This window comes from Canis aureus, chromosome 4, assembly GCF_053574225.1.
Source record: "Canis aureus isolate CA01 chromosome 4, VMU_Caureus_v.1.0, whole genome shotgun sequence".
Classification (NCBI taxonomy): domain Eukaryota; kingdom Metazoa; phylum Chordata; class Mammalia; order Carnivora; family Canidae; genus Canis; species Canis aureus.
The window spans coordinates 65,927,769-66,216,126 of record NC_135614.1 but is presented as its reverse complement, the minus strand read 5'-3'; the positions used below and the strand labels follow the sequence as shown (position 1 = coordinate 66,216,126).

General features: G+C 36.4%; 1 protein-coding gene and 2 long non-coding RNA genes across 8 annotated transcripts; 1 reads left to right on the top strand and 2 right to left on the bottom strand.

Moving 5' to 3' along the window:
• Window positions 1-88,550: 88,550 nt before the first annotated feature.
• PARP8 (poly(ADP-ribose) polymerase family member 8) lies at window positions 88,551-261,530 on the top strand. Of its 6 annotated transcripts, XR_013378531.1 has the most exons (28): window positions 89,486-89,678; window positions 89,767-89,868; window positions 90,847-90,901; window positions 179,270-179,307; window positions 187,045-187,134; window positions 187,933-188,003; window positions 189,502-189,579; window positions 191,056-191,150; window positions 200,777-200,837; window positions 201,271-201,361; window positions 206,935-207,001; window positions 212,828-212,953; window positions 213,427-213,991; window positions 215,639-215,689; window positions 215,787-215,882; window positions 226,257-226,349; window positions 233,798-233,923; window positions 235,196-235,261; window positions 237,792-237,859; window positions 239,553-239,601; window positions 240,698-240,810; window positions 241,016-241,088; window positions 242,301-242,370; window positions 244,617-244,690; window positions 245,825-245,894; window positions 246,788-246,872; window positions 256,001-256,216; window positions 256,929-261,530. XR_013378531.1 is itself a non-coding variant. In XM_077896016.1 (27 exons), the coding sequence occupies exons 2-27, from the start codon at window positions 89,778-89,780 to the stop codon at window positions 257,029-257,031; spliced, it is 2,565 nt and encodes an 854-aa protein (XP_077752142.1). In that variant the 5' UTR covers window positions 88,551-88,698; window positions 89,767-89,777; the 3' UTR covers window positions 257,032-261,530. The 6 variants fall into 6 exon arrangements, 4 of the variants coding, with proteins under 4 accessions (XP_077752142.1, XP_077752144.1, XP_077752141.1 ...); XM_077896016.1 differs by lacking the exons at window positions 89,486-89,678; window positions 256,001-256,216 and adding an exon at window positions 88,551-88,698; XM_077896015.1 differs by lacking the exon at window positions 256,001-256,216 and having other exon boundaries at window positions 89,487-89,678.
• Window positions 166,548-170,084, bottom strand: LOC144312885 (uncharacterized). Its single transcript, XR_013378530.1, has 2 exons — window positions 170,003-170,084; window positions 166,548-167,137 (listed from the first exon to the last, which is right to left on the bottom strand). It is a non-coding gene; the product is annotated as an uncharacterized LOC144312885 (long non-coding RNA).
• On the bottom strand, window positions 256,006-274,547 carry LOC144312887 (uncharacterized). Its single transcript, XR_013378533.1, has 2 exons — window positions 273,497-274,547; window positions 256,006-268,588 (listed from the first exon to the last, which is right to left on the bottom strand). It is a non-coding gene; the product is annotated as an uncharacterized LOC144312887 (long non-coding RNA).
• Between the last annotated feature and the right edge of the window lie 13,811 nt (window positions 274,548-288,358).

The following is a 288,358-nucleotide window of genomic DNA, read 5'->3' as shown; positions in this document are numbered from 1 at the left end:
ATGACAAAAGTTTCCTAGCACTACAAAAAATGAAACAAAATGTTTCCTCCAGTTTATTCTTGGTGGAGAAAGACAAATAAATTTATATGACTTGGGACCTGAAAGAACCACGAAAGTACATGCAGATGTACTTTCCTCAAAATGAAAACAAATTTTAAGGAAAACTATTATAAAGAAGAAGCAACAATCAGGTTTTACTAATGCTTGAACTTTTTACTTAATTAGGGCCATGCAGTTTTTCTTAGGACTGCATAAATTGGCTTTATCAATTTCTAGTGATATTACATTTTAAGAAAGGAAAATATTTACAAGACTCTACATGGAAAATTTTTGATATGCAAAATTATAAATTAAATAGAATTTGTTTACTTTAAAATGGACTTAGCCTAATATTTAAAATATCATTTAATTTATAAAATTAAATCACCATTTAAACTTTAAGGTGAACACTTATTGCTTAAGGCAATATTCAACTTTATTTGAAATAAAATTTATATATATATATTTTTTAATTTTTTACTTATTTATGATAGTCACAGAGAGAGAGAGAGGGAGGCAGAGACATAGGCAGAGGGAGAATCAGGCTCCATGTACCGGGAGCCTGATGTGGGATTCTATCCCGGGTCTCCAGGATCGTGCCCTGGGCCAAAGGCAGGCGCCAAACCGCTGCGCCACCCAGGGATCCCTGAAATAAAATTTATATTAATTCACATCTTGCATATATAAAATTATATTATGGTGATTCTTTTTGTTTTGTTTTCATTTTTAACCAAGGGTTGAGTTGCAAATGTGACTGAAGACTCTCAATATTGATCCTTGTAGATGAATATTCTGAAGTGCACAACTTTGTAGTTTAATGAGGTAGTATTAGTTTGCTTATGATGGAAATAAACTATAGTAGTAACATCAAAAGAAATTTAGCATGTTCCTTCATAACAGATGTCAGTTCTTTTTTTTTTTTTTAAGATTTTTACTTTTAAGTAATCTCTACACCCAGAGTGCTGCTCAAATTCGCAACCCTGAGATCAAGAGGTGTATGCTCTACCAACTGAGCCATTCCGATGCCCCTGAATGTCAATTCTTTTAAGGAAAAAGCATAGTTATCAAATATCATCATTTATTTGAAGTAGTAAACTCCTTTCCCAGAATAGTCCAGGAGGAAATTTTTTTTCTGTTTCCTAACATCACCACCAAATTTTCCCCAAACTTGAAAGTAAGATTATCCTACCATTACAAGTCCTCAATTGGCTTCTAGAATTTTCTGATCCAGAGTATAGCACCCACTTCATGTGCCTTCCTAGATTCCCACATTCACATTTGCCCCCCTAGACTTTGATAGGTTGCCCACAGGAATGTTCCACTGTCACCACTGGTGCATCACTTCCCTAACACTTCCCTAACACTGTTTCAGCCCTTGCAGGTGTCAACTGGTCCAGCACAGCCTTCATGCTCTATCCACAATGTTTGCTGCCGCAACCCACGCTGCCAGGCCAAATTGATAGGACCCCCAGTGCTTCTGGTTCTTCCCATCATGTCCAGATTCAGATAAAGTATTGTGCTGTGGGATGTGGAACTGGATTTCCCCAGCATCTAAAATACAACTCAGAAGTGTGAGGGTTTAATGCTCATGGACAAAGTTAGACTAATTAGTGTTCAGGAAAATGAAAAGAGCCTTCAGATAAATTCCTCTCCTTTCCTTCTCTCTTAGACTGTTCTAAGTAGCAGGGGTTCCTTAAGACTCTCTTCAAAGAGAGACACAGTCTTCTTGTGTTTTCTTCTGAGGCTGTGTCCTACTGGGCAATGTAACACCTACCTTCCCTCAACTCACTTCTTTTTCCCTTACTCCTGGTATCCTGGCATTAACTCTTCCAGTAAAGTCTGAAGACACAGGCTTTGGTTCAGGCTCTATGTTTTAAGGAACTTTAAGACATCCACTTTGGAGCATATCTGATCTTAAACTTATAAGAAATCTAAAATGCTATGATAATAATTTCAAATCTTTTTGTAAAATGTCTCTTGAATAACCACAGTTCTCACTCTGTAACAACAACATGACAAAGTAAAAAATAATAATAAGAAGAAGGCAAAGGTTTCCTGAACGCCCATAAATTAATACAGTTCAGGAGATGCTATTTTTCTCATAGTTTTGTGCCATGTGATGTAAAATACTAATAATTATTTTTTATTATTTTTTTAAAGATTTGTTTATTTGTATGAGAGAGAGAGTGCAGGGATGGGAGGAGCAGAGGGAGAGATAATCTCAAGCTGACTCCCCACTGAGCACAGACCACAACATAGGGCTCAATCCCACAACCCCAAGATCACAACCTGAGTCGAAATCAAGAGTCAGTCACCCAGCCTACTGAGCCACCCAAGTGCACCACTAAAAATTATTTTTAAAAACTTTAGTTAGGACTGATTTTTTTTTAATTTTTATTTATTTATGATAGTCACAGAGAGAGAGAGAGAGAGGCAGAGACACAGGCAGAGGGAGAAGCAGGCTCCATGCACCGGGAGCCTGATGTGGGATTCGATCCCGGGTCTCCAGGATCGCGCCCTGGGCCAAAGGCAGGCGCCAAACCGCTGCGCCACCCAGGGATCCAGTTAGGACTGATTTTTAAAGAAATACCAGAAATATATGTTTAGTTTACTATGGGAAATAGGTATTATAAACAATAATAGTGAACATTAACAAAAACAAATAGGTTCAGTTTTGTTCTTTACAATGAACTCTATTGAGGTATAAGTTATATACAATAAGATGCATGCATTTTAAGTATACAGTTCAGTTAGTTCTGACAACTATCTGTACCCATCATCACAATCAAGAATTGGAATATTTGCATCACCCCAAATAGCTCCCTCATGACTCTACAGCAGAAATTTCCCACCCTTAGCCCTGGGCAACCACTAGTCTCGTTGGCTTTCAGTTTCTGTCACTACAGAGTGATTTTGTCCATTCTAGAATTTCATACACATAGAATCATGTGTGTATGTGCATTTCAGGCTTTTTTCTCTTGACATAATGTCTTTGAGGTTCATCTATGTAGTTGTGTGTAAAAGTAAGTTATTCCTTTCTCTTGCTGAAGAATATGCCTTCATATCAACGTACTACATATTTATGGACCTTTGCAGTGTTTCTAATTTTTGCTCATTACCAACACGGCTCCTGTGGACATTTGTGTGCAGCTTTCCTGTAAATATGTATTCTCATGTATTTTGGGTGAATAATTAGTAATGGGATTGCTATATCAGAGGGTAAGCTGTGGTAAGAAACCACCAGAATTATTTTCTAAAAAAGTTGTACCCATAAACAATGTGCAAGACTTCCAGTTGTTCCATATCCTTTCCTACACTTGACATTATCAGTCTTTATAATTGTAGCCATTTGAGTGGGCAGCGTTCTCTCCTGGTACTTTTATTTTGCATTTCCTGGCTGTGCGGTAGTGTTGAGCATCTTTTGATATGTCTATTAACCATGTTCCACCTTTTTGAAAAGTATGCAAATCTTTCATTCATTTTTATTGGTGTTTGTCTTCTTATTCACTTTTAAACAGTGAAAAGCCTTCAGAATGCACTCGGGGGTCTTGTGATTTGCAAATATCCCGGAAGATTTTAATTACATTCATGAAAAATGAACAATTAATTACCTCATTTTCTGCTTTTATCTTCCTTCCTCAGGAAGCTTAGAACAGGCCCAGTTTTGGGGATCCCTGGGTGGCTCAGCGGTTTCGCGCCTGCCTTTGGCCCAGGGCGCGATCCTGGAGTCCTGGGATCGAGTCCCGTGTCGGGCTCCTGGCATGGAGCCTGCTTCTCCCTCTGCCCCTCTCTCTCTCTCTCTCTATGTCTATCATAAATAAATAAAAATAAATCTTTAAAAAAAAAAAAAAAAAAGAACAGGCCCAGTTTTTATCCCCACTTCACATTGCTCTAGCAGTTAGCTCTGTTCGAAATTTTTCTTTGCTGTCCCATCATGAAACTGGATCTGTCTTTTGTTTTTGTTTTTGTTTTTTTAAAGAGACCTTATTTATTTATTTGAAAGAGAGAGAACACAAGCAGGGGGAAGGGACAGAGGGAGAGGGAGAAGCAGATTCCCCACTGAGCTTGAAGCCAATGTGAGTCTCGATCCCAGAGCCGAAGGCAGGCACATAACTGACCTGAGCCACCCAGGCACTCCAAAACTGTATCCTTCTATACTTCAGCTCTCAGCCCAAATAGCATATTCTTAGTGATAGCTTCCCAACCACTCAATCAAAAATAAAGCCTTTTATGCCATTTCTGATCACAGCACCCTGTTCCATCACTTTTTATCATCTGCAGTTTCATATTTTTATTTATTTGCTTACTCATTTATTGTTTTCCTCCACACTGACCTGTGCCCCTTGAAAGCTGAGACCATACCCAACTGGGGTTGAGTTTCTAGGGGCCCAGCACATTGCACAGAACAAAACTCATATTGGAAGTTGAATAAATATAATTCATATTGGAAGTTGAATTAATACCTCAGTCCTCCATGGGTTGTTACATTGGAAGGTCAGTATATATATATATATATATATATATATATATATAGAGAGAGAGAGAGAGAGAGAGAGAGAGAGAGAAATCACTCCTTATAGTTCCTGTTGAAGTTTTACACAGCTATCAATGATTCATAAATGGGAATATCCTTGGAATCTCCTTCTGCTTGACTCCTCATCAGGAGATTCCTAGGATAAAAGAGGCTTTGTAAACTTCCTTGGATGATTATTGTGCAAGTATGGGAATCCCAAGAAGCTGCAAACAGTACTTGGCTTTTTTGGGACTCCATATCAATGCTAAAACTTCTCAGAAATTCACAACCCTGAGAACTATCCTAGAGGGATCCTCAAAATAAACAAGATTTCCTAACAGTTATTGGGCTATTTTGGGGCTCACTGAGAAGGTTAGCAAATCACACAATGAGTAAACCATACTCAATAGAAACAACGGGGAATGGTGGGGAGCTTGGTAAGTACCAAGTCAAGTGTTGTCATGCTAAAATGCAGGATCAATTTTTCCCAATTTCCTCATTTATAAATGAACAAGTGAATAAAGGCCTGGGTTCACGTGTGGACTCTGTCTCTTAGTAATTATATAAAGTTACTTACGTTATGTAATCTCTATGTACATTAGTTTCTTTATCTTTAAAGTGAGGATAACTTTTCTGGACCAAGTGCAATGCTAATAGAGTTCCTGGAATATACCAGAAATTTTATTTTGTTTTTTTCTTTGTTTTCCGTTTTAAATCACTTCAGCTTACATATATTAGAAAGCAAACATTTGGACAGCCGGGGTGGCTCAGCAGTTTAGCTCCGCCTTCAGCCCAGGGCCTGTTCCTGGAGACCCGGGATCGAGTCCCACATGGAGTCTGCTTCTCCCTCTGCCTGTATCTCTGCCTCTCTCTCTCTCTCTCCCTCTGTGTCTCTCATGAATAAATAAATAATCTTAAAAAAAAAAAGAAAGCAAACATTTTCCAAAGACATATTGTATTCTGTTCTCTATTCAAATTGCTACTTAAAAAATATTCACTGAGAGCTTTAAAAGCTAATGGACCCAGGAACAAATAGGTAGCAATTATATAATCCAGAGGCTGTAACAGCAAATAGAAGAAAAATCTCATTATTAAAAAACAAAGATCCTAAATGCATATTACTAAGTGAAAGAAGTCAATCTGAGATGATTACATACTGTATAATTCCAACTATATAATGTTCTGGAAAAGGCAAAACTAGAGAAACAATAAAAATGTCCGTGGTTGCCAGGAGTGGAGTCCAGAAAGGAGAGATGAACAGGCAAATCACTGAGGATCTTTAGGGTTAAAGATAGTCTATATGATAATATAATCATAGACATATGCCATTATGTCCAAACCCATATGTACAAAAGTAAGAACTTTTTTGTGGTAAGCTGTGGACCTCCTGTGATTATGATCTATCAGTGCTATGGACTCTGTATGATTACAGCGTATCGATGCAGATTCATCCTTAGTTTTAAAAAGCATCATTTTGAGGCACCTGAGTGGCTCAGTTGATTGCCTGACTCTTGATTTCAGCTCAGGTCATGATCTCAGAGGCATGAGATCAAGCCCCATGTTAGGCTCCACCCTCGGTGTGGAGCTTGCTTAAGATTTTCTCTGCACCTCCTCCTGCCTCTCTCTCTATCTCCATCTCTAAAATATAAAAGAAAAAAAAAGTATCATTCTGTGAGAGGTTATACATATGTGGAGCAGGAGGTGCACAGAAAATCTCCAGACCTCTTTCTAAATTTTGTAAGCCTAAAATTACTCTAAAAATTCTTTTTAAAAAAGCAAAAAATAAACAATTGGGACTATATCAAACCAAAATGCCTTTATACAGTGAAGGAACCCATCAATAAAATGAAAAGGTGATCTACTGAATGGGATACTTGCAAACAATAGATCTGATAAAAGGCTGGTATCCAAAAAATATAAAGAACTCATACAACTCAATTAAAAAAATTTTTTAAAGGGGAGAGGATCTGATAAATATTTTTCCAAAGAAGACATACAGATCGCCAACAGGCACATGAAATGATGCTCAACATCACTAATCATCAGAAAAATGCAAATCAAACCCACAATGCAATACCACATACCTGTCAGAAGGCCTATAGTCCAAAAGGCAAGAAGTAACAAGTGCCAGTAAGGATGTAAAGAAAAAGAAACCTTCATATGCTGTTGGTGGGAATGTAGATTAGTGCAGCCACTATGAGAAACAGAATGGAGATTCCTCAAAAAATTAAAAATAGAACTACCACAAAATCCAGTCATTTCTCTTCTGGGTATTTGTCTGAACAAAACAAAAACACTAACTCAAAAAGACATATGCATCCCCATGTTTACTGCGGCATTATTTACAATAGCCAAAATATGGAAGCAACCCAATTGTCCATGGATGGATAAAGAAGATATGGTATATGTATAGGTACAATGAAATATTACTAAATTAGAAAAAAAGAATGAAATCTTGCCATTTGTGACAACATGGATGGACCTAGAGGTAATATGCTAAGTGAAAGAAGTCAGTCAGAGAAAGACAAATAACATATGATTTGACTTAAATGTGGAATCTATAAAACAAAACAAATGAGCAAACAAAACCAAAACAGACTTATAGATACAAAGAATGAACTGGTGGTTGTCACAAAGCAGTCACTCTGGAGAAGAGTATGGAGGTTCCTCAAAATGTTAAAAATAGAACTACCCTATGATCCATCAATTGCACTACCAGGTATTCACCCAAAGGATAGAAAAATACAGATTCAAAGGGATACATGCACCCTGATGTTTAGCAGCATTATCAACAATAGCCAACCTATGGAGAGAGCCCAAATGTCCATCGACCAATGAATGGATAAAGAAGACGTGATATATCACAAAGAATATTACTGCAAAAGAATATTACTCAGCCATCAAAAAGGATGATATCTTGCCATTTGCAATGACAAAGGTGGAGCTAGGGTGTATTATGCTAAGTGAAATAAGTCAGTCAAAGACAAATACCCTATGATCTTACTCATATGTGGAATATAAGAAATAGTAAAAGGGACTATAAGGGAAAGGAGGGAAACTGAGTGGGGAAAAATTAGAGAGGAAGACAAGCCATGAGAGATTTGTAACTCTGAGAACAAAGGGTTGCAGAAGGGGAGATGGGCGGGGGGTTGGGGTAACTGGGTGATGGGCACTGAGGAGGGCACTTGACAGGATGAGCACTGGGTGTATACTATATGTTGGCAAATTTAATTTATTTTTTTTTAAAGACTCTTAATGATAGAGAACAAACTGAGGGTAGGTGGAAGGAGGCAGGTGGGAAATGGCCTAGTTGGGTGATGATGGGTATGAAGGAGGGCACTTGTTATGATAAGCACTGACTGTGGTATGTATGTAGAATCACTGAATTCTACTCCAGAAACCAATATTGCACTGTATGTTAACTACTTAAAATTTAAGTTAAAAAAAAATAAGTTAAAAAATAAAAATTAATTAAGGTAAAACATAGATAATGAAGATGTAATGTACAGTATAGGGAATATAGTTCATAATATTGTAATAACTTTGTATAGTGACCATGGCAACTCCACCTATTGAGATGATCATTTAACTATATATATAAATATCAAAACAATATATCATACACCTAAAACTAATATAATATAGTATGTCAATTGTAATTCAACAAGAAAGAGTGAAAAGAAGTGAGGAAGAGAGGAAGAAACAACAGAAAAAGAAAGAAAGAAGAAAGAAAGAAAGAAAGAAAGAAAGAAAGAAAGAAAGAAAGAGAATCCAAGAAAGAAAGAGAAAATGTCCAATAATTCAAGGAAAAATATGTTTCATAATCAACTTAATAGAGCAGAGATTCAGACAAACTTGAAAAATAATTATTTTAAGATATTCTTAAACATTCTCCAAGGAGTAAGATTATATAATTTCTGCTTGACTTAAAAAAAGGTTGTATACCATTTTTTGGCAATATCATGGATTTAGATATTATAATATTCTACACATATTTTCCAGACATTCAAATCTTTCACCATGAAATTTCCTTTAAAAATAACTTTGTCTAACTATAAAATTAGAAATGCTGATGCAGGTATTATTATATTGCAACTGGTATTAGACATTAAACTGTCCAAAGTTAAACAAATAAGTTCCTATTCCATCCTAGGTTTTTTAGGATAGGAATGAATAGAAATTTGACTACATAAAGTACTTCATTTTTTTTTTCATAAAGTACTTCAAAACTCACATCTATCTTGAGTCCTCCTGATTATATACTCCATCTTCATGCTAACCGTATATACTTGTATATCCTGTTGTAGTTTGTGTGGGGGGTTTGTTTGGGTTTGTTTTATTTTGTTTTAGAGAGAGAGAGAGAGGGCCAAGAGAGAATCTCAAGCAGGCTCATCAGAGAGCCCAACACAGGGCTCAATCTCACAACTCTGAGATGATGACTTGAGCCAAAATGAAGAGTCAGAGGCTTACCTGACCAAGCCACACAGGTGTCTCTCCTATTGCATCTTAAACTCAGCAAGCCTGAAAGAATATTTCTTTATCTCTGCAAAAATAGTTTCATTTTCTCAATCAAAATCCATTTTATTTTCTCAGTCATCAAAACAATCATTTATTTTTCATTCCTTATTCAATTTCAAACCTCATGTCTAACCAGTTACCAAGTTCTGAATTTTTTCTAGTGAGATAAGAAAGATTGGTGGTTTTTCCTTTCTTAAGCCTCAGATCAGAGAGAGGATAGGAAATTCTAAATGTAACAACCACAGTTCAATCATTTGCTTATCATTGGAAGAAGGAAACTCTGAATTTTAAAATAGCCCTTGCCTGGAGTCCAGTGATCAAAAAACCTATTCTTGTCTCAGCTACTTACTAGCCTTCTGACATCAACTAAGACACTTCCGCTCTCTGCTTCAGTTACCTGGTCTTTGAAATGGTGGAGAAGTGGGTGGTACTTTAAAATACCTTTCCCTTCTAAAATTCTGTGTGGTTCTCAATTTGTCCCTTTCTTTCCATTTCCACTGCAGCCAATCCAAATATAGGCATTTATTACTTTGTAAATGTGTGCATTACTTCTGCAGCTCTTTGCCTAAAATCCACCTTTGACCTTATTGACAGATTAAGGTTCCTAAAACACAATTATCTTTATTTCCTTACCTGAAATGGCTAGCAGTACTAACTAGATAAAGTCATATGCCAGATCTTTCCAAATCACCTGCCACTGAAATTTCTTGCTACACAAACTTCCCACATAAGCAACCTTTCTGCCCCCAAGTCAACCTGAACACTCATTAATATAAAAACATGCACTAGACTTTCTCATTTCTACTGTTTTGTCCATTTTATGTATACCAGCCTTCTCTACCTGGAATTTTATCCTCTTTTCTTGCTACCCACTATAATTTTGCCCTGCTCATGTTTCACATTCTCTAAAAAAATCTACCCTGATTACCCCAAACCAAAACAATTTGTCTTGTATCTGAACTCTCAGGTCAAATGAGAAGGTTAAGTGGCAGAGGGGAAGTCTCAGGTCCTCAGGGATAGAGGAGCTTCCCAAGGTGGGTAAAGTAGTGGGGGCATCACCGTTGGAATTCTCACCCTGCTATCCTGCTGAAGCATTTAAACAACTACAATAACAATGAAGAACAGGTACTCTAGCATAGACTCTTGGTGCCTAGCCAATAACTCATCTGTACTGTGTATGCCAACAGCTGCTTACTGGAAGCACCTGGAATTCTCTAGCTGAGGACTGCTTTGGCTTTCATGTAGTGTAGACCACAAATTCCAGGCAACTTGCACCTCCAGGAGAAACCCTCAACAAATGGAAAGATAAGAGTTTGTGGATATGTGTCTTAGTTTCCTGGTTCCTCAAGTAGGATTTTACACAGCTTTCCAGAGGTCTCCATTGGGACTGAACTCCACTCAGCACCATTGGTAACCTACACAAGAATGTTCTCATACTGTCTTCAGTTTCTTGCCACATGCTTCTCCACTTCCCTATCCATGGTCTAGGAGTTCAACTCCCATGTAAACTACTTGCATCCAAATACTTGCTGTGAGCTCTGCTACTGAGGTAGATTTGCAGGTTTTCAATGTATTTGTCTTTTTTCTTTTGCTTTGGTTTGATTTACATAATTCAATCTTTTGAGAAAATTACAATTTCATTTATGCTTTCAAATTTGTTAGTATAGGGATCCCTGGGTGGCTCAGCGGTTTAGCGCCTGCCTTCGGTCCAGGGTGTGATCCTGGAGTCCTGGGATCGAGTCCCACGTCGGGCTCCCTACATGCAGCCTGCTTCTCCCTCTGCCTGTGTCTCTGCCTCTCTCTCTCTCTCTCTCTGCCTCTCATGAATAAATAAATAAGTATTTTTTTAAAAAAACAAATTTGTTAGTATATATTTATTTATTATGTTCTCTTGGAAGTTAAAAAAAATTCTAATGTAGATTCAGTCTATATCTTTTTCGTTCCTAATACTGCTTTTGCTTTTATTCTCTAGTTTCATTTACCATGTTTATAAGATGATCTGTTTTGTCTTTTCAGTGAATTATTTCTTAGTTCTAATGATCATCATTCTGATTTTTGGTTATTTTTGCTTCTATTACTTTTGTCATTGTTTAGTTTATTAATTTTTACTTTTACCTGTGATATCTCTCTCCACATTCTCTTGGCTTACTATAGTTATAACTCTTGGAGACAATTGCTAAATTTATTTGTCTCCCTTTTAATTAAGGGACATAAAATTATACATCTCCATCCAAAAATGATTTTGGATGACCAGTCAGGACATAAAATACCTTTTCTGTTTGTTTTAGATATTTTAAAAACTTCATTGTTATTTATTTAGCAATGTGTATTATTTAGCAATGTGATATTTTATTTTGTGTTTTATTTGATATATTTGGTTGCTGATTTTATTCAATGTGTTTGGTTGCTGATTTCATTATTGTGTTTTATTTGATGTGTTTGGTTGCTGATTCTAAATTTCATTTACTATTTTGACAAAGAGTTGTAGGCTATTTAATGTTAACTTTTTGAATTTCTTAAAACTCTTATCTAAAGTAATAACTCATTTTATAAAGTTCCAAAATATATGCTTAAAAATATGCGTTCTCTTTTGGGTATATAGTACCTATAGGCTAAAAATTATTAATCAAGTTTGGATATTTCAAAGCTTACTTTTTGTCTGCTTAATCTATCAATTTCTTAATTAGTTGGTTAAAATATCCTACCAGAATTGCAGATTTAGAATTTTTCCTCCTTAATTCTCTCAGTCTTGCTTTATATCCTACAAAGTTCTGTTTCAGTGCACACAAATTTTAATTGTCATATTTTGGTGGATTGTTCATTTTATCATTATAAAATATTTCCCTTTGTCACTTTTAATACATTCCATCTTCTGGCTTCAAAGAGGTTTCCAAATTCTGGTTCCCCACTATATGTAGGACTTAGAAAATTGGCATCTTTTTCTATGCAGATGCTGAGGCCTTAGCCATCGTGGAGTTTCTAGTCATTCTCTACATGGGCCTTATGGCTTCAAATCTGGCTCATTGCTGTGTGAGCCTCCTCTGTTTCTGGCAGCGAGACATCTAGACACTTCACATTTTATTCTGATATTGGAGATTATCTATATCTATACCATTATCTATCTTCCTGTTACATATTCGTACATATACATGTCTACGTAGCAGGAAAGAGATGCATATGTGTACATAATATATTCAGAAAGAGAAAGACAGTAGAGGTATTTTAACATGTGCTTTTTTTCTACCATCCTAACTTGAAGTATATCTATCCTTTCTTAAATAGAAAATGTGATTAATTGGCATTACCAATTACTTGAATTACAAATGCATTTCTTTCATTTGGAATTAACCTCCCTGAGCAATTTGGTGAATACTCTCTTCTGTGAAAGTTGTCCAAAGACTTCTGTAAAAGCTGCTAATGACTACGAGTCCTTGCACTGGAAATGCGTAGCTCCCCTCCAGCAATACTTCTGAGGTATTTCTGTAGAGTGCCTTGTGAAGTGCTTACTGCTTTTAGAAATGACACCTGGGCTGGTGCCCAAGCTTACATTAAGGGAATGGATTAATGTGCCCTTAAAAAAGCATCTTTTATAGCCTAGCAGGAAGAAAAATTACTCTCATAATTTGTTTAATGTATTGCTGTTATCATCACTAATTACAGGATCCCAATAAAGCATTTATTTATTAAGTCTCTTTAGTTTCCTCTATTAGTAAAATTTATTTTCCTCTCTTAGTAAAATGTCTTTCTTCCTATTAAAATTTTATATCATTTGGTTGGATAAAGGATATGGATAATGATTAAATAACTAATGGCAGAGAGACTGGTTAAGACTTTGTTTTCCTTTATCATTCTATTTAGACTTAAAAATTCAAGCTCTTTTTTTCTTTCTAAAATCAAGAGAGGCTTAAGGAGTTTTAAATTTCATTTAGCCAGGCACATCCACTTATATCTTTAACAATTTTGAATGTGTTTTGACAGATTTTCTTTCTTACTTTGCTATGTACATTATAAGTTATGGTTTCATTTCACAACAGTTAAATATTGTAGTCTTTTCAGGAAGAGAAAAAAAAGTTACCATAATCTAGCTACCTTTATACTATCATATGTGAATCATTTAGAAAATTTTAGGAACCTTTCCAACTGCATTTCTCATAAAACACTCCCATGTCTGAATACAGTGCAATGCCAAGACATATCTGTGTAGCTTAGGAGATTGCGATCACTAAGTAAAACGAAAGTAATTAATTAAAGCACATTTTGCAGTACGATTGTGACCATGCAACTTGCACAAAGCCTACTAAAGCACATTTTGTTCAAATGCATTTTCTTGCATAACTTTCCAGCGCCTTATACAATGCAGTCTGAATCGAAGATAAAATAGATCTTTTAGACTTTTCACCAATCAGCACTAAAAAAAGTTACATTCTATTAATCGATTGTCAATGACTGCAAATTATAAAGAAGATAAGTTTCATTTTCTTGTCAAGATTAGAATGGTTCTCCCAAATATGGCTGAAATTGGGATTTTTGCAGAGGGAAAGTAGTTTTTTTTTTGAAAGTTACATTAGAGAGTTATCGAAGTACCATACCTTCTTTTTAAATTGTATTTTCAAATAAGATTTATGCACATTTAAGAAGGGGTGTGGTAATTTAAGGTACAAAACAAACCTGGGATATAGATCAGAAAAATCTTCCCTTTAGCAGAAGTCCTTTCTGAGAGCTGACATTGAAGTCTATCTAATCTTTTCTTCGGCAGAACAGTGATTAATTGGCATTAGCACTTGATTACCTGATGAAATGGGAGTGCTGGGTGCCTCTTAGTTGGTTAAGTAGCCTACTCTGGATTTTGGTTCAGGTCATGATCTCAGGGTGGTGAGATCAAGCCCCACATCAGGCTTTGTACACTCAGAAGGGAGTAGGAGCTTTCTTGGGATTCTCTGTCTCTCCTACTACCCTTTCCCCTGTTTCTGTGCACTCTCTCTAAAATAAATAACTGAATCTTAAAAAAAGAATTACTTGGGGATCTCTGGGTGGCTCAGTGGTTTAGCGCCTGCCTTCGGCCCAGGATGTGATGCTGGAGACTGGGGACCGAGTCCCGCATTGGCTCCTTGCATGGAGCCTGCTTCTCCCTCTGCCTGTGTCTCTGCCTCTCCCTCTGTGTGTGTGTGTGTGTCTCTCATGAATAAATAAATAAAATCTTTAAAAATAAAAAAATGAATATAAATTACTTGATGAAATGGTTATTAGTTCATATGTTTTCTAATTTTTGTTATTATGATTTTTTGCCTCTACTTGATTATCTTCATTTATTCTTTTGAGAAAATTGTTACTTCATGTATATCTTCAAATTTACTGGCATGTATTTACTCATTATGTTGTCTTATAATTTTTAAAATTCCTAATATAGCTTTAGTTTATGTCTGTTTTCATTTGCAGTGAAAATGGTTATTATCATTTGCAGTATGCAATAAAAATAATTACTTTGGCCATATCTTGGAACATATTAGTCTCTTCCAATTGTATCATTGATTCTCTTTGATCTTAAAATGTTAATAGTTGCCACTATTTTTTTTACTATAAAATGTATTTATTGAAATTACTTTCCTGTTTATTAAATGCCTTAAGAGCTTCAAATGAAAAGATATGACACTAAAGCAGTTTCACTTTTGGTTCATCAAAAGTGTATATTTCCTCCCATATTAATACAAATTCTGAATTTATCAGGAATCATTTTTCTTTATACCAGTGTATTCCTAATTGCTTGAAAATGTCATGGTGCTATTTTCTTTTTTTATTTTTATTTTTATTTTTTTGGTGCTATTTTCTTTACTGGAGTTCCAAACTTCCAAATGGTTTTCTTTTGACAACTGTTGAGAGCAATGACTCATGAAGCACTGTCTGTAGCAGAACATAGTTGTCCAGTGGGTAACAAGACTCAAAGTGAGACAATGGGTCAGAGCTGAAGAGGAGAAAATGAGCATGTAGATATCTTTAAACACAGAGCTCCACTGAAGACTTCTGAAAGTCTAGCTTTATCTACTCTTTGTGGCTCAATGGGAAAATCGCACAAGGAAAGTGCCTAGAGAATAACAGAAGAAATAGAGGAGAAGAAGGAGGGGAAAATTAGAAAGGTAACTGGAAATTCCATATAAATTTTTAAGATTATAATGCGTAATTTCTTTCAGTTGCTCAGGCTCTGTCTCAGAATGAGGCAGTCATAACTTTGACAAAATGGTAGCTTTGTAATTCACAAATAAAGGGAAAGACATCATACCTCATCTATTCTAAATTGTTTTCAAGTAAGAACAGGCAGTACAGAGACTGTGACAAATACGGAAGCCATTGTGCACACAATAAGACTTGGCCATTGGGCTTTTACTTTGCTTTATTTTTTGTTTATAAAGAAGCTTTTGGCTGGCATTCTCTGAGTATATACCTGAATGTAAATGAGGATGCCTTTGAATTGAAACAGAGAATAGTCCTGACACTGTGACAGGCTACTCGTGTTATGCTTTTATAACTACTCTCCAGTAAACTTTTGAAACACTTTGCAATCTCAACATATTATAAATAGGTCAATGCAAGATACTTTAAAATAGTTTCACATTTCTAATGATTTGGACTTGGGCTTTAGCACAAATTACTTGGACATTGATATAATCTATGTATGTTTTCCAATAGTGTCTTGATTGTTTAAAAATACAAATCTTATTTTACCTCCCAACTTAAATTCTCTAATGGTTTCCCAAGGTCAAATTTCTTTTTTTTTTTTTAAGATTTTATATATTTCTTCATGAGAGACAGAGACAGCGAGAGAGAGAGAGAGAGAGAGAGAGGCAGAGACATAGGCAGAGGGAGAAGCAGGCTCCATGCAGGGAGCCCAATGTGGGACTTGATACTGGGACTCCAGGATCACTGCCTGAGCCAAAGGCAGATGCTCAACTACTGGGCCACCCAGGCATCCTTCCAAGGTCAAATTGCTTAACAAAATCTTACTGGAGCCTAAAAGAAAGGTTCAAGTATGTGGTTCTCCCTTGTTTCTCTATGCCAGTGACAGTGAGCATCTTCTAGTTCTTCCAAAGTTCCACAGTCCCCAGATTCTCATTTTTGTGTTGCCTCTTTTTTGCTGAAATGTGCCCATCACCCTTTTAACTAAACCCTGCTTCATATGTGAATAAAAAACTTTACTCCTTGTCCTCCCAGATTAGATCAGTTCCTTCTGTCACCTGCACATTTAGGTCTCAATATTTCCTCTCATACCACTTGTCACAGTTTGACATTGAGTGAGGATAAATGTATAACCACTGTTACAGATGGCACTATAAGATCCACAAGTAAAAATGGACTTAACAATTTTACTTACCATTTTATTCTCACAACCTAGCTCTGTACTTAGGACTTAGTAGGTACACATGAAATACTTTTGACTGAATGAATGTATACACCACATGGTAGTTATAATTGGTTTTATGTAGATGAAGAAGCACAAATAAAATTTTCATTGTTTTGTAATTTATATAGGTGAATTCAGATAGTCCAAGCGTGCTATTATTTTCACAGTAGACATAAGATTAATTTTCCTAAAAATACAATAGCCTCTCTTTATCCACAGTTTAATTACCTGCAGTCAACCATGGCCCTGAAGCAAATGATCCTCCTTCTGAAGAGTCCTCAGGTCAATAGCAGCCTAATGCTATGTCATCTTTCCTATGTCATTCCCCTCACGTCATCTCATCACATAAGCATTTTAGCATCTCACATCATCACAAGAAGGGTGAGTACAAGGGCACCTGGATGGCTTAGTCTTTTGAGCATCCAACTCTTGGTTTCCGATCAGTCCCTATCTCAGGGTTGTGGGATGGAGCCCCTCACTGGGCTCTGGGCTCAGCGGGGAATCAAATAGAGATCCTCTCTCTCTCTGCCCCTCCCCCAGGCCCTGCTTGTATGCTTTGTCTCTCTCAAATAAGTAAAGTAATAAATCTTTTATTAAAAAAAGGTTGCACACAGTATAATAAGGTATGTTGAGAGAACACATTCACATACTTTGTTCTTGTAACCTTTATCATTGTCCAACTTAATTATTAGTTATTGCTATTCTCTTACTGTCCCTAATTTATAACTTCATCATAGGTATATATATATATATATATATATATGGGGGAAAAAAGTAGTACATTCTGTACAATTGTAGTTTCAGACATCCACTGAAGGTCTTGGAATGTATCCTGCGTGTAAGAAGAGGACCACTGTGGTGGCACCAAGTGCCCTTTCTGTTCTCTTTTCACGCTACCATATTTAGAATGTTTAAGTTATATTAGAAAATACATATGAGAGCAGCCCAAGTGGCTCAGCGGTTTAGCACCTTCAGCCCAGGGCGTGATCCTGGAGACCCAGAATCCAGTCCCATGTCGTGCTCGCAGCATGGAGCCTGCTTATCCCTCTGCCTGTGTCTCTGTCTCTGTCTCTCTCTCTCTTTCTGTGTCATTCGTGAATAAATAAAATCTTAAAAAAAAGAAAATACATATGAGAAAATGTGATTGTATGTGAGTTTGAGTTTCCTCTATGAGTAAACCCTAAAAAGGGGGATTCAAATGTAAATAGTTTAGATGGGAGGTGATCTCAGGAAACACTGGTAGCAGAGTGAGGAAGTGAAATAGGGAATGCAGACAAATTTAATAGCATAATGACATAATAACAACACAATAACAGGGTGTTTATTAGGCATGTTACTATTGTAAGCTTTGGGATCCAGTGTAAAACATGTACCTTATTCAAACTGAGGGGCAAGGGCTCTGGGGTATTTAAACTCTGTCTTCAAAAAAAAAAAATAAATAAACTCTGTCTTCTATCAGTTGTGGCTGCTCAGAGGAATGTAGATTACCAAGGACTTTCAGACTGCCATTGTGCACCAGCAGAACAGTCTCACATTACTGGAGAAAACCTTCCAACAAAGAAATGTTCATGCTGCCTGTGGAAGTCTACTGGTATGCATGGCAAAGCTAAGAACCTAGGGGATATGGCAGGGCACAGAGTTTGCTTATGATAGGCTTCATAAATATTTCTCACTATATTTTTTTCTAATTTTAGTATTATGTCTTCTAGTTCTGTGACAAATGCTATTGATAGCTCTTGTCTTTTGATAAGGATTGCATTAAATCTGTAGATTGCTCTAGGCCATATGGACTTTTTAACAATATTGGTTTTTCCAATCTATAAGCATGGAATCTTTCCATTTATTTGCATCATCTTCCATTTCTTTCATCAACGTTTTATAGTTTTTGGAGGCTTTCACCTTTTTAGCTAAGTTTGTTCCTAGGTTTTTTTTTTTTTTTTTTTTTTTGATGCAATCGTAAATGTGATGGTTTTCTTAATTTCCCTGTCTGCAGATCTGCGACTTCATTACTAGTATATAGAAAAATGGCAGGTTTCTGTATGTTAATTTTTTTGTATGTTAATTTTGTATCCTGCAGCTTTACTGAATTCATTCATCAGTTCTAGTAGTTTTTTTGAGTCTTCAGGTTTTCTGTATGTGGTGTTCACATATTCTGCAAATATTTGTGGTTTTACTTTTTCTTTACTGATTCGAATGATTTCATTGCTTTTTCTTCTCTGATTGCTATAACTAGGACTTCCAGTGCTATGTTGAATAAAAGTGCTAAGAGTGGATGTCTTTGTTGTTACCAATCTTACAGGGAAAGCTTGTGGCTTTTCACCGTTGAGTATGGTGTTAGCTGTGGGTTTTTTTTTTTATATATGGCCTTTATTATGTTGAAGTTACCTCTAAACCTACTTTGTTGAGAATTCTTATCATGAATGACTATTACACTTTGTCAAAATCTTTTCTGCATTTATTGAGATGATCATACGGTTTTTATTCTTTCGCTTCTTAATGTGATGTATCACATTGATTGATTTGCAAATATTGAGCCAAACTTACATCCCTGGCATATGTCCCATTCAATCTTGGTGAATGATTTTTTAAATGTATTTTTGAATTTGGTTTGCTCATATTTTGTTGAGGATTTTTGCATCTGTGTTCATCAGAGGTATTGGCCTATAGTTTACTTTATTTGTAGTGTCTTTGTCTGATTTTGATATAAAGGTAATGCTATTCTGTAAAATAAAGTTATGTTTTCTCTCCTCTTCTATTTTTTTGAAATAGTTTGGGAAGGATAGGCATTAACTCTTCTTATGTTTGGTGGAATTTACCTAAGAATCCATATAGTCCTGGATTTTTGTTCATTGGGAGTCTTTTGCTTACTAATTCAATTTCATTGCTGGTAATTGGTCTGGTCACATTTTTTATTTCTTCCTGATTCAATTTTTGGAGGTTATATGTTTCTAGGAATCTATCCATTTATCCATTGTCCAACTTGTTGGAATATAATTTTCCATAATATTCTCTTATAATCCTTTGTATTTCTGTGGTGTTGGTTGTTATTTCTTGTCCTTCATTTTTTATTTTATTTATTTGAGTCTTCTCTATTTTATTCTTGATGAGTTTGGTTAAAGATTTGTCAACTTTATAATTTTTTAAAGAACCAGCTCCTGTATTTATTTCTTTCAGTTTCTGTTTCATTTATTTCTGTTGTAATCTTTTTTATTCGCTTCCTTGTACTAGCTTTGGGCTTTGTTCTTCTCTTTCTAGCTCCTTTAGGTATAAGGTTAGATTGTTTATTTGAAATTTTTCCTATTCTGTAGTTAGGCCTCCTATAAACTTACTTTTTAGAACAGCTTTTGCTGCATCCCAAAGATTTTGGACCATTGTGTTTTTATTTTCATTTTTCTCCATGATTTTTTTTATTTCCTTTTCACTTTTTGGTTGATCCATTCATTGATGAGTAGCATGTTCTTTATCTTCCATGTATTTGTGGTCTCTCCAGATTTCTTACACTACACTACATTTTATTATCTCAAATACTGAGGTGACTGTTTTAATTATGATATGCCCAAATAAAGTCTTGGTGGTACATTTTTAAATGAAATAATAAAAAATCATAAAGGAATGGGCAGGTGTAGATTATAGCAACTGATAGCATTGCTAAAACAGAAGTTGGTATCCCTTAAAAATACTTGGGGAAAGAAACTAGTACAGTTTTTAAAGGGATACTCTAAAACATGGTTCTAGAAATTCTTCCAGATATATGTGAATACAAGTAGAAAAATAATTTGGCAAACAGTGGACCTCTTCTTTTCTTTTTTTATCTCACATGTTGGAATTGACCAAACTTGCTCTCCAACTGGTGGAAGCAAAATAGAAAAACTAACAAGCATTTGGATCTTAAGGAGATTAAAAAAACTGAAATGGAAGAAAAATCAGTATAAAGATATTGGTCATTTTGTGACATTTTCACATAAGTAATAGATACATTACAGAGCCTAGAATTATTGGAGTTACTCCTAGACACTTTACATGATACCATTGACTTTTCATCCAAAAAAATAGAGTACCATAAGAGATTGATACAATGCATGCTGAATGAATATTAAACTCTCTTCATATAAGTAAAAGAAAATATTGGATTTATGCTCTGATTTTTAATAAAATAAAATGTTTCATACATATTTTTTACTCTCATATATTTTGAGATAATACTGTTATTTATCTGATAAGGGATTTGGACACAATGCCACAAAGTAAAAAGAACTCGTTGATTGTTAAAAAATTTGTAAGATATCAAATTGACAGTGGCATTTCTTTGATGAAAATAATTACTGTAAACAACACTTTCTGTTTTTCATAATGCTCTCACATTCACTAATTCAACCAGTCCTCAAAACTTCCATTTTAAAGGTAGGAAACTCACTCTAACACTAAATACATCTAGTAATGATCTCATCTCCCTCCTTTGGAAAAAAAAAGAAAAAAAGCCATTAGATTGAGCTTACTTCAATTAATTTACCCCAAATAAATCCAACAATCTTGTCTCCTTCTACTTTATCTTCTCTCCTTTCAAAATAGAGTAAAGGAACTGAACCTTCACTGTGCCCTGAATCAACTCTTCTTTTGCCTTTTTGGGGAACTGACACTACCACTGATCCTTCCTCCTTGCCTCAACCACATCAGCTTTAAATATCTTCATGTTTTTACTACATTTAAAATTAATCAAAACAAACAAACACAAACAAAACAGATAAACCTCCCTCTTAAATCCCTCTCCATCTAGCCCTTCATAGCCAAACTCCTTGACTAATCCATATTTACTGTCTTCATTTTCTTCCCACATCTTCACTCCTTAATCTCCATCCTCTGCCCCATTGAATTATCAATCCAGAAGTTTTTCAACCTCATTTTATTTAATCCACTTGTAACATTTACACCTATTGACCACTTCTGCCTTCCCTTGGCTTCATTGGTACTATTTATTCCCAGATTTCTTCTTACATTCTGTCCCCAACTACTCAAATTCTTTGTCAGGTTTATCCTCTCTCACCCACACATTAAAAATTTCAGGGCTGGGATGTTTCATCTTCTTTAAGTGCTTTCTCTCAGTAATTTCATTCCTGCCAAAGACTTCAATTTCTATCTCCATGAATTGACACCCAAATTTACATCTTTAACATGGATCTCTTTTTGCGATAGATCAATACTTTTTTTCTTCTGGATATCTTCACTTACCTACCTCAAAGTCATCCTTTTACACAAACTGAACAAACAAAAAACTAAAGTAAAACTAAAGTTAAGCTAAAGAGATTGTCCTCTTTCAGTACTCATTACCTTAATTAATGGCATCACTATTTACCCAATTACACAAGCCAGAAACCTGAGAGTTATCTTTCATCCACGTCTCCCTCTCCTTTAGCCCTCATATCCAAAACATCCTCAAATCCTATTAACTATACATCTTAAATATATTTCAGATCCATCCCCTTCTTCCCATTTCCAATGCCATCATCCTAGTCAAAGCTATTCGCTGTTTTCCAACCTGACAACTGTAACTGCTTCCTAACTGGTCACTTCCCACTTTCCCTTTCCTCTCTGTTCTGCACACAAAATGTGTCTTGATGACATATGATCATGCCCCTCTCCTGCTTAATACACTTTAATGTTTCCCCATTTGCAAGAAAATCCAAACCTTCGATCCAGGCTATAAGGCCCTTCAAGTTCTTCTCCCTGCCTAGTTCTCCAGCTTTATCTGATTTCTCTTTCTCCCTCACTCAGAGCTCCAACTACTCTAGCCTTTTAGGTTTTTTAATCTCTTGCACTAGCATTTATCTCATCTTAGAACACTTCTCGCCTACATCTTCGTACTTATTCTTCAGATTAGAACAAATGACTAATTCCTAGAAAACCCTTACCTGACCATCCAGTTTTACTTCACATTCTTGAAATAATATTCAGCTTTCTTTTATGGCTCTTAGCAAGATTATTAATTAGGTGACCATTTTAAAAATTTATTTTATTAATGTTTGTCTTCCCCCATTAGACTATAATAAAAACAAGAAAACATGACTTTGTTCACCATGGTCCCTGAAATGTAGTCAAATTCCAATAGCTACTCTTTGTTAAATATATGGATAATCATATCTGGGTCTTGATTTAGTGTGAAACTCAGCCCACTCTACCATGTACAGCAATTTTGCAGAAAAACCCACTATGTTTAAAAATTGTATTTATATTTTTTATTTATTTAAGTAAACTCTACACCCAACATGGGGCTTTAACTCCCAACCCCAGTCACACACTCTTCTGACTGAGCCAGACAGTCACCCCTGAAAACTTTTTTTTTAAATCATCAGCTCTTTATGAAGGTCTATCATACCAAAAAAAAAAAAAAAAAAAAAATCCTATGTTCTTTGCTACATACATCACATTATGGACCATTTTCTTTCACTTTCACGGTAAACATACGCACAGAAAATACCTATTTTATCAAAGCAGAGTAAAAGATTATCTGGGAAAGTTTTAACTCAGGATAGATGTTTAAGTAATTCAGACAACAGTGATTCTTCAGTTGCAAAGACACAAATTATGTGAAACATTAGGAGGACTTCCAATGTGTCTAAGCTTTATAGACAATAAATACATTGGAAGAAATGGAAAAACTGGCTACCATATGTGTTAAACTGTAAACCATTCAGATATAGCAATGGCTACATATAGGACAGAACCTTAGATTTAAGAAAGCTCTAGTTTGTGGGAAGAAATATTATCTTTCTCTCTTTCTTCAAAAAATTGGCCATATTAGATGTACCCCAACATCTTGTGTTTCATTGAATGACTACCTTTGCTGAATAAAGGCTGCCACAGTGACACAATCCAGCTGCACCCGCCCCCACTATGTGTAAAAGAACAGTCCTGAGCCCCACTTTATTTCATTACTAACTACTCTGGAGACTTCCCTCAATGGGTCAAATCCTGATTATACTTTACCCTGTGCCCTTGAATTCCAAAATGTAAATCAAACATATATATTACCTGTCTCACCTCCCACATACCATTGCTCTGAAAACACACCACAGACTACTTGTACAACATGAGTTACAGGTGTCAGGATCAATTATTTTCTGAGGGTAACTAAGAACACTAAATAGGTAAATTGCTGCTGCATTTTTCTATGCCAAAATGTATCCAAATATTACTGTTATCTTTCCTATTGCTTTATTCCATACCAAAAAGACTTGAAATGCAGGGGGCTTTTAAATTTACATTTTTGGACAAAGAAGAGCAGGTTTTATGACACTAAAGCAATGATTTCTAGGAACCATAGCCTGACATGGATTTTCTAAATTCTCCTTAAAAAATGTTTTGGAGTTTTGAAATTTTCTACCTAGAAATAGTCCCTAATTGAAACATGAATTTATTTAAGTTCAAGATGCTGGCTCATTCTCACTAAAGTTTTATTATAATATTAGATATTTATAGAACTTGAGCAGTAGTAATAAGACATTTCTTCACAAGATTTGCTGGTGCTAAACTTGAAAAAAAACTGATCTGATGCATGATCTGGAGAATTTGCTAAACTTTAACAATATTATTATTACACAAAAAAATAAGGCACAGAGATGTTAACTTTATGTTGTTTGCTTTACTTAGTAATTACTTAGTAATTAATTAGTAAGTTCAAGTAATGAACTTGAAAACAAACATTAATACAAAGCTAGAAATGAAAAATTTTAGCACACGAAATTTTGACACAGGCTTTCATAATTCTTATTGAGAAAGAATGATAATAAACTTTAACAAATGTAATCATTTAAGCTAGATATGCTTGATCTATTCCACTGCCTTACTCTTGCTAACAATATTATTTCTTATTATTATGTTTATTTTGTTTGCACATTATCAGTATAGTCAGATAAAAATGATAACTGTGATTCTTTCTCAAGATTGTAGAGCTTAGATTTACGAGTCCCATTAATCTCAATGTAAGCAATCCATAACATTCCAGTTTTTTAGTCTATTTCCTAGTTAAATGTTTATGTATATATTTAAACTTTTGCCATGCTGCTAGACAGTCTTAATAATTAGAAATTTAACTTCCCTGACTAATGTTATTCTGAATAATAGTATTAGAAATATTATTAAGTATTCTAATAAAATTAGAAATTTAACTGCCCAGAATAATGTTATTCAGCACTGAGATAACCTTAATTTGACTATGCCATTGCTTAACTGCTAGTTATATAGTTTGTTTCAATATCTTTGTTTGTTTTTACTGTATTAGGGAACACTAAAATGAATATTTTCCAGCAAAGAACTGTTTAAAATATTTATTTGAAGTTGCAAGTACATTTTCCTTTTTAAAAATCAAGTTTTTGAGATATAGTTTACATATAATAAAATGCACAGATTTGGGCAGCCCAGGTGGCTCAGCAGTTTAGCGCCGCCTTTGGCCCAAGACGTGATCCTGGAGATGTGGGATCGAGTTCCACTTCAGGCTCCCTGCATGGAGCCTGTTTCTCCCTCTGCCTGTGTCTCTGCCTCTCTCTCTCTATGTCTCTTATGAATAAATAAATAAAATATAAAAAAAATTAAATGCACAGATTTAATTACAAAGATCAATGAGTTCCAACAAAGGTACACTTCCATATAACCATCAATACAGATATTCAATTGACTATTTTCATCACCTCTTACAGTTTCCTTGAGCTCCTTGAAGTCAACCCCATCCTTTCTCCAAGTCCCCATCCCAAGGCCACTTACCAGTTTTCTATCACTACATGTTAGTTTGGCCTATTCTAGGATGAGCTATAAGTAATCATACAGTATTTATTTGAGTGTCTGGCTTTTCAGTTCATCATAATATTTTTGAAGGTCATCCATGTGGTCATCTGTACCAGTGGCTTGTTTCTATGTATCTCTGAGTAGTATTCCATTGTATGAATCTATCCGTTCCTTCATGTGTTGGAGGACACTTGGGTTGCCTCCAGTTTAGGAGATTATGAATAAACCTTTGTCCACATTCTTACACAAGTCTTTTTGTGGACATTGTTTTTTATTTCTCTTGGATCAATACCAGTGTAGAATTTCTGAGTCATAGGGTAAATGCATGTTTATAAGAAAGTATTCAACCCCTTTCCAAAGTGTACACTTTCACATTCCAATCAGCAATATATAGGTGTTTCGGTTGCTCCACACTCCTGCCAACCTTTATTATTCTTTCCAATTATTGCAGGATTATAGGAAACTGAGACAACAGGACTTAGTGTCTAGAGACTGCAAGATTTCTGAGATCAGGAAACAATGAAAATAAGAGACTTTTAAACTGAGATTGCAAGATAATGCAATCTCTGAATTTCCTGGTCCAAGATTTGATTACTCAGTGAAATCCTCATGTAAGAGAACGAACTAGGGAAGCACATTTTCTTTGCGTTTGAGACTTCCTCAGACTCAAAGCCCTCACATCAGCTGAAAGGTTTAAAAAGTTTGGCAAGTTTCTCTTACTGCAAGCCAAGATTGTTCTTGAGGTGGAGGCCTGCTCCTCCCCCTATCCTATCCTCAGCATCTGCACCAAGTAAAAGTGCTCTCCATCTTTTGCTCACCTATGAAGAGTTTGTCTCTCTGAAAAGTTTCATTCTTTTAAATTTGTTTGTGCCTGTGAAACAGGATTGTCACGAAATGGTGGTTTTGAACAAAAGTATGAATTTTGATGTATTGGGTAACTTATGTCAGTGGGAGTAAGGATGTTTCATGTTTTTTTACACCCTAACCATAAGCAGAGCTCTTACTTTTTCCCCCTAATTTGAATGATTTTCTAAGGATATACTCCCAGAAGAACATTGTTAAGTCAAGAATAATATATGTTTTTGTGACAACTGCCAAAAATAATATGATGAGTATTATTTATCAAAAGAAAATTGTGCTCTTTTTTGCAGTTACTCTTTTTCACATTACAGATTTGAAACAGGACTCATTGAATTTTATTGCATTCATTTTATTAAAATATTTGTATCTTGTTCTCAAGCTTATTTGCATTATATATTCTCCCCTCATCTATTGTTCATTTATTTGACACTCATTTCTATAAAAGCAGTCTTAGTTAAGAGAATGACCTTGCCTTCAGTTTTACAGACAAAATGAAATAAATGAGAGTAACTGCTAATAGGTATGGGGTTCCTTTTCAGAGGGATTAGGGTTTTCTAAAGTTGATTGTGGTATGGATCACAACTCCGAATATAATAAAAAATCAGCGAATTGTACACTTTTTTTTTTTTTTTAATTTATTTATGATAGTCACAGAGAGAGAGAGAGAGGCAGAGACACAGGCAGAGGGAGAAGCAGGCTCCATGCACCGGGAGCCCGATGTGGGATTCGATCCCGGGTCTCCAGGATTGCGCCCTGGGCCAAAGGCAGGCGCCAAACCGCTGCGCCACCCAGGGATCCCGAATTGTACACTTTAAATGGCTGAGTTGTAAGGTATATGAATGTTATCACAATAAAGCTGTTATTTAAAAATTAAATAAGGGAATGAAATATGAATGTCAATAAAGCTTCTATGATATGTCTCCAACAACTAAATTCTTACCCAACTTAAAACCAAAACCAGCTTTATGGATCAACTTCCAAGCACAGTGAAAGAAGAAGGAAAATTATCTCACCTACCAGAACATTATTATAATAAATACAAGAGTGAATTATATATTTGTTTGATATCATGCACTAAGCTATACATTTTTTTTAAGCTATACATTTTAAATGCATTATCTCATTTGATCTTTGCATCAACTCTGGAGAGTTATTACTGTTTATTATGAATGAAAAATGAAAATGAAAAAAAACTGATATTTAAATCAAAGCAAGAAACTGAAAGATTCAGGGCTAAAATCTCAGATTTGACATAATTGTTTTGGAGCATAACATTCAAGAAGATTCTATTGATGCACACATTCAGAGTCATGCGAAGTATAACAAGCATTCCTCAGGCCATGAGAAATCAGCCTGCTTTGGTGAAAACCTAGATCCAGAAATCCTAAAAGCCTAAATCAAGAAATCCTAAATCCTTCGGAGGTTAATTGGAAGGAGAGAGTGCCAATACATCCTCTAGCTCAAGCTGGTTGTAAGTTTATAGTTGTGCTCATGTTCAACACGAGTTTAAAACCTTGCTGATCCACAATAATAATTATGTAGGTTCTATGGCACTTTATAGTTAATGAAGATATTTTAATGGTTAAGACAATCTATTACCAGCCTTTTGAGAATTATCAAATATTAGGCTTGCAAGAAATTTTTTATGTTTTATTTTATTAATAAGGACACATTTCCTAGAGAAGTGAAGGCAACTTTCCACAGTAAAGCATTTTCAGAAAGAAAATCTGGGAACTATCTCAGGTGTGTTGAACCAGAGTCCAGAAACCCTTTACCACATTGCATTGCTTATTACTGATTAATAAATATCCTTATCCTTTCTTCTCTTCAGTCCCTGGTAAGAGCCCAAAACTGGCCCAATAATCACTCACGATATTGCCTCCATGTTTTCTAGTACAGTCTGCTCTCTGATTGCAAACTCGGGGAATAAACTTGGCATTATTCCAGACTCTGCTCCTGCCAAGTCCAATTTCATTAGGGAGTAATAAAGAACAACAATACACATTTTTACTTTAATGTTCAAAGAACACTTCTGGATCATTGAATTTTGGACAGCATTTCATCTGTGGGACGCAAATTATTCTAATTACGACAAGTTTACCTTATAAAAAAAAGAACACCTGCTTTTTCAAGGCAATCTCCCCTAAACACTGCTGAATTAAATAAAATGAAATTTGTTTGCATTTAGTAGTAGTTAGGAAAGAATGAAAAAGAAACCAGGAATTGTGTTTGCTGCTAGGGAAAGCATTGGATAGTTAGCGAACTTTATGGAAGAAACACTTTAGAATTTTATAATGTGTGCATTTCTACTGTGTGCACTCAATAAAGAGTACACAAAGAAACAATAGCATGAACCTTGTAAACAATTCTTTAGTGTTGACATTCTAAAATGAACTATTCCCTTTAGAAATGCAATTAAACATCAGGAACTGAGGTTTGCCTTATACGTAAGCAAATTTTCCAGGTAACTAAGGCTGATAGCTCCAATATGCATCACTGTTTATTTCATCATTCATTCTGTAAATTTAAATTCTATATAAGCCTACTATGTTCACCAGGCAACAGGCTAACCCTATAGCACAAGAGCAAACATGGTCCCCATCCTTTGGAATTTTCATACTGTTAGATGGGATCATTACTGAAGACGTCTCATTTTTGCCTTTTAAACCAGGGATAATCTATGCATGTTCATATAGTCTCAATGGCTTTTGATAGATATCCATTATTGAAGTAAAGTACTAGAACTATATTTTAGACTTTGTGTCTCTTCTTCTTAAAAAAAAAAAAAAGTCTGCCAACTTCTATGGCACCAAGCATGTCCAAATTTATCACACTTGTGGTATTTTCATTCTTTCAGTTTTTAATCATCCATGAGAAGTGAAGCCAGGTCAGTAAACTTGTTAAAAGTTATATGCTTGGTAAGTGAGATTCTAAAATACATTTTTATAAAGTACCTGGTCACTTACAGGGACTCTGGGAAATATCTTTAGTGATTTGAACAGAACTTTGGGTTCACATATTTATTAAAAGTTAGAGCTCCCCGTGAATGAAATGACCTATGCTTGACTCCATTCTCTGTATCATGTTGGCAGAAGGGAAAATTGGTAACTGGGCTGCTCGGGCTGCCATAGTGAAATACCATAGACTATGCAGCTTACACAACAGAAATTTATTTTCTCATGGTTCTGGAAGCTAGAAGTCCAAGGTCTAAGTCCAACAGGGTCATTTTCTGGGGAAAACTCTTCCTGGCTTGCAGGTGGCCACCTTCTCATTGTGTCCTCACATGGCAGAAAAAGAGAGAGAGAGAGTAAGCTCTTTGGTGTTTCTTCTTCAAATTTGTCTTTCAGGGCAGTCCCAAATAAGAATAAGGCTGGGTTGCTGTGAAGCTCTCCCCTTGCATTTTCCTTAAAAGGTTATAACGGTGGTTTCCAATGTCTGTTCTTAATGTAGTAGTTGTAAAACTAATCAAGTATAGTGATCCTTCATTTGGAAATTCCTCAGACTTCTTCTAATGGATCTTTAAGTTGTTTGTCCAGACACAGGTCAGTAAATTAAGCTAGTGGTTTTGTTGGTGGTGGTGGTGTCTGATGGGATGATGCAATAAACAAAAACCACTCATTTTCCTTCATAGTAAATATACATTATGAATATTTTTTATTTATATACTGCAGTGGGACCACGAGACCCTTGTTTCCAGCATGAATACTGCTTGTTTTAGGTCAATAGACTGCAGAGCATATGGTTTTTGCTAAACTTAAACTCGCGGTATTTCTTAAACTCCAATGTATAAATGAATCACCAAGAATATTGTTAAACTTCCCTTTCTGATTTTCAGATCCAGTAGGTCTAGGCCAAATCCTGAAATTCTGCAATTCCAGGGGTGATACTAATGCTGCTGGCCAAGACCGCACTTTGAGGAACAAGGCTTCCAAAGGCCCAAAGCACAGTTCTTTCTTTTTCTTTTTCCTTTTTTAAATTTTATTTATTTATTAGAGAGAGAAAGTGAGAGAGCATGAGCAGGAGGAACAGACACACAGTTATTTCATTTAAAAATCTACAAAATGGAAATCACTAAAATAGCATTGCTATCTCTATTGTTGCTTAGGGGATTGATGAGATTACGTATGTAACGCAGCTGGTACACAAAGAGTTTCAAAATGATGAAATATATTAATTGGATAAACAAAGACATTGTCTCTTATGGTGAATTTTATGAATTTTATGATTATTGAGATTACATATGTAAAGCAGCTGGCACAGAAGAGTTTCAAAATGATGAAACCTATTAATTGGATAAACAAAGACATTGTCTCTTATGGTGAATTTTATGTATCTGAATTTACCTAGGGCAGAGAATTTGGAGGATTTATTATGGTAGCATGGGCACGTCAAAAACATTAAACTCTAGAGATATGAGACTTTATTTCAAACGTGGAAGTAAACTCATCAGTGGCTTTCAGTCATGTAAGGACAAAGCAAAAGCGATAATTTCATCCAGCAAAATTGAAGTTTTGGAAACCAGTGTGAAGATTTGTGCAGTAATATGGATTTGACATGATGAGGAATGTAGGTAATGGTGGAAATAATGAAAAAGTGGAAAGCAAGAGGCCAACAGATACTGTGTGCTTACTCTCAGCAAGCAACGTGCTCCACTGGCTACATGGAAAAGCATCTAAGAGACTTCCAGAATGTACACGCACATATTCACACTTCACTCTCATTTGTCACCAAAAGTACTGCAGGAAAGTCCAAGCAAATCTTTTTAAAAGCTGTTTATAGCCTCTCTTTTTTATGACAGGTATGCCTGTTCCTCTGGAAGACTTCTCCCATCACTACTACAAGGAGACAGCCGCTCTATTCTTTTTTTTTTTTTTTTTCATTTACTTATGATAGTCACACACAGAGAGAGAGAGAGGCAGAGACACAGGCAGAGGGAGAAGCAGGCTCCACGCACCGGGAGCCTGACGTGGGATTCGATCCCGGGTCTCCGGGATCGGGCCCTGGGCGGAAGGCAGGCGCTAAACCGCTGCGCCACCCAGGGATCCCTCTATTCTTATCTCTACTTCTTCTCCTCCAGATTTCCTGGCCACCTTCATGTCATATCACTATGGAAGAGACAAATGGTTATGGCAGATAATCCTGCACTCTGATCCCCTGATAGCCCTCTCTTTTTATTCTCAAAAGTCTAGGTTCAGGGGCACCTTGGTAGCTCAGTAGTTGAGCATCTGCCTTCAGCTCAGGTTGTGGTCCCAAGGTCCTGAAATTGAGTCCCACATTGGGCTCCCCACAGGGAGCTTGCTTCTCCCTCTGCCTGTGTCTCTGCATCTCTCTGTGTGTCTCTCATTAATAAATAGATAAATAAAATCTTCTTTAAAAAGTCTAGATTCAAAGTCAGAGATTTTTTAAAGTAGCTGTGTTTTTCTTTACCTCTCTGCTCAACCTAACTCCTCTAAAGCAATTAGAATTCTCAGGAGGTGTAGACAAGAAAGAGATACACACAGTTCAGTATTTCAAAAATCTTTTCTCACTACAATAAATGGCCTGAGTCAGGGTGTGATTCTAGGACTGACTGAGTCCCAAGTACATATTTATTATTCCTACTATGCCCTGCTGCCAAGTATTGCAAGCTATCTAGGAAAAAAACCATTAAATTAATAATGACTTTTGCTTTTTCCTTTTCTAAGACAGGAAAGAAATAAGAGTCAGTATTTCATCTCTCAAGAGATATATCTTGAAATATTAGGAAATATGAGACCACAATTAGGGTGACATTTTTATCTTGAGCTACAAGGCTCTCACCACAGGTCCCATTTCATCAACATCTCCAACTTCCTGGTTCATATTTTTGGTCCAATTCAGACCTTAAAAACTGAACATCACCCTTTCCAATAGATCTCTCCCACTTGTGCCCTTTGAGTTTCTCTTATGTCTCTTACCTGTCTTGACTGGATCAGATCTCCTTTCTATCAGAGCATAGTTTGTAGTTTGTTTCTTTTTAGCTTTCTTGAACAGAAGAGTTGAGTCTACCCAGTTTAAAACCTGTATGCATTAATAGTCCCAACAACAATCCTGAATCCCTTTCAAAATCGGCATTTCCTCAGTATGTACGTTTTCTTACTATACATATTTAAAATATATATAATATATAAATTTTAAAATATATTTTATATATTTATATATAATATTTCAAATATACAATATATAAATATATTATATAATATATAAATTTATATATAATATTTGAAATACAATATATAAAAATATTATATAATATATAAATTTATATATAATATTTGAAATATAATATATAAATATATTATATATAATATATATAAATTTAAAATATATATATATATATATTTTTTAATTTTATTTATTTATTAGAGACAGAAAGAGAGGGGCTCGATCCCTGATCTCCAGGATCACGCCCCGGACTGAAAGCGGCGCTAAACCGCTAAGCCACTGGGGCTGCCCAACATATATTTTTTATTTTAATTTTTAAAAATATTTTATCTATTTATTTATTTTAGGATGAGAGAGAGGGTGAGAGAGAGAGAGAGAGGGCATGAGCCAGTGTGAGCAAGGGGAGAAGCAGAGGAAGAGGGAAACAGAGAATCTCAAGCAGATTCCTTGCTGAGCGAGGAGCCCAACATGGGCCCCATCTCACAACCCTGAGATCATGACCTGAGCTGAAACCAAGAGTCAGACACTTAACCAACTGAGCTACCCAGGCGCTCCATTAATACATGTTCTTTTAAAGCTTTAAATGCTTATAATATTGCAGTGCCATCTGATCTTTTCTTTAGAGCTCCTCTAAAATATGTCTATGATGATTTCCTGGGAACAGTGATTCTCAGTTCCAGCTACACATTAAAATCGTGTGAGGGCTTTAAAAAAATATTGTTTCTTGGGCAAAATTCAATCAGAATCTCTGGGGTGGGATCAAGTATGAGTGGATTTTTAAACATCAGGATTCAGAATTGCTACAAAAATGTCATACATTGCTTCAAAAATGTCTCTTCTCTTTCCCTAAAAAAGCAAAGACAAAAAACACACACAAAATAGCTGCAGGGCATAGGTTTAGCTAAAGGGAGCTCTGGAAGGGTTTGGAGGCCTGAATACTGGAGAACTCCCAAGAGAAAAATGTGAAAGTCACTGAAATGGAGGACGTAATTCAACCAATAGAATTCCCTCAGCTCCTAGATACCATATTTATATTCCTCATTTCAGTTAAATCTTGTGAGACTGTAGGAAGTACTTTGTGCTCAAAATCAATCTTTTAGTGGATTGAAGATCAATGACTTTTGTTTCTCCGGTCTGCAAGAAAGCTATGGGGAGAGGAGCAGAGTCGAGCATGCCTCAATTGTAGCTTTTTCTCACCTTGTCATTCACATGGCCCCTCAACTTTTTGGGGTAAAGATGTTCTTTTCAGATTTATTCATGAAGGGCCCAGAATTTCTAGGGTCCCAGGCACAGGAGCTTCATGGTTCAGAATTTGAGACTGTGTTCAGAATTTGAGACTAGACACCAGGAAACTACCCATCATGACATTGCTCTCTATTGTGAGCACGTCACTAACCAATACGTTCCTCGGTTTCCTCACAGGTCAGAAGGATGTGGGATCCAGTGCTATCCACATCTCAAAGGATTTTATGAAATGAGACAATCATATAGCTAAGCGTTGGAAAAATTGCCAAGTACAGTTCAAACAAAAATGATTTGTATCACTGTGATTACCCATGAATGATTAATTTGGTCCACGTTCCTCTATTTGTTGCTAACTTTGAAGATCAAATGGAATTTGGAAAGTAACAATGAGGGGGAAAAAAGTCACATTGCAGTACATTAATGATATGAACCCAATGAAAACAAAGAAAATAAATTATTTTATAGGAAAAGAAATACATCACTGGTATATGTGATGGACAATGAAAATCTGGGGAGAGGGAAAACAGGCTTTATATTTTGCTTTATTTACAAATGTCTTCCTCCTGCTGAAATGTACTTGTTCTCCCCCTAGCAACCTAACCATTGTTTAGGGCAGAAATGGCTGACTTTTAATTTAAGTTGAATTCTGTAAACTTCAGAAGGAACTTTTGTCACTTCCTAAGCCAAAATAAAAATTCAGTCTTTATCCTTATTACATTCTCCAGGGAAATTTCAGCTCCTCAGTGTAGCCCCTGGGACATGCTGCTGAAAAGCTGTGTGGTTGCTCTGGAGAAAAAGATCTCAAACGTCCCCTGAGATGCTGTTGTAACTGCTCATTTCAGCTATTTATACACAAAATTACTTTATTCTCAAAATAATTTTTCAGAAATATATTTTCCAAGTGATCAATTGTATTAAAATTCTGTATCAGAAATCACTTACTGGTAAAGAGGTTAACCTCATAAGAGACCAGAAAGATTGTAAAATGTTTTATAATATCTAAGGCTTTCATCATTGTTTTTGAAAACAATACGCAAGGGAAAATGTATTCCAAAACCACCAGGAAAAATTATGTTCCATTTAGTTCCTACCATGGTTACTCCTCTATTCTGTTTGCCCTCAACATTTGTGAAATTAGTCAATGCTATATTATTTTACTTTTATGATTAACTTTGAAGGAGTGTTATAAAGATCAATGGAAACTTTCCTCCTTAAAGGAAAAATTGCACATTATTCTAAATGCACTCAATAAATACTTATAAATCACCTGCTAATTTGAATCACATGAAATTGATTTTCATGAGTCAAATGTAATTCAATAACAGCAAATGTATATATATGCCTAATCTCCTACAGACTAACTCTTGTCAATCACTTTGTCAAATATCAGGCTGTTTGTGTTTAATTTTTAAATATGTAAAAAATGTCTTCTCATCTTTGTCAAAAGTTTAGCTAAGTGGTTTTTTTTTTTTTCTCTCTGCTTATGGTAGACATTTGTACTTTACAGCAATTAAGTATTATTTCTTCATGACTATTATGATGACTATTTCAAGTATTCAAAAAAAATTTTCTTTTATAAGTCTAACACTCTTCTCTAAGATTCATTGATTTTAGTTACATTCTTTGGATGTTAAAGGAAAATATCTTTGAACCAGAATATTTCAGCCTTACTTTTTTCTTAGGTTCCATATATTACACACATAAGTCACAAATCAGCTAACAACATTCTTATTTCTTTAACATCATTTTCCAACTCTGTTCACGAAAACTTGAAAAAGCTAATTCTTTAAATTCATACTGCAACAGGTGCTTAGGCAAGTATTTTTACCATCCAGTTAGTCCATCCTAGTCTTTTTCCTTCCCCCCTCCCCGACAGAAAAAAAAAATTGAAAAATGTTTATTTCACAATAAGTACATATTTCCCTTTCAGTTACTACCAGAAATCACAAATGTTAATAATGCCTAACAAAGACACATGTAAGATCTCTGCACATCTTTCATCACTGATTTAATTCAACTTTCATGATTTTCTCCTCACCATCACACCAACAGAACCTCCACAAATACTAAATAACAAAACATTACAAGGACTCTACACTCAGATTGTCATTGTTTTCCCTCCACTGCCTCTTCCATTCTGTTTTCTGTTGTGTCGATCACATTCTAAGATCATTTGTCTATCAAGTAATGCTTTCAAAATGCTAATCTCCCAGTGCTTGAATTTCCCCGAGGGCAATTCTAGTTCTTGACCTTTACATTTATTTCTTAAGATTCCTTGTCAATACAATGCGTCCACTCTTCCCTGTCCCAATTTTCTACCCTTTAGTTTCAGTTTAGGCACATTTAGAGATTGTTTCACTCATTCTCCATCCTCTTCTCCTGGGCAAATGCTTTTCCCTCCCTAGGAGTTTTATGTGGACTTTGTCTAACAGCTATGTCCATACTTTAAACATGCAGTTCTGCGTTGCCTGGGGTTCCAATTTCAGCAGCTGCTTACAGATGCTCAGCCACAGAGCTAACCCTTTCTCTCTTACATAGCAGAATCACCTTTGATATTTCTTTGCACATGTTTATTTTCCACTCATTCCCGAAGGGAAGGAGGATGGGGAGAGTAAGTGGAAATGTAGCTTGGAGCAGGGAAGAGGGAGAACTGGAGGGCTGGGAGGGGGAGGCCAGAGTAGAAGGATGGGAGAGAGGAAGACGGAACAAAACCGGAGGATTAATTTCTTCCTTTGAGCCTGTTACTTAGTAGAAGTGCCCCCTTTCCAAAGGTCCTCAAGTCTAAGGGAAGAAAAACTGAAAGGCAGCATTGTGACAGCGGTGACAGAAAGATCAGTGCTACTCCAACAATAAGCTGTGTGAACGAGGTGGTGCCAGAAGGACATGATATTAAGTGTTCAGTTCTTTACCGTTTGAGGGGGTTCCTCTTCTTGCACTGCCACCCATGGCTCAGCTCCAACTCCTGCAAATACCCTGGCTGCATATTTGATCAACTGTTAGAATTTGCATCTGATGTTTCATGTTCTCTTTATATTGAAACTCACGTCCTTTACATTGAAAATCAAAACCAAAATCTATAACATTCTTACACTGAATTTTCTTGTCATTATCTATGTCTTTAGAGCATAATTTTGAATCGCAACTGCATAAATTCACACCAGTTTCCTGTTGGATTGTCAAAATAAAGTTGGTTATCAACAGATATAGCTATTTTTAGAAACTATATAACAAACAGGAGAATTTAGAATTGGGTCTGTAGATGTGAAAGAGTAAAATCTGTCTGGAACCCAGAGACTAAAATCAGCTTGGATTGAAAAAGAAAAAAGCACCCCTGCTGTTAATCGGGCTGGGAGGACAGACACAGATAAAGCCAGCTGCAAAGAACAGGGGATGTTTTTGCCAAGGTCATGCAGCTCCTATAAACTGCTATCATGACCTTCTCTTTGTGAGACCACTCCCTTGTTACCAGTGAGGCCCTGGGCCCTGCTTTGCTATCCCCATCCATCTATTTTTGGGGATACCCAGCTGCTACACCGCCCTCACCTCATGACAGTGCCTAACCCCTAGTTAATTTCTGCCTTTCCTAATCCTGCTTCAGAAAGAGCATCCAACCCAGAACTGGTTTCCCTTCCCTTAGAGCTTCCTCAGAATGCTTCAGCAGGAACCTAAGCCTTTTGAAGGACAGTGCTGCCCCCACTCCACCCCCATCCTGAAGAGTCCCATCTACAGTTTTGGAGTGGGCTTTCTTGCTTGCAAGTCAATAAACACAATTTTGTGAAAGTACAGGTTTGAGTTTGGTAGATTTTGGCTGGTTGAGCTTTAACAGATGTCAAGTAGAAGTTGGACAGTTTTAATGATTTTTCTTGGAGATTTGCAGTTTGGAAATAAGATTTCCCAAATGCTAGAATTTTTCTTTTTTGGTGGTCTATAATTTGTAAGAAAAAATGTCTTTTAAAAAAATCAAAATCCTTTGAGACATAATTAAATTAGTATCTGAGGCTTCATGACTTCATCTAAAACTGACAACTTCAATAATAAATAATAAAAATTTTCATTAATGGAGACATAACTTTTCTAAAAGGCTTGACAGTTTGGCTAAGAAGGAATAAATTTCCATCTAGTGTTTGATTTAATTTTTTAACAAGTTGAATTAACTCGGGTTTCCCTTCTCTAGAAAACCTTGGATCTCCTCAGCAAGCACCCAATATGAACATTTATATGCCTTCACTCTTCAAACAGGTCCCACGTTGTATATATTTGATTCAAATGTATGCTCCAGGTATGGCCTATTTCTGACGTATCTATTATGTTCTGTAATTTGTTTGTATACACTCTTTCCTCTGCTTTATGCACTACAATTTCAAAATACATTTTATATCTGGTGGGAAAAACCTCTCCCCACCATTCTATTCCTTTCTCAAAACAGTCTGAATTATTCTACCAAGTACGTTTGTTAAAACTTGGTTCAATTCCAAAGGAAAATTATGTTAGAAACGTTCCCCACTTTACCAAAAATGACATTAAACTTCTAAATTGATTCTGAAATCATTGAATTTACATTCTCAGGACTTATTATGCATCTTTTCTAAATATTATGTTGTTTCTCAGCAAAGTTCCTGTTTTAAAGATATGTATATAATATTTTTACTATTTTAAATACAAAATTTATTATTTTTCTTTAATAAAGAAAATGCACATGATAGAAAATTTGGAAAATACAAAAAATATATTATTATACTCTTCTTGCTCCTATTAGGCCATAATATCAACAATGTTCAGTTTTAAATTCATATATATATTTTGTCTTTTTTCTTAAAGATTGTATTTATTTGTTTGAGATACAGAGACACAGTGAGAGAGAGAAAGCATGAGCTTTCTCATGGGGGGTGGGGAACAGAAAGAGAGGGAGAAGCAGATTCCCCACTGAGCAGAGAGCCCAATGTAGGGCTCTATCCAGAGACCCTAGGATCATGACCCCAGCTGAAGGCAGCTGCTGAACCTACTAAGCCACCCAGGTGCCCCAAATTCATATATATTTTCACATTTGTATTAATTTAGTATTTGACCACTTTATTCAATTAGATTAATATTTCTATCGAGCTTCTTAACAAGTTCTCCTTTCTATTTCCATTTCACGTGTAATGGGCAGAATAATGGCCTCTCAAAGATGTCCTTGTCTTAATCACCAGAACCTGTGAATATGTTATGTACTTGGCAAAAGGAAATTAAGGACGCAGATGGAATTAAGGTGCTAATCAGCTGACCTTAAAAGAAGGAAATTATTTTGATCTGTCACACGAGTCCTTAAAGTGAAAAGACCCTTTCTCAACTTCCGCCTGAGAAGGATCTGATGACAGAAGAGCAGAGAGATGCGTCATCTGAAGGATTCCATCTGCCATTGCTGGTGGTGGAGATGGAGGAAGGGAGCCATTAGCCAAAGTGCAGGGGTGGTCTCTCAAGGCTGGAAAAGCTTTCTCCCCTAGAGCCTCCAGAAGGGAATGCAGCCTTGACTACACCTTGATTTCACCCAGAGAGATTCCTGCCAGACTTCTGATTTACAAAACTGTAAGATAATGCATCTCTGTTTTATACTACTAAATTTGTGATAATCTGTTACTGAAGCAATAGAAAACTATTACATATGTCTTCCTACATTGATGTGAACAATATTAAAAAATTATGTCAGGGATCCCTGGGTGGCGCAGCGGTTTGGCGCCTGCCTTTGGCCCGGGGCACGATCCTGGAGACCCGGGATCGAATCCCACGTCGGGCTCCCGGTGCATGGAGCCTGCTTCTCCCTCTGCCTGTGTCTCTGCCCCTCTGTCTCTCTCTGTGTGACTATCATGAATAAATAAATAAAATCTTTAAAAAAAAATAAAAAAAATAAAAAAAATAAAAAATTATGTCAGATTTGGGGTAGAGAAAGAGATGTTAAAGTTGAAAAAAATGAGGCTATCCTCTCTCAGCAACAAATGATGTAGGAATTCTCTTCTACTTCATTAAATTTAATTAAATTTCTAACCTAGTTTTATTGATCTGGTTTCTAATGATACATTTTAATGTTTCATATTTCATCTCTCTGGTTTACTTCATTTATTTTTACATATTAATTTCTTGAAGTACCATTTTCAAAGGATTATACAAGATTTTTCTTCATCTTATTTTATTATTTTATTTTTTTATTCATGAGAGACACAAGGAGAGAGGCAGAGACATAGGCAGAGGAGAAGCAGGCTCCCTGCAGGGATCCTGGGATCATGCCCTGAGCCAAAGGCAGATGCTCAACCACTGAGCCACCCAGGTGCCCTTTCATTCATTTTTTTAAAATAATTTTATGGGCATCTTCTCTAGTGGGTTCTTATTTCAAATACATGATCATCTTAAAATATTGGCCCCTTCTGGTACTCCTGCTATCATGTCTCTCTGTATTTAATATGACAAGAGTCAGGTCTTATGTACATATTCTTATTTTCATCTCTTAACTTTTCTCACATTTAAGCTGTATTTCTAAAGTTAGAATCTAGTCATGGGTTGAGTGAGTAAGCTATTATCTGCTCAGTAGCCCTTCCTCCTCCTTTTTGGAATAGCACACAGCCCCAAGACTGTAAATCACCGTGCCTCACCCCTTCTTAACTAACAAAGAGTATATAAACCAAGATTCTTTCTTTCCTGGGAATCTGAATCTTGAATAGAATAGCACGGTGTTCTTCAAGTTGTTCCTGGCACTCAAAAGTAACTGAGTTTCTGACTGAGGTGCCAAAAGCTATTCTATTTTTTTTCTGAGGATTTTTTTTTTTTGGTATTTTTTTTTATTGGAGTTCAATTTGCCAACATATACTATAACACCCAGTGCTCATCCCGTCAAGTGGCCCCCTCAGTGCCCGTCACCCAGTCACCCCATCCCCCCGCCCACCTCCCCTTCCACTACCCCTTTTCTGAGGCTTGATTATCCTGTTTGTCATTCTATTGTGTAAGCTAAGCAATATCCTTTTAGATACCATCATTTACTTTTACCAGAGGCATTTTCTAATGTTTTCAACCAAAGGCCTCTGTGATGTTTCATTACAGGAGACATTGGGCAAGATGATATAGAACATTGACACCTACTTCTGAATGTAATGGACTACTGCAAAAATGTTTCTTTGAATGCTATCTTAGTTAAGAATCTCTCGGTTCTAGTGTAAGACTAGAAACAACAAGAAGAAAGAAAATACGTCAAATTAGTATAAAAAGGTGTTAGAATAAGAAGAAATTCTAGTAGGATCTCCCCAGTGATTCCAGTGTTGTCAAATCTGCCTTCCAATTAACTCCTGTTTTCTCCCAGAGTAAAAGACTACTCCGTGAAGGTTGGAGTGAGATTAATGGAGTATTTACCTTTTTACTTCCTATTTTCAGTATGGATGTTAGCAAACTTTTCCCAAGTCAGTCCTATGTGACTCTCAAATTAAATAAAAGTCTCTAGCAGCCATGTCTGTGTCAACTCACTCCAGCCCTTGACTGCTGAATGGTGACATAAAAATAAGGGTGACTTCAACATAATGTAGCTTAATGGCCCACGTGGCAAACAAGGGCAAGACATCCGATGGCAAGGAGATGAGTGATAATGAGGGCAGCCCTAGAGGGAAAAACTAGAATGACATATTGGCATCAGATGTGCTAAGTGATAAACATTAGGAAATATAGGAGATTTATAGTGGGTCTGTTACTTTGAGCTCCTTTGGACAGAAGAACCTCTCTCTCAACCATTAGAACACCCACTACCTTGCCTCCCCCATGAACATTTATAAATATGAGTTATAAATCCCTTTTACGGGATTCCTGGATGGCTAAGTGGTTGAGCATCTGCCTTTGGCTTAGGGGTAATCCTGGGGTCCTGGGATCCAGTCCCACATCGGGCTGCCCACATGGAGCCTGCTTCTCCCTCTGCCTATGTCCCTCATGAATAAATAAATGAAATATTTTTTAAAAATCCTTTTTACTGAGATTAGTCTATGAGAGAACATTTCAGAGACAAGAAACCAATGGATATACAACTTCATTTATCTGAAGGGAGAAAAGAAGAATGTTTTGAAAGTTACTCAGGTATCTGCAAATCTATGGGAAGAGTGGAATATCTATTTTTTAAAATATTTTATTTATTTGTGAGAGAAACAGAGAAAGGCAGAGGGAGAAGCAGGCTCCATGCAGGGAGCCCAACACAGGACTCAATCCCTGATCTCCAGGATCACATCCTGGGATGGAGGTGGCACCAAACCACTGAGCCACCGGGGCTGCCTTTGGAAAGGCTCTCGAAAAAAAATCCTACCACAGGACTCTCATGGCTGTAACGCTCTAGTTTCAATGTTTCCTCTTTCCTTGTTTTTCCTTTTTTCCCATGTAAACTCCATTACTCTTTGATTTTCATTCTCTCTGTCTTTGGTTTTTCTCTATGACTTAGATAATTCAATTGCATTTTGTAATTTTGAGGAAAATTAAATCTTTCACTTCATTTTTTTCTCTTAAAATTTTTATCATATTTTAAATTATTTTATAATTCTCCAAAATTCTTAGAGTTAACAAGTATCAATAGTTTCCTTTCTGGTGTTATCTTTCTTTAATATACATGATAGATTAGGTGTAAAGGTAAGGTACAAAAACTAGGGTGACAACCTCTTATTTTTATAAAAATAATGTATATATATATATATATATATAATAGTTTTATACACCAAGGTCCTCATCTAAATACCATTTTTCAAAAAAATGTAAATGAAAGAGGAACAGAGTAAGTCAAGTGACCCTACAAGGAAGCAATCAACCAAATTCAGAATGTGGGAGATTGTTCAGAAGAACAGATCTAATTTCTTCAACAATAAATGTCATAAAAATTGGTGAAGGGAGAAGCAATCGATTATAAACTTAAAAATTTGGTTTGTCCCAAAATCCTCAGAGTTATCCTCATTTGGAAAAAAAACAATAACAATTAAAACACATTTTTGAGAAAATCAAGGAAATCATATTAAGAAATAAATGTTATATTTGTTGTGTGTGATAATGGCATTGTGGTTGTATTTTTGGTTTTCTTTTTTTTTTTTTTAGTATTTTAATTCTAGTATAGTTAACATATAGTGTTACATGAGTTTCAGGTGTACACTTTAGTGACAACATTTCCAGATATCACCTGTGCTCATCACATCAGTACGTTCCTTCATCCTCATCATGTGTTTCGTCCATCCCCCCACCCACCTCCGCTCTGATAACCATCAATTTGTTCTCTTTAATTAGAGTCTATTCCTTGATTTGTCTCTCTCTTTATCTTTCTCTTTTTTTACACTTAGCTCATTTGTTTTGTTTCTTAAATTCCACATGCATGAAATCATATGGTATTTGTCTTTCTCTGACTGACTTATTTCACTTAGCATAATACTCTCTAGCTCCAGCCATGTCTTTATCCTTTCATCAATCAATGGACACTTGGGCTCCTTCTGTAACTTGACTATTGTAAATAATGCTGCCATAAACATAAAGGGTTCATGTATTCCTTTGAAATATATATATTTTTTTGTTCTCTGGGTAAAAATCCTGTAGGGCAATTGCTGGATCATTGGGTTCTTCTAGTTTTAATATTTTGAGGAACCTACATACTGTTTTCCAGGGTGGTTGCACCAGTTTGCATTCCCACCAACAGTGCAAGAGGGTTCTTTTCCTTCACATCCTCACCAACACCTGTCATTTCTTGTGTTTTTTATTTTAGCCATTTTGACAGGTATAAGGTAATTTCTTTTTTTTTTTAAGATTTTATTTATTTATTCGTGAGAGAAAGAAAGAGAGAGAGAATGAGAGAGAGAGAAGCAGAGGTACAGGCAGAGGGAGAAGCAGACTCCATGCAGGAAGCCTGATGCAGTGCTCTTGCTGGACTTCAGGATCACGCCCTGGGCCAAAGGCAGGTGCTAAACTGCTGAGCCATCCAGGGATCCCCTGAAGTGATTCTTATTGCATTTTTTAAGGCCTGTCTGTTAGAGATGCATACTGAAGTATTTTCTGATAAAATGTTATTATGGGTGGAATTTGATTTAAAATATTCCAATAATGCTTGTCAAAACTGTGTATTGGGATGGGGAAGGGTCATTGATGGCACGACTGACAGAAGGTTGATGACTATTGCACATGGATGATGAGGACAAGGAGATACACTGATGCTCTCTCTGTACTTTTGCAAACGTTGAAAATTTCCATAGTAAGGGTGGTGAGGTTATAAGTGATTTATCGTTCCTTTTCAGTATTTTTCTAATTTTTTAATATGTTAGTCGTACAATAAAATTTTGAAATATTTTTAAAGTATGTCTTATAATTTAAATGTATTCCTATTTCTAATGCAATTTGTTCATGCTTTATGTGCTACTGCCAATTTTTCAAGTTTTGAGAAATGAATTTTGACATTTTGAGGAAAAGTGCCATCTTCCATCACAAGTGCAGTTTTGAAGTTCAATTGAGATCACATTTCTGAAAATACAGTGTAGCTATCATAGTATTATCCAAATGTACTGTAATTTGTTGTTGACTTGCTTTTTCCTTTCCTTTTTTTGTTACTATAATCCAGACTGTTAGCACACATATACAAGCTTATGGACTTTTGTCTTATATTCCAGCATATTATTTACTATTACTTGACTTCAGTAGTTGTTTTACTTACTTCTGGTTCTATTCTCTTTTCCCAAGATTCACCTTAAATCTCCTTTATTTATTTATTTACTTATTTATTTGTAAAAATTGTATTTATTTATTCATGAGAGAGAGGCAGAGACAGGCAGAGGAAGAATCAGGCTCCCTGCTGGGAGCCCCATGTGGGACTCGATCCCACAACCCTAGGATCATGCTCTGACCCAAAGGCAGATGCTCAACCACTGGCCACACAGGCATCCTGATAATTGTCTTTCTCTGATTGACTTATTTCGCTTAGCATAATACTGTCTAGTTAAATCTCTTTTAAATAACTGCTATATGCAGAGTGATTATCTTTGGATGACTTTTCATATTCATCTTAAGAGTATGCCCATTAGACGGGTGCCCAGATGGCTCAATCGGTTAGGCATCTGACTCTTGGTTTCCACTGAGGTCATGATCTTTGAGTCAAGGGATCCAAAGCCCCGCGTCAGACTTGAGCTTAGTATGGAGTCTGCTTGGGATTCTCTCTCTCTACCTCTGCCCCTCCCCTCAGTTGCTTGCAGACATTCTCTATCTCTAAATAAAATAAATAAAATCTTAAAAAATAAAAAATAGTATACTCATTAGGAATTCTCACATTCCCCTCTCAAAATAAACTACCACATTCTCAAGAGGTAAATGTAAAATGTCTTGGAGCATGGAAAATATTGAGGTAATGCTAATAATAATGATAGTAGTAATTTCCTCTCCCCTCAATTTCTCTCCTTCTGCTTCTTCCACCTGTGTCGGACCCTCCTGTTATTGTCCTGTGCCCATGCACCTACTGCTTCCAGGCCTCATCGTCCATTTCATTGGGACTATTCATTTTATTTCTTAGATCCTTTTCCTCTGATTTATTTTTCCTCTTGATTTATCCATATACTCTTTTCCTGTCTCTACCTTTCTACTATTGGTATTATCCCAAACTTCTCTCTTAAGAAAAGGCAGTCATTTAGACTCTTTGCTTTATGTGTACTGTTTTGTTTGCAGCCGTGCTGTCTTGCTTCACATCAGCTCCATCACCAGAAATCCATTGTTTTTGTTTTCTGTCTCATTTCTAAGCCTTGCTTCATTGCACTACAGTCTCATGTGGCCTTCATTTAAAAAAAAAAAAAAAACACTCATTGGAGCAGGAGTAGTCAATTTATTTCTTTAGATTCACATTTTATTTATTGGCTTGAGTCTGGCCTGGTTGTGTCCCTCTCAATTTTGTTATGACCAGCTACTCAGAACCCATCAAGCCCACAAAGGGACTCTTGGGGATTGTGAATCCAACTCCTTCATTTTAATGATGAGAAGCCACAAGCCCATGCTTCCTGATTGCTAGTCCAGTACTGGAACTCTTTTCCCAACACCTCAATTCTTCATACACTTTAAAAGTCATGTTTTATATTTGCATAATCCTATTGCCCTTGCAATGGGCTTTCACATCTATCTTCTCATTTGCATGTAGTCTAAAAGCCATTCCTGACCTCTAACTCCTAATCACAGCAACCACAACTTTGGGATACTCCTGCCCTGTGACTGTCCTTCCCTGTTCTGGGCACTTGGCTAATAGCACAGAATCCTGCACTGTGTTTTCTCTAATGCTTTTCCACTCTCTGGAGAACAAATTTTGTCATATGTTCTGTTACCATGGTTAACACTTGCCTTCAGTCCTATCTGGAATCATTAAAAATGTGCATAACATATATATGTGTGTGTGTGTGTGTGTGTGTGTATCCTTATAAATATTATGTTAACAAAAATCACTTGTGGTGGAGGGGAAGTAGAAGAGTAAAAGAAGGGTATACTTCCTCCTACACAAACCCACTAAGAACCTCCTGAAAAGAGTTAAGCCGAAGGAGGTTCACTTCAACACCAAAAGCAAAACAGCCAAGCTACCCCTCGAGAGAACCTTTCTGTCCCACTCACGTCTTAGAAATCTTTTCGCTGCTTTCTCTCTTTTGTTTGTTACCTTTTTTCCTTCTCTGGGATGCCCCATTCTAGCATGCACATAATTCTTTTTTTCTGGAGATTAGTTATGTCCTTTTCTTCCAAATATGCCGTACTTTTTGTTTTTGTTTTTTGCCTGACAACATATGCCGAAAGGGATGGGAGGAAAATCAGCCTCTCCCATTCTGCTCCCCAGCCTGCAATGTCAACACAGGCAGAAACAGTGTTTTTCACCCGGGGTGTCCTTAACACCTTGTATAGCCCCCTACCATGTGCAGGCCCTTAGCCTGTGCAGATCAATGAAGAAATGGAAGCTCTTAATGGGATTTCCATGGCATGCCCACTTTGCCCAATTTCTCATGCAGCCTCTCTATCTCTAGAATTTACTCTACCTATTTAAGAACATTGCCAGCTGCTGTTAGACACGTTTACCATTGAGACCATGATGACTTCATCTCACCATGCATTGATCCTCAATACAGCCCCTTAAGGAAAGCAGAGAACTTTACAAAGAAAGTGGTTAAAAAAGAGAGAAATCAAGCCACTTGTTCAAAATCAGTTACGAAGCTGGTAACAAACCCTGAATGAGCTTGAACTCGAGTCTCCAGCCGGCCGAGAGTTCAGTGCTCCTTATATTTAAGGCACACGGTTTCTTAAGAGTAGATGAACTGGAATATAAAACAATTTGCCTAAGTGCAGGGTTCCCTATAAGAGCGTACGGAGAGTGATACATGGCACTGGCAGCATTTGGCCATGGGTCCTCCTGGTCCCTCTCGTATCTTTTGTTTATGTACCAACTTGACTTGGGCAGCAGGCAGGTAGCACAACAGCTGTCAGGATGAATTGAGGCCACAGTTTTATGTTGCTGAATGTGTTGAGTCATTTCCTTGAGTTCACACTTCTGCCTCACTCTGTCTTCTAAGTTATTTTCACAACTTTAATCTCTCCTTTATTTTGACAGTTGAGATTTTTTTTTGAGACATTATCCAAATGAAATATTGATTCTCACTTATGAGTCCCTAATCCTTCCTCAGGAGAAATGGCTATTTCTTTGATACAATAGTTAAAGCAGTAGGATTAAAAGTGCTTTTACGAAGACATTAAAAAGTTGTTTACAAAAAGGATGGTTAATTTAAAGAAAATAGAAACTGAAACTAGAAATGACTGCCATCAGCTTTCTCTAATATCTTTCTCTAATCTTTTCCCCCCTGCGATGTAAATTGAAAGCCTTTTTTAAAAAGACTGTTACATTCAGGTGAGGAAAACAAAAACAAAAAACAACTAGCCAAAACACTGAATTAGTTGGTAGACTTAGAATTTCTAGCCACCAACTATTTTTATATTCTTTTGTAATATAGTTATTTCTTCAGCCCTCTCTGATACTGTGTTTAACTCATCTCCAAGTAGGGAAACTCTCATTTCTCTATCATTTATCATTCTTTGATTTTAATCTTTTATTTGATAAAAACTCAGCTTCTTTTTATATATAAATATTATTAGTAATCTAAAAGTATCATTTGTCAATGAAGAGGATAAACCAACTTGGGAAATAGAGAATCGGGTAATCACCACGGGAGAAATGAGCAAAGAGAGGAGTCCCCCCAGCCGGGGGAAAGCCAGTCAGGGCTGCAGCATGAAAATACTAGAGAAGCTTGTTGGAAGGGCAAGACCTGATATAGTTTATCTTTACACTTTTAAAAGATTTTACTTCTTGCCTCTGCTTGAATGCCCTCTGTCATTTATTATAACTGAATTTATTGTTTCAATAGTGTTGTACCTAGAGTCTTGACCACAGTCAAAACAAACAAATCACTGGATCTAGCTGAAGCCATCGATAAATGACATGGTAGGGATTCATGCACAGATTTGCTCTATCGCCTTCTCACATTCTCTTACCATCAATCCATCTAGCTCATGCTTTCTGAAGGTCATCAAAGGTCAATATAATTTCAATAAGGATTTTTTTTTTATTTCAGTAAGGTTTTAACTGAAGGATGGCCCTAACATTGAGTGAACATCATGCATGTTTATAACCAAAAAGCCACTCCCTCTGCTGAATGCTCACCTTCTACAGAAGTCCCTAGCTTGTGTCACATTTCCCAACAGTGCTCATACTGTGATGCATTGGCCATTGATTCCCATAAGCCCAGTTGCCCCAACATTGATGATCCACATAATCTCAGTTATTTGCCTGGCTTTGTCAAAGCCATTTCATTTCCTGTCTTTTTTGCTCACATTGTTTCTACCTGGAAGGTCCATATGCACCTACTTCATTTTCCACTTCATCATTCCACCATCCATATGCTCTAGAGACTATCCATCATCAGAACTGCATTTATCTGACTCTCCATCAAAAAGCTTCCCCTGAACTCACCCTGAAATAACATTTTTCTCTGCTAAATTACCACTTGTCATAGATTAGTGCATGGCTTTTCTAACTATCATGAAATGGAATAGATGAAAGAAGATGGAACTTGAAAGGAAATCTGCTCTTTGAAGGTAGGCCTAGGGAATAGGCTCTGGCTGGAGGTGATGTATGGTCTAAATAGTATTTTCAGGATCTGAAGATGGTAACAACTAAAAACCAGTGTGAGCCCAGACAAGCTGTCAGTGCTGGTCCTCAAACTAGGTACTTGAATGAATGGACAAATCAACTTGGGGAATTGTATCAGCAAATGGAAGAAGGGCAGGAAGGAGTTCAGTACAAAACTATTGAGGAAAAATGGCTAAGAGATAGGAAGACTAATGCGTGGCCTAAATTGCTAAGAACTTAAGGCTATTACTAAGGCACTAAATCAATTATAGGGGCATCGGACAACATAAAAACATAGGTTAGGTCAAGATGAGCAGTAAGGTGAAATAATACTGAGTCTGGCAACACCGAGCTAGAAATATTTAAATCCTTCTTGCCAAAGATAAATATAAAGGACATTTGTTGGTTCAGGGTGAATTTCAGGTCTTTTGTAAAGAAGGCTAGAACAAAAATATTCTCTTCCACTGAAAGGGAACAGTGAAGCATAAAACCCCAAATTTAGCTGCAGGTTCCATCACCTGCTGATTTGTGTGTATGGAGCATGAAAGGAAGGCGCAGAAACAAAAGCATATAGAAAAAAATAGAAGGCAGCATTTACTTGCAAAGAAATGTGAGGAAGTCAGACTTCAGAAGAACTGGCCCAACAAATTAAAAAATAGGACAAGTATTTTTAAACAAACAAACAACATTATGAATTCTCAAGCTCACATCAATCTGTTCATGGTGGAAAGCAGCAATTTTATTGTGGTTACCATATTCAACAAAGTTCACAACTATTTTCAGACAACAGCATTGCAAAAGTCAAGGGCAAAGTCATTTCCATTTAGGAGTTTGCAACTTTCAGGGAATACTCCAGGTTTTATTTGGAGGACAGAACGAGACAGAGAAATCCTTTTATTTTTTTATTTATATCACAGCAGCATATGAGGGGTTTTTCTTTCTTCCCTGGTGAGATATGATGCACATGCTTACAGTGGTGGCAGTGCCAGGTGTCACTTTCTGTTTGTACAGCCCTTTTTATGGTCATGATTCCCTGCCCCCCATAGAACACAGTTGTCTGCCTATATTTGCTTAACAATGTTCTCAAATGAATATTATTGATTTTATATTTTAATTAGACTCATTTTATTTGCATAAGTATAACAAGAAATGTTGATTAATATATCATCACCTCCTCGTAGGTTTTGTTTTAATAAAACAATATGATAATAAGACCCAAGACTTTACTTCTAGTTGTAGGTTTGTAAAGCCTTTATGGCTTTAATTTATTTTCATGTGTTTATTAGTTCAAGTGAGAGCATACTATACCACCCAGTTCACCTCTGTCTGATTTCATCTGTGGTATTTATAATTTTAAGAGTGTTCTTTTCCCAAAAGATATCCAAATCTCTCTGTATCCATACCCTATCAGAAAGTGACATTCTTTCCCACCTACAGGGCAGAGAGTCCCTTGTCCATTAGGGCAAGTACCAGATGAGTTTCTTGAAGGATGCTGTAGGCATCGCTCTGTATGCAAAACACAGAGCCTGTTTTTATTACTGAATTTGCCTTATCTACTTAAATGTAATTTATAGCCTGTTTATGTTAAAATTTGATTTTTCCCATCACATGGTGGTAGAAAAGAGGACAGATTCTTATTGAAGCAATAGGAATAACCACACTCTCATGGAAAGTAAAGGTTTTTATTAACAGTAAATTCATAACGATTATAATGAATTTTATACGCATGGTGTATTAAATCTCAACGTTTTTTAAAAAGTTAATTTCCAAAGCAATTATAAACAGAAATCTAAAAAATAGCCTTTGCTGATGTCTTTCAGAACCCAGGACATAATAGTCTGACATTAAAATTTTTATTTTCTAGTTAATGTTGGAAAATAATCCAACTTATGCCAAGCCAATCTGAAAATTAGTAGTTATTTACATAGCAGATACAGAAAAATTTTGCCATATTTATGTTAAATGCAACACTCTATTCATCTATAAGTAAGGCTTTCTCAACTCCTTTTTAGAACAACCAAAAATGATGTTAGAGGAGAATGCTCATGTTGAAATTCAAAGCTGATTCGCCATTCTGTACCTTACTCCTATATGGAAATTTGACCATTTTACCACAAAAAATAAATCTTTAACATTTAGCATTTCTTGAAAGGATTTTTGAGGAGAATCTCTATTCCCTCAGATGGCAATGTTGCTATGGGTATGAAAGGATGGGCTCCAGAAGGACTATTTCTAATCTGGTAGGACACTGTAAAAAAACACTACAATGCAAAGAGGATACTGAACCCTGATCATTAGATTTAATGAGACAAAATGATTATTAAAAGTGAGAAGGTTTTTTAAAGAATTATTCAAACTTATAGTAAGATCAAAAATGTTGTCTTCACTAAATGAAAATCCTTTGCTATCTGGAAGAGGATAACTTTTTACTGTTTCTACTAAGAGCAGGCCAGTATACAAAGATTGATTTATCAATTTATCAAAAAGTAAACCCAAATACTATTGCTTCTTTTAGGTCATCTGTATAAGAAATTACAGCAAAAAACCTCAAAAGCCCTTTTATGTTTTATATTTAAACTCATTAATATTGAATCAACTTAGTGGAAAAATTGTAAATATTTTATTGCTCATTTAAACTCATTTTTGCACTTATTATAAATTATGATAAATAAATATATTTCCCTCAGCTATTCTACAATTATTATACAACCTCAAATTTATATTTTAAAGTCTAATTTCACATTCTGGCACAACCACAGCAATTTTACTTTTAGAGAAAATTACTCCCAACCTGCCTTGATAAACAAAAACACATTAATATCTTGTGTGCACTTTCCTTGCATCCACATTGACTTAAATTCTTAAAGAAGTAAAAATGAACATGTGCAGTAGTGGGTCCTAAAGGTGTTTGTACATGCTGTTCATTTTCTTATCTGACAGTCATTCTATAATGTATAAAAATAAGGGACATGGTTTTGCTTGAGTAGGCAGAGATTATTATCTTAGCATAATATTAGTCCAAGTTCTCAAAGTTAACTAGTATATTAAAATTCCATTTAAGTTGACACATTACATAGAAACAAAAATTTATACTAAAGTTCTGTCAGATATGAAATTTGAAGTTTTTTCCAAACAAGGTAAGTGTAATTTTCCCAAGGCAGTATAATGATTTGTAGCCCTATCTCAAGTTACAGGAACAAAACCTCTTAAAAGACAATAGTTACTATAATTCAATTTAATTGAACCATAAGCCAGCATAGGCCATTTTGAGAGCTCCGATTAATTAAGGTATTTTATAAATTAGAAAAAAATATGTGTACATTAATTCCAACATTGTGATAAAGTCAGGAAGAAAACTTATAATTCATTTAACCCCAAATTATCAAACATACGCATTTACCCAAGGATTTCCCATTATTAGAAGAATTACTGAACTTTATGTAAGTGAAATAGAAAAACCTTTCAACTTTTGTTGTAAAGTAACAAAGTCCTTAGCATTTTGTGCTCTTCTTATGCACCCGCCTTCTTTTGCTTCTATCCTCTCACAAAGCAACCAAGTTCATTAATTCAACTGAGAACTAAACCTCAAAGTTTTTGTTCCTCAGAACTACAGTTCTGCAAATCACCTGTGTTTATGTAAATAAGCAAATGAAAGCAGCTCCATTACATTTAAGACTTGTTTACCCTAATTCATTCATTTTCCTCAGAGATAGTAAAATATAACAGAACTTGTTCAAAATATATTTACATCATACAACAAGAGGTCCTCTTTAAATTCTGGGCCAGCCATGATTTTCTCCCTATTTAATTAGATGCATTTTTGTGCCATTTATTTGTAGTCCTCATCCAGCCAGATTGTTGGTCAAGTTAGGGACATAATTATTGAGGTTAAGTAATTCTTATAGTTGGTATATAGAACATTTCTTGCATCTTCTTGTGACTCATTTTTTGCATATCTGTGAGATTCTCCTAGTTCTGTTTTTTGTTTTGTTTTGCTTTGGGGGTATTTGTTTGTTTGTTTGGTTGGTTTTGGTTTTTGAGAGAAAAGAGAGAGGAATGAGTGTCCAGAAGACTCAACTGGAGTCTGAGTCAAACGCAGAAATTTCCACTACAAAATGTATTGGGGCTCACTAATGTTTGGTTTCTGCAAGCCATGCAAAACCCTCTTAAAAGTTAGAACTTTCCATTTTACAAACCATGTGAAATTGCCTTCCTTAGCTATTGCTACAGTAGTGACTCAACTTACATGAGCATAAGAATCACTTGGAAGGCTTATTAAAATATATATTTCTTGGCTTTCACTGGGCAATATGTGCTTCAGCAGGTAAGGTCCAAAAACTTAACAAGTTCCCAGGTAATGCTGGTACACTGGACGACAGACCATTTTTGAGAACTCGTGTCCCAGAATGTTCGATAACTGACCAATTTCTGTGCCAAATTAACCTGCCAAAATTTCATGAGAGAGAGAGAGAAAAAATGAAACAGTAGTTACACTTAAAAACAGACCACTTTAAAGGCTAAGTAAACTTTCTTCACAAGAATGAAGGGAAAACTTATTTCGCACCCACAGAAAGCTTTAAAATCTAATTCATATGCCAGAAAGAAGCATAGAATGCCAAAATTTACTGACCCAGATCTCAAAGGGAGATGAGAGTCTCAGAAGTTCTCTCCATTCCAATGGGCACAAAAATTTTGAGCTTCTGTTATTTTGCAAAAATTAAAAACACAGAGGATGCTAGAAGGTATCATCAAAGTCTTCAATACAAAAAGACCAAAAAAGAAAAAGGAAAAAAAAAATATTAAGGACTATCTCCTAGATTCCCCAACACTTTCACCCAAGAGAAGATGTCTCCTTAATATTACCCAACAAAATCAAAGAATAAATTAATATGGTAAAAATTTGTTATTCTTGCTTCCTTGAAATTTTATTAAGAATTTCAGGGTAAAACAAACAGAGGGTTGCTAGAGGGGAGGTGGGCAGGGAGATGAGTTAAATGGGTGATGGGTATTAAGAAGGGCACTTGTTATAAGCACTGGGTGTTGCATGGAGATGATGAATCACTAAATTCTACACCTGAAATTATTTATTTATTCATGAGAGACACAGAGAGAGGCAGAGACATAGGCAGAGGGAGAAGTAGGCTCTTCACAGGGAGCCTGATGTGGGACTCGATCCCCGAACTGGGATCACGCCCTGAGCCAAAGGCAGATGCTCAACCACTGAGCCACCTAGGGGTCCCTCTATACCTGAAATTAATATTACACTGTATGTTAACTAACTGATATTTAAATTAAAACTTGAAGAAAAGAAAAAGAATTCCAGAGTAAAAAAAATCATCACTTTCCAATCTTGTTTTCCTAGGTGCAAAAATAAGGATGAATGGTCATGAGTTCTTCAATTGCCTCAACGGAGGCTGACCCTTTTAGTGATATAATGGAGGATAAATTGGAATCAATGCCCCCAGGGTCACAAAAATAGGCTGTGCAAAGTGGTTCACTAAGCTTTCTTAACAATTTGCAAGGAATTTATATTTAAGTGTTTGCCCTTCATAAAAACTATAATAAATTCTATAAATGTAATTTGACTTTGCCACTTCAACTCATATAAACAAATTGCTTTACTTACTTATTATACCATGAGAAAGTTCCCTCAAGTCAACAAACAAAAATTAAAACTGTTGCAAAACTGTGTAATTTTTACATATAGGTATAAATAATACATATGTGTGTGTATTTTTGTGTAGGTGTGTGAACGTATATATGTGCATATAACTAAATTCTACAAGTCATTTATTTAATCATTCTCCTACTGATGGAAATTTACCAAGGTCCCAAATCTTTTCCTACAATAAACAAAGTGGCAATAAATATTCTAATTTTCTGGAATATGTCTACTTTCACACTGGTGTTTTAATTTCCATAGGCTCAAGTCCCCAAAAACTGCTAAGTCAAGGGTTTTTTTTTTTTTTTGTCTTTAAAAATAATAGCAATAATTATTGCCTTATTACTTCACAGGAAGGTTCCAATTCAGATTTCCACCAACAACATATAATGTTGGTATCCCTGAATCCTCACCAGCACTGAATTTTTAAAATATAGTCTAATGGAACAGAAAAAATTAGTTTGCTTTTCAATTTCAAATTCCCTGATACTACTGAAATTAAGCATCAACATTACTCCTTTAAAACACAAATACTGAAAACATGTGTAATTATAATAAATGTCAAGACTCTAGCAGCCAAGAGCCCTGGTAAATTAAATATCAGAATTCCCAAGCGAACACAGCACTAGCTGTGGAGCTGGGAAATTCTTATATAAATCCTAGCTCTTTCACCTACTAGTTTGTAAATGTGGGCAAGTTGCTTAACTTTTCTGTTTTAGTCCCTATGATACTTAGTTGGACTAAATCATCATCCTTATTTCTTGAGGTATTATGATAATGTCAAGGAACAACCTCTGTTGAAGTGGTTAACACAGATCCTGGCACTCAGAGAGCAATAATAAACATTGGCTAGGATTATGAGGATGCTTACCATCTTCTGATATGCTTTCACTGCTTTTCTCCCTAGGATCTTGAGTGAAACGTGGTTATAGAACAAAGCACAGAATGATGTCAATCTGATGACCTCAATGCATTCACATTTGAAATACCTTAAAATATTTTGCTGGCAAAACAAAAGATACCTCCTATCCTAAGAGGCATGATCCTTTCTTTAAGCTGTATAGGCAAACAATATTATAAAGTGAAAACAGCAGCACCAAAAACAAAAATAAAAACAACTAAATGAAACTAGACGCAAGAAAACACATCCACATAAGCCTTCCTAGTGAGTTCATGAAATTCCTAATGGTGAGATGGTAATGTTTTAAGGATTACAATTTCTTCACAAGTGACTAGGTGGCCCCTGTGAAACCATGTTATCAGTTCACCCACTCACCTCACTGTTCCTCTTTCCAGTATTTTTACATCTTTATCGTTTCTGTAAATTCACGAATTCTTTCCGACATTATATTCTTATACTTTGAGCCATTTTTGTCAGTTTTCTTTTTTAAGATTTATTAATTTATTTGGAGGGACGATAGAGGGAGGGAGAAACTTAGCAGACTCTGTGCTAAGTGCAGACCTGTTGGGGGTCTCAATCTCACAACCCCGAGTTCAGGACCTGAGCAAAACCAAGAGTTAGAGGCTTAACCAACTGCGCCACCCAGTCACCCCCATTTTTATCAGTTTATGATAAACTTTCTCAAATGGTAGTTTGTCTTGGTTTATCCTTGGCTGATTCAAAGCACTTGGTATAATTTCCTTTAAGTGGTCTCCTCCCATTTCACAACACTGCATTATTTTCAATTAATTCCCAATAAACTCTTAATTGTCCATGCTCTGTTAGAGTTAACAGTTAATCCCTGTTTAATCTAATGGTTTCAACTTCTTCAACAAACAAATCTTTCATGAAAGCTGCTGACAACCCAGAGTATTAACTGAGTCTAGTTTCATTATTTCTCACGTTCCTTAATCTTTCTCTCTCTTATTCTTTGGGAAATAGTCATAGCATCTGGTGCTAGTATATGACATGTTAAAACCTAGAGAACTCAGTTCAAGGAGTCAAACTACTCTCCTTAAAACTGATATGAACTGCTTGTATACCAAGCTTCAGATGACAAGACCATAACTTGGGTAGTGGTACTCTCCAGCCCATTCTCAACCATAAGGCAGAAAACAAATACATCTGACAATATGTGATTTCCCTTGTATCTTCCATGAGCACCAAGAATCAGAAGCCACTGTTGTATCAGATACAATGACACAATCTTTTTCAATTGGGATTAATTTTTCAAAATAGAAAAACTTAATGGTTATTTTTATTATAAAAGTAAATGCACTTATCATTTGTAAAAAGCACAAAAATGTCTAAAAGGAAAACGGAAAAAATTACCAGAGGTCTTACATCCCAGAGACAATCACTGTTAACACTTAGAAGTAAAATATCCGAATATTTGGATAAAATTATTTCCCCTCCCCAAATACTAGATTTTATTTTGAATAACCTGTGTTTCACTAATTATACGTAGCATGAAATAATGTCATCCCTTGACAATATAAACCAATCCATTATTTTACCTTGCTAGCAAGATAAATTTCATTGCATTATATATATGATATACCATGAAATATTTACTGAGGCCTCTGGATGGGAATTTAAGTTGCTCATAATTTTCTGATTATAGTTATAAACATTATAAATGTAATCTTTGCAAAAATATTTTTTCTGTGTTATTTGTGTAGGAAAATTACTAGAGGGATAATTGCTAGATCACAGATTTATAACAATTTAAATTTCAAGATATTGGGACTAATTGTCCTTCAAATTATTGTACAGAATTGTATTTGAGTTTTTCTCCCTTTCACTAGAGCCAATCATTTCAATTTTTGCCAAACTCTGAGATAGAAAAGAAAAAAAATCCAAACAATAATATACAAGGAGATTAATAGGTAGAAAAAGAAACACACAAATGACCAAGAGATGATCAATATCAGTCCAATCAGATTAGCAAAACTTTAAAGAATGCAATAATATTCAGTGTTAGCAAGTGTGTATTAGACATTCTCAAATGATACTGGTAGGAATATAAACTAGGGCCTTGTTTTGGAGGTTTATTTGGTCACAGCATTAAAGAATATTATATTCCACAGCACTTTCACTGAAGAATTTATCACAGAGATAATCTTGAAAAAATACATAAACCAAAATGTGTTATTGATGTTAGTGGCAGCAGATTATTTAAATAAAGCATAACATATTCATACAATGCAGTTGTAAAGGTAGTAATATCTTGGAGATCAATTATTTAAAGAACCACCAAACTTTCATGATATATATGCCCATCAAATTATTATGTAATGTTATTTGTCAATTATATTTTAATAAAGCTGGGGAAAAATATAAAGCCTAGGTTTTGAACATCCTTTTGTATAATTCTAAAAGATATAGCCATATTTTCTCTAAACTTGTTTAAGATTTAGATTCTATATAGGGGATATATCTTAAAGTAATTTTTAGAAAGATGTTCAAGAAACCATCAACTGTCAATGAGTGAGCCAACAATGTGGTTTCATAGGAGATATCTATTCATCTAGAACCTTCGGAGGAAGTTCTAGATGTCTGGTGGTGCAGGACTACAGGAGGAAAATTTAAATTTTATTCTTAATCCATGACTTCTAAAAAGTTCCCTGTTACCTTCCTACATCCTTCCATAAGGACTGTTTATGTTCTACAGTAACTATTTTCTCCAGAAAAACCTTATAAAGTAGATACAAAAAGTGGCGTACAACTTTTGGGTCAAACTAATTTCATGTAATGAACAAAATTGTGTAATATCATTTTTCTCAGACCTTTTTGTGATCTATCAATCCACTGAGTTAAATAGCTGAAATCACTCCCAAAACAAATCCTTTTGCAGTCAGCAAAATGAAGCAATTACATGAATAAGTTTTTCCACTTGGCCTATTTTTCTGCCCATGGTTATTAATCAGTCTCACTGACTACATTTTCCATTTTACATCCACTTTGAGGCACTACTCCAGGTGGCCAAACATTTCACATTACGTAAATAAAATAAAACAAAACCTTTGCCCATTGAGCAAATGGATGTACTTCATATCTAACTCTTCCAGCCTCTCTCAAATCATTCAGAAAACACAATATGGTTTCTATAAAAGGATACTCAATATTTTCATTTTATTTGGCTAACTGGAATTTCTTTAAGTGAAATATTACTCCAGCCAATCTTCCCCAGATAGCTGAATTAATTTAAGTTGATGCCCTGTTTTATCTAATGGCTCCTTGAGATCTTTGTCTTGATTGTTTGTTCTTGCTTTGTCTCTTCTGAATTCAAAGTCTGGAGAATGCCCCTTCTGAAACTGCTGTTTTGCATAATGTGACTTTCAGATGACGATTCTTAACCCTTGCTACACATCATAACCACTATTTCTTTATACTAATACTCTAGACACAATCATGTAGAGATTCAGATTTAACTGGGACAAAGTGGGGCCAGGGTAATTTTTTAAAACTCCAAGTGTGATTCTGTTGGGCCCATACATGTTGGCCCTCAAGCAGGGCCAAATTTTACTCTATGTTAATGATTCTTCTCTTAAATTTAATCCAGGTCCTTACAACTGATAGATTTCTGTAGGTTGATCTGCCCTGAGTGATAACATGGCTATAACAAATCTACTCACAACATCTATGCCCTTCACAGGAATTCCAGTGTTACAAAGATTAATGGTTCTTAGGCCTGAGATCTTTAAATAATAGTAGTGTTTGTACTGCTCCCAAAGTCTGACGTGTGAACTGGGCATTGAAATACTTTAAATTTTTCCCAAATGATACCAATGTGCAGCCAAGGTTGAGAACCACCATATAGGGCCAAGATACTTAAGACAATCCAATTCCTGCCCTGTCAAATGCAGTATCCCTCTTTCCCAAAGAGATCCCCAGGGATAACAACCACAGGAAATAATCCACAACTATTATATGTACATACTCTTCTGTTTGTTAAACTTTGGCTTGAAAATATTTGTGTTAGAGTTTATTTCTAGAATTCTATACAGGGGCAGTCTTAGGAAAAATAATGAGACTAGAAAATATTTTCGATGGCCTTCTCTAAGCTTCTTTTATCAATTTTCCTCATTTCTCTACCTGGGACCCTCTCATATGTCACAATCTCTGAGGGCTTTGCTCTCAGCTAATTAGCTAAGACATTAGATTTCGAAGGCATGAGATGTTTACTCACAAACATGTAGAGTATTTCTATTTAATAGGACAACCTATGGAAAGATTTTAATTCTTTCCAGGAACACTCTATCTTCTCACCCAATTCATTAGAATAATCAGGTTTCTAGACCAAGACTGAAATCCACAGTTAAAAAGTAAATTCCTGTAATGACTTTTCTACAGTCCTAGTGTGCCCAGGATTTGATTTTAGCAACAAAAATTCCTGAGCAAATGGGGATATTGACCACCTTTCCTCCTGTGTCTCCCTTTCATGACTGGCTCATAACCATGGTGGTTACGTTCTGAATGTTTGTATCCCCTGAAATTTATACGCTGGAATATTAACTCCCAAAGGTGATGGTATAAGGAGGTAAGGCATTGGGAGGGGATTAGGTCATGAGGACCAAGCCCTCAGGATTGGAATCAGTGGCCTTGTGAAAGAGACCCCAGAGATCCTTCACCTTTTCTGCCATGTAAGGACATGGGGAAAAGACAATAATCTGTGAACCAGGAAGCAGGCTCTCTCCAGACACTGCATCTACCATCACCTTGGTCTTGGACTTCCCAGCCTCCAGAACTGTGAGAGATAAATTTCTGTTGTTTATAGCTTATACAATTTGTAGTGATTTGTTATAGCAGCCTGAGCAGACTAAGACAATGATGAAGGTCATAGTGTTGTGTTTTTTTTTTTTTAATTTTATTTTAGTGCATTACTCATTGCTGTTTCTGCATTTTAAAAATAATATAAACTTATTAGGAAACATTGGATTTAGAAAATAATAAAGAATAATACAAAAACCATTGACAGAGTCACTATTAAAACCTTAACATACTCCCTTTCAATTTTTTTCTCCGATAATTGGAACCTATTAATGTCAAAAGGAAAAATCAGAGATTCACTCTTGTGAACTGGCTGTCACTTGGATATAGACAATGTAGGACAAACATGAAGCTCAAATCTAGCCAGACTTCCGTTAAGATATTATTTCTTGAGATTGAATAAATATACTTACCAACATACAAGCTTTCTCAGTTAAACTACAATCAGTTATGCTTCCCTAACTTCAACTTCACAGCATTTGGATTGTGAATGATCCAGAACATTTCTTGAATAATTCTAAAGATGGTTGATTATTCCTTTTGCAACTTACTTCTTTCCTTTCAAAGTCAGTTCTTGGAACATAACTATAATTTGGTGGTACTTTTTTGTTTCATATTCATATTCTCTCCCAAAGTTTATGTATATTTCCATATTTGAATATTGTATGTAAAAATGTGTAGAACAATAATGAGATTAATATAGTACATGCAAATTTGTATACTGTTGTTTTAAAAAGTAAATACTGAATATATAAAATAATATTTATAAAATATGTATAATACATCCACTGTAGTAATAAAACAATAGTATATCCACCTGTAAGTTTTAAGACTAGAACATTGAAATACCTTTGAAGCCTGCTTTGGCCCCTCCATTCCCTGCTCTTCTGTTACTTATTGGATCCCAAACTAGTTTTTCTCAGAACACCTCCAATCTACTCTTCTAGTCTATTCTATATTTCAGGAAAATACATTTGCAAGTATCTTTAACCTCCAATTTTTCATTAGGCTAGCCAGTGGGAGGCCCTGGGAAAAGACAAGCTATTATATCCCCATCGCCTATGATATCTCCAGCAAACCTTGTCCCTTCTCTGAGGATCTAATTCCCAACAGATAGCCTCTCCTTCCATGAAGCCCACATTCCTACACAATGTTGATCTTAGTTCTAGCAGCTGCCTGAGAATCCAGTCTCTTGACTCTAATAACACCTCATCCCACTTCCTTCTAGCCCCAGGTGTATGACTGGCTTTCTGCTCTTGAGCAGCTGACTCAAAATGCCTGGTTTGGCTTTCATAATCTGAGTAATCAATAATCTGTCTTAAATCACCGCTGCTTGAAAGACCAAGAAGTTTCTGATGTATAGGTGGGCACTAAAAGCTCTTCTATCTCTAGTTTGCAAATAATAATAATAATAATAATAATAATAATTTATTAAACTTAATTATTTAATTTTATTGAATTCACTTTCTGCAGCTCCTGAGTTGATGATTTGCTTTTCCTCCTTTAACTTGTTAATGTGGTAAATTACATTTATAGATTTTTTCTATTGTTAAAAATCCTGCCAAGAGCTAGTTTTCATTTTATAGATCACTGTATAAAAGATAATTTGCTAATTTCTAATGTAGAATTTTTGCCATTAGGTTCATGAAGGAGATTGGTTATAATTTTTCTTTATTGTACATTTCTTGTATAATGTTTTTATCAAGATTATAGTGACTCCATAAAAATGAACTAAAAAGTGTTACTTCTTTTCCCATTGTGGGATAGTTTTTGTATGACAAAAATAATACATTCCTTGAAAACATTTGTAGAACTCATCAGTAAAATTGTCTGGGTCTGATTGTTCTCTTTTTGTGAGGAGAATTTTTAACTTCTAATTAAGTGTCTTTACCAGTAAGAAAAATTTTCAAGTGCTTTATTTCATTTTGAACATTAATAAATTTGAACTATGAAAAGTCTTCAGATATTATTTCCTTGAGTATAACCTTTCCTAATTCTCTATTTTTCTTTTGTATGTCTTATCAGATATTGCCTCTGTTTCTTCATCCTACTTCATATATCCATCTTCCTGTCCTCCTTGTGGTGTATTCAGTATAATTTCTTCATATCTAACTTCCAGTTCCTTATTTTATCTTTGACCCTGTCCAATCTAGCACTTAATCTGCCCATTGAGTTTTTAATGTTCATTATATTTTTTATTTCTAAAAGTTCTCTTAAATTCGGTTCAAAATCTGCTTAATACATGATATATATATATACTGTTGCTAACTTATGTTACTGGCACACTTCACTGATTTCTTTAAGCATATTCAATTTAGTTTTTATTGTTACATAATTCTAATATCTGAAATCTTCATGAGTATAGTTCTATTTTTATGTTTCTGCTCATGATGCCTATCTCCTCATTAGTTTTGTGATTTACATTTAATCTCACGTTTAATGGAATTTTGTTTGTAATTCTCTGAGACCTGGAATACACATTTCTCTAAAGATGCTTTGCTTTTGTTTGGGCTAGGTTCTTAGAGATAACACCAAACTGGGACAATTATAAAATAAATTTCAGCTAGGTTTTCTCTTACTTATAGAGAGTGTGAGAATTTAAACTACAAAATCATGTGAAGATGCACTTATTATTTTTTTCCTCCTCAACCTATCACCAAGTTTGGGGCAGAAAAATGTCCTAATTGCCCCTCTAAGGGGAAGTTATTTTTCCTATGTTATCCTTTCACTGAAATTATAGTCCTTTAGATTTCTGGCTTTAAACAGGTTTCTCTAGAAAATGACTACACTGGAAAGTTCTAGGCTCTGTGTCCCACTCTCCCATATCTTGGATAGTCATAAAAATTGAAAGTCAGGGTTCAGGGACAGCATTGTTTTGTGGAAGTATCTGGTTACGGTGCTTTAATAGTTCTCTGGATTCATATATTCTCCTCATGGTCTTCTTATGGGTATACCTTAATTCCTTGGCGAGTCAGCAATACACTTTAATAAATGGCATATACATTTTATCTGGTCTTTGTGGATGTTATACAGTGTTATGGTGGTCCAGCAAATTAGTCTACCATATTGTTAGTAGGAAAAAAACTCAGCTTTTTGAGAATACTATGTCAAATCATTTTTATTGCCATTAATATTTTTTAGAACTCTGCTTTTGTTTTATTTTATTTTGTTTTATTTTATTTTATTTTATTTTATTTTATTTTATTTTATTGTTCATGAGAGACACAGAGAGAGAGGCAGAGACATAGGCAGAGGGAAAAGCAGGTTCTCTGTGGGGAGTTTGATGTGGGACCCATCCCAGGGTCATGATCTGAGCCAAAGGCCAACACTCAACCACTGAGCCACCCCGGTGCCCCTAGAACTTTGCTTTTAAATATCTGCACAGCATTTTGTTACATCTTTTTGTTATATTTAACTAATCTGCCCTCCTTCCCTTTGTTTTTTGGAAATGAAGGTTGTACTCAGCTCTTCATTTTAAATAACATTGCAATAAATACCACTCTACATATGGATTTATGGTTATTTCCTAGGGAATAATTAGTGAATCATGGTAAATGTATAGTCTTGATGCTTGAGATACATATTTTCAAATTGTATCCCAGAAATAATGGTACCAATTTATACTCCAATCAAGCTGCATTTGAAAGTGCCCATTTCACTGCATTCCTACCAAGAAAAACTATCACTATTTTTATACCTATAAATCTGACAAAGACTTTAGAAGGCATCTTATTATTTCAATTTGTATTTGTTAGATTATTAAATTACTCAGCATTTTATTATCTGTTTTTGGACACAATTTAAACATTTTTTCTTATTGTTTTTTATATTAATGCAAACCGTATATCACTACTTTCTTGGTCCAAAATGGTTTCCCAAGCAAAATTATATACTCCTTATTTGTATGTTTTACACTGGATTATTCTTCTTATATTTACATCTTGCAAAATCTGTTAAAATATATATTAATTATGAATGATTGATCATACGTAATATCTTTACTAGGAAATTTTCTTTGGAAACCGAGGATCCCTGGGTGGCTCAGCGGTTTTGCGCCTGCCTTTAGCCCCGGGCGCGATCCTGGAGTCCCGCGATCGAGTCCCGCGTCAGGCATGGAGCCTGCTTCTCCTTCTGCCTGCGTCTCTGCCTCTTTCTCTCTCTATGTCTATCATAAATAAATAAAAATAAATCTTTAAAAAAAAAGAAAAGGAAATTTTCTCTGTAAACCTAAATTTCATAAATCATCCTTTAAATAGGTCTATGGAACTTCCCCTAGTTTTAATAATTGCAGATAAACCTTTCTTCCATTTCCTATTGCTTCTGGTCTGTTGCTCTCCCTTTTTTCTTCCAGAAGATAAATAAAAATTCTAGTATCAGATTCTATGATATATTATTTCTTACTCACAACCTCCCACAACATTTTAAGGATTCAAATTGACCTTTTCTCCCATTCTTCTTATTTCAAGTTACCAGTATGTCAATACCTGTGAAATCTCATCAAGAATTTAATAGTCCATACCCTACTGACTCATTCTTTATTTCAATTTAACCTTCCTTATTCTCATTCAATTTTTTTAGTAATATAACTTCTTCAAGCATTTTACCCTCTAACTCATTTCTCCAAATAGCAGCTGTAACCCATACTTGCCCTCATTCAGCAAATAAATAAATTGCACTAACTTTCTTTAAACAAATAATTATATCAATTTGATGATACCAAATCTGATGTCCTCATAAACAAATGAGGCCTTACAATCATGCTCCTTACAAGTGGAGCAAAGTTGGGAATCCCAGGGGCCCTCCTGTGCTTTATTCTGAACAAGCCAAACTTTTTTTTTTTTTTTCTACTATTAAGGGATGTTTTCCCCCATAGTTTTTACTTTTTGTTTAGATTTTGCCCATGTTTCCACTTTTCCAACTTTTAGATCTCTATACTTCGCTGCTCAAAAGGGGTAGCATCAGTTTCACTTGGGGGCTTGAGAAGACAGAATTTAAGGTTCCCTTCTGGAGCCATTAAATCAGAATCCACAACTCCTCGGGATCCCAGGGTATTAGTATGTGAAATCCACTTCAGCTGCACTGTTCTAGCAAACTAGAAGACTATTCTATCTCCTTCATATAAGTTGTATGTGACAAAATTAGTAAATCAGGCAAAAAAGATCACATTTCTTAATGAGAAGGAGCAGACACTGGCTATTATTTTTAGTGATGAAATGGGTTTTTCAGTCCCAATTAAAAATAGAGATGGCAGAGACTGAAACCAACATTTTTAATTCAAGGCTTGCTTATGATGCAATTACATTTCCTGAATGACGCTGCTTGAAAAATCAAATGTAGGTTTCTTCTTTCTTCTCCTTGAAGAGAAGGGAAAAAACAGTAGGTTTACAGAACTCAAAAAGTTGCTACCAAAAAAAAAAAAAAAAAAAGTTGCTACCGACTTCCTTCACCCCACCATATTGTTTTCTTGTAACATTGCACAGAGCCAGTTAGCGTTCAAAAAATGAGGTCTCCCAATTCTAAAACAAGTTAAAAGACCTGCTGTGATTTTATTTCAGAAGTTTTATCGAATACTATTTACAATTCTTTTCTTTTTGCTTCATTAAAATCTGACTGACAATATTTTAAAACTTCCACTTTATTCCCAATCGGTAGCCTCTCTTCTTCTGATCAGCTTTTTTTTTATATATATATATATATATTAACTTGAGAAAATGAGATTTTGGAAAGTATACTCAAACTTTGTGATGCTGAGATATTATATTTTAAAAGTGAAGTTACTCTCCTCTTGCACCACAAAAAGTACTCAAGACAGCTTAGATTACATTTAAATGTTCCTGGATGAAATACGTTTGGTGACTGAAGGTGATTGTTATACAAACCATGTATTTTTCCATTCCAAATTAAAAGAAATGAAAGAAGATGACAGTTTAAACTAGTATTCCTGTTTCAATATTACAAAAATTAGGAGCATCCACCTTCTATTATATTTACAAGTTCCAAGGCTTCTCTTTAATTAGAAATAAAATAATTGATGAGTAAATAAAAGGTGTGTGTGTGTGATAATGAAAGAATGGATAGATCTAGAAACCCAAATTGCCTGATAGCTAGCTAAGTACTTCAAATAGCACACTTTTATTTCAATGACTTTGTATTAAGCTTCAGTGATAAATAAGTAGAGTACATGGAACATAATAGATACTTGATGATTCAGGGTTAACACCACACAATAACAGTATGATAAAGAGTTTATATTTAAAAAGTGACTGCTCCTGAGACCTATGAGATATTTGGAGGATGTAAATAGCATATAAAGAGAACAACACACCAGTAGAATTTACTCTGTTACCTCCAGGAATAGTATCTGAATTGTAAGGATTCCTTTAGCTTTTGAATAACCTCCACTTGTGTTTGGATAAATCCTATAATCATGGAGCTTGGTAGGCTCTACCTATCTAGTTCACATTACTGAATGAACATCTGTATTTGGATCTAGTTTTTCCTAATCTGACCCATTTTGATATCTTTAACCCTGACTCTTATTTTTATTTTACAATAAAACATACATTAACAGATATGACAACAAATAGAGTGGAGAATGCCAAAGAACTGGGTTTTTTTTTTTAATTGTTGTTGTTGTTGTTGTTGTTGTTTTCACAAACCAGACACTGTAACACAGAAAACAAATTTAAGAATGTGTGTATGGGAGGGTGCCTGGGCGGCTCAGTCACTTAAGCAACTGCTTTTAGCTCAGGTCATGATCCCAGGGTCCTGGGATTGAGCCCGGCATTAGTCTCCCTGCTTAGTGGGGAGCCTGCTTATCCCTCTCCCTCTGCTGCGCCCCCTGCTTGTGCTCTCATTCTTTCTGTCAAATAAATAAATGAAATCTTAATTTAGAATCTGTTCATTAGCCTTCAGTGCAATTACACAGTTTGTGGGAATCAATTTTTTTTTGAAGGTTTACCAGGTCTGTGATGGTTAATTTCATGTGTCAACTTGATGGGATTCCCGGATGCCCAAATATTTGATCAGACATTGCTCTGGGTGTTTCTATAAGGGTTTTTTTTAGATGAGATCAGGTTTAAGTTGGTAGACCAAGTAAAGCCAATCATCTTCCCCCATGGTGAATAAGCCTCATCTAATCAGTTAAAGGCCTGAATGAAACAAAAAAAAACTGACCCTCCTCCAAATAAGAGAGGATTCGTTTTTATTCTGTCTTCAAACTTGAACTGAAACATCAGCTCTTCTTCATTCTTGAGGTTGCTGGCTTTCTAACTGTAACTACACCATTGAGTCTCCTGAGTTTCTGGTTCGTGGACTCACCCTGCAGACTTTGGGACTTGCCAGCTTTCATAATGATATGAGCCAAGATATATGTGTTTTTTTTATATCTTATTGGTTCTATTTCTCTAGAGAATCCTGACTAGTTCAAGGTCACTCACATAATTTTACCATTTTGACTTGGAAATAAGAGTGAAAATGTATGTCTTACAGTGTTCTATAATCTCCTACTATTTCCTCTTCATGCGGTATCCTGGTTTGTGTGTGGTTATTGTTATAAGATCAGATGTGAACAGAGGTGTTTGCTATGACCTTTTAGCTTTTTCTTGTATACTCAATTTCCTGATCAGTTCATACTTTCTTCTTGCCCATCTCTGCAAGATATGAGGACAAGTAATAGAGTAGCTCATGGTACATATATTGAAGATGAATTTAATCAGTCCCAATTTTTTAAAAAGACACTAGTGAAATTATTTCATATTATAACATCAAAATTGTTAAACAGATTACAGAGCTAGAAAACAGAATTGATCCTCTCCATTCTCAGATGGTTATAAGGAAAGCTATATCCACAAAAAATATAATTAAGTCAAAATCTCTTGCTACATATCCAATCTTTTGCTGCCATTACTCTTTTCTCCTTGATAACAGATCCTGTTATTGTTTAGGACCCTGGTCTCAAATGATGAATCATGAAGGATATTGAGTCAGTATGTAGTATCATTTCTCCTTTGCTTGAGATTGTTTTAGAGGCAGGTCTTTGATCCATTTCTGACCTCTGGTATATGAGAGGAAATATTTTGAGGATTCTTGAAAAGATTTCACCCCAATGAAAAAAAAAGGAAAAAATCTTTTATCCTCTTTCTCTTCTCTTTACTTTGGAAACTTTCAAATAAATATGGGCTATCTAGAGCTGCAGCCACTATTGACAACTATGAAGTAACAAGCCTCATAATGAAATTCAATACTCTGAAGAAGTCAGAGTTAAAGGATAAAAAAAAATAAAATCTAGTTTTTTAAGATCCTACTGAGCCACCAAACCAACCCTGGGAACCAGCTACTAAGGTTTTCTGTTGGTTTCAGCCAAGCTCAACCTAACTGGCATGATCTAACATAATTAGTTACATGTGATAATGTATGGATTTGTCTTTATTTTTCAATAGTTCTTTCTTGTTATGTTAGCTTCATACTGCATAGCCTATCTTTTTTGCATTATGATTGCATTGTGTTAACTTTTATTATGATATTTTTATTGACATTCCCATTGATTTAATACCCCATGGTTGCCTTTGCTTGCAGTGTGATCTTCTAACATACTTTATTAGAAATATATATAAAATATTTTCTGTACGCTAATGGTCTAGAGTACCCCTCAGAAGTTCACAAAAATTTATAGCAAAATGCTTTTCTTTTTTTATTGGCAAAATGAGAATTTTTGTTTTTTAAGAGACAACTCTTGATTTGATCCTGGGGCCATTGTGGAGATTGGAGTCCTGTCAGTGGAACAAAACACAACAACATGAACTGTTTATCATGAAGTTAGTGCTACCCAATTAACAGGTGTACCCCATCAGCAGGCAAGAATAATATATAGGGACTAGAGCCACAGCAGATCCTGAAGACACAGAAACCTTCCTGAGCTTACTCTCTGCACTGCTGCCCCTTCTTGATCTTTATCTGTATCTTCATGGGAAATTCCCTGTGGCCAGTTGATTAATGAGGGAAAAATTGAGCCTGTTTTTAGAAGTCACTGCACAATATATCAGTGCCAGCTAAAAGTAGATTGCTTAGACATTATAGCCCACTTGAGTATAAACTTAAGAGATACTTCAAACCATATATTTGGCTGTTCACTATTCTCGTAAGATGAGATATTATTGAGTTATGCATGATAGCTAATAATTTAGTTAAATGATTAGGGACTTGGAAGGAACAAGATTGGAGGATTGGTAATTATGAGTTTTGGGAAAGAAATATGTGGATGAATCACTGAGAATGAACTAGAATATGAGAACATCTATGCTTAATATGAATGCTTACCAAACTACTGTCAAGATTATCAATCAGATATGTAGGTATGAAACACTCTCTCTCATTAGGCACTACATTGCTCGTTCAGAAGGCTAACGAACAAAGCAACCTTCGTGGTGGTGTATAGAACATGCATAGGCTCAACTTCATACCTTGTCCCACACGAAAGCCAATTTATCTGCCAGGGCTATTAGTGTCCAACATGCAAGCAACAGTGATGAAGGCTAAGCATTCAAAGATATATATCAGGAGAACAAACTACTTACCTTTTGGCAGGTTCATTGACAATATTTTAATTCCTCTGTCACTGCGGCAACAGAGAATTTCATAACTGTAATAGATATCTATTCTGAGATTACATTGTCTTTATCTGAACACCATGCTTCTCTGATCACCAGTCTCCGTGGACATATTGAAAGCCTTATAGGCTGCACAGTATCTGATTTTACACTGCTTGTATGCAAGGAACTCTCATTATAACAAAATAGTATGTATGCATTGAACTTGCCTGTCTCATTATTTACCCTATCACCTAAAAATTACTCTTATCACTGAATGGTGAGAGACAATAGCTTATGAGGATGGGCTGATGTTAGAGGATGACCGGTGTGTGTTCTGAGCTAGTAATCAAGTATAGGCTTGTGTGGGTCCCCCATAGAGCAAATACAAGAAGTTTTTTATTATAGATATTGGAGTGGTATCTTTGATCTGTGATAGATGTCAGAGTGACACCTTTCACCATTACAGTTACTGATCCTTTTCAAATCCTGAGATTCTAGGCTTTATTGATTTAGTACCCAAGGAAGATCCGCAGCAATATCCATTTGAATATGAATATGATAGACTGCTATGTGGCCTTTTAGGGTTCTGACAAACAAATCAAAAATTTAAGAGATGGTTACATTGTTGGCTGGAGAATTGGCTCTAGAGGGGAATTAAAATTGCAATTTCTGAGAAAAATAATAAAGAACACAGGGGATCCCCTTGGATGGCTTATAATTCTGCCAAGTTCTGTGGTAAAAATTAATGAAGACTAATGGCTAAAACTTGGAAGCAACCAAGATATCCCTTAATAAGTGAATGGATAAATAAACAGTGGTTCATCCACACAATGGAATATTATTCAGTGATTTTTATTTTTAAAAAAATCAAACCACAAAAAGTCATGGAGGAAACAAATGCATTTTATTAAGTGAAAGAAGCCAGTCTGAAAAGTCCATATACTGAGATATTCCAAATATATGATATTCTGGAAACTATAGAGACAATAAGAAACATATAGAGCATTAGCAATTGCCAGGAGTTGGGGGAAGGGGGATAGATAAGTGGAACAGTGTAGATGTTAGGACTTTAAAACCATTCTTGAATGATGCTGTAATGGTACATACATGACATTATATATTTGGCAAAACTCAGATTTATACAACACAAAGAGTGGGGCTAATGTAAAGGAGGAACTTTAGTTAATAATAACATCAATATTGGTTCATCAATTTTAACCAATGAACCGTACCAGCACAAGGTGCTAAAAATTACAGAGACTAGGGGTTGGAGGGAAATGAACAAAAGGGGCATACATAGAAACTCTATCCCTTCTTTTCAACTTTTCTGTAAACCTAAAACTGCTGTAAAAAATAAAGTCTATTGATTTTGTTAAAATAAAATAAATGTCCATGGCAAGCTCATGCAAGTAGATTATGAAGGACCTTTCTGTCAAGAATGAAGAGTTGGTCACTGTAACAACAGAAAGCTCTGACTAGCAGAGATGTCAGCAGAGGGCACATTGGTCATAGCTGCCAATAATAACCTGCTGATCATTCACAGAAACGAAGTCCTTAACTTCTACCCACATATATTTTCTTGCACTGCTTGGTATATTTTTTTTAAGATTTATTTATTTATGATAGACATAGAGAGACAGAGAGAGAGAGAGAGAGAGCCAGAGACACAGGCAGAGGGAGAAACAGGCTCCATGCAGGGAGCCCAACATGGAACTCGATCCCGGGACTCCAGGATCACACCCTGGGCCAAAAGCAGGTGTGAAACCACTGAGCCACCCAGGGATCCCTGGTATATCTATATTTTTATGTGTATTTTATATTTATGTATCTTAACTAATTTCCCCTCTTCTTTCCTCTTTGTTTTCCCCTCTTTTTGTGTAGGATATATTGGGAGTGGTTAGCTTAATTTTAAAACCATACATAACAAAATATCAAAATAGTATAGTGATGGGTGAATCACTATATAGTGAAGAGGAATGGACCTCACCCAGAATTCTTGGACTTGGGGTAGTTACTGTGACTGATGAGATTTTGATTTGTTCCCTTGTGGAAGAGAGTGTAGAAAAGTGTTCGGCCATTGAAAAAATAGGGGCATCTCTTAGGAGGAAGGATGAGTCTTTGTTTTTAAAATAAAGAAGAGTTTATGTTGATAATGAACAAATCAAAGTATGGATTTTGTTATTACTGTTATTGAAGTATAACTGACACACAATGTTATATTAGTTTTAGGTGTACAACATTTTAGTGAAACAGTTCTATATATTACTCAATGTTCGTCATGTTAGGTGAACACCATACAATGTTATTGGAATATTATTGACTTTATTCCCTATGCTGTACTTCTTATCTCCATGGCTTATTTACTTTATAACTGGAAGTTTGTACCTCTTAATCCCCTTTACCTATTTCATCCATCCCCCCACATCTACTTCTCTGACAACCACCAGTTTGGTCTTTGTATTTGAGTCTGTTTTTCTGTTTGTCCATTTCTTGTTGTTGTCTTTTAGAGTCCACGTATAAATGAAATTATATAGTATTTGTCTTTGTGTGAATCACTTAGCATAATACCGTGTAGGCCTATCAATATTGTCACAAATGACAAGATCTCATTTTTTTAAGATTTTATTTATTTATTCATGAGAGACACAGAGAGAGAGGCAGAGACATAGACAGAGGGAGAAGCAGGCTTCCTGCAGGGGAGCCACCTAGGTGCCCCAAGATCTCTATTTTTTAATAACTGAGTAATACTCCATTGAATATGCTGCATCTTCTTTATCCATTCATCTAGCAATGGACACTTGGTTGAAAGCATGGATATTTATTATTATTTGAAGTCTGTTGCTTTTGGAGAAACACCTTAGCCTGTCAGTCTTGATGGGAGCAAGAGACCATCTCTTTAGCCTGAGTAGCTAAAATGCCAAATGCTTGCTTTCTCAGCCTCCTTTGCAGCTAGGGTACCAGTGTACGATTTAAATTCTGCCAATCTGTTTGCCTTTGCTGAATTTTGACTCAAGAATTCATAAAAAAGAAACAGCTTTAGTTAAGCTTTCTCTGTTTCTAGTGGAAGCAATGCAGCAGCTGCTAAAGCATCTGCTGTAGAGCGCACAGTGGGAGCGGTAGAGTGTTTAAACAGGTGGCCTGGGATTGAGCAACAGGTACAATTGTGACGTCTGCAAACTGCAGCATTAATTCTCAGAGGTGGTGCCAATAGAACTCTGGACAAGTTCTGTAGCATGGTTTGGGGCATATATCATGGCTGTTTAGCTTTGAGTCTGGTTGTCCAGCCTTTCAATAATACCACAAATTCCCCAATATCTCTGATAAACTTATTTACTGTTGAAGTCAGAAATGGTAGGCAACTCTGGTTTATATTTTTAAAAGTCCAAATTATACAAATATAACAGATGCTCAGCAAACGTTTTTCTTTTTAAGTTAAAATACACTCTATGTCACAGAAGGTAGAATGAACAAAAGTCAACAAGTTGAACTGAGAAAGAAAAGATATCTTAAGCCTGGTTGGTCTTGAAAACATAACTGGATAGAACTTAAGCTTTTAAGTAAGTAGAAAATACTTTAGGTAAAATACAAATAATAAATTAACATTCTAATTACGGGTTTTTATTCTAAAATTTTTACTTTAGACTTTTGTTGCTTGTTAAAATATTTACCGTGTTGCAAATCCTTGAAAGTGTGAAATATAATCCTCAGTATTTTCCAAATATATTTGAACATGGACTATTTTATGTACTAAGCTAGCAAGCAAGTGCTCTGCTAAACTCTGGCAAATTCTAGAATAGATTCTAGTACTTTAACATTTTAGTGCTTATGTATTCTGATAATTTTGGTCACAAGTAACAAAAGCATAATTCAGGCTGGCTCATATGTTAAAGAGAATTTGGATAATAGTTTAATGCAGAGGTTTAGTGATGACACAAAACAAATGCTTCTTATCCTCTCTGTATCTCCACTCTCCCTTATCAGGTTTCTGTTTTATTTTAACGATTGAAATTCCATGTCATCACCAGATAACTACTTAACACTTCCTCTGCTATGCTTAGAGAGAAGCTATTTCCCCCTCAATCACTGAATGAAAAAAACATTGTGCTCTTTTCTGATTTGATTAACTGAAGGCTCATGCTCCTTCTTGCAGCAATAGTCCTGTGCCAAGAATTCAACATGGGTATCATCCCAGTCAAACTTTGCTGTGGATGGGCAATTACTTTTCTGGCTAGGAGTGTGTGTGGGGGAAAGGGGGCAGATGTTGAATGCACGGAGGCCACTACATACATTTCCAACAATGCCCACCACATGGATTTCTATTTCAGTAAACTTTGCCATTAAGATATTGCTTCAAGGGGCAGCCCAGGTGGCTCAGTGGTTTAGTGCCACCTTCAGCCCAGGGCCTGATCCTGGAGACCTGGGGTTAAGTCCCAAGTCAGGCTTCCTGCATGGAGCCTGCTTCTCCCTCTGCCTGTATCTCTGTCTCTCTGTCTCTGTGTCTCTCATGAATAAATAATAAATAAAATCTTTAAAAAAAGATATTGCTTCGAGAGAAATCAGAGGAGCAGAGCCTGGAGCCCCCAACTTTTGTTGACCTCATAAAATGAGATTGCTTCCAATTGGATCCTTTTGGATCGCACATGTGCCTTTAGGTCTCAGTCAGTCCAAATTTACATTAAATAATTTTCAAACCCTTTTGTTTAGCACATTCCATTTGTTTCTCTATACATGTGTAAATTGTATATTATATATAAGATGTATATATTTATTTAACAAATGCATGCACACATATGCACATATACGTTCTTACATGTAGTTTGGAGGTCTTCACATTAACTTGTTTTCTTTAAAGAGTGAGGAGAAAAGATGGGTATAGGAGTTGAAAAGAAACACTTTTACTTTATTTACACTTGTAGCATATGCATCTAAATATTTTACATTATGTATTAATATTTTCATAAGTTTATTCATTTTTTCACAATTTTATGCACTTGTTTATTTATTTACTTACTTACAGATTAAAACAATAGAAATTTATTTTCTCATAGCTCTGGAGGATAGGAGTCTGAAGTCAAGGTGTTGGCAGGGCCATGCTCTCTCTGATACCTCTGGGGGAGAATCCTCATTTCTTCTAGCTTCTGGCATTTGCTGGCAATCCTTTAAGTTTCTTAACTTAAAGATACACCCCTCTCATCTCTGTCCCCATCATCACATGGCCTTCTTCTCCCTTTGGGTGTCTGTGTCTTATATGGTCATCTTCCATAATTTTAAACACTACTTTAAAAGAAGCAGACAATTTCCCTTAAATTTGGTCAACTACAAGATATCAGAGTATATTCTACTTGTAATTTGTTTCTCAAGATCCTGTATAAAAATTTGAAAGGCCTCTATGTTTCAGAATGTACCTAACATGGGTAATTCCACACATGCACAATGTTCTCCAACTGTCAACCAAATACTGATAGAGCAACAGGGTGCTACAGAGATATGATAGCACCTGGGTTTGCATTTGCTTCTCCTCCTTCTTTCCTCTGTATCTGACATGTTTCATGTCATTGCTATTTAGCTGCTGAGTTAATATACTTGTATCTATAAGGGGTCTCATGTGAACCAGTAAATGATTAAAGACACATTAGCTCCCTGGAGAGCCAACATGACTCCCTGAACAAGCAAGGATACCTAGGGACCTAATCATGCAATTTCCCTAAACCACCTAGCTTTGAGGAAGAAGTCACATCACTCAGCAATGAGTATTATAATTATTCACAGCGGTTTGCCTGGTGCAATATAACATTCAATTTACAGAATTAGAGGTAATGTGATTCAAAAGAAAAAGAGCTGGTTTGAAGAAATGAATGGCCACATCAACTACTAGAAGTATCTTTGGGTTAGAGCCTCTATATTAAGCTTTCAGAAGGCTTATATTTTTAACTAATATCCTATTCAGCCTGATAAAACTTCCATTGAGCTTCCCAAAGACAAAACAACTCAGAAACTGATCTTTGATTATAAGCCAAATAGCAGAGTCAAGAATTGAGACAAATTTTGAAGAAAGAGGTCTATCAGGACTAACCATCTCAAAAGAATAAAGACTAATCAGACAAAAAAAGAACCAAGTATTGTATAAAAACCCTATGAAATACAGTGAGAAAAAATAATTTAACTTTTTTAAGATAGAAGGTATAAACTTCCAGAGAAGAGTTAGTAGTTTTGGTAGTAAAAGAGCCAAATAAAATACCAAAGAATTACTGAAGTCTAGAAGATCAAGCTCTAAATGTTCTCAAAAAGAAATGGGATGCTAAAAGATATGGTTTAGTTAACAGGAACAGGCAATAAAAGAATAATATCTTCCACATTGTGAGGGAAAATAACTATCAACCTCGAGTTTTACAGCCAAGTAAACTGTCATCGGATAGACAGAGATTAAAGATATTACCAGATGGATATGGAAAGATTTAACTCACCAATGCCACTGTAATTTGATTGTTGAGATGTGCTAAATGGATACCCAATAAGCTTATTCGGAATTACTTACAAGCTCTTCAAAGCTTAGGTCATGTGTCCTCATTGAACACTTTGCACTTGATATGTGAAGGAATACTGCCTCATCTCCAAAGAAATCTCTGCAACTTCACCCCCGCGAGTGGAAATGGCAGAGGAAGAAGTGAAAGGATCTAATCTTGGTTTCTATTCCCTGCTTACGTGTATGCATATTTGTACGCATGGGCTTCTCTTTTAGTTACAATTCCAGAGACCATCTTTCAAAATTCTTTATATTTTCACCCCCCATGGAGAGCTGTGCTAAGTTAACTTGGTTAACTATATTGACTGTGTGGCAGTTAGCTGGTTGGTGCATTTCTTTGTAAAATATTTTATTCTTAGATGGAGAGCACTAGATAATTTCCAACTAAGAGAATATTTTCTTTGGCAGTTCCTGGACAATTAGACACAATGACTGTTAACCCCTCCTTCAGCAAACAAACAAGACAAAAAAAAGTAATCATAAATGTAACTATTTTGATCATGCTTTCAGATGGTATATGAGGTAGTCCATAAAAGGCAAATAATATTCAGGAAAATAATAATTATCTCTTAAAAATTGATGCTGAGAAAGAGAAGTGTGCGGCTTTGAGGAATGTGAGGAAAGTTTGAGTGTAGATAAATCTTACATTTTTGTTGAAGTTTGTCTGCTAAGAATTTCTGATTGCGTAATGAACAGGACGGCATGAGATGCTCTTCTTCCTCAGGGTCTGGCACACAGCAATAACTTTATACAAAAAGTGAAAGTTACATTACATGAAAAGACAGAACGAGTCGAAGAAACTGGACTTTCTAGAGGAGTGTGGAACCATGTGGATCTGAGAGTGGCAGGGAAAGGGAAAGGATTTGGGTCCCGAGTGTGGGGAAATAGGAGGTGTTGCAGAAGCCTTGTGGTGTCTTTCCAGGAAAGCTGGGTTGAAGAAACGGAAAAGGAAGGGACTCTGAATGGAGAAACAAAACAGAGCAGAGTTTCTTTTCTTTTCTTTTCTTTTCTTTTCTTTTCTTTTCTTTTCTTTTCTTTTCTTTCTTTTCTTCTTTTCTTTTCTTTTCTTTTCTTTTTTTCTTTTCTTTTTTTCTTTTCTTTTCTTTTCTTTTTTTTCTTTTTTTTGAAGATTTTATTTATTTATTCATGGGAGACACACAGTGAGAGGCAGAGACACAGGCAGAGGGAGAAGCAGGCTCCTGTGGTAAGCCTGATGTGGTACTCGATCCCAGGACCCCAGGGACCATGACCTGAGCTGAAGGCAGACACTCAACCACTGAGCCACCCATGAGTCCTCAGAGGAGGATTTCTTCATCATTGACAGGGAGTAGAAGGGCTGCTAAGACCACTTCCTGGAGAAAGGAGAGCTGCTGTAGGAGGAAGGATGTGGGAAGAAAACCAGTGAGTCAGAAAGAAAGGCTAGTACACAGGAGGGTGGAGACTGATCAGTTAAGGCTGCTGTGAGAGGCAAGGGTGTGAAGCTTGATGGAATTTGTTGGCTGACGTTTTCCAAAATAGGTAATTCCAGTAGTCCCTTCTTTGGTCCTTGGCAGCTGAGGAAATAGCAGACTAGTGGATGGAAGACCTTACTAGAAGAAAAAAGCGAAATGCTGTCTTTTAAAAACTTGTACAGAAAAATAGTAGTTATATGGTGATGACAGGTCCACTAATTTATTCAGCATATATCTCTATCTATCTACTTCACTATCTCTGTCACCATTATTTCCATTTTACTTTTTTTTTCTCTCTCTCGTTCCCACTCAACCCTTCCAAGTACTTTCTAGACCACTATGCATGCATTGCCTCTGGGGAGGGATGTGAAAGGTAAAGCAGAGAAAAATGTTTTTCTGGCTTTGGTTCCTAAAGCTAGGAGCTCTTGGGCTAACTTCCTCATAGAGAAGGATTCTGGATAGAGAGAATTCTAGATTTGACAATGTAATCAGGGACAGAGCAGAACTTCCTCCAACTTCTCATTAAAACAAAAATAAAATCCAAAATATTTTGGGTTCAAATTGGAAAAAAGAGAAAGGAAGATGATGCAAGTGGAAAGAAGTGTTACGACCTGAAAAGGAAAAGCCATGCCTAAAAGGTTACCCTGATAGGAAAGAGGAATGCTGCAGCAAAACCCTGCAGCAGGGTGTGGGGGATGTTGGGAGGGGTGTTGGGGACCCAGAAAGCTGAAGCTGAGTGAGCAGGCTCAGACTTCACTTGCATAAGCAGACTAGTTGCCTAACCACAGGGTGATGCTTCCTGAACTTGCCCCTTTGTGACCTGTGGTGCAGCTCCCCCTCAGTAGCATTGTGCCTGACATCACAGGTGTCCCCCATCAGTGCCCGTGGGATGAATAATCACATCCCTAAGATGCCACTGGAGGGAAGATGTGGAAGTTTTATATGGAAGAGAAAGTCCTATTCCTGAACCTGATAAGATACACTTCTATTATACAGACCTTCTACTGAAATCAGACAAACAATATCTAAATGCATCCCTAGAAATTGGGGTTTACTGAAGAACTTTGTTTGAAGAAGAAATATTTCCTTTAGGGGCACCTGGCTGGCTCAGGCAGTGAAGCACACAGATGCCCCTCAAACATTTTATTTATGCCCCAATCTTTTAAATTCTCTTTAAATGCTTGAATTTTTGTGGAAGTACATTTCCAGTATTCCATTAATATAATCCAATCTTGCCTCTTTGAGGTTACATCCAAGGTCACTATTTTTGTCAGGCAACATTGATGGTGTAACAGAACTCCAACTCAAACTAGCAAAGGCAGGGCGCCTAGGTGGCTCAGTCGGCTAAGCATCTATCTGCCTTCGGCCCAGGTCATGGTCCCAGGGTCCTGGGATTGAGCTCCACATGGGCTCTGTGTTCAGCGGGGAGTTTGCTTCCCCCTCTCCTCCTCACCCCCCACTCCTGCTTGCTCTCTTTCTCTCTCTCTCTGAAATAAATAAATAAAATCTTAAAAAAAAAAAAAAAAGCATAAGCAAAGATTTGGTTTGTTGGCTCAAATAACTGGAAAAGGTACTTGGTTGGCTTACCAAACCAAAGCAAGAGTTGGAAGAACTAGGGATTTAGGGAGTCAAACGGGACTCGATTCAACCTAAATTTTCTCTCTCTTTCCATTTCCATTTCTGCCTGGCATTTTCTTACTTTCAAATAACAAGGAAAATGATCCTGTGGTAATCCCAAATCTATAACGTGCCAGCTTAGTAAGCCCAGTGGGAGAAGGATAACTTCCTTCCTCCAGGACCAATATATCAAGCTCATAATAAAAGTAATATAATTATCCTGCCAGCTTGGATCAAGGCTCTACCTTTCATAGAGCCACGTTGCCAAGTGGATGAAGTACTGTGACCTGTGAGGCCAGGCCGAGTACCAGCTCCATGTTTGGGGGCAGTACTTAGGGACACATGGAGGCAGTATCCCTACAAGTCTCTTCCACTCTGATAAAAAATCATTTATTGCATCAGTTCACTGCATTTCTCTGGACTGGATCTGTGGTGTTCACTCATCTTTTGGGGGTGAATTAGATCAAGAAATGGATGATTTTACTCCTCACAATTTGGGTTTCTTCTCATATTATTCTCACAGTGTAATCATGAGAGTCACAGGCTATGCTTTCTAGCACTGCTTACCCCAGTGGCAGTACTTAGTGACTTATTGTTTATCTTCCTTTTTTTAAGAGGCTAAGCAAACGCACTCAGAACCTGAGTAAATTGCTATGCTCAAATATTTCTCTTATATCTAAGCTAATGTGTGAAACACAGAAAACACTCAATAAATACTCGTTAAAAGGAAGGACGGTATCCTTCCATGGTGCAAGATAGAAACACAGCAAGAGGGCATCTAACTCAATTGAACTGGGGAAAGCAGTGGGTAGGTGGATGCTGCATATTGAAAATAATAGGAGTAAAGGAAGTGAAGAGGAACAATCTAAGCAGTGGGGAGGCCCCTGGAGTCTGTGATGTGCTGAACTGGATCACATAAGCTTGCAAGGCCGATTGTACACCTCTCTTCCTCACTCCACTGGCATTAATTGTATATTAGTAGCTTGCAACGATCTATAGTGCAGAGTATTTACCCCAGAAACCAGAAATCTTAGACACCGAAAGATTTTGAAAGGGAAAGCACATGACACGACTTGCTCAATACTGGCTGGCTTGAATTCTTCCACAGTGGTTTTGCATAGCAAACTTGGCAGAGGGTGGCATGAAGAGCCACCCTCTATTAAATATGTGCAGTTCTAGGGAAGTTATTGCCTGTCCTGTCAAGTCAATCGTAGCCAGCTGCTTGGACTAGAACTATGCCAGGCCCAACCCAAGTTTGAGTCCATCCAGACCAGGTCTGGCCCTCATAGCTGCATCACTTTAAATCTATCCCAGGTGTTCATTTGTCCCATAGAATACAAGTCTGTTTCCTCCAGCCACCTGGCACACCAGCCTCCTGAAATGTTGACATTAGCAAGCTTCCAACAAAAAAGGTTTCCAACTCTAGCCATATTTTTTTTCTGTCTAGGTTATTTTAGGTATGGTTCTGTCTAATAGTAGAGACATGAACTAAGTGGGTTTTCACAGTTCTTTGAAATCTAGGAATATATATGTATATTTTAAAGAAACATTTATTCTTAAACTCATTAGAGAGGAATCAAGTAAAGTTTTTTTTAAAAAAGATTTTTATTTATTTGAGAGAGAGAGAAAGAGAACAAGTGGAGGGAGAGGCAGAGGGAGAAGCAGACTCCCCACGGAGCAGGGAGTCTCACTTGGGACTCAATCCCAGTACCCTGGGATCATGACCTGAGCCAAAGGCAGCCATGTAACCAACTGAGCCACCCAGGAGCCCAAAATCTAGGAATATACATATATAGAGAGAGACAAGTTTATTTAAGAAAGACAGACATACAGAGATTGGAAGGAAAAAGTGTTCTTTTGAGGTGACTGAGATGGACACGTGTAAAAGCATGACAGCAGCAGTGCATGCCAGTTGGATGAAATGAGCAAGTACACCAGAGCATTCTTTTCAAAGTCACTTCGCTGTTTCTCATTTAAAACTTTGCTTTTATGAAAGCATCTAAGTGTTCTCAGTGGACAGACTCTTACAAACTCCTTTCCTGACATCATGGCAAAAAGCCCTCCTTTTCCCCTAGCTTCTGATCCCTGTAGTCAGTTCACAGAGTCTTCGCTCCCTGACTCTGACCCTCTCTTCCCTTGGGGTCTTTGGCCTTTCTGCTGCCCCGTGTAGGAAATGCTGTGTGTTTACGATGATTGTTCTACCTGCTTAAACTTCTTACAGTTTACAGAGAAAATGTATAATAGAACCAGGAGTTAGAATTCATATTGCTATCCCTAGTTACTGCCATGGAAAAGCGGCTACAGAAAAACCTAGTGAGGATAATTTCTAAAAATGTATTTTTCTTCTCGCATCTCATGAAAGTGAGTCATCCGTGAAAAAGTTGTCATAGGGCAAATTTCTGTAAATCAGAATGTAAGTATCATTCACATTAACAGTATGCAACTACTACAAAAATTGACAAAGCAATTTTATAAATTCCAATGTTTATGTTGAAGTTTAATGGAATAGATTCCATTCTTACTCAAAAATCCTTCTGCCCTCCAACTAATGGGAGAAGTCTACTTCTTCTTGCTGTTGGTTGTGTGACTCTCCTTGGCCTCCTGCCAAGTGGGGTCTACACTGCTTCCCTTGCCTTTGGGCTTGTCTGTTGACATGTTTGGTCCATAGGTTATTCACAGGTATGAAATCAGCAGAAGCTAGAAACATGCTCGTGTGTTTAGACTTGCTCTCTTGCACTTCTGCCATGACCATGAGAAGATAAAAACCTAGGTAACTTGTTGGTTCCCAGAAGGATGAGAGACATGTAGGGTAGACCTGGATTCATCTTGCAATTTGGAGCCAAGCCCAGTCTACCTAGCTCAGGCACAGACACATGAATGAGAACACATGACTGTTGCTTTAAACCACAGAGTTTGGAGTGCATTTGTTACTCAGCAGTAGTGTGTTAATTGTTGATTTACACAAAAAGTAAAGACAAATAAATCAACAAAATTGAGGCAAAGAGTCTACCAGACTATTGCTAGGATAACCGAGACTGTAGGTTTCTTGAAAAGAAAACCTAGTACAATAATCACTGATTTTAAGGGGTGCTTTGGTGGCTCAGTTGGTTAAGTGGCTGCCTTTGGCTCAGGTCATGATCCTAGGGTCCTGGGATCTTGCCCTGGTGTTGAGCTCCCTGCTCAGCAGGAAAATCTGCTTCTCCCTCCCGTACTTCCCTTCAGCCCTGGGTGCTCTCTCACTTGCGCTCCTTCTCACAAATAAATCAATAAAATCTTAAAAATAAAATGTTTGAGAATAACAAGAAGAGAATGGGGCTTCCCCATACTGTCCCACCCAGTATTAGCATCATGTACCTTTCAATGGAATGAAGAGTAAAACAGATGGAGAAAGTCTGCATGGGACTTACCTCCCAAGTAGGGTTCAAAAGCAATAGAGGGAGCCAGGTGTTTCCTAACACAGCAATTCAGCAGTGTTCTCTCAGTTGGGAGAGGCTTTGTGGACGGAGACAAGGGCTTCCAGCATTGACTTGAGTGGTTCACTGACCAAGGAACACATTGGCCTTCCATGAATACCTTCACACAATGTAAGCTCTCTCTTAAATTTCAGTACAACCCCAGGAGAATTGGAGTAGAATTCACAAAAACTAAAGATAAATTTTCTGTCTGCTAGACATGATAGGGTTAGAAATAGAAATCTATTTAAGCCATCAAAAGTAAAATATAGCTCCACCTCCTCCTCCTCCTCCTCCTCTTCCCTTCCTCTCTCACTACAGTCTCCGGCTTCGTGGTCACATTGCTTCCTATTCTGTCTGTGCTTCTCTCGCTTCTCTAATCTCTGCTTCTTGCTTATAAGGACATTTGTGAAGGCCTTTGGAGCCCAATAATCTAGGATAATCTCTTCATCTCAAAATCCTTAACTTAATTACATACATAAAGAGCCTTTTTTTCTTTACAGGTTCCAGAGATTAAGACCTGATACCTTGAAGGCCATTAGTTGAATTGCCGACCATACTCACTAAAGTATTTGGGGGCTAATGGGGGGCAACAGGTCGACAAAGTCCTCTTAAATATTTCAGACAAAAAAAGTTATTTGTTCTGTATTTCCAACTTTTTTTATAACTTTGTTTCAAAACAAATAAATACAGATATCTTCAACAGTTGACAGAGAAAGAAAACAAATGTACCTCTAGGGAGGACTTTGTTCTAGAATTCCTCTAGCTCCTTCTTCTACCTCAAATCTGCTCGCATTCCCAGTTGGCATCAAGCAAATGGGACTTACAAATATGAGTAAGAGGAAGGCCCTGCATAGGTAACAAATGCATCCCAACGATATGACAGAAAATTATCAGATAAATTGGGGTTAGAGGGGAGGAATTAATTATATATACAAGTGAGGGAGAAAATTTTTAAAAAGTGGCTCCTTAAGAATAATGATTTCTTACTAAGTAAATTCTTCATTTATCTTTTCATGTGCTTATTTCATTTAATCCTTTTCTTCATCCATACAGAGACAGGGATTGTTCCATTGGGGAGCCATTGTTCTCCCCATTTTTCAGATGAGAATATTGAGATTTTATGTACACTGTGATTGTGTACCTTGCTCAAATTTACATCAGGAGGAAATTGGAAAAGTCAGAATTTGACCCTGTTTTACTTCAAAACTCAATCATCACTAGCCTTTCCTGGGATAAAATGTTTCACAACTGATAACACAAAGAAGAAAATGAATATATTCACAATTCACTGCCAAAAAAAACCAAAAACCAAAAACCAAAAAACAACTAACCAACAAAAACCCCACGTGTTTAGTCGCCTAAAACTTTTTGGAAATTCCATAAATCCCTCCTAGTTAGGCACAGTGCAGCTGCAAATTAATTAGAGAGAAACCTAATCCATTTTCCCCAAATTTACTTGAATGTGGAGCAATTTTGGAAGGAAATATCATTGTATAATATGAAATTGATATCCAGTGGAACACTCTTGGGGAAATGCTTCTCTCTGTGAAGATAGCATGAACTGTTGAAGATCATAACAAGATGAAATCAATTAATCACTGTGTGTACTGAGTACCACCAACATACTCAGCACTGTGCCAAAGGTCATTTAGGAGCAGTGGAAACAAAGTATAACAGGGGCATGCAAAATTTCAAGGACTTTAAAACAACAGCAATAAGAAGTAGGAATCAAGATTTCTTGTCAAGCCAACAATTGCTCATCAAACTACTTACTGTGTATCATATTAAAATAGCTTCTGTTGTGTATACTAAGATGAGCAAAACCAGTTCCTATCCTCAAGGAACTTATATAGTCTAGAAATGGGAAATTCAGTGAAGAAGAAATATTAGTAAACTGGAGAAACCAGGAAAGATATATTTTTTTAAGATTTTATTTATTTATTTATTTATTCATGAGAGACACAGAGAGAGAGGCAGAGACACAGGCAGAGGGAGAGGCAAGCTTCCTGCAGGGATCCCGATGTGGGACTAAATCCCAGGACTCAGGGATCATGCCCTGAGCCAAAGGCAGACACTCAACCACTAAGCCCCCCAGGCATCTCTATAGCACCTATTATTGAGAATGATGCAGAGAATTAGGTATTCTCAACAACAGTTAGTAGAATATAAAATAATTTTGAAAGCAATTTTCTTATACCTATTAAATTTTTAAATTGTCAGCTCCTTGTGATCAGGTCAGTCCACTTCTGCCAATCTATCCCAGAGTAACTGCTGAAAATTGTGCATAAAGATGTGTATTTATTCAAAATTGTCTTAATCATAAAACATTTGGAAAAACTCATCATGACTGCAGAGGCATGGTTAAAGTATATAATGGCATGTCCGTTCAAAAAAATTCTCTGCAATGGTTAAAAGGAACGAGCTAGATCTCTTTGCACTGATACAGAAAGTTCTCCAAGACAGTGGAAAAATCAAGTTGCAAAACAACATATATTATATGGTTCCTTTTAAATTAAAATGTGTGTAATTAAAATACGTGTAAATCTATAAAAAGGCAGATAGATATGGCTATGTAAACGCCAGAATGGAAGGATTCTCTTATAACTATTGATGCTATTTATCTTTGGGATCAGCAGTGGATTTAGGGGTTAAGATGGGTGGGAATTTTCAGATTTTACACTCCTTATTAATATACGCCTTAAATAGTTTGCACTAAGATTGTATTCATGCAGTATTTATGCACTTTTAAAAATAAACAAAAGGAGAGGTATTCCAAATTAAATAGAATTAATATGTGTGAGAACAAGCCGAGAAGTATCAGTCTGTTTGCATGGGATGGTGAGCATCTAATAAGGGCCAAGGATGCTTCTCGGTAGAAATGAAAATTAAAAGTCTATTGAGAGACAAATGCGACTATAATTAAAGAGAAGCCTGGAACTAGGAAAAGCAGTTCAGGTTTCATGTTATAGCTTTGGTGTTAGTTAAGTGTCTTAAGGTTGCTAGAAAGGTCCGTAAAACCTCAATATGACCTATGTGCTGCTCTATTTGACTTTAGGTTAGGGGATATGCTAAGGACCAAATTGTGACGAGTTTCACATCAAACCACCTCAAATTCTCTTCCATTTTGTCAAGTTTATTCAACGGTGACTTTGCTTTGCTCATACTTTGATTGTTAGACCTAACAAATGAAGTCAGGATAACAGGATTAGTTTCTCCCAAAGCAATACTACCAGCAGAAAGAATTGCCCAAATCCACCTTATTTAGGAGGGCCGAGTTGGGCCTAGCAAGCATTTTGAACTCTGTGGAATTCTTTCCATTACAGAATCACTGAAAGAAGTTCTTATACATCTAATCGTTGAAAAGTGTTTTAAGATCACCTTCCTTCCAGTAGCTTCCCATTTCTCTCAGATAAAATCCCACATCCTCATCCTGGCTAAAAGTCTCTTGGTGATCTCTTCCCATGGTAATAATCCCTCAGGCTCTCTGTCCTTTCGCTCTGATTCTACCTCAAGAGCAAATTGTCACAGTGCTGTTTCCACAGCTGACCAAGGCTGCTGGTGTTCCCATGGGGATTTGCTACTGATGACACCACCATGCACTTGGCAAAGGGACTGCTTTCTTTGCAAATCCTGCCTCCCATCCTCTTTTCTTAATTCCCAAGAAATAAGAGAGGTCAGGCTTTTCCTAAGACTTTACTGAGGACTGAGATTCATTTGGGAAAAGAAGTTCAATGCAGGGAAGGGAAAGATAGCTGCCACCAGGAGAGGCTATTTTGAGAGCCCATAGACTCCAGGCCTGCTTCAGAATCCATTATAGGGCTTCTTGTTGGCTTAACTCCTGGCCGGCTGCCATCGGTGAGGCCAGTCTACTCAGAAGTGAGACTTCTGAACATTTCTTTTCCTCAAAGTTCAGTTCAACTGCTGGAAGTTTTGGAGAGAGGAAAAAGTTAATTGCAGTCTATGTCCCTCTTTAGGTAAGTTAATTAATCCCTTTGTGCCTCAGTTTCCTCTTTTGTGAAATGTGAAGAATTATAGTAACAGCTACCATAGAGGATTATTATGAATATGAAATGAGTTAATATATGTAAAGCATTTAGAGCAATATCAGGCTGCTCTAATAATCTCTGGACACGTGTGAGTTATTAATAACTACAGCACACCCATTGAACTTAATGCCACATTTCCATTGCCTTATAGTTCTGCAGCTGGGTCTTTCAGCATAGGCAAAGAATTTACATTTTTTCCCCTAATAAATTTTATTTTTCTACTTGGGATCATTTTTCTAAACTGCTGGGACTTTTTGACTAGACCCAGTCATCCAATGTATTGATTACTCACTATCTTGAATTTCCTGTAGCATACTTAACCAGTGGTCTCTCCCGTCGTGAATGATTTTTGTTTCTTTAACGAACTGATTAAAGGCCTGTTATGTGCTGTGCTCCCGAATCATGTGAGTATTTGTGTGCACATAGGAGTGGTTAAGGCAGGGATATAACCTCCTCATCTCAAAACATGCATATAGTTTTTAATCACTGCAAAATTATCTATAAATGTTTAAGTAAGAGTCTGAATGAGGTAAGGTAAATGAGATACCGATTGTGGGCCAAGTTGGAAAGAATCATGCCATAAGGATCTAGCATGGAACACTGACGCCTTGGTATAGCTTCTTTGGAGAAACTTATCTTGCAAAAATGCATACTAGATAGATTTTTTAAGATCTTATCCCTTAACATTTAAAAATATTTAAATATATCACACTTAAGGGCATGAATGAGTGAGGTCAGTTTTGTTTAACAAAAACAGGGCGCCTGTGAAGCTTAAAAAAACAATCAGATATAGGACAAATCACAAGAAGGCCTATTTTCTGAAGGGAGTAGTAAACCAAGAGGTGATCCAGATGAAACACATCAGGTAGGTTTAAAACTATTTCAAATTCATTTGTAGTAAGGGTTTTACTTTGAGAATCTGGGTTTCCTGGATAAGAGAGACAACCATGGAACAAATTATTGGCAGTTGATAGATTTTAAGCCTTTTAGAGAAGTTAGAGCACAGAATGTGAGGTAAACACACATGATGCTAGGCCTGGAGAGAGGGAAGTGCTTTTGGTTGCCAAGGGGAGACACACCCAAGAGCTACATGAACCTCCCCTCCCACCACCTCAGGCCAGAAGTTTCAGGAAAGATCTGAGCAGAAAATGTAGCCTATCGTGACTCTGACATCAAAGACGGCAGTGGTCTTCTTAATGCAGAGGAGCGTTTCCTCTTATTATTCACAATGAATGTGCTGTGTCCAAGGCTGGACGACAAATCATTTCATGTTTTTCTTTTCTGCAAGATAAAGCGGTTAGGACATAAATGATTTCTCATTGCACTGATCTCTAAGGAATCTTAAGAACCCTCAGGGATGACAGCCATTGCTCATTCTCCTACACACCATGTTGTCCATATCAGAATCCAGGCTGGACTGATGCAGTGTCTGAGCCAGTCTGCCAGCGCTTGGGAACTTCTGCTGCTAAGGAAGTTGGTCAAGACTGTGGTAGGTAGGCATACAGAAATGAGGCTGCAAGGCACCACCCTTCGTGCATTCAGCCAACACTCAGGCCTGCCTGCTATTTTTCAGGCACTGCACCAGGCACTGGGAATGCAGAACCAGATGAGCCCGGGTCTGCTCAGGGAAGCCTTCTCAGTGGAGGAAGAAACAAAGGAGAAAAGTGCCATTGGAGGCCTGTCCTAGGGCATCTGGCAACACAGAGGCAGGACGGCTACCTCAGCCCTGAGGTGTCCTCAGGCAGAACAGGAAGTGAGGATCAGAGCCCTGTCTCACTTTCAAACAAGACGGCAGGATTGTAGGAGTTTTTCCCTCCACTGCCTGGCAAAGGGGCGGCTTTTTAAAACAAGCCAAACAGATATCCATCTTCCAGGGAGACCCTGGCACGTGCTCATTGATTCTGCCAATTTTTTTTTTTTTTTTTTTTTTTTATGGACGGAAGTACCTAGGAGGGGAGAACTGGTGAGTCCCTGCAAAGCAGAGGAAGTCCCTGGGAAGGGGCTGCATTTCCTAACGGCGTGGGGGGGGGGGGTGTCACAGAGGGACTGAACTACTTGCATCTGCGAGAAGAAGACTCCGCCAGGGAGGGCACGGGAGGGTGTCTGTCTGGAGTCATTTCGAGGCTTTTTTCCATCTTGCCTCCTGTGGCAACAAGGAAAGATCTGTTCGTTTTATTTATTTATTTTCAATTTTTTTCTCCCTCCTCTTCCCCCCCCCCCCCCCCCCCCGCCCCGCGCCCCAGCCGCTCCGGGTTGGGTTTTCCATATGACTCATAATCCCTTCCGAAAGTGGAGTCGAATTCATAAAAGTGGTGGAAGGGCGGGGGCAGGCTGGGAGCCCCGGGGAGTCTTCACTACCTACATTCCCTCTCGGCCCCCCGCGCGCGAGCGGCGGCCGGGGCGGGGACACCCAGCCTGCGCCCGGGAGGGCGGCTACTATGCACACCCCGGCGGCCGGGCCCCGGTGACTGGGCGCGGGAGGGTCTGCGGCGGGCGGCGCTGCAGCAGCCTGGGCACGGCCGCCGCCGCCCGCGGGCGCGAGTGTGCGCGGGTGTGGAAGGCCGGCGTGCGGGCCGCGGGGGGTGTGCGCGCGCGAGGCGGAGCGGGGCTCGCCCCTGGCCGGCGCCCGCCGCCCGCCGCCCGCCGCCCCGCCGGTGATCGCTCCCCGGCCGGCCGTCTCCAGCACCCCGGGCCCCCCACGGCCGTTGGGCCGGGCGGGGGAGGGAGAAAGTGAGACTCGGTGTCATCACCATCCATTGTCAGGAGGGGAGGAAACTGGAATCCAGCAGTGGCGAGCAGCAGCTGGGCGGTCACATCTGGGAATGCAAAGCCGACCTCCCCCTCCTCCCCCTCCTCCTCCTCCTCCTCCTCCTCCACCTCCTCCTCTCTCACCCGGGATCACTTCCGAAACCACTTCGCCTTCGGCCCCTGCCTCGGCCAGAGGTTTCATTTTTAACTGAATATTTACGAAAGCTGGAAGCGTGCGAGGGGGGTGGGGTGGGGGTGGAAATAGCGGCTGCTTCTTTTCCAGGGATTTATTTAATGGGGATGTGTTCAAGGCAAGAGCGAATTCAGAAGGATATCGACGTCGTGATCCAGAAGTCCAGAGCCGAGAAGGACTGCCTGTTTGCAGGTGGGTGAGTTCTCGCCTTTCCGGAGCCTCGGACCCAGCGCCAGCCTCCCTTGACCGCCCGCCGCCCCCCTTCCCAGTTTTCTGCCCGCGACGTGTGTGGCTCGGGCTGGGGCTGGGCTGCACGTCCCCATTCCGGGGTTCGTTTGGCAACAGCTGCTGCAGCGGGAGCGGGAGCCCAAAGGGGGAGGGGGCGCCAGCCTCTTCCCGACTCCCCTCCCCCCGCCCCCCGCCCCCTGTCTGGGGCGGCCACCAGCCCGGGGGGGCAGAGCCCCGGGGGCCCGAGCGGGGGTCTCGGCGGCGGAGCCGTGCGCGGTGTTCCCAGCCCCCCGAGGATGCCCGGAGCGCCCCAGCCCGCCTCCGGGCTTCCAGCGGCCGCGGCCGAGCCGAGCCGAGCCGAGCCGAGCGGGGACGACCCGCGGGTTTGCGCAACGGGCTGAGCGGCGGCGGCCGGGAATGGAGCCCGCTGCGCTGCGCTGCGCCCCGCTCCGCCGCGCTGGCCGGCTGCGCTGGGCGCCGGGGCCCCCGGGGGGCAGCGCCGCCGGACCTCGGCGCCTTGCGGCTCCCGCTGCTCCCCTCCGACCGGCGGCGCGTGGCCGCGGAAAGAGCGGGGCTTCCCGGGCTTCCCGGGCTTCCCGCGGCGCCCTGCTCCCCCGCCCGGGGGTCGCCCTTCGTCCATTTTGCTCCCCCGGGAGAGGGATCGGATTTTGCTTTCTCAGCCGCGAGCTCGGCGGGGGCCGCTTCCGGCCGCCCCGACCGGGAAATTCCCGCCGTTGCCATGGCACCCGGCACTTGTTGCGGGGGGCGGCCTCCCGCGGCGCCCGGCCCGGGGTGCGCCGCATCCCCTCCTCCGCGGCCCCGCGCCCGCGCCCCCCGCCCCGCCAGGCCGGGCCTGGGCCTCGCTAAGTGGGGGGCCCGGGTCGCGAGCCAGGTTAGAGACCCGCCCGAGGGGTGGCTTTTAACAGGACTTTTCCGTTTCAGATTTCAGATACTCAGACTCCACCTTTACTTTCACCTACGTTGGCGGCCCCAAAAGGTATTTGTGTGTCGAGAGTTGCTTCATTTCCTGTTCACAGGCTTGTGTTTCCTTTGTTCTTAGCATGTTCCGTGTTTGGGTTGGTTTATTTATTTATTTATTTATTTATTTATTTATTTATTTATTTATTTATTTATTTATTTATTTTTGTCTCTCTTGTCGCTGTCCTTCAGCCACATCCCGGGCTCGAGGTCCCTCCGTTTTCAAATAACAGAGGGGAAATAAATGTGCGATTCAGGTGTTTCTAAGATCACGCCACAGGCAACGAGCAAAACTCTTGCACTGTTCGTGTTCAAGCTGTTATACCGTAGTAGCTCGCTCTTGACACGTTTGGGGGGTGGATACGTATTCCAGCGGGTGCAGAACCCGAATCCTGGGTATGAAGTGAAATGCATGCATGAAAGGTGGAAGATGCCACAAAGTAGTTTGAACACAAGTAATGCTTTTCCTGGTGAGTTGGGGCTGCATGTTTCCGTGTTTCCTGAAGGTTGACATAAATATGCAGTCTGCCAATTCTCCATACTTTTTTTTTTTTTTTTTAAGCAGTGGTATTTTGGTTTTCACATTTAGTTTTGGAAAGAATTTGGAAGTTATATGTAGCTGGAGTGTATAACTTCTCTCTTGAGGGGGAGTTATGACAGATGCATATATTAATACCGAATTGTTAACAGTGCAAAAGACGTCCAAATCCAATTTTTTATTTAGGAAGCAGAGTTCAAATGAAAGGTAGCTTTTAAAACATGCCTTGCTGTCTTCATTTGTTAAGTTAGGATTTTCTCCCCTTTAGCCCTTTGGGGACCTGGTTTAAAAGAGCAGTGGCCACATGACAACTGTCAGAGATTGAGCCCTGCTGTTCGGACTTGACATTCAATACCATTTGATCACATTCCAAAATGTCTCTTAGCTAATGGAAACATTTATGAACATATACATTGCGAAAGAAGCTTTCCTGTGTAAATGCATTTTTAAAAAGGTTGGAATTAATGTGAATCTTTAAAATCCTTAGGATCTGTGCTGCAATCTGTATCTCAAAAAAAAAGCTTTAATTAAAATAGTTAAGGCAGTTATCACGTTTCGCGTATGTACAGCGTAAGCCTCAGGATTGGCGTGTTGATTTGATTTACTAGTTGAAGATATAACATGTACTTTTTGGGAGAGAATGAAATTAGAGTGCTGCTTAATTTCTTTTGGTACTATCGTCTTTGTAATAATGAATAAAAAGAATAACTCTTAGAAGAGATTCAGCTAAATTAATGCTGCTCCTACACTTACTATCCAAAGAAGGTTGGTGTATGACTAATATCCGTTTGGATTATTTTAACAGTTAAAATATGCTCCGCGGCCCATTGAAAACATTCTCCATGCAATCAGGTAGATGGCTGCTCCGCGGTCAGATTCACAGTTAACTGTTGTCCACCTAGTGAGACGTGTGGCCCGAGGAATGCTCCCGCTAGCTTTTTCAACAAACTAGCTTATTTTCAATAAGATACTTGAGTTCTTCTGTGCTCAGTTTACTTACCTGTACAGTGAGGGAGAGAGCTATACACTTAATCTCTAAGATCTGTTAGATGCTGCAGTTAGATTATCAGCAAATGATTGAATTGGTGTTAACACAGCAGGAGGTGGAGAAGGTATAAATTCCTCCAGGAGCAAGGCCAGAGGCGTTGGGATGAATAATTAACTAATTAAGATAACATCAGTTTTCACTGTAGGAACTAGCACCTTGGTTGCTCTTAAAGAGATGTTTCCTTTTCTTTGTAATCCTATTAAGGGATAGTATTTTCTTTTGTCTCTGATTTAAACACCTGGGACTTGTGTATACACTAAAGAAGACTTTAACAGACTGTTCCGTGTGATTGCTTTGTCTCCCCAAAAGCTTGTTCTACAAAACGATATATAAATGTTGTTTTGGTATAATAACGATGATCATAATCCCTTTAATGACAGTCCCTTTATGAATTTATAGCTAATGGTAGAGAAGACCTTTTTTTTTTTTTTTTTTTTTGCTGAAGATAAAAATGCACTGTTTACATTAACTACATTAGAATTTGTTATTTATTATTCTATTTGTAATTGTGGCATGCCAGTTGGGCATTTAAAAATTTTTAAATCCTGCAGTTTTTATTTCAAGTGCTTATCGACTCTAACAGTCTATTAATACTGTCATTTTAGGTAAACTAGAACTTATTTCACCATTAAAGGAGGTGGGAATCTTAATGGAGAGATGGTACATGATTGGTACATGATTATCTTGAATTATATTTAACTATCGTTTCATCTAAACCACTGAGAACATATTTAGAGAATAATTTTCAATTCAGGTTGTGGATAAAACTTAATAAACCACTTTCTCTTTCTCACACTTGCTAAGAACAAGTTACACTTTATTCTAAAGGCCAAGGTTGACCGTACATACTGCAATTCAAAAAAAGGAATAGTATTGAGAATTTTTTTTTTTTACATGTGCATTTTTTATGTTTCTGTGGATAAGAGGAAATGCCAAGAGGCGACTGTGTCCGGGCTGGCCAGGCCTTTCATTTGGTGGTTGAAGTGCTTGTTAGCATTTGCTGTTTTGCTGCCTAGGTGTACTTGAGGTGAGCAACAGGATGTGTTGGGGGATGGTCAGCTGGGAGACTGAGTTCAGTTAGTTTTGCCTGAAGAGAAGGCTCAATTATATCCTCACTTTTGGATGTACAAACAGGCTTGAGAGTTTGAGAAACATGCTGAAATTTACTCCCTTCCTCGAAGAAGCTACCATGTACACCCTGTTCTGTTATATTCTTGAGACCTGTGCTCATCCCTCTACACTAGTGCTTTCAGCCTCTTTAAACATGGAGACACTTTAACGTCAAAGGATTATGCAGATATTTATTCGAGAGTGATAGTTTTAGTGTCTTTTGATGGAGAAATAATGAGAAAGAGGTGTTAAGTGTTATGAATTTGATTAATACCATTTATATATGCTTGAAAATGTATGGTATACATACAGCTAGATTAATTTATTTTAGCAATGGTCTTTGTAACACCTCCGACTCCTGGACTTCTTGGAATAACCTCACAGCCATCAATGGTTCGGGGCCTGCCATGGACACCTACCCAGTGTTGCTTCCAATTTCAGGGGTGTGCTGACATCTGGCCTCCACTGTAGATAGTGTGGAAGTCAGTGAAAGTCATTCCTTCCTTGTACTTGTCATGCTTGTGATCTTCTGCCTCTTTCTTTCTCCCTTGTTGATTGATAGTAAAATCCTTAAGACCACAAAGGTTTGGGGTACTGATCCTTCATCTCACTTGCAGTCAGTCTTGCAGTTAGTGGTAGAAGCAGCAGAAGGGATAAAGTGAGTGGTGACAGCTACTAGGGATGGGAGAGCAGCCTGAGTCTCAGGTGCCAGTGGTCAGCAAAGACAAGCACTGAGCAAGGGGAGCCCCTTGGGCCTGGCCGTAGACCCTTGTGGGACACCTCATTGTGAGCTTCCAGCAAGAAAAGTATTTGTGAGAATACAGCAGAGGTTTAAAAATATACAAATAAGAAGTGTTTATGGTAAAAAAAAAATTTGTGCAAAAGAGATAACCCAAAAAATAAGAATTTCATGTTTTTTTCATTTTCTATTAATGTGTTAGAGTTTATTCTTTCAGAATTTTTATGTGCTTATATGCATATAAAATATACACATCCAGAGAATGTATTATACTCTTGAGACCTTAATGTTTTTTTTTTCACCCCAGAACATAAAAATGTCTTCCCTTTAGAAAGGATATGATAACAAAGAAATGTTTATTAAGTTGAGAGGTTTTCAATCAAGGACTGTGACTGCACGATAAGAAATCCAACATTTATATTAGAAATTATTAATACATTAGAAACTTAATATTTGGCAGAATGTTCAGAGTTGCCTACACGTGTCTACCTTTTATCGTAAGAATGGACACTCACGTGGTGATGGGTAGAGTGGCATCTTTTATAAGTGTAACATTCCACACCCCCCCGTTTTTAGGATTTTCCGTTCACATAAATGGTTTGGAGCATCACATGTAACACTAACAATAATGTCTGCAATCCCTTGAGTCACGTGTTAACCTCTTCTTTTCCCTGGGCCTTTGCACATGCTGCAGAACTCCCACCTACACCCTGTCCCTGCTGTCAACCTGGTAGGCCTTCATTGTTGGATCTTTGCTAAGCCAAATTACCCTCTGAGAAGCCTTTCCTGGCATCCCCTTCCCTGTATTATTCTTCTAGGTGTTTCTAAAACCATGTTGTCACATTGTTAGCACCTGCTTACCTGATAATCTGTTTGACCTTGAGCTTCTTCAAGGCAGGATCTGTCCTCTTCATTGAAGTTTCCCCAGCCCCTAGCTCACTGCTTGCTATAATATGTTTTCCGAATAAGTAGATGTTGAATCAGTGATTAAGGGAATGCTAAAAGATCTTCTGGCAGCAATTTCCTAACTAAATGACCAGGTATAGAGATAGTCAGATACTTCAAGAAGCCCCAAATCTGGTAATGTCACTTGTAATACAATTTCTTAAGAATCCAGAAGTTGCCTAGCCAAGTTATAAACCTGGTGGCATGCCCAAATGCTTTTAGAGGACAGAAAGATAATGCAGTTGCTTGACATTATGAGAGAGGTAATGGGGACTATGACACTCTAGAGAGTTTGGACTTCAAACGTATTAATTCAGTTACAAAAATCAATAGCACTCTGGTGATCAAGCAGATTTTCTGGGGGCCCTAATCCACCTGGGCTCCTAGTGGTTAATTCCTTACTCATGGGATGCCATGGAGAGAGGTAATCTACTTGATTGCTAAAGTGCATTTGTTTTTACTTTCTTCGAAAGGAGAAGTGTATGTGTGTGCAGGAATGGGGGCATTGGGACGGTGGTGAAATAGCAGAAGATGATCTCAAAAAGATTAGTCAGTTTTCATTATGAAAGAATTACATACTCATTTTAGAAATCTTGAAATATGCAAGTATTTTGAAACCATCAAGTGCTTCTTAAGATGTCATAATGAGAAGAATGAATATTTTTAAAAATTGAAATTAGCATGTTCCTCTTGGCGATGGGGACTTGCTTCCCATAATTTTATACTATATCAGTTATTACCCAAAATAATGATTTTTTTTTTAAAGAGGCTGTTCTTTGGAGCCCTGGGAACCTATGTTGGAAGCTGGGGTCCCTGGTGGAAGGAAGTGTGAAGGAAGGTGTGAGTGAGAGAGATCTGGGCTTTCATATCCCTTTGTAAATTACAGCTGCTCTGGCTCTTTTCTGTACAAATTTTTTTTGAAAAAGATTTCACTGTTAAATGAATTTAAAAACCACTGACCTAAATAACCGCCAATTTAACATAAATATAACTTTATTGAAACTCACATATTAAAATGCTTAAACTCCATTTATTTAATGGATTAAGATAAAACTCTTAATCATATTAATTGGGCATAGTCTCGGCTATGTCTTTTGCCTACTTTACATCCAATGCTAGCAACAAAGATAGGTAGTTATTTTGTCACTCTTTTGCATTTTATAACTAAAGAAACTGAGAGTTGATGTTTATGGAAGGTTTAAGGGGCATTGGTTGTACTGGCATGACTAGGATAGTTGGGAATGTTTGGGGTTGGGGAGGGATTGCTTAGTGGGATGTCCGCCAGGGGCAGTACTGAAAATTCCACTGGTTGGCAAGGGAAATGCCTGAGCCCAGTGCTAAGCATTAATAGGGAGAAAATTATGTACATTGGCTGTGGTATCCTTATGCAAATATTGGGCCAACCCATTTAAATTCCCCATCATTTCTCTCGGCAGCATTTTGAAAAATATATGTAAGTGAACATTTATCAGTCCTAAAAATATTTTGTAATTCTCTGCACAGATTTGCTGTTGGATAGATTGTGCTGTAGTAGATAAATCTTGTTTTAAGACAGCTGCCACTGACTTAGTATGAATTGTTAAGTTATTGGCATGTCATCTTTCTCTTTTTCATTCTCTAAGTTTTTGAAATCCCATTTTCCGTGTACCCCCAGGGAAGACTAATAAGAAATATGCTTTTGTTAATCAGGCTTGTCACTCCTATTTTATTGGGACATAATTTAGGTTTCCTGTCCAGTTGCCTCCCTTAAATGCTGGAAACTTCAACCCAGCATATCAGAACAACCCCATTGCTTCCTCGTTAAAAGCTTGTCTTCCCAGCCTTTCCCTCGTTATCACAGTATTTGAGCCACTCAGAGGGAGTCAGTCTCCTTTTGTTTATCCCCATCTCTTCATTTCTTTTGAAGCTTCATTGGCTCTTCTTTGAAATCATTGTGGGCATCTTCATCCCTCTCAATGTCAACATTTGGTCTGGGCCTTGATCCCCCCAGTTCAGGTCGATCACTTTAACCTAATGTTTTAAAATTCTTGATTAACAGCTCTTCAGCCATCCAGGTCATTGATACCTGAAACCCTTTTAAGTTTGCATTTCACCAAAGCATTGTTTCTGCTCAGAAGCCTTCAAATGTGACCATGGTTTCCTCCATCTAAGATTTAAACCACCATCCTTGGCTTTCTAGAGCCACCTTCCCCATCCAGTCATATGTACTTCTCAGGCTTCCTGCTGTTTGTTTATTGACTTGGCCTCTCCATTCAACAGCAGTTTGTGTTTGGTGCATTAAGCATACACAGCTGTTCATGGTTTATTGATTGATAGTTTCTGTGTCACATAATGTGCTTGGTTTGGATATCGAGATCATGATTTTTATTATCACAAATGCCAGTTCATTTAATCTTTTCTTTGACCACAAGTGGCGTCTCTGTGAAAATTTATGATACGTTTATGCTCAAGAAGAGGATAGAGTAAGATCACGAGTAGGACAAACGCAGAAGACAATGAAATCTGAAGAGGATGGGATGAGAATATAAATAGACTGTTCCCAATCCATTACAGAATAACGACAACAACGTTTTGGGTGTAGTTCATTTGCATGTCAGTGACATCTCAGTTTATGGCTGATACCTTCTTGGTATTAACAGAAGATGTCAAAGCATAATGTTAAATTTAAAAGGGGATCATCCATGTAAACCTTTATGCAGTCAGATCAGTTTTTCTTGTACAGAAATTAGCAGAAGGCTAGCTGCTAACTGACTTTCCCTAAGATGGCTTCTTTCTGAATGTTTTGAAATAGATTGAAAAGATCTTACTGATGGCCTGCCTGACAGTGTTCTTAAGATGTCTCAACCAACTCAGAAGTATTGTAATTATTTGGATTTTCACCATTATTTTATTAAAAAAAAACATGAACAGGTTGTTATCCAAGAATCACTTTTAGAATATACTATATACAAAGTATAGAATGGAGCCAGAGACTAATATAATCACTTTACATTTGTTAGGCTTTTGCATCTATGAAGAAAAAAATTAAGACAAAATTGGAAAACAAAAATGCTATTAAGGACACAGCTGTGTAAAAGAGAAGATAGAAGTCAAATAAAAAAAAGTCACCAAAAAATCAATATTCTGTTTAAAGACTAGAATTCTAGTTTCTTGCAGAGTGACTAGAATATTATAAATATTTTCTACTATTTTTAAAACGAGAGTAATATTTTTCTTACATTATGTGTTAGCATTTCCCAAACTCTTTAATTAGGTGTTAGATATGTGGCCAAATGTGTCTGGGAAATGTTTAGTTAAACAATATTAAACATTTCTAATGTTTGGCTTTTTAGAGCTTTTTATGTATTAGCGTACATTATGCATATCCAAGAGGTGAATGAAGCATTCAGGGTTTCTCAGACTTATTTGACTACGGATTTGAAACATCTTGAGAAAGTTGTTTTGTAGAAAACACTTTGGCAAACTCTGAGTCTTACTCATTAAAAATAGTTTTTGAGTAAACAGCAGTATAGTAGTTGTAGAAATTGCCGATTCACTTTGAGCCCTAAAGAATTTACTTTCAGTAATTTTTATAGAACTTGCTTAATGACCAGGAAAGCTTTGGTTAAAGGTGGTTGGCATTTCATGCCACCAATTTTTCTATGTGAGGACTTCTTTCTCTGGGTCTCCCACTTTGTCATCAGTTGTGTTGAATCCATTTATAATAAGAGCTTTCAACTATTCTTCATCAAAGCCCTGAAGTTAGCAGGGCGCGCTGTGGTACAGGATTAGAAGTCAGCCTCATAAGGAAGTGTTAGAGATAGATAATGATTTTGTGTAGCAGAAGTACTCATTATGTCCTCTAAAATTCTGTTGCTTCACAGTAGAGCTTCTTAGTGAGCAATCTTTGATGGAGTACATACTTTTGGGAGAAATTCTTGGTAAGGGAAATACGGAATTTATTTAAGTGTTTCATTTTTTTGATAAATTACATCTAGAAATCAATGAGGGTAGATATTTTATTTTCTTCCCAGTGACCAAATGAGAAATTTACTGGAGGAGTTTTAAGATATTTCTCAGAATTTTTTCAACACAAGTCAGGCAGCAAACTCTGTCTTTCTCTTAGACAGTGTCAGTCAAGGCAGTGTTAGTCATTAAACTTTAGGAAGCCACATGCTACTTTTGGTAACACACAAATGGAGAATGATGCTTGTGCTTGAAAGTGCGTCCTTGTGGACACGGGGTCATATATATATATTTAAAATGATTCATGTTGACAGTAGACCTGTTCCTATATGAACACTCCAGAGCTTTTGTGATTCAGGGAAGCCAGTGGAACCTCATACGTACTGAGAATCTAGTAAATCCTAGGCTTTTAACTTTGAAGTCAAAATCTTAACTGAGTGAATTCGTGACTGTAGTGATATGTTTGTCAGTCTGTGTGTATCTATGTCAATGATCTTCTTAAGAACAAAGTCTTAGATACTGGTATGTGGAAGACCTAAGCAGAATGTAAAGATCTGCTTCATGGGTAAAAGCTGATGCAATCATCATTTCTTATTAAAATGCACCACAGCTAGAAATGCACCACACACACACACACACACACACACACACACACACACACACACAAAGACCTTCCAGCTGTAAAGTAGTCATTAGTTTATTATCACCACAAAATTTGATATGATTTCTCTAATTAATGGTCAAATTCACTTTTAGTTAACTAAGAAAAAGTTTGAATAATTCACTGTGAGCCAAATTCTTTCCAGTTTCTTTTTGGAGCAGTCCATCCTCACGGGAAAACCAGCCTAGAAATGGTGATTTAAGTGAGTTTCAATTAATATGAGAATTGCATATCCTTGGCCAAATTTGACGCCCAACTGATAAAATTTGGAGCGAGAAAGATTTTAAACTTAGTTTTTTAAAACTCATACTAGTTTGGGGTTGGTCAGTTAACTGTCTGACTCTTGATTTCAGCTCGGGTCATGATCTCATGGGTCAATTGATCAAGCCCCACGGGGCTTCTCTCTCAGCAGAGTCTGCTTGAAGGTTCTCTCCTCCTGGCCCTCCCCTCACTTGCAGGTGTGGACATGTGTGCACATGCATGCATGTCTCTCTCTTTCTCTCTCTCTCTGTCAAATAAATAAATCTTTAAAAAAATAAAATCACACTAGTTTGATTTTCTTTTTAAAATGAGGTATAATTGACTTATAACATCATGTTAGTTTCAGGTGTACAATATAGTGATTTGATGTTTGTATATATTGTGAAATGATCACCACAATAAGTCTTAATTAAGATCTGTCACCGCACTTAGTTAGAAGACTTTGAAGATCTAGCCTCTTAGCAACTTTCAAATATGCAGTTGAATATTATTAACTATGATCACCATGTATATTATATCCCTGTGACTTAATTATAACTGAAAGTTTGTACTTTTTGATCCCTTTCACCCATTCTTTTACCCCTACCTTCAGTTTGACTTAATGTGAGCTTTCTGTGTTGATTTCCTATGTCATTAAAGTCTCCAGTGCCCCCAGTTCTTGATGCCCAACAACCTTTCCAGCTGTAGGTAATTGGCAGGGAAAAATCTCCTTCGGGCAGTAGTTCACCAAAGGTTTTTTAAAACAGAAATGTGACCTTTCCAGTCTTTGGTGTACATTCCGTGAAATGTTGCATTTCAGATGCACTTTTAAATGAAAGTACAGGTGCTTACTTACTACTACATACCTATTAGAATGGCCAAAATCCAGAACATTGAGAACACCAGATGTTGGTGAAGATGTGGAGCAACAGGAGCTCTGATTCATTGCTGGTGGGAGTGCAAAATGGTATAGCCACTGAGAAGACAGTTTGGCAGTTTCTTGCAAAACTAAATGCTCTTGCCGTACCGTATAGCAGTCACAGTCCTCTGTATTCACCCAAAGGAGTTGAAAACTTATGTTTACACAAAACCTGCACATGGGTGTTTATAGCAGCTTTATTCAAAACTGCCAAAACCTGGAAGTAAACAAGCTGTCTTTCAGTGGGTGAGTGGATAAATCAACTGTGATGCAGAGAGACAAATGGAGTATTATTCAGCACTAAAAAAGGTGGCACAGCGGTTTAGCGCCTCCTGCAGCCCAGGGTATGATCCTGGAGATCTGGGATCGAGTCCCACGCAGCCCAGGGTATGATCCTGGAGATCTGGGATCGAGTCCCACATCGGGCTCCCTGCATGGAGCCTACTTCTCCCTCTTCCTGTGTCTCTGCCTCTCTATCTCTGTGTATCTCTCATAAATAAATAAATAAAATCTAAAAAAAAAAAAAAGGGATTAGCTACCAAGGCTTGAAAAGACACGGAGAAAAGAATTTCTGTGACTAAGTGAACAAGACCAATCTCAAAGGCTGTATACTGTATGATTCCAACTATATGATACTCTGAAAAAGGCAAAAGTATGGAGACAGTGAAAAGATCAGTGGTTGCCAGGGGTTACAGGAGAGGAAGGAATGAATAGGTGGAACAGAGGATTTTTAGGGCAGTGAAGCTATTCTGTATGGTACTGTAAGGGTGCATAGGTGTTGTTATACATTTTTACAAATTCCTAGAACGTACAACACCAAGAGTGAGCCCTAGGGTAAACTATGGACTCTTGGTAATAATGATGTGTCACTGTGGATTCAGATGTAACAAATGTACCAAGCTGTTGGGGAATGTTGATAATGTGGCCAGCTCTGCATATGTAGAATAGAGAGAAATAGAATATGGAAAATCTCTGTACATTCTGCTCAATTTTGCTGTGATCTCCAAACTACTCTAAAAATTAAAATCTATTAAAAAAATAGCCAAGAAAAAAAAGGCATGTGCTTGCCAAGGCTTTTTCAACTTCTAAATAAAGAACCTGATCTATAGAAGTTTAAGGATTTTTTACATTACACAGGCATATAAATTGGAATTAGGAAAATAGAAGATTAGCTATTCATTTTTATTAAATAAAAGTGGCTTGGCACAAAACTAAGACGAATAGCCTATATTACAGATTTAGTATGTAGCTAATTACATAGAAGAAAATCACCATTTTAAATTAGATTTTCTATCAGTGTTTTCCAAATATAGATTATAAAACTGTACTATTCTAAGAAATACTAAATAATTATTATAAATAGTATTCTAATAGTATTCTAAGAAATACTAATAATTATTATAGAAATCCTATGCCTGTTAATTTTTTTGTCACCATAGAAATACATAATGCCAGTGCATTTCTCAAATAAAATTGAATAGGAGTTGGTGCTCTCAGATATTTCTGTGGCTGAATACTGAGCTTAAACACAAAACCTATTTGAAATGTGTATGTTGTCTGTGTTGCACGTGATGCATGCATGCACACACAGGCATTTATATGCACATAGCTGCAGAACACCAAAATTGCAATGGATTTTAAGTTTTCCTCCTACACCTTCTAAACTGCATTTGCAGGCATGAAGAAAATAATGATATACCTACTTCTTTCTCCCTAAACACCTCGTCCCTAACACACACACACACACACACACACACACAGATACACAGTTCTCAAAGACAGGAAGTATTGGGAATTGAATTACGCTGGAAATTTTTTGTGAGCAGAAGGAATAGGCAGACAAGGGACACTTTGTAGGTTAAAAAACATCTGATTATGGCTTTTAGAACCACCACAAACCAAAAATTATAAGTCTAACTTTAAGTTGGATTGTGTTTATAGATTAATTGTAGTCTAAATATTTTTCAGAGTTTATGAATTGTATTTTATATTTTCCAAAGGAAAGTTTTCCAGTGCTGGCTGAGTTCTAGGATTATTTTAAAAATTCTTTGTGACCCATAACATAGTATTACATAATACTATGGCGTAGTATTAACAGAAAGGACAGATTGATTTCGTTTCGTCTTAAACAACCAAATGACTTTTCCTCTTGGAAAAGTCTTGACTTTATCATCTGTGAAATGGCAGTGATATTGCAAGGTTTTTAGGATTGAACTTGATAATGTGCTTGGAGGGGGTCATGAAGACTGTTCTCAGACTCAGTGGTTTGCTAGAAAGAATCACAGGACTCAGAAAGCTATTATATTAATTGTTTATTATAGCAAAAGAATAAAGAATAGAATCAGCAAAGAGCACAGGCTCATTGGGCAAAGTCCAAGAGAAATCAGGCACAAGTTTGCAAGTGTCTTGTTAGTAGAGTCATAGGGACACACTTAATTTTCCCAGCAGTGATGTGTGACAACAAAGGACAACCAGGGAATCTCATCTGAGCCTCGGTGTCCAGGGTTTTTATTAAGGATCAATCACAAAGGCATGCTGTACCTTTACAACTGACCTCAGTTATTCAGACTCCAGCCTCCCAGAGCAAAAACATGTGTTCACCATACATCACATTTGTTAATATAAACTGTCTGAGCAAACTGGTATTGCGTGGCCCAAGACTTAGGGCATACAAAAACATTCTTATCGGGGAGACTATTCCAAGGGCTCAGAGCTCATTTCCTGGGAACTGGCCCAGGGCCAGTCTTGAGGACAGGCCTTTCTTGGGAATGTGCAGGATTTGAGCAACCAAGGCCTGCATTAACCCTTCCCTCTTCATATACTGATGATGTCCAGCTCAAGACCTGACAGACAAGGCAGCTCTTGATGTCATTATTTAAAGCACTAGCCCAGTTCCAATTCCTGGAATCGGGACCTCATAAGAAGGCAAAATTAAAGGGGAAAAAATCGTCCCCCTTTTTGGTAGGACAACTGCTCTATCTGGTTTGGAAATAAAAAAATTTCTCCATTTCTCCAGTAACAGTTTCTAATGAAAACTATATTAAATGTATATAGAAGTAAAAAAATGGCAATAGCATATGTTTATTCAAGTAATTGTATGCTATTCCCCCCCTCCCCGCCCCCCAAATAGCAAAGCATATGTTCACTCATGATTGTATGCTGGTGTTTTTTCCATGTTGTTTTTTTTTTTCAGTGTCACAAAGTCCAAGTTTAAACTTTTATTAGTTTTATTTATTTATTTATTTATTTTTAAAGGTTTTATTTATTTATTCATGAGAGAGAGAGAGAGAGGAAGAGACACAGGCAGAGGGAGAAGCAGGCTCCATGCAGGGAGCCCGACGTGGGACTTAATCTGGGTCAGGCCCTGGGCTGAAGGTGGCGCTAAACCGCTGAGCCACTCGGGCTGCCCTATCAGTTTTAGAATGTAAAGTTTCTCCAGACTCACTTTTGGCCATCATCAGGTCACCACAGCATTCAGTGATAATGCTTTTTCTCTCCATTGGTCTGGATTCCTGATCTTCATCTATAAGTTTAGAATAATTAGGATTTTTTATTTAATTTGAAATAGTCTATGTTTTTGTTTCTATTCCTTATTTGCTTACCCTTGTATTATTTCCCCTTTCTTTAACTGAGTTGTTTAATATTAAATTAAGTAGTTTCTTTGGGAAGGCAGTAAAAATGTGTTTTAGGGTCACCACAAGATCCTCCGATCCAAAAGAAGTCTGGGTATATTCTGGTACATGTGGCAGTGTCTGCTGACTTTTCTTGCATTGTCTGACACATAATAACCTTCTTTGTAGGGAAAAAAGTTTTTTTTGTTGTTGTTTTTAAGATCCTATTTATTTATTTGAGAGAGACAGAGAACGAGAGCATGAGCAGAGAGAGGGAGAAGCAAGCAGCCCATGGGGCAGGGAGCCTCACGTGGGGCTCAATCCCAGGATCCTGAGATCATGACCTGAGCCAAAGGCAGATGTTTAACAGACTGAGCCCCCCAGGTGCCCCTGCTGTTGCTTTTATAGGGAAAAAACTGTAACTTCAGGGCTGCATCAGAACTTCACCCGATAGGCAAATGGTGGCTCCGGGGCAAGTACCAAAAGGGACCCATGAAACGAAGTGAAATGGTCTGTTGATGGCCGAGCTCTCACTTTTGCTGACCCTGGTGGATAAATGTCACAACTTCCTCCTGCATAGCAGTTAGCTAAGATATGTATATGTATGTATATATAAGTAAGAAACATGAATTTTGTAATGAATAATGAAACAGAGGCTCACCAAACAACTTACTATGAGATAGGCAGGTGCCAGTTCTTGCTTCTAGCTTACCCTCACATTTTTGTCCCATTCAGATTTCTCATTTACTGCGTGGAAAGGTTCTAGGAGGAGCTATGGGAAGGAGAGGGTGTCTGGAACAACCTTATGCACACAAATAGCCTGGATTGCCTCAACATTTACATTTGTAATTAAAGTATCTGGTTGATACTTTCATTTTAAGCAGCACTGTGAAGGGAAAACTCTTCAGACTCTGTGGGAGAAGGTATTTTGGGACTGGGTACGTACCATAGACTTGCCACTTCTGTCCTCCTTCCTTACCCTGTATCCGTGCCCTTTCCTCCTACTTTTGATAGCTCCCTGCCCTCTACTTCTCACACCCTGCGTGGTCTCTGTAAGCTTCCGGTGTTTTATCTGGTTTCACAGCAACTCTCAGGGCTGTTGGAGTTGCTACATCAAGCGAAGTGGGAAACACAAGGGTGGATGAGCATAGAGGTCACCTGTAAACCATCTGTGTTCATATTGTTCCTCCCTTCACTATGTCTGCCTGCCTGTGTGCAAGTCTGTTTCTGATTTTTGTGGAGCAGCTATTACTACAATTAAAACCTGGGAGGGGGGAATCTATTATTTTTAAGAAAATACCACCTGGCAAATAAATGAATTGACTCCCCCTAAGCCCCCCTAAAAATTGCTTAAGTGCGTTGTTGACTCCATACACTGGGTAAAGAAAAACAGCACTGTCTCATAAAGTATGCTTCGCTCGGGACCCTGCGTGGCAAAGTCTGTTAAGGGTCCGACTCTTGGTTCTGGCTCACGTCCTGATCTCAAGAGTCCTGAGATCGAGCCCTGCCTCAGCTCCACACTCAGTGGGTAGTCTGCTTGGGATTCTCTTTCCGTCACCCTCTGGGCCTTCCCCCACTGCACAGGCTCTCGAGAGTGTGCGCCTTCTCTGGTTTTCTCTCTCAAATAAATAAATCATTAAAGAAAAAAAAAAAGTATGCTTTACTTTCACGTGCCTTCCTTATGGCAGAAACTCAGGCTGCTCTGCTTTAAGGGTTAGCCTCCCAGTAATGTTGGAAGCCTTGTGGTAAGAGGACAGAATTATAAAATCAGACTTAAATAAAAAAACTAAAGTCTTGGTATATTTGGCAAAGGTCCATTAGCCCTGTATATGTTATGACCTAAGGGCATGCCTGGTTTACATAAACACAGTGTATTGCCATTCAAGCAAACAAGCAAACATTATTTTTGATACCCTAACTTGAAAAGGTGTGTGAATACCTTAAGAGTATTAAAAATTTTGCAGATGGTTGAAATTTTATAAAATGCTGAGTTTTATCTTTTTTCATGAATCCAAAAGATAGGCCTTATTTTCTTAATAATAATCTACATAGATGATTTCCCTAGTAGGACATAAGTGAGTTTTAGTTACAACTAAAATATCTATTACCATAGATAGAAGAATCATAAATATTTCTGAGCCTTTTAGAAAATATTACTTTTTTCTTAAACTTTTAGAAGATAAGAATTTAATATCTCTTGACTATATCTTGTTATATTTTTAAAAATTGTTTCAGTAAAATACAATTGAGCAACTGAAGTTTGTTTTCCCAATAGTACAGGCTTTTTTTTTTTTTTTTTTATTAAGTGTGTTTGGCTTTGAATCCAGTTTTTCCATTGCTGAAGGTCTGTTGGGTCTGATCTCTAAAACAAAAGTCATTTAATCATCCTACATGTGGATGGTGACTCTTGAGAATCTTTTATTTCTTGTCTACTTAAAATGAGAGGGATTAGCTTTGGGAAGCTAGAAAAAAGTGATGGTGAGCATTCCTCTTTGATAATCTCCAGTAAGAAGTTTACAGGTTCATTTTTCTTGCAGCTTTAAATTGCCTAAGAGCGTCGTGTAAAATTTAATGCCAGTTTCAACTAGTTGTGAAGCACTTCACCCAAAATAAAAGTCTTTGATTTTAAGTTATAGAGGAGACTCAAGAATGAGAACAGAAGTTTCTTTCAACCTGAAGTTCTTTGGCATCTGTAAGGAGAAGGCCTGAGTAAAAAAGCAAACTATTTAGTTTGGTCATTAAGGGGGAACTAATTAACTAATTCAGCAATTACAATGCCCTGTTAAGGAACATTCCGGTTTTGAATCCCTCACTCTCTGACCTGTCTCTCCACACCCCATTCTTCTTTCCACTCTACTTATAATATGATGTGATTGGAAACCAGATAACCAAGCCTGTTAGAATCCTGTCTAAAATGGCAGACTTCGTTCATGGACTCCAGAGGGAATGTAAGGACATGGCCTTGTGACATTATTTCGGTGGTTTAAAACCTTTTTTGTATGTTTTGTTTTCTTCTCTGCTTAATTTTATGGTTATTATTATTTCTCATAATCTGATTAGGTGCTTTAGCTACAAAGCAGTATAAATGTTGCTCATAGTACCATTTGTCATATTGGCAAATGGCAGTGTATTGATGGTGGGATACTGCTGTGTGGTCAAGGCTATGCCATTAGAAACTTGTTCTCCCAAATACCGGTGCCTCCTCCACTTCTGCTTAAGTGGAGAAACCCAGATCTGAGGTGAGCCCACCGGGGTGGGCCTAGCAGTTGTTGCCACTTCTTTTGCTTCTAAATTGTTCCTTGCCTTTGAATATGAATAAAAAGGGTTACCACCAAGAATATGAAAGTAACATTTGCTAAGCTAAATTTTAATGAAATCATTTCAGCTTATTTATAGTCACTTAACATTTTCAGTTCGTGTGTTAATATTCTACTTACTGGAGAGAAATTACAGAAAATGTTATTCAATGTGATAACCACCTTGTTACTGCAGAAATGTAGAAGTTTGGCATTTTAAATATCACATGTTTTAAGTTAAAAAAAATTACCAGTGCCCCATGCACAGAGAGATAAATCTGTGCTTGCTGGTGTCCCTTTAATTTTCCTTTTATAAAATTAAGCCTGAAGGCTTTATACTATTTTAAATTTTCAAAATTAGGTCACATAAATGTTGTGTCAGACTTCCAATTCATAAATAGTATCTTCATGAATAGGAAGATAGGATATATTTATATCCTAATTGCTTAACTGTGGATCAGAGGTGAACATAGATGATAATGGTGTTTTCAAATGTTAGTAAACTGTTTTTTTGTGATGTCTACAAGTGTGATGGCTTTCCCCCCTCCCTGAGCTAATATTAGAACATATGGTCTGATAAGTGTGAGTATATTTGAGGAAGGCAGGATAGAAATCAGGATTGACCTGGAAAAGACATGGTCATAGTATTTGTGGATTAGTAGAGGGAGAGACTGAGGAGGAACCAGAACAGCAGTGACCAGTTGAAAGGATTAGCAGCAGAATTTGAGGGGTCCTGGGTTTTTCCTGAAGAGATTGAGGAGAGTTCTTATGGTCACTGCAGCAGGGGCTCAAACTGAAAGCCAGCCACAGAGGGAATGATTCAGATACCCTGTTCCCAGCTGTGGGGTGAATGCTTTATTTACTTTGAGAAAGATTTTCAACCTGACCCCTCTGTATAGATTACATCAATTTCAGATGTAATGTAAATACATTTTCCCTTTGGCTATTTTACAAGGATATTGAGGATTAATTGTATTTGAAAGAAAATAGCTCTTGAACTCTGCAGTGAACTCTCAGGAGAGGAGGAGGAGCTGTTTATCATTTTCTCATCATTCATTGTTTATTCATTCATTTAACAAATATTTGTTGAATACCGATTATACTGAAGACACTATACCAGGTGTTCTAAATGGAAACACAAGATGAATGATTAGGGTGACTTCTGCTCTCATTATATTATGTGTTCATATTTTATATTAAAAATTCCCATTATAATATGAATAATTGTGCAGGGACGTAATATTGCCAATCTCAGCAATAGCTGATCTTTGACTAACATCACTGACACATATTTTTACTTTGTAAATTCATTTTTCCTTTCTAATTTTAGAACTACTCTTTAAATTCTAATGTAAAAGATGTACAACATAACTTCATTTTCCCCCTAAATTATCATCAGTACTATATGAACTACCTTTTCTTTTTTAAATTTATTTTTCTTTTATTATTATTTTTAAATTTAAATTCAATTGGCCAACATACAGTACATCATTAGTTTCAGATATAGAGTTCAGTAATTCATCATAAACTACTTTCATATTAAAACAATAAACACAAGTAATAGTAGCAGACCAAAATGAATTCCCTACACATTCCTTCTTCCATTTAAGATAAGTTGATCTTATTTTGGATGGCACATTGAGAGCCATTTTAACTCCATGTTATTACTTGTGAAAGTATTATTCAGTATAAGTTTTAAAAAAAGAGAGCTACTCATATTTATATTCTTTAGTTAGCATTAAATAAACCTATATTAATCCATAGTTTGAATTAAAATATGTTCGTTATCAGGGACATGAACTTAAGACTTTTCCAACAAACATTCATAGGATGTTCTAGTACAAGAATGCTAGCTATTTTCTGAAGAGGCTGATGAAAGTTTCCTAGCTTAGGTGATTTTTTAGCTGGTTGGTTCTTGAAGTTCACTCAATAATGAGTGAACAGTTTTGACTACCAGCCTGAAAATGTTAATCTTTAATTTTAATCAGAGCAAGTGAAAGTAGATAAATTAATAATGTGTGCCTGATTCTCTCCTTTGAGTTTGACAAGAAATCAAGACTACTTCCTAAATTAGGATAGAAAGGAGGAACGTTTCTCTCCTTGATTATTTCTCAGTTTGGGTTTGTGTTTTTGGAAAAGAAAAAGAATAGTGCTGGTAGCAGTAGCCTTTGTCACTGCCAAATAACGTAGTTATGTAGATGTTTTGGACTGGTTATATGAAACAATAGTTAGGCATGTAGCCTCAGATGACAATCTATAAAGTAAGAATGCTGAGCATGAAAATGAGAGGTTGAAAAAAATGCTAGACTGAGAATAATAAGTGATAACTAGAGTTATATATATTCATATATTCTATTTCTCTTCAGTTAACATAATGTCATAAAAAATGACAGAGTGCTTAAGTGTAGTCTTGAAAGAGAACTAGCATCCAACTTCTGCATAAATCACAAGAGCCTATCAGAAACCTTATGACAATAGTTTAAGAATGACCTAGTATTATTTGTGAACCAGTGTCGGGAGTGACTTCTAGCACTCATTTTACTTCATCTTTATAGCATGGACTTTAAACATGATTAGATCAGTATGACTACTTTGAAAACCAGGAGTTTAGTGAGTGTCACCAATGGCAGATATTTCTTTTACTGCGTCCTGTTCCTTCCCCAGAAGCAAGATGTGGGATGAGGTCTCTTTGTAGGTAATATGCTTGCTGGTCAGCAGACTAGTGGTTCTGTTGCATTTCCATCCAGGGAAGATCAAATCTTAGCATTACTGTTGCTTTAGCTGTTCCATTTATGGCAGTCACTCTAGACTAGTCACCTGTATGCTCCTTTTTCAGAAATGCAGACTTCATGATATTCCTAATCATTCTCCTTGCATTTAGTTTAAACATGTTTTTAGTTGTTTGGAGACTGGGGAGAAGCAAGCCAGGATTTCTGGAATGCACAGTAGTCTCTCCGAGCGCGGGGAGCCACAAGAGAGCCATGTGTCTTGACATCTGTGCATGTCAGGATCCTTTATTTGCTAATGACAGAATACTCAGATTGGCTTAAATCAAAAAGAATTTTCTTGCTTATCTAGCTCTAGGTTGGGTGGTAAATTGAGTTTCTGAATTGATTGGTTTAGGCCTTAACAATGTCTTCAACAACCTGGTTTCTTTCCAGAGGTCAGCTCTTGCCTTCCATGTCAGCAAGTATCCTTTCCTCGTGGGACTGCAAGACAGCTGCAGACAACTCCAGTGCTTTTTCCTCTTCCATTTCCAGAGAGGGGAAATGCTTTCAAAAGCTGATTATTTTAGGCCTAAATTCCATTCCCATTGCTAGAGTCAGGGGTAAAATTAGCTGTCCCCAAATTAGCTACCCTGAGGAAGATATGATATAGTGATGAATAATAGGAACGTTTCTAAGAAAAAGGAATAGATGTCGGTATGACAACCCCAAAGTCTACAAAAGCGAGAGCTTTCCACTTTCATATCATAGCTTTTTATTCTGTTTGCCCTTGGAAAATGTAGGGAACTTACATGGACTTAACCTTAAGCAAATAACTGTACTGTGCTATGTGAGAATAGGTCACTTTTACACACACAGCATCTGCAGCACAAACGAAATCCTAGATTTGAGTGTACCCAGGGCAGACTTCTGTAACCAACATCAGTAGTTTTGCCATGAACCTCAAAAATTCCTGATGAGCATACATTCTATAGGAAGAGATTTCACAGGAGATAGATTTACCAGGATGTAAAGCAGAATATGACATAATGAACCACCCCATTCCCCTGCAGATGGTAGAGATGATGTATAATATTTTATTCTTTTGGATAATCTTCTACAATTCATTTGAACTTATTGGTGTGATTTCAAACCCACATATGTGGCATAAAGTGTGTATTAATACTTTAAACCAATAATGATAGGAATAAAAATCAGATAATTCTCATCTCTGTATAAGATGTAATTATGAAAGTTCTCAATTAATATTTATATAATGCCTAGAAGTTAATTTTAGCTTTACTCTTCAAGTACTTATCAATTAGCATTTAAATTCTTTACTGAAAGAAAACCACTTATATGCGATGAGTGACTAAATATATTTTATTCTTTTTATTATAGCCCTGTCAATTAAGAAAATTAAGAACATCATTTTACATTATTGGTTGAGCTGTCGTCCAAGGCACTTGAACAAGAAAATGATCATTTTGATGCACTTGATCTTGGACAGATATCATGATTCAGAACTGCTTCCTTGTTTAGGCCAAAGGAAAGGGGTAGGGTTTGGGAATATGTTTACATATGAATAATTTTTCTTGAGGAGTTCTTTAGGGGATGCTACATTTTTCCTTAGGGCTAAATTGCTGTATGACCCACTGGCCTTCTAGGGAAGAGATTGTTTGGTCCACCTGTTATTGGAGATAAGATTTTCTAGGAGGATGAGTTGCTGGGAACTCTTGGTCAGTGTGGAAGTTTTCTATTTTTGGTGAGCATAGCCTTCTTATGTTGCTATAACCAAGTAATCATGAAATATGAGCCACTTCTAAGGTTTATTTCTCCCTTCCTCTCTATATTCATCTTTGGCTGGTGGGTGCTCTATATCATCACTTGGGGAATCAGATTGAAGACCTTCCATCTCGTATGTGCATTATCTAGAAATACACCCTGATTATTCTCCATTTCAGGTAAAGAACTTGGAGAATTCTACATGGGCCTTTCATTGCATCACTTCCTCTCACATATCATGGCTCACATTAGTCATGTAGACCTGCTCAACTATAAGGGTTACAGTAAAGGGGAGAACAAAAGGAGTATTGGTGAACTTTACTATATCTGCTGTATTTTTCCGTGACCCAGGAAATGTAATTTCTTAAGACTTGGTAAGGTTCCTGGGGACTAACTAATTCATCCCTTCATCCTATGTCACTTGGTAGAAAGGTCTGTTGGAATCCATAGACCTAATTTTCAAATGAGACATATGTCCCACCATGTACCTGGATTGCAGATGTTTTCTCTTGGAAGATTATTTTTGGAAACACCATTCTTCTAGCCATTGTGGCTGCTGGTGCGGACCCAGTAAGGCTCATCAATCTCTAGCCTTCAGTGGGGTTTAGGCCTTTCCTGAGATCATCTCCTCATAGGCTCACACCCTTTTTGCTTTACAGTTAGAGCCAGGACCTGTGAATTATGTATGATGGCAAGAAGATAAAAGTATTCTCACTTGATGGCTTCTATTCTTTCTTAAAGAAGGTAGAGGAATAGAAATTAAGAAAGTTGGAATAGTCAGTGTGAAGAGGTGTGGAGAAGGGAGAAGAGATGCCCAGTGTTTTCTTTTCTATCCTGTGTGAAATCATGGGCTCTTATTAAGCTGATTGTTTTGCTGTACTACCTTCTTTTCCCTCTTGCCGGTTTGTACCAAAAGCCTAGTCATTCACCCTCCATTCCTGGGGCCTTTGTCACACGGTTTGCAGTTTTCCAGTCAGCCCCAAATTCAGCCAGCACATGAGTGACACTCAAGGATCCACATCTGTTACCTACTTGATATCCACAGGTCTCTTAATTCTTCGACTATTCCAACACTACTATTTTCACATCCTCACCATATTTTTTTTAAAAAGATTTTATTTATTTACTCATGAGAGACAGAGAGAGAGAGAGAGAGGCAGAGACACAGGCAGAGGGAGAAGCAGGCCCCATGCGGGGAGCCTGATGTGGGACTCGATCCCAGGTCTCCAGGATCAGGCTCTGGGCTGAAGGTCGCGCTAAACCACTGAGCCACCTGGGCTGCCCCACATCCTCACTGTGTTAACCTCATAGTCCACAATCTGGATTTGCTGTCTCCTGGAACTGCTTAAACCCTGGTGTATTTAGCATACCCTCGTTCTCAGACACTGTAGGTGTTCTACCTTTCCTGCTCTCATGTTAATACTGATGCTTAATTGAGACCTTAGATCTCATGGTCCATTTAGTTTCTTTCTATTATCTTCCTCCTAATTTTCTCCACTCTCTTTTTAGCCATGTTTCATCATTTCCAAAGACCCATTTGGCAATATCCTCTCAACTACCTTGTCTTTTTCTCTTTTCATGGGACCCATCTAGCTAAACTGCATCTAAAGACCCATTGACCTACTTATTCCACACCTATACCTGGGCTGATTAACATTTGTTCAGGTAGAGACTCAGGAGTGACAATGAATGTATGATTTACAACCTCACTGGGCCCTCACATATCAAGTGTTGCATAAATCATTGAAAGAATGTTGAATAGTGAGAAACAAGCATGGTCTGTTTTCCTGGTTAGCTTTCCCGTTTTCCATTGTAGTCTCTCTTCCTCTTTTCTCCACTCTTCTCAAAGCTCTTATTCCTCCAATCTCTTCCAGAACACATTCCACTAAACTTCACATTAAGATCCGTAACCAAAACGTAGTGATTCTTTTTACTTCTTGCCAGGTGTCTACAACCTGACTGTGTTCTAGAGCATTCTTTCCTCCATCATTCATCTTATCAGAAAAAGCCTGTGGCTAACATGCTAACACCCACCACTGGGCTCTGAATGCATCCGTTTCATGATTTATCCCTCTTCACTCTACTGGCTCATTTCTGTCTTAAAAAATAGTTTACAAATAAACACTCCCTTACCTCCTATTCTCTTTTTGCTTCTGCCTTCCTCCCATCCAAAGCCAATTTTTTGATGGAAATCTTTGTGTTCTTTTCTTTACATCCTCATTCAACTTCTCAGCCTAACAGCAGTCTGTATTGATGCCGGTTTTTTTTTTTTTTTTTTTTTTTTTTTTTTTTGTAGCTTTACTTGACTTGTGCAACTGTGGCCTTGGAGAGGGTTAACCATACCTTCCACATTGGGACTCACTCTCCTGTCTGGGCCTCTGTGATGGACTCCTGGTTTTGCCCAGTATCTCTGACTGCTGTATCCTTCCAGGGGCTCCTCTTCCAATTTCAGTTCCTTACATGTCTGTATAACTTAAATGTTTCCTTCCTGTTCTCCCACCTTAACCTGCTTGAGACATTCTGGGAAATCTCCATCAACCCCCTTGTGTTAATATCTATATTTTCATGTCCCAGATCTCCCAAATCCTTGACCCTTCATTTTTTAATGTTCCTACACTGTGATCTGTTTTTCAGCTCAGATCTGCCTTCTATCCGTATTACCTCCCTGCCTTCTAAATGGTATCACAACTTGGACATTTGAAGAATCTCCAAACTAAGTATAGAATAAAATGAGTCTCATCTCCCACCTCCACCCAAGTTCCTGTGCTTTTGAATGACACCCATATTTTCTCCCATGAAACACTTGGGAGATATCCAAGATGCCTTTGTCTTCCATATACCTTACATATGTGATTAATCACCATGGTCATATCGATTTTTAACTCCTCAAAACCTGTCAAATGGCTGATATTGAATGGTGGCTACTTTCCATCACAACTTCGTCTACCTTAGTTGTGACTACCACCACCACCACTTCTTACTTTTGTTATTCCAAAAGCCTTTTCCAGATTAGTCTGGCTCATCTAGTCTTGCTCTATTCCATTCCATTACACCCATAGCAAAATAATCTTTCTTAGGTACAAATCTGATCATATGGCTCCTTTCTCTTAAAGCCCGTTCTAGTTTCTCCGCTGACCACAGGGTGAAATCTAAACTCCTCGTGGTCTTTTAAAGCCCTTTTGCGATCAGGCATCTCTTGACTTTCCTGAGCATAACTCACTAATCTCCACCACTTATTTTTGATATTTACTTTTATTTTGCATTTAAAAATTTTTTTTTCTGCTTTGATTTCAATTTAGATGCCATTTCCTCAAAGAAGTTTTCTCTGAGACACTCAGAATTAGATTTTATGTCTCTCCTAGATGTTACCATAGCTTCTGATACTCAGCCACATGGGGATAGTGATCATATAATTAAAATTCTCTGCTTATGACTCTGTCTTTATATTCCTTAAGGGCAGGAACAGTTGTTTCTTTTTCACTTAGCACAGTGCCTGAGTTAAAGTAGATAATCAAAACTTTTCAGTGAAGGAATGAATGCTTTTGGGACAAAATTAAACAGGCCTATTGATGGGAAATGCTCTTTGTCCCTTTTTCTTCCTTCCACAGGGTGGTAAAAAATTAATACTCTACTTTCTTAATCATTTGACTAAATCTTAATTGTCTTTCAAGGTTCAGCTTAGCTTCTCACACCTGGTCAGTCATTACCCTGTCCAAGAGGCACTTACTCTGGAGTCCCATGCCACCCTATACTTGTTTGTTTTAACACTTAAAGCAGTGATGTATAATTACTGGTTTCCCTGCCTGTATTCCCTTCTTGACTTTAAATTCTTTGAAGTAGTGGTTTATATTGTTCTTATTTGTGCCTCTGAATGACTGGCCCAGGAAAAGAATAGCTCCCAAAATTTTTATAGTAAGGGTATTGGAGACTGCTGTTAGGAATTTTGCATATAAATTAAACCTAGGCGTTCTCAAGATGATTACCAAACTAAAATACCATTGGTGGATTTTAAGCCAATTTATCAGTTGATACTAAATGAAGTATTTAATTTTTTTTCCCTAGCCTTTAATTATTTATTACAACTGACCATAGATTCCACTACCAATGGCCTATCTCAAATAAAATGTGAATAAGCACAGGAAATAGCTAGTAGCTGTATGGCCCCAGTGTTTTCTCATCTTTTATTAATTCAGAACTACAGTTGAAAGAATCCCCAGGCATAGAATGGATTATATGTAGCCAGCATTTTGAATCTAAGCCTTGTTCTGAAGCCATTAGGAAATTAAGTCTGTCCAGGTGTTCTGATTGTTTTGGCTGTCTCAGGAGGTCAGAACCAATCTCGGTATAGAACATAACTACATTTATAGAAGAACATGTTCAGAGTCTGAGACAATATTGTAGAATTCTAAGCTTGTTTGGTTTGTTGTGTTCACATCTGTATTGCCCATGATTTTAGAGTTATACATATTTACTCTAAAAATCTTGACAATGCAGGAAGATGTGAAAAAGAAAGTAAAATTATGGGACGCCTGGGTAGCTCATCAGTTTAGTGCTTGCCTTCGGCCAAGGGCATGATCCTGGACACCCGGGATTGAGTCCCACATTGGGCTCCCTGGATGGAGCCTGCTTTCTCCCTCTGCCTGTGTCTCTGCCTCTGTGTGTGTGTGTGTGTGTGTGTCTCATGAATAAATAAGTAAAATCTTAAAAAAAAAAAAAGAAAGTAAAATTACAGTTTTAGCACTGAAAGATAATGTAAGTTTAGTATGTCTTCTTTCAACCTTTTTTTTTTTTTTTTTGGTACACACACCATGTACACACACACAGATACATACACATGTGTACATACTTGCTCCTCACATTCTCGTTTTTTATGTATTATGTACAAAGAAGATTATCCTAAATTCCTAAGTGATATTTTACAGGTAGTCTTTTTTCACAATAATCTAAATCATTGCTTATGACCATTTATAAACCATACTTTGTTTGATTCAATATTTTTATTGCTCTCAGGGTCCTACAGTGAACAAGGATTCTTGGACTTATATTTTCCAGCGCTTGTCTGCTTACTCATAATATATTCCTACAGCGAAAATTCTGAGTCTTTTGATACATGTTGTGAAATTGACCTCGTGAAAGTGATACCAATTTACACATCTGGCAACACTCCCATGACATAGCTCACACAAGGATGTTCGAATTCTTTTTTGTTTTTGCCAATTACACACATGCAAAGTTGAATCTCATTATAATTTTAATTTGTATTTGTTTAATTGCTAGTGAATATATATATGTGTATATATATATAAATTTTTTTAAGATTTTATTTATTTATTCATGAGAGACAGAGAGAGGCAGATACACAGGCAGAGGGAGAAGCAGGCTTCATGCAGGAAGCCTCATGTGGGAGTCAATCCCGGGTCTCCAGGATCGTACCCTGGGCTGAAGGCGGCACTAAACCACTGAGCCACCCGGGCTGCCCAATAGTGAATGTATTTTTTTATGTTTAGTTTATTCTCCTGGTTTTGATCAAAATCCCCTTGGAGGGTCTTGGAACCACATTTCCTGTGGAGGGGGTTTCAGCTCTGCTTATATGAGTTTGGTGTCCTTGAGGCATTTCCTTACGGTGGTTTCAAGAACCTTGCTTTTAACTATAAGTATGCTCTTTCTCTCTCTCTCTGTGACTATCATAAATAAATAAAAATTAAAAAAAAAAAAATTTAAAAAAAATAGGGATCCCTGGGTGGCGCAGCGGTTTGGCGCCTGCCTTTGGCCCAGGGCGCGATCCTGGAGACCCGGGATCGAATCCCACATCAGGCTCCTGGTGCATGGAGCCTGCTTCTCCCTCTGCCTATGTCTCTGCCTCTCTTTCTCTCTCTCTCTGTGACTATCATAAATAAATAAAAATTAAAAAAAAAATTTAACTATAAGTATGATAGTACAGCTTGAGATCTCCTCCTTTCAGAAACTGGGATCACGTGTAGACTCCTTATATGGACTCTATGGAGTAATTAGCTCCCCAGGATAGAAATTTAGTGTCTTGACAATTGTGAATTGTCCGTGCTCAGATAAGCCTGAGCTTTACGTGTGACCATGCAGCCCCCACAATGCTTAGAAAATGAAAAAAGTAACAACCGAGTCCATGTTCATGCTCAGTCATTCAGACCTCCTGAAATATTGAGTCTAGGTTGTAAATGACTCTTGGAGTCTGACTAGCTAATTGAATATTTATTAGACAGACTTCCTAAAAGCAAATGGATAGATTCTATAGTTTATACTAATAATGTGCACTAATTAATAAATGATTATTATTGTCAATAAAAAAGCAAAATATTTCAATAAGCTTTCCTTTTATGGCTCTTTTAAAAAATAAATGTAGTCACTTTTTTCCTTTGGTTAGTGTTCAGTTTTGTTCTTTTTAATATCTGTATCCTTGCCTCAGTAATGGATTATTTCTAAACTCTTTTCCTAATAATAAATTATTTTGATTTAAAAATTACTCAGCAGATATGGGATCATTATTCCCAGAAGCACTGCAAGTTGATTTACTTTTGAATATGCAAAATTCAGGCTTTAGTGTACTTGAGCAATGTTTTTGTGATTTATAGTTGCTGTGAGAAATATAAATTTCAGAAATTTTCACTTGGGTGAATTCTAAATTATTCCCTACCATGGCATTATTTTGATATATTTCAGTTGAATATACTGTTTATTTTTGAACAAAGACACGATTTAGGTGAAAGGAATGCATGTTGTTTGGTGTTAGGAATTATGTAAATCTTGGAAATTAAGTCTGTACATCAGTACTTAGAGGACATAATTTGGTACTTATACAGGGGAGATGAAAGATTTTGTTTTAAATGAGGATAGGAAAAACAATTACATTTAATTAATTTCAAATAAATACTGTAGCAAAGGAATGAGTAGAATCAAACTAGAACACAGTTCCTTCTATGAGCTAATCTCATAATACTTTATAGTCACTATTTAAGCTACCTTATGATAGTTTATAGTCACTATTTAAGCTACCTTACCAACAAAAATAATAGAAAAAGATTAAATCAGAATTCCTTCAAACTTTACTGGGGTGAAAGCTTAAAAGTTTTATTTTAAGATTATCTTAAAATTGTCCCAAATTTTAAATTAAATTTGGGTATCCAAGGTACCATATTTTAATGTGTGTGGAAAACATCCATTCTATTTCTTGAATGATTAGCCCATAATCTTCAATTTGAAAGGATGGAAACTGGAAGGCAGCCATGATTACATTATCTGAAAACAAAGCAGCATTTCTTTCTGCCCATTAGATATTTCCCTTTCTCTTTCCCTTGAAATAATCTTATATGCTTATTTCTCATTCACTCACTAACCCCTTATTATTTGTCCTCTGCCGTCACTCATCTGCTTCCTTCTCCTTTGTGAATTCTTTTCGTAAAGTCTTTTTCATCTTGGTTTTACCAACATTACTCCTAGTTTTTTTCTTTCTTTTTTTCTTTAATCACTTCTTTGGTTTCAGCATTTCTACATTTGTACTTCATCTGCTTGCCCCTTTCTTAACTGACTCTGTAGCTGTTGGAATTTCTTTTGCTTTTCACAAACTTAGCTGGCGATCACTGAGGACACAACCTTCTTATCTGTGCTCGGATTTACTGCTCTAGCCTTGGGTGTTTTAATTCTCACTTAGGACAGAAACACCCAGCTTGCCACCACAACTGTCACACAGATAGGACATGAAAAAGAATAGGTCATATACTTCTGAGTCAAAAATTCAACGGGTTTTTGGAAAGTTATTAAACCAAAGGCCAAAATTTTATCTGGAAATCCAATCTCTTTTATTTGAAATCCTGGCCAACAGTATTTGAAAGAAGAAAATCAGTACTTAAATTGAGATGTTAGGAACTTAAAAAGGCTTATTCTAGAAAAAATAAAAAAAGCAAGATTTTTGTATCATTTTCTTGATAAATGTGTTGGTGGTGATAGGTATTGGTGAATACTTAGAGTTGTATCTTTTTATCTTTTTAGTAAGTAATATTCTTATTTGTTTTCCATAATGTAATTTGGCATCTGGCTTTTATTACCTATAATTTTATTAATAATGATAATGATCACTGTGTTGGATCAGTGGCACTGAATTTCTTTTTTTTATTTTGTGTGTATGCTTCTGGTCACTGTTTTAAGTATCATATAGGAACAGTCTGTTTCTCTCACTCTTTAGGTTAAATTCTACTAGAGATTTCTCTTTGCATCACAAATGCCATTTTACATATTTGTACATGATTATATGAGCAGTTTCATTTCTTTCTCTGGACCATGAGTTTTGCAAGGGCTTTTGGTGTCATGTCTGTGGCTTACCATTCCTAGGGCCCAGTTTGGTACCTGGTACACAACAGGTGCTCAGCAGTTATTTCTCCAAGCGCATGAGTAAATAAATGAAGCAGTTCGTGTTTCATGGCTAAATTGGAGATTTAGATAAGAAAACCTCCAAGAACCAAAATGTATAAAATATTTACTAGTTGATTTCCTCACCCACCACTCCAGCAGACATAGGCAACAGGGAAACAAAAATGAATTCAACATGACTCTTGCACTGTAGGTGTCTGTACTAATCTCAGACTTTCCCTATTTTCAGGGCTTTCTGGGAATCTTAGAACATCTGTGTATTATAATTGAAATATAACTGAAATAAATTACCTTCTAGCAGGTTCTTCATATCTCCTTCTTATTCCTTAGCATTTTTTCATTACTTATTAAAGTGATAAAATGACCCTTTGCCTTAGATAAAGCCAACAATTATACCTGAGAATTTTATATGCAGCAGAATCTCAATAGAAATGGGATTCTTCTCCGAACAGCACAGTAGAGAGCAGGAAGGAGGCCAAAGACCATTCCTCAAAGAATAATCAGTCTCTAATCCTGATGAGATTTTCACTTTACCCCCTCTCTTTGAATGGAAGGAAAAGCCATTAGAAGAAATAAAAAGGAGACCAAAAATTTTGAAAAGAAGCCAGGGGGTCAGGTATTCTTTAAAAGGATTTACGGAAGGAAAAAGAATAGAAGACTAGGTGTTATATAAGATGTGCTAGCTCAGATGATCTTTAGCTTCTATCTAGTAAGTTAAAAATGTACCAAGTAAATCTATTCAAAATGTGTCCTCCTGCTAGGAAGACTTAGAACAGGATTTTACTTAGTTTCACAGGGAAAAAAAGTTTCTTTGAAAAAAATTCTTCCAACTTTGCCTCCTTGGAACTATAGTGGAAAGATTTTTCCACATTCCTGTGTTTGAGAAATGAGGACACTGTGGTGTCTTTGGTTCTTGTGTGTGTTTCTGGAAGAGGGTGATAACCTGTTTTAGAACTGTGGTAATGTCAGTTCCATACAGACAGAGTCAGGTCTGTTTTATTCTCTGCTGACTATATTCTTATTTATAATATAGCAGGACATAGGTAGTGTTGAATAAGCATGTGTTAAATGGCTGACCAAGTAAATGAAATATTGAGAAAGGCCTTCAATGCTGGAACGTGGGAAGGATTGATTGTTGACCGGTTGGGTTCCTCCCTTGCCAAGCCCATTACCTAAGGGACATGGCTCTTGGCAGAATTGGAATCTTCAGAGGAAATCACAATACCAGTAGTTTTTTAAGACTTTACCAATTTCAGAGTGTCTGTATATACATTTTCCATGTAATCATTTCCATAGGTGTTTCCCAGTTTCCTGGTGGACTTGAGAGCATGAGTGTAAAGAGGTACTCAGATCAGAGGAAGCATATGTTTGCTCAGCCATCTTCATTAAGACAACATCACCTGCTTAGGCTTCCTCTTAAATCTGGTTCTAGAGAGACCCTTGTAGATTAGCCAAATTACTTATAGTTCCGTCTCCACTATCAATATGATGAAAATAGCAAATGTGTTTTGCATTAAATCTTAAACTGGAGTGTCATAGGAACTATATGAACATCTGTTGAATGTAGAGTAAGATTCAGTAGATGTGAGGTGTGCCAAGACATGATATTTTTAATAGTCTCCTAGATGAACAGATGCTGCCTGGCCTGTGAATGGGCCAAATTCTGAGAAGTAGTGAGTTGCTAGCGCACTGGAGGTCTTTTAGATGCAGCCAAGGCCCCTCATTGTCTTTCTTTGGCCAATACATGCTTGATAGGTTAACATCACCCATTGGGTAATTAAAAGTTCCATTAACAGACATGAATGGCTTATGGAACCTATTTTCATTGAAAATTAATGAATTAAACCAGACTGAATACATATCCATTTCTAAAGGTCCAGCTGTAGGCATTCTGGGGAGAAAAATGAGGCTTTCAGATGTGGTTACTGGTTTAAGGTCAAGAAATGGACTGAGTCTTAAATCATCAACATGTGTCCTCTTTCTGCTACACCAAGGGCCAGATGTGCTGGAATCAGCTTCCAGAAAAAAAGAATTATACTAGTTTGGGGTGAAGAAAGCTGGTATTTTTTTAAATCTTTTGCTGCCATGCTGGAAAAATAATTTATCTTGATGTGATTTTTCTCCTTAAAGTTCTCTGAGTAACAGGATAAAGCTTTTTCACAGTGAAAACCAAGTTCCATCTAGCTATTGATTATTCCATAGATTGTTTCATTCACAGTTGGTAGGCGAGATAAGTTTGTGCATAAAAACCTTTTTTCCTTGAGAGGCCTGTGGTTACCAAACATAAGTTTTTGTTTTGCTTTTTTGTAATGCAGTAAAATTAGAGAGTTAACTTGATCAACTGCAAGGAAATAAAATGTAACATGACCTAAATTTACTAAACAATGCTTTAAGGCAAGTATTTAAATTAGTAAGAATTAAAATATGTTTGTTTTTTTTTTCTTATATTAAGAGTATTTGTAGTCTCTTGACTGTTGCTCGTACTTAGTAACCAAATATGTGTGTCAGGACATCATTTCTCAAAATTATATCCCCCACCCCATGGATATAATTTTAAATTAATGCAATAATGCTAATTCAGCTACTATTTCATAAAGCTCTATGTCTTTTTTTTTTTTTTTATTTAGTGAAATCCTTCTCTCAGGATAATCATTACACTTAGCAAGCCTACCTCTTGTACTTGAAGTAGTTACTAGACAACACTCCAAGTAGTACTCCAGATTCATCTAAGTATTCATTAAAACACTTTTTGATAATATTGGAGTTTCTGAATTTTTGTGTCTATGAGACAATGGAAACTCCCCAGATGGTGCGATGGAGACGTATTTGTATTATAATTGAAACCTAAGTCTTACATTGTTTGAATACCCTCGTTCTAATTTTAAATGTGATTTATTTTTACTGACCGATATGAATTCAAGTTATAGATTGTAATTCTGGAGTTCAGTTAACTCAACTCTGGTCCCTTTTCTCACTCTTTTTTTTTTTTTTTCTCTCAGTAGAATGATAAGATGGAAAGTGTTTTATGTAATTTTAATAACGGATGCTGTTACAGTAGTGGCTATAAAAATGGGGATAAGTGGATGAATTGAAGAAATACTCAGGGGCAGAATAGTAGGATCAATGTTGATTGGATGTGTTGGGTGGGATGTGTTGATTAGATGTGAGAATTGTGAACTGAGGGAAGTCATTAAAATAAACTCCTAAGCACGGTGATTTGCTTATTTAGGGATAAAACCTTTAATTTTTCTAATAAAAAGAATATGCTTTTTTTACCTCAGTCCTTTTTATAAATATTAATTTGCTTTCCTTGGCATGGTTTCCACAAATGGCATATAATATATGACATTGTGATTATGTAATTACATTTACAGTTTGAATAATCAGATTTGAAGTGACTTTGACTAATATGAATGGGTCTTTTGAAATCTGGAAAATTTATAAGGTTGCTAAAGAGACAAAGTTTGCTTGGAAAGACCGTTTAAAGCACGTGTTGATTAGTGATTGCAAAATAAACGATTTGCCGTTCTGTGTAGATAGAGATACATGGCCACATCTGGAGATCTTGCTTGCTTAAGAAGCTACATATAGGGCTTATTGAGAATTTTTGTTTTTGTTTTTGTTCAGTAACACAGTTATACGTAGCACTTAGAACTTCTTCCTTTCTTGTTTAGAAACTTGGAACCTTTTTATGTCCCACTTTTATTATTAAAAAATTCAAGAACTTGACCTTGTTTTTATAGCTCTGACTCATGAAAATATGGGTGTAATTGTGGAGTTGTGATTGTTTTAGCTAGTAAACAGAAACTAATACTTTTTTTCTTGTTTTGACAACCGACCTTTTAAATACAGCAGCAGCTTCCCTGAACTTGGGGTCTGATTCACAGAATAGAATTTGAAACCTGATGAAAATGTATTCATCTTTATTAATTGTTCTTAAATTTGGCCCTTTTAGAAATAAAAGCATCTCCTTTTAATTTTAAATTAAATCTTACTTAATTTCTCTAAGAAAGGGCATTAAAATTTTTGAAAAGTACATATTACACATAATCACACAACTGCCATAATTAGACCTAGTCTTTTGTGACAATAAATAACTTGATCTGTGATCACTGAGAAAACATGAAAATAAAATCATTTAACTCAGTAAATTCCGACTTTATTGGTGGTGTCTGGAACAATAGTACGTTTAAAATTCACACCTGCCTGTCAAAGTGACAATGGTCATGATTTCTCATTTTGTTATTTCATTCTCTAACACATTTTTATTTTCTAAAAAGTATCTTAAATTTATTCTCAGTCAGAAAACCCTCTTTCATTCCAAACTAAGAATCCAGTAAATAACACCCTTGTTTCTGACATCTCTTAACTCTGTAAAAAAAAAATTAAAAAATATATATGTAAATCCCAAAATATGTATATAAATATATATAAATCCTCCCAAAATATATATAAATATATGTATGTATACAAAATATATATAAATACATATGTATATATACATATATACAAATACATATGTATATATGTGTATATATATATATACACACACACATATAAATCCCAAACATCATTGCTATAGTACTTCTCTTTTCCTCACCCCATTTCTCTCTCCACTTTATTTAACAAGAGTTAGTAGGAAATTTTGTTATTGTTAATATAGTATCAGGTGTTTTTAAGCTTCCTGTAGAAGTAATTGAAGCACCAGATAATGTTAAGGGCATTTCAGGCTCTATTCTCAGCCTTGGAGAACAAAACTGTCCAATTCCCTGGTCTGAGGGAATCTGCTGTTCGTTCTCTGTTCCTTTGATATACCCCACCTTGGCGACACCTACCTGGAATTCTGTGTCCACCTCTCAGAAGAAAGCCTCAAGGGGGAGATGCCCTGAGATATGACGTTAGGGCAGCTGACATTTGTGCACTTCCTTAGGATTGGGAAAGTGAAACAAAGACACGGTCAGAGAGTAAGATTTTAGAATTACTTTCTCACTCCTGGCTTCAGAATTTCAAAATCTGTCTGTCTTGTTCTTTCTCTACCTTTCAGACCTTAGCATGTTATTTCATCTTTCCTTTCCTTAGTCTCATATCTAGACTGTGAAATGATGGCAGTAATGACTTTCCTCACTAGGTTGTGTGGAGGAATAAATGACCATATTGTAGTGAACTTATAAATACGGCAAATGAGTGCTTACTCAATTATTGATAGGAATTACTGTTCCTGTGTTGATCCCAATTGGATTGAAGGGAAAAGAGGAGAGGTTGAAAAACTAGTTATCTGTCACACAATTTATTATGGCATCATAGAGTTTCCCTATCTTAAGAACAGAACCTGTCTTACCTATTTCATTTTTGTGGTGTTTTGCATAGCATCTCACATGGTGCTCTCCACGGGTGAGATGCTGAATCTTCATGAATGACTACCTGTGTGTTCAGCCCATTGATCTAGCAGTTTCTGTGTTGCAAGCCTTTGAAAGTCTTTGTCTTCGTGCCAGACATTAGTTTTTGAATAATAGGCCTTTTCAATGAATGCAATAATGTCTCGTTAAAAAGATACTCATCTGGAGACCTTACAAAATTTTCTTTTGAAGATTTTATGTCAAATATGGGAGGTCATTAATAAACTTCTGTTTTTACGTTTGCCTAATTAATTTATATTTGCTTTAAGACTTTGTTCTAAAAATAATTTGTTCTTAGTTAAAAATTTATTTTTATTTGTTTGCCTTAAGACTTGGAACTTTCAAAATATTCGTAATATAGGGATTGAAGTTTGATTTTAATTTACTTTTTAAGAAAAAATACTGTCATTTGGGGAGAGCTTACTTAAAAAGAATAATGGACTACATCTCTAATTTATTGATTCTGTAAGTTTTTATTAACATCTACTGTGTGGCAGGCACTTGGCGGGCTGCTAGGAATGTAACAGCACAATGAATGTGCTAGATTTCATTATGCAATCAGGCTAAAGATAGTCAATGAAATATTTCTAGTGCTTTTGTGGAAAATGTGATATAATTGTTAACAACAACATCCCTGTTTTCAAGAAAACTGGGACAGAGTTAATAAACCTTAGTTTAATGAAGAAATTTGATGTAAGCAGGTGAGTGTTGTATGATACTGACTTACATATATCAGCAGTGTTTCAAAGAAAGGAGAAACTGCATTGCCTTGAGTGATACCTTTGATTTTTAAAGTTGACTATAATTTAGAGAAGTATCAAGAAAGAGAGCAGTGACATTAAAAATGGTTAACATTTATCAGACGTTTACATGTTGTAGACAGTTACACATACACACGCACACACCTCATACACAAGTCTCACACACTTTGAATTAACATTTTCAGTTTTTGAGTTTTAATTCTCTTAACAATTCTGTTATTGTAAGGGCCCATGGGTGACTCATTTGGTTAAGTGTACAACTCTTAACTCTTGATTTCAGGTCAGGTCATGATCTCAGGGTCCTGATATCAAGCCCTGCGTCAGGCTATGCACTGGGCACAGAGCCTGCTTGGGATTCTCTCTCTCCCTCTCCCTTTACCCCTCCCCTACTTGCTCGTGCATGCTCTCTCTAAAAAAAATCTGTTATTGTTTACTACTGAAATTTTGTAGGGAGTGTTTTCTTCCTTTATCTTTACCACCTCAATTATACCATAAATGTAATGAAAATGAGAGACTAGGAAGCAATATGATATAAACACGACAAAGTCTTATAGGAACTTTTTGTGTAATTAGTGTATTATAAGGAAATACTAATTTCATAGCATTTAGTGAAGAGAAAATGAATTTAAAAATATGAGCTTTTAAAAAGCTTTGGTTTAAATACAGAGAACAAACTCGTGGTTGCAGAGGGGAGGTATTGGGGGAAGGTGAGACATATGAAGGGGGATTAAGAGTACACTTACGATGATGAGTGTTGAGCAATGTATTGAATCACTATATTGTACACCTGAAACTAATATAACACTGAAACTAATATAATACTGGAAGTAAAAAAAAAGAAAAAAGAAAAAAAGCTTTTAGTAGATATTTTAATATTGTTGGCTTAGATAACCCCTAAGTCCCTCATTGTTTCAAGTGCTGCTCCAACTTCATTTCTCTCATTTCTCTTTGAAAGTTTGCAGTGCTGGAATGCCTGGGTGGCTCAGTAGGTTAAGCTTCCAAAGTAGGTTAAGTATCCAACTCTTGGTTTTGGCTTTGGTCATGATATCAGGGTTGTGCGGTCGAGCCTCACGATTCCCTCTGCAGTCAGCTCAGGGTCTGCTTGGGGTCTGTCTCTTCCTCTGCACACTGCCACTTCTGTGCACCCATGCACTCTTTCCAGCTTTCTCTCAAATAAAATAAATAATAAATAATCTTTAGTTATTAATCTTTAAAAAAAGTTTACAGTGCTCAGGAAATAAATTTGTTGCCTTTTCTATTCCAGTTTGTTCTTAGAGAGAAGCCAGAAATGTCCCAGATTCAGCATCTGAGCTGGAGCAATCTTCTATGTCACATAGGTGGGGAGCTTGAGATTGAGAGAAAGAATTTATCCTGGGTCACACAGCCTATGCCCATGCAGGGGCTACACATGGTGTGCAAGACACACTTTCTTACTCACTTCAGGACTTTTTTTTCACAGCACATAATTTTTCTTGGAGGGGAAAACAAATCTAAAACATAAGCTCTTCTCTCTTGCCTTTTAATTTTTAGAAACCAATCTTTTTGCTTATTGTAGAAAACAAGCCTGAATGAATGGACTTAGATTTCTTAATTTTAATCTTGGAAACCATTGAAAGATGAGAGTAAATTAAAATTGTAGTCTGCTTGTTTATATTCATGGATTTGGTGAATGTAAAGCTATGCAAGATACGCAGGGAGCTTAGACTTCCCTCTATTGCCAGGCAACTAGTATGCAAAAAACTAGTAGAAGAGTAAAATAAGGAAAAGCTTATTTAGTTTTGCATTTCGACTCAGGAGATTTCTTTCTGGGTAATACTGTATTCATTTAGCTTTCCCAGATTTTATTCTGAAGTTCAAAGCCCACTATCTCTGCCCAAGCCTTGTATTTATGGTGCCTCATCCATGACTATCCAAATCAAACACTTTGTTACCTTGGACAGCATCTTTGGAATTCTGTGTTTTTCAGCAGCACTTGACTGTTTAGAGAGTATGACCTTGTTGATGGGATTGTTCTGATTCTGCTTGCACGCAAGCTCTCTAGTTTGTTTGTTTTTTTTAATAATTTGGTTGTTTCATTACAATTCTTACTCCACATCTTACTTGGACCTATTAAAATATTGAAATCTGAGAAAACTTATTTGAATGAGTTTGTTTTTTGAGTAAAGTGAGAATAATGAAGCAGAGGAAGGAAGCTGGAACCTCCACTGGTACTTAGATAATAGGGGTCAGATTTGCAAGGATGTTCTCTTGCAATGGCTTTGTTAATGTTTAGGTACTCCTCCTTTTGGTTGTGCAGATATAACTGGGTACATTACAGTGCTTGCTAAGATTTTATTATATATATGTATATATATATATATATACATATATATAATATAAGCCACATATTTTTATTTTATTTTTATTTGCATATCTCTCCAAACATTGGCATAGTAAAAATACACAGGGTTTTCAGCCCCTATCATTGATGGAACTCAGTGAGAAACAGCAATGCAGTCATTATAAGAGTAAATTTAAATACACTTGTAATAAATTTTCAATAGGAAATAACAAATTTGCAGTAAAAATATTGATGTCCCTAGACTGATGTTTCAGTATATCTCAACTTCTCCTTTTCTTATATGAAAGGTTATGTGTTAGATCACCTCATTTTATAACAGTCTGAACATTCATTCTTTGCTTTTTTTGTTTTGTTTTGTTTTTAAGTAAACTCTATACCCATCATGGGGCTCAAACTCCACAATCATGAGATCAAGAGACCCATGCTCTACTGACTGAGCTAGCTAGGTGACCCTGAACATTCATCCTTTGCACATTATTTTTCCAATTTAGACAAGATTTCTAGGAGAAAGTACCTATTCCATAAGGCAAGATTTAAGATTTAATTGATAATGTATTGAAATAATTGATTTCGTTGTTGTTATTTTGAGCTTTATTTAACATTTATTTATCTTGCCATCTTAACTTGCAGTAAATCTTTTCCTGTTACTAGAAGTTGTCTTCTGGGTGCATTCCACAGTTAGAGTGTCAAATCTGCCTTAGGCTGAAGAGCCTGGCCTACTTCAGGTACCTCAAAGTCCTTCTCCTTCTAAATGGGAGAACTGATATTTACTGACTTCTGTGGCTAGCTCTTATGTCTATATACCACAGTAATTCTCCTTGGCATATGTAGATTTGGATCACCAACTGACTGTCGCAAAAAGACCATTTTAACTGTCTTCTTTCAGATCATAATCAGAAAATACTGTTTATTTTTCTACCTGTTTTGAAAAGCTACCCTGACCAAGGTATTAATACCTAAGTGAGCACATGGTTATTCACTTTATTTTAATCATTACTCCCTAAATGCTCACTTCTTAAGATAGGGTGGCTACTAGCCAAAAGTGGCTTTTGAGCTCTTGAAATGTAGCTATGCACCATATTTCAAAGATTTAGTATAATAAAAGAAATGTAAAATATCCTATTAATAATATTCATATTGATCACATACTGGAATGATACTGTTTTGGATATATGGGGCTAAATAAAATATTTTATTAAAATTGATTTTATCTTTTTATCTTTTTAACTTGGTAATTTAAAATTACATGTGGCTTATAATATATTATTTTGGACAGTGCTGCCTTAAAAGAAACATGAAAAATGGTTTGTTTAGAATGATTTTGTTAGCCTGGGTTTGTTATCTGTGTGCAGAGTTGCAAGATTACTTTAGAGCAGTGTAATTTTCAGATTTAGAATTACCTAATGATTAATAATTTGCTTCCTTCGAAATCGAGTGAAAACTTGAAAACTGCATATGGGGTGGATATGACATTTACAAATGGACAATTGCAAACTGCCAGCACAGTGCCTTTATTGCCATCCCGATTATCTTCTCAATACATGTTGACACTAATGCACACAGTGGAAAATGTTTTAGTGGACATTTTTTTTATTTTTATATTTTTAAAGATTTTATTGATTTATTCATGAGAGACAGAGAAGCAGAGGCATAAGCAGAGGGAAGCAGGCACCCTGCGGAGATGCAGGACTCCATCCAAGGACCCCAGGATCACAACCTGAGCCAAAGGCAGAGGCTCAATCAGTGAGCCACCCAGGCGCCCCCAGTGGACATTTTTGTTTTAAAAATTAAAAAATGTATACTTTAAAATTGTAATTATTGTCATGACTGGTACTGTAGGGGAGCCTTGCTTTGGGTTTGTGTTACGCTTTGATGAATTTCCAGACTCCAGAGTAAATCAAGGGTTTTTCTACATGTGAGTGAGATGGAGTTTTTCTGCATCTATGTGCCTTACTTGATTATAGGAAAGCAACCATGGTAGCTAATTAGCTTGCTTCTCTTTTAATTGCCATTTCCTAATGTGTCACACAAGTGAGAAAAGAAAAATACTAATTTGATAAAGATGACTGACTTATTTTTAGTTAACTGGGCTCATTTTCTTTTTAAAATCAGAAGGCTGCAATAAAGCATATAAAAATTGGAAACATAATTATGTAGAGATAAATTATTCAAAATGAAGTTTTAAAACAAGTACTTTTATTACTCTCAGAAATAGTTCACTGATTAAGACAGTTACTCTATTTCGTCATGGCTCAGGAGAATGTGTGATCATAGGAGTGAAAGATGAAAAGGATGTAGGTGATACCTTTTGGCCAAACATCTAGGGACTATTTTCTGTAATATCTGGCTCAGCTATGAAGGGTAGTGGAGAGTCAGGATATGGACAAAAATCAATGGTCTAAGAAATTATGATCTAGGTATATTATTTTAAGGCACTAAGGTTCATACCAATTGAAAAATAAAGAATAATAGAGTTTCTGTACATACAGTGTAAACAATGTAGAGGTGATACAATAAGATCTAAGTGTATGGAGATAACTATCAGAGGAACTAAAAATGCATATGTTTAAATAAATGTCTGTGGGACTGAGCTGGGATTTGATTTTCATAATGAGGTAGCTTCCTGTACCTTGTAATGTTGCTATTGGTCAGCATTTCCTTCATATATATTTTTAAGTTGGTCTCAGGCAGGGAGTCTTAAAATGTGGTTCAGGGTTTGGTTGCATCAGAATTATTAAAGTGCATGCAAAATGTGGATTTCTGTGTGCCACTTCAGAACAGTTGAATCCCATTTGCTGGGTGTGATGCCTGGAAATCTGTATTTTGACTTGAATCCCAGGGGAATCCTGAGAGGATTAGTGTGTGAGAACCTCTGTAAGGTGTCAGAGTATTACACTTGGTGAATATTTTCATGACACGTAAAGTATTTTGGCAACAACTAAAATGAATATGCACTATAAATTTGTTGGGGTTGGTGTAATACACAACTCTAGCCAGCCCTGAACAGGGTAATATTGGGATTTACAAAATAGTTTTTGGTAGCGGTAATTGGGGATCAAGAGTTTCTGTATCAGTGGTGAGAGGTCAGTATACTATTTCTATACTATTTCCCAATTATTGGAGCTAAAAGTGCTCTGATTTCTCTTCAGATTGTATGAATCTTTCACCTTTTACCAATTCTTGGGGCTAGCAAGTCTTTTATGGATACAGTATTTTATAACACTGTGGGCAGCGTATAGAGAATTAACCTTAAACAAAGTTTGTTCTTTACCTGGGTGGTAGTCTGTTGTGATCATGTCAGGGATGGCATCCCTGTCTCAGCCAGGTTACCTGCAACACCATACACACTGCTTCTGCCTCATTTATGATATTTTGACAGCAAATAATAAAACACTAGGACTCAAACTAGCTTAAATATGAAGGACATTTATTTTGCAAGATGAGAACTGCTGGAAGCCGCAGTCAGAGGCTAAGTGATGTCATCAAGAAACTGGTTATATAGGCTTCATCGTAAGGTTGCTTTTCCTCCTGCTTTCAGGATGCCTGCCATTAATAACTGGTATTTTGCCTGCTTACTTGTTCAGATTTAACAGAAAGAGTGAGGGGAAATCCGTCACATAAGCCAGGAATTCACATCCTTTCTTTCATTCTTATTGGGGCCAATTTGGAGCTAAGGATGGAGCCATCTTACTCTTAAGTCTTGGCAGCAAGAGAACTGGATACTCCAAAAAAATTAGGACTTTTTTTTTTTTTTTCAAGAAGGAAGAAAGGACACTATAAGGCAACTAACATCGCCTGTTGTATAGACATTTTAATTTATTGTTTTTAAAAATACTTATTTTTTCATGAGAGACAGAGAGGCAGAGACATAGGTAGAAGGAGGAGCAGACTCCCTGTGGGGAGTCCAATGTGGAATTCAGTCCCAGGATCCTGGTATCAGTACCTGAGGCAAAGGCAGATGCTCAACCACTGAGCCACCCAGGTGCCCCTGTGTAGACATTTTAGTATGTTTCATGACAAGTACTACTGGTAATTTGTAAAATAAGTAATTCAAACTTTATAGGTAAAAGTATAAATGCAATGATACATAATAGTTGATGAACACTGACTATATTTTAGGCACCACTCTAAATAGTCTTTATGTATTAATTCATTTCATACTTAGACCAGTATGTTAAATTAAGTACCACTGTTTTATCTATTTTATGGATTAGGAAACTGGGACATAGAGAGATTAAATGACCTGACCCAGGTAACATGAGTAGGAAGTGGCAGATGGGGATTTGAACTTTCAGACTGGCTCCAGAGCTCACTTTCTTACCTGCTGCAATATGACTCTCACAGTAAGTGCTGGACGATGTTGGTAAGCTTGAGTTGAATAAGGGCTTGAGAGGTGAAGAGTCATAGGGTTCATGAATCAAGGTTATTGTCACAACTCTTTAAATTGCTGATGATCAGGACAGCTTGCTCATGTTGGTGTCACAAAAATTTCAAGTTGAAATAGAGTAATTATTCAAACCAGAGGTAATAATGGTAACAACAATAATGCTTATGATGATAAATAATAATAAATCAACTTACATTCCAATTATCAACCCCTATGGTTAACTTATACTTATGGTTTCACTATTATCTGGGAAGGTAGCTATTTTAAATTTCCTAAAACCATGCATTCATTCCCTGCCTCTTTGCATTCGTTAAGCACGATACTCATTTTGTTCGGCCAACACATGTGTATCTGTTAAGTCTGATTCTCTAACAGTGATTTCAAGGATAAATAGACACAGCATCTTTGCTTTTAAGTAATGGATGGTACAGTTAAAGAAAACCAACAGGTAAAAATGTAGCCATAAGATAGAGTAATAATTACTGAAATAATTATTACTGAAATAATAATTACTGAAATAATTATTACTCAGAGAAACTAGCATCGAGACAAGAGGTCTGCAGTTTGTTGGGAAATGTCAGCAGTTTGGGAAAGTTCTGATGGCAGAAGGTTCTGGAAAATGAAGTGAGTACACCCAATCAGGAAGATTAGATAGAAACATTTTAGAAAAGTAAAGAGCGTATGCAAAGGCACTGGGAACTGAAGAGCTTATACGTTTGAGAAATGTAAGTGAAATGCCTCATTAGGTTCTGAAAAGAGGATTGAGAGGAAGGTGGTAGGAATTTAGATTAGACAGATATTTTTGGAATCTTTAAATTTTTAAGATTCACTGAATTTTAAATCTTCAAGATAAATTATTTGTGGTTTGGGCTGAGAAAAGGGTTTTTGACCTTTACCTTCTTGATTTTTAGTTTTGATTTACGATCTTTATTCAAAGATCCCTGATATTTGGAAAAATAGATAAATTTGGGATTGTTGGTCACATTGTGGTGTCTCCATGGCATAATTGTTAAAGAATTCTTTAATATTGGGTGTGTTTCAACGTGCTGAAGAAGTGTGTAATTTGAATAAAATTATTTAAAAAAAATTTGATGTTCAAAATGAAGACCCTGAATTATTTATTTTCCACACATATTTTTGAGTACAGCATGCCAGAAATACAGCTTTTCCATAAAATATGATATGTATGCACTTTTAAACCTTTGGATTATCATATATCAGTTTCATTGTAGTAGAATTATTGTATTCCACTATTATGTGGTTATTTCAAGTTAATATAGGTATTAGTTTTATTGAGCATATTTGTATGTCTCTTTATATACTTAAACTAGATTCTCTAGGGTATATTTTAAAAGTGGAATTGTTGGATTAAGCTAGGCTAATATTCAAAATTGCTTTCTTAAATTGTTTGTATCATACTTCAGGTAAAATGAAAGCCACCATTTCTCCCATTCTCGCCAGTAGTTTATGTTACATTTTAAAATTCATATCAATATTATAGTGTTAAATCATATCCCATTGTTATTTTAATTTGCATCTACTAATTATTAATGAGTTGGAACATTTTTTAAGTTTACTGAAAGTTTAGAACTTTGTTTCTGTGAAGTTTTATATTTTTTGCATGTATGTCTTTTATTGGGTTTTAAATATTTTTTCTTAAATATTTTTAGGAACTGTGTGTTCTGAATAATTGGTTTATGGGATCCAAAACTTTTCACGTCTGGTGTCAATTTTCATTTCCCTGAAAGTCATTTAACTCTCTCCCTATTCCATTTGGTTACACTTGGAACATTTTGATTGTAAACTTCTTGTGATGGTTAATGTCAGAAACAAGCCTGCTTCATAATTTTAGTGGTTAAGACGAGGGTTTTGAGTCTAAAAGTTTTGGTCTGAGTCTAGGCTCTTCATGATCTTCGGTAGTTACTTAATCTCTCTAATTTCTACTTAGAAATAGTAACTTGTTACAACAAACTCACACAAACACAAATATTTAATTGAGAGCTTGGAACCATATCCACAATAAATGGAAACAATAATAATATTACTAATAATAAGAAAAAGAACAGCATCAGTACTTTTTGTTTTGTCAAATACCTTGTGCTTTCGGAGTGCTCTTATTTAAATAAATTTTGGTTAATCTGAACATTTCCTAATTCATATTTTAATAGTTCATTGTGATGTTAGTTGCATACAGTGATTGATTTCTGTAGTTTCCATATACTGGAAGTCATGTATCTTGCTTATGAAATCATTACTCAAGGGTTTCATAATTTGCACAAAATCTATATAGCTACTTCTTTATTGGGTACTCTTGACTGTTACATTTGCATATATTTATGTAGTTCACTAAATCAATATGTTCTTTGTAAACTGATATATATAAAATCTTTTCATACACAATTTATAAAAGCATTTATTGATTTAATAAATCAGACATTTGTCAACCATGCATAAGTGTAAATTATTGTTTATAATATAAGCATAGTTCTTTAGAGTACGTAATTCATCATTCAATTAACATAAGTATATGATTAATCAGTATTTACCTCCCATGGCCCAGATCCTGCAGGAAAGGAACTTTCTTTGATACATAGAAGTTAAAATTGTTTCTCGTTTGCTGATTCTCTTAGGGTGGTTTTGTATTTTGCAGATGTTTTAAATTTAGATTTTTTTAATACTCCATAGTAACAATTAAATAGACTTAACAGCTAGTTAGAATGCATAATTTCTTCTCAAAGACAATGCAGCAATTTCTGAAGGTTTGATTAAAATTCCTGATTAAAATTCATCAAAAACTAACCTCACAATATCTGAATATAATATTTAAATGATTTTAACGCTTGATCTTTGGAATATGTTCCAAAGAAATATTCCGGAGAGAGGGAGAGTGATTGATGAGGGGACATGTTCTGCTGCTTTTCAGGGAAAATAGCCAAGTGTAGAGACCATACTACTTGCCAAGATTTTCTTTTGAAAATGACCATATTGACTGCTTCTTTTGGATTTGAGTGAATGCTGATTTTATCCTGCTTTTTCTTCTCACACTTTTCTTTTGTTATCAATGGGGAGTTGTTGTTTTTTTTAATTCTTAATTAAGAATTAATTCTTAATTCATAATTACAAAATTAGGCAGTATGGGTTTATAATCTATGTATTTACCATATTTTAAAATAATACACTTTAACTTTTCTTCATTCACTTAACAGTTTTAGACAGTTTCTGTTGAATGCATGCTATATTAGTATTTGTCTCTCTGATATCTTCTTATTCCATAATGTCTCAGTATAGCCATTTTACAATTTTTATTTGCATCAATAATTAATATTTACAGTGATTATATCATTATATCTATATATGTTTTTCCTTCTACAACTGTTTATTGTTCCTAGAGTTAAAAATTGCCTATGAATTTTTTTCCATTAGCTTTTCTTTGACTATATATCAATTATTTAAAACAAATTTTTTTAGAACACTTGTCATGGCTTTCAGTAATTTTCTCAAGTGGTCAAACATATCAAATAAATTATCAGTGACTTATCCGTTCCCACTTCCTGACCCATTCCTGGAGTCTTTTCTTGGGTCCATTTTTTTTTCTTGAGCCTGACCCATATTCTCTGCAGGTTTGATATCTTATCTCCTTTTTTTTTTTTTTTTTTTTTTCTTTAAGACATACACTCTTCTGGCAGCCAAAGAAAAGTTGTGTTTAAAGTTATTTTTTTGAGTCTGGGCATGTCTAAAATAACTTGATTTGATCCTCACTTGAAATGATAGATTGAGAAAATATGGAATTCTGATTTAGAATTCATTATTCCTTAAAATTTTGAGGACATTAATCAGTAGTCTTACAGTATCCAGTGCTTTTGAATAATCTAGTATCCTGATTATAATTACTCATTATATAACCTGTTTCTGTATCTCTGGAAGCTTTTCAGAACTTTCTTTATCCTTGAAGTTCTGAAATTTTACAATGATGTGGTTAGGAGTAAACTTTAGAAAATAACTCTTGGACTTGGCATTTGCAGCAAATTTTCTTAGTGTAGAGGCTCCCATCCTAGGAGATTTTCTTGTATTACATCTTTGATAATATTTCTTCAGTTCCTTCAACTCCTTTTTTGGGGTCTGCTCCTCAACTTTCTTTAATGTTCCTCTGTGTTTTTTATCTTTATTTTCATATTTTCCATGTCTTTATCTCTTCTGCTTTTTCAAGGTTTCCTCAATTTTATCTTCCCATTCCTTTGTTGAAATTTTAATTGCCAATATATTTTCTATTTCTAGAGTTCTTTCTTAATTTTTTTTTTTCCTTTTGAAAATACTTAAAATACTTGGTTCTAGTTTTATGCACAGATCTACTCAGTTTACAGTGGGATTATATCCTGGTAAACCTATCACAGATTGCAAATATTGTTAAGTCAAAAATGCATTTAATACACGCAACCTGCTGAATATCAGTAACTTAGCCTAGGCCATCTTAAATGTGCTTAGAATACTTACAGTAGCCTACAGTTGGGCAAAATCAATCCAACACAAAGCTCTATTTTATAGTAAAGTTTTAAATATTTTCTGTAATTTATTAGATTCATTTTCAAAATTCTAAGTATAGTTTCTACTGAATGCTTATTGCTTTTGCACCATCATAAAGTAAAACAATATATATGTAGAACCATTATAAGTTGGGGACCATCTGTAGTCAATATCTGCATTTCTCTATTTCTCTACATCAACTTAGTTTCCTCTACTTCCTTCATTGTTTCTGTTTTCTCCACGTTTCCTTTTGGGTTTGTTTTAGACACCTACATTTATGTTGGAAGCTTTTCTCAAATGTTTAGTGATCTTTCCTTGCCTGTTGGTAAAGCAGTGGGTGAAGGAAGAATCCTCACTGTCATTAAACCCTATTACTGTTGGAAAATATAAAAGAAAAAAAGGGAAAAATGAGAAATGAGAAGACCAAAAGAGAGAAATATAGACAGAGCAAGAGTCAAAGATGAGTGGATGGATTGATCAGGGTGTGTGTATAAGTATGTATGCAGGAAGAGGGGAAGAAGGAGACAGAAAGAGAATACATGGTAATGATAATATATATTCAGGGATGTTTGTGACATGAACTTAATGACCCTTCAATAGAGACAAGCTGTATGCAGATTTTGGCTAGAAAAAAAATGGCAATGAGGGAAAGGTCATATTAATAATTTTCTGGAGTTCATTATTATGTTTTAATTTCTTTACATTATTATTCCTAAAATATTCCTTTCTCGGTTATTTAAAGGTGATAAAATGAGCACCTTCCATCACCTCATCACTTATATGCACATTTCTGCTACTGTTATCAAAAGGAAATCTATTTGCAGTTTTGGTTCAACCTGAAATATATATTGAAAAATCTTTTTTTTTGTAATTACATGAATCTTTGCTTAAATTCTCTCTTCTACTGATTTTTACCTCTATTTTGGGATGATTTATGAGGCAGTGGTTGTTGGTGCCTTGGAACATATCAGCAATAGTAATAGAGAAGTACTCACATGATTCTTATTTATATCCTTTTAAAAAGAAAATTGTCCCATGAAGAGGAATCAGAGATTAGATGGGGTTCAACACCCAGTGGTAGCCAGATCTTACAAAGTCCTGCTAATTCTCGTTTCTGTAAATACTCTTTGTTCTGGTAGGACACTTTTTAGAGAAAGATAAGGAACAACTTGTTTGTGTGTGTGTTTGTGTGTGTGTGTGTGTGTGTGTGTGTGTGCGCGCGCGCATGCATGCTCCTTTATGGTGCACATGTTCTTGGATTTCATCTTTTTCAGAGTGTTAATACTTAAGGGTAGGTAGTAGATTTAGCAGTTTAACTCTGCTCTTGACTTTTGAAACAGACTGCATATTTGATGAAAAATTATTATATCTGAGAGATTTTGGTTTGAATGACTACCTCGCTTTGGTGTATCCAACTCTATCTCTTATCTCATTTCTATCTATATATTATTATTCACATACACATTCATGGATGTGTTTGTATACACTCAAGTATTTGAATGTTTTCTAGCGTAAACGTGTTAGTATGTTTAGCTACTTTTTAAGAAAATGAATGGTTCCTTGTTATTGATCATCTATAAAATGGAATGTTAATCCCTTCTCTTGTGAACACAGCTGTATATATGTGTATATGAACCTTTGCTCCCTTATCCTACCTCCTCAGTACTTCCTAATTTGACCTATAATAGCGCTGACTCTTCTGATACCATTCATTTATGTTTTGAACATTACTGTCTATAAGACATGGATCCCCTCTCTCTCTATGCCAAGAGAAAACCAGTTTTGTTCACGAAATGACCCTTTGTGAAAATGAGTGACCTCCTTCCCAGGCCAGGGGGAAAAGCAAGGTAGTTTAATCCAGTCATGTGTCTTGTTGCTCTTGCCTACCTCCCACTTCTTCCCTGTCCTCATTGATTCAGGACTGGCTGTGGGACACACATCTGGCCTCTAAAATACGAGTTTGCTGCTGCAAGGCTTCAGGAACTGACTCCTATGCTGGGAAGAAGGAAACACACATAGGAAGCTGCTTCTGTTTTAGACGTTCTCCTGTCTGGATGTAATGTTGGAACTGCAACAGCCACCTTGTAGGCCACACAGGAAGCTGACCCACAGGTGAAACTGGGATATCCTAAGAGAGCAAAGATGGGAAAAAATCTGAGTCATGGATGACACTGTTGAGCTGCTGAGTTAAATGATCGTGGAGTACCTCACTCTTACTCCCCCACCCCAACAGCTATACTCCTGCATATATTTCTGTACTTATAATCAAGGTCTTTTTTTAAAAGTCGTTTCAGTTTGGATTTTGACACTTGCAGCCAAAAGCATCATTGGTAAAACATATTACTGCTTTAACTTTTATTTCTGTTTTCCATAGTGATTATTAATACACGTGTTAGCCTTCTTTTGGCTTTAAAGCCATGGGGTAAATGATAACTAGGTTATTTGTCTAGCTTTGTTTCAATAATAATAAATCTTTGGAGAAATAAAAATCTAAAGGGTTTTTCTGTAAAATTGATTTATCTACTTCCCGAAAGATCTCATTATTTCTTCTGTCTCTGATAAATATTTATGGTAAAATATGATTTTCTTCTTTATCAATTTAAATTTGTATTATTCTTCACTTTGTTCAAGATGGTTTGAAGTAGATTACAAAGTAGAATGGCAAGAACTAAATTATGTTATGTCCAAAACAATAAGAACATCAGTATATACTGACCTTTGGCAATACATTGGTTAACATTTTGTAGACTTATCCCCGAGCTATGTATTTAGAAATAGATATTTGGCATTTTATTAAAAGAAAAGAACTTTTGGAAAAGGTTTTCTTTTTCTCCATAGTGAATATATACTGATTTGTGAAGCATCTATAAAACAACAAAATGTTCATGTTTTTCATTCTCTGATTATTGTTGATTGCAGAAACAAAATAAACAGGAACATTTTGGAGTCTATTCAATTTCTCATTGATTTTATGTTAATATATGGAGATATTTTAAGAAGCATACAAAATGGTATTTTTGTTAAAGATCCTTGGCAAAACAACCTACCAGGTGTTTTAATTACTGCAGTTTATTATTTCTTCACTCATTATTCAATAAGCCCTGAGGATCAAGCTCTACAGGCCATCCTGAATATAGAGAAGTCCCAGTCCTCAAGACACTCCCAGGTTAAGGGACAGGTAAAGAGGCAGACATTATAGTCTATTCTAATGTTACAAGTGACAGACAAGTGCAGGGAGCTATGGGAGCATATGGAATGGGAACCAAAAATGTCGCTGGTAGGGAGAAGAAGGAAAGTTTTTATACTGGTATAAGGAATATTTAGGGGCACCTGGATAGCTCAGTCGGTTAAGTGTCTGACTCTTAATCTCAGCTCAGGTCTTTATCTCGAGGTTGTGAGTTCCAGCCCTGTGTTGGGGTCTACTTAAAAAAAAAAGAAAAAAAAAAGAGTAAAATTGGTATAAGGAATATTTAAAACAGGAAAGGAGGAGGCACATAAAATGTTTTTAAAGAATTTCTAATGTTAATTATTGGGCTCGATCTTTATTTTGTTTTTATGTTCATGGCATGAGATTTATGTAATAAATTCAGTGCAGGGATATAATAGTAATACAGCAACTAAAATTTACTCGGTGTTTACCATAGTGGTTAAAGAGCATGAAGATTGGGGGCACTTGGCTAGAAAAAAAAATGGCAATGAGGGAAAGGTCATATTAATAATTTCCTGGAGTTCATTATTATGTTTTAATTTCTTTACATTATTATTCCTAAAATATTCCTTATTTTAGGAATGGTTAAGTATCTGCCCTTGGCTCAGGTCGAGTCCTGCATTGGGCTCCCTGCAGGGAGCCTGCTTTTCCCTCTGCCTATGTCTCTGCCTCTCTCTATTGTCTCTCATGAATAAATGAATAAAATTTTTAAGAAAGAAAAGATTTTAAATCCAATGTGACTTCAGGCATGGTAATTGTGTTGTATTTTTCTCATCTGTAAAATGGAGGTAATGGTAGTCTTTATGTCACAAGGTTGTTGTGAGGTTGCAAAGAGTTGAATCTCTAAGGGATTGAGAGAAGTGCTTGGCATAGCTTGAGTGCTCAATAAATTTAAGATATCATTGTTATTATTTGGATGTTCTCACTTAATCTTTCCAATAATCTAACAAGGTAATTTGGTAGACAGAATAAAGCCACCACACGTCCACATCTCCTAATCCTTGGACCAGTGAATATGTTCCTTTACGTGATACGAAGGCATTTGCCAATAGGATTAAATTAAGGTTTTGAGATGGGGAGATTATCCTGGATTACCATAGTGAGCCCAGGGTAATTATGCAAGGATCCTTATAAGAAGCAGGAGAGTCAGAGTAGCAGGTGTAACAAAGGCAGCAGAAGGTGGTGTGTGTGTGTGGGGGGGGGTGGGGGTGCGGAGACAGAGTCAGGGATTTGTTTACTGTGAAGATGGAGGAAAATATGAGGAGCCAAGGAATGGAGGCAGCCTCTGAAAGCTGGACATGCAGAGACCTCATTTACTCCCAAGCCTTTGAGGGGTGTGTGGCTCTGCTGACAACTTCAATTTGACTTGGTCACACTCATTTTGGAATTGTGTCATCCAGGACTACAAGATAATAAATTTGTAAAAGTTTAAGCCACTGAATTTGTGGTAATTTGTTACAGCTGCAGTGGACAACAAATGCAGATTTTTACAAAGGAGGAAATGAGCTCTGGATAGTGAAGTTTCGGGCAAGGTTATTGGAGATTGTAGGGTATGAGTGGGGCACATAGGCTGATAGGAGCCTCCAGGGAAGGACCCAGGCCTTCAATCCTGTGTAGTCTGATGTTAGTCTCCCTCCAGCTTACTGTGCCTCAAGTCCTGAACCTGTCCAGTGTCTTATGGGGGCAAATGGCCTCTCCTTCTTGAGATACATTCTTACAGGGTAGCCCACCACTAAGCTTTTCTACTCTTAAATTACTTAACACTTTTCTGGCCCCTTCTCTTTTTTTCGAAAGTGTTAGAAATTTTCTTTCCACTGATGGCTCTCCTTTTCTTCCTGTCTTTGTGAATTTATATGCCCCCTCACCTTCCTTTACTGTCATTTTGGTAAGGGTTTATCAGGAACTGAAAATCATTGGTCAGCTAGTCACGTCCAACCCAAGCAGCCTGTTAATTTTTGACCTATGGCAGGTCCTCCTCTTCAGTACCTCAAAAGACTGCAAGCAGTAGCATGAATTCAGCGAGGCTAGTGCAGTAGAGCAATGTCTCACGTGTTCTTAATGAAAGCACTCACAGTTTTTGTTGCCTTTAGTAATCTCTCCATATAATCTTTTTTCATTATTATTCAAGTATAATTTGCTCCATATTATCTCAATGGTGGATCAGTTAGGTAGGAGACAAAATGCTCCTACACAGCCTGCCAAAATAGTCATTATGGGTAAATTTCATAATTTTGAACACATTTTTATGAATTCGCTTTTAGTTTTATGATTTTTTTTTTTAGGAATTTACTCATACTTCCATGAACTCCTCTATTTTGGGAGAAGAATGGAAATTGCATTTCACACTTATTTGGGGATCTGTCAGTGTCCTCGTATTCCTAAAGACCTTTCCTAAAAATGAAATATTGCAAATAGAGGTTACCAAAATTGGTCATTTGATAAGGAAAAGATCATATGATTAATTAAAATTTTTAAATGTTTCTTTTTTTAAGATTTTATTCATTTGTTAGAGAGAGTGCTTGAGAGAGATAATGGGGTGGGGGAGAGGCAAAGGAAGAGGGATAGAGATTTTATTTATTTATTCATGAGAGACAGAGACATAGGCAGAGGGAGAAGCAGGCTCCATGCAGGGAGCCCAACATGGGACTCGATCCTGGGTCTCCAGGATCAGGCCCTGGGCCGAAGGCAGCGATAAACCGCTGAGCCACCGGGGCTGCCCAAGGGAGAAAGAATCTTAAGCAAACTCTGCACTGATGGGGAGCTCCATGAGGTTCCATCTCACGACCCTGAGATCATGATCTGAGCTGGAACCAAGAGTCAGACGCTTAGCCGAGTGCACCACCCAGGCGCCCATAAAATGTTTCGTTTTAAACAAATATTCAGACCACTACGTTATAGTCAAATGTTAACAAGGGGAACAAGTAAATGTTAAGAGAATAGTTTTAAAAAGCTAGTATTTAAATAAAAATACATGTTTAAATAAATTAAGTAAAAATAGCATGTTTAACTTTTGACTTACGTTAGCAAATTCCTGGGCCAGCATGTAACTGGAAATTTTAACTATAAGGTCTTCACAGCACAGATAGGTACAGAGCTGCTTTCTCAGTCTTGTGTAATGCACAAGAGCAATGCAGGCTTTTTTTATCTGTTCTTTAAAAATGAACACTATATTAGATTTTTATTGTGAGTTTTTGGTTCCCAGCTTTCTACTTGTAATTCCATTCCTCTTTAACGCCCACTTGTAAAAGCACATCTGAATGAATGAAACTGACATTGTAGCAAGAATCTCAAATTTATTATGCCTTACTAAAATGAGTAATTCTTTCCTAATCTTTGCTGTGCTTCAAAATGGCTATATGAAACACTTGTGTTTACACATGGAGATTACGAATTGTCAAATGGGAGCCTTTTTTGAAGAAAGGAAAAAGCTGTTATTCCTTACATTAGAATTCTGTCAAATTACAAAGGAGGCCAGTTTGATGGTATTGCACAGAGCTTTCTAAGTGAGATAATTATATGATGTAGGATAGTTCTGACTTAATAGTTGTATCACTACAGTGAATATCATGGTTCTTTACTTGCTCATCAGAGAGTTTGATGATTAAGCGAACTAATGCCTTTGCAACACTAAGATTCTCAGATTAAAGGAATTTGGTAAAATGTTTAGTTTCTTGATACTAATGAATGTAAGGTGTGTTTGAATAACTATATTGTAAGTTTGTGATGTGGTTTATGTTAATTACATTTATTAATTCATTTGACAAATAGCAACTGCACAAGGCAAAGTGGGCAGGTAAGATCATGTTGGGCATTGTAAGAAATTTGAATTTTATTCTAACTACAAGGGAGATCATTGGAGAACTTTAAGCAGGGAAGTTACAGGATTTGTAAATAGTAAATGAGTTATATAATTTTTAAATAGATCACTTTGGCATCCCACACACAATGGGTTATTTGGGAGTAGCAAAGAGGGGTTTGGAAGACAGGATGGAGGCATTACCGAAGTTCAGGGGAAAGATGATGCTGGCTTGCCTTGGGGTTAAAGACAAGGATATGCAGAGCAGTGGATAGCTTCCAAAAGTGGTGTCAGATGTGAGGGCAGATGAGGGAAGGAAAGGAGTAATCATGATTGCATAGTTTTTGGCCTGAGCAAGTATTTAGATGGTAAAGATAGAGAAGTCTGAGAAGGAGCACATTTGAGAGTGGTAGGGGAGGGAATCAACAGCTAGGTCAGATGGGAAGTTAGATTTTTACCTGGGGTTCAAGTGTGAAGTCAGGGTAGGAAGGAGGGATTTGGGGTTTGTTGAAGTAGAGGTGACATTTAAAGCCTGGGAACAGATGATGTAACATTTATGCAGATGAGAGAAAAGGTTGCAGGACCAAACCCTGGAGCATTCCATAAGTTAGAGGTCAAGCAAGATGATAGATTCAGCATTTAAAACTAAAGGAAAGGGCAGCCCGGGTGGCTCAGTGGTTTAGCGCCGCCTTCAGCTCCGGGCCTGAACCTGGAGACCAGGGATCGAGTCCCACATTGGGCTCCCTGCATAGAGCCTGCTTCTTCCTCTGCCTGTGTCTCTGCCTCTCTCTCTCTCTCTCTCTCTCTGTCTCTCATGAATAAATAAATAAAATCTTTTAAAAAAATAAAACTAAAGGAAAGAGAATAGACATAGAAACTAAAAGAGGGTATGGTGTCATGGAAGCTAAGAAAGTGTTGTAAGAAAGGGAACATTATTAACATTATCAGTGCTAATGACAGTACAGTTGTGATAGAAGTTATCATTGGATTTGGAGTTATGAAGGTTGTTGATTATAATAACAGGACAGAACCTGTTATTGGCTTGGAAGAATTACATTAGATTATCCTAGAGTATGTTTGGATGCTGATAGAAATGATTTAAAAGGTAAGGAGACTTTGATGATGACAAACAGGCTAATTTCACATGTGAAGTTGTTGAGAAATTGAGAGTATAATCATGAAGGAATTGTACAGTTGTGACCAATTGAAATTAAATTTAAAATCTGGGAATTTGACCATCTGTAAGAACTTTGGTAAAGCTTAATGAATATTTGCACAATTTTACAATTTCACAGTTTCACCATCAGGGTCTAACTCAGGCAGTGGTTTGCAGTCATTAAGGATCTAGTACATGTGTCAAGGGAAGTTGTGTGTTTGGGGGCCCTCTTACTCTTCTATTTTCGGTTCCTCAGACTCCAGGGTCTTTCCATTAGCGACTTGGCTGCAGTTCACAAAAAGCCCATAATACAATTGGTGTAAGTGGGAAGTTTTTTCCTTCTTGTGTACGTCTTTCAGGTCTGTTCTGAGACCCAGGCCGTTTTCACTCATTCTTTCCTTTTGGGGCAGGATGGTATTCCTGTTCCTGACAAGATGGAAGATTGGAGAAAGACAGTGGCAAAGGTACATTTACCACCTGCATTTTATTTTATTTTATTTTATTTTATTTTATTTTATTTTATTTTAATTTTTTTACCACCTGCCTTTTAGAGGGTGAGCCCAGAACCTGCTACACAATACTTTTGTGTTTATCATATTGACCAGAATATGATGATATCATAATTCCTGGATACGCAGGGGAAACTGGAACATACAGCCTTGATTTGGGGCAGGCATGTTCCAAAAAATACCAGATTTCTATAAGAAAGGGTATGAATAAATATAATCCCTGATACCACAAAGGTCTGTATTTCCTTGAAATAGACCATGCATTTGAGACCATCTTTCCTCTCTTCCTCGCCCTCACCCTAGCTATCGGACATGGATCTCTGATATTGAGAAAATGGCATCCCTTCCTCCTAGCTGAGCTGGGCTAGGATGCAAGGCTTACTGGGCAGATAGCGTACAGGCTAGATAATGATTCTCTTGGGAGCCCTTAGCCTGGAGCCCTTTTGCAGTGCACAATTTGCACAGCCATACATGGCAATCCTGTTTCCTTGCTCTGACATCTCTTCTGTGTCCTCTGCTACTTGTGGGAAGAAGAGTAACGTAATGATCTAACAAAGTGATTCACATGAGGTAAAAATAATTGCTTTTTTACTGTCCTCGGGTTATGTATGAAATATTTTCAAGTTGGGATAAAACCCTTAACTTCTCTGTGTGCAAAACTTTTCAATAGCTGTTTTCCTGGTTTTAAGCGAAGTCACTTATTAGGTTTTGTTAGGATATTGCAGCAGTGGGTGCCTCCCATGTTTCAGAAAACATGCCATGTAAACACCAGTGGGTCCAGGAGACTTGGCTTTGGTTTTTTTTGTTTTTTGTTTTTTTGTTTTTTGTTTTTTTGGCAGAGGTAGTGTTAGCTTTTGTCATGCAGGCATACTCAGATGATTTATCGAAATACGAATATTGGCCAGCTGTTTCAGAAGCATTAAGCTAATTGTGGCTTGTATTATAGTCCATGCACTCAGTAATTTATCTCAGAGTACAGAACTGACTTTTTTTTTTTTTAAAGTAAGCTTTACGCCCGGTGTAGGGTTTGAACTCCCGACACTCCAGAATCAAGAGTGGCATGTTCTACAGCCATGTGCCCCCAGAACTGTCATGCTTGAGAGACCATTCAGTTCACTGAATCTTCCCTCCTGTTTTTCTGAATTCCTGGAGTCAAGTACCTGTGACTTCTTAACCAGTTGTATTGTTCTGTGCCTTCCTTTGTCTGTGGTTAATTCATTCAGATGGGTAGAGTATAGTGGCAATAGCTTGGCCTAATATGGGAATGAGATTGATAATATTTCGTGGCTGAATCTTTCTCCTTCTTTGGTAACTTTTTAGGTATTCTTTTTTTCAACACAATCGGGTCTTATTTTCGCGAGAATGAGTGAATTCATAGAAAATGTTTTCTCCCTAGTGAAAAGAAAAGTTCTTACTGGATGATAAGAAATCATGCCTTTGTATGCGACATATAATGATTAAATAAAACTGCTAAAGCTGTGTCCTGTTTTCTGTTTATCTGTATCATGTTCTGAAACTTTTGTAGCTTTGGAATAGTATTAAGGAATGTGACTAAGTAGATGAATCAGCTTTTATTTTTCATGTCCAAGCTGTTCCCTTTTCGTTGTGTCCAATTAAAATATGTTAACAGTTTTCATAATGAATGTTTTCAGTGTAATATTTGAAGGAGGAAGGACAGCTGGACTGAACAGGTTTTCATGAAAGTTTTTGGGATTACTGAAATCTTTAAAATTACAGGCATACCTCGTTTTGATTGTGCTTTGCTTTATTGTGCTTTGCAGATATTACATTTTTTACAAATTGAAGGTTTGTAGCGACCCTGTGTTATAAGCCCATTGGGATCATTGTCCCTCTATCATTTGCTCACTTTGTGTCTCTCTGTCACGTTTTGGTAATTCTTGCAATGTTTCAAACCTTTTCATTGTTATTATATTTGTTATGGTGATCTGTGGTCAGTGATCTTTGATGCTACTGTTGTAATTATTTTAAGGAGCTGTGAACTGTACCCGTTAGATAGGGAACTTTCTGGATAAATGTGTGTGTTCTGACTGTTCCACTGCCTGTTCCATATCTCTCTCCCTCTCCTCGGGCCTCCCTTCCCTGAGACACAGCAGTATTGAAGTTAGGCCAGTTAATAAGCCTGCAATGGCCTCTGAGTGATTAAGTGAGGGGAAGAGTCACATGTCTCTCACTTTAAATCAAAAGCTGGAAATTATTAAGCTCAGTGAGAAAGGCACATCGAAAGCTGAGGTAGGTCAAAAGCTAGGCTTGCCTCTTGTACCACCAATTAGCCAGGCTGTAAATGCGGAGGAACAGTTTTTAAAGAAAATGTACAACTGCTACTCCAGTGAACACACAAGTGATAAGAAAACAAAGCAGCTTTATTGCTGTTTATAGAGAAAGTTTGAGCGGTCTGGATAGAAGAGCCCCAACATTCCCTTAAGCCATAGTCTAATCCACAGCAAGGACCTAATTCTCTTCAGTTCTCTGAAGGGTGGGGAAGGTGAGGAAGCTGCAGAAGAAGAGTCTGAAGCTAGCAGAGGTTGGGACAGGAGGTTTAAGGAAAGAAGCCATCTTCATAACATCAAAGTGCGAGGTGCAGCAGCAAGTGCTGATGAGGAAGCGGCAGGAGGTTACCCAGAAGATCTAGCTGAGGTCATGAACTTGGCTACACTAAATGGCCGGTTTTCAGTGCCCATGAAACAGCCTCATGTTGGAAGAAGATGCCATTTAGGACTTTCATAGCTAACCAGGAGAAGCCAGTGCCTGGGTTCAAAATTTCAAAGGACAAGCTGACCCTCTTGTTAGGGAATTAATGCAGCTGGTGACTTGAAGTTGAAGCCAGTGCTCTTTTCCCCTTCTGAGTATCCTAGGGCCCTTCAGACTGATGCTCAATTTACTCTGCATTCTGTAAATGGAACAATACAGGCTGGATGACTGCACATCTGTTTGCAACACGGTTTACTGAATATTTTAAGCCCATTGTTGAGACCTCAGGAAAAAAAAAAAAAGAGTTCTTTCAAAGTAACACAGCTCATTGACAGGGCACATGGTCACCCAAGAGCTCCCCTGAGGGAGGCGTGCTACGAGGTTAATGTTGTTTTCATGCCTGCTAACTCGGCCTCCATTCTGCAGGAGTAATTTCAACTATAAGTCTTATTATTTAAGAAATACATATCGTGAAGCTTTAGCTGCCATAAGTAGTGATTTCTCTGATGAATCTGGGCAAAGGATACTGAAAACCTCCTGGAAAGGATTTATCATTTTAGATAGATAGCTTTAAGAACAGCCCTGATCTTTTAAGGGAAGAGGTCAAAATAACAACATGACCAGGAGTTTGGAAGAAGTTGATTCCAGCCCTCATGGATGATTTTGAGAGAGGTTCAAGACTTCAGTGGAGGAAGTAACTGCAGATGTGGTGAAAACAGCAAGAGAACTAGAATTAGAAGTGAAGCCTTACATGTGACTGAGCATCTCATGATAGAACTTTCACAGATGAGGACTTCCTTCTCATGGATGAGTGAAAAAGTAGTTTCCTGAGATGGAATCTGCTCCTGGTGAAGATGCTGTGAAGACTGTTGGAATGACAGCAAAGGATTTAGAATATTACATAAACTAAGTTGATAAGTCAGTGACATGGTTTGAAAGGATGGATTCCAATTTTGAAAGTTCTCCTGTTGGTAAAAAGGCTATCAAACAGCATCTCATCTACAGAGAAATCATTCGTGAAAGGAAGAATCTGTCGATGTGGCAGGCTTCATTGTTGTCTTATTTTAAGAAATTGCCACAGCCACCCTAGCCTTCGGCAGCTACCACCCTGATCAGTCAGCAGCCATCCATATCAAAGCAAGACCCCCCATCAGCAAAAAGATTACAGTTCACTGAAAGCTGAGATGGTTAGTGTTTTTTAACAACAAGATATTTTTAAATTAAGGGGTGTACAATGTTCTTTTAAACATAATACTATTGTACACCTAATAGGCTACAGTATAGTGTAAATATAACTTTATATGCACCGGGAAATAAAATTTTGTTTGCCCTGCTTTATTGCAATATTTTCTTTACTGTAGTAGTCTGGGCCTGAACCTGAAATCTTCAAGGCATGCCCATATGAACATTTGTTTTTCTCTGCCATTAATTTCTAATGTAAGGTGTTGGAAAACCGAAGTTCTATAGTTAATGGAAGAGTTTCAAAGTAATTGAATTTACCATAAGCCAAATGTATTAATAATATTAAAAGATGCTGTGGTATAGACTTCTGTATGTTCACTAAATTCCTGCTTGGGCACACAGCTAGACTACATTTTCCAGCCTCCCTGCGCAAGGTATCATCATACACTTGCGTTCCAGAGAATGGAGTATGGATGGAAGTGATGTATGTCACTTCGAGGCTTTACCAATGAAACTTTTCATGACTTTCATGCACATTTGTTTCTTGCACGTGTGGGTTGAGTGCAGAGGAGGATGAAGCCTTAGAAGATTGTTTAATAAGCCTGGACCCTCACTGACTGGAGCAGGATCTCCTGCTCTTCTCCATATTCTGTGTGATACGTATGAGAAGTCAATGTCTGTTGTATTAAACTACTATTGATGTAGCTTGCAGCCATCTTGGGACCTTGGAATCCAGCTGTGTGTTTGGGAAGAAACAGGATTTAGTGAACACAAGACATTGCCCCTCTCATAGATTATGTGCCCAAATGTTCAGGCATGGATGTCTTGTGTACTTAAAGATTTTACACTTCTCATGTTATCCTAGACCTTTCCTAACCCTTAAGAATGATGTGAGTGGTGTACTCAATAGGTAGGAATGTTTGGTACAGTCTAGCAGCAAAGAGGCATTTCAGTTCACTCTAAATCATGAATATTTCTGCAGTAGATAATTAACATTGGTAATTGTATTGTTTTATAGCCAGCTTACTGGAATGATCTGTAATGTGGCTTGGCAACAGTCAACAGCTATCAGATGCCATTTGAAATAATTTACTGATTAGAGATAACTTATTATTTCTTGCCCAGCCTTTTCACTCTATGAATGTTTAAGTATATTTTTGCCTCTTAAATATGGTAATAGATTTTACTTTACATGCAAATATTGGCAATAAGCTAAAAATTCCTTTCCTTTGTGAGTCAACTTTCAGATGCCTTTAATGGATGATAATTTTTTTAATGTTATCATTTAGTTCTCAGATGCTTGTTTTAATAACTTCCTTCAGAGTCCTGAAGTGAAGTCTTGTCTTAGGAAGCTAGATATTAAATTTCTCCTTCTTGCACTCTTGCCCAAGGGTTTTGAGTTCTATATATTCTCTACTAGGAATAGGTTGTTTTCTTTCATCTCCTAGATTAAATAGTTGCCTTCTCAAGACTTTGGGGTGATAATGATAATCATAATGACAATGATAATGATGATTTGACATTAATATGGTTAAAGTGTTTGGATAGCAAAGGCCAGGGGCCATTCTCTTTGAAAAGAAGTGATGGTTTGTTCCTGGCTGTTTTATATTTAATTTCATTTATGTAGTTTGGGTTTGCATGAATACTAGGTTCTTGTGGCACTTTCTGGCTCTATGGTATCAAATAAATCTGTTAACCTCTATTTGCTTTCTTATTCAGTCATACTTATAATGTGAGAAACTATGAAGACCTTTAAAGCTCTATAATAGTGTGATCCATTGAATTTATGATTCACCCATAACAGGTAGTGAGTACCTTTACACTTGGTGGTGGTAATCCTACAATTAGAGGTAAGACTAAATTCTTGAGGAAGGAAAATAACAGAAAAATGAATGAGAAAAATAAAGGATATAGAAGAAAAAACATGCATTATTGGAGAGTATTTCCAGATTTCCCCAAACAGGTTTATTTCTATTCCTTATGAAATTTAAAAAAGAAAAAAAAAAAACCTCTTTATGAGGGAGGGAAGGAAATTTTAAAAGTTTTTCTTCTCATTCAGAGTTAGTTTAATCCTGGAGACATTGAAATATTTTTAAAAATTTATTTATGGGGAATTTAATTTCCCTTTTAAATTTTAAGTAGAGGATTTCAGTTTCTCCAGAAGAAATTATTCTCTTTGGGTCAGCTTCCATCTGTGCAATGGCATGCCTATAAATATTCTTCAGAACTAACTGTAAAAATTCTCAAAAATATGATTGTCTATTCAGATTACATGCCTTTCCTTTCTGTGTTTGGAATGAACAAATATGTAGCTCGGTGAAATTGATTGTATGTGTGAAAATGGATTCTTTACTTTTACCTACCTTAATAAGCATGCAGATTGCTAACTTTTCAGTAGATGCATTTAAAATACATTATAGCTAATCAAATGTTAAAATAAATTATAGCTAATCAAATGTGTTTTTGTGTTTCCTTTTAAATGACACAGTTCATGGGCCAGCACAGCAAAGGAAAAAAAAAATCAGTTTAGTTACCCTTTACTGAAAACAAGTTGATTCATAAAGGAATTTGCAGTTAAATGAATTATATTGACAACGTGATATGTTAGATAGGTGAGAATCACAATCATGCCCATCAGAAGCCACTGTCCATGACATATGGTGAAATGTTAGGTGATTTTTCCCTCTTCCAATCATCTGCCTACAATTTCATTTTTCATTAATGGAAAATATTATAATCATGTTACATGTTTTTAATTTTTTTGGTAAAAGCAATACATATTATAATTTTGGCTGCGTATCACACTCTTTTATTTAATACTTTTATTTTGATTGTAGAAGTTTTTTGATTGGAATAGTAGCTTAATATGAGGTAAATGAATGTAGTTGTTATTTATAAAGAATCTTATTTTATTATTATTTAAAACTTATTTATTTATTTATTCATGAGAGACACACAGCGAGAGGTGGAGACACGGGCAGAGGGAGAAGTAGGCTCACCACAGGGAGTCTGATACAGGACTTGATCCCCAGGCCCAGGATCACGCCCTGATCTGAAGGCAGATGCTCAACCGCAGAGCACCCAGGCGTCCCTATAGAGCATTTTATGTAGTGTTTATGTATGTGTGTATTAGCTAGAGGTGAATGCTGGCTGATGTCTAAAGTGGGAAAAACAATCAATGAACTATTTTATTTACAAACTATACTTTTAACAAGATACTTACACATAGGCTCAAATAATCTTACATTCGAGTCATCACTATTAATCTGGGAAATTATTGGCCAACTTTTGCATTCTAACACATTCTAACATGAACACATGTTCAGTCAGGAATGTCTCTGGAATTCAAACACAATTTCATGTGTTTACTGTTAATAATGGCTATTAAGTAAAACAAAATTAGTGGTCTACATAACACAAATTACAGAGCAATTTATTAATTTACTAATTGTTTTTTCTACAGCAGACCTTTTCAGTTGTTTATACAGTATACAACCCTGGTAATGAAAAAAACGGTTTACAGCTAAGTTAACAACAGCCGTGGAAGGTCTTAAGCCAGGCTTTCTAAACTATAATCGGTATGTTCCATTCTGTTGGTGGTTGTGTTTCAGAATGGCACTGCTAATGTTACAGGCCTTACCAGTTTGTAAGCGGTCCTGCTTAGATCGTTTTTCTGATTCAGTGCTTATATGCATTTCGTCGAATCGTGACTGTAGAAGCATCCCTTGGAACCTGAGCTGGGTATGGCTGTGCCACCTACTCCCAGGGTGTTTCCGTGCCTCTTTTTGGAAAGCTGACAGTTCGATTGCTTTATATGTGACAATTTTACAGCTATGCCGTGTTGCTTCAAGTTGCCCCCTCCCTACTTTTTTTGAATAAAGGTTCTTTTTGTGGTGTGTCAGACAAATCTGGATTTGAAGCTTCACTTTTTCTCTCAGTAAGGCGTGACATTGGGAGTGTTTCAAAGCTTGGGAGTCCCTGTTTCCTCAACTACATAGTAATAGTGAATGTATGGCTTTTTTTTTTTTAATGATGTAATTAAGTGTGTGTTACATAAAAAGTGTTCAATAAAAATCTGTAGAATGAAGTATGTGGAAACTTTTTCATTAGCTATCTTCCAAGTTTTGTGTCTTTTTCCATTTTATAAATATGTTCTTACCCATAGGAGTACCTTAGGTTTGATTTCAAAATCTGAGGGGGGAGGCTGTGTCTTCCCATTCAGCCACATTGATTAGCATCACCAACCGTTGTAAAGCATGTTGTATGTTGCCAATAATATTTCAATTAAAAATTCCCTCGGGAACAAAGCTCCATTTAATAAAGTTGGCTTGGGCACAGAGATGATTCAGAAAGTTCCCTTTCCCCAGTGCGGGAAAACTCACAAGGGAGCTGCTTTGTATGCTGGTCTCATGTAGACTTGCTGGCTCCTGAAAATTCTCTCAGAAGGGCGGGACCACCAAGGATTGTGCAGACAAGTCATACCCAAGTGTAAGAGGCACCGCTCAGGACTTGTCACCATGAATCATCTCTGTCCGCTTGCAGTAGACCTTTCTCAAAGGGCAGAAGCCAGGCACCTCTGCCCAAAAGAGGAAGGGTAGAGTGTACTGGGGAAGGAATTCACATCTTAGAATAATACATCATTCTGCGTTTTGTATTGTTTCTTTTTGTGGAAATAACCAAAAGAGTGGTCATTAGAAACTACTCTCCTGTGTGAGGATAAGACAGTCCCATGTTATATATATGGTAAGGATGACATTTATGGTCGTAAATCAAGATAATCTGAGATTTCTCAGGGCTTTTTAAGTTGATAAGAAAACCACAGGCACTTTCTTTGTACTAGTGTTTTGTGAGTGATAGAGGATTGCCACTATGATAGTTTTGTTAATCATTTTACCCTTATCTCTTTATCAGCAGGACTGTAGTATTTTTATGACCACCCCCCCCTTCTTTTAATGAACACCCGAGCTACTTCCTTGTACAAAATGCTGTAGGCACATTTGGACACGTTGTGAGTCAGCCCTGGCTCTTGTGTGCCAAATACTCCCTTCTGCTAGAGTCTGCCCAGTGCCCACGCCTACTGCTCCTGCTTTCTTCAGGGTTTGGCTTCCTCTGGAAAAGATGGACACTGATCCCACCAAGATATTGTGGACCTCTTTTTGTGGTTGTCTTCTGTGTGTAGATACTGTGCTTTGATCAAATGGGTGGCAAGTGTTTTGGTCAAACTTGTGGCAAGGGTAGATGTGGACTATATTTTTTAAAAATTAAACGCTTCAGGTAGCCTCCCTTACTTGTAGGCTTGGTTTCCATTCTTTTCAACAATATGTTAAGGCAGATCATGATTTGCACCTTCCAGTGGGCCAGGGGCTACAGATACTGCAGATACCTAGAAGAATAAAACACAATGCCTTCCACATTTAGTTTGGAAGCTATTGGACTCAAAAATGAAATGAAAATTTTGAAGAACGAGGTGGTGTATTTAAATTCTTCCACTCCTTTTCTTTTACTAATTTACAGATTTCTGCGGAAGACTTTCTATCCCTTCACTAATGGCAAGTCATGTGCCCTTGTTTTATGCTCTGGTTTATGGTGTCATCTTCCTTTAGAGCATTTGTCACAGCTGCCATTTTCATCTATTGGGGCGATAATTTTACTGTATTTTCCTTGGTCAGCCTTGAAACTCTCTGAGTTCAGGGGCTCTGTCCATTTTAATTCAGCCGTGTTGGCACAGAATAGGTCTTCAGTAATCATTTACTCCATGACTGGTTGAATGAACGTATGAGTTCTATTAATGATTGGGGGGATCTACTCATTGACTTATTACTCATCACTTCTTTTCACTCTGAGTAGGAATGTCATTTGTCTCAAGGGCTTAATATTTGCCGTATTTATAAAAGCTCTCATCTGCTTTTAAAAGTTCTCTTTTGTTTTGTAGTATTCTTAGTCATAGTAGGATAATCACTTTGAATTGCTTCCTCAGAGCCATGTTTGTAAATGTCAGGGTGGGTTAAGATGGTGCGTGTTTGAGAAGGAAGATCTAGGGACTACAGCTGGACAGACGTGACCATTGAATTTTGAATTATCTATGAATCGGCTCATTAAAAATGGTAAAAAATGGTTCTGTTGATCTTAACACTTTGAGTTCTAAGAAACACTTGTTATATCATATTTTCACATAATCCCTAAATTCACATCATTCTGATATTCTTGTTTCTCTCTAATATTCTGAGTGCTCTTTAATTGATGGCTGTCTCAGCCTCTTTTGCTTTTTTTGTCAGACTACCTATTTTTGTGTCAGGTTCTTGTTTTTGTAGGAGTCAATTTTCAAAATTAAGGTCCTACAGTTTCCTCAGTTCTTAAAACTACGCAGAGGTTTTCTTTTCTTTTTCTGTCTTTTGTTTCTCTCTCTTCCTTCCTCCCCCACCCCCTTTTCTTTCCATTTTGGCACCCACATGAAACTTTTGGGTACTCCCCTCCCAGAATTAGTTGCCTTGCCTTTCCCAAGAATGATATAAAAATATTTCTCAAAGAGAAGGTAAAACTAGTTCTTGAATATCAAGGAAATTTAATATATTTTGAATTGATCACTTCCCCAACAGAATTTAAAATGTTGCGTAACTTACAAAGTATGATTTTGATATCACTCAAAATGGAATTTTATATGAAGTATTTAGAGTTTTTCCATATTCTTTCCTATTGGAGGTCTATATGTTAACTTTGAAAAATATTTATTTATTTATTTATTTATTTATTTATTTTGAAACATATTTAATAATATGGTGAGATAAATCAAATATCTTCATTGAGGTAGAAAAAGGAATCTGAGAGCTCATTTTTATTTTTTTATTTTATTTTTTTTAAAGATTTTATTTATTTATTCATGAGAGACACAGAGAGAGAGAGAGAGAGAGAGTCAGAGACACAAGCAGAGTGAGAAGCAGGCTCCAAACAGGGATCCCAATGTGGGACTCGATCCCTGGACTCCAGGATCAAGCCCTAGGCCAAAGGCAGGTGCCAAACCACTGAGCCACCCAGGGATCCCTTGAGAGCTCATTTTTAAATATTGAATGAAGACTTAAAACATTTTTTCCCATAAATGTACTTAGATACGTAGTAATTTTATGGTCCAGTCTTATGATACATATGTAAATGTGTGGTTATTGAACATAACTCCTTCTAAAGTGAGAATCTCATTCATTTAAAAAAACAAAAGTAGATGCATTTTGCTTTCATTGCTCTGGCAACTATGAACTAAGTAAAAGTAGTTTAAATAGTCACCTCATCATTAAAAGAACCTTCCTTTGATAACTAATATCGATCTGCAAAACTGTTGCCAAATAGAGTCGCACATGTCTCTATTCAAAAACAGTGCTTTGCTAAGGAAACAATATATAGAGGAAAAGTGACTTTTTTTTCACATCAGGTTGTTAAGGACATTTCATGATTATTTTAAATTGATTGATTTCTGACTTGGAGCAGGAGCTGGTATTCTGCGTATAAATGTTAATAAATATGCTGTACAAATTCCATTAAATAATCGAGAAAATGGTAAAAACTTAATGAAAGGCATCTAGGTCAAAGGAAACCTAAGTTCTGGACCAAGTGCTCTGTAACCAAAGACAAATTGATAGACCTCTCTGCACCTTAATTTCCTTACCTATAAAATAAGAGGCCCAGATAGATGGTCCATTTTTATGACTATAATTTTATGAGTGTTATGGGAATAAATTTTATTTCTCTTTGCAGTTCAGAAAGGTAACTCTTTTTGAAATATTTCTTTTCAGTTAGGTATGAATATCACCAGCAGGCATCTTCCATCCATCTCTTCCAGATTAGCTGTCTCAAATGTTTTTCCTTCCCTTTCTTACCGATAAATTTGGACTCCTTTTTAACACTGATGACAACTTCAGTATCCTTCTTGTCACCTTGCAGACTTTAACCATAAAAATACTCATTGGTTTTAAAAGGAGAAAAAAGTATATATTAGGATTATGAAGCCTGGCCTTGAAACATTTCCTATCTTTTATTAAATGTCTGTTACCTGAACAGAATTTTTTTTAGGGTGGAAAGTAGGGGAAGAAGGGAGCTCGATGCATTCGAGAATGCAGGTAACTGTCATACCAACATTTTAAATGCCTTCTTAAAAGGAGCACACATGGGAACGTATTAACTAAGGTATTAAGAAGTGTTACTGCAAGTCTGATACTAATTAGGGCAAGCATCTGGGTATATTTCCTCTTTTGAAGTTGAAAAAATATTTTTAAAAAGCACAAAACTTAGAGTCATCAGTACAGATTGTATAAGAATTTTAACTGGATTCTGTTTGGTCTTAGTTTCATCATTTTTTTTTCTTCGTTGTGATTTTATAAATGTCAGACCTATTTTTATTTCTTAAAAAGCTGATAGGACAGAACTGAGTTTGTGTGCTGATTATTTAACCAGTACTTTAACTGATGGAATATTTATTCAATGCCAAAAATCATCAAGATATTTTTGTTGTAGTCTCAGGGTCTTCCTTTGAAAACAAAGCTATACTTTTAGAATGTGAATCAGTTCTTTTGTTAATAATGATCAAAGGTGAAGTAGAACAGATGAAGAAATAACTATATAAACTTAAGCATATTAATTACAAGAGAAGCTTGTATTCTGTGCAAGAAGGGATGCCTGGTGGCTTTGACTTCTTTTGGGACAGTAACTTTTCTCTGTGGCTTCTATCTTCAGAAATATTTTGAGGAAGAAAGATTAGAATCTTGTCACAAAATAATCAGAAATTTCTTGCCATAACAAAGTACACTTTATAAGATCACAAGAGGCAAAATGACTCAGTGGAAAAAGTCAGAAAATCTAGCTCTGCTTCTGGTTCCACATGGAAATAAAGGAATCCCTATAAATTTGTTTCTTCATCTGGACAGTGAGAGTGTGCATTAGGTTCTTCTGTTTCACTCTGCTAGTGAAATCAAGATCATACTATGTATATTTGCTGTACCTTTCCCACCTCTCAAGACTTTTATCCTTTGGCCTTTAGAGAATGAAATTAAAACAAAGTCTTTGCCATTTTGAATTTTTTTTCAATTGATTTCTCTTTTGTTCTTCTGCGCAAAAGAATGAGCATGTTTGTGTGTTGGACTCGAGTCAAATGAAAATGTAAACCAGAAAAATCACAGCATTGTGCCTTTGCTTGTACAGGTGTGGCTCATGTAAATCCAGGAAGTCCGGTAGAGTTCTTAAATTTATTTATATGCTGAAGAAGATGTGTTTGTTGAACTCTGAATAAAGGATCACTAGACAGCTTTTTGTTCTTTCCATTGTGAAGATATATTTATCTAATCTTACTGTGATGGGAAATGTTCATTATCTCCTGCAGTTATTTTATTTCTCTCTCTCCCTTTTCTTTTTAGATACAGACATTAGTATAGGACTCAATGCTTAGGTATAGATTTCTTATAATCAGTTGTGTATTTGCTTAATTACAGAATGTGGCCTCATGAGTTATCCTTTCAAATATTAAAAGTTAAAATATACACAATTGTGTGTGTATATATATTTGTAATATATATACAACTTATTATCCAGAATTTCTTATTATATACAACTTATTATCCAGAATTTCTAAATCCAAAAAACTCTGAAAATTGAAACAAAGTTATTAAATTTGGCCCATTCACAAACTGATCTGAACGGACATGAGTTTATTTATTTATTTATTTATTTATTTATTTATTTATTTTTATTTTTTTTTTTATTGGTGTTCAATTTACTAACATACAGAATATGAACGGACATGAGTTTATTTATAGTGGGAACGGTCATGCCTGTCTCTAGATATATTATTGTTTTTGATAAGGTGTAAGATGTGCACTCTATTACCTTTCCAAAATATGGAAAATTCTGAATTTCAGAATATACGTGGCCACTGGGGTTTCAGATAGGAGAGTCTGATCCTTAGCATCTTGATTTTCCCATGAGATTATTAGCATGTGAGCGTAAGAATTTTGGTTTCTCATTGTTACTGGCAGTGGAAATCATGTGATAAAGAGACAATAATTTAGCGCTTGCCCCTAAAAAAACTGGAACTAGACTTTGGAGAAATAAACTACATACAATATGGGAGAGAATCTTAACAAACACAAAACATGCCATACATAGTGCTTATCCATAAAAGTTAGTGCATAGTACTTGTAATTTTTAAAACCAGTTTTGTGCTTGCTATAAATACAAATAGGGTTTTATACCGTTTTGCTAAACATGTTTAAAAGAAATTCTGAATAGAAATAGTTGATATGCAGACTGATATTTGCATAAAAACTAATTAAAGGATGCTTTGGAAATGTTCAGTATATTGTTGAGTAATTTGGCTTTGGAAGACAAAGTAGTAAAAATCGTTTTTTTAAATGATAAATGCAAGCGACATACAATAGTTTTTACTCAGCAGATAGTATCTTCTTTCTTTTTTGGTAACTATAGGAATGAAACTGAATAAGTCTCACATAACAGTGCTTTTGTATCCTGTGACTTACGGTCATAGAAGACTGATTTAAAATTGACAGAAAACTTGTCTCTGATATCACAGATGGTGTCTATTAGACTCTTTGGTGGGCAGCTTGATTAAGAAAAAAACTAAAAATTCAAATTGCTAATGTCAATACTTTATGAAAAAAAACATTTTCTTTTGCTTGAAAAGTCTTCCTAATCTTGAAATAGTTTTTTAAAAGCTTTTAAATGATTCCCTGATTGATTGACTTTATCTTAAAAGCTTTTAAAGGATTCCCTGATTGACTTTAATTTAATACTTTATAATAAGTGAATTTTTGAAAGATTATATTAAGCTTTAATAGTATTTATATTTAAATTTTAATTACACTATATTCAAAGATAGACATAATGGTGGTTAAATAATTTAGAAAATGACTTATCAGTTAGTTACACACAACCTCACAATCTGTTATACCAAAAAAGGTATTTTGTCAATATCTATGGTAGAGTCTAATATCTTTACTATCATTGTCCATCTCTCATCATGTGAGGCTTCATTTTAATATTCAACATGGTTACTTGTCCTACTTGTCACATTCCCTACAGTTCCCTACAGATTTATTTCTCCAACTTGTTCATCTGTAGTACTCCTCAATTTCTAGTGTGTTCTCAAGTATAAATACACATAACCTCCAGAAGTTTTCCTTAAATGACCCTGTCCCATTTGGAGCATTTCCCTACTTTCCTCACACTCTGTATATTAACTGTTAGAAGAGTTTCTAATGAAAAAAATAAACTTAAGTGTATCATGTTATGAAAAGTAATTTCAGAAGCGTTCAGAAAGTCTTGAGGGAATGTATGATATGATGGTATTAAATGTAAAAATATAGATAAGAGTGATATAAAGGCTTTTAACATTGAACTTTATCTTTTTTTAATGGAAGTTTTATTTAAGATCTCATTTGCGTATTTATCTTTTTTTTTTCAATTGGTATATGTGAAATTCATAATAATTTATAAAGGATTTCTTGAGGGTAGAAATGGGGATTGGGAAATCTCATGACAGAAATTTTATTATTTTCCTTCTTACTGGCCCTCTTAAGAAAAAGAAAGAGGAAAAAGAGAAGAAAAAACCTTATTGATGCTGTAGGAATATCCAGTTTTTCATTTGCTTTGGGTTGTCACTAGATGGTTAAAGTGATGATTCTTACATATTCAGCTTGTATATGATAGCATAGAAGTGAATTGTTGCTGAAGATCACACAATTGTTTTAAACAATTTGCAATCTGTCAGTAATGTGTTTACTGTTACATAGAATTATATAAAATTGATTTTTTTCCTATTTCATGTCTTTAGAAATGTGTAATTCTCAACCAAATTGCACATGTTCCCAGGATGTTAGTATATATTTTCTTTCTCAGATTAACTGAAAAAAAAAAAAAAACCGTTAATGCTCACTCTCTCTCGTTCTGTTTTTCTCTGTAACCTGAAGAATTTCTTCATTGACTTATCTGAAGCTAAGAGATTTGCCTATTTTTAGAAATTAGAGAAGTGACTTTCCATGGATGCTAGAGTTTTCCCATTTTCTTCAGTGAAATTCATAGTGCCAAAATCAAGGATGCCAAAGACACAGATTGAACCATGCACTGCCTAGAAAAGGAAGCTGAAACAGTGTGATATTTATGCCCACCCTAAATCCAGACTCTAACAAGATTATATATGCAGAACCAAGTGTTAGACAAATCTATATTCTAGAGCCTTATTATCATTAGTATCACCATAATGTATCACTATAATAGAAATTAATCATGAACAGAAGGATTTGAAGTGACTGGAAGAACATTTTTATTTTTTTATTTTTTATTTTTTGGAAGAACATTTTTATAAGCCAAATTGATCATTGCCTCTCTCATGTGGTGGTGCTATAATAGGATTCAGTGTACATTTGTTTGGTTCCTAGGGAGCTATCTCAACAGAATATTTTCTGTAATTTATTTAAACATATTTGCATGGCCTGCAAATATTGAAATTTCAAGACCTTTGAGTACCCTTTACTGTTTGTTCAGATTTTGTAATCAATGTTGCAAATATCAAATGTAATATTTTCATGATTTTGAGCATGTTGAATTAAAGATGAATGTCCTTGAACCCTCTGCATATAACGTATAAACACAATGTGACTCCTTTGTTCTCACTTCACGACATTATACAGTACAATAAAATTCCATTACAATGATTTGCTTCATACAGACACATTACAGACCAAATAATATCCCTTAAAATATTACATATGTAAAAAATCTATTCCAAAAAAAAAAAAAAAATCTATTCCATGAGGGAAAGGCAAGTGTTATTCATTTCTCCTAAAATCAGACTTACAAAGAGACTTTAGTTAATTGGATTTAAGTTATCTTTGGTAAAACATAAACTACTTCTTACTCTACCACATTTTAAGAGTCACTCAGTGTACATGGCAAGGAAGCTATATATATTTTTTGAGCACCCCTTAGGATGCAATATGCATATATATTGAATATCTGAGGCACAGCAGTGAATAAGATATGGAGAGAAATTAGATCTAGTGGGGGAAAAAAGCATTGATTTGATATTGACCCCACTTATAGTTATGAAAAGTTTTAAGAGGGGTTCATAAAGGGCCCTATGACAGTGCTTAGTAAGGGGTCTTAATCTTATCTGTATCAAATTGGACAGTGAGAGGTAAAGCTGAGGGGGAGGGCTCTTGAAAAGTAAAAATTCTGATTCCTGATAGATGTATAGGATTTAGCCAGGAGACATAGAGGTGTTTCCCCCATTTTATTGAATATATGCTTATGTGGCTTGTGAAATACAATTTTTAAATTAATTCTAGTAGTTTTTCTCTGGAGGTACATTTAATATTAAAATATTTATTCCAGAAGAATTTGGAAGAAAAGAAAGCAAACACTGTCAGCAATAACAACCATAAGTGATCCAAAAATCTCCCCAGGAAGCATACCCTTATACCCTTCTCCACTCCCAGCAAAAAGCCCTATACAACAGTAAATACATATTTTAATAAAGATATGTAAATCCAAATTTTTAATAAAAACGAAGTCACAGTATTATTAGATTACAGTTTTATATCCCCTTAAGTGTCTGCAGACCTTCGTAATAGGTATACCATTATTTATTTAATCAATCTCTACTTGTGAACCTTTTAGTTACCTCTAACTTTCTTACAACCCAGAAATATTTTAAGTGAAGTCTATTGAATTTATAAACGTAATCATTTATCACCTACATTTCAGAATGGAAAGACATTCATTTGTCAACTCCAGAGCTTTTTTGCTTATGTTTGCATACTAAAGATGGTTCAAATAAGAATTGGTGGTACAGATATAACTTACCGAGATATTTATTCTTTACTGAAAAAAAAAAAATCAGTCGCAATGCCATGAACAGGAATAATTTGCATTATGATCCCTTGTTGTGGTTTGTTTGGGTTTTTTTGTTTTGTTGTTGTTGTTTTCTACAACTTAGCTTTTGACCTTGCAGGGTATAAAAATAGCTGAACTAATCAGAAGCTCCTTTACGATCAGAGAATCTCTGCAGGGTCCAGTGTTTCAGTGGAAGACATTCAGTATCTTTTTTGCTCATTTTTTGACAGTTTTTCTTAGAATCATAAGTAATTTACAAAGGCAATTCTTCATAAGAAAAAAAGCTGCAACAAGAATACTAATTGGCCATAGAGGCCTCCCTGAGTTTTGGAACTATAAGCCGTTGAGGTGATTGATAGAATTAATTTCTCTCCAGAAATTTTTATTAAAAACTTTGGATTGGATTCTTAAAAGCCTATTTTTTACTCCTCTAAGGCTAGGAAAACAAACCAAGAAATTCTCCAACACATTTCATCTTTTAGTACCTGTGTTATTGGGTAAATTTCTGTCTGGTTGAGGCATCTAATATTTGCTAAGATTCTGGTCCTCATTGAAAGAGACCTTTCTCACTGTCTTGTCACTTTGGGAGCCTATCAGCCAGGTTTCAGGCCAGTTTTCTTGGGGGAGATTTGTAAGCATAACTTACACATGTAAAGTCAATCCTTGTCCCTCAGTAGTTGTCATCCTTGATTAAATGAAAATAATTTTCAAATATGATTCTAGGGGTAGCTTTGGTTACACAATTGATTTGTCCAGTAATACTCTGATAAAAAGAGAGGGTAAATTCTTATTGAACCTATGAAAATAACTATATGGTCATGAAAAGTAAGGACACTCCTTAGTTTTTAAGTTCTGGAGCGATCAGTGAGAATCAGATGCTCTATTAAAATGTTTTGTTTCAGTTTGAAAAACCAGTGTCTACCAAATTGAAAGTTAGGTATAGCTTAAAAGGGAAAAAAAAAAAAAGGATGAAAGTCTTCCTCATACATCCATTAGAAAAAAGGTACTCATCCATTAATTCAGTCTTCTGTAATTCCTGTTTCATTGGATCTAGGGGTCAGCAGAGTCTACCCTATGAATTCTTCTTCCACAGGAAAAATCAAGTTTAGTGTTTAGTTTACACATATTTTCACAATTGGTATTATACTTGTAACTACTTTGTTAAACTGCCACCTTTCCTTTGCTAAAACATATTTGCCTAGCTCTTTTTGTGTTATATATTTGTTACTTTGAGGCTATCTTTTAGTTACATATTCACTGGCTTAAGAATGAATTGCATTTGTTAATTGAATATCTAGTAATCAATTAACTCTGTGGTCAAAATATGTCAGATTTAAATACAGTTCCCTTGTTTTCAAATAATTATACTTTCCACATTAATCTTGTGAGAACAAATCATTTTTCAAAAGCTTAATGAAGAGTGAAAGGCTAATTGATTGCAGTAAGCACTTAGAAATACTGTTCTAGGCTAAAAGTATTCCCACTCTTGTTGAGTTGCTGACTTCCCAAAAGGGTGTAGTCCAGAAACAAACATGAAGAGCAGTGGCTAGGACTAGTTTTCCAAATCCAACTTTATATACATATATACATATTGAAACAAAATAACGAAACAAATGCCTATCCTATGAAGGACTAAAAAAATCATTTAACTAGGAGGAAAAAAATATAACCTAAAGAAGATAACCTTATCTTTGACAAACAGAAAAAATCATAAGACCTGTGAACTTGCAACTTTTGTTGTGTAGTATCTAATTTATTACAATTGTTTTTAGGTCACAAGTTCTATAAATGTATGAATATTACTCAAGATCCTAAGTAAATCACTCAAGTATATACTTTGTAACAAAAATCATAAAATTAAATGAAGGCTATATGTCTATTAGTTTTAATAGCTTGTAGATGTTCACATAAAAACATCTCAAGTGGCTTACTAGGTCTGTGTACAAGTTAGGATGATTTTGGTTGTAACAAAAAGATATATTTTAGGCTGACTTAAAACAGCAAAAGGGGGGCGTCTGAGTGGTTCAATTGGTTGAGTGTTCGACTCTTGATTTTGGCTTAGGATCCTGGGATTGAGCCCCATGTCAGGCTTCTTCACTCATAGCTTGGAGTCTGCCTGTCTCTCTCCTTCTGCTCCTCTCCCTACTCAAACACTCTCTCTAAAATACATAAATAGATAAAATCTTAAAAACACAAACAACAAAAGGAAAGTTATTTGTTCCTTGAAAAGTTCATTGATAAGGAGATTTAGGTTTAATTTGATCAGGGCTCTGAGTCCACCTCTGAAATTTTCTAGGCTTTACCTTTCTCTGTTTACCATAGGTGTTAGAAGTCTACCAGCAGAAACTTACATTTGCTCAGCAATTTTCTCCCTGGGAGAAGAATTCTCTTCCTGAAAATCCATGGAAAATGGATAGTGAAGAGGTCCACTGCAGAATTATTTTGTATCTTCTCCTGGTTGAGCTATGGGAAAGGGGAGGGAGAGAGAAATATGTTCATCGATTGCCTCCTCTCATTACACAAGCTGCTTTCTTAGGCTTATCATCATCCCTGTAATCCTCTGGACAATACCAGGAAGTAGATGTTATCTCACTTCACAAATAAGCAGAAGGAGGTTAGCCAATTCTTTTTCTCAGGCTCACATGGCTTGTGGAGACATATTCTGAAGTCTGTGCTCTTCAGGCTATAAGCTAAATCATAGTTGTTAAATAATTTTGTGAGGAAGTTTATTCCAAGTTGGAAGGTCAAAGGATTTATCCACTTACTAATAAATATTCATTCCATAATTAGTTAACAGTATTCCTACTACATACTAGGTATATGGTAGTTTCTGGGAGGTTAAAGTGAAGAAAAGTGAAGTGCCTTCCAATGTTCTAGATTTAGTGGGGGAAGCAGATGTTAGTGTCATGCAAATGAGTGTAAAACTACACGTGGTAAGATTTGTCTGAAGTCTGGAGGGCTGATCACAAAGTTTCTGCCTAGGAGGTGACATTTGAGTTTAGAGCTGAAGAATGAGAATGAATTAACAAAGCAAGGAGTGAGAAGAAGGGAGGGCATTTCAGAGTGGGAACCTGGCATGTTGAAGTGAAGAGGTCCTTTTTGTTGGAACCCAGAGAGAACACAGGACAAGTTGGGGTTGAGACAAGTAGATAGACTAGATCCTGCAGGGTCTTCAGGTGGTATTAAGCATTGTGCTTGATATCCATAAGAAATTTTCTTGGAAAGAACTGATCTTATGTATCTTATGTATCTTAAGTATCTGAGAAGGTTGCCGAGATAATATCTTATTAGTATTTATTGCAGTTATCTCTGAGTATTTATAGTATTTTCTTAAAACATGTTTTCTTGCCTCAACAAAGCTTTACTTCATTTTTAGAATTATTTTATCATATTTCCAGTCCTGGCATGTTGTAGCAGCTTTAAACTTTTCATAACCATTTATAACTTGAACTTAGATTTAAAACAGTGAAGGTAAAGACATCTTCATTTTAATGAATATTTATCAAAAATACTTACCAAAAAGAGTGTTGAATTAGTTGCAAATCAAGCAAAGGAGAAAAGTCCAGACATTAAACTTTGGGGAGGAAATATGAAAGTAATATTTATATATAATTAATTTAATGTTGGTGACTTGGCATGTTCTATCCACTATTCAGGTCTTGTTGAAATTGCATTTGTGACCTCCCTTTTGTTTTTTTGGTTATAATGAAAGAATTAGAAACAGAACTTTGTTTAAATATGCAGTTGGCTCTTTCCTTTGACTAAGCAATATAAAAGAAAAATTTTGCTCATAACATATGGCATATTAATATCCTAAATAAAGCATGCATCTGGGTTACTAATCAAAGCTGGACTTAGGTCCTTTAAGTTCATCTCTGTTGAGAAGATGGTTTACTTAAAATTCTAAGCATTTGACCTTTAGTATAATATTTAAGCATGAAGTTGCTGACTCAGTCAATTCCCTAAAACTTACACAAATGAACACCATTACTTTAATCATCTTACATCACTTACTGAGCCTATAACTTTAAAAATTATCAAAATAAGCTTTGAAAGTAGAAACATATGTATTGAGTAACTTAATGTTTGTTTGGGCAAACATCTTCACCCTTTTACCTTTGTAAAGGGTAATATAAATTCTCCTCTATCAACAGTTTATTTCATTGGCAGGAAAAAAACATGTCTTTTCTTCTACAATGAGAGCCTAGTCCTCATGTCTTGATGTTGAGTTCTGTATAAGAAGGGCAGGGCAAGTGTATATACATGGTTGTCATTAGAGGCCTTGTCTAAAGCCTACATGCTCCTGGCATGGAATACAAGATGTCGAAACAAATCCCTGCTCAAACATTTTCTGTACCACTTCCCTGTTGTGTCTAGTAGGAGAACTGACATTCCTTCTATACTTTCAAGATAGGAGTAAAGATAGATTTCAAGATAGGTTAAGTAAGGACTTTCCTATATAATGCTCTCCTGACAAGTAAACTAGTAAACTAATGATCAGTTTGAAATGCAAACATTTCTACTTGTTTATATTGAAACTGTGATGCTTCCATTTTTTGGAGCATCTCCGAGATCTTCCCCTACATTGTGTCATTGAATTTCAGCTCATGCTGTCAAGACTGGCAATTATGCAAGAATCACCTTCAGTATGTAGATTTGAAAATGAGAAATACAGAGAATACATATGATCTGGGCATTTGGAACCCACTCTGTTCTGTATATCACAAAAAGCCTGCGAAGAGGATGTGATGTAAGAGCCCGACACTTACATGCATAGTGTATGGAGTCACAGGGGGACTTTTGGGTACCAACCAACATTTGCTGATTTTCATCATTTCAGCACTTGCTGAAGTAATATGTATTCCGTCAAGAGCTGTCATGGTATATCATCCAGTAATTTTGGGAAAAGATATGATTTGCTCATTTATTCAGAAACTATTTTTTGAGTGATAGGTTACTGTGTCAAAGCCCTGGGAATCTGAGGATGAAAAGGTTTTGTCTGTACTTTCAGTCTAGAGATGAAGGGGGACATAAGGGAAGAAGCACCCAAGTCTGCCTGGGTTGTTGGAGAAGTTTCATAAGGAAGTTGTCCTTAAGACTGAGTCTCGAAGGGAGAGGAGAGTGTTCTAGAAAACTAAGTCTATGTGTAAGAGTAATAATAATGATATTTATTAATGAAGCAGCTAATGTTTATTGAAAACTTTGGTGTACTTTGTTTCTTTTTTTTCTTCAAAGTGTTCTACATGTACTAACCTGTTTACTCCTCATAGCAAGCTTAGGAGAAAACTGCAAATACAAAACTGAGTTCAAAGAGTGGTAGTTACTTACCTAGCCCATAGTCATGAGAAGCCAGATTTCACATCCAGAGTCTGGGGCCATTTTCCTTTGTGTGAATAAAAAGACCTGTTTTAGAAATGGTAGAACTTGAAGTTGTTAGAAGTTCAGGCTCTGGGTATTTGGCAGGGTTTTGGCTGGTCCAATAGTCAGGGGTCAGATCGTGAAGAGCCTTGCAAGACATGCTAAAGAATTAGTATGAATTTTGTTGAATCAGTATCTATCTTTTTTTGGAAACAAGGTCTAGAGCTTATCTTCATCAGAATCACTTGGGGTGCTTTTTAGAAATGCACACTCCAGGTCCCTCCCTTCAAATAAACTAAATCAGAATTTCCCTGCTCCAGGGGGTACCTGGATGGCTCAGTGGTTGAGCGTTTGCTTTTGGCTGAGGTTGTGATCCTGGGGTCCTGAGATCGAGCCTACTTTTCCCTCTGCCTATGTCTCTGCCTCTCTCTGGGGTGTCCCTTGTGAATAAAAGAAGAAAAAAAGGAAGGAAGGAAGGAAGGAAGGAAGGAAGGAAGGAAGGAAGGAAGGAAGGAAGGAAAAGAAAGAAAGAAAAAGAAAGAAAGAAAGGAAAGGAAAGAAAAAGAAAAGAAAGAAAGAAAAAAGAAAAGAAAGAAAGAAGAAAGAAAGAAAGAAAGAAAGAAAGAAAGAAAGAATTTCCCTGTTTAAGAAAGTGGCCAAGTGTCTTGCACTGATATGGTCAAATAAAAAGTAGATCACAGTTCCTAACAGCAGGTGCTGCTATCATTTGCCCCAAATTTCTTGGCATTTAATTTGTTGAGTTGAAAATTAATGTAAAGAAGGCAATGAGTTCTGTTTTGTATGAGTTGGGTTTAAGTTGCTTGAAGAATATCCTACTGAAATGTGGGGAGCAGAAAAAGCTGCCTACTTGGTTTGGAGTTCGGGAATTTTGAGCCTTGTGCTCATGGCTGGTAGGAGACTCATGGATACAATTGAGATTACTCATGTGAAAAAAATAGAGCAGTCAGCATAACTGGAAAGCATTGAAATATGAAAACAGCATGAAATGTGAAATATCAAAAGTCAAGAGCCAAGAAAGGGGGGGTTTCATAATGTCTTTGTTTTTATTAAATGCATCTGAGAATTTGTGTAAGAAAAGGAGTAGGAAAAAAAAAAAAACTGCTATTGTGAAGAAGCAGAATTTTGGTGGGCTACTCAACCTGGTAGAAGCCAGGTTGGAATATGCACATGCATGTGGGCAGGTAGTAAAAAAGGCTTAGATAACTTTTTGCAAAAACTTGATTTTAAGAAGGAAAGTGGAGTGATAAATAGAAAAGGTTACAAGGTAAGGAGAGAGCTTAAACATTATTAGTTTTCCTCCTTTTTATTTTATGCCTTCATAAAGATCGGAAAAAATAGATACAAAAAAAAAAAGTTCTCTTTTACCCAATAAACAAGAGATAACAAATGTTGAAATTTGTCATTATTTTTCAAGGCACCCTTCTATTAAATATTTGTAGTCAATATTTACATATTTTTAATGAAAATATGTTGCAGCTGTCTGAATTTTCACATGTACCTTAATGTATCAGAAACACTTATCTAATTACAATATTATTTTATATTACTTTTTCACAGTTGCCTGGTGTTACATGTGTATATATAATAGTTTATATAATCCTACTATTGGCATTTTTGCTTTTCTGGCTACTTCTTCATTTTAATAATCCTAACAATATCTTTGTGAGTAAATCTTTTCACACTTCCATAATTAGAAATTTTTTTATTAATTCCAAATTGTAGGACAAGGTCCCAAATGGAGCCTTCATTTATAGCATCTATAAATCAAATAGATGGATTAGTCTTAAATGAAAGAACAGACATTTCCATCTTTTTGGGTACAAGGAGAAAAGTATTAGCTTATAGGTGGTTGGAGGGAGAAATAAATGAGAAAATCCCTAGAAGGAGTAGCCATATAACAATCTATTTTATCTCAATGTGGTTAGTTGAAACGGCAAGGTAAGTTAGAAAGTTGTGAAGGTTTGAAAAAGGTACCAGGAACAAGACACAGAAAGGAGTATGAGGGCTTACTGAGCAAAGTTGTGCAGAACTGCCGTGGGTTACCACATGACTGCAGTGGTTCCAAGATGCCTTGGTTCCACTCTCCTCTCCAGCAGCATTCAGAGTCCAGATGTAGGGAGTTGAGAATGCCAGACTTGACTTATCTATGGTTTGGTGGTTCTAGTTCTGGTAGGTAGTCTGTGGGCAAAATAGGGGTACAAGATGAAGGAGTTGAAATGGTGAGGAGAGAGCAGTTAGGTCTCTTCAGTCACATAAAGAAGGAAATGAAGCTGAAAGGTAGACTATACAGAGCACAAAGAAAGCATGGAGGATTGGTGGGTGTCAGTAGGAATAAAGGAGTGAGGGCTGAAAAGTTAAAAATTGTGGTAAAAAGTGGGACGCTGGGTTGAGATTTTAGGAGAGCAATTATGCTTCAAGCCAAGGTCCAAGGTGTAGCCATGAATTTGGTGAGCTAAAATTAAGGGAAGATGAGGTCATGGAACCATATGTAGCTTAGCGTTGTCCATATGGATGTGGGTGATGTGAGGATTTTTAAGTAAAGAGGAAGAGAGTGCCCTAGAAGTTCCTAATCCTGGATAAATGACAAAATAATTGGTAGCTGATCATGGTAAATGATGAGGGTGCTATTGCTGGTTGACCTGGGCATTTAGAAAATGTTTATGGAGGATAAAAATGATAAAGTGATAAAGAATATTTTGGGAAGTAAATGGCATCAAAGGCATCAAAATAGCAATTGTGAGCTTCTAGCGTGCCAAGTCACCTTCTAGCTTGAGATGCAAGAGTTGGTTGTGGAGATGGATAGCCAGACAGTGTCTTTTTTCACCTTGTACCACTGAATGTTGAGGAGGAGGTACCAGAGTGAATTTTCTTCTGGTAAGTTCCCAGGGAGCCTGGGAAGGGGGAGGGAACAGATATCCTCAGGTCTAAGCTGTTGTCTTGCAAGAGAACATACAGAGTTAAGGCCTATACTCATAAGCACTGTAGCTAAGGTGGAGGACTGCTGGCCAAGATCTGCAATTTTTTGTTGGTTTCTGCATTTTGCTTTTTCTCATATAAATTTTAAAAGCGACCTAATTGGGAAAGGAAAGATCCATAAGGATTGGTTTATCAGATAAATTGTTTTAGAGAGTATAAGACACAATGAAATACTGGGTTTTGCTTGCTCTGTCAAACCCCCCAGATGTAGATGAAAAAATATGAGCTCAGAACCCAGCAGTCTTGAGTTTGAGGTAAGAAACATTTTGGGGCTCACTTGTAAAATACAGCTACTGAATCCAGTATCTCCAAGAGGTCTAAATCTAAAACAATTTCATCTTCAGATCTGAGTCCCCTATTATTTCAAAACTGCCTGTTTTCCTCAGCTCCCTACTATTCTTAAAGAATTTTCTTAGATTTGTGAACTCTGGAACTAGATCTAAACTCCTACCTGTTCATAATTCTTCGCAGGCATTTTAGAAGAAATAAGATGGTAATGGAGTGAGTGGTGAGTGTAGGTATAAGAATGACCTTAGGAATGCTTTTTAATTACAGGAGCAAACAAACATAGAAACAAAGTACAGAATTAGGTAGGTAGTGAACACCTGAGTCCCCGCCCCAGGATCTCCTTCAGAGGCTCTTGGCAGTGGACAGAGATCTTTGATAGGGTCAGTTGTTTTCTGAAGAATAAGAGCTGGAAGCAGCCATTTGTATTTAAGAAATGATTGAGGTTGTAGAAGTGATTTATAGATTCTGATCTTAAATGTGTATATTAAGAACCCAGTACTATGCAGCATATACCAAACACACAGTGACCGACCGAGTTCCTCTGACAAAGCACCTCAGTAGAATTGTCATTTAGCCTAGTCTAAAAGTTTGAAGGCATTGTTTCCTGAATTAGAATTCGGAGCTTGCTCCAGGTTTCTATTCCTTCTCCAGTTCACCTTCTTTCTTGTTCACTTCCTCATGATAATTTTGCCTGCTTTAGTATGTACAGTACATGCTAACCTTTCTCCTACATCTATTGAAGCTTGCTTCTTTGCCTCTCCCCGCCCCCAGCCCTGCCTATTAAGTCCTTTAGCTTAATCATCCATGTCTGCTTGTACTAGATTGTTTCCCTAAGAACTCTGTAAGCCACAGAGTGAAACTGATTTGGATTTTACAGCCCTGGTGATTTTCCTTCTGGTGTACTACCAAGAAAATGCTATATAGCACAGGACCTGATGAGTCATTTTTGTAAGGCTTTTGCTTTCTATTTTGTATTTGAAAAATTAGGTATGATCATGAACATGGAAATGTCTCCTAATATCATGAGGATAATACAATCATAAAATAAAATCAGTGTTAGTTTTGGTCTCTGATAAATGTATTATATTGTGATTTTGAGTAAATTGAGTCCCCCAAAAAACATTTATTCCTGTAAAATGTCAATTTTGTAAATTCTCATTGCTTCTGTTGGAAGCTGACTAGAATTACTAGGCACCTGCTGCTCTGAGTCTGGTGTTGTTCTGGGGACCTTACACCTGTTAAACCATTAACTCATCACAGCAGGCTATACTGTAGATCTGGATTCTCCCATTTTACTGAAGAGATTGAAGCTGAGTGCGCTGAGGTAACTTTTCTTATGCCACTCAGCTAGTAAGGCTCAAAGCTGGAATTTGATCTCTGTTTGTGTGGCTCTGACTACATCAGGCTCCCTAATTGGAGATAGACATAGGAACGTATTAAGGCTTCCTTTTGTATTTAGACATTCATTTGGGTAAGATATGAAGCCAACTCCTATTGGTTGAGATGGTAGGGTGTTGGGAATCAATTCAGCTTAGTACTGAGTGTAATCTCTGGCAAGATCCCAGGCTTCTGTCACATAGTACTGCCAGATGAAGGGTTGCCTTGATCATCAATAATTTCATTTCTACACAGTATTGTTCCATCGTCTAACGGGATGACTTGTGGGAAAATAAATTCATTGAAGTTATAGTGTGTATTTCCCCCTGCTTATCTGAAGCATCACTGGCATGCTTATTTTATCTTCTAATTCTTGGCATTTGATTCAGGGCCATGATTTCCAAAGCTGGTCTCTTGGCTGAACTCCAACATCTGCCGTTTGTTCCTGTCTTCTCCACGCACCCCCACCAGTTACATACCTCTCCACTGATAGTTGCTCATATTTTGCTTCTATAGTAGCTTCTGAATCCAATCTCCCTCCTCTTTAGCCTATCCTAAATATTGCGAATCATAACGACTTTTTTCCACATTACTAACTTGCCTCAAAATACTGTTGTGCTTCATGTCATACTCTGTGATTCCATTTATATAGTATTCTTGAAATGTCAAAATTATAGAGTTGGAGAACTGATTAGTGGCTGCTTAGGGTTAAGGATATTGGTTTGAGGGTTAAGGATATTGGTTTGAAGGGAGATAGGTTTGATTCTAACAAGCATGGCATGAGGGAAATCCTTGAATGATCAAATAGTTCTGTATCTTGATGTACGGTAGTGAGTACATATGATAAAATAACACAGAGCTAAACCCAAACTTAACCTAATGTCAATTTCCTGCTTTTGATATTGTACAATAGGTATATAACCTGGATAAAGGCTACATGGGACCTCTCTGCTATCTGTGCACTTAATGGGATTCTATAATTATATGAAAATAAAAAGTAAACAAAAATAGCATTGTGCTTTAAAATGCTAAAGTTGCTATGTCTGTCATATTCATTGCTATATTCTTTGTTTCCTCCCGAATTAATCATACAAAATCATCTCCTGATTTTTTTCTAAGTTGACATTAACACAATGTTTGTCTTTGATCAGGTTACCAAGAAATTGTTAATTAAACAATTAAATATGCTTTATGAAAGAACAGTGTATCATTACTTGGTCTCATTACTAGCCATCTTGTTTTCCTGCTCACTTCCTTATTCATTCTTGTCTTTGTGTAATCTCTTTCCATGCATTTAAGAAGCATGCCAGGGGTTTGATTGGTGGAGCCCTGGAGACTTGGGCTTGCCTAGAGCTGTTGCATTGCCTGTGACTACAGTCATTTAGCCAAAAATCCCGTCACAAATTCTAAAAGGCGATGGCTCTTTGAGGACTTAAGAGTTAGTGTTATAAGAGTCAGATGAGCCAGGAAACCCAGGATATGAACTATGGTGAATCACAATCATCCATCCGTTCACATTTACTAGACTAGTTTTATAACGCAGTATATGATCTTTCTTGGTGAACATTCCGTCCTGGAAAGAAAAAGATATCCTGCAGTTATAGGGTTTTTTTGTTTGTTTGTTTTAAATATTTTATTTATTTATTCATGAGAGACACACAGAGGCAGAGACATAGGCAGAGGGAGAAGCAGGCTCCTCTCAGGGAGCCTGATGCAGGACTTGATCCCTGGACCCCGGGATCTCACCCTGAGTGGAAGGCAGACGCTCAACCGCTGAGCCACCAAGGCATTCCTGCAGTTACAGTTTTTTAAATGAAAATCTGTTTGAGACCTTCTATGTCTTTAATGATTTTAGAAGGGTCTAGATCTATTATTGTGATTGTGCAGTTGTCCAGTTCTGTCAGTTTTTTTTTTGAAGCTCTATTAGGTGCATACACATTTATGACCCTTATGCTTTCATCCTGATGAATTGACCCTTTGTCAGTGATCTCTTTGTATCTTTGCCTTGAAGTCTTTGTTATTTATTTAAACACTTGAATCTTATGCTTACCGTTTGCATGGTATAACTTTTCCTTCCTTTACTTTCAGTCTGTGCCTTTATATTTAATGTGAATCTCTTAAAGACAGCATAGAATTAGATCTTGCCTTTTTTTTTTTTTTAATCGATTCTGGCTATTTTTGCTTTTTATTCAGTATAATTCATCCATTAGCATTAAATGCAATCCTTGCTACAATTAGATTCAGGCACCATTTAGTATTTGTTTTTTATTTGTCCCTTCTGTGTTTTGTTCCTCTGTTCTTGCCTTCTTTGGGATTAAATGTTCCAAAATGATTTCAGAATTCCACTTGCATTTATCTATTGTTTTTTCTTTATTTTCTGCTTTTCTAGGGATTACAGTATATTCTTAATTTTTCTTAGAGTTATTGTTTGGGGTTAGTATTATAACATTTTATATAAGATATAAGAACCTTGAAACTGTATATTGCCATTTAGTCCCTCCCTGACATTATGCTATAATTGTCATGTCATGTGTATTACATTTACATATTTTATTTTAAAAATCCCACAGTGAAGGGTTAGAATTTTTACTTTAAACAGTCATATATTTTTAAAACATTAAGAGAAAAATAGTCTTTTATATTAACAATTTCTGGTGCTCTTCATTTCTTCTGGATATTTGATTTTCTGATATCATTTACCTGGAGAAATGTGTTTGGATTTTTTTTTTTTTTTTTGTATTTTTAGTTTGCTGGGACAAATATTGACAATTGTGTCTTTATTTGTAAGTCTTTAAATTTATTTTTGTAAAGACCTATGGCCCGGATATAGAATTCTGGGTTCACATTTGTCAGCCCTCCTTCCCCTCCCCAGCTCATTACTGTCCCCTGTCCTCCATGGTTTCTTAATAAAACATTGATTCTTATTTCCTGTATGGAATGTGTTGAGTTTTTTTCTTCTTTTAAAAATGTTTCCTAAAAAAAAATAAAAAATAAATAAAAATAAAAATAAAAATGTTTCCTTATATTTTATTTGGTTTTCAGCAGTTTGATGGTGTGCACCTGGATATAGCTTTTTTTTTTAATATTTTATTTATTGCTGAGAAACACAGAGAGAAGCAGAGACATAGACAGAGGGAGAAGCAGGTTCCTCACAGAGAGCCCAATGTGGGACTCAATCCCCAAACCGGGATCATGCCCCGAGCCAAAGGCAGACACACCCTCAATCGCTGAGCCACCTAGGTGCCCCTGGATGCAGCTTTCTTTGCACATACCCTCTTTGGGTTTTTCTGGGCTTCTTAAGTCTGAACATTGGTCTTTCATCCAAAGTGGGAAATTTTCATTTCTTTCTTTCCTACATTTTTCTCTCTTTCTTCGCCTCCTGAAGCTTTAATAATACAAACCTGTGCTCTTTTGTTAGTGTCCCACAAGACCCTGCTGATCTGTTTCTTCTTTATATTGGATTTTCCTTTTTGCTTCCTTAAACATATTTGTAATAACTGTTTTAACACCATTGTAGGCTAATTGCATCACTTGGGTCAAATTTTCTCTTGAATATAGGTTAGATTTTCCTGCTTGTTCGTATGTCAAGTAATTTGGGTTTTATTGAATTTTCTTTGTGAATGATACTTTGCATAGGCTCTATTCTGTATGTTCCTTCAAAGAGAATTGATTTTTTTTTGTCTTAACAAGCAGTTAATTTGGCTGAACTTAAAACTAAATTTTGACTTTTCTTTGGCAAGTGTCAGTTCCACTGATCTATTCAGAAAGCTAATATTGAATATGTGCTGTGTGTCATGCACTAAAATAGGTGACTATGCTAAAAATAAAAATAGACATGGACTCTAACCTCAAGGGACTTACAGTCTAGCTGACAGAGATAGGAAAGTGAACAAATAAGCATGATAACTTTCTGTACGTCACTGAGATAATACCTGGAGGCAGTAGGGTTACTGAGAAAGGAGTTGTGAAATAGTTAAAATACAATTTAAAAATTATTTTTAAAGCAACTCAATCCTTCTGAGAATAGGATATAATTTATTTATTATATGTCATGATGATGAGAAATTGGCTGATGAATAACTAATTAGTTACACTGTCATCCTTTTGTTAATTCTTTGAAGAAAAGGACATGTTTCAAAAGCACATATTGTGGGGAAGCAGTATTAAAAATAAATGTTTAAATTCTGAACTGCCATAAAAAGTAGGAGGAATACTTTGGTAAAAAAAAAAAAAAAGCTTGATTTGATAAAATCATCTAAACAAACAATACAAATGATCATAGACTAGGGAATATTAGATATTGCTGAGTTTTTAAAGTCCGAGCTATATGAAAAGTACCACTGTTGGGAGAAAGATATTTCAAAGACCATTTGTACTCATGGAAAATATATCTTAAAAACCCCTAAGTTTCATATGTCAAAAAGCAAGGCAAAGAGGTTGTTTGTTTATACTTATACCTGTACTTATATCTGAAAAAATGAATGGGTAATGTGAGTTTGGTTTTTATTTTATAAAAAACATTTACCTTAGCAGTAATTTGAGCCTTTTTTTTCTCTTTTTTCCCTGTTTTAACAGTGTATCCTATTCAGTACATGTATCTGAAGATTACCCAGGTATGCTTTTCTTCTTTCTATTTTTATTACAAATACTTGTGTCATGATGTCTTTGAATAGTTTTTTCTTCTGGAGATGGAAAATGTATATAAATATATCTAGGAGTGAAACGTTGGCAAAAGACTTGAAGATCTAGGAGAATTCTTCATTTGGTTGCCTGTGAAATACATGTCTTACCCTGAGATGCAGTCCAGAATCAAAATAGTTTCCCGATGAAAAGTCATTGACTTGAGCCCATGTGATAGGTTCAGCCTGTATATATTTATCACATTACAGGTAAAACAAATTCTCTGAACTGGTTTAGTTGTTGGATTTGGAACATCATTTAGCTCTTCATGACATAAATAACAATAGGTAAGAATAACAACTAAAATAATAGCTGAAAATAGTAATAGCTAAAAATGGGCCTGTCTTCATTTTTCTAAGTAGTATAATTAAACAATTCTCATAATAATTCCTATGAGATTGTTACCATAACATCATCATTTTACTCATGAACGATGATACATCTAGTAAGAGGAAGAGCTGGGACTTGAACCCAGTAGTCCAGAGCTGATGAACTGTACCACTGGACTAGACTAGGTATCTTGTGCATGCACAGCTATTCTCACTGTATCGGTCTCCTGAAATATATAACTAGGCCCACAAACACTTGTCCCTAGAAGACAGAGTGTGAGAACACTGCAGATCCATCTTTCTGTAAATCAAAAATTCTTCCTCTAGGCCATGGTCAGTCCTGTTTTCTAGACACATGTCATCTCATAGAGCCCCGGCTGCAGATGCCAACATGTTAGTCATGGCAATTTGAAGATACAAACAAGATGTTCCTCTTTAGTATTTTCCTCACATGTGATATCTATAATTTTATCTTGAATAAGAGCATTAAGTATTGTAGAATTAGTGCAGAAAAAAATATAACTTGTTTAGTTTACATCAGAGATAAGAGTATAATGCAGGAATCTATTGTTTATCATATCTCGTGGCAAAGAACAGCAAGGTTTAACTGCCAATATTTCATATATACTACTCCAGTATTCTGAGTTCATAAAATCATATGGTCACCAAACTACCTATTGCGGTCTGCCAGTGTCATAAATTGAAATAAATTCTTATTTAAAATCTAGCCATTTTATTCACATACTCTGCATGATTTGGATCATATTTTTCTATGTAAAATGACTAGATTGCTATAAGTAACTTTGATTATTTGTACTTTTAGTATTTTAAAAAATAATTAGTTCATAAGGTAGTATGAAGGTGTAAAACGTATTTCTTTAGCATTTAGGCTAGTATTTTTTGTGGCAGTTTGTATCATGCATATAATTTTTTTTAAGATTTTATTCATTTATCCATGAGAGACAGACGGAGAGAGAGAGAGAGAGAGAGAGAGAGAGAGAGATAGAGAGAGAGAGAGGCAGAGACACAGGCAGAGGGAGAAGCAGGCTTCATGCAGGGAGCCCGACATGGGACTCGATCCCGGGTCTCCAGGATCACACCCTGGGCCTAAGGTGGCGCTAAACCGCTGAGCCACCCGGGCTGCCCCCATATAATTTTTTATACGATCAAATGTTACATTTCAAAATAATTTTGTAGGGGCACCTGGGTGGCTCAGTCTGGTAAGTCTGCTTTTGGCTCAAGTCATGATCCTGGAGTCTTGGGATAAAGCTCCGTGTAGGGCTCCCTACTCAAAGGAGAATCTGCTTTTCCGTCTCCCTCTGCCCCTCAACCTGCTCATGCTCTTTCTCTTTCTCACTCTCTCTCAAATAAATAAATAAATCTTTTTAAAAAGTACCATGGTTAACATTTAAAAAAATAAAAATAAAAATGAAAGTAATTTTATAAATCAAAAACTTCCTTATAATTATTTTACCATGATTGCCATATGTGTTAAACATAGTTTTCTTTAAGACTATTGTGCAGTTTTACAAGAGGAGTTACTCATTATTAAAGAGATACTTATTTTTTAATAGTGTAAAAAGCATTCTAGGCAGATTTCATTGGAAGAAGCACGACAAAATATTTTTGAAGAAGAATTTTTGTGGATGATTTTGCAGTCAGCTCTCTCCATTATGATATACTATGTTTTTGATGCTGAACGTTTGCTAAGTATGTTAGGAAAATAAGTTAACCTCTCTAGTTTTTAACTATTATAATTATTGTGCTTCTCATCTTAGGCAGCTCCTAGAGATGTCAATCATGAAAGAACTTTAAGTCAGGGTGATAGAAATAATGCCACAAATAAAAACTCACCTCAGAGACAGTTAAGTGAATTGTTCTTGTAGCACAGGAAATAGGGCTGAAAGATGCCTTTAATAAACCAAGTGAACCAGATGTTTTGCTCCCTCTTGTGGCCAAGAGGTATCATTGACTTTTTCTTGCCTTGCAGGAGGGAGACCCTCTTGGAAATGCAATATACAAAACTTAAAACTAAAACACTGGTTATATCATGTGTGCTTTTTATAAAACAAATTCCCATTATGGAGAAAGTCTGTAGCAAATTTGCCATATAATTTCATTTCTAAAAATAAAGGAAGTGTAAATAAAACACAAGTATGGGTGAGAGAGATTAGTGCATTTCGGGGTAGAATTTTGGATTGGTTGCTGGAACCAGTGCACTGTGTGCCAAGTATTTTCATATACATAATTGAATTGACTCTAAATACCAGCCTGTGTATAGGCAGAACAGAGGCTTTCATGACATTTTATACTTGAAGAAATATGTCAAGAGAGGTTAAATGGTATTTCCCAAGGACATGTAGTTTGATGGCAAAACTGTCTGTAATCTGGTTCTGATTTCTATCACTTCTAGGAGAAAAGTAGTGGTAGTATTTTTATGGAGCTTTCTTCAAAGTGAATATTACCATGGTAATATTTCCCTCTTATTAAATTTTAATCTACATTTAGTTGTACTAACCAGTTCAGTTAATACACTTGATTTCTCAGGTAGATAATATTGTATAAAAATTATTTGTTTGCTCTTCCTTTCCAATATTCATCCTTGTGTTTTTTTTCTCCCATTACACTGCTAGAGCCTCCAGAATAATTTTTAATAATTGATATGAAAGTTGGCAGCTTTGTCCTTTTTTCCAGAATTAGTGAGCACAGTTCCATCTGCTTTCAGGAAACTGCTTTTCTCATTTACCAAGCCTTTTTAAAATTTCATTGTAAAGAATGAGTATAAAGTCTTTATTAAATTCTTGTTTAACATCTGTTGAGGTATCATATGTGCTTTCCCCTTTGACAAGAAGGTGACAAGTTATTTTATTAGCAGGTATGTTAATGTTCATCTGTAAGATACATTTTGTCATATACTTTGTCATTAAAGACTTGACATTATACCTACCTACTTGGCATTCGACAGAACATGCAAGCAAATCTCTGAGCCTAGTATCTTTTTAGGGATGGTTCTGGGATTAATAATTGTTATTTTTCTGCTCTGTTTATTATCTGTTCTGATTTTCTATCTCTTAGGCATGTTTAAGCATGTGTTCTTCTTGAAATCTTACTATGTTGGTGAAATGTGCAACTTTTTCAGCAAAAAGTTGTGTATAGTTTTCAATATACATCTGAAAACCTACTGCACCTCTGTGGCGATTTCTCCTTTCTCATTTCTGTTGTTTTATATTTGTTCTTGCCTTTTTTCCACCTTTGATTTTTCTTCCCCAGAGTTTTACCCATTGTAAAATCCTTTCAAACAAGTAGTCTTTTTACTTCATTTTTAATTTCTTTTTATTTATTTATTTATTTATTTATTTATTTATTTATTTATTTATGATAGTCACAGAGAGAGAAAGAGAGAGAGGCAGAGACATAGGCAGAGGGAGAAGCAGGCTCCATGCACCGGAAGCCCGATGTGGGATTCGATCCCGGGTCTCCAGGATCGCGCCCTGGGCCAAAGGCAGGCACCAAACTGCTGCGCCACCCAGGGATCCCCCATTTTTAATTTCTAAATGCAGTAATCATGATAGTACTTTTGTTAATTCCTTCTGCTAATGTTCCTTAGTCTTTTTTTTTCTCCTACTTTTCCTGGATTATATGGTTGAGTGATTAGTTCATCATCCACAGTTGAAAATTTGGAACTTTCTGTGCCCTATGGAAACATATGAGCATAATCCTTCAAATTCGGGATTATGTCACCCTGTTTATCTCCTTAGGAACGGATTTATCATTTTACAATTTTAATCTGTTAAGTAACTTGTGCAATCTATTGAAATTCATCATAGTTTGGTTTTCGTGAACAAAGAGATTCTTAATTGAGCCTTAGGTATTCCTTAAATAACATGTATATAAATGCAATGCTAAATGATATGTTGGCTCTTTAAAATAAAGTGAAGAAATAGAACAGCCTTCTGGTTTACTTGTACTTCCTTATGTCATTTATACTGTAGACAGATTCTTGCTTTTTGAAGGTAACTATATATTACAAGTCACAGATAATTGGCTCTGCTATAATAGAACAGCAGAGTTTTTTCTCATTAGTTCCCACCTTTAATTAGTAGGCTTACCTACTGGTGGGTGTGAATTCTCTCATAGCTTTTATATGTTTTACAACATACTGCAACTGTCGAATGACAATTTTTTAATATTAAAAAAGCATAGCAAACATCGATGTTCGGATTCAGACAGTTTCACCACTTACAGTCATGTTAATTTTAATTATGTAAATAATTTGGGCAAATTGCTTAATTTCTCTGAGCCTTGGTATCCCTATCTTTTTTTTTTTTTTTTATCCCTATCTTTAAAATAGGAATAATAATTGATTGGCTTGAAGGTTGACATGCAGTACATGAATATTAATATTTAACATTCAGGGGAGAAATCCAGATTATATTATAAAACCAGTATAATTACTTAAGTTACGTAGTGATGAATAATGGGGTGACTTGGCCTAAATTATGTTGCATACTAAATGGGATGAAAATAATAGTTTAAGAGATAGTTTTTCATAGCTTTCCACCCATCTCTCCCCAGTTGTCCATGGAGGCTCCCGTAATGCTTGCGTAGTCTGGTAGGGCGGAAAAGAGAAAATATTCGTACTGTTAACAGCCTTTAATAAAGATCCTTAGGTCATCTACAAAACTTACACATTAAAAACCTAACTGTCCCCAGAAGTTTCAAAAAAAGAAAAAAATTGGCATCCCTGGAGTCAAGTGGTAGGATTCCAAAGAAGGAATTTGAGTTTGAAAACATTCTATTCTGTCACTGACTCATTCTGTTACCTTAAATGCATTCTTATCCTTTATATGGCCTACTTTCTCATGTCTAAACAAAGATGATGTTATTATTACAGATGTCAAAATAGTTTGAGGGAGGTTTGGAAATGGTTATTTAAACAACAAGAAGAAAAGAAAACATAGAATTCATTCATACAGCTGGGACGATCCTCAAAGCGCATCAGCAAATCTCCCATTTTTAGAACTAAGCTGACCGTGGCTTAGTTAAAAGCGTTCATTAGCTAGTTGATAGTTGGGTCTAGATTTTATGTGCTTTGTCCACATTCCTACATTTGTATTCTTTGCTTGGGTATACTTCTTTGATCTGGCCTATTATGTTGTAATGATGATTTTATAGATGATGTCTTGAAACCTGAAAACATTTTGGGTCCGGTAAATTAAGCCAGAAACAGAAATTGAAAGTGTTCTAATGTCTAAATACAGAACAAAACACAAACTGGTAGAAAATCTCTTAGAAAATGATGTTTGCATAATCCTGTCTTCCTGCATTATGCAACATGTATTCACCAAATTATATTCTCTTGAATCAAAGCTGACTGCCTTTCAGTATCAACCCCACATAAACCATTTGATCCTTTAAATTGCATTATTCAGTTTCCTGTTTGCATAAACAGGAAGTCCTAATTTAATGCTCACCTCTTGAAGCTGTAGTAAAAAACCTCCTTGTCCCATGACACTGAAATATGCATGATACTGTGTCCACTTTATGGATTTTTCTGGATCTCCCCTTGTAGTTGGTGGTCAGCGATTACTTCTGTTGCTTCAGTCCACACTTCTAATACTCCTCTTCTCCGTAAATTTGCTTAATGGAATCCATTGTGCACAGGGACAGTCTAATTCAGTTGATTCAGTAGCACAGTACTTGGAATCAGTAAGACTCTGAATGTGGGTTTAAGAAATTTAAAAACTAGCTTTAATAGAGGGATTTTGACCCCCTACCACAGAGTATTTGGTTACTGACAAAAGAGACTCCAGATAAAAGGTCAAAGTCTCAGTCAGTATGATGAGACAATAATTAAAACAAGTTTATAGGGATCCCTGGGTGGCGCAGCGGTTTGGCGCCTGCCTTTGGCCCAGGGCGCGATCCTGGAGACCCGGGATCGAATCCCACGTCGGGCTCCCGGTGCATGGAGCCTGCTTCTCTCTCTGCCTGTGTCTCTGCCTCTCTCTCTCTCTCTCTCTCTCTCTCTCTCTCTGTGTGTGACTATCATAAATAAATAAAAAAAAATTTTAAAACAAGTTTATATTAAATCTACTTCTTAATCTGTGGTCCCGCTTGATAAACAAAATCTCACACCTTCCTTGATGCTATTTGAAAAAATAAGGCAAAATTTGCAATTAAAGTAATGAGGCGAACTTGTTTTGTTTCAAATCTAATCCACATTATTGTCCTCTTACTTTCCAGAATAACTGTGAAAGCCTTATGTCTGTTGAGCATCTTTTGTGGCTATGCCATGACTATGTATCACTCACACTGACTCACTACTGTAGGTCTAAAAACAGTGCAGATGTTTCTTTGGAAATAAAGTAATGACTTTGATATTTATCAATTAAGAATCATGTTCTCAATGTACTGACACAATATTATGAAAACTTGGCTCAAGATCTTTTATCATGTATTTAGACAGTTGTCAGAATACTCATTTCCTTTTGCTGAAACTGATACAGGTTTCTATTATTTGTTGGGAATATTTTACACTTTTTATTTTTATATTTTATACAACATTGATAAGAGTATTATAGGACCATTATTAATGAACTGGTGAAGTTTTTGTTAAACAGATCTCTCACGGATGCCCTGTAATCCTCAATGAACAAAGTAGAATAAATGGCTTTGTGTTGTATTACCATATACATGAAGGGTCTGTATTTATTAGGGAAAAGTCCTAAATTTATAAATATGCTTTTCAATGAAAACAAATAATTAATAAAAATATTAAGTAAGCTGTGGAATAAATATTCTATGAATTCAACTTGTATAGTACTATTTAATGAAATTCATGGAAGAAGAGTTGTGAGACTTTATCAATTTAAAAATGTATCTTAAAGTAATATGGAGGCATGACTTTCAACAAAAGCTTTAGTTCAAAATTTTTAATGACTTGATATTGAATTTGTTGCAGCAAAGTTTCTTGTTTAGCTTTCTTCTTCCAATCACTAACCTGCTTCTATTAGCAGATACTGATAATGGGAAGGACCTGTTCAGTGAGTTGAGGCAACCAGTTGCATCCAAATGATCTGTTGTCACATGGGATCTTAGAGATATATTTGGGTAATAATTTCTATCCAAAGTGTCTAAGCATCTTTAAAGAGGCCATTTAAAATTAAGTCACACATAAATCTGAAGTATACATAATTTTTTCTGAGATTTAAAGACACAGTAACTTGAAAAAATATACCCTTTATCAAAAAATGAAGTTATATCCACATCACTTCTACCACTCGTGAAGCACATGCTACTACTCTGATTACTGTGCCTTTAATTGTCAGTATTTCTTTGCAGATAATACATATGTGTCAAGTTCAGAAAATGATGAAGATGTATTAGTTACCACAGAGCCAATTCCAATAATTTTTCATCGAATAGCAACAGGTAATATGAATACACTATTTTTTAAAATTCTGGGTTAATATTTTCTTGACTGTAGGTAACGCTTTTGTTTGTTTGTTTCTTTTAGCTCATGTAACAGATATTTATCTTTGGAATCTATAAATCTGGTTCCCCATATAAATTTTCTATTTAATTTCTGTTTGCTTTTATACAGTTTTTTAAACACAGAAATTTACAGTACTTTAAAAAAAGTCCTGTTTAAATGCATTATGTTGATATTTGCTCTTATGAAAATATCCCATACATAATGGCACTTCTAGACAAACTGAATATTTAAAAAGTTTACTCAGAGGAGACAAACTGTAAGAGGCTCTCTTAATCATAGGAAACAAACTGAGGATCGATAGAGGGTGGTTGGGGGGATGAGGTAACTGGATGATGGGACATTAGGGAGGGCATGGGAAGTAATGAGCATTGGGTATTACATAAGACTGATGAATCACTGACCGCTACCATGGAAACAAATAATATATTATATATTAATTAATTGAATTAAAAATAAATAAAAATAAAAAGTTTACTTGGGGCAGTGTAGATCCCATGAAATATATAGTGAGAGCTGAAGGAGTCTGTATAAGTGGCACTTTAGTTTGACCATATTTTTATAGGCAGTGAAAGACTTGTATATCACATAACTTCCCAACATAATATAATTTCAAAATATTCCTTAATTTTCTTGCAAAAGGAGAATCACCTGAGGGGTGTTTTTATACTGAAACTTATGAATGTTTGGTAAATAGGATACTGAAAGTGAAATGATGTTTTGTAACTTTCTTTCAGAATTAAGGAAGACAAATGACATTAACTGTTGCTTATCCATAAAATCCAAATTACAGAAGGAAAATGGAGAGGTATGGAAATTACATTTCATATTTTATATGTATTCAAAGCAGCATAGGTATATATTAAATTTACCTTGCATTCGTAGTTAATATCATTGTTATTGAGGTTAAGATCACATATGAAACACAAGCTCATGACTGAGAGACTTAATATGTGGGAAGGGTAGTGACCTAGAATTAACTCTGAGAAGGAAGCTCCCTTTAAAATAATAGATAGAATGTCTGGTTTAAACCTAAATCAAGTACATATGAAGTTTAATTTATTCTCTGTTTGTCTGTCAAGTAATGTAGTTGACTGAGGAGCACTTATGTAACTTACAGTTCTAACAACTATATGTGGTTATCCATAGTTTTGATGGGACCCTTAACATTTCATTTGTAAAAAGTGATCTTGTTAGTGAAGGTAGCAAAGAGTATGGGTATGTAGTCTTATCATTATTGGCCAATGTTAAAACAACAAACTCATACCCCTTCCTCACCTTTAAAAAGTTTGCTTCAATCAGTCAATAAATACTAAGATGTGAAACAAACAAAATGAGTGCAACAGGACTAACAATTATTTACTGTTAAAACTATGCACCCAGTACAACCCTCCCTTCTAGTGTTGTATCACTATTCTTCTTTATCCACAACGAGAACCACCGATCTAGCAATACTGCAGCTAAAACCAAAAACTTCTCATTTTATAAAATCCAAATCCCCTTTTGTAGGTTTTTCTTTTTCTGTAAGAACTTGAAATTTGTTCTAGAAATTAAGGGATGCTTCCAAAATGTTGGATTAATAGATTCCTGTGTCAAATGGAATTTGCCTTTCTCCTAATTATTTTAACAGAGCCAGGGAGAGGAATATCATCATTAGTTACTTTAGATGAGTTTTTGTTGTTTGCACTTTAGACACATAACAGATGTGGTTCAGTTCATTAGAAACTCAAACTTACAGTTCAAGCATATTTAATTAAATATCCTTTTGGAATCTAAAAGCAAATAACTTCTATATGCAAGAAGTTCTCTTCCTAATGTAATTCATATTTATTTTCATAATTTGATTTTTATATTATTGGAGTTGGAGTGCCTTTTATTTCATACCATTGTGTAGAATTGGCAGTGGAAGTGAGAATAGTCAGGGATAAATGCTGAGGAACTTTTAAATAAAAATTGAATCAGTATGAACTTGTCAGATGTTTTATCAGAACAAAGCCAAAGTTGTAATTGATTATACATGGTTTTATACCTATATCAAATGGTTAATTTTGCAAGATAAAATCAATGAAATATAACTTTTATAAAAGATATCCATAGCGCTTAATACACTGGCAAGCCTGTCTCTTACTACCTTTTGTTTTTGGCTTGTAACTGCACCCAAAATGTTTCTTATATAAAATGTTTTTTTATATAAAAGTCATTTTATATAAAATGACTTACCTATTATGGCCATTTGCAACTTTATTTTCAAAAGAAGGCAAGATAGTTTGACCATTAAAACTTTCTTCTTATTCTATTATTTTAAGGAGTCAAGACAAAATAGTACAGTGGAAGAAGATTCTGAAGGTGATAATGATTCTGAAGAATTTTATTATGGAGGACAGGTGAGCACATAAGGTCCTCCAGCTATCCACTCTCAGAGTTAGCAATAGCTGCCATGTATGTCCTAGTGGAATCCTGTGCTTGACTGAGAGACCTGTATATTAATTCTGATACTAACTTGGAAATCTGTACAATTTCTGTTTATTTATATATATAAATATATATTCAGAAATTAAGATTGCTTTTGCAATTCTTTGTCATCACTCACATTGAACTAACTTCATTACAGAGATTTTGAGGACAGCATTTTATTATGTTTTTGACTTTTACATTTTTTAAGCATATTGGGGTCAGCCACTGTTTTGAAAAGATGACACTTCTAACAAAAGCATGGATAGTTAGTTTTAAATAGAACCTGATTAACCTTTATAAAAACTGATAGTCCCTAACTACTGAGCATCTTCAATATTTGTATTCATTGTCTTCTCCTTACATTGAGGTAAAGTGTTTGTTGAAGAATCGTGGTGAAGAAATATCATAATTTTTATATATGAAAATGGCATAGCCATATGTGCATGTATATAAAAGAATTCACTGTTTTTCCATGACAATGTTAGAATTATAAAGTGTGCAGTTGATTTTAGGATATGGCTGTATAAGGCATCTTGTTCTGTTTCTATAAACTTCTTGATCAAATATGTTTTGTGACTTGTATAGTATAATGGGAAGGTGGTAGGTTAAAGTGGTGCTTTTTTTGGTTGCTGTTGTTAGAAAGAGAGAAGAGAGAGAGTGGGAGGGGGCAAAGAGGGAGAGAGAGGATCTCAAGCACAGAGCCCAACACGTGGCCCCATCTCATGACCCTGAGATCATGACCTGAGTCGAAATAAAAAGTTTGACACTTAATCAACTGAGTGAGCCAGGTAACCCTAAAGTGGTGCTTTAAAGCCAAAATTGTCATTATGTGGAAGAATGTAAGTCGGTTTACTTCTTTGGAATGAAAAATCACTAATTAGTCAATCACATATAAGCAAGGCAGTAGAGGTATGGACATACAAATAAAAGTGGGCTACTTCTCTCCAAGAATGCCTTTCTAGCCATGGTGATGCTAATGATTGTCTAACCAGTGTTGCACTTTAACATGAGGCAAAATAATCCTTCCAGTTTTGATTTTTGTTTACACAGCTAATATTTGCAGAGGGGAAGTGAATGCTTTTTTTTTTTCAGTCTAGGTATTCAGTCTAGAAGTTTTCAGATTGTCTGCCAGCCCCTTACTGCAGTCCCTTTAACATTTGCCTTTCCCTCACATCAAAGTGGTCTAATTTTACTTTTCAAACATAATCAATTATACGAGACATTCGTAAATTTACGAATTTTTGAGTGAATATACTGCTGTATCCTCTAGATTTTTCAATGAAGACGACAGAGAAAATGTCCATGGCAAAACCTATGAGGGGGGGCCTGTCCAAGAAATGGTTTGCATTTGATTCTTTTGACTCTCTTCACCCCTGAGTCATTTCTAAACCATCCCTTTTCACCAGGTGAATTATGACGGGGAACTACACAAGCACCCCCAGCTTGAAGCTGATTTGTCGGCAGTGAGAGAGATATATGGGCCGCATGCAGTTTCTCTCAGGTAAATAGTACCTCTCATGAATAAAGATTGAAATGACTTGGTACGTCATTGGGATTTTTTTTTCTCTTGAGTTATTTAAGTAGAAGTATTCTTGGGCTTAGTTATATTTGAAATTTTGAGAGACATTGTGCCATGTTTTTACTTTTACAAAATGGTATATCTTTGGCAGTATGGATTTTTTTGTTTTGTTTTTGATACATGTGGTGTAAGAGTACATTGATGCATTGAAGAAATTTGTTATTTGGAGAGTTAGTTTAATAAAATATCAGTCTTAAGTAGCATCATAATCAATTCTTATAATAGACTTGGCCAGTTGGGCCCATGCTGTTAATCATAATCGTGTGAACAATAAAAGTAAATAATGCATAACCATTGGTGTCCAGATCACATTGTGATATGATCTGACCCCCAAAAAAGAAAGGAAAAAAAAAAAGGACATAAATTTGCAGAGTGTTTGTTTGAATGATAATGTAGTTTATCTTGCAGTTACTTCATACATAATTTGGTGACAAATTTAAAGACCAATATTTATCACTTTTAATTATTCAGAAGACCCCACTATCCTTCCTAACCATTTTCTTTCCTTTAATTTAAAAAAGAAACTCTTTCCTGCTACTATCTAGTTTTCCTCCATGAGTCAGATCTGATTATTTCACATCCTTTTTTCTTTGCCTGAAGGGCAGCCTCCCAAGGTGCCAGGGAATTCCAGAACCCTGTCTCAGACTGACCGCCTTATCCTCAGCCGTCTACACCCAAACCCCACCTGACCCTATACTCCAGATGTGCCGTGTTCCCTATTGGTTTTGGGCATTTGCACAAGTTGTTTTCTTACCAAGGAGTGCTTCATTCTCAACCCTGTTGCTGTCTTTCATTCGAGCCACAGTCCAAAGGCCAGCTTCTCCCTTAGCCTTCAGCCTTTGTTGAATCTCCAGTGCAGATTAGTTTTCTGCCCTTCCCACTCCCCTTATATTTGGCTTTAACCTCATTTAAACCTCATTCTTGGGATGCCTGGGTGGTGCAGCGGTTTGGCGCCTGCCTTTGGCCCAGGGCGCGATCCTGAAGACCTGGGATCGAATCCCACATCGGGCTCCCAGTGCATGGAGCCTGCTTCTCCCTCTGCCTATGTCTCTGCCTCTCTCTCTCTGTGTGACTATCATAAATAAATAAAAATTAAAAAAAAAAGTAAACCTCATTCTTCTTTTTCTTTTTTTTTTAAGATTTTATTTATTTATTCATGAGAGTCAGAGAGAGAGGCAGAGACACAGGCAGAGGGAGAAGCAGGCTCCATGCAGGGAGCCCGACGTTGGACTCGATCCCGGGTCTCCAGGATCACACCCTGGGCTGAAGGCAGCGCTAAACCACTGAGCCACCAGGGCTGCCCTACTTCTCAACTTCTTATGTCTTGTCATTATTAGTTTACATCTCACCCTATAGACCCTAAATTCTGTGAATGCTGGGACAGTGTGCTTTGTTTGTTGTTTGCTTTACATTGTTTTGGTTTTGTATCATGCTTATATTTTGGTAATAATATAGTGCAGGAAACATATGAAATGTGGGCTGATGGACTCTTGATTGTTTTCATTGGCATCCATGGAAGATGTTTACATTATCTGGTTATTTCCTCTTCCATTGACGTATCCAGATTTTGAGAGAGCCAACTTAGAAGTTGGGAAGTACAACATAGCTATAGTTTATAATTGTCAACTGTTTCATTTTAACTTCAGAAACAAACTCACTCACACCTGCCACCTTAGTAATTGGGGTTGTATACACAGGTCCTGTCTCCCCCATTCTCTGGTAGGCTGCAATTGAGTGAGAGTGATTGTGATTATACTTGGAAAAGCAAATATTTGCAATTTTCAAGATTTTGGCAAATTAGCTGCAGGTATTTCTCAGTTGATCTCTGCAGTGGCTCCAGGGTAGAAAATACGGATATTCAATAAGTATTAGAATGAATAAATGAAGAAGGCAGTAGGGACTAAACCATAAGTGGTTCAAAATAATGATTAAGTTTTTAACTTGAGTCAAAATTTGCATGACTGCTTAAAACTTTGATCACAGTGATTTAATCCCCTCCCCCACTAAAAAAATAAGTCTGGGATGCAATTAATCATACAGTACAACATATAATCTTCTTTTCCTTTGAGATACCTGTTTTAGGGGATTACCTTAGCACATGTTGATTGCTTTTATAGTTAAGGATTTTTCTTAAATACATATTTCCATGCTAAGCTCTAATTACACTGTTTTTTTTGTTTCTTCAAGAATTTATTACATACCAGTGATCATCTCTATCAGTATTTTCCATTATTAATAAAATTGATAATTTACCAATTCTTAAAATTAGATAAATATTTGAAATTTCATTCAAATGAAGTATCTAAAGTCATAAGTGGCTTGGATTTTTTTTCTCCTTCTCTATTTCACTTAGAAGTTTTGATTCAGTTTAAATCTTTATAAGCCATGTTCTTGCCTGCTCTAGAGTTTCTATAGCTACAGAGGATGTCTCTAGAATAAATAACCTCCCAGAGGCCTCATGGTATAAGGTATGAATCACACCAGGACTAGCCTGATTTACTTGGAAAATATACGAATGAACTTAATGCTTAGTATCAAATACTGAGGCTTGGGCCCATAGCAACAGGAGTAGTTAGGCATAAGGTCTTGGGATCTTCTTCCTTGCAAAGTTATAAGCCTGTTGAAAACAGACTGTTCTAATTAGCTGTTCTTTTGCTTAATTGAGGTTTATAAGAACTTAATGGAGTTTGAAGAACAAAAGTACCTCAATATGCATAATAGGCTATTTGGTGTCATTTTTTTTTATGTGACGTCTAAATGAGAAAGTCAGTTAACCACATCTAAGTTCTCTGTAAGAGATGAAAATAACTGGCAGTGCCTCACTTGTGATAAAACCTCTTAAAGTAGGTTGAAAGAGGATATAGAAACAGGAACTAATGACCAGTTTATTACTGAGGTAGGTAATTTCAGCTCTACATGGCCACATTATTCAAAAGCAGAATCCTGGCTGTATTGAACCATAGTTATAAACATTGATGATGGTTCCAATTCATAGGCTCTTATGTTGGAAGTGAGTTAGGTCTCTGGAGAAACATGATAAACCATCAGTTTGTCAGTCTGAATGAATATGTCTTGTCTTGAATCAAGATATGCAGCAAACTGAGGATATTTTATGTTTTTCATTATAAGTTTTCTCCCAGAATCATGTATTTAACAACAACAACAAAAAAATTTCACCAGTGTCATGCGAAAACAATATGAGGTTCATAGTTTTAGGAAGATATGGGGAATTACAAGTCACAAAAGATTCATTTGGTCGTGAATGAAATGATTCTGACAATTTGCTTGTGATGTTTCAAACTTCTAGCCTATGTGAAATAACCTTTGCTCTGTGATCATACCATCTTCTGTTTTAAAAGTTGAAGTTGTATGAGTAATATTCTAGTCTTTTTATTGTGACTAATGCTTAATGAAGGTTGGAAGATTGCATAATTATGACTCTTCTGTACTTTGATCACCTTTTGTAGATGGACAATTATAATAGGGCCTCTTTGGAGTTGATGTTCTGAAGGACAGGGCATACTGAAGAGTTTTTAAGGTTGAGGAAGTTATGCTACTATTTTCAGGCCCACAAACCTTGAGAGAGAGAGAAAGAGAGAGTGAGTGAGAAAGAGGAAGGAATGGAAGGAGAGAGAGAAAGAGAAAGGACAAGGGAGGGAAGGGAAAGGGGGAAAAGCCACAAAAGTCCGCATGGACCACTTTTCTGGATTTCTGTATTTTTGTTTGTAGTGACAGTAGGACCACTTCCAGATCTTCTGGCTCCTGTCCTCTGGCATATGGCAGCATTTTATTTCCCTGCCCCTTTTAATGTCATGAGTGGACACAGCTAATTTTGGCCAGTGAAATGTAAGTGTAAGTACTAGGACATGAGCTCCTGTTGCTGCTGGACTCCATCAGACTGGGTTCTTAGGGAACACAGTGAGTAGCATCTCCCCTCCCGCTCTTTGAGTCCTTAGTAAATATGTTGTGGTAGTGAGATATAGATCCTTTTATGTGTTAAACCACTGAGATTTGAAGAATTTTGTTAGTCCAACATAACTCAGCATCCATTGAAGTATGTCATTCATCAAAAAATCTGGAGCTAGATATTTGTAGTGCCCTTTCCCGCATATTGATTCTCCCACTCCTGCTTCTAGAGCCTACAGAAAAATGGTCTGACTCAAAACCAAGGGAAAGTGATGACAGGAAGCACATAGAAGAAACAAAAGGGAGACAGTTCTCCAAAAACACTGGCCCATAATCTAGATGAAAGCTTCAGAATGTCAGATCCCAGACAGTCACCCCTGTTCCCAGTGTCTGTTCTTTCTTCAAGCAAAACCCAGGATTTTTTCAACGGAGGGGAAGTTGTAGCGACCGTACCTCTTATACACTGTCATTTGATATGGGCTTCCTTTTTTATCTGGATCTCCTTTTTTAAATTCTTCTCAGTCCTGTTGCCTTTTCGAGAAACTTCAGAGCACTTTGGATACAGTGTTGCCAGTGCTTTAATCTACCAAGATTTCTTTCTGAATACTGAGTTTGCATAATTCTTGGCCCATTCACTAACATCTCTCCCACACTGAGCAAAAAACACACATTGAGTAGGCATGCAGAGATAGACAGGCAAGCTGTTGAGTTTCAGGTGTCATAGAAAGTGTCTGTTTCCTCACAAAATAGATTTCTTCTCAAAATATAACTGACCAGTCACTGAATACAAGAAATAACTAAGTAGCAATAATTTTATTTCCCTGTAACCTATGGTAGAGTTTCATGTATATGTCTGTATGTGTAATTTCCTTGACAGCTAATAAGAGAAGGCTAGGTATCTAAAAATATTTTTATAACCAGTACAGTCATTGCTGATTTTCATCAGGTAGTGTTATAAAACATCACAACAGTATAACAAATAAGCTGTAGTTTTATAGAGAAAGGAGGACCAGCAGAGATGGGTTAACATTTACTATACTGAGAGTATTGACGTTGTGTCTCATTAATGAGGATGTTATCTTGATTAATTCCATTAAAAAATAGGAGAAAAAAATTGCCAAGAATCCTAACACATAGTACCCTCAAAAATACATGTTCATAGAAAAATACATTTCATACATATGCTATTAAATGAACTAGGTCACGCATAAATATCCAAAATCAAATGACCAAATTTTAAGATATATTGATTCAAACAGTAGCTCAGATGTCTGGAAGAAAATTTGTCAGGCCGTCCTTTGTCAGTTCCAGGGTGTAACAACTACATCAGATCATTTCTATGTTGTTCCCCTTATCTTGAAAAAGTACTCAGGTTCAATTTGATGCAGTCTTTTCACAGTGAATAAATATAGTCAGTGCATGAAATTATTTTGAGTTATTATAAGCCCAATACAGCATTCAGGACACAATCAGATATCTGGCTTCACAATTCAAGTTGCATTCATATTTCAGGCTTTTGACTTGATTCTGCATTTGCTATTCATGAGATCCGGGGCAACTGAAAGTTATTCAGATATAGAAGCAATCCTGATGACTGGGTCGCTGCATCTGGACAAACTGTAATCACGCTTTGTAATCTCGCAGTGGGAAATGTGAAATTACTGGCATTATATAAAAAGGGCATCACAACGGAAATTGGTTTGCATATATGCAGCGCTGTTGTGAATTCTTTGAAGTGTGACATAAAAACAAAAAGTGTAACTATTTACAGATCTACACCTGCAGAATCCAGTTAATTACAAACCTTTAATGCCTCCCCTCCTTAAAATTTTGTATTTGTGTTCTTTGTGCTCTGCTGTGGTGGGTAGAGCACGTAAATCTTTATTTCCTTGTTGTTGTTGTTGTTGTTGAAATAAATTGATAGTATTAGAAATTTGACACAAAAGTGTTGAAGAAATTATAAAGAATACCTTAAAATTCACATGTTAAAAGTTTTAAAAGAATACATGTCACTTTCTGATTGTAACTTTATGATAAATTCTGTTGAAGTAATCTGAGAAACTCTGAACAAAACAGCTGTGGGTAAGGTTCTTACTGATTTTTGTTGTCTCTGATTTCCTTCTCTCTGCCTCTGATTGCACCAAAGTCTTGCCATTTTAACTAAATCCAAACAAAAATTATTCTCCCTTGTGAAACTGGCAATGACCAGGTGGAAACGAGTGCTGGGTAATGATGGGGATATGGGAAGTGGTCACTGTGATAACCTGGCTGGTATGATAAGAAATGGTCATAACCTTTTAAAATGGTAATTGAATAACATATATTAAGACTCCCGAATATAATTATATTATTTATTTCATGCAGTAATTCTAGTAGAAATTATTCTATGAGAAGACAGATGCACATAGATTTTTTTATCCAGAGACCTTTTTATCAATATTTACAGTGTAAAAAGAATCAACAGCAACCTAATAATTGTATAATTGTTATATTATTAAATATTGATTATATTTATACAAGTAAAACCATTTAAATCTATGATTTTGAAGAATATTTAGTAATATAGAAAAATACTCATTTTAGAAGAAGTGAAAGAGCAGGACAAAAATTTTATATACCATATTTTCTTTATATATATACATATATATATATATACACACACACACATATGGAATGAAATATAAGCAAAGATAATTCTCTCTGAGTGATACAAGTTGCTTTTTGTGTTTTTTTCTGTTTCTGACATTTTATAAAATAAGCTTATATTACCTTTGTAATCAGAAAAAGTAGATATGTTTTTAGAAAACACATAACATTTTTTTGTAAAAAGAGTTTTACCCACAATCTATAGTTAATAAATAAGTACTTTAGAAAAAGCTTTTTTGGTTTTTCTATTTCTATTTTATTTAAAAAGAGCATTTCAGTTTCCATACATTTTTGGTACTCTGCTTGCTCCAAACAGTGTATTTTGGAACATATCCCTCGGGATAGTAAATATTTTTATATCAACTTCTTTAGTAATGGGTAAAAAAAAAATTTATTGTAGAAGTGTACTATAGTTTACTTAAGTATTTCCTTATTATTTAACATTCATTTCTGTCCCCAATTTCTGCACTCACCAACATCCTTCTACACAGAAGTCTACACGTATTTGTTACAATTTTCACCCCACTTAAATGTCTATTGAACATCATTAGTAATCAGTCCTCATCATTACAATTAGTGGTTCTTTCTTTTAATTTGCCTAACACAAAAGATGTTTGACTTTTATATTTATGAATAATTTGCTGATGTTCAAGATCAAATTTGCTGATGTTCAAGATCAGCCAATTTTGATCGCTGGGTCATGGGGACCATTTTTGAACAGCCTCTGAGATACAGATAGTGTTTGCTTTTTTAAAAGGGATTCAAGAAAAACAAAAACAGAGGAAGATGTGACAGAAACCAGAAAAGGCCTGAAAAGGATAAAATACTATCTTGACCTTTACAGGAAAATCTTGCTGACCCCTGCACCGGAGGCATAAAAGAGATGGTTTATTTGCCTGGTCCTTATTCTTGGCACAGTGTCTGTATAATTTCATAAATAAATTGGCATATTCTTATATCTAAATTTGCATATCATATCATGTCTAAATTTGCATAAGGTTATAAGTGTTCTTATCCTTTATGAATAACACAGATGTTTTGAGACATGCAGTGTTTTTAAAAAATCAGTTCTTTGTGGATAATTTTTATTCCTGTTCTTCTTCATATAACCTAAGAATATTACCATCAAAGAATAAAAAGTACGATTTCATAAATAGTGAAGATTGGTCAGTGTTTTGATGCATGTATTTTTAAAAGTTTTTAAAAAAGATTTGTATCTATTCATTTGAGAGAAGGAAAGAGCACAAGCAGGGGGGAGGGGCAGAGGCAGAGGAAGAAGCAGACTCCCTGCTGAGCAGGGAGCCTGATGTAGGGCTCCATCTCAGGACCCTGGGATCATTACGACCTGAGCCAAAGGAAAACACTTAACCACCTGAGCCACACAGGTGCTCCTTTAAATTTTTAAAAAATTTTTAAAAGATTTTTATCTATTCAAGAGAGAGAGGAAGAGTGCATTAGAGGGGGGAGGGGCAGAGGGAGAGGGACAAGCAGACTTCCTCCTGAGCAGGGAGCCCTGTTTATATATATATTTTAAGGGGACTGTGGAAAAAAACACAAAGGCTGAGTTCTCTATTCTAACATGCTGCTTTTTGTGTTTCATAGACATTAAAACTCCAAAAACCCCTTCATTCCTTCATCAAATTACATAAAACAATTTAATCATCAAAGGTGGCTTTCTGAATCCTTTGCAATTGCCACAGTTTTGTATGATATAGCATTACTTGACTACGTAGCACACAGAAATTGTCTTTGAGGACTATGTGCCAGATACTGTCCTACACACAAGAAATTGAACAGGAGTTCAATGCCTGACTTCCCTACTGACTTAACGACTCTTTGGCATCCTATTACAATTCTCTAAACTTTAGTTTCCTCGTTTGCGAGTGAGGGTGGTAATAGTATCCTTGTCATAAGGCTCTGACGAGAACCTAATGAGACCATCCATTAATGTTTGACCTGGTTTCCTGCAAAATGGTAGTTAATTGTATGTTGAACCGATTAATCGCCTGCGTAAATAAATAGGATGTGTGTGTGTGTGTGTGTGTGTGTGTGTGTTTAAATCTTGACTGCTACAGAGTGATAATGAGTAAGTTACTTTATTACTCTGGGCTTCAGTGAATGCATATAAAAATTAAAGTGGTAGTGGTACCTATAGTAACTATGATTATGTGTGTGTAAAATTCTTAAAATAACTTCTGGCTCAGACTTAATGAATGTTGGCAGTTAACTTTTATCATTTCAGTTATCTCTATAATTGTATCCCTCACCGTGGATAGCATTTGTCAGTTCATAATTTTATAAAAATATAAAAAATATAGATATGTGTAAATAGAGAATATGGGAAAACTGTTGTTTTTGTATTCTTTCATTAACTTTTAAAAAGTATATTGGTTTATGACACCATCTGGGCTGGAGAAAAGTTGGTTTTTAGAATGTCTTCATGTGGCACATACTGTTGTGATTTGTTTTAATTTTGATATAACAGACTTTTAGAGCTGCCTATCAAAACACAATGACATTTAAGTGGCAGAGCACATGGATCCGGTTCAGAACCAGTAATGTTTACCATGGAAGGGAAGTCATGGGCACATCATTTTGACAGTGAATTATTTCCCCACCCCTTCCTCATGTTGGAAACTCCTTCTCTTACCCTTTGAAAGCAGCTCTTCCTCTTCAGAGAGCGCAATGAAAACCAAGTGATCATATGAGAAGATGGTTGAATTTGCCACAGAGAACTGGGGATGTTTGAGACTATGAAGCAAACAATTCTTGAATTTATGTATGCAAATGCATGTATATAAAAATAGATGTCTAGATGATAAAAAAGTCACAGAAGATGAAAATCCACTACATGGGGTTAGTTAATTCAAGTCACCAGTCACTTCTGAGCTCTGTAGAGGTCAGGGATAAGAGTTAGTAATTGAATCTTTGACTTAAACTAGCACACATTATCTTTTAAGGAAAATGGAAAAATAAGTGTTAATCTTTGCTTTCAGGGAATATGGAGCCATTGATGATGTAGATATTGATCTGCATATTGATGTTAGCTTTCTGGATGTAAGTATCAATTTACACAATGTGATTGGTACATTCAAAAACATTTATTTTTATTGTTGGAAAAAATTAAATATTTGTTTCTTTTATGTTATTAGTAACATACTGATTTTGTTACATTGATTAGAAATGCTATGGTTGAAGAAACAAATTTTATATATGTATTTTTACATTGGTTCTTTTAATATATTTTGAAGTTTATGGGCTCTTATTATAGTACTTCGTTATTTCTTAAATTTTCACTTTAATTTTCCTATGTAGAAGGCAAAAACTGAGAATGCTTTGACATTCTTTTCCAAACCAATAGATCTTGAGGTAATTTTTGTGAGCCTTATTGATTTATGTATTTCTTTAAAATAAATTTAGAATTTTTTTCATTTTGGAAAAAAAGTCAAGAATGCTAAAAGATGGCTCATCTTTTAATATATTTGCACAGGAGGAGATTGCTGTGGCTTGGGAAGTGATTCGAACAGAACCTATAATTGTCCGACTACACTGCTCACTAACACAGTATTTAAATGGCCCAGGTTAGTTTTATTTCTGTTTGTTATTTTGAATATGAATTAATTGTGCATTGTGCATTAAACAAAATGTTCATTTGGTAATTCTGAGCATAATTGCAGCTATCTTGATAATGGTATTTAAATATACTGGCATCCTTACAAAGATGGTTTATTGTCAATATAACTTAGGGAAACAGAAACCTACAGGATTAGATTGTATAGATTTCAGAAGTTGACAAGTTGATGTGAAACAAGCAGAATAAAACCTACAAGAGAACTTTGCATATAGTAGAAGCTCAGCAAGTATCTTTTGGGTTACCCTTAGATTTAATTATTTATGTCTCTGATTCTGAGATTTAATTTTAATGTTTACTTCTCCCTCCTTTGATTACTGATGAATTTAGCCTAACTATAAATATAACATAGTTATATTTTTGAAAATGGAGATCTTCGTAATATTTTCGTTTTCCACCATCTTAAAGGATGATTTTACTATATCTCAAGTGATAACTATTTACAACAAAGGACGCTCTTATTTAATCTTCCCAAGACTTACTGGATTAAGATATTTTCCCCTACCAAATACACATGTACATGCTTGTGCACATGCGCACACGTACATCCCCCAGCCCCCCCCCACACAAACTGTATCTACTCATGTTGCTCTAGCTATATACTTCTAAATAACAAACCACCCCAAAACTTAGTGGCTTAAAACAACCTACCATCTCTCACTATTCTTTGAGCTCAACTGAGTTCTTGCTTGGAGTTCTTGCCATGCCTTTGAAGTCAGATGGTAGGTGGAGCTTATGTTTTTTAAAGCTGCTACTAGGCTGGATGCTCATGATGCTGGACTTTGAGATATCTCACAGTTGATGTATATGCCATCTTGGAGCTCAGCTGCAGCCTCTTGACTTGAGTGTTGACTTTACACATGGCTTCTTCATGTGGTTCAGGCTTCTTGCAGCATGGTGACTGAGGGCTGAAGGCAAGCGTTCCAAGAGACAGGCTGTGGATGCCATCTGGAAAACGGCCCAGTGAATCTTCCATAGTATTGTATTGTTCAAAGTGGTTGAAAAACCCACCCAGAATCAAGAGATGTAGACATAGATAACACCTCTTGAAGTCATAGCTATCTTCACACATTCTTTGTGCTCTATAGAGCTCTCTGTACTCTGATTTTAGTATGTTTTTCTTTATAGGCATATTAAGGAAGTTACATCGACTATTAGTTTTTACACAAGAAATATTCCTGACCTTCCAAGTTTATGAAATACATAGGAAAATCTCTCATTTTGAAAAAGTTTCCATTGAGTCACCTCTTTTCTATTTTTGTAGAATGATTTCTACTTAAATAATCAACTCTTAACATAAACAACATGATATGACTTAATGCCAGGCAAAGACAACTAAATTTTTATTGTGATTATTTCAAATGGATAGAAATGTAATGGAGAAGAAAAAGAATTACTCATAATCCCTCTATAGTGAGAAACCTATAATAGTTTAGTGTTTCTCTTTTCTGTGCACACATGGCTCATTTTCATAAAGTTGACATTGAATTGTATAGTTATGCACCATAATATTATGTCATGAGACTGTCGTTAAGTCATTAAATATTCTAGAATGGAATAATTTGTAATATCTGCACAATATTTCAGGTTTTAGGTATATATTTTTGCTCCTTCCCCAGATACTCTGCTGTATGGCTAATTTTTTTTCTTTCCTTAGAGATTTGATACGTGATCATTCAATTTTATTCTGTTAGTGGTTAAAAGAAAAAGCAGCTCTTATGTCTGGACTTTCTTTTTAATTATCAAGGTTAGGGGCAAAATTGGGTCAATTCATCTCTACTTACTCCACTCCATCTGTGTGAGATGAGAATGTGGCATGCTTTTATGTAATCTTATGACTGTTACTCATTTTTTAAATATAATTTCGAATTTTAGGCAGAAATTTTCCTTCTCAGTGTCTCTTTAAAGATTTGTTATATTTGCATGGTTTTATAAATGTTCTAACAACTGTATTCTAATTCATGTTTATTTGATTTTATTGTTCACCTTCTTTGATGTTAAAACTTACCCATAATTTAGTTCTTCTGTTTTCATTTCTATTAGTTCATTTGCCTATTTAATAGTTTATAACCCAAAGAAACATGAGGATTATGGTTCTTTTTTTCCATACATAAGAGTGACTATTTTGTGAATGAGATAAATTTGACCAAGTGTAAGTAAGTTTATGGAATCATAATAGTTCCCCCACAAAAAGGTAAAAATACTTTGGAGACTTCTGCTAGTTTGTGTCTGAAGTGTTTTAATTTTGTTCATTTGTAAAACATCTATTTTGGTGTTGCTTATGTTTTGTTATGTATATTTATTGGGCTGGTTTTTCCTCCTTTTCCTTGATATTATCTTCCACGTATTTATTTTCGATTGGTACACTTCAGTCTTCATTTACTTCAAGCAAGTTTTATGACTAATCCAAGGTTTAGACTGACCTAGTTAACAATTATTTTTGAAAGCATTCATTGCTAGGTTTTTGAAATATATGATTAATACTTATTTGAGCTGTAATATTTGGCCGGGACTAATCTGACAAAATATCTATAAGTGAACAGGAATGATAAGAATTAAAGAAATGTACCTCCTTATCCACTTTAATATAGAAGATAGGGATTATTTTCATTGTACATGAAGAAATACACTTTAAATAAAAAGACATGATAATTCTTATGTATTTTTTTTTTTCAGAATTGCTGGTGTATAAGTCTAGTTTCTGATCTGAAGGGCAAGGCTGCTTTTAGTTTAAAGTGACAACCAACCAACATTATTAAACATGTTTTTATGTGCACATCATCTCATCATTGGTACCTCTGCATGTACATGGCCAGTGTTAGAATCATTTCCACATATCTTAAACAGCCCTCACTGACTGCCTTCCCAACCTACTTTATATGAAAGACAAGGAAAAATTGAATAACTTTCACCTTTTTTAAAATATGAAAATATTTCTCTAGTGCATTCTGTCAAGTTCTTCCTTGTTCTCTTGTCCCTAAAAATGAAAACTTGTAGGGAGTTATGTGGTTATTTTAAGGTAACTTTTAAATAAATTTAGGAAGAACAGACATTTTTATGTTCACTTTTCCTTTAAAGGAAAATTTGTTCATTGCTTTTAGTTATATTGATCAGTACAGTTCTATGTTTTTTTCTGCCTTAGGTCAGTAATTTTAGCTAAATTTATTCATGAGTACTTGTTTGCTATTTGTTTGTTAATGGGACTTTTGTATTTCAGTTTAGGATTTTTGTATTCCAGTTTATTTTCTAACTGATTATTATTTATCAGAAAGCTATTACTTTAAAAAAATTATAAGAATTGGAGTGACTGAGTGGCTCAGTTGGTTAAGCATTCAACTCTTGATTTCAGCTCAGGTCATGATCTCAGGGTGGTGAGATTAAGCCACACGTTTGGCTCTGCACTGAGTATGGAGTCTGCTTGAGATTCTCTCTCTCCTCCCCCTCCCCCCAAAAATTATAAAAATTAATCTAAAACATTTCTAGATTTACGGAAAAATTGCTGTACACTCTGCTTCCAGTTTCATTGATTATTAACATTTTCTGTATACATTTAATGCAGCTAATAGTAATAATTGCATTAATTTAATAGCAATATATGTTCTTTCACTTGAATCTTGGAACAGTTTTGGAACATCTTGTTATCTCTTTCGGTATATTCTAAAATTTGGGTCATCCAGATTTTATACTACTAGTTGAGTCAGTGTTTGTAACTTAAGTTTACCTAGGAGATTTATTATTTTAGTAAAATATTGACATTTATTTTCTAGTCATTCATAGTATAAATAAGTTTTATCTTTGCATCATTAATTTGTAGGAATGATTTGTATATTCTGGGTAAACATGCATCATTAATTTGTAGGAATACTATATATATATCCTGGGTAAACATTTGTGTCTATTATCTCTTTCTCTGTGCATTTATACATTTATTTCCAGTGACAGTTTCAGTTTTTCTAGTGCATTTTGGAATTTTCTGCATTTTTTTTAAACCAGATCCCTTTTGTTTCTCTGCCTCCATCTCCCCTGTCACTTTTTCCATCTGCCTGAGAAGGGATTGTGTCTTCTTCAGTCTTTAAAGAGAGAGCACAGCATGTTCCAATGTTGTCATCTTTTTCTTAAAAAAATAATTCTGCCGAATTTTCAAGATGTTAGGATTCTTTATTTGTTTTTTAATTTCTGTAGCCTGGGTTTGGGACAAGTAGGATTTGAGCAGTGTCCACTCTGTTCCTCAGTCTGTATATAAGGATTAGAATGCTTTTGGAAAAGGAACCAATTGATGATACTAACACCAATTTTCTTTGATCAGTGGAGTATTTGTGTCCCAGAGTAATGGCCAACACAGGAGGTGAGGAATTTGGGGATACCAATTTGGTTTCCATTGTGGAGCATGTGTGGTCTGAGAATGTCCTATTAGCAAGACAGTTCACCATCTCCATAGGTCCAGACGACAGTATCTCTTTCCAATTTCTTTACTAAGTTCCTGAGTGATTTTCCTACTTCTACCCTTGTTTTTCATAGAGATCCCAAGGTCCTTCTCAGATTTCGTCTCCTAAAATGATAATTTGCTCACTCCTCCGTAGCTCCACGGATCTCCTTACTGTTCGTAGAATACTGAAGCACTTTTTTTCCTCAGCGGCTGTGCCCTCCTGGTTTCCTCTGATAGGACACTTTTCTTCCTGCCATACTATCTAGTGCTGGAACCTACTATGCCCATGTACCCTTTACTCCAAGACCCTTTCCCTTTATTTTTCTCCAGAACCTTTACCACCATGTGGCATTTTGTATCTGTCTAGTTTTTGTTTGTATTTCCACTGGACCAAGGCTTTATGATAACAAGAATATTTGTGTGTGTGTGTGTGTGTGTGTGTGTGTGTGTGTGTATTTGCCATTCTATCTATTGTAGCTGGCACGGTGGACACTCAGAAGGATATTCTTTAATAACCCTGTGAATAATGAATGATGAGTGACCTTTTTTGAGAGATTATTAAATTCATAAACATCATAGTTATTAGCTTACAGAAATGCATATATCTGGTAAAACTACATGACATCAGGCTACCCAGTGAAAGGTAAGTCTGTTATACCTCATCATCCATTGTTTAATTGCAAAAGAAGAAAAAGGTGCATGTTTATTTAAACATTTCTTTCTTTCACTTGAAGAATCCTGTACAAACTGTCCTACACAGTGCTATTTACACTTACATATTTTTTGGCAATTCTTTATTTTACATACTATATATTTATGTACACATATATTATACATTAGTGTATGATATACAATGACCAAGAATGATCTCCAAATCCATATATATTATGCATAAGTAGCAATGTATAGGACTGTATGTACACTGTTTTTAAGTATGAATATGTGTATAAATATAATCTTATGTATTATATAGCATAAATGTATAATTATGTATATGTACATATTAGAGTGTATCATTTATAATACTTTTCATTCTTTTTCCTGGCTATGGTTAAGTTTCAGCTCAACATTTTAACTCATTATATTTTCCTTTGCAGTGCCCACTGTTGATGTCTTTCAGATTTCTACAAAAGAGCGATTTGGATTGGGACATCAGCTAAAAAAGTAAGTTTCCCAAGAATAAAAAATAAACTTCTATTAAAGAGAATGGATTTATTGCTTTGCTCACTTCCCTCCCCCATTCTTGTTCAATAAGAGCTTTTAAAGTGAGTGCCTCAGGAGAGGAACTCATGCGATGCCAAGAGCTGCATCAGTAATTTAGCTGGCAGAGTTCACATCTAGACCAGGCTGCATTCTTTTTATTTGCCTGCCCGGATCCACTCTCCTCCTTCCAAAACTCTGCCCTCACCTGTGGAGCTGATATGGTGGGTATAGCTTCTAACGTGTCACTGTGTCTCGTGTGACCAACAGAGGAGGAAGCAGTGTTAAGAAGGGAGTATTTATTGTCTTTGGCTTCCACCCTAAGAGGTCACCTTGAGTTAACTAGTTCTTCAACTGAAGCTCTCTTTTCTGCTCTAGGCCACAGCATTTGCAGGACTCTCTCTCTTACTGGGCTCCATTACGGTTTCCCTCTGCTTGTCCCTTGGAGCCTAGACATGGTAACAGTTAGCAGCCATTGGCCCTGGGCAACTGCACTGTGCTTAGCTTCTATACCTACACTCTTCAAACAATCAATTCTTTTTTAAAAATAAACCCTTTATTTCCTTGTTAGATCTTGACTAATTCAATGGATGGGTTTATATTTTATAAACATAAAATTACTACCGTGGTCAAAATGACTTTTAAAACATAGTAGCAGGGCGCCTGGGTGGCTCTGCCAGTTAAGTATCTGCTTTCAGATCAGGTCATGATCTTGGGGTCCTGGGATTGAGCCCCACGTCAGGCTCCCCTGCTTAGCGGTGAATCTACTTCTCCCTATCCCTTTGCCCCTTCCCCCTGCTTGTGCACTTTCTCTCTTTCTTGCTCGTTCTCTCTCAAATAAATAAAATCTTTAAAAACAAACAAACATAAATAAAAACAAATAAAACATAGTGTATAGTCAAAATATAAGTTTAATAAATCCCATGCTATATATCAGCTATAAGAATTTGTATTACTGGAGAATACCTGAAGGGTTATTTATTCTTCTGAATATGCAAATTTTATTTCAACTTAAATTTTTCTCTTTTTTTGATTTTTTTTAAATTTATTTATTCATGAAAGAGAGAGAGAGGGAGAGGCAGAGACACAGGCAGAGGGAGAAGCAGGCTTCATGCAGGGAGCCCGACATGGGACTCCATCCCAGGTCCCCAGGATCAGGCCCTGGGCTGAAGGCGGCGCTAAACCACAGAGCCACTCGGGCTGCCCTTAACTTAAATTTTTCAAGACAGATCATTAGATTATTGTATATTTAAACACATGATTTGCACCCACCATGATGATGGAGTTCATGTGTTCACCTGTATTTTAATGAATTTTAATTAGGTATCAGACATTAGCCTTTATTGAGCAATGTTCTAAGAGAAAGTACTTTGAAACTTTTTTATTTCATTTACTAAATAGGGGATTTATTATGATCATTTTACCTGAGATTATGGATACAGGTGGAAGCTTATGTGTGTTATTAAGGGTTACATATTATGGAGCTCTAGAATTGTCTTGAAGTTTTTATGATTTGACATTGCTCAACTGTGAGTTATGTGTGGATCACATTTGAAAGAAAATTAAGATAAAGGAGTATTCTTGCAAATTCTCAGTGTTGGGTTTAAATGTGAACATAAAAAATTAGATAATAAGCCCTTAATGTTTCAAATTGCACATCTGTAGAACTAAATTCAATTTATAACATATATTTAGTACATTATAGAATGCAGTGTTATTTCTTGATAAGGACTCAAAAGAGAAATTTTCTCAGTTTTCTGTACTAGGATTAGGTGTGCTTTTCCAGTGGAATTGGTTTTGTTTTTTAAAATTGGATTTTGTTTTCTGTGTCAAGCTAGTATCTTGCACATCTTGGAGCTAAGTATAGAGTCTGCCTCTGTTATGCCATCCAAGTTGGTTACCACCATTCATTGGCACATTCCCCCTCCTATGTAGTTTTTTCCCCCTCACCCAATTTTCTTCTTTGTTTTTAATTTTTTTAATTTAATGATTTTATTTTTTTTAAGAGAAGTTTTAGGTTCACAGCAAAACTGATACAAGATACAGAGATTTTCCATATATCTCCTCGCCTTCTTATTATCAATATCTCTTACTAGAATGGTACATTTGTTGGAGTTGATGAATATATATTGATACTAAACTATCATCCACAGTCCATAGTTTTACTTTATGTACTTCTGTTAGCCACTTAACAAAATTATGTCATGAAAGTTAAATGAGGTTGATTCCAGCAAGACAAGAATTACAAAACAGAAATCTTGAAATATATAACTTTCTGCCCTTTAATGTTGTCTGAGCCTATTGTTTGGGCTTTGGAAAAAAAAAATGATGTGTATAATTCCAACTCTGAGAAATTAAGGAAAGCTATGTTCTATATTCATTGTTTAATCACTTTGGATATATAACATTTTGTTAATATTTCCATCTAAATGTTTAACATTTTAAAAAGGTTAATTACTTCTATGGATAAATTTTAGTTCTATGGCCAGTTTAGTATATGCACTAGAACTTTTTCTTGATGATTCCCGATAAATTTTAATCTAATTTGCTTTTCCTTAATTATAAATAACTGGGCTTGCCTGTGATCCCTGCTAGTCTAAAATTACATGATTTCCAAAAATCTGATCTCATCTTCATAGTAAGTCATAAGAAGAAACTTGAAATATAAAGAGATTATTTTCAAGAAACATATGGCAAGTTAGGAAGTCCGACTCAGAATCTAGGTTCTTTGTTATTATTGCTCTCGTTTGTTTTCAGCAATAAGAAACACTCATTAAACTTTTTCCATGATTCTTTATCTGGTGTGTTTCCAGCAAGTAGATGGGTTTAATGACGATTACAGTAGCCTTTTTTCCTCTTCTTTTATTATCAGCCAGTGGCAAATGTAGTACTCTTCGGAGTGCCAGCATAATAGAAACACCAGTGAGAACACTAAAATCTCTTGGTGGCCCTCTGCTATTAAGAGGTGGTCATTACACCACATGTATATTTCACATTACTATGGACATTAAACACAACATTAGCTTTCTTTTTTTTTTTTATTTTATTTATGATAGTCATACAGAGAGAGAGAGAGAGAGGCAGAGACATAGGCAGAGGGAGAAGCAGGCTCCATGCACCGGGAGCCTGACGTGGGATTCGATCCTGGGTCTCCAGGATCGCGCCCTGGGCCAAAGGCAGGCGCCAAACAGCTGCGCCACCCAGGGATCCCCAACATTAGCTTTCTTACAGGACAGTTAACTCCTGCTTTTTGAATTCAAGAACATCTAGGGATCTGAGTGTCCCAAGTTTAAGAATTACTGGTTTTAGCTGCTGAGATTACATTGTGGAACGCTAATGCAATATGAAAGTTAGAACAGCTTTAGTTATTGACTCGTTATTGTTTTGTCCCAATTAGTCTATCAAGAATTAGAAAAGCACTTGTTAGGTTTCTTAGGGAATGGTGCACAGGAATGGCAGTTTTTCATAGGAGGAAAAGAATCTGAATGTACGTAGTGGAAAGGGTTAGTGGTGTTACAGGGTGTTTAGTGGGATTTCAGGTTACATACGGGGAAAAACAAAGTAATATTACTATTACATTTAAATTTTGCTGAGATCTTGGGTGAAAAAAATCTTCAAATATAAAGCATTAAATAAAAAATAAAAAATTTCCATTGGCCTGAGCTTGAAGTCGAATTTACTGCAAATTTGGAATCCTGCATCATTGGCTTCAGTTTTATCTCCTTCTTCCTCTCCATTTGTAGCTTAAAAGGTCCCAAAATATTCTATGAATGTTTCTTCTGAACTCATCTAAGCTCGATGACTAAAGGTCAGAATAGTAAGGCTGAGGTTGTACTTTTTGGTAATTTGAGTTAATTTGATAGAACCTGAATAGTCTTGAGAATAGTGCTTAGTGCTAAGAGTCCCACCTTTCCCTTTTGAGCAGCATAGGTTAACATAGGTCAGTTTAGACTGCACAGCATAGGTGTTGCAGTTTTTCCACCAGGCTAAATTGGGAAGATTTCAATCTTTAACCTTATTTGTGTGAAATAATGGCTCCTGCTCTCTGTATTGAGAGTTAAAAGAGAAAAAAAATTGTTCTATAAATTACTCCTTGGCATATTATAAAAGGTAAATATTGATAATTTTTTTTTTCTCCCAAAGCAATCTGTGTTAGAAATAACTGAGAAGGGCAGCCCCCGTGGGTTAGCAGGTTAGCGCCACCTTCAGCCCAGGGTGTGATCCTGGAGACCCAGGATCAAGTCCCATGTCGGGCTCCCTACATGGAGCCTGCTTCTCCCTCTGCCTGGGTCTGTGCCTCTCTCTCTGTGTGTGTCTCTCACACACAGATTTATTTATAAATAAATAAATAAAATCTTACAAAAAAAGAGGAATAACTGAGAAGAGCATAAAAAGCAGGCAAAGCTGAATTAACTTTTGAAAGAAAATCAGAATGTTTAATTTATTGTATAAATAATGTTTAATTGTAAAATTTCACATCTACTTTAATATCAGCCTTAACAGACCCTCTGCCATTGTCACTTTAAAGATGAGATACCTAGAAGTTGTCGCAATCTGGGACCTTTCTCAGAAAACAATGCCATATATTCAAGTCCACAGCTGATGTTCCAGAATTCTTTGCCATAAAATAGTGATGTGCAGTGGTCTTAACTTAGAAAATACTGAGATCAGAAGTTACCAAATTCCTGCTTTATGATAGTAAACTAAAAGTTTTTAGAGACATACACATTTGTATTTTTTTGTTTTTTTGAGATTTATTTATTATTTTATAGAGAAACAGGGTGTGCGTGTGTGCACAAAAGGTTGGGGCGGGGCCTAGGGAGAAGGAAAGAGAGAGAGAGAGAATCTCAAGCCGACTCTGCACTGCCACAACCAGCTGGATTTCATGACCCTGAGATCATGACCTGAGCTGAAACCAAGAGTTGGTCACTTTAGTGACTGAGCCACCCAGCCGCCAACATAGCCGACACAGATATTTTTAAGAAACCAATGTATTTAAAAGTGAATGGGCTGTGCTGAGAAAGAAAATTTGCTGATTTCATATTTCTCCATAGAGTCAGTTTTACATGGTTTGTTTTTACTTAATGATTTCACTTTCATTTTATTTCCCTTTTCATGAAGAAAACTGCATATGCAAATCAAGTGAAAAGAAATTGACTTTAATTGTATCTTAATAGATAAAATCATAATTACTATCAAACATTTTATTCAAAACTGTTTCTGGCACCAACAAAATAATTCACAATGTCCTTTCAGCTAAAGAGCTTTGGTTAAAGTTGTTGATCCTAAAGGCTGCCCTTCTAAATCTCCTTATATCCTATAATATATAATTTTTTTTGAGATTTTTATTTTTTTATTTGTTTGAGAGAGAGTAAGCACAAGCATGAGTGGGAGGAAGGGGCAGAGGGAGAGGGAGAAGCAGACAACTTACGGAGCAGGGAGCCCAACATGGGGCCAGATCCCAGACCCCGGGACCATGACCTGAGCGGAAAGCAAATGCTTAACCATCTGAGCCACCCAGGTGCCCCCATTTTTTCAATTCTTTTATCACTTGTGTTATTAATCCTATCACAGAAATTAATGAGTTATTAACCAAAATGCAGTAAAGTCATAGAAATTTTCTGCATGGTGCTTTCCTACATGTGGAAACATCTCGTATGACTCTCAATTAGAATCTCTCCAATTACTGTGCATTTATTTTCCTTTGATAAATACATTCCCCCTATAGTAGAGAAATCTCATATTACATTATCTTGGAACTGTGATGACAGACTTACTTTGGATTGACAGGATCATGCAGACATTTGTTACCCAGCAGTGGAAACAGAGCAAAGAAAAATCCAATTGTCTGCACAATAAGAAGCTGTCAGAGAAGAAGGTGAAATCTCCCCTGCATTTATTTTCTACCTTGCGCAGGTGGGTAGTAGATGACTTCGTTGTCTTTTCTCGATTCTTTGGTACTTCGGAGCATTCTTCCTATAGTCGTGGCATCCATTTATTTTCTGTATGACTTCAAAGAACAGACAAAGTTCTATCCATTCCATCGAAAACATAGAAAGATACTCATTTCTACACTGAGTTTCTGTTTTCTTAATGTGAGTTAAATGTGTTAAAATGACATTCTTTGTTTTCTGATCACACAGAGTCGTCTCTATGAGATTAGTTGTGCATAGACTTCTGGGGGAGGAGGGGCCAAAAACCTGATAATCCTTTTTTTTGCTTTGCAGGAAACACATAATTCAGGTCAGCCCGTGTGATCACGGCGCACATACCTTTTGGTTTCTATGTGAGCCGCGCGGGCTGTAGTAAACGAGGGGGTATCTAGCAGAGCGGAGTTGGCTAGAGCCGCCCAGGTCTGCCCCGTTGTTAATTGTTGTTCCCTTTTGAAGGTCGCCAAGTTATCCTCCCCCTGGTTGCGGCAAGAGCAAATCCAAACTGAAATCCGAGCAAGACGGAATCTCCAAAACGCATAAGCTGCTGCGGAGGACTTGTTCCAGTACCGTCAAGGCTGACGACGTGTGTGCCACCAAGTCGCACAGGACCTTTGGCCGCTCCCTGTCCAGCGACCCCAGGGCGGAGCAGGCCGTGACGAGCATTAAGTCGCACAAACTCTTGACCCGGCCCTGCCCCGCGGCTGTCAAGCCCGAGGACTGCCTCACCCTGAAGTCGCACAAACTGTTGACACGGTCCTGTTCGGGGGATCCGCGGTGCGAGCACAGCTCCAGCTTGAAGCCCCACAAACTGCTAAGCAGATCCTACTCCAGTAACCTCCGAATGGAAGAGCTGTACGGGCTGAAGAGCCACAAGCTGCTCAGCAAGTCTTACTGCAGCGCTCCCAAGTCCTCCAAGACGGAGCTTTTCAAGGAGCCTAACGCAGAGGGCAGGAGGCTCTCTCTTACCTCAGGGCTTATTGGTATCTTAACACCATCCTCGTCGTCCTCTTCCCAGCCTGCTGTGCGTAAACCCTTTCCATCCCCAGTTCCCATATGATCACTAAGGGGCAGGAGAGGGGTGTGCGCGTGTGGGTGTTGTCAGGTCTGGTAGAGGAAAGAAGCAAGATTTGTTTCTGGTTGGTTTATTTTTATTTTTTTGGTTTGCTTTGTTTTTTTTGTTGTTGTTTTAATGTATCCTTTTTTTTTCTTTGGGGATAGGATTTAGCAGACCAGACCTGTGCAACTGGTACTGGAATGTTCTTTTCAGTTCTGAAAAAAATAAATAGAGCTATTGATTTAAGGTCTAGTCCAAATTCTGGTCATGGTCAGGAATGCTGCTAAAAATGGATGTCGTTTGGATCCCTAAAGCCTGGATCCCTAAAGCCTATCCTGCTAAGCGAGCATGGCATTTTAATGTTTTATCAAGTAGGTTTATCTGTTTGCTAGTTTCCATACATAGGTAGTGGAGGACAGAGTTAGTCTAATAATTATATTATTATATATGTATATTACTCTTACAAAGGAACACTTTGCCTATGAACATCGTAACTTGTAGAGAGAAGCAGCATTTCCTTCTGTATCCCAGAGCTTCACTTAAAGCTGCTCTCAGTGGCTACTTTATAAAACTGAAATCACTTTATCCTGAAGTTTTTTGGTGGAGATGGGGCTGGAAGGTGACTGTGATAAAACTTGAGTCCTTTGGGTGGTATTTATTGGGAGTCAGTCTTACACAAAATTTATCTTTGGAGTGATCAATTAGAGCCAATTTCAGATAAAGAAAACAGACCTACCTTCTGTATATTAATTACATAAAAGAGTTGATAAAAAATGTTGCTTTTTTTGGGGGGGGGAAATGTGTGTATGTGTGTGTGTGTGTGTGTGTTGGGGTAAGCATGTATGTAACTCTTAACCATACATATGGATACACTTAGCAATCGATGAAATTGAAAAAAAATGAGATATATTTTCAGAAAGTTATTCTGCTCTTGTATAGCTTTATTTCTAAAATTACATTGTAAGTGGTATCACAAAATTATATTTGTGTTAAGAGAATATACTTAAATATGTTGATAACTTTAGTTGGAGATCCCTAAAAGTCCATTTCCTAGCTAAAGTAAGCATTAAGGACACACACACAGGAAATAATGTCAAAGTGTTAACATAGAGAGTTTCCCATGATAGTTACACCTACGAAAGATAATTTCACATATTCTGTAAAGGAAAATGCCTTACTATCTTCCTGTATGATTAACCCTCATACAGTACAATAGTTTAGTGTTGTGCCTCCTCAGTAGCTGTCTCATATATCCTTGGAGGAATAATTCTCATTGTAAAATAAGATAGAAAATAGTCTAAGTGAGGAGGTGGGAGCATTTGACAGTAAGCAGTAGAGGAAATGAGCTTTTGTGCTCATTTAAAAATGCCAATCATTTTTACTAGAAGATCAAAAATTAAGAATACTATTCATTTAGCTTAGACAAGGCTTGCAGTAGTAATGGCAGAAAGTATAATAAATTCTAAAATCTTGAAGTCATAATTGGTGATTTAATTCATATTACAGGCCGTCTTAGATCACACTTGTATTCACTGTTGCAGAAAGTCAAAATCTGTAATTTATATATTCTTTGAGTTAAAAAATTATTTTCTTCTTTTACTTTGCTTTTTATAGCCAAATGGTGCCAAATGCATTCCAATACGAGACCGCGGCTTCCTCGTGCAGGTATGAGCCAAGCCATCCACTGCAGAAGGATTTTAGCTTTTAATGGGTTTTCAGATAATTTCTGAGCTTAATTATTTCTCTTTATTGTTTTATTCAGACAATTGAGTTTGCTGAACAGCGGATCCCTGTATTGAATGAATACTGTGTGGTTTGTGATGAGCCACATGTGTTTCAAAATGGCCCCATGCTTAGGGTAAGTTCTCACTGATAGAACTATCAATGCTAATATAGAATATAAATGACAAGGGTTAAGATATAAATAAGTAAATGACTTGACTTAGCAGTAAATGCTCTCCAATGAGCAAATTATGTAATGCACATAGTGGTGTAATTTTGACAAATGAATCACTGTTTCTGAAGGAGTCTGTGAAAGAGCAAGTTGTTTCATATTAGGAAAATATTTCTTAAATGTGCCTATCCATCATCTCTCTTTCCATCCATCTATTTGCGTGTATCTCTCTATCCATTTACATCTATGTTAATATCAATTGATGTAGATGTAGGTGGATATAGAGATAAATATAGCTATAGATGTATATATATAAGCTTGTGAACAGTGTTTCTTCAAAACCACACAATTTTAAGATGCTTACTCTAGAGAGGAAAGGGTTGAAGTTAGAAGAGATATAGAGTAGCATTCAGAGAATTAGAATAAAGATTTTTTAAAAATGCCAGCTACTGACACGTTTGGGGCATTATTGAGGGAGTATAGAAATAAGAATCGGTGTATATATGTGCAGTTTGGGGGGATTCACCCAATTTCAAGTTTTCCTGCAATTTTTAATTGAGATAAAATTCACCACCATGCAATTCACTATTTTAATGTATACAATTCAGTAGTTTTTAGTGTATTCATAAATGTGCAACCAGTACCACTGTCTGATTCCAGAACCTTTCTGTTACCCTCCAAAACAACCCCTCACACGGGTGCCTGGGTGGCTCAATTGCTCAAGTGTCTGCCTTCTGCTCAGGTCCTGATCTCAGGGTCCTGGGATCCAGCCCCATGTCAGGCTCCCTGCTCGGTGGGGAGCATTCTCTCTCTCTCTCTCTCTCTCTTTCTCTCTCTCTCTCTCTCTCAATTAAATAAAATCCTTTAAAAAAGAAAAAAAGAAATCCATAACTGTTAGCAGTCATTCCCAATTTTGTCTTCCCCTCATTCTCTGGAAACCATCAGTTTATTTTTTTATTTCTATGAATTTGCTTATTCTGGACATTTCATACAAATGGAATCCTATGTTATTCAGCCTTTTGTTTTTGGCTTCTTTCACTTAATATAATATCTTCAATGGGGTGCCTGAGTAGCTCAGTGGTTAAGCGTCTGCCTTCAGCTCAGGGCATGATCCTGGGGTTCCGGGATCAAGTCCCATATCGGGCTCCCTGCATGGAGCCTGCTTCTCCCTCTGCCTGTGTCTCTGCCTCTCTCTGTGTGTCTCTCATGAATAAATAAATAAAATCTTTAAAAAATATATGTTCTCAAGATTCATCCATATAGTGTCTATCATTCCTGTATTCATCTTTTTTTGTAATAGTATTATATGGATATATGACATTCATTTATCCATTCATCATTTAAAGGAATTACCAGGACATGTGTTAACTCTGTTTAAGAAACTACCAAACTCTTTTTGACAATGGCTGTACTGTTTTATATTCCCATCGACAGTGCATGATGGTTCCAATCTCTCCACGTATTCTCCAGCACTTGTGATTCTCTTTTTTCCCATCCCAATTATACCCATCTGAATGTACGTAAAGTGGTATTTCCTTATGGCTCAGATTTGCACTTCCCTAATGATTAGTGATTTTAAGCATTTTTTCATGTGCTTATTGGCCACTTGTGCGTCTTCTTTGGAGAAATGTTTGTATTCATTGCCCATTTTTAATTGGACTATTTCTGTTTTGTTGATGAGTTATTAGAGTTCTTTATATATTCGGAATACTAGATTTTTATTAGATATGTGATTTGCAGATATTCTCTCCTGTTTTATGGGTTTTCTTTTCACTTTCTTGATAGTGTCCTGTGACACTCAAAAATTTTTAATTTTATGAAGTCCATATTTATCAATTAAACTATTGCTAATCCAAAGTTACAAAGATTTATACCTTTATACCTATATTTCCTTTTAAGTATTTTTATAATTTCTGTCTTACAATTAACTCACTGATCCTTTTTGAGTTAATTTTTGTGTATGGGGTTAGGCTTTAAATTTATTCTTTTGTATATAGATACCCAATTGCCTCAGCACCATTTATTGAAAAGACCACCTTTCTCCATTGATCTTGGCACTCTTATTGAAAATCATTTGACTCTAGGTGTATTGGTTTATTATTGGACTCTTAATTTTATTCCACTAACCTGTATGTGTATCCTTGCACCTGTGCCTCACTGTCTTGATTACTGTAGCTCTGCGGTAAGTTTGTAAGAAAGCAGTGTGAGTCCTCCAACTTCGTTTCCTTTTATAATATTGTTTTCACTATTTAGAGTCGCTTGCACTTCTATTTGAATTCTAAGGTCAGTTTGTTCATTTCTGAAAAAAAAATAAAAGAGTGGGGGGGGAGTTGGAATTTTATAGGTTTGCATTGAATCTCTAGGCCAATTTGAGAAGTACTGCTGCCTTAACAATTTTAACCCTTCAAATCCATGAACACAGGAAAAATTTCCATTTATTTGGATCTTAAAAAATTTTTTTTCTACACTATTTTGTAGTTTTCATCGTTCAGGTCTTATACATCCTTGGATAAACTTATTTTTAAGTTAGTTTATTCTTTGTAATGCTCTTGTCACTTCTAACCAACATTGCACTGGAGGCTTTAGCTGATTAGATAAGAAAAAATATTAGAAGATATCTAGATCAGAAAGGAAAAACTGAAATGATCTCTATTTGCAGATGACATGAGTGCTGTGTGCTAGACACTGCAGTAAATAGTTTGCATATTGCTTCCTTATTTGATTTTCACAAAACTCTTGTGATTTATGTATTTTTGTGCCCATGGTGCACAAATTAGGGGATTAAGATTGAAAGAGGTTGAGCAATTTGTTCAACATCACTCAGCTAATATGGGTAAAAGCTGGACTTTGAGCCTGATGCTACCTGGTTTTAAAACTGTATCATAACTGCTTACTGAAGGCTTCTTAACTATAAGGCATCATGCTAGATTCTGTTGTACTGTTTAAGAGAAATTTGTCCTGTTCTTGGAAATGTATATTTGAAAAGACAAGTTAAAAAGCCTAGAAAGAGACAATTTTATCAGTACTTGTTTGCATTTCAAGATTTATACTCTTAAAAACCTATAATAATCATTTCTAATCATGATCTTTTGTCAAGTTGTCTGATATGTTGGTTTTATTTTATTTGCTTATAGGAAACAGATATACAAAAAGTTTTTCTTGCCCCCCATACACTATTTTTTATCTTCCTTCAAAGAGATACAGTATTACTCTGAAACCCAAATTAACTAAATCAGCATTTATTTATTAAATATTTGTGCAAGTGTGTGTGTGTATTAAATATTTGTGCAAGTGTGTTACATGATACTTGGAAATGTGCAGTTACGATGAGAATAAGGAGAATCCTTTGGTCATCTCAGTTTACCCATCAGAGGCCCATCTTTATATCTGTGTATCTTGATCTATTGCTTGATCTATGGCAATGCAATCTTTACTCCATAAATTAATAGTAATGTTATTAATGGCACATGCTTTTTTGGTGCTTTTTATGCCATCATGTGTTCAAGGTGTTTTACATGGATTGATTTAATCCTCATGATAACCCTATGAGATGGCTATTATTATTACCCCTGCTTTACAGATGAGGAAAACAATAATTTTTTTTTAATATCAACACTGCTAGTAAGTGATAGAGATGAAATTCAGATCCTGTCAGAATGGCACAAGGCCACGGTTCTTAGTCATGATGCTACTTTTGTACTTGAACTGACTACTTTTATATCCTGGAAATTTACTACACATGTTGTGGTTCTTATGGTTCAGTTACTGGCAGTTCATTTTTGTAATAAGTGGTAGAAATGTCCTGATTGCCATTGGTATTCTCTGTGCCTTGTTCCAATTTTTGTTTTACTTTACCTGTTTTATTCTGAACCAGTGAAGCTACTGGTTTCTTTCTAGAAATGGAAGTGCTTTTGTAAATAATGATGCTTTCTAAAGAAATAGAGCTAGTTATCAGCTGGTTTTATATTGCTGCAATTCAGACTGATATCTAAGGAAATCAGAAAACCTACTTAGGTTTCTTAAAGAGTAAGATAAGTGACAACTGAGATCAGAACAGAAAATGAAAGTCAAAGAAACGTCTGATTGTCAAAGGAAAAGAAGTAAACAGAAAGCACTGCTTCTTGATTCTTTTAAATAGATATTTAACCTAAATCCAGCACACTTATTTTTTATATATCTCTCCTTACATTGCAGTATGTTTTATTGTAGTTTTAATAGAAATGTATAAAATTATAAAATTTCTTATGAGGTATTAATCACTAAACTGACCCATTGACCATTTATTCAGCTCAGGTGACACATTACAAACTGTAATACTACTAGAGATATAGAGAGAAGAAGTTATACCCCAGTGGGTGGTTAAATAGATCAGATAAAACTCGGGTTTCCATAGAATTCTATGCCTGATGTTCATTATGTTTGTTAGATCTCTCTCTTTCAAAATTCAAACCGTGTCTTACATTTTTTCTCTTTTTTCTAAGCATGATTATTAATTGAATGACTAAGTCGCCCTTTACTACTATTCCCCAGAAGTCCTAACATTTTGGTCACTAGTACTGCTCTGTCACTTTCCTCAGAGATCTGGGTAAGCATATCAAACTTTCTGCAACGTGGGTAGCCACACTGCTTACTTATTTAGAATACATAATGATCCACTTATCTCTTTGTTCATTGAGGTCATAAATGTCACTCCCAGGTGTGAGGCCTGACATGAAATACTTTGAAAATTCATAAAACTCACATTAACATCACAAGTTTATAAAGTCCTGAGTTTTTTTGTGTAGTTTGGATTATGATCAGAAAACCAAACCAAAACCGCATCAGTGGTTTACATTTTGAAATCAACTAAAGTATTAATAGAACAAACTGTTGATGCTTTAAAATGTTGATTTTTGTCTTCATCTGGTTTTTTGGAAAACATGAAAATAAGGTTTTATCACCAGACTCACCACTGTTTTCTCAGTCTCTAACTTCCTAGTGCTCTTTTTATTAGACTCACCCTGAGCACCAGGATCAATGTAATTGTTTGTCTTCTTTGAACCTTACACAAGGGCAGCTGAACTGGTTTGGAGAAAACCACACACTTGGTTGTAGGGATTAGTGTCCCTACAGTTAGAGGTTTATCACTGGTACTTGGCAATCATTCTGTATGTCCCTGGCTAATAGACTTTCCCATTCCCAGATCAACGTAGGATACAAAAATTACGACCTCGTTTTCTTCTCCTATCATGTGAAAATGTTCCAGATTGCTTGCTATGAATGGATTGATCAGGCCTGAGATTTTGCTGTCATTGTTTGGGAATAATGCCCCATAAACTGAACCAAAATCAGCTGAGAAACCTGAGAATCTGTAATTTTGTGTATCCAGCCTTGTTTTGGACCTTAGGCAAATGTTTGTAACTAAGTTCTTATTTTCAGAGGGAAATTAACAGCACCCAGTTATAACTTCATCATTAGTTTAAAGCATTCCCATGAAAATTGTTGAGAAACTGAGAATATAGTTAAACCTGGATATGTCCTATTTTTTACTTCCTAAGAATAAAACAGCAGGTAGGTCTTCTTGTAGTTAGGTCTGACTTTAATATTTAAAGAATGGGGATCCCTGGGTGGCGCAGCGGTTTGGCGCCTGCCTTTGGCCCAGGGCATGATCCTGGAGACCCGGGATCGAATCCCACATCGGGCTCCCGGTGCATGGAGCCTGCTTCTCCCTCTGCCTGTGTCTCTGCCTCTCTCTCTCGCTCTGTGACTATCATAAATAAATAAAAATTAAAAAAAAAAAAAACTGCATGTTTAAAAAAAAAAAAAATTTAAAGAATGGATGGAAAAGCACATCCTGGTCCCTCCTTACCCAATCCTTCCATCCCACAGAAGTAAGATTTCAACATTTGAAATACAGGCTAAGCTAAATAATAATTATACCAAAACATTTTAGTTCAGAAATAGGACTTTTTTTTCACATCTAAATTGAGTAGAAAGAAATTGGCTCAAATAACAACTTTAGTTGTATGAGACAATAGGAAACACTGTTGAAGCATAAACAGGCATGAGCCTACCTTTACTATATATCTGTCTTGATCTCTGTGGGATTCCTGTCTTTCTTTATGGGTAGTAAACTTTCCCCCCACCTTGAATGTGTTTCTCTTCCAAACTATGAAAAGAACCTGAAAAAAAAAAAAAAGGAACCTGAAGCACTGAATATAAAATCAGAAATACAAAGAGCTAAAGGCTTGTAGGTTTTGAGTTTCTAGCAGATACTCTTAATTATTCTCATATGTTTTCAATACTAGTTTTTAAATTATGAATTGTATTTACACTGCTCCTTTATTTTTTAGCAAGAACAATTTTAATAATAAATTAAGGATTTGGATAAACTATGGATATGAAAATAAAAATAGCATTTCCTAATAAGCTTCAATGAAAATTTTTATTAAACATTTATTTTTGTATACAAATTGAGCTAAAAGAAGTAGAAGATATGACTTATCCAGGTTACCTAGTTAATATTTAAACAGCTCTGTACACCTCAGGGAGATTTTATAAACCTTATCTTACTTGGTTCTCTTTCTCAGTCTTCTTATCAACCTGGTGCTCTAGCTGTGATTTTTTTATCCCTGTTTTACAGATAGGAAAACTGAACTGTGCACATGAGCCCCAGCTAGAGCAGTAACCACTTTTTATCTCTTCTATATGTAAGGCTTACATGACAAATTTTGTTTAAACGGGAAGAGGATGACAAAAAAGGTTTGAAAACCACTCACCTACACCATACTATATATAAATACATAGCTAGATTCTCTTGAATTTTATCATTTCTATTTTTAGTAGGAAGTAATTTAAATTCATTGAAGACACAAAGTTTCTAAAATGCATTTTGGGTTCTAAAATATTCTTTAGGGCTTAACCATTTTTGAAATATTTTTCATTGCTCACATTTAAATTGTTTTGATTCAAATAAAATTTAAAATGCATTTCTCTTAGCTTTAAAGCTTCTAAAGTAAATCTTTGGGACATATAAAATTCTCCATGTGTTTAAATGGTACATAATGAATATTATATTGCAAAAAAATTATGTATGTGAAATGGCAAGAGGGACTTGTCATGGTTTCACAGTTTAAATTATAGGAATAATTGCTTGAAGAAAATATATAACATTAAGAATTGGTAATACTTTACAAATTGAAACTTACCGATTGATTGAAAACTCAAAAATGAATTCATAAATGATGTACATATTTAGTTATATTTAGGCATACACACTTTGTATTAAATTATATGTAGTAAGACATATCATTGAACTTATCCTATAAAGCGATTAAATGACTGTCTTATTTTTTTAATATATTTTTAATTGGGGTATATTTTTATTAATTTATTAATTTATTTTTTAAGTAATCTCCACACTCAATGTGGGATTTGAACTCACAACCTCAAGATCAAGAGTTGCGTGCTGTACCAACTAAACCAGCCTGGTGCCCCAACTATGTTCCATTTTTTAATTGATGCTAGAACTTTCTGTATAAATAGCTTAGTAATAGCAGAATTTGTTGGGGGCGGGGGATTAGCTCAGAGTCTGCTAACATGGGAGAACACTAACCCACAATATAATTACTTATGTTTCTTTAGGGAAGAATAATTTGGTTTCCCTTTCTTGAATAAGATATCCTTTCTGTGAGCAATGAGATATCTAATCTTGATTACTTAATATGATTTGAGAAGTTTGTTTTAGTATGCTATCTTGTGTTGACATTTTGAACTTCTCAAATAAGATGTGAATAAACATGGGGGAAGGGAGGGAGAAAGGTTTACAAAAACTAGTTTGTAAATGTTTATCTCAAAGTTAAACTGATTTACATCTCAAGTACTGTCTTATACTTTCTAGTAAAAATGAGCAATAAATATAGAATTGTTATTTTAAAAATTCACTAGTATTTACTTAATTTGGTGTTAATACAGCATATAAATTAATCACCTATTACTACCTCTATGTTTGCTATTTTTTTAAAAAAGGGGAAGATTATAAGAACTTAAGGTATACTTCAAATTTTTTAGTCTGGTAGTGAAATTGCCTTTCCTCCCTCTCAAAGTTTTCTAGTTTTCTAAGGTACCTGATTTCCTTCTTCATATAGTTGCAGTAACCGTATATTCCTGTGAATCAGCATCATTTCAACCAAAAAGATGCAGGAAAGAAAAGAAGTGTCCATAAAGTAATCAAGTCATAGCTTTTATCATTAGGAACATAGATTTATTTTTTAAAGTCATAGGTCGGTTGGCAAGTTCATGTAATTTGGAGATTGGAATATAATCAGGTCTGGCAGGGGAATGAAATGGAAATGCAAAAGAAAGCAATGACATGTTGTTTCTTTGTGACCCAAGATAAAAGAAATAGGTCAGGATGAAATTGGTAAAAATTATTTGAGACAAAATCAGGGTGGCACATGAATACTTAGGATTGGGGACAAAGTGTGCAATTGAGATATGTTAAGAATAACTATTATATTTTTTCTTCAGTTTTCAAAAATTTTCCTATATTGAAATCTTAAAACTTTATCCATCCAATCTCGTATAGTGTGAGGTATTTTATTTCATTTTCATTTCTATTGTTTAAAGCAACAATTTGGTACTGAGAAAGATAGTTTATATTATTTTAAAACAGTTCCTAGAATCTGTGTGAATATACATGTAGATAGGTACATATATACATATTAGGATGATCACCAAGTATAATTGATTGCCAAAGTTCAAATGAAAAAATAAAACCAATTATTACTGGTATACACTAAGTAAGCTTTATCTTATTATTCCTTTGGGATTGATGGATTTTATTCATAAAAAAAAGTATGGTTATTTGACAAGAATAGTATTAAAAATAAAAAACCTTCTGTATCACTGTTTACTTCCTCAGTGAACTTTGTGGGGTAGCTGTACAGGAATAAATTCCTAGGGCCCTTTATGATTTCCATGGTTTATCTTTTCCTTGGATTCTTTTTGTATACAGGTCCACTAAAATACCAATATAGAAAAAAATAAATAAAATAAAATAAAATAAAATAAAATACCAATATAGTGTTTGGCAGCATAAGAAATATACAATAAATGACTGCTGTTACTATTTCAGACCGTATCATGCTTCCAGAAAGTGAACAAAAGAAACAACCAATGTCCCTGGAGAAAATGGAGGCTGACATATGTGTGCACAGAAACACACACAAAAAATAGAAGATTAAAAATAGGTTAAACTTAAGAATAAGTAGCATAAATTGAACAATGTGCTCTAAGTATGGCTATCTATATGTAGCAGGTATATATAGGTTGAGTCTGGATAAAGAGCTTTCTCCAATTTATTTCCTCTGAGGTAGATTTTCCTGATGTTTCTGAAATGTAATCAAACTGTACTTTTAAGGTGTACAAAAGAAATGTATCAATTGATTGTTTTCCTGGAATTCTCTTAGGGGAATGTCAGCCAGAAATGTTTGTGATTGGTTATGCTTATGTCTACAAAGCAACCATATGGGCCCATTACGAACATAAAGGATGGACCCTAAAGGACCATACTTCCCACTGGTTAAGCACTAGACCAAGCGGTCTTCTGAAATGAGTGAGCACAGGGCCAGTGGCACTAACAAATGACTTTTGTCTGCTAGGCAGTGGCACCATGGATTGTATCGTGTTAGGCTTCATCAGCTACCTAATGCAATGTATCTCGAGAGATAAGATAGATCAAACAGATGACACCATATTAGATTTGAAAGATGAGAAGTTTTCCAAAGCAATTGCAGAGTGTATATTTCAGTGCTGTTGACTTCAGGAGGTTATTGAAGTCAAAAGTCTTTGCAACAAAACCAATCTTTCAAGAGCTGGGTAGCAAGTAAGCAATCATGCTTATTTCTTCCAAAGAAAATTACCTAGAAAAAAGTAGGATTCTTCTTTGTATATTTGTTTTACACAGCTGTAGAGTCTAATCTCATTTTTTAGTATATCACCAGCTTAGGTGTCTGCTTTTTTTAACATATATATATATATCTCAGGTACAAATGTGTATTAAGTAGGAGAGATGGATTTTCCATCTATTGCTAAAAAATTCTAAGTGCTGGTGCTAACAGCTATTTGAAATGGATTTCTTATATTTGTGAATCCATATCACTAGATGATTATTTACCAATTGTTACCCAAATTTAGAAATTTAACTTTTGTTAAATAAAGTCCTATGATTGATTTCTTTCTTTTTAACATTCTGAAATCTGCATTTTCTTTAGTTATTTAATGGAATGTCATAAATTTAATTTAGGAATTGGAAAACGGAAAAAACAGCGTTGTAACTGATTGCCCTTTCTTTTACAGCCCACTGTGTGTGAGCGAGAACTATGCGTGTTTGCTTTTCAAACCCTGGGAGTAATGAATGAAGCTGCTGATGAGATAGCAACCGGAGCTCAGGTAGGAACACATGGTGCTAATTATCCTGATTTTGATTTGAAAAATTTATTCTGATCCACTAGTTACCTTCAGTCTGTTCTTCTTTTGGACACATTTTTGATAGTTTGACGGTAAACCAAAAAGCAAGCTGGCGTTTGACTATTTTATTTTATTTTATTTTATTTTATTTTATTTTATTTTTTTAGCTAGAAACTCAATTTTGCTATCTGTATCTAGTGAGTGTTTTGTCATTTGGCAGTTGCCAAGGGAAGAAATTAAGCCAAATTTCTTGTGTTTGAAAAATAACTGTGACTCTGTCATGGTGAAGTTGAAATATCGAAACCCTTGCACATGCATTATGTAAAATTTATTTGTAAAGTTATAGTGCCATAAAATGGAAGCCAATTTATTTTTAAAACTTGGGTGAAACAATAAAGGGCAGAATATATTAAAAAAATCCAATTTTACAATAACAGTGTTTATGACATGGAAGAAAAATATAAAAACAAATGAAGCAGCTTGGAAGTAGAGAAGCTTTCCATGCTTCTGAAAGGAAAAAATAAATTCTAAAGATGCCAGAATTTACTTCGCGAATTCCATCAAAATTTCAATTTATTTTTAAAATTTCTTTATGGAGTCTAACTTTCTAATAAATTTATAAGAAAAAAATCAGAGAAAACAAAAAAATGAATGTTAATTAAGGGAGGCTAGACCAAGCATATACAAAAGCATATTATGCAATCCTGGGTTGCCTGGGTGGCTCAATTGGTTAAGCATCTGCCTTCAGCTCAGGTCATGATCTCAGGGTGCTGGGATTGAGCTCCGTGTCACAATCCCTGCCTAGCTGGGAGTCTGCTTCTCCCTCTCTGCCTGCCACTCTGCCTACTTGTGCTCTCTCTCTGTCAAATAAAGAAATAAATTCTTAAAAAAAAACATTATGCAACCCTGTATTTTTTTTTAAATGCAGCCGTGGCAAAGAATAGAAAGAGATCTAGTTATAAATGTATTTAATATACTTTCTTTAAAGGCGGTATCATGTCAAGTTGTAAAATGAAAATGATTTAGTATGTGAGGCAGGAACAAATGACCTCCAACATGGGGGTGGGAGTCAATTTAGCCCTGTACACTGTGTGTAAAAACAAATTCCCAAAAAGACTTAAAGAAGAGTTTCATTTAAAAATACTGTATACAAACTAGGGGAGAGTAAAACCAAGCATGCACAATGCAGATAGTGTATCAGGTTTGTGCATTTATGCAGTTTCAAGAAATGGTGAAGGAAAATACCAACAGATTTGAGTCCTCACATACTTTACATTTTTTACTGGAAAGAATAGTGAACATTAAGGGCTAACCATGAGAAAATTTGTTTTGCCTCAAACATAGTTGTATAAAAGCACATAAAAATTGAAAAGAAAGACATGAAGACCATTAACAGATTAATTGTGGAAATGAACGCACGATTTACAAATATGGACCTATAGTTCATAAAGAAACATAAGAAAATTTTCAGCTTTACTGAAACCAATGGGAAGCTAAATGTGAAAAGAATTACCAATCTGTCATTGATAAAATTTACAAAGATGTTTAGGAAAAAATGAACATATAACAGACATTTAGTTCAACAAGTATCAAACACCTACCATGTAACAGGCATTACACCAGATGGAACTACAACAGTTAACCTAGAATGACACAGGCCTCATGGATTTACATACATCCTCTTAACGTAATCATTTCACTGATTAACTAAACTGAGATATGTCCACTTGAAGAAATACTAAGGAAAACAGTTGTAATATAATGAGTTCTTAATGACCAATAATACAAACAGTATAGAATTGATCAGATGTAATGTGGAAAAAAAGATCAGATGATTAAATTTCAAAAATATGGCTTGATACTGCTCCTATACCAAACATGCACATATTTGCATATTAAAGGCTCTCAGAATCCCTGAAACTAAGAAAATGAGTAGCCAGTATTTAGAAGATTTCTCAAATGTGTGTCTGACCATGGTAGGTCTTTTCGTTTCTTTTCGTTTCGTTTCGTTTCTTTTTTTCTTTCTTTTCTTTTTTTGGTGAAAGTTTTTCTCATCAATTGGAACTAATATTGCTAAAAAAAAGATACTTTAATATATGCTGTTTATAGTTATGTAAAGTGCTTGCTTCAGCAACACATATATTAAAATATAGCTATGTAAAATGATTAAACTTCACAGGTGTGTGTATGTGAATATACATATATGTATACATTCATAGATAGGTATGTGAGTATATATGTATAAAATATATAAATTTAATATAAATGAATTATAAACGATATATAAGTAAAAATTATTCAAGTGGTAAAGTTAACATTCGTGCATTTGAGTGGATATAAATTGCCCTTAGACGATGTGAAAAGGGAAGGTATCGGAGCCTGGAAATAAATAATTAATTAGAAGGAAAATTTTTTTTGCAGATTTTATTTATTTATTCATGAGAGACACACAGAGAGAGAGAGAGAGGCAGAGACACAGGCAGAGGGAGAAGTAGGCTCCATGGAGGGAACCTGATGTGGGACTTGATCCCGGATCTTCAGGATCACACCCTGGGCTGCAGGCAGCGCTAAACCACTGAGACACCAGGGCTGCCCCTAGAAGGAAAATTAACATCATGCTAGCAGTAGGGTAGGTTGATAGATTATTAGGTGCTTTTTGTCCCCTCTTATTATAGATTCTCAAAAAATAATGGTTGTTAAAGAGAAGTTAAATTTGGATTTTATAATGATCATTATAAAACACAATTAATCATATCAGTTTAGTGACTCAATTCTAAAGATCAGTATCCAAAAATCAGAGCGTTTAGTGATTCTACTCTGAAGTGGAAAATTCCGTTCACTACTTTAAAGCAAGTAGCCAATATTTTGGTTGTAATTCTAAAGGTTACGTGGAAACCGATTCTCTTTCTAGACAGAAAGAAACTGTATGTCAGTAGTCCTAGTGTGTCAATTGACTCCTGCATTTTAAGTGGTTCTCTGAGGTTGCAAGAATATTCCTTAGAGGGATGCTGTAGGAGGTTGGAGTGGGACAAGAGTGTCTCAGCAGCAAGGAGTCCAAGCCCCTATATACTGTTTCAACCAAAAGAGTTCCGTTTTATTTCTTTTGTGTTGAGCTCTCATATTTTTTTTAAAAAAGAATCAATATTGAAATGTTTGAAAGCCATTGATCTTCAGTTTTAAAGTCCTCTGTTTTCCAGAATACATTATATATCTGTAGGCCATTCCTATATGTGCCTTGCTTATTACTCTCCTGGACTTGAATTTTCACATTTGCAAGTGCTCCAAGGTGTTCCTTACCTGCAGAGGAGGGTGGAGAGAGTCTTGCTCTACCAGTTGGGTTGTATATAATAATGACTTTTGGAAGCTTGTGATTCTGTAAACCCACAGACTTTTTCTCCCTCATCAAATGGCCCAATTCCCTTGCTTGAATTCTGTATTTCCCTATCCTAATATCTTAGCCTACAGATTGCCTCTTCAATTAGAGTATCCAATCTAGAAACAAAGATGTCTTGCTGGCTGTAGCACTCGCTATTATGTGCTAAGATTCCACTAAGAATCTTTCATTTCAGGGCATCGGTGTGACTCAGTCAGTTAAGCATCCAACTCTTGTTCTTAATTTAGGTCTTGATCTCAGGGTCATGAGTTCAAGCCCCATGTTGGCTCCACTCTAGGCATGGAGCCTACTTAAAAAAAAAAAAAGGATCTTTCATTTTTAATGCTGGGAGTGGGGAAATACATATTTTGGGGTAAAAGAAATCATAGTCGTTGTTATCTTTTATTTTTTTAAAGCAGACCTTTTACTCTATGGAAAAATTAACGTGCAAATGAATACAAATCCAGACAGTGTTATACAGACCTTTGTTCAAAAATTCTAACTGCTAACTTCTGTAACAGATAAATCATAAAATTACAGGGGCTTAAGATGATAGACTTTTTCATTTCTTGCTCACACTACTGTCCAGTTAGAATGTTTGTTGGGCAGCTTCCTGTGTGATGATTGAGGGAACTGGACCCTTTCTATTGTGTGGCTGTGCTGTCCTTAGTACATGGCATAAGTAGAGGCAGATAAAAGTGGAGAAGGTGCACCTGTCTTTCTCCATCAGCACACCCCTTTCCACTGCTGACCCATTGGTTAAAACTAGCCACCTAGTTTTAGCCTTACCCGGACAAAAGGGGTGGAAATGTACACAGAGCAGCTGCCTCCAGTCAAGAGCTCTATACAGGGGGAAACAAGGAGTAGGAAGCTTGGGTGGACAGCTTGTCATTTTGCTGTGGTAGTTATGTTACTTCTCTGAAGTTGGCTTAGAACATTATTAGCAGAAATATTCTAATTAAATTCTCTACCCCTATGTCTATTATTTCACTATAGTTTACTTGACTCCACTGGTAAAATTATTGGCAAAAGAATGCATATAATTTTTGGTAATTTTGATTGTTTTGATGCTTCTGGCACAAGGTATTTAATAAATATTTGATTGAAAGGGACACACTGTTTAGGTTATATTACTGTATATATTTGTATCTTTATTCTTGTGGAAGAAAACACAACGCAAAATTTACTATCTTAACCGTTTTTTAAGTATACAGTTCAGTAGTGCCATTTGACTTGTCGTGAAATAGATTTCCATAACTTTTTCATCTTGCAGAACTGAAGCTCTATGTCCATTAAACAATTCCCCTTATGTAATCATCATTCTGCTTTGTGTTTCTATGAATTTGACTACTTTAAATACCTTATAAGTGGAATCTTACAGTATTTGTCTTTTGGTGGTTTATTTTATACTGGTTTATTTTATACTGGTTTATTTCACTTAGCGTAATGTTCAACAATGTTGTAGCATATGACAGAATTTTCCATTTGTAGGCTGAATAATATTTCCTGCATGTACATACCACATATTGTTTATCCATTCAACTGTCAATGGACATTTTGGTTGCTTCCATCTTTTGGCTATTGCAAATAATGCTGCTGTGAATATGGGTGTGCAAATAATATCTTTAAGATCTTCTTTGAATTATTTTGGCTATATATCCAGAAGTGGGATTGTCCCTTCTTGTCAAGATTATATGGAAGTTCTATTATTAACTTCTTGAGGGGCTTCCATAGTGTTTTCTGTAATGGCTGCACCATTTTATAATCCCATCAACAATGTACAAAGGCTCCAATTTCCTCATGTGCTCAACACTTGTTATTTTCTGAGTTTTTGTTTTTGTTTTTTGATAGACACCATCCTGCTGGTTGTGAGGTGATACCTCATTATGGTTTTCATTTGCATTTCTCTGATGATTAGTGATGTTGATCATCTTTTCGTGGACTTGTTGGCCAGCTGTATGTCTTCTTTAATGAATTGTCTATCTGGGATTTTTGCCCATTTTTAAATCAAATTATTTAATTTATTCTTGTTAGTTGTAAGAACTCTTTATATATTCTGGATATTAACCTTGTTTCAAATATCTGATTTGCAAATATTTTCTCCCATCCCATGCCTTTTCACTCTATTGATTGTGTCCTCTGATGCACCAGAGTTTTTAAGTTTGATATAGTCCCATTTGTCTATTTTTGTTTTATTGTTTGTGCTGTGGTCTCAATCCAAGAAATCATTGCCAGGTCCAGTGTCATGTTTTTCCCACACTGTAGGAATTTTATAGCTTAAGGTCTTATGTTTAGATCTTTATGCCATTTTGAGTTAATTTTTGTGTGTGGTATAGGATAGGCATTCAACTTCATTTCTTTTTGCATATGGATATCCAGTTTTTCCACCATCATTTATAGAAAAAGCCATTCTTTTTCCATTGAGTGGTTTTACTACTCTTGTAGACCATTTGACCCTATACATAAAGGGCATATACCTTTTTAAAGCTTCAATTTCATACTGTGACATGTGAATTTTTTAATTAAATTTTTTTTTTATAAGATAGCACCAATTCCCTACCCACCACCAGAGTTTCAGAAAAGGCTATTTTATTTTACTGATTATTCTTTTTCAGGAGTTTTTATTTGGATTTTTCTTTTATTGGGAGAACAGATAATGCCCAAAACAATTTGTATCTAGGTTAAAGCACATCTCTCTGGGTAGAAGGAATGTGAGTGTGGGTACAGAAGCCAAAAAAGGATTTTATTATATCTTTATTCTATCTATTGCTTTGAAATCATATATATATATATATATACACACACACACATATATATATTTATATATATATATACACACACACACACACACACATAAGTGAAATAGTGTGTTGAAAATGTATAAGCTGTTTCAGTTCTACTGTTTCCTGAGTGAGTCTTATGGGATATATATCTATGTACTTTGGAAGTGTTATTTATAGATCACATATCCAATGGCTTGAGTGTTGCTGATTATTTTAGGTCACTGGAAATTCTGGATGCTGTGATTGGGGTGGATGTGTTTTGTGAGTATATATACAACATAGTGAGCCCTACTGTCATTAGGTCACTGTGCCCCTCTCATTAACCACAGAATCAAACGTTGTTTTACTCTTACTGTACATTTTATAAATGCCTGTCTAAAAAATTCCTAGAAATATTTTTCTCTGTAAAGATTAAGTCCACTGCTTTCCTTATGATGTCCCTTATCTTCACACTATAGGGATGTCTGTTCTGGTTCCTTCTCTCCATTTAGACAGTGTCGGTTTTCTTGATTCATTTGCCAGAAGCATATTGTTTTGGGAATTGGAGAGAGGAGCTTTGCTCTAACCATTAAATAACACTGCTTCTTAATTGTAGTAAGAGGTCCCAGAAGGACATAGGAATAAAACCATCATATTTAGCATATCCAAGTTCATTTATTAATGGCCATAGGCAGAGAGTAAGAAGTAAGATGATGTCAGGAGCTTTACTGTTCTTGGAGCACATCAGACTCACTTCCTGAATTTGCAGTTTCCATCACCTGGAATGGTTTCTCCCAGAGCTGTATCTCCTTCTCTTATCTTCACTCTGGTCTCTGTTTAAGTATTACGACCTTCCTAGCCATTTTGAAGTCTCTAACACCTGCTTAATATTTACTACAGCATTCAACACAACCAGAAATATATTTGAGCATATAGTGAACTGATTATTTTTTTGTGCATCTTCTCCATTAGAATATAAATTCTGTGAGAGGAGCTGTCTCTCTTGTGCATGTCTGCCATAGAGCCTAGAGCAATGTTGGAGCATAATACGAGTTCATAACAAAGACATACCAGGACATAATTGGAAGCAACAGCAACGCATGTCAGCTATTTCAAGCTAATGGTTAAGTTTGGTCAAATGTGGTCTGAAGCCATAAATTACAGATTTGAGAAGTTGATAGCAATTCTGAGGCTTTCCTACTTAACTTCCATGACCACGAGAGGGAGGAGTAATGAATGACAAAGTGTGTGCTAAGACACCAGGGACACTAACTGTTTTATGTATGTGTTTCAAGGTGGTAGATCTACTGGTCTCCATGTGTAGGTCTGCATTGGAATCTCCTAGAAAAGTTGTCATTTTCGAGCCATATCCTTCTGTGGTGGATCCTAATGATCCTCAGATGCTGGCCTTCAACCCCAGGGTGAGTACTTGTCCTTGCATGCCCCAACCATCCCCTGTAGCAGCAGCTGTGATTTTAGTCCTTCTCACTTTCTTCCTCCTGTCCTACTCATTCATCAGGCCCATCCCTGACCTGTTGTGGACCACATATCCATCTAGTAGATACGGTTCTTTCCCCAAAACTCAATTTACAGCCTCCTTTGATCTTTCCCATATCTCACTTCCCCATCCTTTCATCTATTAAAATCACTTTCAGAACTTTGTCTTTATGAAACTAGACCCACTTCATCCTCTCAAATTGCCATCTTTATACATACTGTCTGCCTGAAGGGCAGGTGCATAGCAGTAATAAATTGCGTGGTGATGGTTGATATGATGAATTTAATTTCACCATTTTTTGAGATTCTAGCTTTAGTATCACCTCATTGTCATTTTAAATGTTGTGGATAAAAGAACCGATTTTTGCTTTTCTTTTGTATTTTTACCTAATCTTTTCTCACCTTCTTCCTTCCTCCTCCCCAGTTATCTGAAGATCAGTGAAAGTAATAATAATAATAAGTAATGCCATATTGTTGATCAACTGGCATTTCTTAAGAAAACAATTTTATAGATATTTGTGGAGATGAGGCAGGATCCTTCTGAGAGAGCAAAATTTTCAAAATTTGAGCCAAAATTGCCTTAGTTTCTATTACTATCCATCTTGAAATCATTTTGTAGAAACAATGGCTATATAAAATGCCCTTGGAAAAGCTTCCTTCCTTCATAAGTGGCAACAGTACACATAGCTACAGTATCCCTAAAGATGAATTATAAGTTAAGTGTGTGGTGTCATTTATACACTATTCAACTAGTCTACTCTTTTGGTAACAGTCTTTCAATCAAAAGAAAATAGAAGCAAAATGATATTGCAAGATTTAAAGTGGATTTTTGTATTTTAGAAAGATTCTATTCTTATTTTATTCATCACGGCTTAGTTTTCTTTTTAGTGAAATTAAGAATCAGGAGCCCAATATCTTTTTTTTTTTTGTATTTATACTTTTCCCCCTGTAAGCTAAACATGATTTTATGTACTTATATTAGGATTGGTATTGCTTTCTCTTTTCTTCCCTCTCAGTTATACATCGTACATCCTAGAATTATCTTATTTTAAAGCCTTCCATTTTATGTACACAACACAGTCAGTGCTTTCAAATCAAGTCTGATGGAAAATCCATGTACAGAAATATGTTCCTCTAGTAATATGTAGGCCTGCAAAGGCTTATAGTGAATACTGTTTTTCTTTCCATTCGAACAGAAGAAGAACTATGATCGAGTAATGAAAGCGCTGGATAGCATAACTTCTATCAGAGAAATGACGCAAGTAAGTATATCATCTTGTGGTCTTGTATGGTTCAGTTTTGCTTGAGTAAAATCGTATTTTAAAAATGTCTGAGAGTATTGGCTGTGTAGTGAAATGTAGATTTTTCTGTTAGATGGGAGTATAATTAAAGTACTTTAAAAATAAAGATTGTGGTGTACTAGGACGTTTTAATTAAATTACGTCAGTGTACTGGTGGGCTACCACTGGGACTTTTGGAAGGTAATTGCATAATTGTGATCCTAATGTTCTCTGCAACAATTGGAGTATGTGGAGATGTGTCGAATACCTTAAAGCAAGGGTTAAATTTGGTACCATCTTCCTAGACTTTCCGTTTTAATTAACAGTAGTGATTTTAGCACATTATTTTAATGTTAAAAGAAAAACAAATATTCTATCATGTAAATTGAACGTAAATAGTTTAGAACATAGAATCTCAAAACAACTTTGGAGGACACAAGACTCCTCGAGAGTATTGAGTTTATTATATTTGTAGACATTACGGAGGCTTGGTGATGTTTGATGAGCAAGAATTGAGGTTTATTATGAAAGTCTTAACATACCACTGGGCTATCGTCTAGCTCTTCGGAAAGCAAATGCTACTGAATTATTGAGGCCTATCCATTGCCAAAGATTTGGAGAAAGGCTTAAAACTCATCGTGATAAGTAGAAATTAATAATCTATAATTGACAACAATACACACTATGGGTTTGGTTTGCATACAGTGGTTTCAAGGCTTGCACTGCCTTAGAGACCCTGGGGGCTTGTAAGTGTTATCCTACGTCATTTCTGTCTTTTGGAAAAAGTATTGGATTCCTTGAGGCCTGCAAAGCTTCTGTGCCACTCCTCCCTTCTTCCCTATCACCTCCACTGTACTTGAAAATGTGCTCCCAAGTACATTTTTGCATTCTCAGATTTGAGTTTTGAGTCTTTGGATAGTTATTTATTCATGTAATCAAATATTCATCCATTTGTTCAACAAATAGCGTGTGTCGGATGATGGTAAACAGAGATCTTTAATTCACAAGTTATATTATTTGCTTAAAAACCATCATCCTTGCTAGTTGTTTTTCTTTTTTTTTTTCTCTTTTTTTTGCTAGTTGTTTTTCTATGCCATACTTTTCTGTATCACCTGAATTCCTTTTCAAACAAATATTTATTATTTGTATAAGGAAAGGAAAACAGTGAAGCATTTCCGCTTGGGGGAAAACATGAACCTACTCCAGTGGCTTAAACAAAGTTAAGTAAACATTTTTTAGTCACCAAAGGCTTTGGTGGCAATAGGATATTTATTATACTATACCCCAGACCCAGATCATTCTTGAACGAAAATAGCTACAAAATGTTGACTCTGGGATCAGCTCTCTGCCAAAATTTACTCCCTTTATTCTGGGTCATGTGTAAGCTATTTTAATAGAAGGCAGTGGAGATGATTGGGTGTCAGCCTAGTAAGTCAGAGGTCTGTGTTGTATAATTTGCTCATCAGTGATGCGGCCTGTGACCTTGGGCAAGTTGCTTAATTGCTTGATGCTTAGCTTCTTCACTGTCAAGATAGTAAATAGTAATGCTGCACCCCCTTCCAGTGTGCATTCCTTAGGGATGCTGTCAGATTTTATTGCGTCAAAACCTTTACTCCTCTCCAAGTAAATTTAACATTATATTGTCCTATTTTCTAGAAGGTACTTACTGCTTTCTAGATAGACCTAAATTGTCACAGATGGATTGCCTTTTGTTCTGTGAAAAGGTTAATTGTCTGGGTAAATTCCATTAAATACTTTGAAAAGAAGGGTTCTTCTTATGTAAATATTGTCCAGTTGTCTCTTGTAAAGCTCTGCACCTAAGTCAGTACCTTCAGATATGAGTGTGAAGGGTAACTATTACAAGTTTTGCTTTTAATGTTAGCTAAAAGGTAAAAACAGTCATGCTCAAAGAGAAACAGCACCTGACACTTGTTAAAGGGATAAACTTAACTTGAGGGCTACGGTGGGGGAGAGTGACTTGCAGTGCGAGGGAGGTCACCTCCAAGTAAGACAAAAGTGGCTGGGTTTTTTTAAGTGAGAGCAGAGAGAGAAGAGAGGGAGCCATGGAAAAGTAGGGGTCTGTGGGGAATAGGAAATAACAGGAGAGATGAGTAGAAAATTACTAGAAGGCTAGCAGTGTTGGTGGGTACAAGGTAGGTACCTTGTGTCTTTAGGCAGCACTGAGTTTTTCTCCATCAGAGACTCAGCAGGGGGCCTAGGATCACCTTTAGACATGGCCTAGTGCATGGGAGCCAGGCTAAAGCTTGAGGAAGCCTCTGGAGCAAAATGTTGGGGCAAGTCCATTGTGCCCCATGAAGTTGAAAGTTCACATCACTTGATGGTGTAGGGGGACACGTAGGGTAATTGTTGCTGTTACCTTGTCACAGCCACAAACTTCCGGGTTTAACTAGATTAGACATACCTGTTCAACCTCATTTTCCTTTTGCATAAAGGAAAAAATTAAAAGGAAAAAAAGGAATGTTTACAAGAAGTATAATGACTTTTTTTCCAGGCACCATATCTGGAAATCAAGAAGCAGATGGATAAACAAGACCCCCTTGCTCATCCCCTACTGCAATGGTATAAAATTTTAGTTTTCCTTTTAATGAAAACAGAATCATTTTCTACTGCCTTCTTTAAGGGGGAAAAAAAAAGGCCTATTTTACAAGACCTGCAATGCTACAGTTCTACAAGCCTCTGAGGCCTGGTGATTTTACAATCAGAGTCCTTAATGACTCTCACTTTAATTAAAACTTGTATATCACAAGGGGAAGAAAATGCTGTCCTATGCACTACACAGATATACAATGTATTTGACAGCAGTTTGTCTATAGTTTTAAAAAATGTGATTAGCTGGATTATATGGTGAAGCTGTTTTGGTTCATTTAATTTTCTAGTTAACTGGGGACTAAGTGACAAAACTCACTGTTTCAAACACTTATTGAAAATCTTTCTAAAATGTCTGTCTTAACAAGAACAGTATAAATTTGATGAACTCTGTTTGATGGCTGCAGATGGTGCTCTGTTCAGAGTGAGCCTGGTGAGGGGTATAACCTGCATGGAAACTAGGAGGGCTCACCTGATAATAGGAGAGCCAGTTGAGAACACCCTTCCTACCACACCTGCTTCAGAGCCTTTGCCCTCTGGTTTCTTATTTGCAAAATGAAGACAATAGTATCTACTCCCCATATCTATAAGGGTTTTATATACAAATCTCTTTGAAATCACTGAAAACTTAAGGACAATGGAATTCACCATGATTATAAATGCAGTAATACAAATGTAAAGATTACAAGAGATTGATCTGAATAAGACCTATTTTATGCTGCAACCAGGAAGTTTTTAAAAATTATGGAAAGATAGGCAAAGGAGAAGGAATGATTCTGGTTACTTTCATTTAGAATTTTACAATAATCATTTAGTGTATTAAAACTTTAAAAATTAGATTTGGAGGTCTTCCTTCTTTGTATCTGTTATGACCTATTATTGAAATTTTGATTGAGTAGAATAACATATTTTTCACTGTAATTTTTTACATTCTCACATTGTCATATTCAAAATGAAGGTAAAAATCTCAAATATCTAATCCCCCCCACCCTGTAGTCAGCCTGATTATTAACTTTTAATTATTTGTGATCATTTTCTTCAGCTTGTTTGTTAGTCACTCTTCTTTCAAGGAGAAAAAAAATCCACCAAAATATTTTTTTAGAGTTTTCCCTAGTTATTAATTTCTGTACTGAAAAACACAAAATAACTAGTTCTTTCAGATACCTGAATGTAATGTTTTTCAAACTCAGCGTCTAAATATGGTGAATAAGCTTTTATGTACAAACCACTGTATATATCAGCACAATGATCCTCATATATTTAAAGAAAGAAAAAGGTCTTCGCCAAAACTGATTATTAATTAGACAATGTAGGGAAGAGCCAAGGAAGCAGATGTGTGAATCAGCTTTGCATCTAGATGATCATCCTTTAAAAGTATGTTTAGAAATGTTCATTTTGCTGATATCTGAGGTTGTAATAATTAAAAATCATTCTCTCTTAGGCTCTAAGGAACTACTTCTCGGATTAAAACGTTCTTTTTTGTTACATAAGCTCTTTAAATTGCTTCAGGAAGCAAAGAAAAGTGATGTAATAAGTAAAATGATTACTTAATTTAGTTAATGTCACAGTAAACATAAGTTTCAATCACTTGCCAACTAAGGAAAAAAAATCATTAAATATATTTGGCATATATTTGTGACTGATGGATTATTTTAATTAATTTCAGGGTTATTTCAAGTAATAGGTCACATATTGTGAAACTGCCAGTTAACAGGGTAAGTTGGTTTTTCACTTATATATACAGAAAGGGAAGAGTCCTGACTAGTGGGAGAAGTGATTCTTGTGATTTTTAGTCAGCTTCTTCAGAAAATTGAAGTAATCTCAGGTTAGCCCTAATTCCTCAGTTTGAAATTACCATATGTACACCAGCTCCAGGTTTTCCCAAGAAATCAAATTCAAATTCAGGCTGCTGCCCCGAACTTTTCAGTAAGTAAAAGGGTCAGTATGAAATCATTTAGTTATTCCACAAGTGATAGGAAGAATCGAGATTGACCAGAAACAGGTAATGTGCTTTTTATCATTGTCAGTTTCTTGTTGGCACAGCTCCACTTTTCCAGAGCAGAGAAGATATTGCCTTATCGGCTTAATACACTTACAAATAAAGGAAAAGCTAATGGACTCTGATTTCAGTTCTGATCAAAAACCTAAAAAGAACAGTATCCAGAATCTTAGCTTTCCTGTCTATGAAACTCTAAACTGTGAGATTTCCTTTGTATTGTCGTCCTATATAAATATATTCCTAAGTGAAAGGGCAGCAATTAAAAAATTTTGTCAAGTGACTAATTCAAAAGATTCTGTTTTAATTTCTTTTCATGAACAAAGGGGAAACTATATTTGAATGTAGGCAATTTACAATTTTATAAATGTATGCAAATAAAGCATGATGATAATTTTTGCAGTTTTAAAATCTTGAACTAACTTTTCTGCTTAGCAAACTCAGATATTTCCCCAGTTGAATAGCTACTGTATACTTAGGGAATTTAATAATAAAAGTCTTAAAAAGAAACATAATTAGGAAGGCAGATCTGCTCGGACATGATTACGGAGTGTATTCCAAAGCTAAATATAAATGACTTTGAATTGTCTGTCTCCTATTACTTTTCCATTAGCCTAAAGAATTACCCTTCATATCAGCAACTCCATATGATTTATCATTTATGCGGGTCTTTCTTTTTAATGAATGGTCTTGTTAATGTAAGTTAGTGTGGCTTGAATCTAGATAATTCTTAAACCAGTAAAATTTGAAATTGTCATCAGTCTGATAAGTGTTAGTTTTGACGTATTTTCATTTGTCATTATTTTAAATGGCAGCAACTGAAGTTTATGCATACTCCACATCAGTTCCTTCTTCTCAGCAGTCCACCAGCCAAAGAATCTAATTTTAGAGCTGCTAAAAAACTCTTTGGAAGCACCTTTGCATTTCAGTGAGTATGGCTTGGTCTCCCAGAAACGTGTGGGGAGGAAAACATTCTTTTAGTAGTTGGCTATTAACCCTGAATAGTCTCCTGCCTGAGACTTGTCTTGGATATTCAAGACTTTCAGATGGTACATGACTTATTGTATTGTGGCCACTTTAGAAGATTATTAATGTTTGGTTTTACTTTGTCCTTCCCCTCCTCTGTGCTTTAGTGGCTCACACATTGAAAACTGGCATTCTATCCTGAGGAATGGTCTGGTTGTTGCTTCTAATACTAGACTGCAGGTAAATGTTCTGAATGCTTTCACAAGACCATATATGCTTTAGTGTAAGAGTTCAATAAGCAATCCTGGTGCTTTTTTATTATGAAAAAGGGGAAGCAAGTGGGCTTCAAAAATTATATAGAATTTCTAACAGGTATAAGAAATATTCATAAAATAACTGAAGCAGAATGGACCTATACACCATATAGGGATGAAAAGAAAAATAAATTGAATTCCCTATGAGAAAACTGTAAAATCACTTTGAATTTAAGTAGAAAAAAAGTTATCATGCAGAAAGAAAACCACACAAGCATTCTGTCTGCTAATTCAACACAGATTTCTTGAGCACTGCCTCAGTGTAAATACTTTACAAGAAGAAAGTAGTGCTAAGAATCAGCAAGAGAGAGATTGGACACCAAAGAACCATCTGCTGCCTGATTCATGGTCTCTGAGGCAGCACTGGGAGTTATTGTGGCTATAGTGTTTCTCTTTATTTCTGCCTTTCACCTCCAACACCCCCACTTCGCTCTCATTCAGCTGATTTTTATCTGACTATGGAAAGAGGTCAGAAAATGATATGCTCAATCCCGTCAGCTCTGCTGGATCTCACGCTCCAATGACAGTTAAGATGATACAGTTAAATGCAAATATCCATAAACACACACTTACTGAATTAGTATTTAGTTAGTAACGACTAGGGTACAGGGGCCCTAAAATGTAGAGCTCATGAGAGAGAATTTTTATTGTCCTGAGTACTTTCTTAGACCAGTCAGAAAGTTTCAGTTAATGAAACTTGTAACCTACAAGTTTAGAGGAGATAAGAATGGGTTGACAGCATTGCATAATGAAAGCCTGAGTAGGCTACTTTGTTGATATACTACCATGTGAGTCCTAATCACAGCTCTGTCGTGTATAATTCAGACTGTTTTGTTTTCAGTATTTTGGAGTCATTAACATAAAAACCTATTATAGTACTTTATAAGTGACTGTCTTTGTCATAGGTCAAGTGGAAAACCTTTATCAAGGATTTTTTTCTTTGGCTATGTCTGTTCATATATCAACTCACTGAATTTTGAAGACAAGGGTATCAGTAGTATTATTTTCACGTTAGACCTTAGGAAAGCACTTTATCGTTTTCTAAGAGTTAATCCTCCCAACATAAGACTGATTCCTTTCTTTTGTAAAATATTGACCTTTGAAACCATTGACTGTCCACTTTCTCTCCCCCTTTTAGCTCCATGGTGCAATGTATGGAAGTGGAATCTATCTTAGTCCAATGTCAAGCATATCTTTTGGTTACTCAGGTAAGCTTGTGTTTCATTTCTAACCTCAAGTTTGTGAGGTTTTTGTTATATCAAGTGACTGAAACTTAACTTGATATATTTGCATTTAATTCATTTGGTATATGTCAGAAGCGAAAACAAAGCTCACATGTCAGTATGAATTTAAAATATCCTAGTATATATATATTATATACATAAAATATCCTAGTAGAATATGTGGTTTTTCAATTTCAAAATTAATTTCAGTCTTGTTGAGTAGTTTCTACATTTATTCCATCCACAAGGAAATATTGAGAATGCAGTATGTGTAAAACATTTTGTAGAGCACTGAAAAGTATTTGTATATAGTAGTTCACGGCCATGGATTGTAACTCTGTATCATGCCAACATCTTATCTTTGAATTATTATATATCATATAAAGAAATTTTGAACAGTATGGAAAACTTAAGATTAGAAAAACACCCCCACAATCACCCTACTTATTGACATCTTGTTTGGTGAAACTTACGAAAAAATTATTTTGGAAAAAATTGAAAGCATGTGCTAGAGAGGAGCCTGGTAAATTCAAAATATGAAAAGAATGATCATGACATTGTTAGCATTCCTTATCCTTATTCCAGGTGGTGGAATTTGGGGTGATTTCTTTGCACTTTTAAATTTGGGGGAATACTTTGCAATGATTGGTATGATTTTTTTTGAGGGGGGCAACAACTTACTAACTTACTGTGTTTAAACGTAAAGTAATTGTGCTCACTATAAAGAAATTGAAAAAAAAAAAAAAAGAAATTGGAACTACATAGAACTGTATAAAATAACAAGTGAAATTTTTTTTCCTTCTCCCCAACCTCAGTGTTCTCCGTATTCCCCTTCAGACTTTCAAATATTTTTATATTCATATACCTGCATGTATAATTGGTTTTGCTTGTGTACTCCTGCGTATGTACAATTATGTGATTGTATTGCACAACTTCAGGAGATGTCATTCATGTGGTACCTGGTTAGTAAGTCTTAAGATGCTTTATTATAGAAAAGGATATCCTGAGAGGTCTCATAACCAGGTAAATGTTAACCATCTAATTCCTTTGCCTAAGTTCATGCTCTTTCAACCACAGCAAGTTGTTTCTCAGGGTTCCACCCCAACCTTTTCCAGAACACATGTCCTGGACTTTGTAGGCTTTTTGGCTCAGCCTCACAAGTCACATGGTGACACTTCCCACATATGCTATAGGTCAAAACAGTTACAAGCCCCTCCATCTTTGAGGGTTGGGGTATTAGACTCCATCCCTGAATGAAAGAGTGGCCAAGTCACATTGTAGAAAAGCCCATGGCTTGAGAAATATTGTTGCAACAACCTTTGAAGATACAGTATGTCAAAATAACACTAAAAAAATAAATACCAGGAAGAATAAGGTAATAGAGAAAATAGAATAATATAATTAAAAGGACAAAACAAATTAAAATCAGCATAAATCAGATGATAAATCTCATTAAAACATAACACAATGAAAAACTAAAATGAAACCAGTTTAATAAAAGACATCCTCAGCATTGGTAAGACTTCAAGTACTGTGAAGTAACTTTGTAGTTGGCTTTCAGGCTGCGAGTTTCAGGAGTAGAGAACAGGACATTCCCTCTGAGGGATTTTTCTCACAGAAGTACATGTCTGAAACCCTACGCCTTGTTCCTCAGCTTGGCCTTCTCCACCTCTGCACCTTTAGGGGTATGTCTAACTTGGAAAGAATTATATTTACACCAGTGGCAACTTACTCATTCTCATCAAGACTTTACTAAAATAGCAACAACAACAAAAAAAACACAACGTACTTCTCAATTTTGGACAGTTTTCCAAATAAAATATAGAAAAATATCTATCTATTCTAAAACAGATATGAATTTTAGTTCTATCTAAAATCTTTCACAAAGTAAAAAGTCCTGGCATTAACAGAGTAAGCTAAAACTTGTGAGTATTAAAGACAAAAGAACTTGCATTATTTTCCTTTATTAGAAAATACAGTAAATTCCACACCGAATTAAATATAGATCAACAATCTCTGTTTTCAGTACAAAGAAAACCAAACTGAATCATCTAATTTTTAACACTATCAGAACTTCCACCCCAGGTCACAGCAGCTTCTCCTGGCACCCATCATGGTCCTCTATGCCACAAAGTCTTTGCCTAAAGTGGAACTTTGCAGTGTCACTGGATTGTATTTGAGGGATGTTGCATAGCTTTGTTCCTAAATTATTATTTTGTTGGTGTTTTCAGGGATGAACAAGAAGCAGAAGGTGACAGCCAAAGATGAGCCGGCGTCAAGCAGTAAAAGCAGCAGTGCATCACAGGTGTTGTAGTGACTCGAGTGGCTGCATGTGATGAGTGAGCTCTAGCTTCATTAGCCAGCAGGATTTCCATAAGCACGCAGGCTTTATAAGTCTGCAGAGTTATTTCAAATGGCCATTACTCAAAAGACATAAAATCTACCCTAAAATGTGATAATCAAAATGCCTTTATTGAAAAATACTCAGCAAGTATTTATTAAGCTCCTACTATAATGTTAGAGATTCCTAGGCATTGAGCTATCGTGACAGTCAAAAATAGAACAAAAAAGCATTAGAGAATTCCTCTGAGACTGTTGAGTGGCTATTAACAAATTAAATATATGTTTAGATAGAAAGAATGCTAGATGGTAGAGAAAAATGGAGAAAAATCAGGGCAAATACCATGGAGTGGAAGGGGGAAACAAGAATGAGTATTGCTTGGGGTAGTCAGGAATGGATGTTCCATCTGAGGTTACTATGTGGAGACTCGAGGCAGTGGGTGCATGAGCCGTATAGGAGAAAGAGAATTCAAGGCAGAGAAAAGAACAAGCATGAATCCCTTGTTGTTTCAATAGAAACAACCATTCTGAACAAATTAGAAATCTACTTAAGGAGTAATGTGATTTTAAATTGGGGAAAAAAACGTATGGCTAACCTAATATCAAAAACAAAAAACTACAGATTTTCTGCATGAAATTTTCCTGAAACCTCTGCAGCTTAGTTAATGGTGCTGTGAAAATAGGTTGGTTTTGGGTGAGTTAGATGATCTGGAATAACTGATCATAATGTTTGAAAAGATCATGCAATTTTTATTTTGTTTCCCTTGAAATGAGGATGCGAGGCTTCCAATGAATATAAATTTGAGTTCTAATTCTGTGATGTGAGGCTGTTAAACTTTAATTGAGCATCTTTAGTTCACTTATCTTGAGAGTGATTTAATAATGATTATGTACAGAAATTAAGTGTTATAACAAATACAGCTTGACATTAAAGAAAGATTTCAAGGATATCCCTGCTAGTCTAGATAGGTTTTGTTTTTTTTTTTTTTTAATCTGGAGTTATCTTAGTGGCTATTATTTCTTAATGATGATGAGTTCTTTTTTCACTTGAGCAACTGCCCTATTTTCACTCTGATTTTCAAATTCTTTTGGAATTTAGTCACAGAAAAAAGGACAGCAATCCCAATTTCTGCAAAGCCGTAATTTAAAATGCATAGCCTTATGTGAAGGTAGGTTGAAAGTTTTACAAACTTCACAGAGTTAATTCTCTATGTTATCTGTATTTAAGAATTTGACTGTATTTCCAGAATGCTCATAATGGGTTAGTGAAAGCATTATTCCTTGCGACCTTCACTAAGAGCACAGATGGAAAACAGGTACAATTGAGATCTTAATATAGGTGAAAAACAGAGCAGAATTGGCAAGAATTCAAACAGTGCTGTATTTTATTCTTGGCAGATATCTCAGAATGGTAATTATATTTTTCTGATCAAGTATTGCTAATCTCTTTTGTGAATATGCCGCCTTCCTCTTTAAGTTGGTTTTGGAATCTATCATACCATGAGAAATGTGAAAGATGAACCAAGCACTAAGAACAGAACCTGATAGGTCTTTCTGTTTCTACACTGAAATCATTCTTCTATTCTGAACTTGGGGTAGACAAATTGATAGGCGATTTGCAAGATCATATACTTCTCTTTGTTCTTGCTATAAAATCTAACCTTGACTAAAAAAAGCATTTTTCTTCTTCTGCTGGGAATTTCAGTAGCCACTGTTAACTGCCTTTTAAGTTTTCAACCCTTGATAGTTATTGGAGGACACAAAGTTGCTTTCTACATCATCCCCGAGTCAGGATTATTTGCTTTTGATAATAATAAACGAAAACAAGTGACTTAAAAAAAAAAAAAAAAAACAAGTGATTCCCTTCCTATTGTTAAACTGATGGTATTTAAAACAAAATCATTACATTACATTTCATTGTTTTCACTTAGAATTTTGGCAGCTAATAAGGCTAAACATTTTTCATGTGTTTGTGCATGTGCTTTTTGCTTCTAAATTTCTAAGATGAGGGATACAGTAACTTAGAATAAAATGAGTTTTTAATTTTATCTTCCATTTACAGTGATCACCTCACCTGACCTGCACAAACATGGAGAGATATGGGTCGTCCCAAATACTGATCATGTCTGCACACGATTCTTTTTCGTGTAAGTGTAAAGGTTCAAATTTTTATGTTATTTTCTTCTCCATGAATGAGCTAGTAGTGAGTACATTATTATTTGGTCACTTTAGCTGCCAGTATGTAACAGAGAGGTAGTTTCTCATCTGAATGCTTCTGTTTTATTTTAATGAGCTGTAAAAAACGTAGTGATATTTAAATACCATTAACTTAGAAGAACTGAAGAAAAATCCTCCATTGGTTTAATGAGCTGTAGATGTACATATGTGTACACCTACATGTACATACACATGCAGATAGATTATATATATACATACACATATTATCTTTATTTGTTTATGGAGTTAAAAACATTATAACTGGAAATGAAAAAATAACAATAATGAGAATGTCCTGTCCTTATAAAAAGTTGATCATCTTGGGCTCCTGGGATCGAGCCCTGCATTGGACTCCCTGATTAGCAGGAAGTTTTCTTCTCCTTCTTCCTTTGCCCCTCTCCTGCCTCGTGCACTTGCTCTCTCTCTCTCTCTCTTTCTCTCAAATAAATAAAATTATTAAAAGAAAAAGTTGATTATCTGCTTTTCATATAACAGGCTGGCAATGCAGGGCATATTGGTGTGGATTTTTTTGACACAGCTATATCATAAGAGCTGCATGAAAATATAATAGCATTATTTTTCATCCCTGAATAATGAGTGCAATAGACCTGTCTGGTCTTCACCCACACTTGCTTGACCCTCAACCCTTTCCTTGCCTGTTTGTTCTTCATCCACAGTCCTATCACAGGAAGCACCTCAGGGTAGATTTGAGTATGTCTGTTTTGTACTTTCACATAGTCTAAAGAGAAGATGGAAAAATGCCCACTGGCTTGTTTTATAAGCCATGTCAAAATGACTGCCTCAAGATTGCTTCAATATACATGCTGCTATCTACAGCATGCTATGCCTGCATCCACAGGCTTATTGACAGGCTGTTCACAATGACAGTTTTATGAACTGTCTGGTTTTCTTTTGGATGGTATGGAAACTGTGACTTTCTTATGATACTGATTTATGTATTATGCATTTATGTATCTTCTGTATTCGATACATCTTAATACATACATTACATATTGTGAGATATATACATATCTATAGATTTCTTTCTTCATGACCAGACAGCCTCGAGAATGGTGGGCAGAGCCTGCTTTGGTTAGACAGCCCTTTGTTCTTTCCAGGCTCACCAGTTAGGTGACATTAGCCACATCGCATGACCTCTCTGAGCTTCATCAGTGCATTCAATCAAGGATCATCGGTAGATGTTGTAGCACCATATGTCTACCGTATCAGGTAGACTCCCAATAGGAAACCTGTGGCCCATGAGAAATACAATTTCTGTCACCCACAAGCAGATTACTTTAAAAGTGTGGTTTATAGGGAACCATGGTCTAGTGTAGCAGCCTGAATCTAGTAGCACTAGAGCTGTTCTACATCCCCAGGGCCAAAAAGGACAAGGACAAGAAACAGTTCTCAGAACCTGGCAGGAGATCCCTTTCTAGTTCAGCAGCTTTGAAAGGAGCCAGAACCTTCAGCTGAGGGACTTACGTAGTGCAAGGAGCCCTTATGATCCCGGAACCAGGGGAAACCTAAACTTTGCCCTCCTGCCAGTGTCCTGCTAGGACTCCTCATTGGCCAAACCCTGCCAGAATGTAGAGGGCAAGTGAGCATATTGATGGAATCCATACAAGTCAGCCTCCTGGGTCAGATTGCAAGTTAGAGAAGGATGATGCCATGTGGGTCTGGAGGTTTCTAGGGAAGCTATCTGCGTGCTATTTTAAGGTTATTATGAAAACAAACTTCGCACAGTGCAGGTCTTCATTGAAAGGCACTCATTAGGGGCAAATGAGTGGCTCAGTCAGTTAAGCATCTGCCTTTGGCTCAGGTCATGATCTCAGGCGTTAGGATGGAGCCCTGCCTCAGGCTCTCCTGCTTAGCAGGGAGTGTGCTTCTCCCTCTCCCTCTGTGCTCTTGCACTCTCACTCAAATAAATAAAAATCTTAAAAAAAAAAAAAAAAAAAGGAAAGTCACTCTTTAAATTTTCTTCTCTCTTATTTTCTTGACCATTGTGACAATTATCCATTGTTAAAAAGACTGGCCTTCCAAAAGACACATCCAATCACAAAGTTGTTTGATTGACTTGCCTTATGATTTAGATGGAAAGGTAAAGCCAAAGTCCTTTCCTTAGCCTGATGTTAATCGTTTAATTTACTCCTTTTAGTATCTTACTAAAATTCAAATTTGTTAAGCCAAATAAACAACTTTAGGCAGTAGGCATTTTAGTGTTATTTCTTTGAAATTTTACATAAATTATATGTAAAATAAATCTGTAGGGGTATATATTTATGTGTCTGGAGGGAAGGATTTCTATATTTATTAGAAGAAAAAATTGGGGAAAGACCATCTGAAGAAAAGAATAAAATTCTTCCCTTATACTTAGATACTTCCCAGATAGTATTAAAAAAATTAAGATAAAGATTTTCATTTCTTTATAAATACAGATGAGATTTCATCCTTTTTCTCTGCACCCTCAGGAGAGAAGGGACTAATTAAGAAAAATTGATAAGATTCAAACATATCAAAAGGAGAATCCATTCACTAATTAATGTACATTCTAATTACAACCATCAGCTTCTTTATAAAAGATGTAATCACAGAGTACTATGAGTATTGTGTTTCCCCAGTGAGTGGTAACATCCAGGAAAAGATAAATTGATGAGGAAGAAATGAGTTATCACAAATACACTGTTATCAGACAGAAAAATCTCATTTTCTTATTCTCATTTTATCCTGATTTTTTTTAATTAACATTATCTGATTCCGTATGTTAGAAGTTTGGCCTGATGACCAGGATATAAATTAATGTGCTTTCCTTTTTTATCTATTTTGAAGTGAAACTACAAAAAATCAAAATAATTTCCATGCTGATCTGATTTCTGGAATGGAGATAATAAAACAGTTGTTTAATATCCTAATCATACTCTTTCCAACAAGTAAACAACAGCACAGAATCAGAGAAGAATTGGGGGGAGGGATATTTTAGGAAACAGGCTACTATATTAAGAAAAATTGGAAAGTAAAATTAAATCAATTCCTTTAAAATTTAAAGGAAGATATCACATAGAAAAAAAAGTTTGGAAAATGTTGGATAATTTCAGAATGAATAAACTTAATCAAATTTTAATGCTTCAAGCAAAATGTAATAATTCAGATGTTATGAGTAGATTCCAGTCAATTATTTCATTGGCCCTGAGACACATGTACAAAGGCATTAAGGCCAATGGGTAGAGATAAGGCAGCAATTTTTTAAAAGGGCTAGAAGCTAGACTTAAGCAGAAGATGCAGAAACCAAATGGACATATTGTGCTCTAATCATAGACAATAAAAATGTTTATTTCACAGCAAATGGGGGATTTTAGAGCAAGAGAGGAAGACTTACTATTGGATACATTCCATAAATAAGATTAAATAATAAAAATCAGAGAGAAGGTGGTTGCTACTTTGGCAAGGTAACAGAACAGGTGTATCTAGTGCTATGGACTCCCCCACACTACCTACCCCCCCACCCCCGCACCGTAGTGAAAACTATTAGAGGTAAGAGTGTATGTCTTCCCCCTCAACTGTCTCAGACCAAGGAGAGGTTAAGAATTGCTAGGTTTACATATCTTGCTTATTTGATGTTACAGTCTACCTGCTTAATGCTTTTGTGTTTCTTTGATTTAGAGTAGGCAGGCCTGCAAAATCAGTTGTTTCCATATTTTGCCTATTAGATAAATTTAAGGCATACAGTCCTTCATGTTTTTCAAGGCATGCCAATAAGTCCAGAAACTTAAGAACGGGATGGACCAAATCAGACAAGTCTGCAGAAGAGAGATGGTGTATGTTCAGGTTCTTGAGTTGGGCAGCTCTCAGCACTAAATTAATTTCAGGAATTCTTATCCAAAGTCTGTCTTTTAAGGTCTAACTCAAATACCACCTCTTCTAGGAAGCTCCTATTCAAAATTAATCTCTCTTCCTGGTGTTCCTGCAGCTCACACTGTAGAATTTCTATTTAAAATTCAGGTTTTTCATTGTATTTGACTTTTCCATGAGGCCATCTAGTCCTAAAGGGCAGACTCCTACTGTTGCTTTTCTTTTACTGTCCTAATACCCTGCAGCACCTCCCCTGGCACCTGATGCACAACTGTTTGTCAGTGCATTTTTAATGAATGAACAAAGCCAAAGCTAAAAAGGAAAATATTTTGGACTATGTGCGGTTTTTATTTTTGGTCAAAGTTTGGAATATATATAAAGAGGCATCTACAAGAAAAATTTGTAAAATAAGGACTGTATAATGGCCATTCAGTGAAAAGAAAGATAACTTTCATTGTGATTTTGCGGGGTGGGGGGGAACACTAGCGTTTGAATGGGAACATAGTGAGGAGACAGACAAGTTATTTATAACATTGGAGGACAAACCTTCAGTCATGGCTCAGTGAAGCTGTGTGACATAAGCTATATGACATCAAGCTGATACGATCGGGAACTTTGCTTTATCCCTAGCCTATAATAAATCCAATTTCTCTGTCTGCAACCTAGATCCCTTTCCAAGATTTAAACTGCCACATCACTCTCCTACTTAAAACTCTTTGGAGCTGCTTGTTCCTTATAAGATGAAGCCCAGTCTCCTTTGCAAAGAGAACCAACTCACCCTCCAAGCCCTTTGTTCTTCCTTCAACATCACCTCATTGGAAGGTCCAGGGAATTTAGTCCTCAGCCTCACGGCCCCCAGTTTTTATCACCCACAATTTCTCACCTCCAGATGTTATGCTTCACGACCTAACTTGTACGCTATGATTCCCACATTTCCTCTTTCCTTTCTCCAGTAAGCTTGGATTCGGTCTTCCTCTCTGCCTTCATGCTAATTTACCTAATTCCCACTCCTCTTTTAAATTTTAGTGTATGTCTTTCCTCCTCCCAGAAACTTCTCTTGACTCCTTTGTGCTACTTCTTTATGTTACTGTGTGATGTCCGTAAGCATGTTTTTATCATTGGATTATTCTTTCTTATGTATGGTCTTCTCCATTGTTCTGCATACATCTTGAGGTCAGGGACTGTAGGGCTTTTTTTTGTCTTTGTGTGCTTAGCACAGCGCTTGGTAGAGAAGTAGGAATGAATGCAATGCCCACACTTAACTGCTCCTTAGGTATTTCCCCTCGAAAAGTCTGCTCATACCTTAAAATCAGTTTGTACAAAGTGGAACCCCTTCTTGCTAAAATACCCAAGTCAAGTTCTTGGCTTCCCCAATCTATGCAGTAATTTTACTCAAAGACACTTGAATCCTGAGCTGTAGTTTTTAATTTCTTTTTCCTTATATGCCCAACATCTATCTTTATACAGTTTTCTCCTTTCGATACCTTTGTTTCCACAGATGTAAACAAAGAGTCCATCAAAGGATTACTAGTTATTCTCCATGCTTCTGATATTGTCATTGCCCCTAATCTATCTTGTACAATGTCAAATTTATTGCACATTAACATTATTACACTAATGATACCCGTTCATTGTATAGAAACTGAAATTAAAGGTCAGCAAAAAAGAAGAAAGTCACCCATAATATCTCCACTTGAAGTTAACTACAGTTAATCTTTTGGTATATAGCCTACATTTCCATGCATATAATTTTTTTAAGATCATGCTGTTTATATCACATTAATAGTCCTAAAGCAGAGCTTCGATTATACCCTGTTCATACACACTGGTAGTTTTTAGCAAATAAAAACATGACATTCTGCAACATAGAGCCCTTTTTACTGTATTTCAACGACCCGTACAAACTACTGATCGAATAAGAGTATTTCTTGAAAACAATGTGGAATTATTTTTCCCACTACCATGCCTTTGTTCAGTCAGTCCAAACGATGAACCTTCTTGCCAGCTCAGCCTTAGCTGACCTTCCATGACTTAACTACGTGGTCTTTTCCATGGGGTCTTTCCTGACATCGCAGACATGATGTCTGTCTACTGTAAATTTTACTCGTCCTTGCTTATCCTTGCTGCCTGTCTTACAGTTATTTGCATAACTCTATTATCTCCCCTAGTAAGATGCAAATTCTATTTGCAGAAACACTTTACACATAGTGAATGAAAGCAATGACAAAGACTGAATGTTCCAAAGTAACGACGAGATATGGTACATGAGCAGTGATGTAGACAATGCCTCAGATACCTTAAGGAACTTTGGAGAAGTGCTGGATATCATTCAGTTCACAGTGAATTTCTCCTCTCTATTGCTAATAAAAAACAATGCTATCATTTCTGGGTTCCAGATTCAAGCAGTCCGAAAACAAATTTACGTGTGCCATTCTTTAAAGCTGTCACAAAGTTGCTCCATCAGTTTGGGAATAGAACTTGTCAGTACATTCAGAAGTTTTTATCCACAAAATTTTCTAACATACCCAGAGAGTTCCAGACAGCTAAATTCCCTCTGTTCTTTTATTTTATTTCTCATAGCTTTTTAAGCACATTGGTTTATTTTTTATTAAAGTTTTAGTAATCTTTTTATGCTCCTGGGAACTTAAGTAATTCTTGTCTCCTTTTAGATGCTTTCATTTTTTTCCTTCTTCAGAAAACCCCAGTCAAGTGTATCATTTCCTTATTGGTATCATTCTTGCTCCATTTCTTTTTCTTTTTTTTTTAAATATCGGTGCTTTCTGGACATAAATGAAATTCACTGTTTAATTAGCAATTGAGTGTTTCTCTGTAATACTAATAAATAGCTGCAAAGTATTCTGTATGCCATATTGTAGTAAATGCCCTAATGCCACCAGTAATGCATATATCTAAATGCTGCCAGTTGGCCAAGTCAAATGGTAGTTTGTCTTTCCTTTTATTATTATATATGCTTCATTATTTAAGACACCTGAATGCTTGTGGCCAGTTTTATCCTTCCAATTTACAAATGCTTCCTCTGGGCATCCTAGGCAATGGAGAAATGTGCATTTTTCTTAATACTTTTAATTTCAATCGATTGCTCTTGCTCTCTATTCCCTCTACCCCAGACTCTTTCTGTCTTAAATTATTACTGTTTATTTAGAGAATATAAGTCTCATCTTCTCTCCATTAACTACAAATGCTTTTCAAGTATCAGTGAACAGTAGTATTTGGGGATATCAAACCCTTCCATCTGATGGAGATAGAGTATTGGAGGAGAGGGATGTGGCTGGAGAGGAAATTTAGGATTAGGTTATGAGGGACCCCAGTGTGTCATGCCAGTGCTATTGGTTTTGTGCTGCAAGTGAAGTGGAGGCCATTTGTATCACTCAAGCAGAGCAGGAAATCATCTTACAGGAGGGACGATGGGGCTAAGTGTGGAGACAGAGAGATCAGTTATAATGTTCTTATAATCATCTAGGTCAGTATTTCTCACTCCAAAAGAAAATGTGTTTGACATTGTGACCTGAGAAAAAATCAATGCTTACTTTGTGTGGTGACTTTAGTATTCCATGTCCTATTCTATTCTAATTTCATTGAAAAATGCTAGCCTGGACAATCTAAGTTAATTTTAGAACCTGCTAATTGTACATAACCTGAGACTTGAAAATCACTTGTTTAGACAAATGATAATGAAGCCCTAAACGAAGGTTTTGGCGTCAAATGAAGAGAAGATGCAAGTGGGAATAATTAGGAAAACAGAAGCAAGATAACTTGGTGATTTATTGGATTTTGGCACATGGAAGAGCCGAGAATGGCTGAAGTTTTCTTGTTGAGAGACTGGGTAGAGGATGGTACTCCAAATTGAGATTTTGATAGAGTAAAAAAGGAGTCTTGGGTAAAAAAAAAATAAGCTCAGCTTTGAATATACTAGATTTGTGATTTCTGTGGGAAAATTATAGTTAGGGAAAGATGTAAGGATTAGAGATATAGTTTAGGAATCAGCATGTGGGTGATAATTAAAGCAGCGGGAGAGACCGAAATAATTGAGAGTTTGCATATCATGAAAAGCGAAAACACTGAGAGTGAATTGTGGCTAAAACCAGCCTTGAAATGGGAGGCCAGGGAAGAAGACGAGATGAAGGAAACTGAGAATTAATAATCAAAGGGCCAACTAGGGAGTGAAGAGATAATATAGCTTCAGGAAAAAAGAGCAGTCGACTGTATCACATACTGCAGATGTAGCAGGTAAAATCTGAATCTCTCATCTATGAGGCTATGGGTAACCATTGTCCCTACTTTCAGTAGAGTGGTAGGGTCAGAAGAATGATTGCAGTGGGTTGAGGAAAGCAGGAGCAGTTAAAATGTACTGTAGACAAATCTCAAAGGTCAATTTGAAATTGAAAGGAATAGAGATGGTAATATGTAGGCTGGGTATCAGTTAAGCCAAGAGTATCTTACTCAACTTTGTGTCCAGTGGACAGAGGACACAGATGCCATAGAGAACGAACATAAATGTGTATTAGGAAAATGAGGAGAGAGCCATGTGGACTGGTATGTGTAAGCACTATGGTTTCTTTGTCTCTCCAGTTGTCTTTTTGGTAGTGTTTTTTGCTTTCCAAAATCCAGATCCTTGAGGAACTAGCTGGATCAGCTTGGTAAACACCATTCTCTCTCTTGGGATGAGCCTGCAAGCCAGGTTGCCTCCCCAGCCTTGACTCAGCATTATGGATGGCTTAGTTTACCCTTTGTCCCATGGGTAGCCAGGATGTGCACAAAAACCAGTATAACATATTTTACTTGCCCAGTAAAATGTATCTTTTACACAGTTTGCCACAAAGCACCAAATTGGATTCAGACAGTGCTTAAAACATTTTGCTTTAACATTCTCCATTTAATTAACAGAGCACTTTTACAGTTTGGTCTCCTGGGAAAATAATTCTAAGTGAGCCATGTGCCACATATCCCTTTCTTTTCTTCACAGTGTCTGACACGTACATATGCGTACACTTGTGTGTGTGTGTGTGTGTGTACATACTATATGGATCAAATTAATCAAGTTGATAGGCAACAGGGGGTGAGTCCTTAAGAGTTTAAACTTGATACAAATGCAGTGATCACTAGGTATTTAGGTAGTGGATTACATAAGGACCAGAGTTCTCATTGCTGTGTGTCATCTATTCCATTTTCCTGTATTGTGCTATTTCAGGAGAATTTTAATGTGGTGAGGAAAAGACAGTGGTGCGCATAAATCTTTGAGACTGCTTACACCCCTGGTTATCTACTTTGAAGTAATTACCACTTCTCGAAAGCTTCTGTCTTGAAGTCATTTTTATGAAGTAAAATTAATTCATCACCTAATTCTCCTTCTGAATATTACCATGGAAGTTTAAAAACCCATTCTTGGAAAATTCTTATTGCCCAAGTAAGTTTATTTGAGGAAATGAATAATCGTCTAAAATGCAATTATTTCTTTCTAAAGGACTTAGTAATCGCTGTCCTTTAATGCTATATCTCCACTTCTGTAGCTTAGCTAAACTTAGCACACTTGCATTCCTCTGTGAGGTACCAGCATAAATAAGAATATCTTCTATAGTCAGTCTACACAGAGCAACCAGTGATAAGGGGAAAAACGGTGGCACCGATCACAACAGAATAATAATTAGAAGGCAGAGCAGCGGCAGAAAGTGAAGTAATTTCTAAAGTGTCACAGATCAGAAAATAAACAAATGATTGAAGTACAAGTGGGGCTAACAAGTTTCGAACCTAAGGAATGGAAAGCTAAGGCTGGTGTATGTTCCTTCAGGGTAGGCTTCATAAAACAACTGCTGAGGGAAAAGTCTGCCAGGCCAAAGACACAAGGTGCTTCCTGCAGCACAGGCGATGCTTTAGGGATGAAAAAGGAAGGAAGGGACAAACAGGGCATGATGTAGGATGATCATGTGTTTAGCAGGCTTTTCTGTGTTTATTAATGCACACACATTATTAAATACAACTGAGAAATAACTTCTTCACTGCTCATTCCCTTTGGCTATTAAAGGTTTTAGGTACCAAATAGCATTTCTAAGGCAGCTTAAGTGCTTTTTGGATATTTTATCCCTTTAAAAATGTCTTCTGTTTCTTTTTTTGGGTTTTAGCTATGAAGATGGCCAAGTTGGAGATGCGAATATTAATACACAAGAAGGAGGCATTCACAAAGAGATCCTTCGAGTAATTGGTAATCAAACTGCTACTGGTTAAAGGACCACCATTTAATTAACATGATTTGAAAGCCTTCCTCGGGTTCAAAGCTGGATTTTGAACTGAAGAAGATGATAAAATAATTTATTGTTATTATAAACAAAAGTAACCCTTTGAATACTGATTTTTTTCTTAGTATTTCTAAGTATCTCATTAAATACCTAAAATGGTATAAAATTTATCAATTGTAGGGTTATGGAATCTAGTAATAAAATTACAACAGCACTTAAACTAAAGTTTGGGTTGCTCACACAATAAACAGATTGAAAAAACAGTTTTGTGCTGATATTTTTATATTAAACTCTTTAATTGGAAATTTGGTATTATATACCGACATTTTAGGTTACCAAAATAGAACTTAGAACATTTTATAATGACGTCTAAATCTATATGATACTTTGCAATAAGTACGTTTGCACATTCTGATGTGCTGTTTAATTAGTGGTATGAGCATTCAAATGTTTTGGGGAGGGACGTTTCCTATTCTCCTGTTATTTTTTCGTATACAAAAATAATTAGGTCTTAGATGCAGTGCTTTGCCCAAGAGTATGTAATGTACATATCTATAGATTGATACATCAAAGTGTGTGACTGTGCATGTATGTGTGTATGTATACACATATATGTGTTTCAACAACAGATGGCACAGCTCCACAATTCTGTCTATGCTCATTTAATGAAAAGAATAATAGTAAGCAGTAAATCTGGACATAAACCAAGATATGAGTCAAATTTACCACCATTCAGTCATTGAAAATATTTACAATTTTTCTATTTGTTTAAATAATTTTCCCTTCAGTTAAAATTCAGCTCTTTCGTGATGTTATCTAACAGTTATAATTTGGGGAACATAGATGCCCCAGGTGGACTAAATCTATATTTAAATGATTATATGTTTAAGAGAAGGGCCTCAAAATTTAAACAAACTATATTTTTTATTTCCTACAATGGAGCATTTTTAAAATTTATTTATACCACACCAGCATTTTTTATATTTTTTCATCTAATACCTCGGCTTAGTTTTTTTCGTATTGAGAAAGAAGATAAACTTTGAAGTTTCTTTTATATTAAAAGAACACAAATAAGTTTATAGAGAATAATAACACCAGCTCTCAGCATTTTCCTTTTAAGAGTCATGTGCTCATCAAAATCATTTATATTTCTTTGAGTCCTAAAGTTATTCATATTCATCATAAGTTTTAATTGATGGTGTTTATTTTCCTACATGATGTCTTTGGAATAAGGCCATTCATGAGAGCAATTTAATTAGCAAGTCTGCCACTCTATTCAAATCCTGAATCAAGGCTCATATCTGCTGCTCAGTTATTTAGAAAGAAAATAAATAAATAAAAAAGTTTAGTCATTTGCAAGTATAATGTTATAACTTCTATGTTTATTTCCTTTGGCATAAAAGGTGAGCGAAAAGGTCATACACGTTGTTAAGGGTTGCTATTCAAGAAGTATTTATTAATTGTTTGTTTTCTAATACTGTAAATAATCGCTATGCCACTTAATTTCTGCAAAAATAGACTTGAAGTGGTTGGGATATTAATCATTGTGATAGGATACACTTAAAACATTGATCTATTCTGATTTGTGCCTCTGAACCCAAAGCCAGACTGAGGGACAGTATTGGCATGGTAGGGCCAAAATAGAGCATTTTACCTAGTGTTCTGTGACCAGATACTTGAAGACTTTACACAGGACAAGAGGACCACTTGCTTTTTTCCTGTCAAGATTCCCCAAGTCTTCCAAATCCCTTTGTGTTTTAAAAACATTTTTAAGCAACAAGATAATTTTTCAAATTAATTTTGTGGCACATTCTATAAATACCATAACTACGAAGATGTACTAGCAGGATTTAGAAATTGAGGTCTTAGAGCCCCACCTATGTGGCCACTGGCATCATTGAGGCACCTCCCAAAACAATGTTCAGTGCCTCCAAGCACAGTTTTAAAACCATGGACCCAATCCATTAAGATCTGACTTAACAGTTGAGTGATCGATAAGGAGTATAGTATTAAAATCTGAACTGGAAGGGTAACTTGGAGGACTCAGGGGAGAGCATTTCAGGGAGCAAACACTGGCTTAATGCAAACTCCTATTGCCAGTTCAAGAATAAAAGTAAATTCACCTCTTAGAACAAGGAAAGTAGTTGATAGTTTTAATGCCTACTAAATACTACAGATAATAGACATCTTTTATGATAATAAAATAAGATGTATCCTAATGGTAATTAATTGAATGCTATTACAATGCAGAATGACAGATCTTAAGTTTATTTTGGAAAATTAAGTTCAGATCCTTTGTAAGCAAATATTCTAAGTATTAGAGCAATTAAAGTTCTTTTAATTGAACTTTTGATATTGGGATAGCTATAGTATGCTGATACTTACTTTATTTTTAAAGAATTTAATTTCAATATATACCAGTAGTAAATGAATATCATGCTTACAAGATCCAAGGAGGTCTTTAAAATTTAGAAGCTTAAACATTATCATGCCTTGATTCAGTCAACCCATAAAGATATTATCTATTGACATATTTGATGATGCCAAATGTGATATTGTATTGTATTTATATAATATTTGAAGTCTGTTCACTGATGCTTTGTAATAGTTATATTAATTGTGTGACATTACTACTTAGTATTAACCCACCGAACAAAGGTAATCTTTTATTTTCATTCTTGAAGTAGGGGAAGAAGAACCTTAATTTATTTCTACTTTTTCCTGCGTTACTGACTTTGTGAACATTTCCCTATAAGTAATTTGTCCTCTTTCACTGTCCACTGTATTGAAAAAGAGAAGAAAATGACTGGACATTCGAGAAGAGAAAAAATAATATACTTATAACCTAGTGCTATAGAATACATTATAGTAAGGCACCAAAGGTGCCTTAGACTACATTATGTTGAAATTATTTTTATTTCTTTTTGCTCAGCAAATCTCAGTCAAATGTTGGACATGGAGGTGTTTTCAATTTAAAATTTAAAGATGTGCCACATCCTTAAGCTTAGTATTAAATATGTGATGTAAGAAACCAACCCCAAAACTATTTATTGTTAATGTTCTGAATATCTCTCATTGAAAAATTTAAGAGTTTAGAAAAGACCTCTCTGTTATTCTCTGCTTTGCTAAAAGAAAGAAAACTTTTAATATGCAAGTCTATGAATTGTTAATACCATTGAAAGAATTTTAGCAGTACTTTATACCATAATATCATAACTTGCCAGAGGGCATGGCATTTGAGAAAGTTTTAAGGAAAAATTCATCATCTTTGTTAATGTCTGGATGCCTTCATCAAATAGTAATTTCATATGTCATGAAGGGCCACTCAACCTTGGACTATCTACCACTTAAATATGTGGATTTCATAGTAGCACTTGAAGCACATTTAAAAAATATTAGGATGTTATTCGATTGTTCCGCTGAATTCTTCATTATAACACTACCTCAAGACAAATGATAGACTGTTTGTGAAGGTAAATTGGGTTTCCAGTAGAAGGAACAAATAAAATTTTGCAAATGAAAGTTATCAAATAATTCAATGGTCAAGACTGTGTTGGACATAGATATTGTCAGTTACCTCTTGACAGTGCAGTAATATGGATATTTCAGTCACTGGTGATGAATGATGTAGGTACGACCCAGTGAGTTATATGAAGGGGTTTCAAGTTGCAAAATTTGAATATAATTAGTTCCCTTTCAGATTGGTTTCTCCATGGGCCAATTTGACTTCAATTCACCTAAGCCACAAACAATTGCTCACTTAACAGTTAAAGGATTAAAATACTCAACTGCTTTGCCAGAATGGCAGACTGAATATTCAATTATTTTGGCATTGAATGCCTGCTAAATTTTTGTCAGATTATATATAAATTTGATGTATATTATTGTCCAGTCAATTTTTCCTGGAGATTTTGTATACAGTATGATATATTAGGATAAGTTTTTGTAGGTTAAAAGAATTTCAAGTAGTTTTTAGACAAAACATATCCATGAGTGTGAAAAAGCTGTGTTGAAGAATAGATTACATTACACATTTACCAGCAAGTCAGTAAAAAAAATAGTGCTTATTTACATAGTCAACATAATTTAATGTTCTAAAAATATTTTCTTCAATCTGCCCAATATTTAATGTATCATTTGAGATTTAAAAAATGCAGCCACTCCTTTATGTAAACATTAAGATATGCCTATGTTTCTTTAACTATCCAGCCTTCTTTACAATAAATTTCTTGACTTTTGTGCACAAAATAGTATATTGCAACCTGCTATTTAGCCTTTGGTGCCTTAGAGTTATTATAAATATTTAACAATATGTACATAATGTAAATACTGCCAAGAGATCACTAAGGCCAAATATTTTCTCTATTCACTTTTTATTGCACTTGCTTTCTATTGCTACTTAAGCCTCTTTTATCCAGCTTTGTAATAGTTCTAACATTGTAGCCAATGTAAATGTTTACTTTCAATAAATCTGAATTTGTTCAACAAGTATGGTATATGTGGGCACTATTTTGAAAACTTGGCTAGGTCTTAGATACTATCCTGATGATGAATCTTGCTTCTGGGGACTAGATTTTTGAAGTTCTCAACAAACTCTAAAAACGATTTTGCCTTTTTTCACTTATAAAATACTTTTAAAATAAGAGGGTATTTAAAAAAAAAAAAGCCCTTCTTACCAATATTTCCCCCAAATAGTCACAATACATTTAATTGGTCATGTTGAGTACCATTTTAATTTCAAATTCTGTCAAGAACTACAGGATTGAAACAAAAAAAAATTTTATATGTTTTGTAGATATGCTCTATAAACACTTAGGCATAATATCAAAAGGAGCATTTCAAATGAATCATCTTGAATTTTCTAAGCATTTCTGGCTTGATTAGTAATTGGAAAATGATTTTTAAACCACTACATTTTATAACATCTCATTAACTGAATAAGACATTAGTCCATAAACAAATTTGGTTTTCTAAATACATTAATAGTAAATATGAGGAACTAAGTTTATATTCTCATAAGAAGTAGCAGTTTTTACTCATGTTACATTTACAGCTGAGAAACCATAGAGAGTTAACTTCTGTTTATTAGACTTGATTTCAGTTACTCTAGAAATACTTGTTAAGAGTCTATGTACATACTTAGAGTTTACAATATTCTTATAAGGAATAGAGAGTTTTATATTTTGTGTTGGCCTTAAGGAACCTTCTATCTATTTGGGAAAAGCAAAACCATGTTTGGAAATAATTCATGAATCTCACAAAAACAATAATGTTGAATGGAAAAGGCCAAAAATGCAAACAATGTTTAGGAAACAAACAGATAATCTACATCATAGGTAAGGGGGAAATACCATGGATGCCCCATGGTGTTAGCCCAACCCTCAACATCCCATAGACCTTCCCCAACTTGAGGAAAAGGCCTTTAAAACCAAAATGAAAGGAAGATTGGCAAATGAAGGAAAGTAGGCTTACCAATGCAAGGGTCTTGAGTGAACCTGCAAAAATTCATAAATAATTTTGAAATCATTGAATTAAAAACTGCAATCCAAAGGACATTTTGAAACCTTAAATTAGTGCCAATGAGTACTATATTGCTAATTTCCATTTGCTTATTCACCAGATACTTTTTGTAATCTTTTTGCAACAAAGTTATAATGATTTACTCATCTGCTTCTGCTTTTTGCAGATAACACATATATTAGAAAGCACTTAATTTTTTGAGTTTTTAGCTTTTCCTCATCCAAATTTTGTATATCTTTATGACTTCATGGCTCAGTCTTACTTTTGGAACTGCCATTCCTTCTTACAATTATCTGCATTCCTCATCATAATATAGTTGGCAAGAATGTACCTCTACATCCTAGGGTTTCTACTTGAAACCCTTTGAAGCCCACTCTTTGGGAAAACCAATGTTGAGAATCCCCAAGAATTTGTTGAGTATTTATTTTGTCTCTATTTCTGTTCACAACCTCTGGGTCCTTCTTTTTAATTATTTCATATAGTAGTGACTTCTGACTTGTATCTAAGAACACTGAAAATTTCAAAGCTATCAAACATATACATTGTTTAAAAATCGTGTATTCCTGAATTTCAGATAAGAGAAATTTTGATTACATAGGGTTTGCTTTATCTAGCACTTTATAATTTAGAAAGCACGTTCACATAGATGATCTCATTTACCCTTCAGAATAACCCTATGAAAGGTGTTAGCAGATTTCTTTATCTCTCAGAGATAAGAAATTAAATAGCTTGTCAAAAGAGTCACTAGGCTTCAAACTTAGGGCCAGAGTTTCTGAATCTTATCTCTGTGCTCTTTCTAATAAACCATGTTTCTTACTGCTGAGACCCCAGCTCGGCAAAACAGAAAACAAGTGTGTGAATTATGCAGACTAGGGGGGTGAGTCAATGAAGATTTAGGTCTGATTGCCTTGAGGAGCTCTATCAGGGAATCATCAAAACCATTCATAGGCTAGGTGTGATTTTATTCTAGAGAGTGGGCGGGGGGGGGGGGGTGCGGTATGCTCTTGGTATAATTGACAGTGGAAAAGTCATTGCCAGCTCTTGGTGAGTGACATCATGGAAGTGGAGTTTGGGAAGTATGCTGGCAGCCATATTCAGAAGGAGTTCTGAGAGAGACAGAAAGCAAGAAGCTATGAATTGGTTTTAATAGTTCTCACAGGTGCAGAGGCCTGGAGAAGAACTAAGAAAAAGAATAGGTAGACAATACATAGAATTTAGGAAAAAGCAGTAAATTAGTAAACAAAAGACCCAATTTATATGTTAGGATAACTTAAGATAAACTGAAAATAATTTTTCTCCAAATTTTTTATTGGAGATCAATTAAGATTCTCCCATTCCTTTTAGTATTCAGGAAAGAGAGTAGGGCTAACTGAAAACAGTGTTTCTACACCATCTATAAAAGCACATATTTTTCCATGTGAAGAAGAGTAGGGGAGAAATATTCTATCCACAAAGGGACATCTTTGGGAATGCACTTCACCCCTAACCTAGGAAACCTATAAATACTGAGATATGTAAGAGAGTGGTTAGTAAATCTCATATGGGTTTTGATATGATGTCCAATTGTGTGTGTGTACAAGGCACTATTGCCTAGGGAACACCTAAGACTCACTGTCCAAGATGGTGGCACCTCACTCGATATGCTCTACTTGGAAGACATCGTCCACCGTGAATGGCTTCAACTCCCACCTGTAATGATGACTCCTAAACCTGCGGCTCTTGTTCCTCTCTCTCCTGAGCTTCAAATTTATAGGATCATATAATGCTAAACAAACATCTCTTCCTCAGTGTTCAAGAGATACGTCAAATAAAAAACTCACTGGTTTTCCTATCCCTGACTATTCTACTCCCTTTTCACACTTCTCAATGAACCAATGAATGGCCACTCCATCCACCTGTTTACTCAAGCCAGGAGACAAGTCATCCCCTATTCCCCTCCCTTTCACTCCATCACCACCAATTAATAGCCAAGTCATTTAATTTCTCTTTCTGAGTGTCTTGAGTGCATTCAAGTGTTTTGATCTCTCCTGTGACATACTTCTATTTGGGTTATATCAGTGATCTCCAGTGGCTCTCAACCGAATCCAGTGCCTTCTACCCAGAACAGATATTCAGCTAGGACATAGGAGTGCAGCCTTATGATTGCTAAGATACTGAATACCTCTGTATGTTAGTGAATAGACACTGCCTCCATCTGCACAGGCCTGGAGGCAGCAACTGTAGTGTTAACTCGGCTCACATAAGACCCTCCTGCCCTTTGGTCCCGGCTAAATACGCTACTGGAATTTTTAATATCACCAGTGGCTTGACCCCCTTTCATAATGCTGATCTTTCTGAAATGTAAACCTGGTTTTATAGGCCCCTTACTTAAAATCTTTCAGGCATCCTAACATATTCCTCAAGATAAAACTTCTGGCTCCTTTTCCCTCTCCAGCCTCATTTTGCACCGCCACCACAGCGATCCTTACACTCAGCACTGGAGTCACACTGAGTTATCCGCAGTCCAGAGAACAGCCCATTGCTACTCACTTCTCACAGGCTTTTTTCTCTCTGCCTAAGACAGCCCTACTTCCCATCTCCACATTTTACTCCCCTTCACTTTCATTCTGTTTTCACTTCCTCCACCACCTTCCCTCTTTCTCCCAGACTGGACCAAGTGATTGTTCTAAGTCTTCTCTGAGTATCTGACCAGAGCTCATCCATCTCACTTAGCACATGGTGAAAAGGTTTATTGATTGTCTACTTCTTGTCCCCTGATCACCTCCCTTCCTTCCTACCAGGCACACATTATTTTCGGTACCTAGTAAATGTTTTGACACTTAGTACATACATAAAAAGTAACTCATAAATATCTGTCTCATGGAGATGGTCTTCAAATCAAGCAACATTAAAGCCAAAAATCTTTAGAATGTGTCTTAAGATTGGCACATAATATTTTCATAAATCTAAACAACTACTCAGCAGGAGGAACATAACAAGCCACAGCTATCATCATCATCATCATCATCATCTCCAGCTCCCAACTCCATCAGCTGAAGGAAACGTTGCTAACATCTACTCTCTCGTCAGCCTTGAGGTATATGCTTTCATCGTCCTGTTACTCATCCTAACTGGATCAAGCAATACCTGCTTTGGAAGGTCATTTTGAGGGCCTGGAATAAAACATAAAACTGGGTACTCACAGATTTATAATTTAATGTCAGTAATTTGCATAATCAAAGGATCATTGCTTTGCTAAATAATTACCTTAAATAATGAGCTTCTTTAGCATATTTAAGAGTTCATTTACAGGTCATTAACTACTTGACATACATGGAAGCGAGATACTTTAAGCTAAAGTACTAATCCTCATTACCAATAAAAATAAATCAGTGATGGAATTAAGTACATCTATAATTATAAGTCAGTGGTGAAATAAGGTTCCTTCCAAAGGAATTGCTTTCTTCTAACATGGTATAAATTGTAACAAACCTGAATTTTATTATACATACTTACTACTCTGACATCTAACTAAATTTTTGCAGCTGTGTAATTGGGAACATTTCTATTCTTTATGTGTTTCTGGGTTAACTTCTGGGATACGTATTTCTTAATACTTGTAGGCTTGCAGCATAATCAATATTCTAGTGCCGAGATGCAGCAGCCGTGGAGCAGTATAGCCTCCTGCAATTTATTATTTGGAATATTTTTCCTTGAGTTTCTGCGTATTGCACATCTATCCATAATTCAAGGCCAAACTCATGTGCCCTCAAGTACATGAATACTTTCTGGATCACCCAGCCATAAATGATGTCTCTCTGTTCCAAATTTCTGCAATACTTTGTAGTTCTCTTGGAGCACTGGCATAGTTAATGCAATTGGGGGGCGGGGGGGGGGGGCGTCTTTGGGTAAAAAATGGCATTCCTGAACATTATTCTCTACCTATCAACACCAGTAGTCTCTCTTTGCTAATGTTATGCTTAATTTCATAACTTTAATATGTTAAACATGCAGTGTTTAATTTTTATAACCTTATAATTAAAAAGCATTTTAAATTTCTATTAGCATTACTGAAGAAAGTGGACAGAGAATGCCCCCTACACACACACTTTGGACTAAAGGGGACCACTGTCTCTCTCCATCGCTTTCATACCTTGTCCACATCTGCTAATCAATCAGGATGATTTAGGAGAAGTACAGGGCAACATTATACCATTTACCTACATAATATAATGAAGAATAATAGATCCATCATTTTCTTTCCATTCTCCTTAATGGGAGTTTTCTTATTTCGTAGAGGGTAAAAAGGACTGGTCATACGTTGGACATGAGGCAAGATACTAAGCTACATATAGACATTCAAAAGGCATCTGACAAACACATAGATTTGCTTTTTAGTGTACAGAAGGGTTTTTTAAAAATAAGCAAATAGTAAACTTCATAAACATTGATTTTGTTTTATAATATCGTCTGAGTGACATCTGTTTCCAGGGATCAGGAATGGTATTTTGGCTTGCATAATTCCAAGAATGAGAGTTTGGAAGCTTGCACTAGCACATTTTTCTATAGAAATAGCAGTGCTCAAGACTTACGTTATTTTTGTTCCATTCCCGAAGTCACCACTAAGAAAACTATTTCTCTTGCCTGCTACATCTACTCAGTCTCCAAGAGCTGTCAAGCCTCCGTCCAAAATATCTCTGCTCCCCTAAAATGCTATAATATTTGTCAGCTCTAATATTTTCATTTATCTATTCAAATCATATATATTTTTAGCCCATTGTGTGTACCAGTTTCTGTGATCCATGTTCTCCATATGCTCATTTTCACCTTCCAAGATGAAGTTCTTGCCTTAACAGGAGTCCACACTAAGAAAGTACAGACAAAGGCAACTACAGTCTGGGATGCTGCATGATGTGATAGGTGGGGACATGGAAGGAAATCTCTCATCCAGCCTTGAAGATCTCCTCATCAGGGTCCTATCCTGCTCAGAAGATTTTGTGGTTTCTCATTCATACATGAACCACAGATTCTAACACAGTATTGAAGCCCTATATGAAGAAACCAAACAGTTTTCTATCTATCTATCTACTCACTTCACATGACTTATTTCCAGTCAAACCAGGATCCCCATTAATACCTGGATCCACCAAACCTTGGACTTTGTTAATTCTATGTCTTTCCTCACCCTATTTCCCTATGAGTCAGCTCATTCTACCCATTACCACTGTCAGATCCGTTGCTTTAATCTTTCTTTAAAAATCTCAAAGGGAATCTTACCTCCTCTCTGAGGCCTGTTACCAGATACAGTCTTACAGCCATTAGGGTGAACATTTCTCGTAGGTTCCAACACATTGTGCTATAGGTAAGAGTGACAGCCTTTCTTCATTTCCTCCACTAGACTGGGAGCTCCTCCAGATAAAAGTCTTTATCTTTTGATATGCTCCAAGACCTGAATAAGTTAGCAGCAAATATTTTTGAATAAAGACAGATATATAATTTGAAGAATTTGTGGCCAAAGCAGTACTATTGTATGCTACCGGCACTTCCTTAAGTGGTTTCTGCTTTTCCACCCCAATGGTACCAAACTATAAACTGAGGCTAAATTAATATGTCTAAATCTTGTTTTGCAAATTCACTACAACAAAATGCTACTCGTTCCAATAGCAACTAGAAATCCCCTGTGGGAAAAAAAGAAAATAGCTGAACCTCAACTTGGGATCCTGGTTCTCTCTGTTTCCTAATCTGTCTTGAAAATACTGTTTTGATATCTTCCTCACAACCCGTTTCTCACGTCAGACTGGGCAGGCCTGGTCAGGATTTGTATGGTTGTTAGCTAGAGAAAAAGGAGAGGGTAAACCCTAAGACTCTCCTTTCCCTCAGAACTGTAGCCTCCAGTCGCCGCTGGTTTCTCCTCTCATCCTCAGGAAGGATAAACTTCTGTTTCAGCTTCATTTATGAAACTCCCAGGAGATGCACAAAGAAAGAAACTTCTCCATATTAGATGAGGCTATGTTATTCCTTTGAGTATCCTTGTGACTACGTTTTTCCTGTGGGCAAAAAAGAAAGAGGGTTGGGAAGGGATCCCAATAAGCTCAGGTCCTCTTTCCTGACTGGAATAGCCCTTGGAAAACCTAGAAAAATTAGCCACATGTGTTTTCCTTCACTGGTGTGGGCTGAAGAGGTGGGTCCTAGGAGAGAAGTTGAGGAAGTTGCCTTTCATTCCTTTCACAGCCAATAGAGCAAAGAAGCCAGGTCAGAAGCAGCAGAGAGAAAAGGCCAATAATCTCAGAGCCCTCTGACACCAGGAAGAGTAAGTAGCAAGAGAAATTTCAGAGTAGAGCCTCTTGTGGATCCTGGCTGTCTCACACTGATTTCCCATGCTACCTTTTAGAAACAATATTCAACTTGTTTAAATGCTTAGTAACTTGGTTTTTCTTTATAGGACTGCCACCTTTAATTCTTTTGAGTTGTCTAGCTCTTCGGGGCTCTCTCCATATATATGTTTATTTGTCTGTTTTTCTTTTTTTAAAATTTTTTAGATTTTATTTACTTATTAGAGAGAGAGAGAGGCAGAGACACAGGCAGAGGGAGAAGCAGGCTCCCTGCAGGGAGCCCGACGTGGGACTCGATCCCAGGTCTCTAGGATCACGCCCTGAGCGGAGGGCAGCGCTAAACCGCTGAGCCACCCGGGCTGCCCTCTGTTTTTCATTTTACTTGTCTACATTAGTGCTTTCCTCAGCACGACTGCAGCTGTTCTTTTACCCACACCCCCACAACTGCACTCCAAACCAAGTATGTTGACATATTTCCAGAAACGTCATTCTGGAAGGTGAAAAGGTGAAAGGTTAGCCCATACTAGGTTGTGACATTATTAACAAGCTGTCATCATCTTAGGACTTGCAGACAAAAGTGAGCAACATGAGCACAATTTAGGAATCTAGGTAACCACGATTTTCTACATAACCACCAACAGACCTCACAACAACAGAGAGATCAAAGTGAAAAGGTTTCAAGGCAGAGACAGGGAGTGACATATAATAAAGATGGCAAAGGTGAGGAGTTAAATATTAAGTACAGGCTGTAAGATACCAGTGTCTCTTCACAACAGAACTATCCAATGTGTTCAATTGGCCAAAGAAAGACTGTAATTCATTCATTCATTCATTGTTTTCCCAGAAAGTACAGAATGGACTCCTGAGTACAGAGTGCATAGTGGATACTCTAATTAATTAGACTTTTTTTCCCCTGAGATCTAGGCTTTGCATAATTTGACTATTCCCATCAATCTAACCTTATCTCCACTGTCTCTCCTATCCCAACACTCTGAATTCAGCCATTCTTTTTCTTATGTCCTTTCAGCCCACCATGTCTGTCTATTCTCACGCCCCAAGTTTTTCTCCTTGCCTAGAAGGTCGTTTTCTTCTGTCTTCCAGATACTTATCCCCAATTTATACTTGCAAGCCCAAGTTAAGCTCTGTCTCCTTCATGACCTTCCACACTGTAATCTCTGTTGTTTAAAGGTGTGCTATGAGGTTTTCTTTTTTTTTTTTTTCTGATCTCTCTAATATTTTGTGAAGACCCAGGAGGAAAAAATATCATTTTTTAAAGATTTATTTATTTTAGAGAGAGCAAGAAAGCAAACATGAGTAGGGGAGTGGAGCAGTGTAGAGGAAGAGAATCTCAAGCAGATTCCCAGCTGAAAGCAGACCCTGACTTGGGACTCAATCCCATGACCCTGGGATCATGACCTGAGCTGAAATCAAGAGTCAGGCACTCAACTGACTGAACCACCCAGATGCGCCAAGAAAGTATCACTTATACTTTAGATATTTGCAAAGGTCAGCATATAGCAAGTACTTGATAAATAATTATTGAATAGACCAATTGAACTGACCAAGATAATTGAATGTTGAGAGAAGAAAATGAGAAGTTTTGAAAAAGACTCGATATGTAGCCAAGAAAAATTCCATATTTTACTTAGTCATTCCTACTTCTTTGTCCATACAGCACTCATATGTACTTCTGTCTAAAGTAATTCACTAATATAACTATTCATTAGCATTGATGTCTCTTTATGACTTCTGAGGCTGAGGCCCAGGATGTATTTATCTGTCCCATTTGCCTTAGTCCAGTGCCTGCTACAGATGAGGCACTTAGTAAACCTTAGTAAATGAGCCAATTGCCCAGTGCAGAAATGAATTAATGAACAAAAACAGCGAGATCACATTTGGGCGTCTAGGCAGTACCTACACGGGCCTATCAGGGAAGTATGTCTTATGTTGAAAATACTCCTGTGGGCCCAGTAGAAACACATCATTGGGCCAACGATTTGGGTGCTTTGGGGGAAGGAGGAGGCAGGCCTTCTACGTGAAGGCAATTGCACAAGGGTCCACATGAGAGTGGAAACAGAATGTGCGGTGGAAGAGAATCGTTTTTCATTAATTGTATTCCCTTTCAGTGCTGGGAGCCATGCCATGTCTTCTGTTGGTCCCCTCTCTCTGTTTAGTCTGACTCTGCCTTTCTCATCTCTGCTTTCCTTATTATTTCCTTGTTCTCTACTCTCCCTCTTAAGCTCCATTGGTCCCAAAATGCAAACTGAGGGCAGACAGAGAAAAAGCCAAGAGACACTGTAGAGGCTGGGGTGCTGTATACAGTATGGATTTTCCCCAACTGAATGAATCAGGACTGAAAGTAGAGCATTTTCTAATAGGACAGACATAGTAAGCAACGTGATACATTTCAGTATTGAGTTCTATTTGAGTAGAATTAAAAAAAAAGTAATTAAGTGTTCTCTAGGTTCTCTGTGCCGTGTCCTCATTAATCTGAATGATGATGATGATGATGATGAATACTCTGCACAATTCATTGTTCTCACTTAATACAATGATCTTTGAGGTCGATGCTGTTATTACCCCCATTCTACATATTGGAATACTGAGGTAGAAGAACATGGGATTCGGTCATGGTCACAGATTCATCGAATGGTGGAATCATCCAACTTGACTTCACATTCTTAACTGCCCTGTGATTTTGGGTCCCTCCCTCTGATCAGCACAAGGCCAACCACAGAATCAATATGCCAAAATATTTGCTGAACGGAATCACTTTTATGCAGTGTTTATGAAGAGTTTTTACCTGGGCCTTTAGAACTAATTTTGGCATTTATGATGGCCCAGGAAAAGACCTTGGCCAGTGAGAGGACCTTAGAGGAATGAGAAGAACAGCTGCTCATAGAAATGCTGCTCACAACACTTAGAGAGTTTTGCCAACAAGTTCAGCAGAATTCTGGAAAAGTCTGCTCCAGAAGGGCTTGAGATCAATTCCGGTGCCCTATGCTGTGCCCAGGCTTCAGAAGGCAAATTGAATGCTCCACTCACAGAATGTTGAATACAGCAGCTGTAAAAGGTGCTGTAGGGACAGGCAACAACACTCTGCAAAATACAGCAGAATGAAACCCAGAAATTGTCACAGCAGCTCACATTGCCCGGGGTACAGTGACCTTGATAATCTTCTGGACTATGAAACCTTGGAAGAGTATCAGATTTATGAGGCCCAAAGCAAAACACCACAGAAAACATAACCTGCATATAGGACCCATAAGCTACCCATGCGGGGAGTGGAAGCTACACTCTTTATTTGGTATCAAGAGATAAAGCCATCCAAAGTATTTTCTCACAGAGCAGTTTGTCAGAGATGTAAAGGGAACCATGAGATCATAAAGATTATATATCTTTATGATTTTTTATTCTTCAGTGAAGGCATCCAAGATGCATGTTGGCCACGTAGTAGGTGCAACCCTATGCCAGGAGTTAAAGATACAGAAGTGACATAGAATGAAATGCCCATGTACTCACGAGGGTAGGAGAAAATTTAAAAGATTTATTCACTGCTGTGCCAATCCTGGGCGTTTTTGCCCTCAGATCCATCCTGCACCCTTCCACTGCTCTGCTCTGTGTCACAGTGGGAGCCAAACCTACTGTATTTCTCATGCTCCTGCTCTAGATGGCTTCCAGATGGACTTGTCAATGGGAAGCACTAGCAGGAGACTGAGGAACAGAAGGGAGAAGACAGGAATTTCTCCCTCCATTTATTCCTCTGCTGGCCTCTCTAACAGAAGCTGCTCTTCCCCTCTGCCTCCCGCCAGCTCCTGTGGGGCATGGTTCTGGGTTCTGAAAGGTGATCTCCACCCCTGGGCTCTTGTAGGTTCTCTTCCTCTGTTAGCTTGTCCAGTCCCAGAATGCCCCCTTCCCGGTGCTGTTAACTTCTGGACTGCTTCCCTTGCCCGGTTTGATTTTCATCCTCTCTTACCAATACCTCGAATTAAACCTCCTCTGTTGTAAATTCCTCAATAGTGCTTTCTATTGGAGACCCTGACTTCTACAACTGCTATCTTCCCTGTGCTCAGAGCAGGGCCTCATACATATTTATTGCTGAGTCTCTGTTAAATGAACAAATTTGTGGGGGGAGCAGGTGTCCAGACAATTCTACTAAGTACTTTATATGATCTACTAAGTATTTTATATGATTAAATGGACACGCATGGGAACACAAAAAGAAGTGCTTGGTGAGTTTTTTGAGAGTTTAGGGAAACTGAGTTTTGAAGGAGGCATTTTCAGGTGGACAGCAGGGAACATGCTTTCCAAGAGTCAGAAGCCATGTGAATAGAGACAAAGACACAGGAAGGAGAAGGAAATAAACGCTCAGGGACCTACCGAGGATTTCTTCTCAGGTGAGAGATAAAACTACTGTTTGTGAATTGTGCAAATCAAATTACAAGATGACCAGATCTAGACTACAAAAGGCCTCATGCCCAAACTAAAGGGCTTGGAGTTATCCTGCAAAGTCATTGAACAATTACAAGCAACTATAAGAACACCCCTTGCATTTTGATATCTCTGAATTTTGATATCCCATTTCTGAAACAAAGCAAGCATTTAAGATTACTTCATTTTTACCTTTTTTCTGTCTGCCCGTTGTTTATTTTTCTCACAAAGAGCAACAGTTGCCGAAATATTTTGTCTAGTTAAAAAGGATCTTCAACAGCAGTGGCTGCTTCAGTGTGAAGAGGCGTCCGTGAATACTGATGAGCGAAGAACCGCAGGTGTACGCTGCTCCCTGGGAATAAACAGCAACCACCTTTCGTTGTTTTTAACCACTGGCAGGTCACCTTACGGTGTCAGAGGTGTCCTCCTTTGCTGGCTGCCAGATGGCCGCGATGTGCCAATTGCCTAAAACGCCACAAAAAATGTCATTCATCTAGGATTACTCAGAAATGAGAAAAGAAGGCTGTGGAGTGTCAGAACTGTGTTTTTACAACCATGCTGATCTGGAGCCTTTGCTAAGTATGCTCACATGTAGGCATAATCCCAAAGGCCGAAAGCAGCATCCAAGCCCAGTCCTGTGAAGGAAGAGAAAGGCCAATCTTCTTCTTCTTCTTCTTTTTTTTTTTTTTTTTTTAAGATTTTATTTATTTATTCGTGAGAGATCCAGAGAGAGAAAGAGACACAAGCAGAGGGAGAAGCAGGCTCCCTGCGGGGATCCCCATGCAGGACTCGATCCCAGGACCCCGGGATCACGACCTGAGTCAAGGCAGACTGTCAACCACTGGGCACCCCCAGGGGCCCCAAGGAAAGGCCAGTCTTGTCCACTCCAATCTCCGAAGCACATAGATTCTGTCTGCCCCCAGCTTCGAAAGGATTTTCACAATGATTCATGGTCTCCTTACTCCTTGGATTTTAGGTATCATTGGATTCACTGCTGAGGTGGAGACTTTATGGAAATCCAAAGCCTGACTGAAGATCTGTGTAGATGGCTCCCACGGACAGGTCACCCTCACCTCCCGGGTGCTGACTTGTGCTGTTTCTGTGTCATAGGTGTTGACAGAGACAGAGCTCGGCTGCTCCCTCACTTTGCACACACACTGGGCAGGACTGCATTGCATCACGAGTGAGTTCTCGCTCCACATTAACAAGTCGGTTCAGCTCTCTCAGCCCTCTTGCCTCCGAGTTTCCCACTGGTTCTTCCCCAGCCCACTCCCCACTCCGCCCCCCCAGGCCCCCCCACCCCAGCCACTACACTTCAGCTTCCTCACCAGGATCCTAAACAAGGAATTTATATGATAAATGTTGCAACTCCATAAAGGATCACCCTTTTATTTTAGCTTACCCACCAACACTCAACACTAATGAGGAAGAAACTTCTTGAAGTTAAGCCAGCATAAGGGATCAGTGAAGGTGATCTTATCATTGAGGCTATTGCTATGGTTTAAAGGCCATACGGTCCTGGCTCCCTCAAGAAGCTGATAAAAATGCTGGACTTGCACTATCGCAAGATGTGGTGGAAGTCTGGGTTCACCACTCAGCCTCTGTAGGCCTCTGGGCGAGTGGACCCCTACTTACTATTTATTGGATGCAAGTGGAAGTTGTGACTCCCCACCAGGCCCTGCCAATGTCTCCCTGGTCAGCAGGAGTCGGAGTGCCCTGTAACTGTTCCCTACCTGACCTCCACTAAAACCACAGAAGGAGGTCATCCTCATTCCCCCTGGACAATGATGAAACCACTAGGCCTTTGCGGGTGTAGATAGGGGGGAGCCAATCATATTTTCTTATCGGTTGGTTGGTTTTGTGTGAGTGTTGTCTTTTTTGTGGTGCTTGGGTATAATAGAGTGATTATTTCTAAAACTTCTCTTTGCGGCTGCCCCTTGCCTTGTCCTTTGGTTAGAGACTTTAGTTTGATTAGAGGTTAGAGTTTAGTTTCCTTTGATTAGAGGCTTTTGCTGAGGCGTTGTTTGTTTGTGTCTTTTGATACCTGGGTTGGTGGCTTCTTCCAGTCCAAGTCTAAGATACATGAGGAAAACAGCCCCAGAGAACTCACCACTGTTTTGCCCCTTGAATCCCCAGGTCTTCAGCCAGGCTTGTCGCCTTCTCTTCTTATGTTTGTTTTATACAGAATGGCCAATGTTTGTAGTAGTACTTAGTGGAGGAAATAGGGAAAATGTGTCTACTCCATCTCCTGGGAAGTAAAGTCCACTTCCCCAGTTTTTGTGAGGTTTTTGTATTTATTCTTTCATGAATTTCCTGTTTATGACTTTTACATATTCAACTATTGAATCATCGTTGCTATTTTTATTTCATTGCCTGTTGTCAGTTTAAAATTAACACTGTTGGGATCCCTGGGTGGCGCAGCGGTTTGGCGCCTGCCTTTGGCCCAGGGCGCGATCCTGGAGACCCGGGGTCGAATCCCACGTCGGGCTCCCGGTGCATGGAGCCTGCTCCTCCCTCTGCCTGTGTCTCTGCCTCTCTCTCTCTCTCTCTCTCTCTCTGTGACTATCATAAATAAATTAAATTAAAAAAAAATTAAAATTAACACTGTCATGGCGCTGGGTGGCTCAGTTGGGTTAAGCATCTGTCTTCAGCTCAGGTCATGATCTCAGGGTCCTGGGACTGAGCCCCACGTTGGGCTCCCTGCTCAGTGGGGAATCCGCTTCTCCCTCTGCCTCTGCCCCTTCCCCTGCTCATGCTCTGTCTCCTCTCAAGTAAATTAAAAAAAAAACAAAACAAAAACTTCAAAAGTAAATAAATAAAATTAACAATGTCATGCTGGTTGCAAATATTTTACCAGGTCTTTAAGGCATTTGATTTTGTTCATAATGTTGATGTATAGAAATTTTAATATTTAGATAATCAAATTCCTACAGTACTTTTCCATATGAAGTTTTTACAAAGTCTTTCTCTATCCAAATATTAACCATTTGTAGATATTTATGGATAAATATTCATAGATGTTTTTTCATTTGCAAAACTTTTAGTTTTGCACTCCTTCGTCCACCTTAAATTAATATTGTTTTATAGTGTGAGCAGACAGATTCTTTGAACTATGGTTTCAGGAGAGGAATTCTTGACTATGTTGGAGACTTGAAAATGTTCTCAAATATCCTGAATTCCAGTACAAAATTTTGCTGCAATAACTACAGACAGTATCATTTATTTACTGAATGGATTAACAGTATCAGTCCTTCTATTTTTTTGTAAATATTTGTAAGATTTTATTTATTTATTCATGAAGACACAGAGAGAGAGAGAGAGAGAGAGAGGCAGTGATACAGACAGAGGGAGAAGCAGGCTCCATGCAGGGAGCCCAATGTGGAACTCGATCCCGGACTCCAGGATCATGCCCTGGGCCGAAGGTAGGCCTTCAACTGCTGAGCCATCCAGGGATCCCCCGGTATCAGTCCTTCTAGACAATGTATTTGCATGCACCTCAGTTCATGCTAAGGATGATGGGAAGAGAACCATATCAGAGCTGTCACTGCCCGAGAAGTGGTCATGCTGAAACTCTATGTGGATGAGGATGGATGCCTTGAGCTAGACTGTCAGAGGATACTGTTGTGCCATCTTGTTGAGTCTCCTGATATCCCACACACCATTCCAAGCTCAGCAATAAGAAATGACCTCTACTGAAGTATTAACCAAGTGATTGATTTACTTCAAGCATCTTGATTCAAGACTCAGGACATTTTGAAAGATGAGCAAGTGTGCACTGTGCCTCCTTCATTTTCCTTCCCAGGTGTTAAGTCTTTGTTAAGAACTCTAGGGCTAAACCAAGGTCATTTCTTGCTACTCTTTTGGAGGCTGGAGGTGTTTGTAATCATCTCTCAGAATACAGATGGGCCAGTGGAGTGTTGCCATCTTGAGACATGAGGAAAGGAATCTACAGTAGTGGACCCACCACTGAAAGCACATCCCTCAATGCTGCCTTTGTCTTTTTTTTTTTTTGTCTTTGCTTCTAAGTCTTTGCCAAAACCATATACTGAGTAAAACAATAATTTTTCTCTGCTTAATGCATCAAATTAAGGAGAAAGAACTCATAATTCCTTATTAACATGGGTAATTCAGAGTCAGAAAAAGGAATCTCATTGCTGAAGTGAGAAAAAAATTGGTGCTACTATTAAACATGGCAATTATAAAGGCTACATAGAAGCATGGGTGGCATTTCTGGGTTACATTAAGAGAAAAAAAAGTAAAATGAGAAATATATAATCTGCTTGCCATATTAGGAAATAAATACAAATTATGGTGGTAATAGCTTTCAAGTGGTTTTTCTCTTGTTTTTCTTCACCACTTGTAATGTTGCATATTTATGAGAGAGCCTAAATTATATCATAATTTTTATTAATAAAGGAATGGTAATTATATAGAGAATATATAGAAGCAAGAGTTACCTTGGTATACTTTGTTGCTCGTTCCCTGGAGTTAACGGACAGAGTGACTTTGGATGAAGGTTTGCGTAGGCTCCTTCTGCAGAAATAAAATATTGGTTTATTGAACATTGCCTCATCACTGTGTATTTTTATTGCTACACAACCCAATGGTGGATTAAAAATAACTCAAATGCTATAGTACTTTCTAAATTTCTGTGCTATTTTATAAGCAATGCCCCATTAGAAGAGAGTACAAGATAAAGAGTGCTACTTCCCAAAGTAGCCCTTTTGATGTTCTCCGAGCTATGAGAGGGATGCTTAAAATCAATGAAACCAGTAAATAGCAGCAGAATAGGTTTGTTTCCTTGGAGTTTCCTTGGAGTGTGCTTTGAAAAGAGGCCCTTTGCCAGGAAGCCCAGGCCACAGTATTTTTTAAAGCCAACTAGAGCCTTCCGCCATGCCAAGAATTACTTGGGAAAAAAAAAAACCCGCCAGCAGCATTCCATTCTCCAGAAGGCAGATCTTGGTGCAGACTTGAGGCAAAAGTGTGTGTGTCACTCAAGGCCAAGTGGGTTCCATGCTTCACAATAAAAACAGCAAAGTCCAGGAATTATTGCAAGCTGGGAACAGAAACATAAATAGTGACAAGACAAAAAAATCAATACTTCATAAGTAATACATGAAAAATAAAAGAGAATAGAGGTATGGACCCAAACACACACGCACACACACACACACACTCAAGGGAAGGGTGCTGTTAAATGTATTTGGCCAAAAGAAGAGATAAGCTCTCTGGAGCCAGAGGAGGGACAAATAATGTATAAAAAGAAAACAGAATGGGAAATAGAGAGAAATTAGGTCCAAACAGCTCCTCGTCATGACCAATGTTTCTGGATAGAGAACATTAATCAATTGTCTCTGAAAAACAACTAATGTTCTCAAATTTTTCAAAGAGTCCCACGGAGAATATGTGCTGGAGAGAATCTCAGATGAGAGAGCTATATATTTGTTTTATATTTCTCAAGCAAATGTCTTTATTTGTTCTCAGTCTTGATTAAGGATGCTAATCAAGTTCTGTAAAAACTTGTGACTCTCAGTGTGCAAACAAACCTGTCACTAAACCAACACCCAGAGAATACCAGATGACTCGAGAAGAAAGGGAAGTCGGATCTCAGAAGGAAACTCTTTACAGCCTGTGCTTATTCTCCATGCTCCCGGGTTATCATCATCACAGGTCGCAGTTGAAGTAAGAAGGCTCAGAGACTTGCCTGGTCCCCAGTTAGAACAAGTCAGCTTGGAATTAGAGGCCAAAGTCTCTGCTTGCTGTTCTCCACGTTTTAATATATTTATACTCAGTTGCTTAACCCCCCCCCCTCCCCCCAGAAAAACCACTCAGGTGCCACTGCTCTGGGCACTGCTCGGGAGGGAGACAGTCCTCTGGTGGTGATCAGTGGGCACCACTGACAGAACACAGCAAATTCTCACCTCTGTGTTGTGTCAGCTTCCACTGAGGTCATTCTTGCTCTGTAGCTAGTCCTTTCATCTATGTTCCCTGATGGGTCATTTACATGGCAAACCAGTGCCTCCTGTTAAAAATATGCACACAAATTTTTCCAGTAAAACTACGCTATGTATTTTAGCTTAGAAAAATGAAAAGGGTAATGTAAATTTTCCAGACTAGTATTTCTCTAGGACACATTTACCTAACTTGTTTTTTTTTTTTTTTTTTTTCTGCTTGCCTCACTGTTTTTCCATTTACACTAATCCCTAAATGCCAGCAGCATTCTGGTGTATGTCACTGTTCACCTGACACGTTCCTCTGGTGGGGACATTCTGTTGGCATGCACTTGCAATATTCCACTGTTGGTGTCTCCATCAGATTCTGCAAATGTTAATGTTGTGTCTGTTACAATAACATTCAAATTATAAAAATAAATATTGGAGACTTGAAGCTTCAAAAGTAACCATAGAGATACTTCTCCTATAACCTTTCAACTTTAAAAGTATTCACATTTTTGATGACTGAAGTGGGTTTTACAAAGAGGGTAGAAGCAAGAGAAACAACTGTATTTAAAGTTTTTATTTATATGCAGTGTTTTCCACTCCTACTTTTTTTCTTCCTTTATTTTTATTTCCCTTAAGATATTATTTGTAGTATATTGAAAATGTATTATTTGCAGTGCATTGAAAAGGAAAAGTTGAAAAGTATGTATGGTTTCACAAGATTGATTTTTCTTCTTATCTAGGATTCTACAAGTTGAATTTCTAATACAGTGTCATTCCTTATATTTATCATTTTTAGTCATTAGCTCAGAAAAAAATACGGCTACCTTTCTGATTTAAAGATGTATTAGGGGGCACCTGGGTGGCTCAGTCAGTTGAGCATCCAACTCTTGCTTTCAGCACAGGTCATGATCTCAGGGTCGTGGGATCCAGCTCTGAGTCAGGCTCTGCATTCAGTGTGGAGTCTGCTTGTCTCTCTTCCTCTGCTCCTCTCCTGCTTATGCTCTCTCTCGCTCAAATAAATAAATACAATCTTTTTAAAAAAATGCTTTATGGTTGTTTTCTTGAGCAGAGCAGGACTTTGGAAAGTAGTCTTTTCACAAAACATAAAAACATCCTGAGGCTAACTCCACCGTGTGTGTGTGTGTGTGTGTGTGTGTGTGTGTGTGTGTAGGTGGGTGTAGAGATGAGTTCAGCATTCCTGGGCTGAGTTGTTCACAGCCTGTGCCCCTGCACAGGCATTTCTAGATTATTGTGTGGGCACATGTCTTAACATAGCTTTGAGAGTGTGGATGTGATGAGCACACAAAGGAAACATTAAGAGAATGGTGACAAGTGGATGGGCTCAGCATACATCTCATTTTTGAAAGAAAAGAGAATGATAGAAAGTATTGTGTTCAGTCTATAGGGTCCTCATGGACAGACTCCTAGGTCTCTCTAAATTGAATTTTAATTTTATTGAATTTTTGAATTTTATGGAATTTTACATGCCTGACACAGAACACATGAAAACGATTACACATTATTACAAAAACCTTTAAAAATTTATTTGCTCCATGGGTAAAATAGATTTCTTACAATATTATATCTGCTTACAGTAATTCCACGTTGGAATATAGAAATAGAGCTTATTCTAGTGAATAGGGACAGGCAAGGCTAGGAAGAGAGAGAGGTAGGGGCAGCATGACTAAGCTCATGTAGGGGGTTATGTAACCAGACTTACAGAAATCTCAGATATGAAGAAATGTTACAGAGGAGATATTAACCAGAGAGAAGGAACATAACAAATGGATTGTGTTGCTCCAACTATAGACAGGATATTCTCATGGTATTTACAAATGCACCATGTAGGTTCTAAATATTTACAGATCCACCGATTTTGTCTACATGTAATTGATAAGATATTTACCAAGTTCCCTGGTCAGTTTTCTATAAAAAGCTCTCAGTGGCAACTCACTTGGGACCCCTCTCACACTAGAGAGCTCCTTTTCTTTCCTCTCAGTTCTCACCTTCACCTAATAAAGTTTCACTTCACTTCACCCTCTTAGTCTGGGAGATTTATTCTTCTACTCTGTGGGACAAGAACTCTGCAACCCTGCAACACTAGGAAACCAAGAAGTTCAAAGAATATGAAATCTTTCAGTAAGATGTACTGCTAGTTTTACTTTCTTGTGGTAACGACCTTATCTTGAACCTTGCAAGTAGGGTGGCAGGGGCACTCTATCGCTTTGCCCCAGTTTGCGCTTATTCAGTTGAAATATTTATCTACTATATCTACTCCTTGCTCTCTTTACACAGTCTGAATAAATGGACCAAACATATCCCCCCCCCCTTCTTAGTAAAGATCACTTGGGCCACCTGCAGTTTCAAACACCATTTTGGTTTTTGTTGTTGTAGGCTTTGATTCATGCTTCACCTCAGTTTCCAGGTAGAGGTTTCACGGCATGAAATATCAACAGAGAAGACTCTTTAGGTCCCAGAGATCCTTTTGTGAGCTCTGTTAGGTTAAAACTATTCTCATAATAATACCAAGACATCATTTCTCTTTAATAATTTCATGCCCTTATATGTCTACCATGGCATTACTCAGTGGCTACCCCACGTGTGATGTCATAACAGCTTTTAGGCAGGAGCAAGTATGGCAATCCAACTATCTTCTATAGAGCCAAACATTCAAGCGGTTTGAAAATAAATAAAGCAATGCCATTTTCACTAATTATTTTTTTACTTGGAAAACATAGTTATTTTTCTTAAAAATATATTAGCCATGTTTATGTAATGGTTAACAAGATTTTAAATAAATTACTGAATTGATATTTTAACATTTCTCAGTTTTATTCATTTTTACAAGACATAAAGCCCACACGAATTAAAGGTTTTTGGGGTCTTCAGTCACATTGAATGTGTTGAAGTGAAACCAAGTGTTTGAGAACTGCTGTTCTAAGTTTCTTCTACACCCCTTTGATCTCTGTAAATAACCTTCGGGTGGCTGAAACTTATTTATGAGGTGCATATCACATTTTTCTTTCCTATTTCACCCATAGACCTTGTCTTTCTCCCTGTACCCAGCCCAGGCTCCCCAGGCATGTGAAACATACCCACAGAAGTAACCAACTCAATTGTGTCACCAGGAAATAAGAAACCAGAAGAAAATGAAGAAAAAGGGATAGTGTAATTAAAAAAAAAAAAAAGCACAGGATATAGTCAATAGGTGAGGGTTCTAATCCTCCTACCAGGAGAGGATGTTAACATTCCTTGTCTGTAAAATGAAAGAGGAGATTAGTTCTTTTCAAAATGCATTCCACAGACCTTATGGTTCTGAAGATGTGACAATGTTTCCAAGTGGGGAGACTCATGGGGAGGCTTCCTCCTCCTCTGTTTCCTCCAAGGTAGAGCCATTTCTAGAATGTCTTACATAGCAGGATTTGGGATAAGACTTCATCTGCTAAGAGATATTTTGCACTAAAAAAGTTTGGAAACCACTGGCTTAGATGATTTCTGTGAGCCCTTGCAACCCTAACTTGAGAGAAAAGCAGGGGCTTCCCATAGAATATGTGTATACCTTGACTAGGATGATGCAGTTTTATTATTTGTTCTAAACTTTATGAGTTGAGATTAGAGTGAACTTGAGATGACAACTATGCATGGGTCCTAAGTGAAGAAGTTGTGGAGAGAATTTTCCTGTGCTCTACTGGTGATCTGTGTTGCTTTGACACATGAACACAATCCTCCAACTGGATTCTTGCTCCAACATTTGACTAGCCCCTCCTGAGTGGTGCCACTAACTTCACAGAAGCAATTTTACTTTGAGTTGATAGAACATGATTGAGTAGAAAATCCAAGAACTTGTGAGGAGTTTCTTTACATCTGGAGTTCATGGAACATTTGCTTTGCTGTTGAGGTGAGGATAGGAGAAAAAAGAAGAAGAAGAAGAAGAAGAAGAAGAAGAAGAAGAAGAAGAAGAAGAAGGAGAAGAAGAAGAACTGTATGACCTAATAACTGTTGAAATGAAGTAAATTTTAGAGCAATAAAAAATTAGAGCAATAAAATAGTTCAATGAAATAGCCTTTTTTAATATTTGGAAGGCTTTCTCATATGCTATCTCAGTTTTCATTTCCTCAATAAAATCTTTAGACAAGATACCATCTGCATTGCCAATATAAATATTGAGGCATAGAGCTGTAGGAGAACTTGTGTGAGGTCACTAACAAGAGGCACGATAAAGAAGACAGAGCTACACTATAAGGATTTTGGCCCATCCCCTGACTTGTTTGTTTTATGTTCAGGAGAATGGGTTTCCTCTGTATGACTAGCCTTACCAATGCTAGGAAGTGCCTGAGGACTATATTTTTACAACATGAAGTATTTCCTGAAGGAGTTATTTTCTTGGGCAGAGAGAGCACCTGTTTTCATCTCTGCTTACCCTCCATCCCCAAAATCCAGCTCTCTCTTTTTTTGTCAATAAGCATATTATAATTTTAAGTGATATAATTTCAAATCATCTATAATTGCCATTTACACAAAACAAAGGATGTGCTTTTTCATGTCCATAATTTTATAATATAATTTTTTAATCTTAAAAAAAGATTTTATTTATTTATTTATTTATTTATTTATTTATTTATTTATTTGAGAGAGAGAGAGAGCACATAAGCAGGGGGAAGCTGCAGAGGGAGAAGCCCATGTGGGGCTTAATCCCAGGACCCTGGGACCATGACCTGAGCCAAGGGCAGAGGCTTAACCTACTGAGCCACCCAGGTGCCCTTTGTTTTATGATTCTAAAGTACTTTGAAAAGCTCTTGCACTGCAAATGCTTACAGTTTAAAAAGGAAAGAAATGCATGATCCTACTGTCTTGGTTTCCCCATGAGACATTCCATGCTGATTGTGAGTCCAGATAAAATAGGGTTTGAATTCAGTTTCTCTAGAATTTGAAGAGTTGCTGTTTAAACTCCTGTTCTCTGAGATCTTTCAAAAAATGGTAACACCCTTGCTAAAAACAAAATCACAAGATTTAAAAATCTTTAATGGAAAACAGTTTTCAAGTGAATTTGAGATTTTTCTCATCAATCATAGCTGTGTCACTTTCAAAAATGTGTTTTTTCAATATAGCTCTCTATAAATGTATGCCATTCTCTAGTTTGATTTTCCTCTCACGTAATGAGTGCTTGATGTTTCACCTGGATCAAGGAAAAAAAACTTGAAAGAGAAATGACATTATAAAATTCAGATTCTACACCATTTGCTGTTCCACAGAAGCTATGAAGGGGTTAGTAATTTCCTGCAATTATTAATGACCTTAATGTGATCACTTGATGAAAGACATGCTATCTTAGTCAGTGATTTTTTTGGTTCTTCTGGAAGATTTTTTGTTGTTGTTGTTTCTTTGGACCAGTTCTCTGGTGAACTAAATTAGTTAATTTATGTCTGCTATTTCAGTCGTAAGTTACATATAATTCATTTTTGTGTGCTTATCTGGGAACAATCCATTATTGACTTAGTTTGGAGTAGACATAATGTACCAATCTTAGTCATCAGAAATATGTCCTACTTAGAGAAATTTTCCACTCACTTTATTTCTCAAAAGCACAGACCACTTTGAAAAGTCCTTATCTACCAACAACAGAGAGGAGTGGTTTCACACTCTAAGAATTCATCATAAGTCACTGGAGAATTTGACATATCCTTATGCTTCTAACTTATTTGCCTGAAGTAAATTTCAGCACAAACCCTTAAATGATTAAATGAAATTCATCCAACCATTTTCTTACATAGTTTGAAGATTTGTAACACGACGGATGGTTATATTTTGGGAAGAAGAAATATGGCCTCAATGGCTGATTTGACACCAAACAAAACAACCAACTCTTAAGTTTTTCAAATGCTTGAAGTCTTTTGGATTTAGAATGGATATGAGTTTTTGCTTTCCTGCTCCAGTTTTATCTTAATGTCTTATTTTTATTTTCTCTTTTCATCCCTCCTCCCCTACCACATAATCTCTATCTTCCTTTGGTCAATTTGCTTCTGTATGTCATGTACAACATTTCTGTAGGAGACCTCAAACTTTTTGGAACAGGGCATTATGCCTTCTTTCCACATTGCTCTTCTTCCTCATGCCTTCTTTCCACATTGCTCTTCTTCCTCATTATTCTAAGAAAATATAATCTAAAAACGAAAAGTTGAAATTTATCTAACAAAATATTTGAAAAGACTGTCTGTACTCTATCAAAAGGACATTGTAACTCTTTGTGGGAAAAAAAATGCAAAATCTCTTTCTTTATAGAAGTAGAGTTTTAAATAAGACTTTTGATTTCTTGTTCCCTTAGTTTGCTAGGGCTACCATAACAAAATACCACAGATTGGCTGGTTTAAACAATAGAAATTTATTTTCTTACTGTTCTAGAGACTAGACATCTGAGTCTAAGATGTAAGGAGGTTTGATTTCTTCTGAGAATTTCTTGGTTGGCTTGCAGATGGTCTTCTCACCATGTTCTTACATGGTCTCTCCTCTGGCTGTGTGTACCCCTATTGTTTCTCTCTGTGTCCAAATTTCAACTTCTTATAAGTCATGTTAGATTAAGGCTCACCCTAACAGCTTCATTTTAACCTATCTAGGACCTATCTCTAAATAAGTCATATTTTGAGGTACTAGGGGTAGGGTTTCAACCTATAGATTGGGGGGAACACATTCAGCCTCTAATACCTGTGTTTTGGTAGAACCTTCTTCAAGTAGCCACAATAGATTTGTTGTAGCAGGATCTGAATTTCTCTTCATATAAACATTAAAATGCCATTAGCTTTTTCATTATATCTGTGATTAAAAGTCACATTATCCTCAGAAATTAGAAGAGCTTATCTCTTTGTCCTAGGAAGGGTTAATATCCTTAAGTATTCTGGAGGGCCCTGCAGGTGTAGTGTTACTGTTCTGATTTATTTTGTTTTACTTTAAGTAATACACTATAATTTTGGAATGAAGTGATCCAGAAGAGAGGATTGCTAAAGATCAGATATTGAAGACTTGGTCTTCTAGCTGTTTGCAACATACCATTTTATAGACTTCTATATTTGTAAAGGTTGATCTACACTTAACCAGAAGGAGAAGCCAGATTGGAAGCAACTGTCCCCTAGGTTTGGTTATGCATTGCTCTGTATCAGTCAGGCCTTCTAGAGAAATAGAACCAATAGGGAATCTAGGTATCTATTATCTATCTGTCATCTATCTTTTTTTTTTTTTTTTTTTTTAAGGAATTGGCTCACATGATCATCAGGCTGCTAAGTCTAAAATCTGCAGGGCATGCTAGCAGGCTGGAGAGCCAGAGAAAAGTTGACATTGCAGTCTTGAATCCAAAGGCAGTCTAAGACAGAATTCTTTGCTTTTCTGCGGACCTCAGTCTTTTCTCTTAAAACCTTCAACTGTTTGGAATAGGCCTACGCACATTATGGAGGATAATCTGCCTTACTCAAAGTCTACTGAATTAAATGCTAATTGCATCTAAAAAAATTCCTTACAGCAACACCTAGACTGGTGTTTGAACAAACAACTGTGTACCATAGCCTTGCCAAGTTGACACTTAAAATTAAACATCACAGGTGGCTTTTAAAGTACATTGGTGACAACTTATGTGGACACTATGTCCAAGAACATGGCTTATGTTTTTGCTATAAGTTAACTGTTCTTATGCATCTAAGAAGGTGGTGATGTCAACTCATCCGTAACACAGCCATCTTAATGTGGAAATGATCAGTACTGTAATCATCTCTTCCACATGCACAGCTACCTAATGCATGCAAGAAGGCCACCCAAAGAATGTATATGCATTGTGAATGTTCAACTTCCTGACGCACAGAACCACACTACATGTCTCTTACTATAGTTTGGCTTTTTAAATCCTCTGTACATCACCAAAGACATGATTTACACCCCACAATTTTACAGCAATCATTCATATTTTGGAGGTAGAGGGCTTCTGAACCCTTTCTTCAAATGAAATTTGGAAACATAAACAAAGGAAAAACGAAATGGAGCAATAAGAGGGCAAGTGGGTTTATTCACTACTGGCCCCAACCTCACTGTTTTAACACCATACTGTGAATGTAAGGAATTACATCGTTCACATCCTGGAGATATCAAATCTTCAGAAACCAGGAAAAAAAAAGAAACGAAAAATCTCCATGATAACTTGAAAGAGCTTTTGCAAACCCCCTGCTCTCTAACCAGCACTTTATTGTTTCAGCCATCATACGTGACCTCATTGTCTCAACTTAATTTTCTGTTCTAAGTCCAATTACAAGCTTTCTCAGGCCATCACGTACAGTACTGTGTTGGTGAACAAAATTCTTACTGGGAAGATGAGTCTATCCAGTGGATAGCTTCTAAGATCTTCTCCCTCTGACTTAGGGAGAGAATTAGTTCCAGGAAGATGAAATGAGAAGAAAAATGACAGACAAGACAGATGTGCAGAGGTCACAGAATTACTGCAAGATAAGGGACATCTATATTAGTAACAATGAGTCAAATGAGTTTGATTTATATTTGGTAGCCTCTCTCCTTAAGAGAGCGGAGGAATGTTTTAGCAACTATTTTAGAGAAGTATTTGGAAAGTATTTCAGACATACTTCAGAGGACTATTTTAGAAAGCTTCCAAATAGATTGATTATCATTGTTTTGTCAAAGTTTTGGCACACATATGGGAGAAGTCAGTTTGGAGAACTTCGTTTACATAAAAAATCTAAGAATCCTGATTATATAATCACATGTTTACATGACTATTTTACAATAATCCATGAAAGTGTGCTGTTTTTCTCAAGTAAGCTCAGAATTTGAAGCATGGTGCGTGGCACTTGCCCTTGAGGAGGCTCTTTCACTGTAGTTACAGAAAAGCAAACATAGTTAAACGGGATAACCTGTCATTAAAATAATGGAAACACCAACAACAATAACCAGAGCTTCAGTCACTAAACGCCTCTGTGTCAGACACTGATCTAAGCAGTTTCCAGTAAGAAATTATTTATCTTCCTCTGAGGCAGGGCCATTCTGCCCGTTTGCAGCTAAGGAGGCAAGGGCATGGGAAGTTCAGGGATTCAGGAACTGAGCTGCTGGAACCTGGAGAGACGAC

What these genes read in the sequence shown, in the direction of transcription:
- PARP8 (XM_077896015.1), top strand. Translation starts at nt 89,558, where the DNA reads ATGCAAAGCCGACCTCCCCCTCCTCCCCCTCCTCCTCCTCCTCCTCCT. An exon ending in ACAGTATTTAAATGGCCCAG is followed by an intron (nt 201,362 to 206,934) that starts GTTAGTTTTATT and finishes TTTCCTTTGCAG; the next exon opens with TGCCCACTGTTGATGTCTTT. An exon ending in CGTCCTCTTCCCAGCCTGCT is followed by an intron (nt 213,992 to 215,638) that starts GTGCGTAAACCC and finishes TGCTTTTTATAG; the next exon opens with CCAAATGGTGCCAAATGCAT.